Raw genomic sequence first — 288,358 nt, forward strand, 5'->3', positions numbered from 1 at the left:
TTCTCCGTTCCCGGAGGGGCTAGCAGCTGACTGACGCGATGCGCGTCAGTTTCACCAGCTGCGGAAGTGGTGAGACCCGGCGTTTTTTGGAGGATAAGGAGGAGAGAGACGGGGGGGGGGGGGGGGTGTGTGTTCCGGCATTTGGGGGGGGGGGGTGTGTTCCGGCATTTGGGGGGGGGGGGGTGTGTGTTCCGGCATTTGGGGGGGTGGGGGGGTGTGTTCCGGCATTTGGGGGGGGGGGTGTGTTCCGGCATTTGGGGGGGGGGGTGTGTGTTCCGGCATTTGGGGGGGGGGGGGTGTGTTCCGGCATTTGGGGGGGGGTGTGTTCCGGCATTTGGGGGGGGGGGGTTTGGGGGCAGCGGCGGGCAGAGAGGGGGGGCGACGGATGCCCGGGGCCAACGCACCGTCGCCCCCCCCCTCTGTCCGCCGCTGCCCCCTACCCCAACCCCCCCCTCACCACCCCTACCCCCTTCACCACCCCTACCCCACTCCAACGCCGCACCCACCCCCCCACTAACGCCGCACCCCCCCCCCCACTAACGGAGGAAGGAAGGGGGGGAGGAGGAAGGAAGGGGGGGAGGAGGAAGGAAGGGGGGGAGGAGGAGAGAGGGGGGGGTGTGGGTACCGGCCTTCAGAGGGAGGGGGACGGGGTGTGGGTTGCGGCGTTGAGGGTGGGGGGTTGCGGCGTTGAGGGGGGGGACCCGGCGTTGAGGGGGGGGGGGACCCGGCGTTGAGGGTAGGGGGGGGACCCGGCGTTGAGGGGGGGGACCCGGCGTTGAGGGGGGGGGACCCGGCGTTGAGGGGGGGGGGGGTTGCGGCGTTGCGAGAGATGGGGGGCGGCGTTGGAGGGGGGTAGGGGTGGTGGGGAGGGGGGTAGGGGCGTTGGAGGGAGGTAGGGGTGGTGAGGGGGGGGTGGTTAGGGTAGGGGGCAGCGGTGTACGGGGGGGGGCGACGGTGCGTTGGCCCCGGGCATCCGTCGCCCCCCCCCCTCTCTGCCCGCCGCTGCCCCCCCCTCTGCCCGCCGCTGCCCCCCCCTCTCTGCCCGCCGCTGCCCCCAAACCCCCCCGATGCTGCAACCCACCCCCCCCCGATGGCCGCAACCCCCCCGATGGCCGCAACCCCCCCGATGGCCGCAACCCCCCGATGGCCGCAACCCACTCCCCCGATGGCCGCAACCCCCCCGATGGCCGCAACCCCCCCCCCGATGGCCGCAACCCACTCCCCCGATGGCCGCAACCCACTCCCCGATGGGCCCCCGATGGCCGCAACCCACTCCCCGATGGCCGCAACCCACTCCCCCGACGGCCGCAACCCACTCCCCCGATGGCCGCAAACCACTCCCCCGATGGCCGCAACCCACTCCCCCGATGGCCGCAACCCACTCCCCCGATGGCCGCAACCCACTCCCCCGATGGCCGCAACCCACTCCCCCGATGGCCGCAACCCACCCCCCCGATGGCCGCAACCCCCCCCATGTCGCAACCCACCCCCCCATGCCGCAACCCACCCCCCCCAATGCCGCAACCCACCCCCCCCCCAATGCCGCAACCCACCCCCCCCCAATGCCGCAACCCACCCCCCCCCCAATGCCGCAACCCACCCCCCCCCCCCCCAATGCCGCAACCCACCCCCGACACTGAACGGCGTCAACCATCATCAATGGTTGACGCCGTTTTAAATCAACTGTGATTTTCGCCGACGTGACCCGTGGCCACGTCGGCGGGACTTCGGCCCATCCGGGCCGGAGATTTAAGGTCAGTGCAAATAAAATGAAATCCCGCCGGCGCCAGCTGTTTTCACAGGCTGCTGGCGGGATTTGCACAACGCCGGTTTTTTACCAGCGGGAGAATTCGAAAACCTGCGGGAGCGGAAATAACGCCGCTTCCCGCCAATTCTCGGACCCTGCGTGGGGTCGGAGAATCCCGCCCACTGTGTGCAGTTTTGGTCTCCTTGTTTAAGTGTTGGGGAAAATAATAATAATAAAGGGTCTGAATATGAAGGTGTAGTGAGGTTCAGTAATTAATAAGAAATTAATAGAAAAGGGTTATAGATACTTTTGTTGCAAAAAGCAACATTGGGAGCATTCCAACAGCTGTTCACCTTCGTAACACTTAAGGATCGTTCAATAGAATCTCCAGCCGCAAGATCTGCATTAGCTGACCTTGTTAGCGACAACGGAGACTTTTTGGAATCAGATAACAAGGACAGTTGCATTAATAACCATTAGAGAAGGGAGCGGTAGTCAGACCAAAGTAAACTAGAAGTCTCTAGAAATGGTGTAGGTGTGAATGCATGGCTAGTACAATATGTACCTGTTTTGGCAAAATCTATATGTCTCATAGAATTTACAGTGCAGAAGGAGGCCATTCGTCCCATCGCGTCTGCACCGGCCCTTGGAAAGAGTCCAGAAGTAGGGGGAACACTATTAAAATTAGGTGTCACCCTTATAGGACAGAGATGAGGAGAATTGTTCTTCTCCCAGAGGGTTGCACGACTTTGAAACTCATTGCCTCAGAAGGTGGTTGAGGCAGGGTCACCGAATATTTTTATGGCAGAGGTAGACAGGCAAGGGAATCGAAGGTCATCGGACGTGGATGGAAATGCAGAACTCAACACAAGCTGATCTAATTGAATGGTGGAGCAGGCTCAATGGGCTAAATGTCCTACTCCTGGTTGTATTTTGTATGTTTGTAAATGGGAGAGATCTGGTTATGGGTGCGTTCAGAGAAGTGTGACAATAGGGCAAGTGGATAATGAGTGTGGCTCATGTTCACTCATCCACTGAGTCTAACCAGCTTATTAAATCACTGAATATTATCTGTAACAGTGGCAAGACAATGCCATATATATGGCTGTGTTTTGAGAATCCACTCAGTGATTTAGTTCAGTGCACTTCCGATTAGGCAGCCAAAATGACACTCCAAATGATGGACCATCCATTCCAGGATAATCTAGTGTTTGGACAACATTTATAGCTTGACACTTACCTGACAATAGAATAACATCTCCTCCAAGGTTCAAGAAGTACCGTATTGAGGGCTTACTTCTCAGACAGACAATTCAGAAGCAACACTTATTATATTCCACCTGGTCTCCCAACCCTCATTGAGCCAGTTTCTGACCCTTCACCACTTCTGGGCTCACCCACCCTGACTTCAAACTGAGCACCCTCCTCCATCCCCAATCCCCTGCCAGTGCCAGTAGCTGCAGACTACACTCCCAGGCTCCATCGTCTCCAGGTCACATGATCCGATAGCCCAGATGCTGAACTAGCTTCTAGGAAAGAGGGTAAGTGGAGAGAGGGTTTGGGAAATGACGACAAAGAGACTGGAACCTGTGGGTATACTCTTACTCCTTCTGGCCCCACATAAATAATTATTTATTTACCATACTGGGGCTACTTCTGCTTCCCTACCTAAGACACACTTGCCGCCCCTTTGTTCCTGAATTTTACAATCAGGGTCCTACAAGTTTCAGAGGAGCTCAGTTTGCATGTTCAGTGGTGTTACATCTGTTTTGGATGGATGGACTGCTTGACATACAGAGGCCCCATCTGAATGTTGTATCAAACAGGCTTAGCTGTTAATGGAGCTGCCAGATTTCTGCTGCTTGGCTGTCAAATGTTCAGGCACAAAACTGGTGGACAGACACCGAATTTCTCCCCCAGCATTCCACTTTCGTACTTCACTTGGAATGAATCCAGGATCGTACTGGATGGATTTCAAAGCATCCAAATATCTAACCCTTCTTCCAGGTGTCACGGGCTCACAGTTAGATGTGTTCAGTACTTGATGTTGATTGTAATGTTAAAACCAAAGCCAGAGGGCAGCACGGTGGCCTAGTGGTTAGCACAACCGCCTCACGGCGCTGAGGTCCCAGGTTCGATCCCGGCTCTGGGTCACTGTCCGTGTGGAGTTTGCACGTTCTCCCCGTGTCTGCGTGGGTTTCGCCCCCACAACCCAAAAATGTGCAAAGTAGGTGGATTGGCCACGCTAAATTGCCCCTTAATTGGAAAAAAATAATTGGCTAATCTAAATTTATAAAAAAAAAACCAAAGCCAGATTTCTTTGTGTTGTGTTCATGATACTCTTATAAATGCCTGCCTGTCCAGACAATTTCCCTTCCTCTCCTCCTCAAAACATTTACTTGCTGCTGAGATGCACTTCAACATGGCTCTCTGGTACTTCATAAAAGTTCAATTCAAGAATGCAGCTCACCATCGCCTTCTCAAGGACAACTAGAGGTGGGAAATAAATGCTGGCCTAGCCAGCGACACCCAAATCCCAGAAATGAAAATTAAGAAATGACTATTGTAAATATGCGGTTCTTGGTGCTGAGTGTTGACATGTCATGTATTGCAGTTGACATGCCAATCATTACAGTTGAGCGAGTGTCCTATTTTCTTCACAAAACCTTCACCTTCCTCAGAACGTGGGAAATGAAGAGCAGGAGCAGCACCCTTATCTGAATCGTCCCTCCCTAAGATAGAGGGGCGAAGACCAACTAAACACTTGATACCACAGTGGGAATTCTGTGTTCCTTTGTGAAGTGCAAAACAGGTGAATTCAAAATTGTTCTCCATATAATTGTTTGAACTTGATAACTGCTGATTACTAGAAATCTGAAATATCTTATTTGAAAGTACTAGAATTCAGTCCTCTTCAGATTTGTTTATTGATTATCATTTCTGATCATTCAAAAAGTGTCCAATGGGGACAGGACAGGAGCTGTAAATATTCCACCACAAAACCATAGTCTTCACCAGAAATTAATTTTTGGATATTATAAGAAATTACTTTTAGTTAAATGTCCCATTATGAAAACTTATCAATTGGTAAAGGTAGCAGAAGAATAATTTCCCAAAAGTGATTTTCATTTTAAGTTGTCAAAATAGTGATGTTTAGTTTAGCAGATGTATTTGTGTTATCAATTGCCTTTTCCTTTTCCACAATCTTTGCAAATGCAAGACTTGATGGCAACAAATTCGACTTTCTTTCTCCTTCCATTTCTACAATGTAGATTGACTTGCACTTTTTCAGTCTTCTCTTCACGGCAACACTGGCAATAATGGTCCATGCCCCGGCTTTTGAAGTCATATCTGGAAAAATAATGAGTACATTATACGCAGGACAAATGTAATAACTTACCAGTATAATGTTTAGTCACCAAGGCTCCTAAACAACTCCTTTCAATGATCTCTACCACCTAGAAGGACGAGGGAGGTAGATGCATGGAAATACCACCCTCCAAGTTACACATCATCCTGACTTGGAACTATATTGCCATTCATTCACTGTCACTTGGTCAAAATTCTGGAACTCCCTCCCTAACAGCACTGTAGATGTACCTACATCAGATCAGTTGCAAAGGTTCAAGAAGGCAGCTCAACGGCACCTTATCAAGAGCAACTAGGGATGGACAACAAATACAGGTTTAGCCAGCAACATGTTCCTTAAAAAAATGAAGTAAACGTGTCTCTTGTGCAATTGTTACATTCAGAATATTGCTGCCAGAATCCTAACCCTGAAGAAGTCCTGCTCAACCCTCATCCCTGTGCACGCTGACCCATATTGATTGCAGATCTGCCAACACCTCAATTTTAAATTCTCATAGTTGTGTGCCGCTCTTTCCATGGCCTCACCCCTTCTCAAATCTGTAACCTCTTCCAGTCCTATGACCTACTGAGATCTCCATTCGCTTCCAATTCTGGCTTCTTCTGCATAAGTCCATCCTTCAGTTGAGTGGTGCACCCCCACACAAACTCAAGCATTGCAACAGCCCCACGCAAGCATCCAGGGACCCCCCACACACAAGCATCGGGACGGCCCCACCCCCCACACAAGCATCCAGGCCCCCCATCGCCCAACCTACACAAACATCCCCTCCCCCCACACACACACACACAAGCAACAGGATAACCCCACCTCCCATACAAGCATCCAGGCCTCCCACACAAGTATCCAGGCCCCCCTCCCAATCTACACAAACATCGGGGAGCTTCCCCCCCCCCCCCCAACACAGACACACACAAACATCGGGGCAACCTCCCCCCACAGGGAAAGTGCCCACCCCACCACATATAAGGGAATCCCTCCCAATGGGGCTACCCAGGGGATATGCCCCTGGCACTGCGGGGTTGCCATTGCAAAATTGGCACTACCAGACTGGTACTGCCAGTGGGCAGTGTCAGGTTACCAGGGGACTGGCTAGGGTACTGCCCGGGCATGTCTGTCTCCCCCCAGGCCTATATTTACCTTTACGCCCCGGCAGGTTCCCCTTGGCCGATTCCCATTGTTATATATCTGTTGCAGATGAATCAGTGAGGGGGTGTTCAAATAGCTGGGAAGCCCTTTCATGACACTTACCTTTATTATAAAATGTGTTGAAATGAGGTTCCCACACTTTGGCAGGAACCTCGTCATGTCACTGGTGAGGGGTGGGGAAAAATCGGGAAACATGATCTCGCCAGTGAGAATCTCGTTTCCCGACCCTCGCAGGATTCTGGGCCCACATCACTGTTTGCACTGAAGGCTAACGTGGGCTCAAACTTCCATGGAGTTGAGTTTAACTTTCACTGAGGTGAAATAATTTAATTCTACTTCTCCAATTTGGATATGAGTTCAGAATTCAAATGTAAAATGCAGCATTTTAACACATTACAGTATTTAAAGTTCATTGCGTTTTAAGATATCAAAACTCTACTTACCGAGTTGCTGATGCACAAAGCCCTTGACATTGTGTTGCTTCAAAAGTTGCTTCACAGTATCCCTTTCTGATTGTTTCATTGAATTTATTAACTTTGCAGTTGCCTACGGCAGGGAAAAATAAATTGCAGCACAAGTTAGAACGAAGGAAGATGATTCATCTACCTCACCAAATTTGCCTTGTTTTTTTTCTGCTGAATTAGTAAACCTTTCACATGTCTCAGCATTACATTCTGATGTGTAGGGGCTCAGTTTAGCTCAGTTGGCTGAACAGCTAGTTTGTGATGCACAGCCAAGGCGAACAACGCAGGTTCAATTCCCATACCTTTCCTTCTCGATCAAGCCTCTGGCCTGAAGTGTGGTGATCCTCAGATTAAATCACTACCAGTCAGCTCACCCCTCAAAGGGAAAAGCAGTCCATGGTCACCTGGGACTATAGCGACTTCACTATGTACTGATGTGTCATAGTGTATGGCAATAGTGAATATGCAAGTTTGTCACAGGAGTCTATAATCCTTTGATTTTGTTGTATTTTAAAGAGGTCTAAAGGGAGGTAGCACTGCAATGGTTTCTCCTTAATTGGGTGAATGCTTGTAAATCATCAAAAATCCATACCTTCAAGAGAATCATGTTTGGCTGGCTTCAGAAAAGTTTTTATTTACCATAAATTGTATCCAGGACAGGGATTCTGTTTTAACTAAAGTATAGAACTTGCTTAATGTCATGCTTTTTGGACGTTAGGCATGGGCGAGATTTTCCGATCACGTCCGCCCCAGACCAAAGGTTCTCACCCAGAGGTCTTTAAATGTTCCATCAAATTTTCTGTTCTGCCCACTGGGGAATATTTACCCCATGGTCGGGTAAAGGTTTGCCTACTTGCGGTTCCATGTTTTCCTGGGATTGGGGGAGAGGCGCGGTCACTAATTTTTCTTTCAGAGCAGGATCAGAGCAGCATTCCCACTGGAACTGAGGGAACTCAGGCCGTTAAATGGGTGTTACAGCTGAAACAGCCAAGTAAGCGAAGGCACAAAGTATCCATCAAGGTACTGAAAGCATGAAGCAACTCCAGAGTATTCAGAATTGCACCAGCAGGAAACACCAGGGGTGCAAGGGTAAGTATAGAACCTCGGGGGAGGGGGCAGGGTGGGGTGGGTAATGAGTTACACATCAGGCATGGCACTGCCCGGGAAGAGGTTGGCACTGCCATGCCAAACTATGCCAGGGATCAGTGCCAGGGGTCAACCCTCTCGTGGGCGGGGTTTTCATTATGTTTGTTGGTGCGGATGAGCTACCGATGGTGATGGTGGTTTTGATGGGTGGGGCCAAGGCTCCAATGCTTGTAGGGGGAAGGGGGGCAGAGTTCCTCATGTCCATTGAGGGGTGGGGGGGGGTGATTTATTTTCTGTGTTGATTGAAAAGGCGCTCCAATCTCTGTGGAGCTGGCCCTGCTGGCTTTGTCAGGCCACGGCGCGTCACACTGATGGTATAAACTACATCCCCAAGATTCTTTTTCTAAAATGGCTCAAAATCTGTACTAAAAACTGTGCAGTTGGAGAGCTACGTGTCAGGTTTCAGTCAGAGCCTGACACTTTGAAAACAACAGGGGAAAATACCGCCAACGTTTTACAAAATTGGACTGCATGGAAGAGCTCAGAAGCAGCTTTTTGGTAATTGTGATAACAGTCTGGGACATCGCATAAACCTGCCCAATTTCAGTAGGCACTGCCTCTGAATGTATTGAGCTCACAATGGCTGCAGCAAAGAAGAGACCTGGTGCTAATGAAGGTACATCTGGGTTAAATAAAAGCAAACTTCCAGTATCCCCTAATATCACTAACCAATGTAGGTACATCAATTCGGGGAGGACTGCGTAGCCTGGCATATACACAAACAACGGGACAATTTTACGATACTCAAACTGCTAATGTGGCTTCAAAAAACACAATTACTGTTTATGTAAACACACGAAATGCATACCTTCTGAAGATCTGCACCTGAAACAGCAACGATCGATATAAATTCTGTTGTCCTAAAAATAATAAATAAAATATTGAATCATTAGTATGGAATGTGTTGCTCCTTAAATATAAACAGCTACTAATAAAATCAAGCTCCTTTTTAAAGCATTGTCTTTGTGTACTTCCAACCATGCCAATTACAATCTTATGCAGTCTTCTTTAAATTGGATAAATTAAATTCCCCCAATAAAATATTTTTATGCTGTAACATAATGATAGCTATAGACCTGATATCATCTCTGAAATTAATATTTTATTCATTCTTATATCAAGTCCCATAGGGCTGAAAAGTTTTTTTTTAAAGGAACACATCTTTGGGTTGTGGGGTGAGACCCATGCAGGCATGGGGAGAATGTGCAAACTCCGCGTGGACAGTGTCCCGAGGCCGGGATCGAACCCAGGTCCTCGATGCTGTGAGGCAACAGTGCCAACCACTGCGCCTCCCTACCACCCCAAGGACTGAAAAGTTTTAATGGGTTCCGAATACATTTAAATAATTTGTTTATATTGCAATGACAGTGATTGAAGTGTTTGTTTGATTTGATAGAGGACAGACAACTTTAATGAAGGAATAAAGAGTAATAGTCTACTTAGTCAAAATGCTAAACCTAATTGTAATCTACTGTATGATTACAAGTTGATTTGTTTAATAGGGGTGAAACTGGTCTGAGCTAACGCTTCTGGCTAGGCTTGTGGTAATCGTCAGCTGATGTTTTACGGTGCCAGTATTTATTTTTCATAGACTTGGAAAATATTGGCACAATTTTTAATTTCAAACAAAGTAAAAGAGACACGAGACTGAAAAGCAACTCTCCAAAAAGATTCTGAAGTATCGTTCTGTGAACTTCAGTGGAATGATCGAGCACAGCAAAAACAAAAAACTGCCAACTCGCTACATGTCTGTCTCCTGTTGCTGGCATCAGCCAACTTAAAATATTTTTCATGCCTGTGTGCGGCGATGAGATTCTGGGCATGTGAAGCAATAGCTGCTGCTGCTAACTGCTGCATTTGTTGAATAAAAGATTTGTAATGATCAGGCTGTCTCTAAACACCAAGGCGTTTGCTGTATTACAGAAGGGTTTTCGCAATTAAATGAACATGGTTCAGGGCTCTGAAACGTACGCCGATGTGATGAAGCATAATTTGCTAATAATAAAGTGACCATCACAAACCTCAGGGCAGCTTTCATCCTGGTTGCAGGATTTATTTCTGATTAGAACTCCGAACTCACCACATACATATGAGAGGCATGGATTATTGGCATCCTCCCATACATCCCCCTCCTGCGAACAAAATGCAAATGGAGAAAATAATGAGTTATGAGACATTTCATTTCCAAGCCTAATTCTGTCAATCGACTTGAACCTGTTTTGGGATAGGAATAGTGCAGAAAGTTTATTTTTTAACCATGTTACAATCTAAATGTAACACTTTGCCTGCTTTGTTTTACAACAACATATTTGCAACACAAATTTATTACGGTAGAAATAACATGACTCTGATGTTACTCACCAAGTCTCGCCTGAGGGCAGAGGATGGGTAGAGCATTGTGGCAGAAGCTTCATTGCTCCAAGCTGCCACGTTGCCAACCTAAGGATGCTGGGCCTTCAGCATGACTCAGCGCATACAGAATGCAGGTCAGCCCTGTCACACCTTTGCTCCAGGAATTGACGACAGACCGCGCTTAGGGCTGGAGGCCCGAAGCTGCCTGCCTCGGGCCTTATGGCTGTTACTTGCTGAACCCAAAGATTAGAATATCCATTGGAGTCACTGAACAGGAAGTTTCACATTTATCCAGAGGGTCCTGATCAGATAGGACCCCATCAGATCCAGGCCTGAACACAATGTTCAGCACCAGTTTCCTGATGTGCCACGGGATATGTGGTCTCCTTAATCATTTGGGAAGAAAATGATGTGTGAGGGTTCGGAATAACCCAGACTGGACAAATTAACTAATATTTACTCCAATCATTTAAGGCTGTGTTGTGTTTTGCCTAAAAAAGGTTAATAAAGGTTGAAGTACATGAAGTTTTTTTTAATCACATTTCCCATCGTTGTGGTCTCACATTAAACAGATTAACAGGGAAGCCCGTTTGTTCAAGTGTATTTCTTCTTTTAATAAAAAAAACAGCAATCACTTTTCTCAATCTTTTTAAGAAATAAGCTGTGGACCCATAGTAAGTTCACCCTTGCTATTATTCTGATACAATATCATCATTGCATGAAGTATCATTGTGGATGTGCAAGTCAATCTGCGCAAGTAATTGTTAGCTCAGGTTGAAAACTATTCGATCACTGCTCTCCCTTCTGGAACTGTAGTGTAGGGAGGAGACATTACAGCCCATCACATAGCTTTCTGAAATTCAGCACTTCCCAAGTAGCCAGCAGAAAGAGAAACCTTGCTCAATGGCATCAATAGCAGTGATAAATTGGACCTTTTTTCAACAAAAAAGAAGCCAAAGGAATTCACAGTAGATCTATTATTTTCTCCATATAAACGTATGAGGGAATATTTTCAACATACAGTTAAAATAAGGGAGCGCCTACACTTTCTATTGCCCTTTCATTCTTTTTATGTGTGGAAATGTCCAGACTTTTATTGTGAATGGGTTTAAATTGTACTGAGATGATATCAGTAATGATTCCGTTCCTTTCCTTAATCATCTATTCAATGGGTTCTGACCCATTTAAGGAAAAATTAAACACAAATTGCAAAGAGACTTCACTCAATCCTTACTTACCAATATTACGCAGCACAATTTCAACCCCGAAAGATCACAATTTATTTGAATCTACAGCTTGCTGCATTGATGGACTGAGTAGATTTTCTGGGCTGGATTCTCCGCCCCGCCGCGCCACTTTTCTGCCTTGATCCTCCGGCGGGATTCTCCGTTACGCCAGCCGGTCAATGGGGTTTCCCATTGTTCAGCACCAGTTTCCTGATGTGCCACGGGAAATGTGTTCCCCTTAATCATTTGGGAAGAAAATGATGTGGGAGCCCTGCGCCGTCGGGAAACCCCCGGGCGCTGGCAAAACGGAGAATCCCGCCGGCAGAGAATACAGCCCCCTGTATTTTTTATGATCAATTTTATGCATTGCTCACGTTGGTTATTTGAATTTAATTCGGCACAATTTATCAATTCATTACAGAAATTAAAAGATGCTCAGGTTTTTAAAACTATCTCTATGAAAGTGCAATCATTAAAAAAATACAGCACAGAAGGAGCCATTCAGCCCTTCATATCTGTGCTGGCTCTTAGTAGATCTATGTAATTAATCCTATTTCCCTGCTCTGTCCCCGCAGAGACAGTTCTTTTCTCTTCAAGTATTTATTGAATTCTCTTTGAATGTTATCATTAAATCTGTCTCCACCACATTAGGGAACAAAAAAAGCTACTTTTCTAGGTTAAATACCGCAACTTGCAATTATTTTTTGTACTCACTTCACCTGAGCTAGGTCTGATTGTCATTCCTATATCATTCATCTACAATTCTTCTTTTAACCCCTGTAGCCTTTTGTTCAGGCTCTCTAATGTGCTCGGCACCTCTTGAATAAGTTCTCCCAGATAATTTTTGATTAAAGCTGATTCATTTTCAAACACGGCTCCTCCCAATCCCTTTCCTCCAACAATGACATTTTCAATCGCATTCCCATTGGAAAAGAGATGGGTAAACTTACGGCTTTTAGCCGAATGGCTTATTAATCTCAAAACATCAGTTCATGAATATCTGATTTAATTTACAGATCTCTTAGAAGAACTATTATCAGAGCTTTCAATCACTCACCTTCTTTGGGTGTCCAAATTGGTCACGGCAAACTAGAAAAACCAAAGGAGTTATTTACCAACTTGTCTGCTTTCTTTATAATAGGCACACGACAAATATGATTTATAACTAAACTTTTTTTTTCCTTTATAAATTTAGGGTACCCAATTTTTTCCAATTAAGGGGCAATTTAGCGTGACCAATCCACCGAGACATGATATGCACATCTTTGGGTTGTGGGGGCGAAACCCATGCAAACACGGGGAGAATGTGCAAACTCCACACGGACGGTGACCCACGTCCAAACCTGGGACCTCAGCGCTGTGAGGCAGCAATGCTAACCACTGCGCCACGCTGCCCTTGCAATTTATTGTTAAACTAATGACCCTCCTATGATCTTGCTGAATTCATGAGAAATAAGGGTTGCATATTTTAATTGTATGTATTGAAAAAGGCTGAGGGAGCTTATATTTCCGACGCTAGAGCAACTAAGAACATCGGTGTTATACACTGATGCACCGAGGGCAGCGTATTAGCATAGTGGTTAGCACTATGGCTTCACAGCGCCAAGGTCTGAGGTTCGATTCCCAGCTTGGGTTACTGTTTATGTGGAGTCTGCAACTTCTCCCCGTGTCTGTGTGGGATTCCTCCGGGTGCTCCGGTTTCCTCCTACAAATCCTGAAAGACATGCTGTTAGGTAATTTGGATGTTTATTTCCTGGGCCCCAGGAGAATATGGTACGGACATATTTAAATGAGCCTAGTGGTGAAGGTGAGATCAGACCGCAACATCTCACAAGATTCCGTTCACTCTCGTGAGACATTTCGTGCAGCACGAATCCTGTGAGAGGCCTCGCGCGAGATTAAACGGCCTTGTCGCATCACCAAGTCAGGCGCAATGAGGCTATTAAATCGCCTCCTATACTTTTGACACGCTTATGTAAATTATTGGCTATTAACTGCAAACCCACCCTACAAAGATAATATGCTGTGACGGGATTAACAAGGGCCAAGTGGCACTTCCCACTGGGGAGGAATCCCTCCCTCTGGAGTTGCTGGCTGATCTGATTGCACCAACAGTGCATTAGTGGCACCTGCCAGCACTTCAAGAAGAGGAGGAAGAAGGCACATGGAAAGCTGGAAAGTCCGGGGCGGTTTTGACAGGTGAGGGGTAGTGGTGGGAAATGGGGGGTAAGAGTTTGGATCTAAGATTGCAGGGGGATAGGAAGGGTGTATGTGTTGGTGGAGTTTCATCGTAGAGGACCCGATCTGCAAAGGGCAGCCCCCAAAAGAGAGAACTCTATCTCACCTTCCATCCCACTCTATGAAAGACTTTTGTTTCTAATCGTGCTGCCCATTCCTGCCCAACTGCCCAACCCAAACGTTTGATGGCACGTACAATGTATTATCATCAGGGTAAATCGGCTTGGTAATAGTGACCTTTTTGCAAATGAAAATAGATGAATAATGCTCATGTGAAAAATTAAATACCCTACCTTGACACAAAACCACACATTTGGATTTTTCTTCAGATAAGACCATTCCATCTGGACAAAAGCAGCCTTCCTCAGCAGGAGCGAACTTCTTCCCAACTATCACCGAACTGGTGAAACAAAAACTTCAATTTACTTTCCAAAATCAGAATTACAGATTTAACTTTAAATTATTTTGATCAAAGTTATGTTTGAAAACTCTTGGCTCCCTTCATCATATCATAAAGGGCATATTACAATAGCTGAGAGATGATCACATACTTACTCATTTTTGCATTGATCGTCTTTCTTGCTTCGACATGGCTTGTACAAGAAACCTTGATCGCAGTTGTAATCTTGCAGTGTGAAATAAAGTGTTAGGTACAAATACAGGTAAAATATTGATGACAGAAGCAATCACGTTGAGCATGATATCATCAAACAAAGTACTGTAAATGTTGGTAACAGCCTAGTTTGACAGAATCACTTTCCACCCTGGATAGTTTTCATACTCAGATAGAGCACCAAGCTCAGAAATAAATTGCAGGTTTAGCCAGAACAATTTGTTTCTAAGTTCCTCCTAAATGCAGGGCGACAATAACATTTTCAGAAAAGCTATTTGTCATCGGGCACTAAAGAATGTCTAATTTCCAAGCAATTTAACATGGATATCTTATATTTGTAGTCACCTTTGCAGAGAGCATTGATCTACAAGAGAGATGAGAGTTGTGGGAGATATGGGCAGGAAAGCGGACTTAAGACCAGAGTCGGAGCAGCCAGATCTTATTGAATGGTGGATTAGGCCCGATGGGCCAAATAGCTTGCTCTCATCCTCCTATTTATTATGAACTTTCGTAGTACAGGAATTGCTCTAATTATCATGGAGTTGACCCCATGAAGAGGCTTTTATCATATGTGGAAATCTATTACAAAATAGATCCTGGCTCTATGGGTGCGATTAAGCGGCCTTATCGTGCCTGGCTTGATGTCGTAAGAAGGTTGTTAAATCTCACAAGAGGCCTCTCTCGGGATTCATAACAGTTGAGATGTCTTGAAAGATTCAACAAAACCTCGCGAGGCATCACTATCGGCTGGGCGAGAACCAGATCAGCATATTTAAATGAGCCATTTGGCTCAATTAAATATACTTTCATAGGATTCTCCAACTGCCTGGGAACTAACGGCCTCTCCAGCGAGACCTCGCCAGGGCGCCATTTAGTACAAATGTGGACCAGTCGTAATTGCACTTGGAGGGGGATGGGTGTCTCCAGGCAATCAGAGAACCCTGGATGATCAGGGACAAGGCAGGGTGGCACCCTGGCACTCTCTCTGGAACCCAGGCACCTTGCCACTGCCAGCCTGGCACGCTGGCAATGCCACTCTAATAATAGCGCTAAGTGCGGCCTCAGCAGAGAGAAACTCCCCGAAGCCAAAAGAAAGGGAAAAGTGCCGTTGAATAGCGAAGTGTTTCTTTATGCTGCAGCTGCCGAGAAATATCCCGCTGAACCCACCCAAAACCAGACACAGATTTTTTTTCCGTTAAACCACGCCCTATATTTGCAGAATCACACGGTCACCATTTCAGTTATGGAACAATTAGGTTAAAAGTAATTGGTTTTTTTTGTATCTTGTTGAATAGCTCCTAAGAAGTAATTATTTTTCATTTATAAGTGCTGGGTCATCATCCAAATTTATAATACATACTGCACACTCCATTGGTGAAAGGCCTCCAGTCAACACAAATGCCAACACTAGCACAGGCCAAAGCCGCAGTTTCCAAGCTGCTGCAGTCGATGGTGGCATTTAGCGTGCAGTGGTCAAAGACACAAGTCTTGAAGTAGTTGTCAAGGTTGATCTTCCTCCTGCACTCTTCAAATGGCCTAAATAATACAAAAACAGACTGATTAAAATTAAATGAATGTGATTTATCATTGCATCATTTTATGGGCTGGATTGCCTACTGCCCGCAGTTTCCCAGTCCGGCAGAGAATGAAGCGCTGGCCGAAAAACGGGATCAGCACCAGACGTCAATTCTGTTCCGATGCTCCGATCTCCTGCCATGAGATCTAATTAACAGCCCGAGTCTCCAGCCTCACTTGTGGGTTATGCACTGACCCCCTGGTGTAAATTTATGCAGGTTTTCCCAGGCGTGGCCCTGACACAGTGGACCCCGCAGTAGGTCAAAGGGGTCAATGCATAACTGAGGTGCCCCCCAATATCCATCAGAAGGCCGTCCTCCCCCCACGATGCTTGATAGTTTTATTACTCCAGAGACATGTGCTTGGTGGATTGTTGATCCATCTTTCCCTTCACGCTTAAATCCATCTCCATTACCCTGCCTTGATGCTAACCATTATGTTTATAAACACTCTTGCTACAATTGCCAGTTCCTCAACACATCAAAAACAGCTAAGCGCTTTCTGTTTTAAAGGCAGGAGTGACTGATGGAGGTCTCTGATGGGTTTCTATGATGTAGGTCTCTGACACGATGTACTAATGGGTGGGTCTGATGGGTGTTGTCTGGTCACCCTCATGCAGGCATGCTGTGTGTGTGTGGGGGGAGGGCGGGGGGGGGGGGGGTGCTGCTATTCCCATTTTGAGAGGACAAATGGAATCCAGCAAGCTCTCCCCCATGCATAAGTTAGCATGGTGAAAACTTGCATACCGGGCCCCGCTCCTAGCACCAGTGTGGTCTAGTAGTAATTCTCCACTGGGGGGAGCACTTAGGCTGAAGAATCCGGCCACAGAGACTTAAGAATTCCATTAATTTTGAGAGTGATTAATTTCTTGTGAAAATATTAAGTCTATTATCCCAACTTCTCATTTGTTGATCCTGAGCTTGCTCCAAGGAACCAGGACCGGAATTCTTTGTTTCTGAGACTAAGTGTTGACGCAGATGCACAATTCGTGGACTTTCACAACAGCAAAACTGGCTCTGAACCTGGTTCAATTCAGCAACTGTGGAGCGGCTAGCACCGGCGCCACGTGGAATAGAATCGATTCCAATGAAAAATGGTGCGGGATTTCCCTGGTCCATGACACTTGGGAGGCTGACAAGCTGCAGCTGCACATACACATTACAATGCCCACACACACTCATCCCAGCCAACAAGGTGGCACTGGTTATGCTGGAGCGCACCCATACAGCTGATGGTTTGGCTGGGGCCAGAGGGCACCTACCGAGGAGGGGGGGGCTGGGGGGGGGGGGGGCGGGTGAGGTGCTGGGGGGCAACCTATACCATCCATGGTCCTAAGTTCACTGTGGGATGTTCATGACGAGCTCAACTGCGCGGCTACCTTGCCAGCTGCGGCAAAGGTGTTCCGTGCTCATCCATCCCGACCCCACAGCCCATCTCCTGACCCCCCAGCCAGCAGCACAACTTTCAGCATACTATGGCCACGTTGGACACTTTTTGTACCCTTCTCTCTCCCTCAGCAGCCACAACGCCAGTTTAACGATTTTTAAAAGCACAAGTGAACTGCGCCGTCGGGAACTCGGCCCATCAGACATCGTGGAGGCCCCGGAGAATACGGGGTCGGGTCCGCTCATGATATGCAAATGGTGTTTACTGTGTGTCCGTTTCTGACCGCATTGACAGCGCTGTTGAGGTGACGGAGAATTGTGAATTGACGTCAAATTGGTGCCGTCGTGATTTTAGCTTCAGAACCTTTTCTCCGCCCAATCGCGTGTCGCGATTTCAGCGTCAGCTAACAGAGAATCCCGCCCCAGATTATCTGAAGAGAAAACAATTTGAGGGCCACAGAGTAAAAATGGGGTGTGGGACCAGTTGTATTCCTCTTGCAGAGAACAGGCATGTAAGTAATGGGAAAAATGGCCTCCTTCTGTAACAGTTCTCTGATTTAGATCAGATTTAAATTGCTGTTAGAAAGCTAGTTATATGTTATATCAGCATTCTCTTTTACTGTTCCCTGACCATTAATTAGTTTCACACCTAAACTATAACTGCCTTTCCAGCTGACTTTTGAAAACTTGAACCATAAATTTGACCCCTTTGGAGATGACAGTGTGCGGAAGCAACAACTGCAACAAACACCCAAAAGGACCAATGTCAGGACTGGGGAAACTTGACCCATCAGTCTCACATGTCGATTGTCAGTGATATGCGGAAAGCAACGGCAGCCCTAGATGCACCTTGCTGGTCATAGGTATGGGGGCTTGGTGTTGTGGAGGCATGTGGAGGCTGGCATGGGGTGAGATCAAAGGCTGGGACACCAGCCAAGATCAGACATAAGCCCGGGAGAAGGGGCAGGTTATCCAGCAGATGGGTGCCAAGTGCACGCGAGTGGTGACCCGGGAGCAACACACATGCACCTCCACCCCCTCCCCGTGGCGTGTTTTCTGGCAGAGGAAGCAGCTTTCCATTGGCCACTGGGGCTGTTGAGTCCCGCCAAGGGCCACAGCGTTTTATATGGCTCACCCATCCCGCTGCCGGGGTTCCCCCACTGGGGGGGGGGGGGGGGGGGGGGGGGGCGCCTTTGGCAGGACCGGTTCATCCAACTGGTGAGAAGGGTCAGAAAATTCCACCTGACATTTCCGACAGTACAGCAGTCCCTCAGTATTGCATTGGAATATCAGCCAGATTTTCTGGCTCAAGAGTCAATGAGTTTCTCATAGAGCGATGGCTGACATGCCAGATGGAAAGCAATTAGCAGGTCACAATTGCTGAAGTGTTCCACGACTGGAAGGGAACATTCCTGCCTGGCAATTGTCATGTGATGCCTGTTCAACACTTCAGCAGTTGAGGTCATTCAGCTTCTGATCTGCGGGTAAGCGTTCTCCAAGGCGGCCTTCAGGACGCGTGACAATGCAGAATCGCCGAGCAGAAACATATACCCAAGTTCTGCATGCATGAGTATGGCCTCAACTGGGACTTTGGATTCATGTCACATTACATTCACCAACCCCCCCCCCAACCATCTAGCCTGAGCTTACGAAATCCTACCAACTGTCCTGGCTTGAGACAATTCGCACCTCTTTAACCTGGGGTTACCCCTATCTCTGGCTCTGTAAAGACTTAATTACATGCAAATTATCACATTGCAAGTATTGTCTATAAATATGTTTCTGGAACCTACCTCTTCAGTCACCTGAGGAAGGAGCAGTGCTCCGAAAGCTAGTGATTTGAAACAATCCTGTTGGACTTTAACCTGGTGTTGTAAGACTGCTTATTGTTCTAAAACCAATGAGTGCATGGCACAACTTTGCTGTAAACCTGAAATGATCCTGAATCTTCAGAGAAAGCAGACAACCTTGCCAGAGAAAACCATCTCAAGCCGAGAAGGAGGAAGTACCAACAAAAGCCCGAACTGCAGAAAAACATGAACTGGAAGTCGTCCCAGTGCATCATAGATCTTTTTCTTTTTCTTTTATTAATATTTTCTTTCCCTCTCAACAACCCTTTCCCCTCCATGTTGGTTGTCTGTGTGTGTAAAGATCGGGGATAGTTAGGAAGGGGGAATTAGCAAAGGGGTAATAGATAGTCAGTTATATTTTCTAAGGTTCCCCACGGTCGGCTATTGCAGAAAATACGGAGGCTGGGGATTGAGGGTGATTTAGAGATGTGGATCAGAAATTGGCTAGTTGAAAGAAGACAGAGAGTGGTAGTTGATGGGAAATGTTCAGAATGGAGTTCAGTTACGAGTGGCGTACCACAAGGATCTGTTCTGGGGCCGTTGCTGTTTGTCATTTTTATAAATGACCTAGAGGAGGGCGCAGAAGGATGGGTGAGTAAATTTGCAGACGACACTAAAGTCGGTGGAGTTGTAGACAGTGCGGAAGGATGTTGCAGGTTACAGAGGGACATAGATAAGCTGCAGAGCTGGGCTGAGAGGTGGCAAATGGAGTTTAATGTGGAGAAGTGTGAGGTGATTCACTTTGGAAAGAATAACAGGAATGTGGAATATTTGGCTAATGGTGAAATTCTTGGTAGTGTGGATGAGCAGAGGGATCTCGGTGTCCATGTACATAGATCCCTGAAAGTTGCCACCCAGGTTGATAGGGTTGTGAAGAAGGCCTATGGTGTGTTGGCCTTTATTGGTAGAGGGATTGAGTTCCGGAGCCATGAGGTCATGTTGCAGTTGTACAAAACTCTAGTACGGCCGCATTTGGAGTATTGCGTACAGTTCTGGTCGCCTCATTATAGGAAGGACGTGGAAGCTTTGGAACGGGTGCAGAGGAGATTTACCAGGATGTTGCCTGGTATGGAGGGAAAATCTTATGAGGAAAGGCTGATGGACTTGAGGTTGTTTTCGTTAGAGAGAAGAAGGTTAAGAGGTGACTTAATAGAGGCATACAAAATGATCAGAGGGTTAGATAGGGTGGACAGCGAGAGCCTTCTCCCACGGATGGAGGTGGCTAGCACAAGGGGACATAGCCTTAAATTGAGGGGTAATAGATATAGGACAGAGGTCAGAGGTGGGTTTTATACGCAAAGAGTGGTGAGGCCGTGGAATACCTGCAACAGTAGTGAACTCGCCAACATTGAGGGCATTTAAAAGTTTATTGGATAAGCATATGGATGATAAGGGCATAGTGTAGGTTAGATGGCCTTTAGTTTTTTTCCATGTCGGTGCAACATCGAGGGCCGAAGGGCCTGTACTGCGCTGTATCGTTCTATGTTCTATGTTCTATGTTCTATCTGTTTAATTATAGCACTGTACATAATAAAAGACTCCTTGTGTTAAAGTTCCAAACCTGGTGACTAGTTTATTGGGCTCAACCAAGGACCTTGGGTATTTTAAATAAAATCCTATTTCACCTGTGTTGTAACACCGGGTCAAGTGGGCTGGAATTGACCGTGCAAAAGCCCAGAGTGCCGTGACAGTAGCTAGAGTTAATACATGTGTAAATCGTTTTTACTTTGAAAACAAATTCAAAGTGAAGAATTAATTTACTTACTTTCTTTGAATAACATCACAGACTGTTTCCTCAGCTTTGCATGTTGGAGCAGGGGGAACCGGGATACAAGGCACATTGGTAGGAGCTGACTGGCAAGCAGGTTTACTGGGATCATAAAGCTGCCAGTCATAGGCAGTTTTGTGGCAACAGTCAGATGGCTCAACTGTTCCATTCTTTCTTATGCATTTGGGTGGAGCATGAGAGCAGGATCCTAAGATCAGAAATTATTATACAGTGCATTATGTACCAAACAAAACTTATTTTGCAAAATCATCAATATAATATGTGCGCAGTCACAGAATACATACCGCACTGGCCTTGGGTATTATCCAAGAAGTATTTTTCTGGCACTCTGATCTTAAAGGCATTACGGAACGCAGTGATACTTGTCCGGATTTCAGGAATAAGAATATATGTGCTGATGCCCAGTTTTGTAATCTCAAATCCTTTTGCACTGTAGGGAAGACTCACACCGATTCCATTGACAGACAACTGTGAAAGGAAACATAGAAAGTTTTTTAAACTGTTCCAAGGTACAGGGAAGTCAGTATGTTATAATTAATGTCCTGAATCTTTCCGGGAGCAGCAATCATCATTGGATTTCCGCTCCACTCCTATCTTTCTGCGCCACAATTGAGTTCTGCTTTTCTGACTGGGTCTTCTGATACTGGCAACTTCAGAAATGGGCAGTGAAACTTCAATGGACTGTTTCCTCGTAGTGCTGGATTGTCAGCAGAAGATCTTTTATGTCATTGGCTGCCTTATTCTGGTGTTTTAATGTCCCAAAGTTTCTCAGTGCGTTACTATGTATGAGTGAGTGAGTGGGTGAATACGGTGGATACGGTAATTTGGAAGAGTAGGGTGGCAGGGGGAAAGCTGGGTAAGGGGTCAGGCTGTGGGGAGTTTTGTCAGGGGTGAGGGCATCAGATTGGGTCCGGGGGAAGGTGTCAAGGGGAGTCAGGGAGGTGAAGGGGAGAGTTGTTGAGGGGTCAGTTGCACAGTTACCCAGGCATTAGACTAGGATTATTCTGACTAACATTTCCTGGGTAACTATCCAGGTAAATGAATCGGAATGGTCTGAAGTCTCTGAGTCTAACTGGGAGCTGGGAATGCTTTTGGAAGATCCCAAAGATCCAGGGAGATGCCCATTGGAACTTTCTGAGAAATTCTCACAGAGACATTGCATTGGGACTTCTGAGGGATCTCATAATGGATCTTGGTGTGTAAAGCCTCTAACTATCCGGAGCATCCGGTCCAATATCTAACTTGAAATTAATTTTCTTTCCCCCGTTGGAGAAAGTAAATTATCCAGTAACTCTTACAAGAGGTATTTTGAAGTGTAGACTGGATATTATACTGTTATTTGTACATTTTGGAAGATTACTACCACAGCATGTGCTTGTCACAGACAAGTAAAATAAGTGAAGAAAATAAGACTTTACATATAAAATCCTACCAGTCCAAGCATAAAGATATTACTAATTTTAAAATAGTTTTTGTTTTAAATAGACACTGTTACACCGAAATATGGCTTTCGAGGGGTCAGGTAGTCTATGCAACTTCTACATAGACCATCAAGCTTCAAGAAATTTCAGAATTAAATTAGGGGTCTTCCCCTTGAATGGACATGCCTAACCGGCACTCCTCTGTGGAATTTCACACCCGCTATTATTAAAGCTTACTCCTAAACAAACAATGGACCCCTAGACTCTACATCTCCGGGTCTGAAATATAATAAAGGAAAGCTGATGAAGACAGTTACCCACAAATTAAGTGTGAAAGACCACGCTACCTTCTATTGTATATCAATGGCTGTTAATCATGTGAAAGCCACATTTTGCTCTACCACCAAAACCCTTTTATCCCAAATCCCATTGAAACCCGCACAATATGCAGAATAACACCAAGACCATAACTGCACAGAACAGCTATTGCACCTTTACCTTTCAAAAACCACAAGGCTTAAATGTCTTTTGGAAAAGCCTCCCCCAGCCTGATTTAAAAAGCTTCGAGTTCACCTGTAAAGAACTTAGACCTCCAAATATAACAGCCATTCGTGCCTATCTACATGACCTGCTGGACAGTCTTCATTTTGAAGGAACCCTGCAGTTAATCTGGATCTGACCCCAGCCATCTGAATTTACCTGAACCACATTTGCAGAGTGGGTAAATCCTCTCTTCTCACAAAGTGCTTGAACCGTTAACTATTCTGCAGCTTTCTTGATTGTTTGATGTGTGACTAATCCAGCATTTAGATTTTTGGGGATGAATGTGCAATTTAATAATCCTCTTTATTTAAACCCATGAAGGACTGCTGCTGGTGCTGTTTTAACTGACCCCCACACTAACACTGGTTTAGCCACTTTCAAAAGTAAACCACATTGATTGCGAAAGGGAGGTTATCTCTCCCCCCCATGTCCATAACAATAGGTAACAGCAATAATAGCAGAGTATGGTGGTGTCTTCACTTTGAAGGAACCCTGCTTCCTCAAGGATTTGAGTGTGGTAACACACACTTTTACATGGTGTTGTTTTCTTTTACTCTTTCATGGGATGTGGGCACCCATTTTTTGCCCATCCCTAATTGCATCTGAACTGAGAGTCAAACACACTGCAATGGATCTGAAGTCACATGTAGGTAAGGATGGCAGATTTCCCAACCTAAAGGACATTAGTGAACCAGCTGGGTTTTTACAGCAATCAATGATTGATTCCTTATCATTATTACTGAGAAGAGGCTTCTATCCCAGATTTTGCTAATTGAATTATCTAAATTTCACAAACTGTTGTGGTGGGATTTGAACCTATGTCCCCAGAGGATTAGCCTGGGCCCCTGCTTTACATGTTAAGTGATATTACCACAACACCATTTGGGGAGCTAGATAGTCACAGCTCTGGATAGACATGGTGGATGCTCCAACATTCTTTGCATCATATGGCTGACCAGGAACCTTTACCATTCCTGCTGCCTGCCTTTGGCATGTATTTAAATGATTTACCGATTGATACTCAATTGCCTGAACGCTTTATGAATGCACCTTCTTTGGCCTAGGTTGGGACTTGAACTCAGAGGTTCTGACACAGGGAACCCCTCCGCCACAAGACCTCCATAATAGCATAATAACAGAGGGGGCAATTCTAGGTATCATTTTGGGTGGAAAACTGGTGAGAATCCCGACAGCTGTTCCAGGATGGTTCCCATCGCAATCCACCCACATTTAATCATTTTTTCTGAAACTTGGGGAGATTCTCACTGAATTCTCCTACACTTTGAATTTTTTCTGACATGGGGACGTCAACAAGGCCAGTTCCTCAGAGACTGGGGCGCCCTTTTTTAAAATAAATTTAGAGTACCCAATTCTTTTTTTCCAATTAAGGGGCAATTTAGCATGGACAATCCACCTACCCTGCACATCAGTTTGGGTTGTGGGGGTGAGATCCATGCAGACACGGGGAGAATGTGCAAACTCCACATGGACAGTGACCAGGGGCCAGGATCAAACCCGGGTCCTCACGTCATGAGGCAGCAGTGCTAATCATTGTGCCACCGTGATGCCCCTTGCCCTTTTTAAAGGATATCCCGATCTCAAAGTTAAGTTGAAGTTCCCCACAACCCCCACTCATGGACATCACAACCACCCTGCCCCCCCCACCCACACGGACATGGAAGTTACCCCCAACTCTTGGTTACAGAGCAGCAACATCCCCTATCACTAAATGTCCGTGTCATTTCCCCCACCACCACCACACATGCATGAGAATGACCCAGTGCAAAAATGTCCAATGTAATGACATAAGAATCACCAATATTTTGGAAGGTAAAATTTTCAGAGGCCACGCTGTAGGAAAGGTGATCACCAGGAAGACAGCCACAGTAAAAACTCCTCCGATCATGGTTAGGACAGACATTTTGCAAGGATGGATAATTTTTTATATTGACATCAGCCTCTTTGAATTTAATAAGAAATAACAGGCAGTAGCTGATGGGTGAAAGGGCTCATAGGAATATGGAAGATGGAATGGTAGATTGTGTAGAGGAGACAGAATAGAGCATGGTTACATTGAGATGTGACTCCACGTGATTTGTCACTGACAGGCAATGAATAATTAATTAGCAACCATGGATGTGTAATTTTTATTTAAACCGTATATTGGTGGGTGACACTGGTTATTATTAATAATTACAAATTGTCAATCAAATTTTACAATATAAAAAACACATACAAGAGTACTTACCACATAGGTTTGTCCAGTTGAAATATGTACAACATTTCCATTGTAAGAAATAACTAGGCCCTTTGGACAAGACTTCTTTATGAAGGGGATGCAAAAATAATTATCTACCAGAACCGAGAAATTGTATTTTGGAACACGTTCTTCCACAAGTATATAGGTGCAGTCGTCGAAGAAGTCATACCAAATATCATCAAATGTGCGATAGTGTGGGTCTCCCCATATTTCACATTCACCTAAAATTAAAGCAAAACTGGATTTCAGAGAACTCAGGACGTTAGGGTGGCATTGCTGCCCGCTTCCCCTAAGATAATGGCTGGATTCTCCACCGTCGGGTGCTCGGTTTTGCCGGCAGCTCAGGGGTTTTGCGATGGTGTGGGCTGCCTCACAATGGGAAAACCCATTGACCAGCCAGTGAAACGGAGAATCCCGCCGGCGTGCTGAACCAGAAATCAGGCCCGGCGGGACGGAGAATCCAGACCACTGTGTGGGAATTTTGACCCCCCCCCCCCCCCCCCCCCCTCCCTCCCTGGCATATTTCCCTTCTGCAGAGAGGGCCTGCCTTTGACTCGTGGCAGAATCTTCTGGTTCCGCCGCTGTCTACAGGGTTTCATGTTCTTTGCACCCTCTGCAGCTGGAAGCCCACGTGGTAGCAGCACGGTAGCATGGTGGTTAGCACAAATGCTTCACAGCTCCAGGGTCCCAGGTTCGATTCCCGGCTGGGTCACTGTCTGTGTGGAGTCTGCACGTCCTCCCCGTGTGTGCGTGGGTTTCCTCCGGGTGCTCCGGTTTCCTCCCACAGTCCAAAGATGCGCGGGTTAGGTGGATTGGCCATGCTAAATTGCCCGTAGTGTCCTAATAGTAAGGTTAAGGGGGGGGGGGTTGTTGGGTTACGGGTATGGGGTGGATGCGTGGGTTTGGGTAGGGTGATCATTGCTCGGCACAACATCGAGGGCCGAAGGGCCTGTTCTGTGCTGTACTGTTCTATGTTCTATGGTAGATTGCCATTTTATGGGACCAGGCGGGTCCGCCGGTGAGAACGGTTAGAAATTTTGGACAATCAATCCAATACTGTCCATTTTACGGTCCGAACAAAGTGGAAAATTGTCCTCATCATTTCAAACACTATCCATGTAACATTTGAACAGATGAATGATACTAACAGTCACATTCCCATTTCTCACAACATCCATCTGCTGTGCGAACTTTCACGGGCTCGATGTTGTTGTTACATGTCGGTTTTTCCATTACTGGACAGACAATGCGATCCATTTTAAAGATGTCTCCCTGCATACAAGTAATCATTGTGCAGTTTTCCTTCCACGTCTCATTACACTAGAAGGGAAATCAAAAATGGTTAAACTTTGAACCTTATTAAATAAGGCAAATGTAGTAACACAAAAGCAATCAGTAATTAAAAGCTGGCAATTTCAACAAAAAAAAATCTATCATTACGCCTGGAGAATTGAAGAAATAGCTTTTCTGAATCAGTAAACAGATGAATTTAATATTTCTAGGAATTTGCAGATATCCAGGTTTAACTTATTTATTCTTCCTAAATCAATTAGCATGTGTAGCTTTACTGGAGCAACATATTGCTGAACCTGAATAACAACCCAAAAAGGTAACAGTATGAAACTAACATAGAATCATGGAGAAGGAGGCCATTTTGCCCATCACAGCTATACCGGACCTTAAAAAAATCCAGCCAATCAGTCCCAATCCCCTGTTTTTCCCCCATTGCCCTGCAATTTTCTTCTTTTCATGGTCATAACCAATTCCTTTTCGAAAGATACTACTAAATCTGCATTCACCCTTTCAGGCAATGCATTTCAGATCATAACAGCCCACTATAGATTTTGTCAATTGTCTTAAATCTGTGTCCATTGGCTGCTACCCTTCCTGCCAGTAGAAATAGTTACCTTCTAACTAATCTATCATAATATCCAATCATAATTTTGAATAACAATACGAAATCTTCCCTTAATCTTCTCTGCTCCTTATAGTCAACTTCTCCAGTCTGTCTACAAAACTGAAGCCCCTCAGCCCTTGCACCATTCTGGTAAATCTCCTCTGCATCCTCTCAAAGGTCTTCACATTCTTCCTAAAATGAAGGGCAGGATTCTCCGCCCTCCCAGTTGCGAGATTCTCAGTGGGGTGCCGTTCGTGGCAGCGGGATTCTCTGCTCCTGCTGCCGTCAATGGAAATTCCCATTGAAGCTACCCCCCGCAGGCCATGAGAAAACCCGCGGGAAGGGGTGCACTGCCAGCAGAACCAGAGACTCCCACTGCCAGCGAATGGCCAGAAAAGTCCGGTCTGGACACAATACTCCAGCTGTGGGCTAACCAGTGATGTGAAGTCATAACTTGCTTTTGTACTCAATGCCTCCACTTATAAAGCCAAATATCATTTCCTTTAATTTTCAACAGCCTTATCATGTCCTGTCACCATCAAAGATATGTGTATGTGAACCTGAAGTCTTCCTGATCCAGTATCTTTTTAAAACCATTTAATTTTTATTGTGTGTCCTTATCCTTCCTTTAAAAAGTACATCACTACATTTCACACTAGTTAAGGAATGGATCCTGTAGCACAGATATAAACTCAATCATTGTTCAGGGAAAGAAACTAGGAGAAGAGGAGAGCAAAGCTTCAGAGCAGTAGAATTTTAACTGCCATGAGCGTGAGTCTGGATGTGGGCAGAGAGTTAAATCCCCTGAAATTGATGTTGGGTTGGGATCCAGACACCATTCCACCTTCTTTCAAATTTCATCAGGATGGGATTGAAGGTTAATGGGAAAACCCCTTGGATCTGTCAGGTAAGCAAACAAAGGTTCTTAAAAAGTCAACCAAGAAGGGTTTTAATCCTCAATAATGAATTTAGCAGCCAGGGCACCTGTTTCCTGACTGGTGAACAACGAGCCAGGGTCACTGAGGTTAATTCATTTGTGGGAAAAGCTTCTTCAGTGAAACTGGGAAGCCTCTGATCAATGAAACTGAAGTGTTCCAGCCCAGGCCACTAAGAGAGCACAGATCAAAGCATTTCTTCTCACAGAGAGAACTACCACTCTTGGTAAGTAGTTGGTAACTTTTTGGAAGACATTTCACCCACCCAGCACTTTGTTCAGCCTCAGCTGCCAACCTAGCCAACAGCAGGAGCAACATTGGCACCAGCATCTTCTTCAGCTGCCTTTTCCTCTACCGCTCCACATAACAGAGTGGGTGAACATTGAGAGCCCGTCATTCCAGCACAGACTCAGGGCACAATTTACTGGCCGCATCACGTCGGGATCGGGGCTGGTAGATCCTGGGAGAGGCCTCCCCAGGATTCCCGACAGCCGTTACGCCTTGCAAAACCTAACCATAATGGGTGGGACCCAGTCTCGCATGGTCAAGTGTGTTTGAAAACCCACTTAGCCATGTTGATGCCGCAATTCGGCATCTTTCGGCTCTGCCGAGGAGACCCCCGTCGAGCACCGATTAGTACTGGTCCACACAAACGGAGACCAGGCGTACCGGCACTTGAAGGAGTTCCCAGACAATCGAAGACCCCCGGATAGTTGGTCTATGGCCATACTTGCACCCGGGCACTTCTGTTGCCACCTGGGCACCTTGGCACTGCCTGCCTGACAGTGTGACCCAATATGCACTCACAGGTGAGTTGGGGCATTAGGGGATCCAGGGGTCGCATCCGGGCGTCGAGGGATTAGGGCGCCATTTATAAATGGCATCCGGATCTCTTCCTGCACTGAGGTGCTCTGCTCGTCGGTGCCTCTTAGTGCAGGAAATGATGCTGAATGCGGCCTCATGGGGGTCAGCACAGACGGACTCTGATTCTTTTTGGTTTGATTGTGCCCCATTGATAAAATCCCACCCTGAAATTGTGGGATACAGATACAGGCAGGGATATTAGAAATTAAAGATATAACATGAAATCAAAAAGGATGTTCTCAGATAGAAAGGTGCAGACTCAGAGACAAAAAGAAGTAAGTTGAGAGAGCAAAAGGTTAGAAATCAAATCCTGACTTGACTTTCCTTATCTGACTCTTTGCAATGTTTAATATCTCTGGTTTGCTCTGTTTTGGGACAAGAGTTATTTGGTGATCTTAAGCTAGGTTTTGGTATAAATTGGTAATGTGGAAATGAGGAATTAGCAATGCACATTCTACCTAAATATACATATGAGACTTATAAGATCACAAATATTTTAAAGGGAATGTTATGGGATAGATGTTGGTGTCTGCCACTCTCTCACAGGTAAAACATGCTAATGGCAAAACTGAACAAAATTCATTGAATTTAGCTTGTGCTGAATCCCAGTTTGTGCGTCATGGGTGCAGTAATACTGACATTCGGACATCATTTTACATTTGCCTTCCTTGACCACCTGGAGTATACGTCAGACTTTCCAAGATTCATGGTTTAATTTTGTGCAATTATTAAGAGTCCACACTGTAATTTCCAATGTGTGCCTCCAACAGATGGAGCTTGCCATTAGAAAGCTGTGGGAAATTTCTGGATTGATTCAGAATATTGATGTGCAACACTTATGTTTTTGGAATAAAAACTTAAGTGTAAATTAATGGCGAGACACTTTTCTTCTTTGACCATAAACATGACAGAACTGGTGACGACTCCCTGACACCATCCTTATCCAGCCTACCGCTCCACATTGATAAGAGTCTAAGACCAAAATATAGGCATTCTCTGAAGTATGTCAAAATGGCAACAATGATTTATCTCTGGGTGAAAGTAATAACGCTTTCATTTCTATAGTGCCTCATCCCATCAGAAATTTGTGACTATTTCCTGTCGGGAAATTCCATTGTCATGAGATAATTTCCCAATTAAAACCTGTAAGCTTATCAAAATATCCTACAGATGGACAGAATTATGAAAGCTATGGAGCTGTGTGAATGACTCGTGTTCAATCAATACATTATTAATGCTATTAGAATTGAGACAAATTGGCTTACCTTCCTTGGTGGGTCTGTATTGCACTTACATGATTGTAGGGGGTGATTTGTGGCTTGAGTTATTAGGGGCTCAAAGATTGTATGTATTACAGGTTTAATGGTTGTGGATGTAATTTGTGTCGTTGTTCTTGGCTCACAGCACACTCTAATTCTGTAGTCCAAACACATGAGGTGATTCTCGGGCATCAGTCCATTATAATTGCAAATCAATCCTTTGTTTATATCACAAGTAACGTTATCCTTTGTTTCACTTATTGATCGGTGTGGGAACTTGACAGCTTCACAGTCGATGCCACTTATTTGATATGGGGAGAAAGGACATAGTTCATTGCGGATTGGCTCCAATAGCTCAGAATCTCCTTTGTTCTGAATGGATGGTGTATTTTCATTAAACCAGGATGACCATACACCACTGCAATATAGTTCTGCAAAATGAAAGGAGCCAAGTTTATTGACTTTGTCATGAACAAATAAACATTTAATTGGAAATTCAGATAGATGTTGGATGACACAATGAGATAGAATGCGGGCCTTTAGTGTCTAGGAGCTGGTTGTGAATTTGTCCAAAGTGAAATGGAAAAAGCCTCATTCCTCTGTGGTAGAAAAGAGCCTGTGTTAATGAGTGTGAATATAATCAATTCAGTTCTGAATGGGTACAAGTTCACAGTACAATACTCTTCAATACAAGCTGATAATAAATTGGCAATCGTATTCAGAGGCACCATGAAAACAATAGATGCAGGAAGTAGGAACTTCAAATTGGCAATGAAGGCAGTACTCCTCCACATCTCGAACAATGGCAATTTACTGGAGTAGAGTGGATGCTAACTTGCTTTGCATCTACCTCCAATAGCTTCAACCTGGGAATATATTCTCTCAGAAAGAAATAAGGGTGGGATTTTCCAGCCCTGCCTGCCAGTGGGAGCTTCCAACCCCGCTGAAGACAACTCCCCCCACCTGCTGTGGTTTCCGTGGGTTCCGTGGCAGCAGGGACGGTGAGCGAAACAAACCGCCATTGATATCCTACCGGCAGCCAATGACGAGCCGCCACCACTACCACCAAACATGCTGAGGGAAGGTTGGAAAGCGTTCCCTGAATTTAACTCTAACTGGACTTTGAACAGATAGGTGGTGATAGGCTTGTAAACTCATCCACAGTTACAGAATGAGCACATGCTATGTTAATTCCCAAGTTTCATTGCCTGCCTAGAATGAGTAGAGACTGACCCTTCCTTCAACATGGGATCAATCTGTCTGCTCATTCGACATTTGGTCAGCTCATATGATCTTGGAAAACTTTAGTCTTGTGCCGACTGTGCTCAGAACTTGGGAAGGGCAGTGACTAATCAGAAAACTGCACAGTCTATGAAATTTAAAAGGACATCGTTATTTAAGTGTTGGCACGGGAGAGAGGCGCTACACTAGTTCAATTACCAATGAGATTTTACTTGAACTGGGCAGCACGGTAGTATAGTGGTTAGCACAATTGCTTCACAGCGCTAGGGTCCCAGGTTCGATTTCCGGCTTGGGTCACTGTCTGTGTGGAGTCTGCACGTTCTCCCCGTGTCTGCGTGAGTTTCCTCCGGGTGCTCCGGGTTACTTCCCACAGTGCAAAGAGATGCAGGTTAGGTGGATTGGCCATGCTAAATTGTCCTTAGTGTCTAAAATTGCCCTTAGTGTTGAGTGGGGTTACTGGGTTATGGGGATAGGGTGGAGGTGTGAGCTCGGGTAGGGTGTTCTTTCCAAGAGCCGGTGCAGACTCGATGGGCCGAATGGCCTCCTTCTGCACTGTAAATTCTATGATAAAGTCAATAATCATATTTAATTGGCTAATTAAATTTTGATGAAAAGTCTGGTCGCACATCACATATTAATTGTTACCTGTAGTGGTGCTCCTGATTGGCCGACTTGTGGTTGTTTTCACTGTTGGATATTCTAAATAAAACACAAAATAGCTACATGACAAATTCTGTGGGAAAATAAAGGAAAATCAAGATTCTAAAAATGTCTCTGGCTTCATTCACATTATAGAACTTACGAGTACAGGTACCAATTAATATGAGCTGATCAGATAAACACATTTGATTGCATTTGCTTGTTATTTGGACCCTTAAAAGCTTCAGATATTGCATGTCTTTGTTTCTGTACATTAGGGGCTGGTTTAGCTCACTGGGCTAAATTGCTGGCTTTTAAAGTAGACCAAGCAGGCCAGCAGCACGGTTCGATTCCAGTACCAGCCTCCCCGGACAGGCGCCGGAATGTGGCGACTAGGGGCGTTTCACAGTAACTTAATTGAAGCCTACTCGTGACAATAAGCGATTTTCATTTCATTTCATTTTTCCAAACTGCTGGCTGCTGTAAATACATATGCTTTTCACTTCAATACTTATGGCACTCAGATGGGAAATTCCAGGCTGCCCAAATCTCAAAGGGAAACTTGAAGCATGCTGCCAGAATGGTTTGCAATTTGTATATTATGAGGAGTTTTCTGAAGTCGAGATAAGTAAATTTCAGACCACGATGATTTAAAATTTTAACATTTATTCAACCAAAGGAAACAGAAAATGACATTTAAAGACACAAGGATACCTTTACACTGTTAACAGTATGTCACAAACATTTCCTAAAACATATGGGTTCAATAAACTCAGTGCTAAGACCTGCTTTTGATGGCAACAGTAGATTTTCAAGTCGATAAACTTCCAGTAAGGTGACCACACATTGCCCTGCTGCACTGAGGGAAATCTCACACAAACTCTCCTCTGAGGGTGATGGTAAAACTGGTATTCACAGGTCTGGCTTCAACACACACTGCCTTGTTGAAGATCTCACAGCTGCACACAACAACCTTCAGTCGCTTCTTTTTCTTTGATCTCTCATTCTAATGTTTCCACAGTCCTTTAGAATTTCCTCTTCCCATAGTTGATCAACTTTTTTTTAACATTGTGGCTAATGTATCTATAAAGCAAACTTACTATTTCACCTCACACATCTACAATTTCCCAATTGTATAATTTGCCTTTGAAACCCAACAGTCAACTAACTAGCTTACAAAAGCATTAATACGTTCTTGGAATTTCTTCACCCATATTTACTCAAAATATCACATAAATAAAGCTAGCTCCTTATATTGAAAGAGCTTTGTTTTCACTTGCTCAGAAATCTAGATGAATTTGCAGGATATTCAATCAGGAAAACTCTCTTTAGTTTAGTTCAGCTACTGATTTTGTCACAAATCCTCTAATCGTCTGAAGACAGAAAAATGACATGTCACTATATATGGCATTGACTGAGCTGCCAAACAAATTTATTAAATAGGAAGATATTAACAGTAACATTTTTTGCAATCATTGATAGCTTAACTAACTTCTCGAATTGCTGTAAGTAAAGCTTTGCCACAAATTGTGCAAAACTATAAGTAAATTAATAGCAATTTTTTGATCTAACATACTGTTAACTGTATAAAGATGTACTTGTGTCTTTAAATGTCATTTACTTTTTTCTTTAGTTGAATAAATGTAAACATTTTAAATCATCGTGGTCTGAAATTTACTTATCTTGACTTCAGAAAACTCCTCATAATATACAAATTGCACCAACTATATGCAGACCTCCAGTTCCTCAATACTGCAATTGCTCTTCCCTTAACCCTCACTCTGCCAGATATCTTCCCTGTCAATTGAGTTCCTTGTCCTTTGATGCATTCTCCCATTCAACTCTTTGCCACTCACTGATTGCACCTGGCTTTTAGGAGCTCTGATATCATAAACAGCTTTGGCTGTTCAGACACCATCCCTCTTGTTAAAAAGCACCATCCTCTTGCTCCTCAATAGATGTCTTCAAATTGAACAGTGGATCACCAGTCATTGGGCAGCAGTTAAAAGCCCTCTCCCATGGCGAGTTTGCTGGAGGAGTTTAATCGGGCTTGGAGGATGATGGCGGGGGACCCCACTGCCTTCCCATCTCTGCCTTGATTATGTGCTTTTTGAAACAATTGTCAAAACATGCACATATTTGAATAATGGCCAGTGAAATGTATTTTGCAACAAAACCAAAATAGCGGTTTTGAATCAAATTGTTTGCTCCTGTCTTCTGGGTAGATGTCTTGAACAAAGTGACCAATTATTCCAACAACATAGGTGCCGGAATTCTTCGCCCAGTCACTGGCGGTGGGATTCTCTGGTACCGTGACAGCGCACGCCCACCCGTGGGGTGGTTTCAATGGGAGTTCCCATTGAAACAAAAAATGTTTCACATTTGTCACAATCACTTGTTCTGAAGATAAGTATAAAAAAGCGCCATTGTTTACCAGAAAGGTACCATTGTGGGTGTTGTCACTGTTTTAGTCAGGAATCCATAAAAGAGGGAAATATTTTAGTTAGAATGACAGATAATCCAGAAGGAAATCACAAATGTATTTCCCTGATTGGCAAAGCCTATGCTCAAGCGAATTCTAAAAAGAAAATTACGCCGTGCTTTGGGGTAAGTGGTGAAGGGACAGCACTAATCATTGATCAAGTCAGCTGCTGTTTGTGGGTCTAAGTGCAGCAAGTTGAGGGTGTATTCAATCCAGCCAATGGGGGTGTTGTCTACCAGCCAGAGAGCCAGTGGAAGCCCTGTATTGCCTCCTTTGGGGAAGGCCAGAAGCACCGTCACCTTAACTGCAACAAGCATTGGATGCCCTCCCAAGATGTTGGAACTTATGTCCCCTGCCATCATGTCACAGAGAACTGTGATGGTCTGACAAGATAAACACGAATGTCTAAGGCATCAGCAGTGATTGGAAATTATGGATTGTTGTGTCTCTGCTTGTAGATGCATCCTGGTGGATAAGGTCTTCTGCATCTTCACGCTCAGGGACAATTGACTCAATCAGCTGCTTTCTGCAGTTGCTGCCACATCAGCTTCCTCACAGCCTTTACTTGGCTGGGTGCAACTGCCCTCCCCTCCCTCCTTCTCCTGAGTTCCTCCTCACTGGAGGAACCTCCAAAGTGAACAGTTCTCATGGTTCAATGTTGCTGCTAGGAACCTTGCCTTCCAGGGCTCAGCTCTGTCTGGTGGCAATCCCTCCATTTTTTACTATTCCTCAACCAGGTGCAGACGCCCAATAAAAAAAAGTGAGCACTGCACCTGAGCTCAGAACAGTGAGGAATAGTTAGATAAGAGGCGGAATTCTCCGCAAGGCCCGACACCGTCGGGAAACCCGGAGAGGTTCACGACGGCGTCGGAAGCCTCTCCCGGCCCCCTATTCTCCCCTCCCCAGGGGGATAGGAGGGCCGTACCGGGAAACTCGGCTGCCGGGCCTTGTCTCTGGCTTCAAGGCCCAGCGCGCCAAGAATGATGCTGCCGCGGCGCCTAATGACGTCAGCCACGCATGCGCGGGTTGGGCAGCTCAAACCCCCGCATGCGAAGTTGCCGTCTTTCCCCTCAGCCGCCCCGCAAGACGTGGTGGCTTGATCTTGCGGGGCGGCGGAGGGGAAAGAGTGCGTCCCCTTGAGACGCCGGCCCCTCCCGAGCACGGTCGTGGTGCTCGATCCCCGATCCGCCCCCCCACAGGCCCCACACTTACCTGGCGCGCCATGTTCACTACGGCAGCGACCAGGTGTGGTTGCCGCCATCGTGAACAGGTCGGGAACGGCAGGCCGCTCGGCCCATCTGGGCCGGAGAATCGCAGGCCGCCGTCTCTCCGAGCGGCGTGTCACAAAACCGGACACGCCATTTTGGGGGGGGGAGGGGTGGGAGAATAGCGGGAGGTGCGGGAGCGGACCTCCTGCTATTCCCCCACCCATCGTGGTTGCGGAGAATCGCGCCCAAGAACTTGCAATTAATAAAGCTGTTGGCACTTAGCAAGTATGTAACTGGTGGCAGATGTCACTGTGGTTGTCGGTACTGGTGGTGTAGTTTCTAATAAGAAGGAAAATAATTCAACCTGTTACACTGCTCGTCTGAATCAGATGTAAGAACATGCCTGCTGCATGTAGCCAAGCACAAAAGTTGGAAACATTTATTCACTTCTTCGTCTACTCAAAACGATTTTGGCGGAAAGAGAATACGACTACTTAATGGTCCTTACATCCAGCCAATCAATTCCATAAATATAAATTGCTAGAATTGTCACATAAGCTAAATCACGAAGTAATTTAAATTTTTGTTCACAATGGACAGTGGAGCATCTTACAACAGAGTGATCCATATTGACCCTATCCGTCAAGATAAGCAGTGGCTCTAAAAATATACACTAAACCAGGATCACACCCAATGTAACCCTGACTTTTATTTTGGAATGTGCAGGCTGTGTGGGAGGGAACATTGGGTTGCGGTGTGGCAGCGTGACTGCACAGCTTCATGGGAATGATGGTCAAAGTTACCAGAGCCCAACAGCGCCAATCATACCAAGGTAGACAGGGTTAATGGGAAGCCATGCTGTTGAAATATTTATTGCAGGAGCCACCAGCACCATTTTCTTTTTAATTCATTTGTGGGATGTGGGTGTCGCTGGCTAGGCCAACATTTATTTCCCAGCCCTAACTGCCTTTAAGAAGGTGGTGGTAAACTGCCTTCATGAAGAGTTGCAGTCCATATCCTCGCAGCCCCACAATGCGGTTAGGCAGAGAATTTCAGGATGGTGGACATGAACACAAGATGTGAGGTGAGAGCACAGCTCCAACAACACTCAAGAAGCATGACATCACCCAGGAAAAAGCAGCTCACTTGATTGGCACCCCATCCACCACCTCAAATTTTAACTCTCTCCTGCACCAAGGCAAAATGGCAGCAGTGGGGACCATCTACAAATGCAGTGCATCAGCTCACCAGGGCTCCTTTGACAGTACCTTCCAAACCCTTGACCTCTACCACCTAGAAGAACAAGGGCAGCCGATGCATGGGGAAGTTCCCTGCATCAAACATCATCCTGATTTGGAACTATATCACCATTCCTTCACTGTCCTACATTCCTTCAATGAACATCTCTACATCTGACCTTATGATGGATGGAAGGTGACTGATGAAGCAGCTAAAGATAATTGGTCCTCGAACATAATCCTGGGGTATTCCTGCAGCAATGTCTTGGGATTGAGATAATTGACTTCCAACAACCACATCTCCCGATTCCCATTGACCCATGTCTTGGTAGAGCTCCTTGACGCAGTCAAATGCTGCCTTGAAGCCAAGGGCAGTCACTCTCGCTTCACTTCTTGTGTTCATCTCTGTATTGAGGTCAGGAGCTGAGTGGACCTGACAGAACCCAAACTGAGCATCAATGAGCTGGTTATTGCAGAATAAGTGCTGCTTGATAACAGACCACATCATGTGCTGTTACTATTCACTGGGAAGAGTGATTAAATTACTTCCCCTGACAACCTACATTTTTGTCACTTCCTTGATAATTGTGTGCAGACCAAAGTGGATTTAATGCAGAGGACCCCCAACGCTAGCTCAAAAGGCGATGGCAGAAAAGCTATGCAAAAGCTGATATAATTTCCATATTGACTTTTCATATAATTTATTACATCTCAGCTACACAATTTCATCACCGTGGTGCAAAGATTATTAATCCAGCACAAAACTCATCAAAGCACTAGGGTGTTTTTCATATTCATAGAGTACAATAGAATTATAGAATCATAGAATCCCTACAGTGCAGAAGGAGGCAATTCAGCTCACTGAGTCTGCATTGACCGTCTGAAGGAGCACCCTACCTACCACACACACACCCTATTCCTGTAACCCCACCTAAGGGTTGGACACTAAGGGGCAATTTAGGATGGTTAATCCACCTACCAGCAAATTATTGGATTGTGGGAAGAAACTGGAGCACCCGAAGGAAACAAACGGGGAAAATGTAAAAACTCCACACATACAGTCACCCAGGCCGGAATTGAACCAGGGTCCCTGGCGCTGTGAGACAGCAGTGCTAACCACTGTGCCACCGCGCCACCTATATTCATATTCCGTGCCTTATTTCACAGATCAGTGGGCTGATTTTCAGTTGCGTGCAAGACTGAAAGAGAGGGGGAAATTAAGTCCCAAGGAAGAATTTATTGCCAAGACTGGAGAGTCTATTGAGAGTCAATTTTCCCGTGGGTATCGAAACAGAAACTGCTGGATCCTGTGGCTGGGTTCAGAGTGGTCAGGAGAGGGTGCGGCAGTTGGATCAGCCAATGAATGAGCTGAGGTAGATGGACTGCACAATGCTCTCTGATGCTTTGACAACCTCAGTGACAGGGTGTGACAAATATGTTTGGTAACTGTAAAAGTGCTATTTAATAGGAATATGTTACAATGTCCCTTATTTGCTTGGGCTGCAATTGCCAATCGGGAATATGGACATGATGGCCTATCGACGCTGCAAAATAATTCATCAATAGAGTTGTATCCTGTTCCACTGAAGATAATATCAAGTGCAAAATTTCTTACAAACTGACCAATACATTGCAAAATAATGAACAACGTTACAAACATTTTCAAAGCAAACAAAATTTGAAGTAAAAAATTCAAAGCCACATTTTATAATATATTGGCAGTGACAGACCATATAGAGTTAGAATGGAATCCAGTGATGAAATAGACTTAGCACAAGATACACAATCACTGCCACTTACCAGGTGTGCACAGTAAGAAGTCTTACAACACCAGGTAAAAGTCCAACAGGTTTGTTTCAAACACTAGCTTTCGGAGCACTGCTCCTTCCTCAGGTGAAAGAAGAGGTATGTTCCAGAAACATATATATACACAAATTCAAAGATGCCAGACAACAAGTTCTTCATCCAGACGCACAGAACAGCCATGGGGACCAAATTTGCACCTCAATGCGCCAACATCTTCATGCACAAGTTTGAACAAGACCTCCTCACCGCACAGAACCTTCAAACGACGTTATACACCAGATACATCATTGACATTTTTTTCCTTTGGACCCACGGCGAAGAATCACTGAAACGACTACACAATGACATCAATAAGTTCCATCCCACCATCAGACTCACATGGACTACTCTCCAAAATCAGTTATATTCTTGGACACACTCGTCTCCATCAAGGACGGTCACCTCAGCACTTCGCTTTACCGCAAGCCCACGGATAACCTCGCGATGCTCCACTTCTCCAGCTTCCACCCTAAACACATTAAAGAAGCCATCCTCTATGGACATGCTCTCCGTATACACAGGATCTGCTCAGATGAGGAGGAGCGTAACAGACATCTACAGACGCTGAAAGATGCCCTCGTACGAACAGGATATGGCGCTCGACTCATCGATCGACAGTTCCAACGTGCCACAGCAAAAAACTGCACCGACCTCCTCAGAAGACAAACACGGGACTCAACCGACAGAGTACCCTTCGTCGTCCAGTACTTTACTGGAGCGGAGAAACTACGACATCTTCTTCGCAGCCTTCAACACATTATCGATGAAGATGAACATCTTGTCAAGGTCATCCCCACACCCCCACTACTTGCCTTCAAACAACCGCGCAACCTCAAACAAACCATTGTTTGTAGAAAACTACCCAGCCTTCAGAACAGTGACCATGACACAACCCTGCCATGGCAATCTCTGCAAGACGTGCCAGATCATCGACATGGATACCACCAATACACGTGAGAACGCCACCCATCAGGTAGGCGGTACATACTCGTGCGACTCGGCCAACGTTGTCTACCTCATACGCTGCAGGAAAGGATGTCCTGAAGCATGGTACATTGGCGAGACCATGCAGACACTGCGACAACGAATGAACGGACATCGCGCGACAATCACCAGGCAGGAATGTTCCCTTTCAGCCGGGGAACACTTCAGCAGTCAAGGGCATTCAGCCTCTGATCTCCGGGCAGAATCGCCGAGCAAAAACTTATAGCCAAATTCTGCACACATGAGTGCGGCCTCAACCGGGATCTGGGATTCATGTGGCATTATATTCATCCCCCACCATCTGGCCTGGGCTTGCGAAATCCTACCAACTGTCCTGACTTGAGACAATTCACACCTCTTTAATCTGGGGTTACTCCTATCTCTGGATCTGTAAAGACTTAATTACCTGCAAATGCTCGCATTCTAAGCATTGTCTGGCATCTTTGAATTCTGTATATATGTTTCTGGAATATACCTCTTCATTCACCCAAGGAAGGAGCTGCGCTCCGAAAGCTAGTGTTTGAACCAAACATGTTGGACTTTAACCTGCTGTCGTAAGACTTCTTACTGTGCATCCTCCAGTCCAACGCCGGCATCTCCACATCATGACTTACCAGGTGTGGTGCTGGTCATGGATGTAGTTGAAGTTGTTGTCACAATCGGAGGTGTAGTTTCTGCAGAGGTGAAAAATACTTCAACCTGTTACACTGCACACTGGGGATTATAAATTTACTTGTCTACTGCATATTTCTCAGCAAACAAATTCTGGAAATGATATCTATTCACTTGTTTCTTAATCTATTCAATTAACTTAACGTAGAGAGAATGCAACTATTAAAAGATACATATTCAGTACACTATTGCACAAGTAAAGAGTTTCTGGAATTGTGACGTTGATTTGATTGCATTGCTCATTGAAATTTGGAAAGTATTAATTTTCAAAAGCCATTGGAAACTTCTTAAAACAGACAGGTCCATAGTGGTTTTAGCGGTCAAAATAAATATTGGCTCTAAAAATACATGGGCTGCTATCCTGATAATTATGCCAGGGTCACACCTCCCACAGCCTTCTACACTGACTGGACCAATAGCTGTAAGGACAGTGAGAGGTCATGTGTTCAAATGTTAGTGCTGTGAGTCTGCACCATCTTAATTGGACGCTTATCTTATCTTTTTTACTACCACCCACCCATCCCTGTAACCCCACCTAAGTGTGAAGAAAGATTTGACAGATTGCCATCCCAACCAGTGCACCAGTCACTTTCTTTGTATGTTTAAGGACAGCTTATTGGTTTAAAATGCAGAAGACTGCTATGCTAGCCTGAATAGAGGTAATAGCTCTTTTAAGTTGGGTTGCATTTCCATGCAGACTTTGGGAAATACTTGATCATATCAATGCAGCTCAGTGCCTTCTGCTGTCAAAAAGAGGAAGTCAACGCACTTAGCTGCTTTTGATGTGGTGAGGACCCGTCAATCATAGCAAGAGCATTTATAAACACTGTGGTTCGTACCAAAGAAGGTTAATGGAAATGCATTCAAATGTAAAGGGAAAGATAGGTCAACAGTACACCAAACAGCTGTCTCTAGGGTGTTAACTGCCAATCGCTGTGAAATTGAATGAAGAGCTTCATTTCAATAGCTGTCAAGGGATTTGAAGTCCTTTGAACTGTACTGGTCTTTTGAGGACGCCTCTGACACTAGTAACAGCTACTGCTTTGAACACCTTTGTCCAATGCAGCAGACGTTACGAAAGGGTAAGTGAAAATACAGTGATTTTTCATCTTGCTGCCTGTACTGCTCTTCAGCTTTCAGGCAGGGATCCCTGATGGGGTGGGGGGGTTCTCTGTTGTGGGGTCTCTGATTGGGTTTCTGTCGGGGGGGGGGGGGGGGAGTTGGGTCATGCTCATGTGTGTGCTATGGGGCGGTGATGATGGGGGGTGGGGGGAGAGGAAGCTCCAACATGTCAGCGGGGAGGGGGGGGCATGATTTACATTGTGGGGGGGAAGGGCCAGCCACCGAAATTCACTCGCTCGCTCAAAATGGCTGCCCAATACTGCGATTCCCACGAGACCCCGCCATGCATAAATTAACATGGTAAAGGAAGGGAGTTGCTCCTGGGCGCCCCTCCTAGTGTTAGCGGAGATCAGGCGCAATTCTCTCTGGCAGGGGAACTTAGTCTCCCAAACTCAAAATCCAGACTCATATGGATAGCATATTTGCTTAAAATGCAAAAGAGTCCTATACCAGCCTGAAAGGAGGTAACAGCTATTCTAGATTGAATGGCATTGCCATGCAGACTTCGTGAGATACTTGATCACATTCCAGTTTCAGATTCTCACCTCCATAGTGTAAATAATATTAATCAAGCACAACATTTGACTGCATGAGTGATCTAACATGAGTTTATTTTTCATTTCAGTGCTCTATTCCACATTTCAAAGATCAGAGGATGGATTATCAACAAGAGTGGTGTATGAGCAAAGTGAAGTTCTAGAGAAGAACATATTGCCCAGTGGCCACCGGACTCTATTTTCCTGCAGGTATCGAAGAAAAATTGGCGATTCCTGAACCTGTGCTCAGACCTGACAAATATTCAGATTGAGTTTTGCTAATTGATCTGTACAATGCATCAAATGGTTTGGTTGTACGGCTTACTCTTATTCCTTAATATCCACATCCTCAGAGGTGGCACTGTCTGCCAAATAAACGTTACAAATGATGAAGTGTTATTTAATAAGAATATATTTTATAACATACACCCCTTTTTTTTGAGCTTCAACACTGGGGACACATACAGTTTGTGCAAGTGCATGCACATGGCAGGATTTTACCTCAACTGGTACAAATCCCTTACCTACATCTTAGTTCCACTAAACAATAAATTAGGAGAACCGTTTCCTAAAAGCTGCCTGAATGTTACAAGAAAGCAAAAATAATACGAACATTTTCAAAGCAAATAATAAGAATGAAATATCTGTGATAGAAAGTGAAAACTTGAATTTGTTACCTACTGAATGACAGACCAGGTGGAGTTAGAAAATAATCCATTTGTGGAGACAGTCCTGGCACAATTTGTTAAGATGTAGGACCATACGACGTAGGAGCAGAACCAGGCCAATCTACCCATCGAGTCTGCTCTGCCATTCAATGAGACCATGGTTGATCTGATGTTATTCTCAACTCCACTTCCCCACCTTATCCTGACAACCCTCAATTCCCTTACTGATTATCATAGATCTGTCTTGGCTTTGAACACACTTTGAACGACCCAGCCTCTACAGCTCTCTACGGTAAAGAATTTCACAGATTCACTACCCTCTGAGAGAAGAAATTCCCCGTCTCGTCTGTCTTAAATGGACGATCCCTTACTCTGAGATTATGACCTCTGGTCCTAGACTCTCCTACAAGAGGATACATCCTCCCAGGTTCTACCCTGTCAAGCCCCCTGAGATGCCTATATGTCACAATATGGTCACCGCTCATTCTTCTAAACTCCAATGAGTACAGGCCCAATTTACTCAACCTCTCCTCAGACGAAAAGCCCTAAATACTCGGGATCAACAAAGTAAAGCTTCCCTGGATTGCCTCCAATGTCAATATATCTTTCCTTGGATAAAGGGACCAAAACTGTTCACAGTATTCCAAACTGCTGCCACTTACCAGGTAAGACGCTGGTGGTGGACGTAGTTGAAGTTGTTTTCACAATGGGTGGTGTCGTTTCTACAGAGCAGAAAAATATTTTGATCTGTTACCTACTCAGTGACAGACTACATGGAACTACAAAATAATACATTCCTGGAGTCAGTCTTGGCGCAATTTATTGAACCACTGCCACTTACTAGGTAAAGTGCTGGTGGTGGATGTAGTTGAAGTCGTTGTCACAATGGGTGGTGTCGTTTCTACAGAGGGGAAAAATATTTTGACCAGTTTCTCAGATTCATGTGCATCAGGTTTATAAACTTACCATTCTGCTGCATGAAGCTAGTAATAAAAGTTCTGAAAATTACAACTATTCACTGCTACTTAGTCTACTCAATTAATGTCCTGAGTGGAGACAAAATACACCAATTTAAAGATTGATATTCAGTACTTTAATTTCACAAGTAGCAGAGTTTGCATTCCAGTGACACATTTTCACCTCCATACCTCCATAGTGTAAATAATATCAATCCAGCAAATTTGACTGCATTCTAAAACTCGCTGCATTTCATACTAGAATTCCACACCACGTTTCAAAGATCAGAGAGCAGATTCTCAGTTGCCAACAGAACAGCAAAAGAACAAAGTGAAATTCCGGAGAAGAACTTATTGCCCACAAACCACCAGACCCGATTTTCTAGTGGGTTCCGAACAAGGACTGACAATTGTATCTGTCTCAGAGTGGTTAACAATGGATCTGAAAAGGTTTCACAGTTCAATCTGTCTGATGTTAGGAGATGGATAGGCTGCACAATTTTCACTCACTCGTTGGGCGTGATTTAATGGCCATGTTGCTGCCGAAAAGCAGCTCACCACGGCGCAGCGTGGCCCATAAAAGCCGGGAGACCTCGCTCCCGGGATCTCCCGGGGTCACAACACTTCGTGACATGTAATGGAATTTCGCGAGACGTTGCAATGTGAATCCCGCCCATTGTGAGCAGGATCACGTTTTTGCAAATCTGCATATTAAAGCGAGACAGCTAGTCTCACTGGAATGAGCAGATTCCTGAGTTATCTGAAACATGGGATTAATCTCCTTTGCCGCCCCCTCCCCCCCCCCCCTCCCCCAACACCCGCCCAGGGAATCCCCATCCCAAACATACCACTGCAAAAATGCCAGCTTGGCACCACCAACCTGGCAGTCCCCCTGCCATCTGGAAGTGCCCTTGGGTACAGTTTGGTTGTACGGCTTACTCTTATTCCTTAATATCCACATCCTCAGAGGTGGCACTGTCTGCCAAATAAACGTTACAAATGATGAAGTGTTATTTAATAAGAATATATTTTATAACATACACCCCTTTTTTTTGAGCTTCAACACTGGGGACACATACAGTTTGTGCAAGTGCATGCACATGGCAGGATTTTACCTCAACTGGTACAAATCCCTTACCTACATCTTAGTTCCACTAAACAATAAATTAGGAGAACCGTTTCCTAAAAGCTGCCTGAATGTTACAAGAAAGCAAAAATAATACGAACATTTTCAAAGCAAATAATAAGAATGAAATATCTGTGATAGAAAGTGAAAACTTGAATTTGTTACCTACTGAATGACAGACCAGGTGGAGTTAGAAAATAATCCATTTGTGGAGACAGTCCTGGCACAATTTGTTAAGATGTAGGACCATACGACGTAGGAGCAGAACCAGGCCAATCTACCCATCGAGTCTGCTCTGCCATTCAATGAGACCATGGTTGATCTGATGTTATTCTCAACTCCACTTCCCCACCTTATCCTGACAACCCTCAATTCCCTTACTGATTATCATAGATCTGTCTTGGCTTTGAACACACTTTGAACGACCCAGCCTCTACAGCTCTCTACGGTAAAGAATTTCACAGATTCACTACCCTCTGAGAGAAGAAATTCCCCGTCTCGTCTGTCTTAAATGGACGATCCCTTACTCTGAGATTATGACCTCTGGTCCTAGACTCTCCTACAAGAGGATACATCCTCCCAGGTTCTACCCTGTCAAGCCCCCTGAGATGCCTATATGTCACAATATGGTCACCGCTCATTCTTCTAAACTCCAATGAGTACAGGCCCAATTTACTCAACCTCTCCTCAGACGAAAAGCCCTAAATACTCGGGATCAACAAAGTAAAGCTTCCCTGGATTGCCTCCAATGTCAATATATCTTTCCTTGGATAAAGGGACCAAAACTGTTCACAGTATTCCAAACTGCTGCCACTTACCAGGTAAGACGCTGGTGGTGGACGTAGTTGAAGTTGTTTTCACAATGGGTGGTGTCGTTTCTACAGAGCAGAAAAATATTTTGATCTGTTACCTACTCAGTGACAGACTACATGGAACTACAAAATAATACATTCCTGGAGTCAGTCTTGGCGCAATTTATTGAACCACTGCCACTTACTAGGTAAAGTGCTGGTGGTGGATGTAGTTGAAGTCGTTGTCACAATGGGTGGTGTCGTTTCTACAGAGGGGAAAAATATTTTGACCAGTTTCTCAGATTCATGTGCATCAGGTTTATAAACTTACCATTCTGCTGCATGAAGCTAGTAATAAAAGTTCTGAAAATTACAACTATTCACTGCTACTTAGTCTACTCAATTAATGTCCTGAGTGGAGACAAAATACACCAATTTAAAGATTGATATTCAGTACTTTAATTTCACAAGTAGCAGAGTTTGCATTCCAGTGACACATTTTCACCTCCATACCTCCATAGTGTAAATAATATCAATCCAGCAAATTTGACTGCATTCTAAAACTCGCTGCATTTCATACTAGAATTCCACACCACGTTTCAAAGATCAGAGAGCAGATTCTCAGTTGCCAACAGAACAGCAAAAGAACAAAGTGAAATTCCGGAGAAGAACTTATTGCCCACAAACCACCAGACCCGATTTTCTAGTGGGTTCCGAACAAGGACTGACAATTGTATCTGTCTCAGAGTGGTTAACAATGGATCTGAAAAGGTTTCACAGTTCAATCTGTCTGATGTTAGGAGATGGATAGGCTGCACAATTTTCACTCACTCGTTGGGCGTGATTTAATGGCCATGCTGCTGCCGAAAAGCAGCTCACCACGGCGCAGCGTGGCCCATAAAAGCCGGGAGACCTCGCTCCCGGGATCTCCCGGGGTCACAACACTTCGTGACATGTAATGGAATTTCGCGAGACGTTGCAATGTGAATCCCGCCCATTGTGAGCAGGATCACGTTTTTGCAAATCTGCATATTAAAGCGAGACAGCTAGTCTCACTGGAATGAGCAGATTCCTGAGTTATCTGAAACATGGGATTAATCTCCTTTGCCGCCCCCTCCCCCCCCCCCCCCCCTCCCCCAACACCCGCCCAGGGAATCCCCATCCCAATCATACCACTGCAAAAATGCCAGCTTGGCACCACCAACCTGGCAGTCCCCCTGCCATCTGGAAGTGCCCTTGGGTACAGTGGTAAAAATGGGTGATTGGTTCATGACCACATGTTAATGCTCAGTACTGCAGGTTTTTGTGTGTATCTGCTTGGTGGTCCCAGGTGGTGGAAAGCGGGGCAGCATTCTCTGATTCAGGGGCTATGTCCCCACGCCGGCATGGGAACGGCAGAAACAATGGCGTAAAATGGCCACCGATTCCCCGTTTTGCTGGGGGCTAGCATGCCGGCAGCGTACAGCACCCGGCTCTAGCAGCCGATAAGGTCTGGAGAATTGCTGGTCTGTGGTTGCGCATGTGCACGATGGCGGGCTGCATCGGCCGTGCCATGCTACATGGCGGAGGTCGTTCGCAGACCCGGCCCACAAAATATTCCCCCCCCCCCACTTTGGCCGGCCCGCGCGCCCCAGAACACCCCCCCCCCCAAACAGTGCCCCCAGCCCCTAATAAAGTCCCCACTGCCCTTGGATCAGTCCTCCCTCAGCTGTGGCGGCGCTGGACTGAGTTCGCAGTGTCACGCCGCATTCCCAATGGGTGAGACCATCAGAGACCCACACCGTCGGGAACAGAGCATCAGGGGGCGGGCCTCAGGCAATGTCCTGAGGCCGTCGATACATGCCGATGCATACTCGTACTTTGGAGGGGGTGGAGCATCGTCACTGTAGGAGATTTTACCGTATGGTACGCACGGAGATGAGCTGACCATTAGGTCGCAGTCTATTTACCATTCTTGCATACTGTCAGTGGAAGTGTTTGCCTAAACTAGACAGAAAACCAAGGCAGATAGCACTCTCTCTCCTACGTCATTGATTCCCGTCCACCTATCATCCTGTCTGTCTCTGGCCCGATACCTCTGTACTGTAAGGCTACATTTTAACAGGAAAATTGGAAGGTGGTTTCTCTGCTTCCATGGGTTCACTCGAGGTCAGCTTCCCAAAACTATAGAAGACGGGTGGCAAAGTGTCATATTGCTGAAACCAGCATTGTAAAGCCGAAACAGCTTACAAATCTTCAAATGTCATAAGTGTGGTTCATTGTAACTCAAAACCGAGGGCTGCTACAAAGAAAAGTACAGCACAGGAACAGGCCCTTCGGCCCTCGAAGCCTGCATCGACCATGCTGCCCGTCTAACCAGGAAGCCTTCTACACTTCCTGGTAACGGATCCCTCTATTGCTAGCTATTCATGTATTAGTCAAGACGCTCCTTAAACGTCACTATCGTACTCTGCTTCCACCACCTCCTCCGGCAGCGAGTTCCAGGCACCCACTACCCTCTGTGTAAAAACCCTCCCTCTTACATATCCTCTAAATTTTGGCCCTCGCATCTTAAACCTATGTACCTTAGTAATTGACTCTTCCACTGTGGGAAAAAGCTCCTGACTATGCACTCTGTCCATGCCCCTTATACTTTTGCAGGTTTCTTTCAGGTGTCCCCTCAACCTCTGTCGTTCCAGTGAGAACAAACTGAGTTTATCCAAACTCTCCACATAGCTAATGCCCTTCATACCATAGGCAACATCCTGGTAAACCTCTTCTGTACCCTCTCCAAAGCGTCCACATCCTTCTGGTAGTGAGGTGGCCAGAATTGAAAACTATATTCCAAGCGTGGCCTAACTAAGGTTCTGTACAGCTGCAGCATGGCTTGACAATTTTTATACTGTAGGAATATATTTTATAATACACACTTCTTATGAGCTTCAACACTGGGGACACATATCAGTTTGTTCAAGTGAATGCACATTGCATTATTTTACGTCAACTGGTACCAAATCCCTTATCTACATCTTAATTCCACTCAGCAATAAATTAGCTGCACATCTCCTAAAAGCTCCTGAACATTGCAAGTGAAGAAAAATAATACAAACATTTTCAAAGCAAATAATTAGAAAGAAATATCAGTGATATAAAAGTGAATGCTTTATTTTGTTACCTACTCAGTGACAGATCGCATTGATCTAGAAAATGATCCATTTGTGGAGACAGTCTTAGTGCAAGTTATTACATTGCTGTCACTTACCAGGTATGTAGCTAGTGGTAGATGTAGTTGAAGTTGTTGTCCATGTTGGTGGTGTTGTTTCTATGGAGCAAGAAAAATATTTCAACAGCCTGTTGCATTGCACACTGACTCTCGTCTACATCAGTTTTAAAAATGTAATCCCCCGTTGCATATAGGCAAGCACAAGAATTGCAAAAATCTAATCACTTCTATATCAGTTTATTGAATAAAATTATTTTAATGGATAAAGAGTACAACTATTTTGTGACCTTGGCGTTCAGCACGTCAATTCTACAGGTGTAAGAGATGGTGGAATCATTCTATTCATGGAGTTCCTGCAAATGAGAGCTTTCAACAACCAGTGGAAATACCTTACAGCCACTGACCTCGTGTGACCATGTAAACTGTGCCTTACTCTGGGCAGCAATTCCACCAGCGTCACAGCCAATGCAACCTCAAATTTATCTTTTGATGTAGGAAGGTGATTTGCTGAGCAAATTGGCTCTATTTTTCTGACTATTTGCAGAATGAGAGATGATCTCATTGAAGCTGACAAGATTCCAAAGGGGCTTGACAGGGTAGACATGGAGATTGCCTTTGTTAGTTGGAGGATCTAAATCATGGGGTCAGAGTGTCAACATAAGGATACAATCGTTTAGGATGGAGGTAAACCAAATGTCTTCTCTCAGAAGGTTGTGAATCTTTGGAGTTCTATTAGTTTATTAATGGTAGAACAGTCTCGATGCACTTTATGATCTACTCCTACTTCTAGTTCTTATGTTTGGCCATTTGAAGATCGTTTGCATGACAGCGCCCCCTGTTGGTTATCTGGCCAAAACGCTTAGTATTCCATTCATCATTTCAAACATCAGAGGACGGATTCTCGGCTGCCTACAGGAGCGGCTGAGGAGGGAAGTGAAATTTCAGAGAACTCATTGCTCACAGGCCACCAGACTCAATTTTCTAGTGGGTACGATATGGTATATCTTATAATACATCCCTCTCAGTTAGGAGCTTCACGTGCAGTGGGGAAGTATGGGAAAGATGGCCAAGGCATTCAATGCATATCAGAAATTATTCAATCAATCGGTGTCAAATTCTTGATTGGAATTCTATTCCACTAACTGTTATGTCCAGAGGACAACTTCCAACAAGCTGGTCTATAATTTACAACTTAAGAACCAGAGAAACAAACATTTTCAAAGCAAACAATTAAGATGTTAATTTGAGGAAGAAAATAAAAGTTATATTTGTTACTGAGTCAGTGATAGACCACATGGAGTGAGACAGACTTGGAGCAACGTGTAAAACCGCTACCCCTAACCAGGTATGCATTTGGTGATGATGTGGTTATAGTCGGTATCACAGGTGGTTGTGTTGTTCCTATAGAGCAGGAAATCATTTCAACCTATTAAACTGTACTGAGTCTCAGATCTAAATAACTCCTTCTGTGCTGCATGTAGCTAGGCACAGAAAGTGAAAAGATGACCTCTATTCACTTCTCTGAATAAAATTATTTTAGTAAATCGGGAATACATCTAGTTGATAGCTCTTACAGCCAGGAAATCAATCATACAGGATAGGATCTGTTACATAGAATGGAGTTCCAATAAATATTAGTTTTCAATGGACAGTGGAAACTTCTTACAGTAGACAGATGCATATTGATTTGAATTCTCTGGCTCTGAGTATACTCGGGCAATTATATCATGTCTCACTTCCCAGCTCTAACCAGACCAGAGGTTGCAGGATCAGTCAAAGAACCTAATGTGCAAATATTGTTAACACTCATCACAATACAATCTGTATACATGATCAGCATGCTCCTATTGAATGGCGGAGCAGGCTTGAGGGACCAGGTCGCGGATTCCTGCTACTAGTTCTTATGTTCTTATTGGTGCTAATAAAGGAAGAAAGTCCTGCCAATATACTGGCAGATGCTGAGATAGCAAAGGAAATAGTGTGAGAATTGAGAGGGAGAGGTTTCAGGAAGGCTGGCTATGTCTAAGGGTGATAAGTCACCTGGTCCTGATGATGGATCCCAGGATGCTAAAGGAAGTAGGGGTGGAGATAGTTGAATGGCTTGTCTTAATCTTCCAATCTTCCCTAGATAGGAGTGAAGTGTCAGTGGATTGTAGAGGGGCAAATGCCACACTCTTATTCATAAATGGCGATAAAGACAGTCCTTGCACCTCCAGGCCACTAAGTCTAATATCAGAGATGGGTTAGCTTTTGGAATTCATAATCATGGAAAAAGCCATAAATATTTGGAGAGGTTTGTGTTAATTAAGGAAAGCCAGCATGGATGTGTAAAAGGAAAATCCTGCCTGACAAATTATTTTGATGAAGTAACCAAGAATATTGATGAAAGGAATATGGTGAATGCTGTCTATATGGGTTTTAATAAAATGCTTTGCAAAGTACCAGCACGGTGGCGCAGTGGTTAGCATTGCTGCCTCATGCGCCAAGGTCCCAGGCTCTGGATCACTATCCGTGTGCTATTTGCTCATTCTCCCCGTATTTGCGTGGGTTTTGCCCCCCGCCTCCCAAAGATGTATAAGGTAGGTCGATTGGCCAAGCTAAATTGCCTCTTAATTGGAAAAAATGAATTGAGTACTCTAAATTTCAAAAAAATTGAAGCTTATGAATAGAGCGGTCAGTATCCAAACAGATAATAATTTGGCTAAAGAACAGAAAGCAGCGAGTTGTGTTTTGGGCTGGACAATAGTAGACAGTGGTGCCCCCCAGGGGTCAGTTCTAGGATCACTGTTTCTTTGATGATATAGAGAAAATGAAAAGATATTTTTGGTACTGAGTCAGTGATAATTCACACGGAGTGAGAAAACAATCGCTTCTGGAGACAGAGTTGGAGCAAGGTGTAAAACCGCTGCCTCTTACCAGGTATGTATCCAGTGGTTGATGTTGTTGTAGTTGATATCTCAGTTGATAGTGTCGGTTCTATAGAGCAGAAAAACATTTCAACCTGTTAAACTACTTTGTGTCTCAGATCGAAAGAATTGTTTTCCCGCTGCATGTGGCCAAGCACAGAGGTTGCAAAAATGGAATCTGTTCACTTCTCTCCCAGTTTACTTAATTAGGTTATTTTAGCAAAGAGAGAATACAACTATTTAATACCTCTTCAGCCAGGAAATTAGTTATTCAAATTAAGATTTACTGTAATTTGTCACATAGTATGGAGCTCCTACAAATATTAGTTTCCAATGGTCAGTGGAAACCTTTTACATATTGCATATTGACTTGAATTCTCCAAATTAATAGGGGCTCTGAAAATATGTGGGAACATACCAGGTTTCACTTCCCAGAGTTCTCCAGCTCTTAGCTGATCTAAGAATGCAGGGTCAGCGAAAGGTCCTGGCAATGAAATATTGTCCTGGCAACTTGTGTCATCATTTACAGATAGATGCCATACTGCTGTTTCTATTCAAGTATGAACAGAGAGTAAACTGAGGCCCCGGTTGACTTATTCTTCAGCCTTTTTTTTGACATAGGTTTGATCAGCAGATTTTTTCATCATTGGTAAACCCTATGTTCGGTCAAAATGAATTTGACATTTGATGACATTTCCATACAGACTTGTGAGATAGTGCATCACATTTTAGTTGCACAATGTCACTACAATGGCGCATGGAACATCAATCCAGTACACAACTTGACTGCAGGACTCATTTCGCTTCAGATTGTTTATCCGATTAGCATTCCACTCATCATGTCAAAGGTCAAAGGCTGTCTCCAAGAGATGGGGTCAAAGTGGAGGAAAACAAAGCTCTTCACAGAAAATACTGTCCAGACACTACGAGACTCAATTTTCTAGCGGGCATCAAAAACAAAACTGGCGTGTCCGCAGTTGGCCTTGAAATCGTCAGAGAAATGAAATGAGGTGGATTTGCTGCATGACTTTCTCTCAGTAATTATATTGTTTCGTATCCTCAGTGTTGACAATGTGTGAAAGCAGATTTGTTAACTGACAACATGTTATTTAGTAATATATATATTCTCATTCGAAGCTGGGGGCTCTAGGGGAAGGGAGTTAATGCTCATTGCAAAATAATCCATGAACGTGGATCAGGATTGCTGATTTGCATTCCATTTTGGCAAACATTATGGGCGCAATTCTCCGCACTCACGACGGTGCGGAGAATAGCGGGGGTCGAAAATTTTTACGGCCACGCTAGTCTGACGCCCTCCCGCTATTCTCCCCCCCCCCCCCACGCCCGACTCCCGACACGAATCGCTGCCGCCGTTTTTTTACGGTGAGCAGCGATTCTCAGCTGGCTGATGGGCCGAAGTCCAAGCCCTTTACGACTGTTTTTAGGAACGTCAAACACACCTGGTCTGACCGTTCGTAAAAACGGCCGTAAAGTTGGGATCTTGGCAACCATGGCACCGATTGGCACGGCTGTACCACGGCCGTGCCAAGGGTGCCATGGGCCCGCGATCGGTGGGCACCGATTGCGGGCAGCGGGTACTTACCCCGCGCACTCTTTGTCCTTCCGCCACCCCGCTGTATCCATTCGAGGGACGGCTGAGGGGCATCCTGGCGATGACATCATCCGCGCATGCGCGAGTTGGAGTCTTCCAATCCGCGCATGCGCGGCTGACGTCATGTGACGCGTCAGCCATCGCAAACTCTGGCAAGCGGGCTTAACGAAATTCGTTAAGCCCGCGATGCCGGAGTTCACGGCCGCGGCATGCTAGCCCCGACCGGGGACCAGAATCGGTTCCCGGTCGGGGGGGGGGGGGGAGGCTGGCGTCAAACCCGCCCGTTTTTGACGCCAGCCTTACGATTTCTCCCGGTTTGGGAGAATCGCGCCCTATGTCAGGAACACAATTTCCTAAACACTGCCCAACAAATTACAACTTAATGGTCAAAGATGCAATCACTTGCATATTTAAGATAAATTTAGAGTACCCAATTATTTTTTTCAATTAAGGGGCGATTTACCGTGGCCAATCCACCTAATCTGCACATCTTTGGGTTGTGGGGGCGAAACCCACGCAGACGCGGGGAGAACGTGCAAACTCCACAAGGACCCAATCACTTTCGAAAAAATACAATTAGAAAGGAAAACATATGTGAAAAGTTGTTACTCCTCAATGACAGGCCATGTGGAGCTAGAAAACAATCCATTTGTGGAGACAGACATAGTGCAAGGTATGAAGCTGTTGTCACTTAGCAGGTATGTAGCTGGTGGTAGATGTAATTGTCGTCCATGTCAATGTCGGCAGCATTGTTGCTATAGAGCAGGAAAATATTTCAACCAGTTACACACTGCACGCTGAAGTTCATGGTTTCATTGTAAAAACACACTATTCTGCTGCTGACAGAGAATACGATTTGCAAAAACAAAATCCGTTTGCTTTTATCTCAGTCTACTCAATAAAATTACTTCTGAGGAAAGCAAATAGAGCTATGCAGAGCCTTTCTGCATAGCTATGATTCTAAGAACCTTTGCATTCAGGGCAACATTTCCACAATATAATGATTGCGGAATTGTTATGTCAATTGGACCATTATTGGAGTTCCTGCACATGTTAGTTTTCAATGGACATTAAGTGGAAAGCTCTGGCAATGGGTAGATCAGTGGACATGGGATGCCAGGGTGGCACAATGGTTAGCACTGCTGCCTCACAGCACCAGCCACCCGGGTTCAATTCCTGCATTGGGTGACTGTCTGTGTGGAGTTTGCAGGTTCTCCCCGTGTCTGCATGAGGTTCCTCCGGGTGCTCCGGATTTCTCCCACAGCCCAAAGATGAGCAGGTTAGGTGGATTAGCCATGCAAAATTGCCCCTTAGTGTCCAAAGATATGCAGGTTAGGTGGGGTTATGGGGATATGTGGTATGACGGCGAGTGGGCCCAGATTGGATGCTCTTTCAGAGGGTCGGTGCAGACTCAATGGGCCACATGGCCTCCTTCTACACATTAGGAATTCTGTGATTCTATATTGAACATTCTATCGAGAAAAATAGGGACTTTAAAATTAATTGAACAACATTCCATGGCACTGATACCAGAGTAACTCCTTCCAAGGCACCAATATGATCTGACCTGAGCACGCAGGGTCAATGGAATGTTCTGACGTTTAAGCATTTGTACTGTGGACCTGCACTACCATATTCAGGCACACACCATGTAGCTGTTTCTATTCAATGTGAATAGGAATTAAAGATGTCGATCTAGGCATCAGTCACTTTGATGTGTGTGTATGTGAAGCATATTAGTTTATATTGCAAAAGAAGTGTTAATCTAGAAGGAGGAGATGGTCCAGGTAAGAGTTAAGCAGTGTGTGAAAAAATGGCAGACACATAATTGAAAATACATTAATCGACTGATTGCTATCCACTTCTCTCATTGAGGCATCAGCCCATTTCTTTAAATGCAAACCAATGACTCAATTAAAATGGCCGATATTGGGGGGAATTTGGCAGCCGTTTTCGCCAGTGGGATCACATGGTCCCGCCGATGGCGAACCCCTGCCGTGGCTTTCCCGCCGGCGTGGGGCGGAATCAATGGGAAACCCCATTGACAGCAGTAGGACCAGAAGATCCTTCCGCCAGCCAACTGTAGGTCACCTCCCACTGCCGAAGAACACACCACGGGGAAGCATGGACAATCCCCCCCCCCCCCCCCCCCATTGTCTCGTGGATCAGTGGAGCTTTTGGACTGACTTTACAACAGTAATGTCTAATCTAGATCAACCACTGCTGTGTCTCCTTGATGCATGAGGTATGTCGGATGTGGGATTTTCACTGAAACTTGGCATGTTTGTTCAAAGTGGTTTTGGACATAAAGACATATCCTTTACACCTGAATATCATATTTACCAGGAATCGTAGTTGTAGAGGTGGTTTTGGGCAGACGGGTTGTTGTCCATTCTGATATTGTTTGCGACACACAGCAAACTCGAATTGTGTAGTCATAGCAAAACCTCCTTTCCTGCGAAGCACTTTGATCGAATGTACAGACAAGTCCTGTGTCTTTGTCACAGGTCACATTGTCTGTTGATTCACTTACTGGCCATTCAGGGTGATCAGCAAATTGGCATTGAATTTTATTAACTACGTCAGAATAGGAAGGACACAATTCGTCTCTTAGAAGATCCAATAATTCAGAATCACCCGGGCTGATCTCAGAAGGTGCTTCATCATTAAACCAAGGAGACCATTCGCCGTTACATTCCTCCTCTGCAAAATAAGAAGCCTGGGCTTAATGAATCTGCCTTTCAACAAGTTAATTAACATCAAATACAAAGACTAAAATGGCAGTGCAACTTTTCCCAATTTGAGCTTGTACCATTTTGGTGTGAGATGCACCATTGCATCTTAGTGGCACAATGGTGCAAAGGATATTGAATCAACACAACATTTGACTACATGACTGAACTATCACCAGGTTGCTTTATCGTACATGTATCCCAATATCATTAGAAAGATCAAGCTGTTGATTTTCAGCTGCCAACAATGCTGGGGTTCAAGGAATGAAATTCTAATAAAGGATCTTTTACCCAGAGAACAGAGACTTTATTGTCTAGTGGACATCAAAACAAAAACCGGTGACCCGTGTACCTGGCCTTGGACAGGTAAGAAATAGCACAACAGCTTTTGCAGCTGAACCTGTGCGGTGAAGAGGGATGGATCAGCGACATCACTTTTTCTCATCCTTTGACATGGTTTTAAATTTACATCTTCCCCCGTTGGGACGTGGGGCATAATATTCTCCCTATGAAATTAGAAACAAATATGTCCTTGCAAAGAAAGACTTAGTACACGGCACAATACATACCTGTTGTGTAGCTGGTGGTAGATTCAGTTGTAGTCTGTATCACTGCTGGTGGGGTGGTTTCTATAGAAAACATTTCAACCTGTTACATTGTATGTTGAGGCCATTCCTGTCTTTTACATGTTTAAGGACTTATTTTTCTGCTACGTGTTGCCAAAGAAAATATTTGCAAACTGTAATTTATTTATTTCTATTTGTGCCCTATCTGTAATATTTTAATGGAGAGAGAATAAGGCAGTTTTGTGGAGTGGCCCTCGGGTTCAACAAAAAAAATCCTTAAAGAGAAGCATTGTTGGAATTGTCCCATATATTTGATGGTGCTGTTAAATGAATTGTTGAAATATTGATTTTCTCCTTGAAGTGGAAACTTTTTACAATAGTTGGGTCCAGATCAACCTGAATTATCCAGGTAAATAGTGTGTTTGAAAACATCCGTCAGTAATCCTCGACATTATACCAGGGAAACACCTCCTAATAATAATCATTTTTAAAATTTCATTCAGGGGATGTGGGTGTCGCTGGCTGGGCCAGCATTTGTTGCCCATCCCTAATTGCCCTTGAACCGAGTGGCTTGCTAGGCCATTTCAGAGGACACTTAAGAGTCAGCCACATTGATGTGGGTCTGGAGTCACATGTAGACCAGACTGGGTAAGGCTGGCAGATTGCCTTGCCTGAAGGACATTAGTGAACCAGATGGGGTTGTTTTTAATGACAATTGACAATGGCGACATAGTCATCATTAGACTTTTAATTCCAAATTTCTATTCAATTTAAATTTCATCATCTGCCATGATTGGACTTTTTCAAAGAATTTACAGTGCAGAAGGAGGCCATTCGGCCCATCGAGTCTGCACCGGCTCATGGAAAGAGCACCCTACCCAAGGTCAACACCTCCACCCTATCCCCATAACCCAGTAACCCCACCCAACACTAAGGGCAATTTTGGACACTGAGGGCAATTTAGCATGGCCAATCCACCTAACCTGCACATCTTTGGACTGTGGGAGGAAACCGGAGCACCCGGAGGAAACCCACGCACACACGGGGAAGATGTGCAGATTCCGCACAGTGACCCAAGCCGGAATCGAACCTGGGATCCTGGAGCTGTGAAGCAGTTGTGCTATCCACAATTCTACCATGCTGCCCTTGAACGTGATCCCCAGATCATGCTGGATATCTTGATTACTAGTCCATGACAAAACCACTATTCCACCCTCTCCCCTAAAATTAAATTTAAAATTAATTAAAACATGTTATTTCGTAAGAATATGTACACCCTTCTCAACTGGAGTTCCACATATCAGGATCATGGGTATAAAAGTTAATGCTCGTCACCATATAATCTGTCAATTGGCATGAGTTCCTACACATACATGGGGTAAGCTACAGGCCTCCAAATAGTGAGTGAGATATGGAGAAAATTCTCCAGGGGAATGACAGAGATGTGAAAGAACTATAAAGTGGTGACACTGCGGGGTGGGAGGGGGGGTTAATTACCTAAATATCGATTGGGATAGCATTAGATAAAAGGGTGAGGAGGGGGAAGAATTTCTGAAATGTTCAGGAGAATCGTCTCGATGACCACGTTCTCAGCCCAACTAGAAGAGAGACATGTCTGAATCTAATGCTTGGAAACGAGGTGGGTCAAGGGAACCAAGTTTCTTTGGGGAACATATGGGCATTAGTGACCATTATATCATTTTTTAAAAAAAAATTTAGAGTACCCAATTCATTTTTTCCAATCAAGGGGGCAATTTAGCATGGCCAATCCACCTGGCCAGCACATCTTTGGGTTGTGGGGGTGGAAACCCACGCAAACATGGGGAGAATGTGCAAACTCCACACGGACAGTAACCCAGAGCCGGGATCGAACTTAGGACTTCAACGCCATGAGGCAAAAGGGCTAACTCACTGTGCCACCGTGCTGCATGTGACGATTATATCATAAGGATTAGATTAGTAATGGAGTCAAGCCATCTAGCACAGTACGTATGAATTAGAAGACGGCTATTGTCAATGCGATGAGATGAGATCTAACCAGGAAGGAAATGGAACCACAGCCTGTCAGGAAAGCTGTGACAGAACAGTGGGTCACCTTTAAGGAAGAGAGAATCCATAGGTACCCAACAGTGCAGAAGGAGGCCAATTGGCCCACCGAGACTGCACTGATGCTCCGAAAGAGCATTCTACCTAAGCCCACTCTCTCACCCTATCCCTGTAACCATGTATCATAGCAAATCCACCTAACCTGCACATTTTTGGACTGTGGGTAGAAACCGGAGCACCCGCAAGAAAAACAAGCAGAAAAGTGGTACATAGAGCCCACTTAACAAGAACCCGTATGAGTAGGTTCTTCCCGGAGGTGGAAGACAGATGTGAACGGTGCCAAAGAGGCCCGGCCAACCACGCCCACATGTTCTGGTCTTGCCCCAGACTCGTGGAGTACTGGACAGCCTTCTTCGAGGTTATGTCCAAAGTGGTGGGAGTGAGGGTGGAGCCATGCCCGATAGTGGCGGTCTTCGGGGTTTCAGAACAGCCAGATCTATTCCTGGGGAGGAGGGCGGACGCCCTTGCCTTTGCCTCCCTGATCGCCCGCCGTAGAATCCTGTTTGGCTGGCGGTCAGCAGCACCGCCCAGAGCTGCGGATTGGCTGTCCGACCTCTCGGAATCTCTCCAAATGGAGAAAATCAAATTTGCCATCCGAGGGTCGGACGACGGCTTCCACAGAACGTGGGAGCCATTCATGCAACTGTTCCGGGACCTATTTGTGGCCAATGTACAAGAGGAAGAATAGTCGGGGGAAGGTAGCGGGAGGGGCTACAGGTTCGGTACGGGGGTTCGATGGCTAGCTAAGGCCCAAAACCAAACTAAATAAACATGTTGGGGGGGGGGGGGGGGGGCGGGCGCAGTTACTACTACGAAGATGCTTACCTGTAAATATGTATGTTAATTTTTGCGTGTTTGTTTGTTGTTTTTTTTTTTTTTTTTTTGTTCTTTTTCTCTCCTAACAATTTGTAATTTGTTCAATATAAAATATGAAAACTGAATAAAAACATTTATAAAAAAAAGAAAAACAAGCAGACATGGGGTGAACGTGCAAATTCCACTCAGTCACCCAAGGCAGGAATTGAACTCAAGTTCCTGACGCTTTGAGAAAGCGGGTGCTAATCACAATGTCACTGTGCCACTTATACAAGTGTGTATAGGTACGTATAGAGATAGATACATTCCCAAAAGGGGAAAAAGGTATGGGAGACAAAAACAGGGCCTGCTTGGATGGCAAGTGACAGAGATTATGATTAAACAAAAAGGGAGGCTGTATGAAGGAAAATAATGATGTGAAGATGCCGGCGTTGGACTGGGGTGAGCACTCACTAGCTTTCGAATCACTAGCTTTCGGAGTGCCAGCTGGTGTTGTAAGACTTCTTACGATGGAAAATAAAACTGCCAAATTGTTTTTTGGAGCAAGCAAGGAGATGGATCAGGGGCTTGCTATATCCACTCTGCACATTAGCTTTGTAACTCTGAGAAAGGAATTTTTTTTTTTTAAAAAGCTATCACTTACCAGGTGGGTAGCCGTCGGTAGGCGTAGTTGAAGTCTTTGCTACGATTGGTGGTGTTGTTTCTATAGAGAAGGCAAACATTTCAACCTGTTATGCTACACAATGAGGCATCATGACTCAATATTAACATTTTAAAACTTACTTTTCTGCCACATGGGTCGCAGTATGAAAATTATAAAACTCATATCTGGACTTCTACCTTAGTGTGTTCAATTAAATTATTTTAGCGATGAGAAGATACAACTTTTATCGACCCAATAGACAGGCCATAATTTCCAATAGAGTTGCTGGAATTGTCACGTAGTCTGGATTTGATGATGCTCTAAATGGAGATCTAGCAAGTACTCGTCTTATAAATGTCTTATAACAGACTGATCCATATTGATCTCAGCTGCCAGATAAACAGCACCTCTGAAAACAGCAGTTCTGAAAATATATGGGCAGCAATCCTGGCAATTAGACAGGATTCGCTCATGAACATCCAGTGCTGATCTGCCAGGCGTATTCAAGGTCAGTGACAGCGCCTCTCAGTGACATATTTATGTCAGATACCTGCGCAACTACATTTGCATATCCACTATGATGCTGTTTCTATTCAATATGAATCGCGAATCCACTCTGAAACAATGAGTTAATCATTATCTTTACAGGTGTGTTGACACCATCTTGGCCAATCTACCTAACCTGCACATCTTTGGACTGTTGGAGGAAACCGGAGTAATCGGAGAAAACCCACGCAGACACGGGGAGACAGTGCAAACTCCACACAGACAGTGACCAAGGCTGGAATTGAACCCAGGTCCCAGGCGCTGTGGGGTAGCACTGCCAACTACTGTGCTGCCCAGTGCCACCATGCCGCCCTTTTTAATTTTTCCTTAGAAGGAGACCATTTGACCCTCTGAAAGAGCACCGTACCTATGCCAATTACCCCATCACTGTGCCAGTCCAGAAGGAGTTGAAGGCGTAAAAATTGATTCAAGAGATGAAATAATTTAAAGTAAAGAATTTAAAGAAATATTAATCACCGCATTACTATCCACTTGTCTATTAAACCTTATGCTCATTTCTTTTAAATTGACTAGTGATTTGATTGAAATGGCAGCTGGAAGAATACGTACAGTTTTACGCTGACATTTTTTTAAATAACTGGTAGTATATCGCAATCTTATATCTACTCATTGATTTATTTGTTGAAGTACTGATAAATGTTGGATGTAAAACTTCACTGAATCTGGATACATTTGTTCAAAGTGCTTTTGTTCACAAAGAAATAGGGCTGCGTTTCTGAGGCTAAGTGCTGGTGCAAACGGAGAATCCGCGGGAGTTACACAACAGGAAAAACAGCACGAACCCCTCACCGATTCCAGTCAGGTACTAGCACCGGCACCTCGTAAAACTCCCGCGGATCGTGTCGAAAGTGGCCGGAGAATGGGCGGGTCCATGGCGCCCGCTGTGCTCGAACACTAATCCGCCAACCGCGACCCCACAGTCCACCCCCTGGCCACCTCCACCATTCCCCCCAGCCCTAGAAGCCCCCCGCCCCGTGGCACAGTGGTTAGCACTGATGACCCGCAGCGTCAGGGATCCTGGTTCGATTCCGGCCTTTGGTGACTGTGGAATTTGCACTTTCTCTCTATGTTTGTGTGGGTTCCCACTGGGTGCTCTGGTTTCCTCCCACAGTCCAAAGATTTGCAGGTTAGGTAGGGGTACAGAGTTATGGGGATGGTGGTGGGGAGACGGCCTCGATAGGGCATTCTTTCAGAGGGCCAGTGCAGACTCAAGGGGCCGAATGGCTTCCTGCTGCACTGTAGGAATCCTATGGTTTGATACGTACATTCCTGTTCTGCTAATTTTATCAAGGGAACAGTTCCCTAAATGCTGCGCTAAGTTACAACATAATGACAAGCGATACAATCATTTTCAAAGTAATCAGAAAGGAAATTTGAATTGTAAAATTGAAAGCCGTCTTTTCTTATCTACTACTCATTTTTTTCTAACTTCTTGTTTCATGCCAATGATCTTTTAGAGAAAGTTTTGGTGTGAGGTATAAAATCATTGTCACTTACCAGGTATGTAGCTGGTGGTAGAAGTGGTTGTAGTCGGTCTCACTGGTGGTGGTGTTGTTTCTATAGAGCAGAAGATTTCAGCTTGTTACACTGCACACTGAAACTCCTTGAGTCTGTATCACAATTAAGGACTGCATTTTGACCGCATGTAACAAATGATTAGTATTAGCGAGGTTTTGTGAAGGGGTGGTCGTGTCTCACTAACTTGATAGAGTTTTTTTTCGAGGAGGTCACAAAGATGATTGATGCAGGTAGAGCAGTGGATGTTGTCTATATGGACTTCAGTAAGGTCTTTGACAAGGTCCGTCATGGCAGACTGGTACAAAAGGTGAAGTCACACAGGATCAGAGGTGAGCTGGCAAGATGTATACAGAACTGGCTAGGTCATAGAAGGCAGAGAGTAGCAATAGAAGGGTGCTTTTCTGATTGGAGGGCTGTGACTAGTGGTTTTCCACATCAGTGCTGGGACCGTTGCTGTCCGTAGTATATATAAATGATTTGGTGGAAAATGTAACTGGTCTTATCAGTAAGTTTGCGGACGACATAAAGGTTGGTGGAATTACGGATAGCGATGAGGACTGTCAGAGGATACAGCAGGATTTATATCGTTTGGAGACTTGGGCAGCGTGATGGCAGATGCAGTTTAATCCAGACAAATGTGAGGTAATACATTTTGGAAGGTCTAATACAGGTTGGGAATATACAGTGAATGGTCGAACCCTCAAGAGTATTGACAGTCAGAGAGGTCTTGGTGTACAGGTCCACAGGTCACTGAAAGGGGCAACACAGGTGGAGAAGGTAGTCAAGAAGACATACGGCATGCTTGCCTTTCATTGGCCGGGGCAGTGAGGATAAAAATTGGCAAGTCATGTTGCAGCTGTATAGAACCTTAGTTAGGCCACACTTGGAGAATAGTGTTCAATTCTGGTCGCCACACTACCAGAAAGATGTGGAGGCTTTAGAGAGGCTGCAGAAGAGATTTATCAGGATGTTGCCTGGTATGGAGGGCATTAGCTATGAGGAGAGGTTGAATAAACTTGGTTTGTTCTCACTGGAATGAAGGAGGTTGGGGGGCGACTTGATAGAGGTCTACAAAATTATGAGGGACATAGACAGAGTGGATAGTCAGAGGCTTTTTCCCAGGGTAGAGGGGTCAATTACTAGGGGGCATCGCTTTAAGATGTGAGGGGCAAGGTTTAGAGGAGATGTACGAGGTAAGTTTTTTTTACACAGAAGGTAGTGGGTGCCTGGAACTCGCTGCCGGAGAAGGTGGTGGAAGCAGGGACAATAGTGACGTTTAAGGGGCATCTTGACAAATACATGAATAGGATGGGAATAGGGGGATACGGACCCCGTAAGTGTAGAAGATTTTAGTTTAGACGGGCAGCATGGTCGACACAGGCTTGGAGGGCCGAAGAGCCTGTTCCTGAGCTGTACTTTTCTTTGTTCTTTGTTCTTTGAAATTGTAACCCATTTATTTCTATCTTGGTCTACTCTGCAATGTTTCAGCTGAACGAGGATAGAACTGTTTCTTCATTCATAAAATCAGTACCTCAAGAATAAGCTTGTCTGAAACTGCCATGTAGATTTGATTTTACTGTCATCAGAATTGCTGCAAATATTAATTTCTGATTTCCAGATGAAAGGTTTTACAACAGGTGGATCCATATTGATCCAAGTTCTTCCGATAATTCTGAAAACTCTGAAAATAACTGTGCAGCAGTCCTGAATCCTGGCAATTCTAGCAGGGTAACATCTCCCGGGGCCTTCCAGCTCTGAGCTGAACTGTGTCGGTGGGAAGTTCTGTCTTAGAAACATTAATTACAGGAATTTGAACCATCAGATTCAAACACATGCAAAGCTGCTGCTACTCCCTACCAGAAATAGAGATTATGACCGCGATTCTCCCAAAGGGAGACAAACAGCCGACACCGGAGTGCAACCCGGAGTGTTTCACTCCGGTGTCGGAGGCCGCTCCTCACCCCTATTCTCCCCCCCCCCCCGCCCCCCAAGTGGGGCTAGGAGCGGCGGCGCGTGAATCTCGGGCGCCAGGCCTTGACGCTTGCGTCAAAGTGGCGCGCCGGGAATGATGCGGCCGGCGGCGCCTAAGTGACGTCAGCCGTGCATTCGCAGGTTGGCCGGCGCTAACCCGCGCATGCGTAGTTGCCGTCTTCCCCTCCGCTGCCCGCAAGACATGGCGGCTTGATCATGCGGGGCGGCGGAGGGAAAAGAGTGCGTCTTTTAGAGACGCCGGCCCGACGATCGGTGCGTTGGCCCCGGGCATCCATTGGATGGGGGCATCAGCAGATCTTCCTCAAGGCTCCCCTTCCTCCCAGCTGCCTTGTCTTTGTTTGAGAGAGAGAGAGAGAGAGATTGTGGGGACAGACAGAGAGAGAGAGACAGAGAGAGGGAGTCCCGTCCGTCCTCTGGCTGAGAGCAGGGCTTTGGTGAGTATATTGCAATCTGCCTAAACCCAGGAATATTGCCTGGTTAGAATGCAAAGGGAAATGCTGGGATCCCGGGGTGGGAAATGTGTCTGGATTTGTATATTTCAGCTTCAGCCTCTGCGATTTCAGGTCAGTTTCACAACAACAGGAAAAACGCGCGGAGAGAGAGGGAAAACTTTTGGCAAAGTTTCTGGGTTCTGCCTTTATAATTCACAGCGCAGAAAGGGATCTGCACTGTGAATTATAAAGGCACCTTTTCTAATCCTGGGGAGAAACAACCTTTTGAAGAGTCTGAGGAAATAAGCAGGAATTTGGATTAATTCTGCCTCCCCACCCCCTGGGCCTCTTTCTCCTTCCTCCCCCTTTCTCCTCCCTCCCCCTTTCTCCTCCCTCCCCCTTTCTCGTCCCTCCCCCTTTCTCCTCCCTCCCTCTTTCTCCTCCCTCCCCCTTTCTCCTCTCTCTCTCTCACATTCTATTCATCCTGCCCTTTGTTCCAGAGCTATTTGATCCCCCTGTGGACTGGCACAGATTTACAGTGCGGTTTAGGTTCTGTGTTTACCCCAGGTGTGGGGGCGGGGAAAAGAGGGATGGGTGAGGTTAGATGGAGGATGATTTGGGAGGGGGGTGGGGGTGGTTTAATGCAGTGCCCCTGAGGAATGCCGAACCCTCCCTCTAAATCCCCCCCCACCCCCCACCCACATCCCCCCCCCCCCCCCCCACCCCCCGCACTCGATGTAGGTGACTGAACGGCGTCAACAATCATCAATGGTTGACGCCGTTATAAACCTACTTTGATTTTCGCCGACGTGACCCGTGGCCACGTCGGCGGGACTTCGGCCCATCCGGGCCGGTGAATAAAAAAGCTTAAAAAAACAATGGCATCCCGCCGGCGCCAGCCGTTTTCCGAGGCAGCCGGCGGGATTTGAAGAACGCCGTTTTATGGCGGGTGGGTGAATCTTTAACATGGCAGGAGCGGCAATATCGGCGCCGCCGGCCGATTCTCCGACCCTGCGTGGGGTTGGAGAATTTCGCCCCATATGTGAAAAGTTGTTACTCCTCAATGGCAGGCCATGTGGAGCTAGAAAACAATCCATTTGTGGAGACAGACATAGTGCAAAGTATGAAGTTGTTGTCACTTAGCAGGTATGTAGCTGGTGGTAGATGCAATTGTCGTCCATGTCAATGTCAGCAGCATTGTTGCTATAGAGCAGGAAAATATTTCAACCAGTTGCACTGCACGCTGAAGTTCATGGTTTCATTGTAAAAACATACTATTCTGCTGCTGACCGAGAATACGATTTGCAAAAACAAAATCCGTTTGCTTTTATCTTAGTCTACTCAATAAAATTACTTCTGAGGAAAGCAAATAGAGCTATGCAGAGCTAAGAACCTTTGCATTCAGGGCATCATTTCCACAATATAATTATTGCGGAATTGTCATGTCAATTGGGCCATTAATGGAGTTCCTGCACATGTTAGTTTTCAATGGACATTAAGTGGAAAGCTCTGGCAATGGGTAGATCACTGGACATGGGATGCCAGGATGGTACAATGGTTAGCACTGCTGCCTCACAGCACCAGCCACCCGGGTTCAATTCCTGCATTGGGTGACTGTCTGTGTGGAGTTTGCAGGTTCTCCCCGTGTCTGCATGAGGTTCCTCCGGGTGCTCCGGATTTCTCCCACAGCCCAAAGATGAGCAGGTTAGGTGGATTAGCCATGCAAAATTGCCCCTTAGTGCCCAAAGATATGCAGGCTAGGTGGGGTTACGGGGATATGGGGTATGACGGCGAGTGGGCCCAGATTGGATGCTCTTTCAGAGGGTCGGTGCAGACTCGATGGGCCATATATATTCCTCCTTCACGTTAGGAATTCTGTGATTCTATATTGAACATTCTATCGAGAAAAACAGGGACTTTAAAATTAATTGAACAACATTCCATGGCACTGATACCAGAGTAACTCCTTCCAAGGCACCAATATGATCTGACCTGAGCACGCAGGGTCAAAATAAAATAAAAAATAAAAAAATAAATAAAAATCGCTTATTGTCACGCGTAGACTTCAATGAAGTTACTGTGAAAAGCCCCTAGTCGCCACATTCCGGCGCCTGTCCGGGGAGGCTGGTACGGGAATCGAACCGTGCTGCTGGCCTGCTTGGTCTGCTTTAAAAGCCAGCGATTTAGCCTTGTGAGCTAAACCAGCCCCAGGGTCAATGGAATGTTCTGATGTGTTCTGACGTTTAAGCATTTGTACTGTGGGCCTGCACTACCATATTCAGGCACACACCATGTAGCTGTTTCTATTCAATGTGAATAGGAATTAAAGATGTCGATCTAGGCATCAGTCACTTTGATGTCGGGAGGGATTCAGATTTCTGGATAACTGGGGCTCTTTCTGGGGAAGGTGGGACCTCTATAGACAGGATGGTCTACATCTGAGCCTGAGGGGCACCAATATCCTGGGGGGGAGATTTGTTAGTGCTCTTTGGGGGGGTTTAAACTAATTCAGCAGGGGCATGGGAACCTGGATTGTAGTTTTGGGGTACAGGAGATTGAGAGTATAGAGGTCAGGAGCACAGATTTGACTTCGCAGGAGGGTGCCAGTGTTCAGGTAGGTGGTTTGATGTGTGTCTACTTCAATGCCAGGAGTATACGAAATAAGGTAGGGGACCTGGCAGCATGGGTTGGTACCTGGGACTTCGATGTTGTGGCCATTTCAGAGACATGGATAGAGCAGGGACAGGAATGGTTGTTGCAGGTTCCGGGGTTTAGGTGTTTTAGTAAGCTCAGAGAAGGGGGCAAAAGAGGGGGAGGTGTGGCGCTGCTAGTCAAGGACAGTATTACGGTGGCGGAAAGGATGCTAGATGGGGACTCTTCTTCCGAGGTAGTATGGGCTGAGGTTAGAAACAGGAAAGGAGAGGTCATCCTGTTGAGAGTTTTCTATAGGCCACCTAATAGTTCTAGGGATGTAGAGGAAAGGACGGCGAAGATGATTCTGGAAAAGAGCAAAAGTAACAGGGTAGTTGTTATGGGAGACTTTAACTTTCCAAATATTGACTGGAAAAGATATAGTTCGAGTACATTAGATGGGTCGTTCTTTGTACAATGTATGCAGGAGGGTTTCCTGACACAATATGTTGACAGGCCAACAAGAGGCGAGGCCACATTGGATTTGGCTTTGGGTAATGAACCAGGCCAGGTGTTAGATCTGGAGGTAGGTGAGCACTTTGGAAACAGTGACCACAATTCGGTGACATTTACATTAGTGATGGAAAGGGATAAGTATACCCCGCAGGGCAAGAGTTATAGCTGAGGGAAGGGCAATTATGATGCCATTAGACATGACTTAGGATGTGTAGGCTGGAGAAGTAGGCTGCAAGGGTTGGGCACACTGGATATGTGGAGCTTGTTCAAGGAACAGCTATTGCATGTTCTTGATAAGTACGTACCAGTCAGGCAGGGAGGAAGGGGTCGAGCGAGGGAACCGTAGTTTACCAAAGAAGTGGAATCTCTTGTTAAGAGGAAGAAGGAGGCCTATGTGAAGATGAGGCGTGAAGTTTCAGTTGGGGCGCTTGATAGTTACAAGGAAGCGAGGAAGGATCTAAAGAGAGAGCTAAGACGAGCAAGGAGGGGACATGAGAAGTCTTTGGCAGGTAGGATCAAGGAAAACCCAAAAGCTTTCTATAGGTATGTCAGGAATAAAAGAATGACTAGGGTAAGAGTAGGGCCAGTCAAGGACAGTGGTGGGAAGTTGTGTGTGGAGGCTGAGGAGATAAGCGAGATACTAAATGAATACTTTTTGTCAATATTCACTCAGGAAAAAGATAATGTTGTGGAGGAGAATGCTGAGACCCAGGCTATTAGAATAGATGGCATTGAGGTGCGTAGGGAAGAAGTGTTGGCAATTCTGGACAAGGTGAAAATAGATAAGTCCCCGGGGCCTGATGGGATTTATCCTAGGATTCTCTGGGAAGCCAGGGAACAGATTGCTGAGCCTTTGGCTTTGATTTGTATGTCATCATTGGCTACAGGAATAGTGCCAGAGGACTGGAGGATAGCAAATGTGGTCCCTTTGTTCAAGAAGGGGAGTAGAGATAACCCCAGTAACTATAGGCCGGTGAGCCTCACGTCTGTTGTGGGTAAAGTCTTGGAGAGGATTATAAGAGATATGATTTATAATCATCTAGATAGGAATAATATGATTAGGGATAGTCAGCATGGTTTTGTGAAGGGTAGGTCATGCCTCACAAACCTTATCGAGTTCTTTGAGAAGGTGACTGAACAGGTAGACGAGGGTAGAGCAGTTGATGTGGTGTATATGGATTTCAGAAAAGCGTTTGATAAGGTTCCCCACGGTCGTCTATTGCAGAAAATACGGAGGCTGGGGATTGAGGGTGATTTAGAGATGTGGATCAGAAATTGGCTAGTTGAAAGAAGACAGAGGGTGGTGGTTGATGGCAAATGTTCAGAATGGAGTTCAGTTACGAGTGGCGTACCACAAGGATCTTTTCTGGGGCCGTTGCTGTTTGTCATTTTTATAAATGACCTAGAGGAGGGCACAGAAGGTTGGGTGAGTAAATTTGCAGACGACACTAAAGTCGGTGGAGTTGTAGACAGTGTGGAAGGATGTTGCAGGTTACAGAGGGACATAGATAAGCTGCAGAGCTGGGCTGAGAGGTGGCAAATGGAGTTTAATGTAGAGAAGTGTGAGGTGATTCACTTTGGAAAGAATAACAGGAATGCGGAATATTTGGCTAATGGTAAAATTCTTAGCAGTGTGGATGAGCAGAGGGATCTCGGTGTCCATGTACATAGATCCCTGAAAGTTGCCACCCAGGTTGATAGGGTTGTGAAGAAGGCCTATGGTGTGTTGGCCTTTATTGGTAGAGGGATTGAGTTCCGGAGCCATGAGGTCATGTTGCAGTTGTACAAAACTCTGGTACGGCCGCATTTGGAGTATTGCGTACAGTTCTGGTCGCCTCATTATAGGAAGGACGTGGAAGCTTTGGAACGGGTGCAGAGGAGATTTACCAGGATGTTGCCTGGTATGGAGGGAAAATCTTATGAGGAAAGGCTGATGGACTTGAGGTTGTTTTCGTTAGAGAGAAGAAGGTTAAGAGGTGACTTAATAGAGGCATACAAAATGATCAGAGGGTTAGATAGGGTGGGCAGTGAGAGCCTTCTCCCGCGGATGGAGGTGGCTAGCACGAGGGGACATAGCCTTAAATTGAGGGGTAATAGATATAGGACAGACGTCAGAGGTAGGTTTTTTACGCAAAGAGTGGTGAGGCCATGGAATGCCCTACCTGCAACAGTAGTGAACTCGCCAACATTGAGGGCATTTAAAAGTTTATTGGATAAGCATATGGATGATAATGGCACAGTGTAGGTTAGATGGCCTTTAGTTTTTGACTTCCCATGTCGGTGCAACATCGTGGGCCGAAGGGCCTGTTCTGTGCAGTATCGTTCTATGTTCTATGTTCTATGATGTGTGTGTATGTGAAGCATATTAGTTTTTTTTGCAAAAGAAGTGTTAATCTAGAAGGAGGAGATGGTCCAGGTAAGAGTTAAGCAGTGTGTGAAAAAATGGCAGACACATAATTGAAAATACATTAATCGACTGATTGCTATCCACTTCTCTCATTGAGGTATCAGCCCATTTCTTTAAATGCAAACCAATGACTCAATTAAAATGGCCGATATTGGGGGGAATTTGGCAGCCGTTTTCGCCAGTGGGATCACATGGTCCCGCCGATGGCGAACCCCTGCCGTGGCATTCCCGCCGGCGTGGGGCGGAATCAATGGGAAACCCCATTGACAGCAGTAGGACCAGAAGATCCTTCCGCCAGCCAACTGTAGGTCACCTCCCACTGCCGAGGAACACACCACGGGGAAGCATGGACAATCCCCCCCCCCCCCCCCCCCCCATTGTCTCGTGGATCAGTGGAGCTTTTGGACTGACTTTACGACAGTAATTTCTAATCTAGATCAACTACTGCTGTGTCTTCTTGATGCATGAGCTATGTCGGATGTGGGATTTTCACTGTAACTTGGCATGTTTGTTCAAAGTGGTTTTGTACATAAAGACATATCCTTTACACCTGAATATCATATTTACCAGGAATCGTAGTTGTAGAGGTGGTTTTGGGCAGACGGGTTGTTGTCCATTCTGATATTGTTTGCGACTCACAGCAAACTCGAATTTTGTAGTCATAGCAAAACTTCCTTTCCTGCGAAGCACTTTGATCGAATGTACAGACAAGTCCTGTGTCTTTGTCACAGGTCACATTGTCTGTTGATTCACTTACTGGCCATTCAGGGTGATCAGCAAATTGGCATTGAATTTTATTAACTGTATCAGAATAGGAAGGACACAGTTCGTCACTTAGAGGATCCAATAATTCAGAATCACCCGGGCTGATCTCAGAAGGTGCCTCATCATTAAACCAAGGAGACCATTCGCCGTTACATTCCTCCTCTGCAAAATAAGAAGCCTGGGCTTAATGAATCTGCCTTTCAACAAGTTAATTAACATCAAATACAAAGACTAAAATGGCAGTGCAACTTTTCCCAATTTGATTTTGTACCATTTTGATGTGAGATGCACCATTGCATCTTAGTGGCACAATGGTGCAAAGGATATCGAATCAACACAACATTTGACTACACGACTGAACTATCGCCAGGTTGCTTTATCGTACATGTATCCCAATATCATTAGAAAGATCAAGCTGTTAATTTTCAGCTGCCAACAATGCTGGGGTTCAAGGAATGAAATTCTAATAAAGGATCTTTTACCCAGAGAACAGAGACTTTATTGTCTAGTGGACATCAAAACAAAAACCGGTGACCCGTGTACCTGGCCTTGGACAGGTAAGAAATAGCACAACAGCTTTTGAAGCAGAACCTGTGCGGTGAAGAGGGATGGATCAGCGACATCACTTTTTCTCATCCTTTGACATGGTTTTAAATTTACATCTTCCCCCGTTGGGGGGAAGAAAATATGTCCTTGCAAAGAAAGACTTAGTACACGACACAATACATACCTGTTGTGTAGCTGGTGGTAGATTCAGTTGTAGTCTGTATCACTGCTGGTGGGGTGGTTTCTATAGAAAACATTTCAACCTGTTACATTGTATGTTGAGGCCATTCCTGTCTTTTACATGTTTAAGGACTTATTTTTCTGCTACGTGTTGCCAAAGAAAATATTTGCAAACTGTAATTTATTTATTTCTATTTGTGCCCTATCTGTAATATTTTAGTGGAGAGAGAATAAGGCAGTTTTGTGGAGTGGCCCTCGGGTTCAACAAAAAAAATCCTTAAAGAGAAGCATTGTTGGAATTGTCCCATAGATTTGATGGTGCTGTTAAATGAATTGTTGAAATATTGATTTTCTCCTTGAAGTGGAAACTTTTTACAATAGTTGGGTCCAGATCAAACTGAATTATCCAGGTAAATAGTGCGTTTGAAAACATCCGTCAGTAATCCTCGACATTATACCAGGGAAACACCTCCTAATAATAATCATTTTTAAAATTTCATTCAGGGGATGTGGGTGTCGCTGGCTGGGCCAGCATTTGTTGCCCATCCCTAATTGCCCTTGAACCGAGTGGCTTGCTAGGCCATTTCAGAGGACACTTAAGAGTCAGCCACATTGATGTGGGTCTGGAGTCACATGTAGACCAGACTGGGTAAGGCTGGCAGATTTCCTTGCCTGAAGGACATTAGTGAACCAGATGGGGTTGTTTTTAATGACAATCGACAATGGCGACATAGTCATCATTAGACTTTTAATTCCAAATTTCTATTCAATTTAAATTTCATCATCTGCCATGATTGGACTTTTTCAAAGAATTTACAGTGCAGAAGGAGGCCATTCGGCCCATCGAGTCTGCACCGGCTCATGGAAAGAGCACCCTACCCAAGGTCAACACCTCCACCCTATCCCCATAACCCAGTAACCCCACCCAACACTAAGGGCAATTTTGGACACTAAGGGCAATTTAGCATGGCCAGTCCACCTAACCTGCACATCTTTGGACTGTGGGAGGAAACCGGAGCACCCGTAGGAAACCCACGCACACACGGGGAAGATGTGCAGATACCGCACAGTGACCCAAGCCGGAATCGAACATGGGATCCTGGAGCTGTGAAGCAGTTGTGCTATCCACAATGCTACCATGCTGCCCTTGAACGTGATCTCCAGAGCATGCTGGATCTCTGGATTACTAGTCCATGACAAAACTACTATTCCACCCTCTCCCCTAAAATTAAATTTAAAATTAATTAAAACATGTTATTTAGTAAGAATATGTACACCCTTCTCAACTGGAGTTCCACATATCAGGAACATGGGTATAAAAGTTAATGCTCGTCACCATATAATCTGTCAATTGGCATGAGTTCCTACACATACATGGGGTAAGCTACAGGCCTCCAAATAGTGAGTGAGATATGGAGAAAATTCTCCAGGGGAATGACAGAGATGTGAAAGAACTATAAAATGGTGACACTGCGGGGTGGGAGGGGGGTTAATTACCTAAATATCGATTGGGATAGCATTAGATAAAAGGGTGAGGAGGGGGAAGAATTTCTGAAATGTTCAGGAGAATCGTCTCGATGACCACGTTCTCAGCCCAACTAGAAGAGAGACATGTCTGAATCTAATGCTTGGAAACGAGGTGGGTCAAGGGAACCAAGTTTCTTTGGGGAACATATGGACATTAGTGACCATTATATCATTTTTTAAAAAAAAATTTAGAGTACCCAATTCATTTTTTCCAATCAAGGGGGCAATTTAGCATGACCAATCCACCTGGCCAGCACATCTTTGGGTTGTGGGGGTGGAAACCCACGCAAACATGGGGAGAATGTGCAAACTCCACATGGACAGTAACCCAGAGCCGGGATCGAACTTAGGACTTCAACCCCATGAGGCAAAAGGGCTAACTCACTGTGCCACCATGCTGCATGTGACCATTATATCATAAGGATTAGATTAGTAATGGAGTCAAGCCATCTAGCACAGAACGTATGAATCAGAAGACGGCTATTGTCAATGCGATGAGATGAGATCTAACCAGGAAGGAAATGGAACCACAGCCTGTCAGGAAAGCTGTGACAGAACAGTGGGTCACCTTTAAGGAAGAGAGAATCCATAGGTACCCAACAGTGCAGAAGGAGGCCAATTGGCCCACCGAGTCTGCACTGATGCTCCGAAAGAACATTCTACCTAGACCCACTCTCTCACCCTATCCCTGTAACCATGTATCATAGCAAATCCACCTAACCTGCACATTTTTGGACTGTGGGTAGAAACTGGAGCACCCGCAAGAAAAACAAGCAGACATGGGGTGAACGTGCAAATTCCACTCAGTCACCCAAGGCAGGAATTGAACTCAAGTTCCTGACGCTTTGAGAAAGCGGGTGCTAATCACAATGTCACTGTGCCACTTGTATAAGGGTGTATAGGTACGTATAGAGCTAGATACATTCCCAAAAGGGGGAAAAGGTATGGGAGACAAAAACAGGGCCTGCTTGGATGGCAAGTGACAGAGATTATGATTAAAGAAAAAGGGAGGCTGTATGAAGGAAAATAATGATGTGAAGATGCCGGCGTTGGACTGGGGTGAGCACTCACTAGCTTTCGAATCACTAGCTTGCGGAGTGCCATCTGGTGCTGTAAGACTTCTTACGATGGAAAATAAAACTGCCAAATTGTTTTTTGGAGCAAGCAAGGAGATGGATCAGGGGCTTGCTATATCCACTCTGCACATTAGCTTTGTAACTCTGAGAATGGAATTTTTTTTTTTTAAAAAGCTATCACTTACCAGGTGGGTAGCCGGGGGTAGGCGTAGTTGAAGTCTTTGCTACGATTGGTGGTGTTGTTTCTATAGAGAAAGCAAACATTTCAACCTGTTATGCTACACAATGAGGCATCATGACTCAATATTAACATTTTAAAACTTACTTTTCTGCCACATGGGTCGCAGTATGAAAATTATAAAACTCATATCTGGACTTCTACCTTAGTGTGTTCAATTAAATTATTTTTGTGATGAGAAGATACAACTTTTATCGACCCAATAGACAGGCCATAATTTGCAATAGAGTTGCTGGAATTGTCACGTAGTCTGGATTTGATGATGCTCTAAATGGAGATCTAGCAAGTACTCGTCTTATAAATGTCTTATAACAGACTGATCCATATTGATCTCAGCTGCCAGATAAACAGCACCTCTGAAAACAGCAGTTCTGAAAATATATGAGCAGCAATCCTGGCAATTAGACAGGATTCGCTCATGAACATCCAGTGCTGATCTGCCAGGCGTATTCAAGGTCAGTGACAACGCCTCTCAGTGACATATTTATGTCAGATACCTGCGCAACTACATTTGCATATCCACTATGATGCTGTTTCTATTCAATATGAATCGCGAATCCACTCTGAAACAATGAGTTAATCATTATCTTTACAGGTGTGTTGACACCATCTTGGCCAATCTACCTAACCTGCACATCTTTGGACTGTTGGAGGAAACCGGAGTAATCGGAGAAAACCCACGCAGACACGGGGAGACAGTGCAAACTCCACACAGACAGTGACCAAGGCTGGAATTGAACCCAGGTCCCAGGCGCTGTGGGGTAGCACTGCAAACTACTGTGCTGCCCAGTGCCACCATGCCGCCCTTTTTAATTTTTCCTTAGGAGACCATTTGACCCTCTGAAAGAGCACCGTACCTATGCCAATTACCCCATCACTGCGCCAGTCCAGAAGGAGTTGAAGGCGTAAAAATTGATTCAAGAGATGAAATAATTTAAAGTAAAGAATTTAAAGAAATATTAATCACCGTATTACTATCCACTTGTCTATTAAACCTTATGCTCATTTCTTTTAAATTGACTAGTGATTTGATTGAAATGGCAGCTGGAAAAATCCGTACAGTTTTTACGCTGACATTTTTTTAAATAACTGGTAGTATATCGCAATCTTATATCTACTCATTGATTTATTTGTTGAAGTACTGATAAATGTTGGATGTAAAACTTCACTGAATCTGGATACATTTGTACAAAGTGCTTTTGTTCTCAAAGAAATAGGGCTGCGTTTCCGAGGCTAAGTGCTGGTGCAAACGGAGAATCCGCGGGAGGTACACGACAGGAAAAACAGCACGAACCCCTCACCTATTCCGGTCAGGTACTAGCACCGGCACCTCGTGAAACTCCCGCGGATCGTGTCGAAAGTGGCCGGAGAATGGGCGGGTCCATGGCGCCCGCTGTGCTTGAACACTAATCCGCCAACCGCGACCACACAGTCCACCCCCTGGCCACCTCCACCATTCCCCCCAGCCCTGGAAGCCCCCCGCCCCGTGGCACAGTGGTTAGCACTGCTGACCTGCAGCGTCAGGGATCCTGGTTCGATTCCGGCCTTTGGTGACTGTGGAATTTGCACTTTCTCTCTGTGTTTATGTGGGTTCCCACTGGGTGCTCTGGTTTCCTCCCACAGTCCAAAGATTTGCAGGTTAGGTAGGGGTACAGAGTTATGGGGATGGTGGTGGGGAGTCGGCCTCGATAGGGCATTCTTTCAGAGGGCCAGTGCAGACTCAAGGGGCCGAATGGCTTCCTGCTGCACTGTAGGAATCCTATGGTTTGATACGTACATTCCTGTCCTGCTAATTTCATCAAGGGAACAGTTCCCTAAATGCTGTGCTAAGTTACAACATAATGACAAGCGATACAATCATTTTCAAAGTAATCAGAAAGGAAATTTGAATTGTAAAATTGAAAGCCGTCTTTTCTTACCTACTACTCATTTTTTTCTAACTTCTTGTTTCATGCCAATGATCTTTTAGAGAAAGTCTTGGTGTGAGGTATAAAATCATTGTCACTTACCAGGTATGTAGCTGGTGGTAGAAGTGGTTGTAGTCGGTATCACTGGTGGTGGTGTTGTTTCTATAGAGCAGAAGATTTCAGCTTGTTACACTGCACACTGAGATTCCTTGAGTCTGTATCACAATTAAGGACTGCATTTTGACCGCATGTAACAAATGATTAGTTTTAGCGAGAGGCAGCACGGTTTTGTGAAGGGGTGGTCGTGTCTCACTAACTTGATAGAGTTTTTTTTCGAGGAGGTCACAAAGATGATTGATGCAGGTAGGGCAGTAGATGTTGTCTATATGGACTTCAGTAAGGTCTTTTACAAGGTCCCTCATGGCAGACTGGTACAAAAGGTGAAGTCACACAGGATCAGAGGTGAGCTGGCAAGATGGATACAGAACTGGCTAGGTCATAGAAGGCAGAGAGTAGCAATAGAAGGGTGCTTTTCTGATTGGAGGGCTGTGACTAGTGGTTTTCCACAGGGATCAGTGCTGGGACCGTTGCTGTCCGTAGTATATATAAATGATTTGGTGGAAAATGTAACTGGTCTTATCAGTAAGTTTGCGGACGACATAAAGGTTGGTGGAATTGCGGATAGCGATGAGGACTGTCAGAGGATACAGCAGGATTTAGATCGTTTGGAGACTTGGGCAGCGTGATGGCAGATGGAGTTTAATCCAGACAAATGTGAGGTAATGCATTTTGGAAGGTCTAATACAGGTTGGGAATTATACAGTGAATGGTCGAACCCTCAAGAGTATTGACAGTCAGAGAGGTCTTGGTGTACAGGTCCACAGGTCGCTGAAAGGGGCAACACAGGTGGAGAAGGTAGTCAAGAAGACATACGGCATGCTTGCCTTTCATTGGCCGGGGCAGTGAGGATAAAAATTGGCAAGTCATGTTGCAGCTGTATAGAACCTTAGTTAGGCCACACTTGGAGAATAGTGTTCAATTCTGGTCACCACACTACCAGAAGGATGTGGAGGCTTTGGAGACAGTAAGAAGTCTTACAACACCAGGTTAAAGTCCAACAGGTTTGTTTCAAACACGAGCTTTCGGAGCACGGCTCCTTCTTCAGGTGAAGGAGCTCGTGTTTGAAACAAACCTGTTGGACTTTAACCTGGTGTTGTAAGACTTCTTACTGTGCTCACCCCAGTCCAACGCCGGCATCTCCACATCGAGGCTTTGGAGAGGCTGCAGAAGAGATTTACCAGGATGTTGCCTGGTATGGAGGGCATTAGCTATGAGGAGAGGTTGAATAAACTTGGTTTGTTCTCACTGGAAAGAAGGAGGTTGGGGGGGCCACTTGATAGAGGTCTACAAAATTATGAGGGACGTAGACAGAGTGGATTGTCAGAGGCTTTTTCCCAGGGTAGAGGGGTCAATTACTAGGGGGCATCGGTTTAAGATGCGAGGGGCAAGGTTTAGAGGAGATGTACGAGGTAAGTTTTATTTAGACAGAGGGTAGTGGGTGCCTGGAACTCGCTGCCGGAGAAGGTGGTGGAAGCAGGGACAATAGTGACATTTAAGGGGCATCTTGACAAATACATGAATAGGATAGGAATAGAGGGATGTGGACCCCGTAAGTGTAGAAGATTTTAGTTTAGACGGGCAGCATGGTCGACACAGGCTTGGAGGACCGAAGAGACTGTTCCTGAGCTGTACTTTTCATTGTTCTTTGTTCTTTGAAACTGTAACCCATTTATTTCTATCTTGGTCTACTCTGCAATGTTTCAGCTGAACGAGGATAAAACTGTTTCTTCATTCATAAAATCAGTACCTCAAGAATAAGCTTGTCTGAAACTGCCATGTAGATTTGATTTTACTGTCATCAGAATTGCTGCAAATATTAATTTCTGATTTCCAGATGAAAGGTTTTACAACAGGTGGATCCATATTGATCCAAGTTCTTCCGATAATTCTGAAAACTCTGAAAATAACTGTGCAGCAGTCCTGAATCCTGGCAATTCTAGCAGGGTAACATCTCCCGGGGCCTTCCAGCTCTGAACTGACCTGTGTCGGTGGGAAGTTCTGTCTTAGAAACATTAATTACAGGAATTTGAACCATCAGATTCAAACACATGCAAAGCTGCTGCTACTCCTCACCAGAAATAGAGATTATGGCCGTGATTCTCCCAAAGGGAGACAAACAGCCGACACCGGAGTGCAACCCGGAGTGTTTCACTCTGGTGTCGGAGGCCGCTCCTCGCCCCCTATTCTCCTCCCCCCCCCCCCCCCCCGCCCCCAGTCGGGCTAGCAGCGGCGGCACGTGAATCTTGGGTGCAAGGCCTTGACGCTTGCGTCAAAGTGGCGCGCCGGGAATGACGAGTCCGGCGGTGCCGAAGTGACGTCTGCCGCGCATTCACAGGTTGGCCGGCGCCAACCCGCGCATGCGTAGTTGCCGTCTTCCCCTCCGCTGCCCCGCAAGGCATGGCGGCTTGATCATGCGGGGCGGCGGAGGGAAAAGAGTGCGTCTTTTAGAGACGCCGGCCCGACGATCGGTGGGCACCGATCGTGGGCCAGACATCTCCTGAGCACGCCCGTGGTGCTCGATCCTCCCTCCACCCACCACAGGCCCCAAACACAGAGGCCGCGTGCTGTTCACGCCGGCAGCGATCAGGCGTGGTTGGCGCTGGCGTGAACCGGTCGGGTTCGGCAGGCCGCTCGGCCCATCCGGGCCGGAGAATCGCCGGTCCACATGAGAAACAGCGAGCGGCGATTCTCCGAGCGGCCTGTCGAAAAACGCGACACGCCATTTTGGGAGGTGTGGGAGAATCGTGGGGGGGTGCCAGGGCTGCGTGTCGTGATTTGCCCGGCCCTCCCACGATTTTCCCCCCCAGCGTGGGGTGCGGAGAATCGTGCCCTATAATTCAGGTTATGCCAACAGGTGAGTCAGTCATTTTCAAGAGGTATGGGGTGGGCTTCAGATTGGATTGTAATGCAGGAGACCCCCAAGCGAGATTGGACGAGGATGAAGATAGACCAGCTACTCTGAAGTTCATGGCATTTTTGCATAGATTATGTGAGATACTTTGTCACACTCCAATTCCCAATTGCACCACAATGGCGTGAGGAATATCAATCCAGCTCACAATTTGACTGCATAACTGTTTTGCCATCACACTAGTACTTCACTCATCATTTCAACGATAATAATAATCTTTTTATTGTCACATGTAGGCTTACATTAACGTTGCAATGAAGTTACTGTGCAAATCCCCTCGTCGCCACATTCCGGCGCCTGTCCGGAGGAATTCCGAATGTCCAATTCACCTACCTAGCATGTCTTTCGGGACTTGTGGGAGGAAACCAGAGCATCCGGAGTAAACCCATGCAGACATGTACCCATGTGGAGTAAACCCATGCAGAGCATCCGGAGTAAACCCATGCGCTGTGAAGCAACAGTGCTAACCACTGTGCTACCGTGCCACCCATAAAAGATCAATGGGGTTGATCTTCTGTCGGAAGGTGTGGGATGGATGAAAATGAAATTCAACAACAAACCTATTCCCCAGACGTCACTAGACTTTATTTTCTGGAGGGGATCCAAACACAAACTGGTGAGCTCTATACCTGGGCTCAGAACGATGAAGAATTGTACAAGAGGATTTTGAAGCTGAGCTGAGTGAGATGGGCTGACTGCATGACTTTCTCTCATTCTTGGCCATTGTTTTACATCCTCAGTGGTGACAATAATTCTGATAACTGAAATCATGCGATTTTATAAGACTTTGTCTAATCGTACACCCTCTCGATTGGTGACTGACATACCCAGGTCAAAATAGGAGGAACATTGTCATGAAAGTTTATGTTGCGTGCAAAATAATCCATCAATTATCATCAACTTCTGATATACATTCCACTTCCACAAAATGCAATATCAAGAGCACAATTTCCAAAAAGATGCCCTAGAAGTCACAGCATGAAGGCCAAATCTACAAACATTTCTTGGCAAAAGTATTTGTGTGTCCAATGAAAGCCGTATCTCATGAGCTGCTCAATGCCAGGCCACATAGTGTTACAAAACAATCTACTCACGTAGGCAGATTTGGTGCAGGGTATATAACTGGTGTTACTTACCTGAGGCGGGATTCTCCCCTACCCGGCATGACGGGGGGTGCCGGCGTAGGGGAGTGGTGCCAACCACTCCGTGATCGGGCCTCCCCAAAGGTGGGGAATTCTCCCCACCTTTGGGGGCTAGCCCCGCGCCGGAGTGGTTGACACCAGAAAACTGGCGCAAAAAACCGGCGCCAGTTGCCTTTCAGGCCCGCCGCCCAGCAGCGGGTCTGGCCGAAAGGCTTTCGCCGGTCGGCGCATGCGCCGGTGGTGACGTCACCACCGGCGCATGCGCGATGTGGGTTTCTCTTCCGCTCCGCCATGGCGGCGTTGGACGAGGAAGAGTGCACCCAGGGCACTGGCCCGGAGTCTGAGCGGGGGGCCCCGATCGCGGGCCTGGCCACCGTGGTGGCACCCCCCGGGGTCCGATCGCCCAGTGCCCCCCCCCCCAGGACCCCGGGGGCCCGGTCGCGGCGCTGATCCCGCCGTTCCAGAGGTGGTTCAAACCTCGGCGGCGGGAGGGGCCTCCCAGCAGTGGGACTTCGGCCCATCTGGGCCGGAGAATCGGCGCAGGGGCCTCGCCGATCGGAGTGGCGTGATTCCCGCCCCTGCCAATTCCCGGGTGGCGGAGAATCTCTGCCACGGCGGGGGCGGGATTTTTGGCGGCCCCAGGCGATTCTCCGACCCTGCTGGGGTTTGGAGAATTTCACCCCAGGTATGTAGTTGGTGGTAGATGTAGTTGTCTCCATTAGTCCTGTGGTTTCTACCGAGAATGAAAACATTTCAACCTGTTACACTGCACACAGCAGCTCTTGTGAGACTGAATCGAATTTAGAAACTTACTTTTTTGTTGCACGTTGCAAAGCACAAAGCTGGTGAAACTTAAATCTAAACACTTCTGTCGTGGTCTGCTCAATAAAATTGTTTCAACAGAGACAGAATACACCTTTTAACAGCTCTTAGCTTTAGGACACAATTTCCACAAGCACAAGAGCTACTGAAATTGTCACAAGGATTAAGCGTGCTGTAAATAGATTTCCACAAATATTAGTTTTCAACTGATAGGGCGATCAACACATTGGCACTGAATCTTATTCATTGTATCAGAATAGGAAGGGCACAGTTCATTGCGAATGGGTGATCCTGGATGTCCTGACCACACCGGAATTCCCCAGCATGCCAGCAAGGTCAGCGAGGCATTAAAAACGCTACGTTTCAGAAGGATAGCGGCCTTTTCTGCAGGCGTAAGAGACTGGGCACAGTTTACTGAACAGATGCAGTGTTTCTTCCAGGTAAATTATATTGTTGGAGATGACCAGCAACAGGGAGGACTCCTGACTGCCTGCAGAGCCCCGACATTCAGTATAAACAATGAACTGTAATTCGGATTCGTGAACATTTGGCAAACTGGTGGAATTGGCGTGAATCATTATGACCCTCAGCCATTGGTGATAACACAGAGATACCACTTTAATGTGGCCGGTCGAACCCCTGGGGAATCGGTTACAGAATTTCTGACGGCCTTCGCAAGTTAACCGAGCAGTGTGACTTTGGCCCATCCCTCCCTGAGATGTTGAGAGAGTGTTTGGTGTGTGGCATAAACAATATGGTGGCCCAAAGGAAGCTGTTAGCGGAACCAGCCGTGGATCGAAAAAGGGCCATTCAGCTGTCGCTCTCTCATGAAAGGGGGTTCAGGAATTCCCAAGATTCCATGGACTGTTTATACACAGCGTTAGGTGGCCCCCCACTCCAACGAGCGATGCCCACCCCCCAAAGATTGGACTTACGTGACTCAGTCACAACCAAAACAACATCATGGGCAGATCCGCTGGCCAAGGGCCACCACATCCCAATGGCACATCTCCCCAGAGGACAGTGAACAGTACCCACAACAATGCAGTACTTGTCACAGGAACCGTGATAGTCGAGACTACCAGAATCGACAGCGAACATGTCGCCCTTGCCAGGTGACACATGTGCCCTAAGCCAGGGCTTTGCACATTTCCCTGCCCAATAAAGACTGCTTCATGCAGTTAAACTGTACGGCCGCTGAAGTAGTCCCATAAAGAATAACGCTCCAAGTTAAGAGTCACCCCTTGGACATAGAAATCAATATGGGGCTGCTGTTTCAATTGATGGAAAACAAAACTTTTCATAAACTCCATTTGGGGATCCAGCACCTCAGCATGTAGGATACCAAGGCCCAGCTGGCAACGTACTCCGGGGTACCATTGACCATCACTGGGACCGCGATGACTCCGGTTACCCACAGACATCAGTCAGTCCGGCTGCCACTCGTAGTGGTGCAAGAACCTTGACCCAGCCTCCTAGGCCATGACTGGTTATAAAGCTATCTGGACTGATAACAAATCTTCCAGATGGGTACTGGCGGTTTGTAGAAAGCCCTGGGAAAGTATCCAAAAGTTTTCCTGGATAGACTAGGAAAGATGAAGGTGGCCACAGCTAAAATCTACATTGACCCAGAGGCTCAAACCAAATATTGTAGGGCCCATCCAGTCTCATACAACCTTCTGGTAAAGGTGGATAATGAACTGAGTCAGCTGGAGAATATGGACATCATACGCCTGGTCCACTTTGCAGAATGGGCAGCGTTAGACAAGCCAGACAAATCCATGCGTCTGTGCGGCGCTAACAAAATGACAGTCAACAGGGTAGCAAGTGGATGCATTTCCAAGTGTGAAGCGGCAACTACTAACTTCAAAACTGCTGACACATTACAACCCATTGATGCCACTTGTCCTCCTGTGTTATGCTTCTCCATATGGCTTTTGGTGTAGTGTTGGCCCATATGTGGGACAATGGGATGAAAGGGCTGATAGGTTATGCATCCAAAACTCTGGCAGACATGGAGCGCTGCTATATGCAGACTAAAAAAGGACTGGCTGTGATTTTTGCAGTTTAGAAATTTCATTGGGACATCTATGGGCATCATTTCACAATAACTACTAACTCAGCCTGTCCAAGCAGAATAAAATGATACCGCCAATGGCTTCAGCCAGGATCCAATGGTAGGCTTTGCTGTTGGCTGAGTACGAATAGACATTTGAATATCGTCCAGACGCACAGATTGCGCTTGGGGATGCCCTTAGCTGACTCCAGCTGTCTGTAAGTCCTTCCCCCCACCCCCCCCCCCCCCCCCCCACCCCCACCCCCGCCAGTAGCGTATGAAGTTGTCTTGACATTAAACGTTATGGACACATTACCCATCACTGCAAAAATCTGTGCATGGACCCAAAAGGACCCCATGTTGGCAAAACTGCCACATCATTGAACACAGCTGATTGCTGGGGAAACTTCCAGAGGAACCATGGGCCTACATGACAAAACAGGAGGAACTCAGTGTGGAAGATGGCATCATCCTGTGGGAAGTCGGTATGGTTATCCTGCAGCCATGTTATCTTGCATGACTCGCACAGCGAAAACCTGGGGGTTCTCGAGGTGAAGATGCTCACTGGGAGTTACGTGAGGTGGCCAGCGCTCGTCAGTGACAGCGAGTGAATGGTGCAGCAATATGTGGCTTGCCAGGAGCACCAGAAGCTCCATCCACCAGCCTCGCTCCACCCTTGAGAATAGCTGGGATGCCCAAGGGTACGTTTGCATGCCAACTTCGCCAGTCTCTCACACGGAGAATCCAGTCCACTTACCAGGTATGTAGCTGGTGGTAGATGTGGTTGTAGTCGGTATCTCTGGTGTTGTTTCTGTAGAGCAGAAAAAAGATTTCAACCTGTTACACTGCACCCTGAGACTAGGTCGTATCAGATCTAAAAACCTCCTTTCATTTTGCATGTACAAAAATATAAAATGTGAAATTATTCTCTTCTATTTCATTCTGCTGATTACAATTACTTTAGTGAAGGGACAATACAACTATTTAATAGCCATTATCTTGAGTCTTACATTTCTGCAACAAAAGAATTGCTGGAATTATCCTGTGGATTTAACGGAGTGCCTGCAGGTATTAGTTTTCAGTAGCCAGTGGCAACTTTTCACAATGGGCAGATGCACACTCAACCAACTTATCCAGATAAATAATGGGTGTGAACACACTGAAGCAATTGGTAATTATACAAAAGGAACACCTTCCTGTGCCCTGCAGCACAGTCTAGACAAGAGAATGCAAAGTGAGCGGTAGATCCTCACATCCACCCTATTCAGTCACTTGCAGTGTGACTGTTGCCAGTTACTGGTAATAGAGATTAAATTGCTGGTCAGCTCTATCTGTTATTCTGATATGTGTACAGAAGATTGGCTTGTAATGCAGAAGACCCCTACGCATGTCTGGAAAGGGGTGAATAAATTACAGGTGTTCTAAATTTGATGATATTTCCATCCAGATTTGTAAGATCCTTTATACATTTTAGTCACACAATATAGCCACCATGATGTAACAAATGTCAGGTCAACACAACATATGACAGCATGACTGATCTAGCTTTCTTTCACAGACTCTTATTCGACTCACCACGTGCAATTTGAAACACACGCTTGTGGTGCGTTTGGTGGGGACCCCACTGCCTTCCCAGCTGTACTTTGACTAAATCTATGGCAGGAAGTGTTGTGGACAGCCTTACTGCCACACTGTCATTTAAGGCCCTCAGGTGGGAAGTTAATGTCCATTTAAGGGCCTCATCTGACCACTGTCGATGTCCACCAGCGGCAAGAAGAGAACTCAAAATGTAAACCTTGTTGGGGTTGATTACGGACAAGTGGAAGGAAGGGTGTGGGTCTCTCTTTTAAAAGCACTCAGTGCCTAATTGTGGGATCATGCATTGGAAAGGGTGGGTAGTTCAGGGAGTACGTACTGAGGGGTCACCCACCTTGCCCTTGCTGCCGACAACTATCCCAACACCCTGCCAGCTCCGTGAACCCCTGCCACCAATCTGTGACCTGCTCGCCGATCCTGGTCCTTGAGTGGGTGCATTATTGCCAACAGCACCACCTCTCTGGTGGCCCTGCTGATTACCCTCTAAATGGCTGGAAGTTCTCGGCAGATGGGACTTTTCTTTTCCAAAGATTAAGGCAGTGATGTTTAGCTGCCTACAAGAGGAAGGAGCAGTGGTGGGGGGACATTTAATTCTGCAAAACAATCAGCTGATCAGCAGTCCACAATACATTTTCCAGGGAGAGTTCCACATTATACCTGCCCGTGTACCTCAGCTCTGAACAGAGGGGACGGGTTCAAGAAGCTTTTGATCTTTAAAATGACAAGTGGAATTTAATATAAGCAACTGGCTTCTCGTCTGGCAGCCAGGGAGCCAATGAGAATTCCACGTTTCCTCTTTTTAGCAAGATCCGCTGCACTGGGCAGAAGCAAGTGTTCCCTAGACTCAAAGGTGAAAGGTCTACCTGTCAAGAGCTGCCAGCCAATCATGGTTAACCAGATCTTGTGAGATATCGCGGGGCAGGACCCAGTCTCGCATGGTTAAGTGGGTTTAACAACCCACTTAACCATCCTGATGCTGCATCTAACCAGCTCTAGGCTTCTTTCGGCCTCCCCAAGGAGGCCCCAGCTCAGCACCGTTTAGTACTGGTCCATAAATGTGGACCTGGTGGAATGGCACGTAGGGGGTCTCACATGCCATTAGAGGTCCCTGCGCGGTCAGGGACAGGCCAGGGTGGCACCCTGGCTCTCCCCTGGGCACCTTGGCATTGCCAGGCTGGCACCTTGGCACTGCCACCCTGGCACTGACAAGGTGCCTGGGTGACATTTCTGGGCTGGCAGGAGCACTGCCAGGTTTCCAGGGTGGCAGTGCCAGGGTGCTCAGGTGCCATGGTGGCACTCCCAAGGGTCAGGGCCTGAGGGGGGCCAAGCCATGAAAGGAGGTGTGAGGAGGGTTTGAAGGGTGGAGTGGGTAAAAGGTGGGAATAAAGGGGCCTCCGGTAATTTGTGGGCATGTAAGTTTAGGGTCGTGGGGGGGGGGGGGGGGGGGGGGGGGGGAACCTAAAGGGTGGGCCCTCAAATACCCGATAGTGGGATGCCTTCACTTGGCAGTTCATGAGATAATGCCCATGTGTTTGGGGTGTGACATTTCCCGTGGGTTGGGGGGGGGGGGGGTGTCCCAGAAGCCCTCTTAGACATCTGGGCACCCTTTTAATATGGTTGCCCGATCTCAGAGGAGCCGTTATGGCCAGCGGGTTCAGCTTTCTAGCAAAGTAAAAAATTCTAAATGTGGGCTAGCCCAGAGAGAAACTCCCCAGAGCCCAAAAAAGTGACTAAGTCAGGTTAGATAGTAGTGGAGAACTCGCCAGCAAAGCCAGAGAGAAACTCCCAGCCAAATCCACCTTAAATAACTCTTAGAAACTCTTCTGTTAAATCGCGCCCATTATTAAGGAAGCTATAGCAGGGCACTTGGTTAAATTAAAATGATCAGGCAGAGTCAACATGGTTTTGTGAAAGGGAAATCATAGGTTTAACCAACTATTTGCCATTCTTTGAGAGAGTGACAAGTTACACGTGAAAGGGTAACTAGTAGATGTACTGTACTTAGATTTCCAGAAGACATTTGATAAAGTGTCATATCAAAGATTATTGCAGAAAACAAAAGCTCATGGTGTCAGGCATAACATTTTGTCATAAATCGCCTGGCTAACAGGAAGCAGAAAGTAGGCATAAAGGGGTGCTTTTCAGGTTGCCAAGATATAACAGGTGGTATGCCACAGGAATCAGTGCTGGAACCTCATCTGTTTACAATTTATATAAATAATTTGGATGAAGGGATGGTTGCCAAATTTGCTGATAATACAAAGATGGGTAAGAAAGGAAGTTGTGAAGATGAGATAAGGAGGCTACAAATGGACATAAATAAGTTAAATGAGTGGGCAAGGATCTGACAAATGGAGTACAATGTGGGAAAATGTGAATTTGTCCATTTTGGCAGAAAGAACAAAAGAGAAATACATAATCTAAATGGTGAGAGATTGTAGAGCTCTGAGGTACAGAGAGATCTAGTTGTCCTAGTGTATGAATCACAAAAGGCTAGTATGCAAGTACAGTAAATAATTAGGAAAGCTAATAGGATGTTATCATTCATTATGAGGGGAATTGAATACAAAAGTAGTGCAGATATGCTTCAGTTGTACAGGCACGAGTGAGACCAAATATAATAATCTTTATTAGTGTCACAAGTAGGCTTACATTAGCACCCCGATGACGTTACTGTGAAAACCACCCAGTCGCCACACTCCGGCTCTTGGAGGGAGAATTCAGAATGCACAAATTTGCTAACAAGCACGTCTTTCAAGACTTGTGCAAGGAAACCAGAGTGCCCATAGGAAACCCACGCAGACACAGGGAGAACGTACAGACTCTTGGATCACTGTGTGCAGTATAAGGAAGGATGTAAATGCATTGAAAGCAGTTCAGGAAAGGTTTACCAGACTAATTCCTCAAATGGAGGTATGATTATGAGAAAAGGTTGGACAGGTTAGGCTTGTATTCACTGGCGTTTAGCGAAGAGCTGACTTGATTGAAACATATGAGATCCTGTGGGGTCTTAACAGGGGGGGAGATGGAGAGGATGTTTCCTCTTGTGAAATAATCTAGAACTAGGGAGTCAGTTTCAGAGATCATCTATTTAAGACAAAGATGGGGCAAGATTTTCCCTCTCAGAGGGATGTGAATCATAGGAACCCTCTTCCTGAAATGGTGGTAGAAGCAGAGTCTTTCAACACTTTTAAGTCAGAGGTGGAAAGATTCTTTGTAAGCAAGTGACTGAAAGGTTATCAGGGGAGGCAGGATGCAGATATGAGGTTACAATGAGATCGGTGCCATGCGAGTGTCCCTTTAAGAAAGGTTTAGTCTCTTATCATGTGACTTGTAGCACATTGGGCTGTGGCTGTGAAGTGAGACGGTGTTTCAGTTTGACTGTTTTGGATCACGGAAGGGGAAAGAAGTGTTTTGACCTGTCTTTCTAAGTTTTCATTTTAAAAGCTGTTCCAGTTTTAAAAAAAACATTTGGTTGTGGCTAACTGCTTTGGTAACTGTAAATATATAGTTTTCTTTACAGAAAGAGGTTGAGGCTGGATCAGAATCTCAGGGAAAGGACAAGTCCCATTTAAGTGAGAATGCAGTGTGCTGGGCCACACCCTTGAAAAGGGGTTTGGTTTATGGGATTTTGTTATTGAATTGGAACAGTTAAGGGGGAATTAATTAAGTGTTATATACATAGATTACTGTAGCTGTGTGGTGTCTTTATGTTTGTAATTGATAAAAATTCTTGCTGTGTTTATAGATATATATGTGTTAACTACATTCTTAGAATAAATCTTGTTTTTATTATATTGTCTATGAAGTCTGATGAATTACACCTGCAAGGAAGGCTTTTGTGCTCATCCTAGCCAAATTCAACATAAAAGTTATAGGTCAGGTTTGGATTGGATTTGTTTCTTGTCACGTGTACAGAGGTATAGTGAAAAGTATGTTTCTGCGAGCATCTCAAACAGATCATTAAGTACATGAAAAGAAAATAAAAGAAAAAGAAAATACATAATAGGGCAACGCAGGGTACACAATGTAAATATATGTGAGCTTCATAATACACTTTAGAGTTTCTAATCCCTGGCTCATAACATCAGTCATGATCTTATTTAATGACGGAGAAAGATCAAGCCTGAATGGCCTTCTCCTGCTCCTTGTTCGTATGTTTGTTCATCTGTAATCAACATTGTCATTGTGTTACAAATAAGCACGATAACTGAAATTATGGGTGCGATTTAACTGAAATGAAACACAGTTCCGTGTCGAGCGCTTTTAGCCAGCATGCGCAGCGAGGAGAAAGCCCGGATGATCTAACGGGACTCTGTTTCCGTTCAGAACCTCAGTGGGGAACGCCGCGCTGAGGCCGCACCCAGTCCCATTTCCTGCACTGATGAACTCCCGGACCTCCCCAACACCCCAAATCACCAAAAAGGGCATCATTGAACCCCCACACCCCACCTAATAAGGACAAAGCACCCCCAGGCCCAATCACCGGTGTGGGCAAAATGTCACCTGTTATGTTATGCTGTTTGATTAACACAAGTTTCTACTGACCATAGACAATGTTGAGAGACACTCCAGTCCCTGAAGTAAGTTGAAAAGATTTATTCAGTAACAACAACTAGATAAATGAGTTTGACACTCTGCTGATCTAACTCTAGTAACTCAGTGATAATGACTAGTTGTACAACTGGGATCTAGGCCACATGTGGTGACCCAGCCTGAGATCTAAACTATTCTGGTGCTAATCCTACAGTCCCTGCCAGGAGTGAGAGGGAGGGTCTAGTGTATGTCTGGTTTTATAATGAGTTGTGTAGTGCCCTCTCGTGGTCGTGCCACAGCCAGGTGTTCTGATTAACCCCTTAGTTTCATGTCAGTCTACATATCATTACACCACCCAGGCACCTTGGCACTGCTAACCAGGCACTCTGTCAGTGCCAGGCAGGCACCCAGGTGGCACTGCCAGTGTGCCTGTCTGGCAATGGCAGGTTGCCCAGGTGGCATTAGGGTGCCAAAGTACCATCCTGCCCTTAGCCCAGCCAGCCAGGGGCCCCTGATACCCTGAACCCCCTCTACCCCCAGTAATATATCCTTGTTGAAGCCAAGGCAAAATACCAGGGACGGGGACGTGGAATTTAAAATTCATTACAAAATAAATCAGTTGTCCTTAATATCCTGATGTACATTCTGATCTATGTCTGAAGTACAATTTCCTAGGAAAAACTGTCCCAGGAGTTACAACATAATGACAAAAAATCAAAACACATTCAAGCCAAAAAATTTGAAAGGAAAACATGAGGTGCACAAAATAAAAGCCTTACCTTGTCACCTAATCAGTTGCTAGACAACTTAGAGTTTGAAAAGAATCCACTTGTCAGGACAGGCACAGTGTAAGATATAACACCACTGTCACTTACCAGGTATGTAATTGGTCGTAGACAAAGTTGAGGTTTCTATCACAATCGGTGGAGTGGTTTCTATAGAGTAGGAAAAGATTTCAACCTGTTACACTGCACACTGAGGCTCTTTGAATCAAGTTAGAAATGGATTTTTCTGCTGCATGTAAACAAGCATTGAAGTTTCAGAACTCAAATGTGGACACTTCTACCTTAGGCTACTCAATAAAATAAAATCACTTCAGGGGGAGCTAATACAGCTGATGAAGTGCCCTAAATCCAGAACATCACCATCACAATGGTGGGCATGGTAGCACCATGGTTAGAATAGTTGCTTCACAACTCCAGGGTCCCAGGTTCGATTCCTGGCTTGGTTTGCACTTTCTCCCCGTCTCTGCGTGGGTTTCCTTCGGGTGCTCCGGTTTCCTCCCACAGTCCAAAGATGTGCAGGTTAGGTGGATTGGCCATGCTAAATTACCTTAGCGTCCAAAAAAGATTGGGTAGGGTTACGGGGATAGGATAGAGGTGTGGGCTTAGGTAGGGTGCTCTTTCCAAGGGCTGGTGCAGACTTGGTCGGCCGAATGGCCTCCTTCTGCACTGTAAAATCTATGATTCTATGATTGCTGCAAGTTTGAGAGATACTGGAGTTGTCACCTAGATCTGATTATGATGTTAAGGAAGTTTCAGTAAATGTTTGTCTCCAATGGACAATGGAAACGTTTTACAACGGACAAGGCCATTTGACCTCACCTACCCAGATAAACAGTGGTTCTTAAGATGTGTGGGCAGCAATCCTGGAAATGAAACAGGACAAACTGGGGAGTACTTTATGTGGAAATGGTGGTGTAGCGATAGTGTCGCTGGATTAGTACTTCAGGGACACGGGATAATGTGCTCAGAGAATGGGTTCAAATTCTACCTCAGCAGCTGACGGAATTTAAATTTAATTCATAAAATCTGGAATTTGAAAGAGACGCTCAATAATCGTGGCCATGCCAGCTATCATCAATTCTTGTGAAAACGTATCCAGTTCACAAATGTCCACTAGAGAAGGAAATTGGCCACCCTTACCCAGTCTGGCCTACATATGACTCCAGATGCGTAGCACTGTGGGTGACTCTCAACTAATCCGTTACATGGTCAAGCAAGCCACTCAGTTCAAAGGCAATTAGGGATGGGAAAAAAATACTGGCCTTGACTGCGATGCCTACATCCCAAAAAATAAATAATAACACTCCTCCCTAGATCCTCCAGTGCTATCTGTTCAGAGTAATTCAGGTCAGTGAGAGTTCCTATTGGTTCAATATCCGTGCTGGGAAACGATACCACCATATTCAGACACATGCCATACTGCGGTTTCTAATTAGTGGCAAAGACAAAATTGATCGCCATGTTGCCCTTTGCTGGGATTAAGATTTAAATAATAAGTGAAACCATTAGGCAAAGAATTCAGGAGTACATGAATCATCTTATCGCTATAATCCTCACCAATTGAGACAAAAGGCCATTTACTTTACATGCATTAATGGTTTGTTTGAAATAGCAGACTGAAGAATATATTACCAATTTGTGGGACTTTTGCGACATTAACCCAGCCATTTCTAAGCTTGGTGTTAATTATTACTTCATTTGCTAGATATGGAATTTTCACTGTAACAGCACAGATTTGTTCAAAGTGCGTTAGTTCTCAAAGACATGTCCCTTTACACCTGAATATCATATTTACCAGGAATCGTAGTTGTAGAGGTGGTTTTGGGCAGACGGGTTGTTGTCCATTCTGATATTGTTTGCGACACACAGCAAACTCGAATTTTGTAGTCATAGCAAAACTTCCTTTCCTGCGAAGCACTTTGATCGAATGTACAGACAAGTCCTGTGTCTTTGTCACAGGTCACATTGTCTGTTGATTCACTTACTGGCCATTCAGGGTGATCAGCAAATTGGCATTGAATTTTATTAACTATATCAGAATAGGGAGGACACAGTTCATCACTTAGAGGATCCAATAATTCAGAATCACCCGGGCTGATCTCAGAAGGTGCCTCATCATTAAACCAAGGAGACCATTCGCCGTTACATTCCTCCTCTGCAAAATAAGAAGCCTGGGCTTAATGAATCTGCCTTTCAACAAGTTAATTAACATCAAATACAAAGACTAAAATGGCAGAACAACTTTTCCCAACTTGATGCGATACCATTTCGATGTGGGTTGCACCATCGCATCTTAGTTACACAATGGTGCAAAGGATATCAAATCAACACAACATTTGACTACCTGACTGTCCTATTGTCAGGTTGCTTTATCATACGTGTATCCCAATAGCATTAGAAAGATCAAGCTGGTGATTTTCAGCTGCTAACAATGCTGGGGTTCAAGGAATGCAAGATTTAAAGTTTAGGCTTCATTATGTTGCCTTTAATCAAGTTAATTAACAAGAAATACAAAGATTAAAATGGCAAAATAATTTTCCCAATTTGGTCTCACTTCCGTTATCCTAGAATCCCTACGGTGCAGAAGGAGGTCATTCAGCCCTTTGAGTCTGCACCAACCCTCCGAAAGAGTACTCTACCTAGGCCCACTCCCCCACCCTATCCCCGTAACCCCACCAAAATGTTGGACACTAAGGGACAATTTAGCGTGGCCAATCCACCTAACCAGCACAGCTCCAGATCGTGGGAGCAAACCGGAACACTTGGATGAAATCCACGCAGACTCAGGGAGAACGTAGGCTCCACACAGACAGTCACCCAAGGTCAGAATTGAACCCAGGCCTCTGCCGCTGTGAAGCAGCAGTGCTAACCACTGTGCCACCGTGCCGCCCGTAGATGGGCGAGATGTCTCATCACAATTTCACCAAACCATTTCATTGCAATGCAGCAAACAAAAATTAACTCAACACAAGATTGACGACATGACTGACAGGTTGCTTTGCCACACAAGGATTTCACTCCATTCAAAGATGAAGGGAGTGATTTTCAACCGCTGATGAGCTGGTGGTGAAATGAAGTTCTAAAAAGAAAGTTCAACAGGAGGGGTTGACTGATTTTCTGGTGACACGTGTATCTGGGCGTGGGAAGGAGCGCAGGTTCCTCAGCAATTTCCAAAACACTTTACGAGGAGCGCAGGTTCCACAGCAATTTCCAAAACACTTTACGAGGAGCGTAGGTTCCTCAGCAATGTCCTAAACACTTTACGAAGAGCATAGCTTCCTCAGCAATGTCCAAAAGACTTTACAAGGTGTGCAAGTTCCTCAGTGCGAATGAAAAGGTTTTATGTAAAGCTGAAAGCCATGTTCTGTGACCTTCGCAATGGCACATTACATGACTTAGACAATTAAGACCTGGGGCTGGATTCTCTGAGTTTGCGGCTATGTCCAGAGGAAGTGTCTAGTTTAACGATGAAAAGATTTGGCAAGGCCCCAGCACTGACACTCCACCGGTGAGGGCCTAGCAGCAGCGCCACGTAAAAAACACGGCCTTCACAAAATAAGGGGCCAGGGGAATTGCTAGATCCATGGCCCTGCATGCGCAAGGCGACAACTTGCAGCGGGCTCGCCAGACAACAAGGCGCCGGTTGCACGTGGACCCGACCGGCCAGGTAGTGCCCCCTTGGACATCCCCTTGCCACGCCCAGGCCACCCACAACCAGTCCCCACAGTCCTTGCCGAAGTCCCACCCCGGCCACCAGCACGGCTCCGCTGACTGTGGCTACACTGGCCACAACCCGCAGCTGCCAGGATGGGTTCCTGGCCACTAAGACCATGATTTGAAATGAAAATGAAAATCGCTTATTGTCACGAGAAGGCTTCAATTAAGTTACTGTGAAAAGCCCCTAGTTGCCACATTCCGGAGCCTGTCCGGGGAGGTCGGTACGGGAACTCGGCCCATCGGGGGAGGGCCTTCAGGTAACGCCCTGAGGCCGCCCCATGGCGTGCGGCATACTCCTCATTGAGGAGGGGGCATCCAAAAATAGGCCCCGATTCGGTCATAAAAAGGGTTTCTCTGTCCCATCGACGATAACAAAATCGCCGTCAGCAAGCGATGAATCCCGCCCCTGGTGTGAGGTAAACCACACTGGGCAGGATTCTCTGTCCAGCGACACCAGAATCGCAGAATGTGATCAGGCGGAGAATCGAGCGGCACCAGAGGGAGTAGCGGAGGGCTGGCTAGGAGGTGGGGTCGGGGTGGCCAGGTACGAGCCACCATTGCTGCAGTCTGCAAGTCAACCATGCAGCTTTACATACCGCTGTCTGCTCACTGTGAACTTAGCGACACGGATCATATGGGTGCCTTCCCAGGCCACGCCCTCCAGGTATCGTCTGACTCCAGGCGACCTACCAACGGGATGGGAGTGCTCCAGCGCAATCAGTGCCATCTTCTTGGCTGGGATGAGGGTGTGTGGGGAGTGGAGCACCTATATGCAGCTCCTGCTTGTCTGGCTCTCCACTGCCAATCCCAACCCGACGTATCACACATCGGCATGCATTGGAATTTCACTAGTCCCATGTGCCGCCAGTGCTAGCCCAGTAACATGTCAGAATTGCTCAGAGAACGGCGCCGCTTTTGGGGACGTAGAATACTCGTGATTCAGTCCCGGCGTCAGCACTTAGTCTCTCAAACGGAGGATCCAGCCCACTTACCAGGTATGTAGCTGGTGGTAGATGTGGTTGTAGTCGGTATCTCTGGTGTTGTTTCTGTAGAGCAGAAAAAAGATTTCAACCTGTTACACTGCACCCTGAGACTAGGTAGTATCAGATCTAAAAACAACCTTTCATTTTGCATATCAAGTACAAAAATATTAAAAGTGTAATTATTCTCTTCTATTTCATTCCACTGATAACAATTATTTTAGTGAAGGGACAATACAACTATTTAATATTTGTTCCCTTGATTCTTACATTTCTGCAACATAAGAAGTGCTGGAATTATCCTGTAGAATTATCCATCCATTCACATCCGCTTTTAATATGTATTCCTATTCCGCTAAACACTTTACAAAGAGCGCTGGTTCGTCAACACTTCATCAGGAGCACAGGTTCCTCAGCAATGTCTTAAATACTTCATAAGGAGCGGATGTTTGTCAACACTTAACAAGGAGTGCAGGTTCCTCAGCAAAGTCTGAAACACTTTTTGAGTATTCCAGGTTCCCCAGTAATGTCTTGAACAATTTATGTGGAGCGCAGGTTCCTCAGCAATGACCGAAACAGATTATGAGGAGCGCAGGTTCCTCAGCAATATCCTAAACACCAGTTGCGCGTGGATACGACCTGCCAGATAGTGACCCCGGGACATCCCCTCGCAACCCCGGGCCACCCCCCACCAGGCACCCCTGTCCTCACCGAAGCCCCCCCCCCCCCCCCCCCCCGCCACCCCGGAGAGCAGCAAGACTCTCCTGACTGTGGCTACACTGGACACAGTTGCAGCTGCCAGGACGGGTTCCTGAGACCATGAGCAAACTCAGCCCACCGGGGGCAGAGCATCGGGGAGAGCCTTAAGGTAATATCCTGAGGCCATCCCAATGAGTACTCCTTGATGAGGAGGGGGTAGAGTGACCGAAAATAGGCATCGGGAATCTCCACCCAATCGACGATAACAAAATCGGCGTCGGCAAGCGGAGAATCCCGCCCATGGTGTGAGTTGAAACACACTGGGCAGGACTTCTCTGTCTAGTGACGCCAGAATCGCGGAATGTGATCTGGCGGAGAATCGAGCTCCAGCCAAAAATCGAGGCCGGCACCGGCCGCCTAACAGAATGCTAGGCGCCGGTGACCCGAGGCTGCATCTCGGCATGGGCATGCAACGTGTACAGTAAAGGCTGTTGGCATATCATTAGAAGCCCGACCCAGCAATTACCATGTGCCCCATGGTGCTCCTTTTCTGCCAGGCGGAAAGACCGACGGCGAGGTTCACTTGTGCTCTTGAAAATCGGGAACAGTGCGTCGTGGTTGCTGAATGAGCAAGAGGGAGGACGAAAAGTGTCCATCATCGCTAAAGCACAGTTGTGCCTCTGGCCGGATGGCACCTGCCAGGGCTGGAGGGAGTAGCGGAGGGCTGGCTAGGAGGTGGGCCGGGGGTTCAGGGTGGCCAGGCACGAGCCACCATTGCTGCAGTCTGCAAGTCAACCATGCAGCTTTACATACCGCTGTCTGCTCACTGTGAACTTAGCGACACGGATCATATGGGTGCCTTCCCAGGCCACGCCCTCTAGGTACCGTCTGACTTCAGGTGACCTACCAACGGGATGGGAGTGCTCCAGCGCAATCAGTGCCATCTTCTTGGCTGGGATGAGGGTATGTGGGGAGTGGAGCACCTATATGCAGCTCCTGCTTGTCTGGCTCTCCACTGACAATCCCAACCCGACGTATCACACACCGGCATGCATTGGAATTTCATTAGTCCCATGTGCCGCCAGTGCTAGCCCAGTAACATGTCAGAATTGCTCAGAGAACGGCGCCGCTTTTGGGTACGTAGAATACTCGTGATTCAGTCCCGGCGTCAGCACTTAGTCTCTCAAACGGAGGATCCAGCCCACTTACCAGGTATGTAGCTGGTGGTAGATGTGGTTGTAGTCGGTATCTCTGGTGTTGTTTCTGTAGAGCAGAAAAAAGATTTCAACCTGTTACACTGCAGCCTGAGACTAGGTAGTATCAGATCTAAAAACAACCTTTCATTTTGCATATCAAGTACAAAAATTTAAAAAGTGTAATTATTCTCTTCTATTTCATTCCACTGATAACAATTATTTTAGTGAATCATAGAATCATAGAATCTACAGTGCAGAAGGAGGCCACTCAGCCCATCGAGTCTGCACTGGACCCTGGTAAGAACACCCCACCCAAGCCCACGCCCGCACCCCACCCCCGTAACCCAGCAACCCTGGGACAACCCTGGGAAGGGACAATACAACTATTTAATATTTGTTCCCTTGAGTCTTACATTTCTGCAACTTAAGAATTGCTGGAATCATCCTGTGGAATTATCCATCCATTCACATCCGCTTTTAATATGTATTCCTATTCCGCTAAACACTTCACAAGGAGCGCAGGTTCCTCAGCAAAGTCCGAAACATGTTTCGAGGAGCGCAGGTTACTCGGCAAAATCCAAAACACTTTTTGTGTATTCCAGGTTCCCCAGTAAATTCTTGAACAATTTATGTGGAACGCAGGTTCCTCAGCAATATCCTAAACATTTTACAAGGAGCACAGATTCCTGAGCAATGTCTTAAACACTTTACAAGGAGAGCATGATCCTCAGCAATGTCTACCATATCCCCATAACCCAGTAAACCGACCCAACACTAAAGGCAATATTGGACACTAAGGGCAATTTATCATGTCCAATCCACCTGACCTGCACATCTTTGGATTATGGGAGGAAACCGGAGTACCCGGAGGAAACCAATGCACACATGGGGAGAATGTGCAGACTCCGCACAGACAGTGAACGAAGCCGGGAATCGAACCTGGGACCCTGGAACTGTGAAGCAATTGTGCTAACCACCATGCCACCGTGCTGCCCAGCAGTCTCGCCATACAACATGGCACCAGTTGCGCGTGGATACGACCTGCCAGATAGTGACCCCGAGACATCCCCTCGCAACCCCGGGCCACCCCCCACCAAGCACCCCTGTCCTCACCGAAGCACCCTACCCCCCCCCCCCCCCCCCCCCCCCCCCCCCCCCCCCCACCCCGGACAGCAGCAAGACGCTCCTGACTGTGGCTACACTGGACACAGTTGCAGCTGCCAGGACGGGTTCCTGAGACCATGAGCAAACACAGCCCATCGGGGGCGGAGCATCGGGGAGAGCCTTAAGGTAATATCCTGAGGCCATCCCAATGAGATGCGGAGTACTCCTTGATGAGGAGGGGGTAGAGTGACCGAAAATAGGCATCGGGAAACTCTGCCCAATCGACGATAACAAAATCGGCGTCGGCAAGCGGAGAATCCCGTCCATGGTGTGAGTTGAAACACACTGGGCAGGACTTCTCTGTCCAGAGACGCCAGAATCGCGGAATGTGATCTGGCGGAGAATCGAGCTCCAGCCAAAAATCGAGGCCGGCACCGGCCGCCTAACAGAATGCTATGCGCCGATGACCCGAGGCTGCATCTCGGCATGGGCATGCAAAGTGTACAGTAAAGGCTGTTGGCATATCATTAGAGGCCCGACCCAGCAATTACCATGTGCCCCATGGTGCTCCTTTTATGCCAGGCGGAAAGACCAACGGCGAGGTTCACTTGTGCTGTTGAAAATCGGGAACATTGCGTCGTGGTTGCTGAATGAGCAAGAGGGTGTACGAAATGTATCCATCATCGCTAAAGCACAGTTGTGCCTCTGGCCGGATGGCACCTGCCAGAGCCGGAGGGATTAGCGGAGGGCTGGCTAGGGGGTGGGCCGGGGGTTCAGGGTGGCCAGGCACGAGCCACCATTGCTGCAGTCTGCAAGTCAACCATGCAGCTTTACATACCGCTGTCTGCTCACTGTGAACTTAGCGACACGGATCATATGGGTGCCTTCCCAGGCCACGCCCTCCAAGTACACTCTGACTCCAGGCGACCTATCAATGGGATGGGAGTGCTCCAGCACAATCAGTGCCATTTTCTTGGCTGGGATGAGGGTATGTGGGGAGTGGAGCACCTATATGCAGCTCCTGCTTGTCTGGCTCTCCACTGCCAATCCCAACCCGACGTATCACACACCGGCATGCATTGGAATTTCACTAGTCCCGTGTGCCGCCAGTGCTAGCCCAGTAACATGTCAGAATTGCTCAGAGAACGGCGCCGCTTTTGGGGATGTAGAATACTCGTGATTCAGTCCCGGCGTCAGCACTTAGTCTCTCAAGCGGAGGATCCAGCCCACTTACCAGGTATGTAGCTGGTGGTAGATGTGGTTGTAGTCGGTATCTCTGGTGTTGTTTCTGTAGAGCAGAAAAAAGATTTCAACCTGTTACACTGCACCCTGAGACTAGGTAGTATCAGATCTAAAAACAACCTTTCATTTTGCATATCAAGTACAAAAATTTAAAAAGTGTAATTATTCTCTTCTATTTCATTCCACTGATAACAATTATTTTAGTGAATCATAGAATCATAGAATCTACAGTGCAGAAGGAGGCCACTCAGCCCATCGAGTCTGCACTGGCCCCTGGCAAGAACACCCCACCCAAGCCCACGCCCGCACCCCACCCCCGTAACCCAGCAACCCTGGGACAACCTGGGAAGGGACAATACAACTATTTAATATGTGTTCCCTTGAGTCTTACATTTCTGCAACTTAAGAATTGCTGGAATCATCCTGTGGAATTAGCCATCCATTCACATCCGCTTTTAATATGTATTCCTATTCCGCTAAACACTTCACAAGGAGCGCAAGTTCGTCAACACTTCATCAGGAGCACAGGTTCCTCAGCAATGTCTTAAATACTTCATAAGGAGCGGATGTTTGTCAACACTTAACAAGGAGCGCAGGTTCCTCAGCAAAGTCCGAAACACTTTACGAGGAGCGCAGGTTACTGAGCAATATCCAAAACACTTTTTGAGTATTCCAGGTTCCCCAGTAATGTCTTGAACAATTTATGTGGAGCGCAGGTTCCTCAGCAATGACCGAAACAGTTTATGAGGAACGCAGGTTCCTCAGCAATATCCTAAACACTTTACAAGGAGCACAGGTTCCTCAGCAATGTCTTAAACACTTTACGAGGAGAACATGATCCTCAGCAATGTCTACCATATCCCCATAACCCAGTAAACCGACCCAACACTAAAGGCAATATTGGACACTAAGGGCAATTTATCATGTCCAATCCACCTGACCTGCATATCTTTGGATTGTGGGAGGAAACCGGAGCACCCGGAGGAAACCAACGCACACATGGGGAGAATGTGCAGACGCCGCACAGACAGTGAACCAAGCCGGGAATCGAACCTGGGACCCTGGAGCTGTGAAGCAATTGTGCTAACCACCATGCCACCGTGCTGCCCAGCAGTCTCGCCATACAACATGGCACCAGTTGCGCGTGGATACGACCTGCCAGATAGTGACCCCGGGACATCCCCTCGCAACCCCGGGCCACCCCCCACCAGGCACCCCTGTCCACACCGAAGCCGCCCCCCACCTTCCCCCCCCCCCCCCCCCCCCCCCCCACCCCGGACAGCAGCAAGACTCTCCTGACTGTGGCTACACTGGACACAGTTGCAGGTGCCAGGACGGGTTCCTGAGACCATGAGCAAACTAAGCCCATCGGGGGCGGAGCATCGGGGAGAGCCTTAAGGTAATATCCTGAGGCCATCCCAATGAGATGCGGAGTACTCCTTGATGAGGACGGGGTAGAGTGACCGAAAATAGGCATCGGGAAACTTTGCCCAATCGACGATAACAAAATCGGTGTCGGCAAGCGGAGAATCCCGCCCATGGTGTGAGTTGAAACACACTGGGCAGGACTTCTCTGTCCAGAGACGCCAGAATCGCGGAATGTGATCTGGCGGAGAATCGAGCTCCAGCCAAAAATCGAGGCCGGCACCGGCCGCCTAACAGAATGCTATGCGCCGGTGACCCGAGGCTGCATCTCGGCCTGGGCATGCAACGTGTAGAGTAAAGGCTGTTGGCATATCATTAGAGGCCCGACCCAGCAATTACCATGTGCCCCATGGTGCTCCTTTTCTGCCAGGCGGAAAGACCGACGGCGAGGTTCACTTGTGCTGTTGAAAATCGGGAACAGTGCGTCGTGGTTGCTGAATGAGCAAGAGGGAGGACGAAAAGTGTCCATCATCGCTAAAGCACAGTTGTGCCTCTGGCCGGATGGCACCTGCCAGGGCCGGAGGGAGTAGCGGAGGGCTGGCTGGGTGGTGGGCCGGGGGTTCAGGGTGGCCAGGCACGAGCCACCATTGCTGCAGTCTGCAAGTCAACCATGCAGCTTTACATACCGCTGTCTGCTCACTGTGAACTTAGCGACACGGGTCATTTGGGTGCATCCCCAGGCCACGCCCTCTAGGTACCGTCTGACTCCAGGCGACCTACCAACGGGATGGCAGTGCTCCAGCGCAATCAGTGCCATCTTCTTGGCTGGGATGAGGGTATGTGGGGAGTGGAGCACCTATATGCACTCCTGCTTGTCTGGCTCTCCACTGCCAATCCCAACCCGACGTATCACACACCGGCATGCATTGGAATTTCACTAGTCCCGTGTGCCGCCAGTGCTAGCCCAGTAACATGTCAGAATTGCTCAGAGAACGGCGCCGCTTTTGGGGATGTAGAATACTCGTGATTCAGTCCCGGCGTCAGCACTCAGTTTCTCAAACGGAGGATCCAGCCCACTTACCAGGTATGTAGCTGGTGGTAGATGTGGTTGTAGTCGGTATCTCTGGTGTTGTTTCTGTAGAGCAGAAAAAAGATTTCAACCTGTTACACTGCACCCTGAGACTAGGTAGTATCAGATCTAAAAACAACCTTTCATTTTGCATATCAAGTACAAAAATATAAAAAGTGTAATTATTCTCTTCTATTTCATTCCACTGATAACAATTATTTTAGTGAAGGGACAATACAACTATTTAATATTTGCTCCCTTGAGTCTTACATTTCTGCAACATTATAATTGCTGGAATTATCGTGTGGAATTATCCATCCATTCACATCCGCCTTTAATATGTATTCCTATTCCGCTAAACACTTCACAAGGAGCGCAGGTTCGTCAACACTTCATCAGGAGCACAGGTTCCTCAGTAATGTCTTAAACACTTCATAAGGAGCGGATGTTTGTCAACACTTAACAAGGAGCGCAGGTTCCTCAGCAAAGTCCGAAACACTTTACGAGGAGCGCAGGTAACTCAGCAATATCCAAAACACTTTTTGAGTATTCCAGGTTCCCCAGTAATGTCTTGAACAATTTATGTGGAGCGCAGGTTTCTCAGCAATGACCGAAACAGTCTATGAGGAGCGCAGGTTCCTCAGCAATATCCTAAACACTTTACAAGAGAGCATGATCCTCAGCAATGTCTACCATATCCCCATAACCCAGTAAACCGACCCAACACTAAAGGCAATATTGGACACTAAGGGCAATTTATCATGTCCAATCCACCTGACCTGCACATCTTTGGATTGTGGGAGGAAACCGGAGCACCTTGAGGAAACCAACGCACACATGGGGAGAATGTGCAGACTCCGCATAGACAGTGAACCAAGCCGGGAATCGAACCTGGGACCCTGGAGTTGTGAAGCAATTGTGCTAACCACCATGCCACCGTGCTGCCCAGCAGTCTCGCCATACAACATGGCACCAGTTGCGCGTGGATACGACCTGCCAGATAGTGACCCCGGTACATCCCATCGCAACCCCGGGCCACCCCCCACCAGGCACCCCTGTCCTCACCGAAGCATCCCCCCCCCCCACCCCGGACAGCAGCAAGACTCTCCTGACTGTGGCTACACTGGACACAGTTGCAGCTGCCAGGACGGGTTCCTGAGACCATGAGCAAACTCAGCCCATCGGGGGCGGAGCATCGGGGAGAGCCTTAAGGTAATATCCTGAGGCCATCCCAATGAGATGCGTAGTACTCCTTAATGAGGAGGGGGTAGAGTGACCGAAAATAGGCATCGGGAATCTCTGCCCAATCGACGATAACAAAATTGGCGTCAGCAAGCGGAGAATCCCGCCCATGGTGTGAGTTGAAACACACTGGGCAGGACTTCTCTGTCCAGTGACGCCAGAAACGCGGAATGTGATCTGGCGGAGAATCGAGCTCCAGCCAAAAATCGAGGCCAGCACCGGCCGCCTAACAGAATGCTATGCGCCAGTGTCCCGAGGCTGCATCTCGGCCTGGGCATGCAACGTGTAGAGTAAAGGCTGTTGGCATATCATTAGAGGCCCGACCCAGCAATTACCATGTGCCCCATGGTGCTCCTTTTCTGCCAGGCGGAAAGGCCGACGGCGAGGTTCACTTGTGCTCTTGAAAATCGGGAACAGTGCGTCGTGGTTGCTGAATGAGCAAGAGGGAGTAGGAAAAGTGTCCATCATCGTTAAAGCACAGTTGTGCCTCTGGCCGGATGGCCCATGCCAGGGCCGGAGGGAGTAGCGGAGGGCTGGCTAGGAGGTGGGCCGGGGGTTCAGGGTGGCCAGGCACGAGCCACCATTGCTGCAGTCTGCAAGTCAACCATGCAGCTTTACATACCGCTGACTGCTCACTGTGAACTTAGCGACACGGATCATATGGGTGCCTTCCCAGGCCACGCCCTCAAGGTACCGTCTGACTCCAGGTGACCTATCAATGGGATGGGAGCGCTCCAGCACAATCAGTGCCATCTTCTTGGCTGGGATGAGGGTATGTGGGGAGTGGAGCACCTATATGCAGCTCCTGCTTGTCTGGCTCTCCACTGACAATCCCAACCCGACGGATCACACACCGGCATGCATTGGAATTTCACTAGTCCCGTGTGCCGCCAGTGCTAGCCCAGTAACATGTCAGAATTGCTCAGAGAACGGCGCCGCTTTTGGGGACGTAGAATACTCGTGATTCAGTCCCGGCGTCAGCACTTAGTCTCTCAAACGGAGGATCCAGCCCACTTACCAGGTATGTAGCTGGTGGTAGATGTGGTTGTAGTCGGTATCTCTGGTGTTGTTTCTGTAGAGCAGAAAAAAGATTTCAACCTGTTACACTGCACCCTGAGACTAGGTAGTATCAGATCTAAAAACAACCTTTCATTTTGCATATCAAGTACAAAAATATAAAAAGTGTAATTATTCTCTTCTATTTCATTCCACTGATAACAATTATTTTAGTGAAGGGACAATACAACTATTTAATATTTGTTCCCTTGAGTCTTACATTTCTGCAACATAAGAATTGCTGGAATTATCCTGTGGAATTATCCATCCATTCACATCCGCTTTTAATATGTATTCCTATTCCGCTAAACACTTTACAAGGAGCGCAGGTTCGTCAACACTTCATCAGGAGCACAGGTTCCTCAGCAATGTCTTAAACACTTCATAAGGAGCAGATGTTTGTCAACACTTAACAAGGAGCGCAGGTTCCTCAGCAAAGTACGAAACACTTTACGAGGAGCGCAGGTTACTCAGCAATATCCAAAACACTTTTTGAGTATTCCAGGTTCCCAGGTAATGTCGTGAACAATTTATGTGGTGCGCAGGTTCCTCAGCAATATCCTAAACACTTTACAAGGAGCACAGGTTCCTCAGCAATGTCTTAAACACTTTACGAGGAAAGCATGATCCTCAGCAATGTCTACCATATCCCCATAACCCAGTAAGCCGACCCAACACTAAAGGCAATATTGGACACTAAGGGCAATTTATCATGTCCAATCCACCTGATCTGCACATCTTTGGATTGTGGGAGGAAACCGGAGCACCCGGAGGAAACCAACGCACACATGGGGAGTATGTGCAGACTCCGCACAGACAGTGAACCAAGCCGGGAATCGAACCTGGGACCCTGGAGCTGTGAGGCAATTGTGCTAACCACCATGCACCGTGCTGCCCAGCAGTCTCGCCATACAACATGGCACCAGTTGCGCGTGGATACGACCTGCCAGATAGTGACTCATCCCAATGGGATGCGGAGTACTCCTTGATGAGGAGGGGGTAGAGTGTCCGAAAATAGGCATCGGGAATCTCTGCCCAATTGACGATAACAAAATCGGCGTCGGCAAGCGGAGAATCCATCTCGGCATGGGCATGCAAAGTGTACAGTAAAGGCTGTTGGCATATCATTAGAGGCCCGACCCAGCAATTACCATGTGCCCCATGGTGCTCCTTTTCTGCCAGGCGGAAAGACCGACGGCGAGGTTCACTTGTGCTCTTGAAAATCGGGAACAGTGCGTCGTGGTTGCTGAATGAGCAAGAGGGAGTACGAAAAGTGTCCATCATCGTTAAAGCACAGTTGTGCCTCTGGCCGGATGGCCCATGCCAGGGCCGGAGGGAGTAGCGGAGGGCTGGCTAGGGGGTGGGCCGGGGGTTCAGGGTGGCCAGGCACGAGCCACCATTGCTGCAGTCTGCAAGTCAACCATGCAGCTTTACATACCGCTGTCTGCTCACTGTGAACTTAGCGACACGGATCATATGGGTGCCTTCCCAGGCCACGCCCTCTAGGTACCGTCTGACTCCAGGCGACCTACCAACGGGATGGGAGTGCTCCAGCGCAATCAGTGCCATCTTCTTGGCTGGGATGAGGGTATGTGGGGAGTGGAGCACCTATATGCAGCTCCAGCTTGTCTGGCTCTCCACTGACAATCCCAACCCGACGTATCACACACCGGCATGCATTGGAATTTCACTAGTCCCATGTGCCGCCAGTGCTAGCCCAGTAACATGTCAGAATTGCTCAGAGAACGGCGCCGCTTTTGGGGACGTAGAATACTCGTGATTCAGTCCCGGCGTCAGCACTTAGTCTCTCAAACGGAGGATCCAGCCCACTTACCAGGTATGTAGCTGGTGGTAGTTGTGGTTGTAGTCGGTATCTCTGGTGTTGTTTCTGTAGAGCAGAAAAAAGATTTCAACCTGTTACACTGCACCCTGAGACTAGGTAGTATCAGATCTAAAAACAACCTTTCGTTTTGCATATCAAGTACAAAAATATAAAAAGTGTAATTATTCTCTTCTATTTCATTCCACTGATAACAATTATTTTAGTGAAGGGACAATACAACTATTTAATATTTGTTCCCTTGAGTATTACATTTCTGCAACTTAAGAATTGCTGGAATCATCCTGTGGAATTATCCATCCATTCACATCCGCTTTTAATATGTATTCCTATTCCGCTAAACACTTCACAAGGAGCGCAGGTTCGTCAACACTTCATCAGGAGCACAGGTTCCTCAGCAATGTCTTAAATACTTCATAAGGAGCGGATGTTTGTCAACAAGGAGCGCAGGTTCCTCAGCAAAGTCCGAAACACTTTACGAGGAGCGCAGGTTACTCAGCAATATCCAAAACACTTTTTGAGTATTCCAGGTTCCCCAGTAATGTCGTGAACAATTTATGTGGAGCGCAGGTTCCTCAGCAATGACCGAAACAGTTTATGAGGAGCGCAGGTTCCTCAGCAATGACCGGAACAGTTTATGTGGAGCGCAGGTTCCTCAGCAATATCCTAAACACTTCACAAGGAGCACAGGTTCCTCAGCAATGTCTTAAACACTTTACAACGAGAGCATGATCCTCAGCAATGTCTACCATATCCCCATAACCCAGTAAACCGACCCTACACTAAAGGCAATATTGGACACTAAGGGCAATTTATCATGTCCAATCCACCTGACCTGCACATCTTTGGATTGTGGGAGGAAACCGGAGCACCCGGAGGAAACCAACGCACACATGGGGAGAATGTGCAGACTCCGCACAGACAGTGAACCAAGCCGGGAATCGAACCTGGGACCCTGGAGCTGTGAAGCAATTGTGCTAACCAACATGCCACCGTGCTGCCCAGCAGTCTCGCCATATAACATGGCACCAATTGCGCGTGGATACGACCTGCCAGATAGTGACCCCGGTACATCCCATCGCAACCCCGGGCCACCCCCCACCAGGCACCCCTGTCCTCACCGAAGCATCCCCCCCCCCCCCCCCACCCCGGACAGCAGCAAGACTCTCCTGACTGTGGCTACACTGGACACAGTTGCAGCTGCCAGGACGGGTTCCTGAGACCATGAGCAAACGCAGCCCATCGGGGGCGGAGCATCGGGGAGAGCCTTAAGGTAATATCCTGAGGCCATCCCAATGAGATGCGGAGTACTCCTTGATGAGGAGGGGGTAGAGTGTCCGAAAATAGGCATCGGGAATCTCTGCCCAATCGACGATAACAAAATCGGTGTCGGGAAGCGGAGAATCCCGCCCATGGTGTGAGTTGAAACACACTGGGCAGGACTTCTCTGTCCAGAGACGCCAGAAACGCGGAATGTGATCTGGCGGAGAATCGAGCTCCAGCCAAAAATCGAGGCCGGCACCGGCCGCCTAACAGAATGCTATGCACCGGTGACCCGAGGCTGCATCTCGGCATGGGCATGCAACGTATACAGTAAAGGCTGTTGGCATATCATTAGAGGCCCGACCCAGCAATTACCATGTGCCCCATGGTGCTCCTTTTCTGCCAGGCGGAAAGACCGACGGCGATGTTCACTTGTGCTGTTGAAAATCGGGAACTGTGCGTCGTGGTTGCTGAATGAGCAAGAGGGAGTAGGAAAAGTGACCACCATCGTTAAAGCACAGTTGTGCCTCTGGCCGGATGGCACCTGCCAGGGCCGGAGGGAGTAGCGGAGGGCTGGCTAGAAGGTGGGCCGGGGGTTCAGGGTGGCCAGGCACGAGCCACCATTGCTGCAGTCTGCAAGTCAACCATGCAGCTTTACATACCGCTGTCTGCTCACTGTGAACTTAGCGGCACGGATCATATGGGTGCCTTCCCAGGCCACGCCCTCTAGGTACCGTCTGGCTCCAGGTGACCTATCAACGGGATGGGAGTGCTCCAGCACAATCAGTGCCATTTTCTTGGCTGGGATGAGGGTATGTGGGGGGTGGAGCACCTATATGCAGCTCCAGCTTGTCTGGCTCTCCACTGCCAATCCCAACCCGATGTATCACACACCGGCATGCATTGGAATTTCACTAGTCCCATGTGCCGCCAGTGCTAGCCCAGTAACATGTCAGAATTGCTCAGAGAACGGCGCCGCTTTTGGGGACGTAGAATACTCGTGATTCAGTCCCGGCGTCAGCACTTAGTCTCTCAAACGGAGGATCCAGCCCACTTACCAGGTATGTAGCTGGTGGTAGATGTGGTTGTAGTCGGTATCTCTGGTGTTGTTTCTGTAGAGCAGAAAAAAGATTTCAACCTGTTACACTGCACCCTGAGACTTGGTAGTATCAGATCTAAAAACAACCTTTCATTTTGCATATCAAGTACAAAAATATAAAAAGTGTAATTATTCTCTTCTATTTCATTCCACTGATAACAATTATTTTAGTGAAGGGACAATACAACTATTTAATATTTGTTCCCTTGAGTCTTACATTTCTGCAACATAAGAATTGCTGGAATTATCCTGTGGAATTATCCATCCATTCACATCCGCTTTTAATATGTATTCCTATTCCGCTAAACACTTTACAAGGAGCGCAGGTTCGTCAACACTTCATCAGGAGCACAGGTTCCTCAGCAATGTCTTAAACACTTCATAAGGAGCGGATGTTTGTCAACATTTAACAAGCAGCGCAGGATCCTCAGCAAAGTCCGAAACACTTTATGAGGAGCGCAGGTTACTCAGCAATATCCAAAACACTTTTTGAGTATTCCAGGATCCCCAGTAATGTCTTGAACAATTTATGTGGTGCGCAGGTTCCTCAGCAATATCCTAAACACTTTACCAGGAGCACAGGTTCCTCAGCAATGTCTTAAACACTTTACGAGGAAAGCATGATCCTCAGCAATGTCTACCATATCCCCATAACCCAGTAAGCCGACCCAACACTAAAGCCAATATTAGACACTAAGGGCAATTTATCATGTCCAATCCACCTGATCTGCACATCTTTGGATTGTGGAAGGAAACCGGAGCACCCGGAGGAAACCAACGCACACATGGGGAGTATGTGCAGACTCCGCACAGACAGTGAACCAAGCCGGGAATCGAACCTGGGACCCTGGAGCTGTGAGGCAATTGTGCTAACCACCATGCACCGTGCTGCCCAGCAGTCTCGCCATACAACATGGCACCAGTTGCGCGTGGATACGACCTGCCAGATAGTGACTCATCCCAATGGGATGCAGAGTACTCCTTGATGAGGAGGGGGTTGAGTGTCCGAAAATAGGCATCGGGAATCTCTGCCCAATCGACGATAACAAAATCGGCGTCGGCAAGCAGAGAATCCATCTCGGCATGGGCATGCAAAGTGTACAGTAAAGGCTGTTGGCATATCATTAGAGGCCCGACACAGTAATTACCATGTGCCCCATGGTGCTCCTTTTCTGCCAGGCGGAAAGACCGACGGCGAGGTTCAATTGTGCTCTTGAAAATCGGGAACAGTGCGTCGTGGTTGCTGAATGAGCAAGAGGGAGTAGGAAAAGTGTCCATCATCGCTAAATCACAGTTGTGCCTCTGGCCGGATGGCACCTGCCAGGGCCGGAGGGAGTAGCGGAGGGCTGGCTAGGAGGTGGGCCGGGGGTTCAGGGTGGCCAGGCACGAGCCACCATTGCTGCAGTCTGCAAGTCAACCATGCAGCTTTACATACCGCTGTCTGCTCACTGTGAACTTAGCGACACGGATCATACGGGTGCCTTCCCAGGCCACGCCCTCTAGGTACCGTCTGACTCCAAGCGACCTACCAACGGGATGGGAGTGCTCCAGCACAATCAGTGCCATCTTCTTGGCTGGGATGAGGGTATGTGGGGAGTGGAGCACCTATATGCAGCTCCTGCTTGTCTGGCGCTCCACTGCCAATCCCAACCCGACGTATCACACACCGGCATGCATTGGAATTTCATTAGTCCCATGTGCCGCCAGTGCTAGCCCAGTAACATGTCAGAATTGCTCAGAGAACGGCGCCGCTTTTGGGGACGTAGAATACTCGTGATTCAGTCCCGGCGTCAGCACTTAGTCTCTCAAACGGAGGATCCAGCCCACTTACCAGGTATGTAGCTGGTGGTAGTTGTGGTTGTCGTTGGTATCTCTGGTGGTGTTGTTTCTGTAGAGCAGAAAAAATGATTTCAACCTGTTACTCTGCACACTGAGACGAGGCAGTATCAGATCTAAAAGCCTCCTTTCTTTTTACATGTCAAGTACAAAAACATAAAAAGTGAAATTATTCTCTTCTATTTCAATTTCCTGATTACAATTATTTTAGTGAAGGGACAAGGCAACTGTTTAATATCCATTATCTTGAGTCTTGCATTTCTGCAACATATGAAATGCTGGAATTATCCGTCCATTCGCATCCGCTTTTAATTTGTATTCCTACTCCGCTAATCACTTTACAAGGAGCGCAGGTTCGTCAACGCTTTATGAGGAGCGCGGGTTCCTCAGGAGTGTCCTGAATGTTGCAACTTAATGAAAAGCAATACAAACATGTGCAAAGCAAACGGGTGAAAATGCAAAAGTTTGTGTAAAGATGAAGGCCATATTTTGTGACCTTCGCAATGACACACGACATGACTTAGATAGTAATACCATTGTACTGGAAGACCTGAGGTTGTATTCTCCGTGTTTGAGGCTATGTCATGGGGAAGTGTCTAGTTTTACAATGAAATGATTGGCGAGCCCCCAGCACCCACCTTACGACCGGTGAGGGGCTAGCAGCAGTGCTACGTAAAACACACGGCCTTCACAAAATAAACAGCCGGAGAATTGCCAGGTCCATGGCCCCCCATTCACACGACAACGGGTTGCAGCGGTCTCACCTTACAACATGGTGCCGGTTGGGCGCGGACTCGACCTGCCATATAGTGCCCACCTGAACATCCCCTCGCCACCAATGGGCCACCCCCCACCAGTGCATGCCGAAGCCCCCCCCAAGCAGGTAGCTCCCAACTGCGGCTCCCTCAACTGTGACGGCGATGGACACATCCCACAGCCACCACACAGGTTCCAGACCGCTGAGACCATGAGTAAATTGTGCGGTCGGGAACTCGCCCATCGGAGGCGGAGCATCGGGAATGTCCTGAGGCCCCCCCAACAGTGTGCGGCATCCTCCTCAATGAGGAGAGGGTAGAGCATCAGAAAATAGGCACCGCACCCGATTCGGTCGTAAAAAGGCATTTTCCGCCCGATCGATAACAAAATCGCCGTCGGCAAGCGGAGAATCCTCCCCATGCTGTGAGGTAAACCACACAGAGCAGATTCTCTTTCCAGCGATACCAGAATGTGATCAGGCGGCGAATTGAGCTCCAGCCAAAAATTGAGGCCGGCACCGGCCACCTAACAGAATGCTGTGCTCCGGTGACCCGAGGCTGCACATCGGCATGGGCATGCAAAGTGTACAGTATAGGCCGTTGGCCTATCATTAGTGGCCCGACCCGGCAATTTCAATGTCCCCCACGGTGCACCTTCTCTGCCAGGCAGAAAGACCGAAGGTGAGGTTCAGTTGTGATATTGAAAAGCGGGAACAGTGCGCCGTTGTTGCTGAATGAGCAAGAGGGAGTACGAAAAGTGTCCATCATCGCTAAAGCACAGTTGTGCCACTGGCCGGGTGGCACCTGCCAGGGCCGGAGGGAGTAGCGGAGGGCTGGCTAGGAGGTGGGCCGGGGGTTCAGGGTGGCCAGGCACGCGCCACCATTGCTGCAGTCTGCAGGTCAACCATGCAGCTTTACATACCGCTGACTGCTCACTGTGAACTTAGCGACGCGGGTCATATGGGTGCCTTCCCAGGCCACGCCCTCTAGATACCCTCTGACTCCAGGCGACCTATCAACGGGGTGGGAGTGCTCCAGCGCAATCAGTGCCATCTCCTTGGCTGGGATGAGGGTATGTGGGGAGTGGAGCACCTATATGCAGCTCCTGCTTGTCTGGCTCTCCAGTGCCGATCCCAACCCGACGTATCACACATCGGCAATGGAATTTCACTAGTCCCATGTGCCGCCAGTGCTAGCCCAGTAACATGTCAGAATTGCTCAGAGAACGGCGCCGCTTTTGGGGACGTAGAATACTCGTGATTCAGTCCCGGCGTCAGCAATTAGTCTCTCAAGCGGAGGATCCAGCCCACTTACCAGGTATGTAGCTGGTGGTAGATGTGGTTGTAGTCGGTATCTCTGGTGTTGTTTCTGTAGATCAGAAAGAAGATTTCAACCTGTTACACTGCACCCTGAGACTAGGTAGTATCAGATCTAAAAACCTCCTTTCATTTTGCCTTTCAAGTTCAAAAATATAAAAATTTAATTTATTCTCTTCTATTTCATTCCACTGATAACAATTATTTTAGTGAAGGGACAATACAACTATTTAATATCTTGAATATTACATTTCTGAAACATAAGAACTGCTGGAATTATCCTGTGGAATTATCCATCCATTCACATCGTTTTAATATGTATTCCTATTCCGCTAAACACGTTACAAGGAGCGCAGGTTCGTCAATACTTCATCAGGAGCACAGGTTCCTCAGCAATGTCCGGAACACTTTACGACGAGCACAGGTTCTTCAGCAATATTCAAAACATTTTTGAGTATTCCAGGTTCCCCAGTAATGCCTTGAATAATTTACGTGGAGCGTGGAGCGCAGGTTCCTCAGCAATGACCAAAACAGTTTATGAGGAGCGCAGGTTCCTCAGCAATGTCCTAAACACTTTACAAGGAGAGCAAGTTCCTCAGCAATGTCTTAAACACTTTACGAGGAGAGCAAGTTCCTCAGCAATGTCTTAAACACTTTACAAGGAGCGCTGGTTCCTCAGCAATGTCTTAAACACTTTACGAGGAGAGCAAGTTCCTCAGCAATGTCCTAAACACTTTACAAGGAGCGCTGGTTCCTCAGCAATGTCTTAAACACTTTACGAGGAGAGCAAGTTCCTCAGCTATGTCCTAAACACTTTACAAGAAGTACAGGTCCCTAAGCAATGTTGCAGATTACAGATAAGCGATGCAAACATGTGCAAAACGAACAAGTGCAAATGAAAAGGTTTGTGTAAAGGTGAAAGCCATATTTTGTGACCTTCGCAATGATCACTACATGATTTAGATAGTAATGCCCTTGTACAAAGAGACCTGGGGCTGGATTCTCCAGAGGAAGTGACTCATTTTATGATGAAATGATTGGCGAGCCCCCAGCACCCACCTTACGACCGGTGAGGGGCTAGCAGCAGCGCTACATAAAACACACGGCCTTCACAAAATAAACAGCCGGAGAATTGCCAGGTCCATGGCCCCCCATTCACACGACAACGAGCTGCAGCGGTCTCACCTTACAACATGGTGCCGGTTGGGCGCGGACTTGACCTGCCATATAGTGCCCACCTGAACATCCCCTCACCACCAATGGGCCACCCCCTACCAGTGCATGCCGAAGCCCCCCCCAAGCAGGTAGCTCCCAACTGCGGCTCCCCCAACTGTGACGGCGATGGACACATCCCACAGCCACCACACAGGTTCCAGACCTCTGAGACCATGAGTAAATTGTACGGTCGGGAACTCGGCCCATCGGAGGCGGAGCATCGGGAACGTCCTGAGGCCCCCCAACAGTGTGCGGCATCCTCCTCAATGAGGAGAGGGTAGAGCATCAGAAAATAGGCACCGCACCCGATTCGGTCGTAAAAGGCATTTTCCGCCCGATCGATAACAAAATCGCCGTCGGCAAGCGGAGAATCCTCCCCATGCTGTGAGGTAAACCACACAGAGCAGATTCTCTTTCCAGCAACACCAGAATGTGATCAGGCGGAGAATTGAGCTCCAGCCAAAAATTGAGGCCGGCACCGGCCACCTAACAGAATGCTGTGCTCCGGTGACCCGAGGCTGCACATCGGCATGGGCATGCAAAGTGTACAGTATAGGCCGTTGGCCTATCATTAGTGGCCCGACCCGGCAATTTCAATGTCACCCACGGTGCACCTTCTCTGCCAGGCAGAAAGACCGAAGGTGAGGTTCACTTGTGATATTGAAAATCGGGAACAGTGCGTCGTGGTTGCTGAATGAGCAAGAGGGAGGACGAAAAGTGTCCATCATCGCTAAAGCACAGTTGTGCCACTGGCCGGATGGCACCTGCCAGGGCCGGAGGGAGTAACGAAGGTCTGGCTAGGACGTGGGCGGGGGGTTCAGGGTGGCCAGGCACGAGCCACCATTGCTGCAGTCTGCAGGTCAACCATGCAGCTTTACATACCGCTGTCTGCTCACTGTGAACTTAGCGACACGGATCTTTTGGGTGCCTCCCCAGTCCACGCCCATGTGCCCGCTGGTGCAAGCCCAGTGACATAGCCTGAATTACTCTGAGACCAGCACTGCTTTCGGGGCCGTAGAACATTCATGATTCAGTCCCGGCGTCAGCACTTAGTCTCTCAAACGGAGGATCCAGCCCACTTACCAGGTATGTAGCTGGTGGTGGTTATGGTTGTCGTTGGTATCTCTGGTGTTGTTTCTGTGGAGCAGAAAAAATATTTCAACCTGTTACACTGCACCCTGAGACTAGGCAGTATCAGATCTGAAAACCTCCTTTCATTTTGCATGTCAAGTACAAAAATATAAAAGGGAAATTATTCTCTTCTATTTCATTCCGCTGATAAGAATTATTTTAGTGAAGGGACAAGGCAACTGTTTAATATCCATTATCTTGAGTCTTGCATTTCTGCAACATAAGAATTGCTGGAATTATCCGTCCATTCGCATCCGCTTTTAATATGTATTCCTGCTCCGCTAATCACTTTACAAGGAGCGCAGGTTCGTCAACACTTTATGAGGAGTGCAGGTTCCTCAGCAATGTCCTAAACAATTTATGAGGCATGCAGGTTCCTCAGCAATGTCCTAAACAATTTATGAGGAGTGCAGGTTCCTCAGCGATGTTTCAAACACTTTGCGAGGTGTACAAGTTCCTCACTAATATCCTTACACTTCACAAGGAGTGCAGGTTCCTCACTAATATCCTTACACTTCACAAGGAGTGCAGGTTCCTCACTAATATCCTTACACTTCACAAGGAGTGCAGGTTCCTCACTAACATCCTTACACTTCACAAGGAGTGCAGGTTCCTCATCAATGTCCTGAAGTTGGAACTTAATAAAAAGCGATACAAAGATGTGCAAAACAAACAAGTGCAAATGAAAAGGTTTGTGGGAAGACGAAAGCCATATTTTGTGACCTTCGCAATGACACACATGACTTAGATAGTAATACTCTTGTACAGGAAGACCTAGGGCTGTATTCTCCGTGTTTGAGGCTATGTCCAGGGGACGTGTCTAGTTTCATGAAAATATTGGCAAGACCCCAGCACCGACCCTCCGACCGATGAGGGTCTAGCGGCCGCGCCTCGTAATGCACATGGCCTTCACAAAATAAATGGCTGGAGAATTGCCAGGTCCTTGGGCGCTCATGCTCACGGCGACGACCTGCAGTGGTCTCGCCATACAACATGGCACCGGTTGCGCGTGGACCAGACCTGCTATTTGTGGCCCCCTTCGTACCCCTGAACCACCCCCGGGTCACCGCGCACCAGTCCCCTCCAGTCCTCGCTGAAGCTCCCCCGGACAACAGCATAGCTCCCCGCGACTATGGCTACATTGGACACAGTCCGTAGCCGCTGAGACCATGAGTAAATCGAGCGCTCGTGAACTTGGCACATTGGGGGTGGAGCATCGGGGGAGGGCCTTCACATAACGCTCTGAGGCCGTCTCAACAGCGTGCGGCGTACTCCTCGATGAGAACAGAATAGAGAATCCGAAAATAGGCACCGCACCCGATTTGGTTGTAAAAAGGCATTTTCCGCCCGATCGCCAATAACGAAATTGCCGTCGGCAACCGGAGAATATGCCCATGGTGTGAGGATTTTCTTTCCAGCGACGCCAGAATCGCCAATGTGATCAGGCGGAGAATTCAGCGCCAGTCAAAAATCGAGGGCGGCACCGGGCGCCCAACAGAATGCTTTGCACGTCGGCATGGGCATGCAAAGTGTACAGTAAAGGCCGTTGGCATATCATCAGCAGCCCGACCCGCCAATTTCCATGTCCCCAAAGGTGCTGCTTCTCTGCCGTGCGGAATGACCGACGGTGAGGTTCACTTGTGCTATTGAAAATCAGGAACAGTGCGCCGTGGTTGCTGAATGAGCAAGGGGGTGTTCGAAAAGTGTCCATCATCACTAAAGCACAGTTGGGCCTCTGGCCAGCTAGGAGGTGGGCCATGGGGTCAGGGTGGTCAGGCACGAGCCACCAATGCTGTAGCCTGCAAGTAAATCATGCAGCTTTGCGTGCTGCTGACTGTTCACTGTGAACTTAGGGCCACGGATTATATGGGTGCCTACCCAGGCCACGCCCTCTCGGTACCCTCTGACTGCAGGCGACCTATCAATGGAATGGGGGTGCTCCAGCTCAATCAGTAGCATCTTCTTGTCTGGGAGTAGAGTTTGTGGGGAGTGGAGTACCTATATGCAGCTCCTGCTTGTCTGCTCTGCAGTGCCGATCCCAACCCGACGTATCACACACCGGCATGCATTGGAATTTCACTCGTCCCGTGTGGCGCCAGTACTAGCCCAGTAACGTGGCCTGAATTACTCTGAGACCAGCGCCACTTTCGGTGCCATAGAACATGCGTGATTCAGTCCCGATGTCAGCACTTAGTCCCTCAAACGGAGGTTCCAGCCCACTTACCAGGTATGTAGGTGGTGGTAGATGTGGTTGTAGTCGGTATCTCTGGTGGTGTTGTTTCTAAAGAGCAGAAAAATGATTTCAACCTGTTACACTGCACCCTGAGACTAGGCAGTATCAGATCTAAAAGCCTCCTTTTGTTTTGCATGTCAAGTACAAAAATATAAAAAGTGAAATTATTTTCTTCTATTTCATTCTGCTGATTACAATTATTTTAGTGAAGGGACAATACAACTATTTAATATCCATTATCTTGTCTTATATTTTTGCAACATGAGAATTGCTTGAATTTTGCAAGGAATTATCCATCCATTCGCATAAGCTTTTAACATGTATTCGTATTCCGCTAAACACTTTATGAGCAGCGCAGGCTCGTCAACACTTCGTGAGGAGCGCAGGTTCCTCAGCAATGTCCTAAACACTTTACGTAGCGTGTAGGTTCCTCGGCAGTATCCTAAACACTTTACGTGGAGCGCAGGTTCCTCAGCAATATCCTAAACACTTTACGTGGAGCGCAGGTTCCTCAGCAATATCCTAAACACGTTACGTAGCGTGCAGGTTCCGCAGCAATGTCCTAAGCACTTTACGTAGCGTGCAGGTTCCTCGGCAATATCCTAAACACTTTACGTAGCGTGCAGGTTCCTCGGCAATATCCTAAACACTTTACGTGGAGCGCAGGTTCCTCAGCAATATCCTAAACACTTTACGTAGCGTGCAGGTTCCTCAGCAATATCCTAAACACTTTACGTGGAGCGCAGGTTCCTCGGCAATATCCTAAACACTTTACGTAGCGTGCAGGTTCCTCAGCAATATCCTAAACACTTTACGTGGAGCGCAGGTTCCTCGGCAATATCCTAAACACTTTACGTGGAGCGCAGGTTCCTCAGCAATATCCTAAACACTTTACGTGGAGCGCAGGTTCCTCAGCAATATCCTAAACACTTTACGTGGAGCGCAGGTTCCTCAGCAATGTCCTAAACACTTTACGAGGAGTGTAGGTTTCTCAGCAATGTCCTGCAGGTTGCAAATTAACGGTAAGTGAACCCCAAAGTGTATCATGGAGTTCACCTGGCCCACAACGTTTACTAGATTGTGGTATGGGGAGCACACGGCCCACTCTACAGGTATGGTACAGCAGAAATGGAAAAGTATTTTTTAAAGCAAAACAATGTTTATTCTATGAACTCAAGTTAACCTTTTTAAGACATACTTTGAACAGCTTAGCAACCATTAATTCAAATACAACCTCCAAAGACTATATCACTATGTAAACCTTTAAGCTTTCCTTTTTAACATCCATCAGACTTAATTCACCTTTTACCAGAAGCACATCAGGTTAAAGCCACTACTGTTATCAGTTTTAAATCACCAGGATCGATTTACAGTCTTTAGATTACAGAGAGATTCATACAACTTCTGGCTGTGACTGCAGCTATCCAGCTCTGAAAACGAAACTAAAACACACCCTGCAGCAAACAGCCTAAAATGAAAGTAAAAAAGCTGACAGACAGCCCAGCTCCACCCACTCTCTGACATCACTGCAGTAATAAACACCCATTTCTTAAAGGTACTCTTACTACAGATATTTTTATACACACCCATTTATAAACACTAATTTCTTAAAGGTACTCTCACATGACAAAAGCCACAAACATTTTTAAAGCAATCAATTAGAAAGCAAAATTGGAGATAAAAATACAGAAGCCATATATAATATAATAATCTTTATTGCCAGAAGTAGGCTTACATTAACACTGCAATGAAGTTACTGTGAAAAGTCGCCACATTCCACCGCCTGTTCGGGTACACAGAGGGAGAATTCAGAATGTTCAAATTACCTAACTGCATGTCTTTTGGGACTAGTGGGAAGAAACTGGAGCACATGGAGGAAACCCACGCAGACACGGGAAGAACATACAGACTCCATACAGACAGTGACCCAAGCAGGAATTGAACCTGGGACCCTGGCGTTGTGAAGCCACAGTGCTACAGTGCTAACATTGTTGCCTATTCAGTAACATGCCACATGTTTGAAAACAATCCACTTGTGGAAACCAAAGTGATTGAAGGTATAACACCACTTTTACTTACTAGGTATGGAGCCAGTGGTAGAAGTGGTAGTAGTTGATATCGCCGGTGATTTTGTCAGTTCTGTAGGAGGAGGAAACATTATATCAGCAAGGTCATCCAAGTGAAACAGTAACTGGTTTTTCCCCACCTTCTGGCCTGTTGTGCTTTGCAGGACATTCCTGTTTTATTGAGGATTTACTTTCCCTGCGCATGCAGCCAACCAAAACAAAACAAGTAAATATGATATTCACTCTTATTGCCCACTCAGCCTAAATTATTTCAGCAGGAAAAGAATACAATTGCTCAAAGGCCCTTAGATTCATAAGATCATTTCTAAAATATAGGTTCTCGGAATTGTCAGGTGGATTTGATTGTCAGTTACTGCAGATATTAGTGTTGTGGTGAATGAGAAATTATCACATTTATTTTGCAGTAATGTTATTAAAACCTGGGTTAAGATGCATAGAGTCAGTATATTTGCTAAAGTTGTTATGAAGGTGTCATAAACTGGAGGTAATTATTGATTTTGTAGGTGATTTGTTCGACTACTAGATTTGAGAACAATTTACTTGTTTACAGCTATCTAGCTAATGGAATATTTTTTAAGCTTAAAGGACAACTGGGTGAAGATACTTTGAGGGATTTTGTGTTTGGTCCTGGCTAAACATTTCATGGGGCATCTTGTGGGATGAGACAGAAGAATGCCTTTTGTTTTGGATACAGGTGATGTAATTAAGGGAGGAGCCAGGTATGTCTGGAAAAGTTAGTTCCTCCTCGGATTTTAATCTGAACAGAAGATTTTCAGTTATGGTCCTGAAAGGTTCTCTCTTCAAAGATCCTGCACAGAGAAAAGCAAATAAAAACACCTGGTTGTCAACTTTATTCATGAGTGGTATTTGAACTATATCAGTTTGCTTAATTGGAATATAGTGGCAGGTTTAGGAAGTAAGTAAACTTTCATTTAAGGACTAATGTAATTGTTAATTGTAAAGCTATTGTTAATGTAGATAATTATGTGTTTAAATTAAACTTTGTTTTCACATAAGTTATACTAAAGACCAGTGTTATCGCCCCTGTGATGCAGTAGCCTTTTCTCAGAGTTTTAAAAATTGCAAATAGTCTGGTTCTCATCTGGGATCCTAACAGTGTCCAATGTCTAGTGCAAACAATCAATAGATACATTTTGACCCAATTTTTGCTCAGATAAACTATAGTTCTGAAAATGCTCAGGCAACAATCCTGGCTTCACATCTTACCCTACATCGAGACAAAGTGTAATAATCATGCAAGGTCAGTGTGCATAATCCTTTGTGTATGAGCTTCCACATATGCCCAGCCCATCTGTGAAGAAGCCAATTCTCAATGAATGTAGCCTATATGCATCCAATTCATTCCCCGCCACATTACTGTCCTTGTATGTAGCAAGCAGAGATCACCCTACTTAGAGCAGGCCATTTGGGTGCTGCCAGCACAAGCCACATCCCACATAGATTGTGGCCCTTCTGCCACACTCACCAGACTTTGTGATAGCAGTGAACCATTAAGGTGAAATTTCAGCCCCTGGATCGGTTATATCCTAGCAAAGGACAGTCAATGACGATCTAATCACTGGCATTCTTAATAGTTGAAACATGCACTAATTATTTATTGTCAAAGTCAGACCAGTGACTTGAAATGTGAAATTCTTACTGATAAATTGTGATTGGACAAATAGTAGATCCCAATTAAATTTCTCAACTTGGTAAGCAGAACCAGAGAGTGTAAAATGATTCATGATACAGTTAGATGTTGGAATCTGATTATGGTCACGTTGGCTAGTATGCTAAAATAGTATTTGGAGGACATTGAACCCTCAATGCATTTAGATTGAGAAACCCTTCTTATCCATAGCTAATCCAAATATAATAATAATGTTTCATTGTCACAAGTAGGCTTATATTAACACTGCAATTATGTTCTGTGAAAAGCCCCCAGTCGCCACACTCCGGCACCTGTTCAGGGACACAGCGGGTGAATTTAGTATGTCCAATTCATCTAACAGCACGTCTTTCGGGACTTGTGGGAGGAAACTGGCGCCCCCGGAGGAGACCCACGCAGACACGGGGAGAACATGCAGATTCCGCACAGACAGTGACCCAAGCCGGGAATCAAACCTGGGAACTGGGAGCTGTGAAGCAACTGTGCTAACCACTGTGCTATCATGCTTCCCAAGTAAGTGCCTCACGAGAGCTTTGTAAAAGATGAGGACATATCATTTCTTGCAATCCTTAAGAATAAAGTAAGCATAATTTTCTCCAATAACTGTTTCACTTCAAAATCTCAGATCACTTATCACTATTATTGATGTGCTTCTTCAAACCTTAATCTGCTTAATATGATCTTGATAAGTTGAAGTGTCTCAAAATGCTCAAGTTAAATATCAGACATATCTTATTTACCAGAAGTGCTTGGTCTGGGCAGACTAGTTGTGGGGGATCCTGTAGATGGCTCACAGCAAGCACGAATTCTGAAGTAGGAGCACTGGTTTGCATCCAGAGAATCATCTTCATTGTTTGCAGAAAGAAGGGCCACATCTTCTTCACAGGTCACATTGTTTTCTGATTCATTTATTGATTCAGGATTATCGATGCATTGATACTGAACCTTATCAATATTATAAGGTGCGGAAGGACACAGTTCATTAAGTATGGGATCTAACGATTCGGACTCATTTGGTTTTATATCTATCAGTACGTAGCCATCAGACCAGGAAGACCATATGCCAGAGCAAGGCAATTCTGCAGTGGAAAAAATTACTTTTTAAATTCGGCTTTAAGCTTCGTGATTAACAGGAAGTACAAACAAGGATCGACATAGAAGCTCTTCAAAACATACGTCTCTAGGCAAATTGCCATTTATATGGTAACCAATATTAATGAATCAACAATTTTTCCATTTCTATGCAGAGAATGACAAGTTGTCATATTAAAACAATTGTGACATCACAGCAAAGGTTTAAAAAGATTGTCATGCTTTTATGTTAATGTCCGAACAGTGATTTCTCAAATCATTGTGAAGAATAAAAAGAGGAAGGAATTAAAGACTTGCAATTATAATTGCACTTTTTAGGACTGTAAGACTTTCCAAAGTGCTTTGCAACCAATTAAGTACATTTGCTTCAAATGTAGCCAACGGTCGTAACAAAGCAAACAGAACAGCAAAATTGCAAACCCCTCAAACAGCAACATGATAATGGCTGATTAAGTGACGAGACAACAAGAAGACGAGGTCTTGTGGCACAGGGGGTAGAATATCTATCTCTAAGCCAGAAGTTCCGGTTTCAAGCCTCACCCCAGGACTTGATGGCCAAGGAATGTGCATATCAACCTGCACAATGCTCCCGACACATCAATGGCAGGCGGTAAGAGTGGGAGAGACTCCTGGCCAGCCATGATTGGTGTGGAGTAAAATAGTGACAGACTAGCAGCCTATTCCAGGTAAAAATGTGCTTAAATGGAAGCAGCTTAAAATCTACCTAGTGGTGCGGGAAGAGAAACAAACAGCATCAACACGAAAGCAAGGAGAAATCTAGATGCTCTTTCGGCTAGCAATAGAACACTCTTACTTTACCTGCATGTGATAGACTTTGTCTCATGGTTGTGATAAATGTCCTTGCAGAAGCTCTGCACCTGCTGAAGGCTGACTCGGGTTGTGAAATGGCCGTGCCCTCTATCATCGCCAGATTGGTGGGTTATAGACTGAAAAATAGCGACTTGTTTGATCAACTAAGAGGGGTAGGAGAAGAATGCCCAGACCCTTTTCCAAAATTGACCTAAGGTTTTCGTCTGGGCTTTTATTTTCCCCCCCTTTCAGAAGAACAGACACAAGCGAGTAAGAGAAAAATGACTCAAAGTCAAAATTGGAAAAAAAAGCCAACTTGTGTCGAATTACTTTCTAATATATACTGAAAGCAAGTACTTGGATTGGAGTATCTATGAGCTTAAATGGACTGCCTGAAAAGGTGGTGAAAGTATGTTCAATAGTAGCTTTCAAAGGAAAATGGATAAATGACTGAAGTAAAACAAATTGTGAGGCTATAGGGAAAGAGCAGAGAATTGGGAAAAATTGAACAACTCTTTAAATGAACTGACACATCAACGACCTCAAGGTATGTAATTGTTTCTTTCGCTTCTTTTTAATAGTTTTACTGTGAGATTTTGAACAAGTTGCGCCAAGGTTGGGCATGGGAGGCAAAACCAGCAGGGAGGGGAAAGACAGAAACGGATTTAAGGTGGGGGGGAGGGGAACATGGAAGAGAAAAGACAGAGGCAGGACTAAGATGTGGAGGGTGTGGGGACTAGGAACAGAGGGGAGTAGTGAAAGACAGTCCTAGGCAAGAGTTATAACACTGTCCCGCATGAAGTCAGAGACTGCACTGGGGCTGAGGCCTGTGCAGATTGCCATCGACTACACACATGAGGCCTTCAGAGCAATCTGACAGCAGTCTTTGAGATTCATTAATGGGAAAGGATTTTAGTCTCTCAATGTCCAGCGTGATAACAGAAAGCAGATCTGTTTGTGCGAGATACCGAAGGAGCTCTCAATTTTCTTACATCTTGAGTCACCAGCAGGTGCCACAGATCTTTGAGGGCCCTCAACACACAGAAGGCTGGCTCCACTGAGTGTTAACTCAAAGGCATTCCCCAATAGAATTCAGCCAGCTCCTCAGATAGCAAGGGTACTCCTTAAAGACATGACTCATGATGCCTGTTCATCATCCACAGAGTGCAGCAGAGGAGAGATAAAATGCTGCATATTCAGCCGTACAATCCGTAATAGAGCAGACAATTGGTCTCTTAAAGATGTGTTTCAGAAATTTGGACCAGTCAAGGCTCTCCAATACTCATCACAGAGAGTGCACCAGCTCATCGATAATTGCTGCGCACTGCACAATCTAGTGCTACAAAGGGGAGGTAAGATGCTAGAGGGAGTTTTAGAGTATATAGACATCTCCTCAGACAAGGAGGCATGGAGTAGCTAAACATTGCCTCAGAAGAGGAAGCATGGAGTATTTAGACATCGCCTCAGAGGAGGAGGCATGGATAACTAGTCATCTCCTCAGACAAGGAGGCATGGAGTAGCTAAACATTGCCTCAGAAGAGGAGGCATGGAGTATTTGGACATCGCCTCAGAAGAGGAGGCATGGAGTATTTAGACATCGCCTCAGTGGAGGCATGGATATCTAGTCAACTCCTCAGACAAGGAGGCATGGAATATCTAGACATTTCCTCCTGTGAGGAAGATGCTGAAGATGATAAATTTGTAGAGGACAAGGATTCATACAAACCACACAAGGATGCCTTTGCACGTGAACGATGCAGGAAGCATGCCTATGACAAGCTCTTAGCTACAAGATTCCAAGAAGAATCAGGTAAAGACAAGTTGATATGAGTACAGTTTTCCTCATGCATCGATGCAGCAGAGACAATAAAACCTTAATTGTCATCATCAACATCTCACAATCTGAAAATAATTGCAGAGGAAGTGAAAATCAGCTTGAATCTTGAATGATTGGGACATCCTTGGAAGGTGAAGTAGCCTAGGGAGCATGTGGCCTCTGTGTGATGATATAAGCACTCCGCTAGCACATGCCAATAAGTAACTACACTTAGTGAAGTCTTTTCAACCATGGAGCTCAAATGTCAATGGTCATGGCAGCCTTCAGGAGGCAGAAACACAATCACACACATTGTGCAGTCAATCAAGTATGACAGGAGTTTAACAAGTAAGATCTAAGAGGAAAACCATCTATCACTGGCTATGACATGACCATCTGAAGATGGAGCTGTGTCTGGCAGCACCATCTCAGCAAACGCCAGCTCTCACGCATGATTAATACACAGGCCATATTTTTATACTGAGCCCCAAGATGTCATCCGACTTCAGGCTGCAGTGATCTGTAATACAACAGCATGGATGCAAACCTCTCAGTTATGCTGGTTTGGTGCTCACATGGCGTGGTTGAGCATCCAGCTATTGTCAATCACTCATGTACCTGTACACATTGCAAGCCTGTCAAGTTTACATCGTGCTTTGCCTTGGCATTTGGGAGAGATGTAACCCAGTCAGTTTTAGCACAGCAGTCGATAAAGTGCTCCCTGCATAGACAGCGCTGAGTATTTGAGAGATGTGCTGGAGCATCGCTTTCGTACTATTACAGTCCGCGATATTCTCCATCTCACAAAGATCAATGCTTGCTATGAACCCTAAGACATTGCACAGATTTGTGATGAAATCCCATATCGATTAGCATTCTATTAACTCAAAGAAGGATTCCATAACGTAATGCTGGGCAGACAATGAGGAGCAAAGTAACATCCTCACGGGCCATTGAATGGCTTCATCAGGATGAGAACACACCTCTGACATTAGACACTCATACACATCCAGCAGACACGGCACCGAGAGGAACCAACTTGCATGCTCAGCATCGGGGAGAGTGGGAACCAATAAAATAGTAATGTTGAGCCTTAGAAGCAGAGATGAGCTAACACTTCAGGGCTGCAGAAAATACAACGGCACTCAATGATGATTAATACTTTTACCAAAACCTCTCAGTCATAAAATAAAAGCCTTTGAAAAGGATCCAACATGGGACACAATAAATGCTTACAACATCCACAAAGAACAGCGTGCCAGCATCAGGATAATCACTAACCTTCCAAAAACAATTCTCATGAAGTCACACAAGGCGAATCTCAGATGCAAAGATTACCTATGTACTGACCAACCATCCGTTTCACACAGGAACTGCCTTTGATTGTGCCGCGTATGTTGAACTAAAAGTGATTGACTGTTATGAGATTAAATGGAATCTCATGGAACAGAGGGACAAGATGGGAGATAACTCGGGGAGGGGGGGGGGGGTTTAGAACCCTTGGAGGAACTCTGAACATTACTTCACATCTATGAGCCTTTAAATGCCTGAGACTTGACGAAGGATAAGGACTAAATATATTTACAAAAGTGAAAAGTACATACAGCAATAGCACAACTGTGCCACCATTGTGAATTCACAACTTCTTAATTTTCTTAACTCCACAGTTACATGTAGGTGCAGCCCCAACATTGCAACAGAAGTGGAGACAGCACGCTGACTACTACACCCTGTTGTCTAAGATGACTTTGGCATATGTTCTCTGAAGCTGGTCAGCTTAATGTCTCCTGTTCCAGGGAGAGATGCACTCTCCTCGGCTTGACTTGCAGGAGTTGATGTGGTCACAGCGAGTCGAGATTTGAAGTGACAGAACATCCTTGAAGACATCTGGGTTGATGACCTTGGTGTTCTGTCTGATACTCCTCCTCCCTTTGGGTTGCTGAGGGTCCCTCCCTCTCCTTGAAGAGCATGGCACCTGGAGGGAGGCTGAGGTGCCCCTTCTCCTTGTCACGTAGCAACTGCTTAATGCACCCATGGCTAGAGTGATGGATGCAGGTCCAAGCATAAATCCAGCAAAGATTACTGGATTACAAAGATCCAATGTGGCCACCGCCCTTCCAATAGAGATTTGATGCACTCATTCCAGAGCCATCATAGACCATGGATGGACACCTCAATTCTTTGTTGCAGTCTGCTGATGGCTCTGACAACCCTGCCTGAGGTTTCTTGCCTGTCTCTACATTTCACCATTCTTCTCAGTGTCCTTTCCAGAGATCCATCATCAGACTCTGACTCAGTAGGGACCTGGTCTCCATCAGTCTTCTGAGTTTCAGAAGCCTTGGCCGTCACTGCCTCCACCTGCTGTGAACCCATATTTGTTAGGTGATCACCAGATTGCGAATCTGAGCCTACTCTAGAACTAGGGCCACCTGAGGTGTGTGTATCTACCCTGGTGGCGGGTGCAGGTGGAAGCAATGAAGGGTCTCATTCAGGTGCTTCCTCAGAATCCTCACATAAGTTGGGGCTGGGACTGAGGCTGAGGATCATGCTGGAAATCTCCCCCTGCGTTTCCTTGCTGGTGGCTGGAATTGGAAAAGAGATCACGAGTAGTTGACTGTAATGGATTGACCCTCACTGGTTCTTTGTGAGGCCAAGCTCAACTTCCACACAAAGAACAATCCCTACCCCCTCCAACCAGCTCTGTGAACTGTTCCTTGTAGAAGGAGATGCCCCTCAACTCTGGAATCCTCCCTCTGACCATTGATCTCTCCCTTTTGTTGTGGCAATCGCCTTGTGCATCAACGCAGATGGATTGACTATGAGTTCTATGGATGAAAGAGCAGTTCAGAAGTATGCATGTCTCTTGTGGGTGCTGAGCCTTCCCCAGTATGGGATTAAGATGCCGTTGGTGCAGGATTTTACATGGGATGTTGATTTGAAAAGTGGTTGGTAGACATTCAGTAGTGATTTCTTATCTGCTGGCGATGTGTGACATCCTGTGGACTCTAGGCATTAGGCTTTGTGATGCCCTCATGAGAGCGTGAGTTTGGAATGAGGGGAATGTTTACTTACCTTTGCAGTTTGCATCAGATTATCCATCCCTTTCGTGCAGGATGGTCCTTTTCCGAATGACATCCTCGCTGACCGCCCTCCCAGGTCAGAATTGTCAGGTTGCTGGATTTCCTGCTCCCATTCAAAGGCGAAAGGGCCTCTCGCCTTTCCTTTGTACCTAGAGGATAATCCCAGGTAGGCCACGGATTCAGTTCTTTTGGACCCCCATTGAGAAGCTGAAGTTTACAACACACCTGGTTGCAGTGAGAGAATGTGTATTTGGGTGCCGTTTAAATTCATCAATCCCATGAGGTAATGGCAGGCCGGACAAATCCCTGCCTGCTCCGCCACGACATCCAACGAGCTCCTCATTGAGGCATAAACATTAGACTGAAAAGCATAAGATCTAGCACGAGAATCCAAACCACTGCCCAAAGGGATCACTCCAGCTTTCCATGCAGGCCACCACACTTAGTCTTCAGCACAGAAAATTCTGCCAGTTGGGCTGGACCTTTGGAAGTGAGGGAAGAGATAAAAATACACCAATCTCCTTCCAATTCCCCAGCTCCATCCCGCCTCCGAGTCATCTTGCAGAGGGGGGATTGGGAGGGAGATGACCTACCCAGGTATATGGGCCGGTATTCTCCAACCTGAATTATCGGGGGGAGGCGCAAATCCTGCCCCACCGCCAGCTGCCCTATTCTCCAGCACCGTTTTTTGGGGGCTAGCAGGATTCCCGCCACGCCGGTCGGGGGCCATTGACAGTGCCCCCCCCCCCCCCCCCCCAGCGATTCTCTAGGGCCCCAATGGGCTGAGTGTCCGCAATGTTTTGCCCAGTCCCGCCGGCGTGAATTACTCACCTCACAGACGGTTGGACCTGGCTGGTAAATGTGCGGAGGCAGTGCGGGGGGGGGGGGGGGGGGGCAACCCCGGGGGGGGGGGGGGGGGGGGGGGGGGGGGGGGGAGAGAGGCCCCATGGTGGCCTGACCCGCGATCGGGGCCTAGCAGGCTGGTTCTGTAGGGGCCTTCTTTCCTCCGCGGCGGGCCCCTGTATGACTCCGCCATATTACCCGGGGGGGGGGGGCGCATCGGAGAAGGGAACCCCCGCGCATGCGCAGAAATACGCCGGCCGGTCCACGCAGGCGTGAGATCACACCGGCCGTTCCACACATGTGCAAACTCGTGCCGGCCCTTCGCCGCCGGCTGGAGCAGCAGGAACGACTCCGGCGACAACCTCGCCCCCTAGAAAGGCGAGAATTCCTCACTTTCGGGGGCCGTTGACGCTGGAGTCATTGGCGCCGGTTTTCCCGCTGGCGTGGGGACATAGCTGCATTTATAGAGAATCCCGCCCATGGTTTCAGAGTGAAATTTATTTTATTCTCTGATGGGATGTGGGTGCCTCTGGCAAGTCCAGCATTTGTTACCCATCTCTAATTGCCCTTGAACTGACTGAGTAAACCAAAGGGCAATTAAGAGTTCACTACATTTCTGTGGGTCTGGAGTCGGAGGCCAGAGTAGATAAGGACAGCAGAGATTCTTCCCTAAAGGATATCAGTGCGGCCAGGTGTTTTTCACAATTAATGATACTTTGACAAGAATAACTTTCAATTCCAGATCTTATTAACTGAATTCAAATTCCACCAACTGCTACAGTGGGATTTGAATCCAAGTCCCCAGGGCATTAGCCTAGGCCTTTGGATTACTAATCTAGCGATATTAGCACTATGCCACAATCACCTCCAGCCAAAGAGAACCAATTCAATAAAAGCAAATTACTGCGGATGCTGGAATCTGAAACAAAAGAGAAAATGCTGGAAAATCTCAGCAGGTCTGGCAGCATCTGTGGGGAGAGAAAAGAGCTAACGTTTCGAGTCCAATGACTCTTTGTCAAAGCTTTGACAAAGAGTCATTGGACTCGAAACGTTAGCTCTTTTCTCTCCCTCTGAGGACCAATGAAAGGTGGCTGATCAGATTCCCGCTTGTGGCAGACCAGTTTAAGTGCCTGAAGAGGGAGGCATCTGGTGGTAGGCCATGGAGGCCAGGATTCCACACAGGCCGAAAGGCAATCCATGTCTGTGCAGGTGCAGGATCAGCCACAATTTGTCCTGGAGAAGGGCTTCTCTTACCCTTTACAGTGGTGGCCCGGATGCCCAACCTACTTTTTAGTTAACGATTTAAAAAAATTGAGAGAGGGCCGTTGAAGCACCTTCTCTTGCCTTCCATTACAGTCAGCTACTTCTCTCAAGCTGGATACGGCCTTTAAATTGTCCCTCCAGCTTCAGGACCACGTCCGCTATTATTAATTGGACAGCGAACCTTCTCTTTGCCCATTAATTGGCTGTCATGGGGAAAATCAGATGTGAGTGACTGTTTCTGCCCAGGGACAGGTTTGGTGCCCAGAAATAGTCCTGACCCCTATTTCCCATGCCCAGAGAGAAAATCCAGCCTGATGGGATGAAGGGTCTGCTACGTGCTATGTCATTCTAAGCAGGGCGGCATCACTTACCAGTTGTGCTTTTTTGGCGCATTGTTGTCGTCGTTGTTTCCTCTGAAGGAAAAAAACAAACATTCAGAGCCTTTACAGTCTAACTAATAAATGCTACTCTGTCGAGAGAGTTTCAACTATCAGCATAAATGATGAGGACATTCTACTCGTAATTATATATTTTTTGTGATAAATAACCTAAACTGGAATTCTCAAAAGTTAATTTTACACAACATTGTCAGACATTCTAATAAAGGTAATCTCTGAACAGTTGTCATTTTTTTTCCTTTGCACAGATGTTGCTTGATGAGCTGAATGTATGCAGCATTTTTTGATTTTGTTTCAGATTTCCAGCCCCCGCAGTTTTATGTTTGTCTCCAAAAGAACAAGCATTTCCTCACGGATAAATTTCTAACCGGCTGGTCGACTGGCTCTGTGCAAGGAATGAAAAACCCATTGTTCATTTTAGTCTTTAGCTGATGAGGGCCGAGGGCTACTCCAGCCACGCGCTGCCCTGATTTCCTGTTGCGCCTTTACGGGAATGGATCATGTTCCTGATTATTCAAAGGATTCCATCGCTGGACCTGTCAAGACCGGATTGGCAGGAAGAAGCTTCACTTCATCGTGCACCTGTCCTGATGGAGTGTCTGGAGAATTTGTGCGGCTGAACTTCCAAAATTGGCTGTATCCGTTCACACAAAGCTGCAACAAACTATCTTTTCATGGCAGCTTGCAGAGCGGATTGCATTGTGGAAATAAAAAGGTTTCAGGCGCGATTTTCCAGAAACGTTTCCAAGTATCATTTCCGACGGGTTTGGCTGGGCATTTGTCCCTGGCTCTGTCGGCTACTTCCTCTATCTAACCACACATTATTATTTTGGGCCCTGCGGAGTTTCTCTCCGGCCTAGCACACGCTTAGGGTGCGATGTACTGCCGTGTCCCACCCAAACAGGGGTGTGACGCGGCCGGTAAATGCTGGGAGAGGCCTCTTCTAGGCTTTACTGGGCTGGCCACACTTTGCCAGTTCTAATGGAATCCCGTGAGACGTCGGGATCTGATTTCTGGCCATTGTGGGCAGGATCCGCATTTGGCAAACCTGCATATTACAGTGAGTAGCTAGTCTCACTCGAATATGCAGCTCGGCTGATCGACCCGAGACGTTGGGATCCCCTTCGCCTTGGATACCTTGGGCGGAATTCTCCAACCCCCGCAGGGTCGGGGAATCGCCCAGGACCGGCGTAAATCCCGCCCCCGCCGTGGCCGGAATTCTCCGTCACCCGGGAATCGGCGGGAGCGGGAATCACACCCCGCCGATCGGCGTGCCCCGATCGCCGTGCTCCCCACGGCGATTCTCCAGCCCGTGATGGCCCGAAGTCTCGCCGCTGACAGGCCAATCCCGCCGACGTGGTTTAAACCACCTCTGTGCCGGCGGGATTGGCAGCGCGAGCAGGCCCCCGGGATCCTGGGGGGGCCCGGGCCGATCGGACCCCGGGGGGTGCCCCCACGGTGGCCTGGCCCGCGATCGGGGCCCACCGATCGGCGGGCGGGCCAGTGCCGTGGGGGCACTCTTTTTCTTCCACCACTGCCACGGCCTCCACCATGGCGGAGGCGGAAGAGACCCCCTCCAACGCGCATGCGCCGGCATGCGCCGGTGGTGACGTCAGCGGCCGCTGACGCACCGGCGCATGCGCAGACCGGCGAAGGCCTTTCAGCCATCCCCGACGCCGGCCGGCATAGCGCCAAAGGCCATTGGCGCCAGTTTTGGTGCCATCGGCGGAGCGGGAGCCACTCCAGCGCGGGCCTAGCCCCTAAATGTGCAGAGAATTCCGCACCTTTGGAGAGGCCCGACGCCGGAGTGGTTGGCGCCACTCCGCTACACCGGGACCCCCCACCCCGCTGGCTAGGGGAGAATTTTGCCCCTTAGGTGGGAGCCGTTCAGACCTCGTCCCCAAGTACAAGGCAAAACGGCACTTGGGAGGGTCTCCCAGGGGATCGGAGGTGCCCAGGTAATTGCCCTCTGAGCAGGATGGCACCCTTGTGCTGTTGGTGCCACCTGGGTACCGTGGCACTGCCAGCCTGGCACTGCCAAGGTTCCTGGGTGGTACTGCCAGTTGCAGTGCCAGGTTGGCAGTGCCAAGGTGCCAGGCTGGCATTGTGCCTGCACCAGAGATTGGGCCTGGGGGTGCTCTTCCTGTGTGAAGTGAGGTGTGCAGGGGCCCAAAGACCCCCTTATAGATGAGTTGGGGCTTTGCGGGACCCGAGGACATGTCAGGGGAGGTCGAGAGATCAGTGCACATTTAAAAGTGGCGTCCCGATTTCCTCCTGCACTGAGTAGTTCTCGTGAGCGGAGATCCTCAATGCAGGACTAAGTGGGACTTGCCTTGGCAGGGCATTCCTGCTGAGGCCCAGGACTGTAATAGAGTCCTGTTCGATGTAAGTGCCAGGAGGCATATGGCTAAACATGCTCAAGAAGGGACTCTGTTGCAATTCAGTTAGATTGCCTCCTTCGAATTCTTTTCATCACCAGGAAGTTGAACTCGCTGGCCAGACTGGCTCCTCAGTAATCAACCAGCACTTTGAAAGGGTGTCCCGATTTCTAAGTGAGCTTGAGGGTTCCCAACAACCCCAATGCACAAGCAATGTCACCCTCACACATGAGCATCACATTCCAACACACCCCCCCCCCCCCCCCCCCCCCCCGCAAGTGAGGACACCCCGATATGGGATCAATGAGGGGCCTTCTTTCCAGGCCTTCCCACACCTTCTTAAGGGTCCTCTCCCTTTCAGGTCCCCCACTCTTCACCCCCCCCAACCTTCCAGAAGCCCATACATACCCAACTTTCACCCCTCCAGAATTCATACCACCCACATCCCTCCTTTCATGGGAATGGCCTCCCTAAGGCTCTGACCCTTGGCAGTGCCACCTTGGCATCTGGGAACCCTGGCACTGCCACCCTGGCACCCTGGGGCTGTGCTCCTGACAGTGCCAGGGTGGCAATGCCAAGGTACCAGGGGGTACCAGGGGGGAGCCACGGTGCCACCTGCCCTGTCCCTGACCACGCAGAGGCCTCCAATGGCCTGGGAGACATTTGTGTGGCAAGCGGTAAGGGATGTCAGGCTGAGGTCTCCTTGGGGAGGCCGATAGTTGCCAGAAGCCGGTGAGATCCGGCGTCAGCATGGTTAACTCACAATGGGTGGGACCCAGAGCGTGTCATCTCGCAAAATCTGGTTAGATCTCGCGAGGCATTGCGGCCATTGGGGATCCCAGGTAGGTCTCTCCCGGCATTTATTTGCGGTGTCCCGCTCTGATTCCGCAGGGAGGGGTCAGTAGATCACACCCTTAATGCTTGAAATGTAAAAAAATGTAAGTAAGTAATTTACATAAGTAATGTATATAAATATGCATAAGTAAGTAAGTAATATATATAAGTATATATAAGTAAGTAACAAAGAAAAGTAGGAACTTCCGATTACCATTATTGTGGGTAATAATTTCAAGGTAACTGAGTCAGAATTGTTTTAAAAACAAAATGTAATCATAATTTACCAATATTGTAGGTTGTAGTAGTTATAGGTGTTGTCATCACTGTTGTTGTGGATGGTGCTAAACAGCAATTTAAAAAAACAAAACTGATTAAAGCATTGGTTACATTTTTGGGACAAGTACATGCACCTTTGAACAGATTATCTGATTGTGGTAATGTTCCCTGGAAATGGCCTGGGAGAACAAAATATTGAGAACCCTTCTTGCCATGGGAGCAACAGACCTAGTACCTAGAAGGGAACGGAGAAGGAAATGCACCTCAATTTCTCCCAAGTATTGAAACTCATACAGTTGAATGTTCCAAAGAGGGGCAATCACTGTCAGATTTGTTTGCCCTAAATTGGAGGTGCGCATTTCTGGCACAGATTTCCAAACTGCATTGCTTCAGAAAAGCAGTATGTACCTCTTTCACAGTCCATCCTCATAGCGCAGGATTGATGGGGAAACCAAGCCACGTCCACGTTTTTATGCTACTAGTTGTCGTATTTTGGTGAATCTGCACTCAGTAACAATCCGAAAATCCTTTGAACATTTAAATAGTTTTTAAGTGTGTTGATGAACAATGGGGTGTCAGGCGGTAGGGGGTCAGTTGGCGGCGGTGGGATAATAGGGCGTAGGGTGGTGAGGTTGATTCAGGGAGAGGAGTCAGAGGGTGGGAGAGAACCGGAGGGTCCGGAGGCATAAGAGCATTGTGTGGAGTCAAAGGATCGGTGGGAGTCAAAGTGTCAGGGTTGGAGTCAAAGCTTCAAGGAGGGAGACAAAATGTCAAGGGGGGAGTCAAAACGTCGAGGGGGAGTCAAAACATCGAGGGGAGAGTCAAAATGTTGAGGGAAGAGTCAAGAGGCGGGGGGAGGAGTCAATCATCCAAGGAGAGGTCAAGGCATCGAAGGAGAGGTCAAAGCATCAGAGGAGAGGTCAAAGTATCAGAGGAGAGGTCAAAGCATCAGAGGAGAGTTTTACGCATCAGAGGAGAGGTCAATGCGTCTGGCGGGTCAAAGCATCAAACCATTCTTGGAAATCCTCTCTGCACTCCCTCCAGTGAATTCACATCATCCATGTAGTGTGGCGCTCAAAACTGCACACAATACTTCAACTGAGGTCTAACTAGTGTCTTGTGTAAGTGCAGCATAACCTCTTTACTTTTGTACTCTATCCTCTTATTAATAAAGCTCAGGATACTATATACTTCGTTAACTGCTCTCTCCACCTGTCCTGCCACCTTTAATGATCTATGTACATATATACTCAAATGCCTCTGCTCCTGTGCCCCTTTAAGAACTGTACCTCTTATTTTATATTCTCTGTCCATGTTCGTCCTACCAAAATGCATCTCCTCATCCTTCTTCGCACTGAACTTCATCTGCCTTCCCACTGCACCAACTTGTCTATATCCTTTTCAAGTTCTACACTCCTCTCAGTTTACAATGATTCCAAGTTTTGTGTCATCCACAAACTTTGACATTCTCCCCTGCACACCGAGAACTAGATCATTAATATATATCAGGAAGAGCAAGGGTCCCAATACCAACCCCTGCGGAACTCAACTACAAACCTTCCTGCAGCCCAAAAAATATCCATTGAACATTACTCTGTTTTTGGTATCCATTTGCTACTTTCTTTTATTGCATGAGTTATAACATTTCTCACTAGTGTGGAACTGTATTGAATGCCGTTTGAAAGTCCATGTACACCACATCAACATCATTACCCTCATCGACCCTTTCTATTACCTCTTCCAAGTTCATGAAACATGATTTACCCTTTAGAAATCCATGCTGGCTCACATTTTTCCACGTGACTACTAATTCGATCCCGAGCAATTGTTTCTAGAAGCTTCCCCATCACTGAAGTTAAACCCACTGGTCTGTATTTGCTGAGCTTGTTCTTACAACCTTTTTTGAGCAAGGGGGCAATATCTGGCTAATAACCCAGGGAAATAAAATTGGAAACGTCCAAAGTGAGTTGGAGACTTTTTCAGAGGATCCCCGAGTTCGGGGGATTTGTCCATCAGAAGGTGAAACCTCCTGGGAAATTGCCGTAGAGTCTTTGCCTTGGCACACGAGGGATCCGGGAGACCAGAAGGTTCGGGGAAGCTCTTGGATGAGGTGCTTTAGAAGAGAATATGCTTCAACAGTGAATTGTCATAGGCTATTTGCTTGCAGGGTGGTCATCATTTCTGAGCCTAGTCTATTCTCAATCTATGTCCCACTCATATGGGCTTCCAACAGGGGTTCTCAGATGGTGATTAGAAGCAGCAACGCTGATAAATTCTCTTCCCAAACCCATTGAATCTGAACTAAGTTGTTGAATCCCTTTAATTTGCCTGGCTGAGGAAAGCTAACTCTAATATGAACACCCAGAATTTGTCAGGGGGAAAAAAGAACAGCAGTCCAGCGATCTAAGTTTAACTAATAATACAAGTTAGAAACAATATGTTGTTCCCTTTAGCGCATAGCTACGAAACTGATTCATTTGACACACTATTTAATTTGTTGCAGTCTAGCCTGTCATTTTACGCAGTTAATTCCACAATGGCACAAAATACCTGGATGTATCCTAACAGTACTGGCACTATACATTCAATAGTATGTAAGAATTAGTGACTCAAACAAATGTTAAATACGATAAAGATCTTTCTGAAGCAACCTAACATGAATCCTATTGTATTGTTCAAATAATACAAGAGCAGAAAGGATTTTATTTTGCACCTGCCCTGCACTGTACCTCTTCAGCAGATACATGCTGCTGATACTGGGGAAGTCAACTTTATCACCATTCTAAATATGAAAAAAACAATCATTCCAATAAAATTATATTTTTTAAATTAAAAGAAATCATGGCCGGGATTCTCGAATCCCGCAGCCAAGTTCTGATGCTGGCGTGAAAACCGGCGCCAACCACTCTGGTGTCAATGGTCCCTGATATTAAGGAATGCTCCCCTTCCTAGGGGGCTAGGTCGGTGTCACAGTGGTCTCCGCAGCTCCAGCTGGCGTGGAACGACAGGCGTGAGTTCACGCATGCGCGGAATAGCCGGTGTGATTCCGCGCATGCGCAGGGGTTCCCGTCTCCGCGCCGGCCCCCAGGCAATATGGCGGAGCCCTACAGTGGCCTGGCGCGGAGGAACATAGGCCACCATGGAACCAGCCCGCTGCCAATCGGTAGGCCACAATCGCAGGCCAGGCCACCATGGGCCCCCCACCCCCCCCCCCGGGGTCAGATCCCCCCAACCCCCTCCAGGACGGCCCCCGCAGACGCACCTTCCAAGTCCCGCCGTGTGGGACTTGAGTAACCCACGCCGGCGGGACTCAGGCAAACTCAGCGGCCACTCGGCCCATTGGGGCCCGAAGAATCGCCGGGAGTGGGGGCGCTTTCAACGACCCCTCAAGCGACGCGGCGGCAATCCGTGGGCACCCGAGAATCGGCACCGGAGAATAGGTAAGCCGGGGTGGCGAGATGCGATTCTCGCGTCCCCCCAGTGATTCTCTGACCTTAAAGCAAGAGAATGGGCAACATGATACTCTAGAATTTTTTTTTTAATTGCAAAAGAAGAGACCTTTAATAGTTGTTGTGGACGTTGTTACGATTGGTGTTGTATCCGGAAATGAAATAGTGCTTGTTGTAGTTGTTAGTCCTATTGAACAAGAACATAAATGATATATAAGTTACAATCCTGCATGTAGAAATTAATTTTGGGCAGTAGCACAAAACAATCGTACCCAGCCCTTGATATTCAGCTCCCTTGCCATTAATGGAATTAAATGTTGAACGCTGGGTACAACCAATGATCTGATAACACCCAATTTGTAACACAGGAGGGACTTCTTTGTCTTTTGAAAATCAAAAGTTAAGATTAACTTTCTGTACAATTCATAAAGTCTCTGAAAATCTGAAACATTGGTTGCTAATGACCCACAACGATGGAGCTGGGCTGAGCACTCATGCTCCCCCCCCCCCCCCCCCCCCCCCCACACACCCCTCCATACCCCCCCAACCGTGCCCCCCACCGCTCAACTCCACATATAGGTCAATTTAAATGACTGTTTTGTTTTTTCTTGGAAGCCTTGAGGGACCTCCATTTAAGTATGGCCAGCTAGGCGCCATAATAATTCAAAATGTCTGGCTGCTCTTCAGGATGGTACAGAAAATGGCCACTGCGTAGACCAATTTCCTCCTCCCTATGCCCCCTGCCTAGCCAAGTATTATCCTGACCCTGAAACACTTTAGGGGACATTTTAAATAGCTGACCTCCTCTGACATCAGAGGTCATTAGCCCACAGGTCTTCCAGACCAATAATCCTTTAAACACTGCAGAAAACCATTTAGCAGCATCGTTGTGTAGAAATGTAACAAGTGCAGCGTAATACCTACTCATTTTATTACACAGTAAATACTTCAATATTTACTAACCTATACATGTGACTTTCCCATCCTTGCATTCACTAGAAAAGATTGGAAAATAGATTTAGAACATGGAGACAACTGGATATTCAAGTTCTTGCTGTTGCACCTACTAAGGGCAGCACAGTAGCATTGTGGATAGCACAATTGCTTCACAGCTCCAGGGTCCCAGGTTCGATTCCTACTTGGGTCACTGCCTGTGCGGAGTCTGCACATCCTCCCCATCTGTGCGTGGGTTTCCTCCGGGTGCTCCGGTTTCCTCCCACAGTCCAAAGATGTGCAGGTTAGGTGGATTGCCATGATAAATTGCCCTCAGTGTACAAAATTGACCTTAGTGTTGGGTGGGGTTACTGGGTTATGGGATAGGGTGGAGGTGTTGACCTTGGGTAGGGTGCTCTTTCCAAGAGCCGGTGTAGACTCGTGGGCCGAATGGCTTCCTTCTGCACTGTAAATTCTATGATATGATAATTACCACAGAAATATTTCTTCAGCAGATATTTCGGTTATATTTTTGTTATCTTGGTTCTTATCGTAAGAAGAGGCTTTAAATCTCTTACATCAAACTGACATGTCAAAATGCTAGTATATCAAACCTTCAAAGGAAAAATGTACATCATTGGCATTTCAAACCCCAATGACCTTTGTCCCCTTTCTAACACCTGCGGCTTTTCACAGAGAAATGTGACTCCCACTCGACACCAACAAGGTGGCTCACCTCCAGCTAAAGAACCTCTGAAAGAGTCAGCTATCTCTTCTGAGTTGAATTGAATTTCAGATCTCCAAGTACTAGGTAATTACTTACAGTAACATCATCTAATTGTACATTTAAATAAACATTCCCTTCTAATCATTTCAGATTATTGTTTCAATTGAAAAAATAAATAAATGAGATCAAGGGCGGGATTCTCTGGTGGGGCAACGTTCGCTGGCCATTTGCCAATGGGATTTGCCATTGACGCCACCCCAGGCTACCGGGAAACCTATGGGTGAGATTGCGCTGCAAACTGCTAGCGGAAAAAGAGATTCCGAACAGCTGGAGAATTCCAGTCCAAACATTTTCATTCACTGCTAAAATTCAATGCATTTTCATAAATACCATTCTTCACAGTCATTCTTCGTTCTTTTTCCTGGGTGTAGTATTTTCCCATTATAATAACAAGTACATTCAGATACGTTCACGCATTTCATCCTGTTTTCATCCAGGTACGGAGCATTCTCTGGACATTTTGCATAACAACCTATATTTAATAGAAAGTGATGATATGAGCACATCATCATTTGTTAGAACATTGCATGAAGGCATTTCATCATATTTGGTCTTAGATTTTTCAGTGAGTATTAAGAATGACAACTTCTCAAATCCCACGAGTCATTAAGCCTCTTGTTTAAATGCGCAGTTTTGTCACATAAATTATCAAACACTTTTCACATTTATCAACCCAAGTTGGCACGATCATCATTTACAAATTAATCTTAGCGTGCATAAAAAAATCAATAAAGAAAACAAAAGCAATATTGAACCTTCAAGTATTGCAGAGAACTTCTTTCCAATGTAATGGTCCGAGCATGTCTTTGTTGTTAATGTTCCACATGGTCGATAATGCCAGCTGCATTCACCAGGAGTGTTATAATAATCACAGTACACGGCTGCAATGAAAATGAAAATAGTTATCCATAATCATCAACGATTTGTTTGAAGTTTTATCAATCTATGCCATTTGTACACAATTATTGTGTTTCCTCTGGTGTTGTTAATGACAAGTTCATAGTTTTCATAGTTTCACAGAATTTACAGTGCAGAAAGAGGCCATTCGTCCCATCGAGTCTGCACCGGCCCTTGGAAAGAGCACCCTACCCAAGCCCACACCTCCACCCTATCCCAGTAACCCAGCAACTCCACTTAACCTTTTTGGACACTAATGGCAAGTTATCATGGCCAATCAACCTAACCTGCACATCTTTGGACTGTGGGAAGAAATCGGAGCACCCGGAGGAAACCCATGCAGACACGGGGAGAACATGCAGACTCCACACAGACAGTGGCCCAAGCCGGGAATAGAACCTGGGATCCTGGAGCTGTGAAGCAACTGTGCTAACCATTATGCTACCGTGCTGCCCAATTGAAGGCAGAACTGGTTTGACTTTTGTAATAAGAACAATCAGTGCTTGCTATTATTAAATTTTAAATTGGACAACAGCTTTCGGCATACACACATGTGCAATGAATTTGGAAATTAGAAATTACCCGACTACTTCAGAAACTTTGGTCAAACAGCATTTTTCTGAGAGGCAGGTGCACAAAGGACATGAAGTTTTGGCACTTGTTCATTAGTTATCCACTAAATTCACCAGAATTAAATAGGGATTAGCCATTTCAGTGCAAATAAATTTTTACTACTGTCAAAAAGCCTCTCCGAGATTGAAAATGAACTTTTACTGCACTCTCATTCTATCAGAATTTAATTGTTGTTAGAGACATTTAAAAACCTTTTTTACTTTTAACTTCTAACTTTTTCTTTTAGCACTCTTTCTTAATCCCATTTTCTGCCCCCCTCTTCATTTTGCTTTATGTACAATTTGACTTTGAATTAGATATTGTGATTTGCAGTTTCTGGTTTAGACTCTATCGGCGGGATTCTCCAATAATGCGGCTATGTCCCACTCCAGCGTGAAAATGCGGGTGAATCACTCTGGACTTTCCTGAAGAAAGTCTAGAGTGATTCTCCTACCTGAAGGGGGCTATCAGGGCCCCGTGTAGTCCTCGCAGCTCCGGCTTCCAATTCGGGGCCCTGCACGTCTGGTCAGGGATCCGCGCATGCGTATGCCGACAGCCTGCAGCGGCTGCCCCGCGCATCATGGCAGTCCCACACCGTGCACCAAAAAGATACCCCCCCCCCGAGATCACGCGCACCCGCAGATTGTTGGCCCCCGATCGATAGCCTGGCCATCTGTGAGGCCCCTCAGGTGAAGGATCCACCCCCCCCCCCCCCCCCCCCCCCACCAGGGCAGCCGCAGACTGAGTGCGCAGCCGCCACACCGCGTTCCCGATGGGTGGGACCATGAGAGACAACTGTTGAACTCGGCCGGTTACACTTGGAGAATCGCCACGGGGGTCTCCGTCAATGGCCCCCTACCCGCACCGCGTAGATCGGAGAATCACGGGAGCGGCATTGCGCCGGTTTCCGGCGTCAACGCTCATTCTCCGCCCCCTGCACCGATCACGATTTCAGCACAGAGGCTCGGAGAAAACCGCTGCCCTGTATGTCTCAGTGAGGCATATTTAATCGAATTGGTTATCCTGACACAATGTTGTGCATATGAAGGTCCCTTCACGTGGAGAGCACTGCACTAATGTGGCTCTCTAAATATTGCAATTTGCAATGTCTAAATCCATAGAACATCTGTGAAAAGGTGTAAATGTGATGATCAGCTCACTCTGTTCATTCTCCACTCAGTACAAAATTCAGGCCAATGTTTTATGCGACAAGATATGCAATATACTTTGAAGGTCACTGATTCAGTGTAACTGATAGCTTAATTTGTGTTTCTGTTTGGCAGACTGAGCAGTATTTTCACGTTCAAATTATGTTATTTGATAATTACATAATTATATTTACGTTTTCCTGGCAATTTCCTTGATAATTAAATCACGGTTTAGTTCTAGACTTATTTATTCCTTGTTGTCTTTTTTAATATGAAGGTTTACAGGAAGATGGTGAAAAAAAAGATTGGTTATTTGCGTACATTTATGGGAGAAGGAATATTGAGGCTTGGAATGAAAGGAGTGTGTGTGGGTTTCATGGAAGGGAAGGTTCCAGAGTTTGAGGTTCTAGTTAGCGGTAATATGGAAATGGTGATGGGCGATCTCAGGGTGGCAAGCACTGGGATACTGGTGATGGAACTTGGGTATGCGGGAGAGAGGCATCACTGGGTATGGAAGCATTGGGTGAGGGAATCCTAGGGAACGGGAACTGTTGGATGGAACTTACAGAATGGTTCTGATAGTGGATATAGTGGTCCAACTTAATTGCCTAAGTTAAAAAAACTCTTTAAAGAGATGAAAGCCACTGCTCATGTCAATGTTGGCAACTCCAGTAAAGGAGTTGTTATCTAGGGAAGTACACCAATGAGAATCAGACAGAAAGGCAATGGGCTGTGAGAGTGGGACATTGGGAGCATCAAGAGATGACAGGAAGAAGGAAGGACAAAGGATGGGGAGGTGTAGGATCATCTCACCACAGTGTGATTAATTCCAATTCTCAGAGTTTTCATTATCTACTCAAATAAAGGCGGCACAGTGGTTAGCACTGCTGCCTCACAGCATCAGGGACCCGGGTTCGATTCCGGCCTTGGGTGACTGTGTGGAGTCTGCATGTTCTTGGCTCATCTGCGTGGTTTTCCTCCGGGTGCTTTGGTTTCCTCCCACCCCAAAGATGTGTCCGTTATGTGGATCGGCTATGCTAAGTTGCCCCTTAGTGTCCAGGTTAAGTGCACTGGCCATGATCATTGTGCGGGGTTATGGAGAAAAGGCAGGGAACTGGGACGAGGTAGATTGCTCTTTTGGAGGGTCTGTGCAGACTTGGTGGGTCAAATGGCCTACTTGATAACAAGGGGGCTTCAATTTTACAACACTGGATAACACAACGGCATTTCTAGACATTGAGCAGGAAAGATACATTGCAGATCCAGCACCTGAGAGAATGTCCAAGCAGATCTGATATTTAATAATACTCTTTGTTGTCCTGAGTAGGCTTACATTAACACTGCAATTAAGTTACTGTGAAAAGCCTCTAGTCACCACATTCCAGCGCATGTTCGGATAGACAGAGGGAGAATTCAGATTTTCCAAATTACTGAACAGCACATTCTTTGGTAGCACTGTGGTTAGCACTGTTGCTTCACAGCTCCAGGATCCCTAGTTCAATTCCCGGCTTGGGTCACTATCTGTGTGGAGTCTGCACGTTTTCCCTATGTCTGCATGGGTTTCCTCTGGGTGCTCCGGTTTCCTCCCACAAAACGTGCTGTTAGGTAATTCGGACATTCTGAATTCTCCCTCTGTGTACCAGAATATGCACCGGAATGTGGCGACTAGGGGCTTTTCACAGTAACCTCATTGCAGTGTTGATGTAAGCCGACTTGTGACAATAAAGATTTTGTTATTATTTGAAGCATACTCTCTTTAAGAAGGATGGAACGTGTGATAGGTTAATGTAAAATGAAGTACAACTTAAAACAAATGTCTATGTGACTCCACATATTAATGTGAATCCTTGGGAATGTTCTGGAACATAATGTAATGAACATTACATAACCACAATTACCTGTTAATTTAATTGATTCAATAATCATTATAAATAGTTAACAATTACACAAGTTGCTCTTAATACTTACGACACAAGTCTGGGGTTCTCCAGTCAACACAAACACCGACTTTGCTACAGGTTTCTGCATACACTGCTACAGCGGTACAGAAACCCAGATATTTCCCTTCCATGTCACAGGCACAAGCTTCTTGGATACAGGCATCATAGAATGGAGTTGGGTCAACCTGGTAAAAATATCACCCCAAAATTAGAACCTGGGCTTTACAGCAGCTTGATTGAAGATTAATTGTTTTTTTAAAAAAGGCTACCTCACCTTTTTATGGCATTTTTGAAATGCTACATCCTTGATGATACTGCACTTCCTTTGAGCCCATGATAAACAGTATGGGTTTCTATCACAGGGGAATGTTTGATTCATCGTATCAGAACAAGATGGCGATGATCTCCAGCTGCTTCCAAACCTTACGGCGCTCGTCACCAGAGAATTGCCTTTTGTTGTTAGATCGTCTGCAACATCATCATTGAAATTTCCACACAGACCACAAACTCTGTTCTGCAATAGAAAATGCAGCCATACATTATTAAACAATCTTGGGCCTGAAACTCCAGATGGGAGTTCTGCTCTCTGGCTCTAACTGTCAGGAAACTGTCAGATAGATGCGGGCAGGTTGTTTCCACTGGCGGGTGAAAGCAGAACTAGGGGGCATAGCCTCAAAATAAGGGGAAGTAGATTTAGGACTGAGTTTAGGAGGAACTTCTTCACCCAAAGGGTTGTGAATCTATGGAATTCCTTGCCCAGTGAAGCAGTTGAGGCTCCTTCATTAAATGTTTTTAAGGTAAAGATAGATAGTTTTTTGAAGAAAAAAAGATTAAGGGTTATGGTGTTCGGGCCGGATAGTGGAGCTGAGTCCACAAAAGATCAGCCATGATCTCATTGAATGGTGGAGCATAGCTCGAGGGGCCAGATGGCCTACTCCTGCTCCTAGTTCTTATGTACTAACCCCACTGACCACACCCCCCCCCCCCCCCCCAGCCAAAAAGGGAACATTGGAGGTTGAGTTCTCTTCCATTTCTCTGGGAGGGTCAGCTGTGTCACATTGAATTTACAGTTGGAGGCCAAGGGCTAGGTCCCCCAGTCTGGATACTAAGTGCTGGCGCCATTGTAGAATTATGGGAATGGCGTGTACCCGCTCAAAGCCACGGCCAGGAGTAATTCAGGTCATGCAAATGAGCCAGCTCGCAGCCCACATGCAGCCCACATGATTCCCAGCCCTGCTGGCATCTGATTCGCTGAGATCAGGGTTCTCGTTCAGAGCCTGACAAGATAAAGCAGCTTTTAAGCGCTCCCCTCACCACGGACCCTCATTCCAGCCAAGGAGATGGGTTCAGGGTTCCTGAAGTCAGAGATTAACCAGATGCTGGACGCTATTGAGGAGAGGAGGGGCACCCTCCATTCAAGCCCGCCATTTTGAGCAAGGCCTAGAATGAGGTGGTAGCGGCTTTCAGTGCTGTTAGACTCACCAGGCGGACTGGCGAGCAATGCTGTAAGAAGATAAACTACCTCCTTAGAGCAGCTCGGTGAGTAACCACCTCTGTGTCCCTGGCATTACTCCCGTTCCTCACTCATCACATCTGTCCCCAATCACCTAGAGGCCAACAACAGCCCAACGGTTTCAATCTCCCTTACCACTCACCCTCCACAAAACCCTCACACATATATTGTCCCCTTTGGCCAGGAGTCTTGCACCCACATGCCACCAACTACGAACACGCCCCGCCCCATAACTACAATTACCTGTTAATTTAATTGACTCAATAATCATTATAAATTGTTATCAATGACAAAACTGCAAGCATATCACCAAGTCTTTTTTGTGTCCCCATGGATAAAGCAGCCCATAATCATTGGGAGTGCCAGAGGATGGGAGGGAGCACCCCAGATATTCAGGTCCAAAATTCCTTCGAGGAAAGGACTGTGGTAGTCACCACTGATGTATATATTGTGTATATATAGGTGCTTTACGGTAAGGCCCCTGTACCCACCAATACATCCTGCCTACACACATCTGACCGCGGACAAGTGCTTAGGCTGGAGCCCATCTCCTAGGTAATCGAAAGTTGGCCGTTGCATCTGTGGTACTGCCTCCCACAGTGTTCAGGCAGTGTCCGTGCATCAAGGTGTGATTGGTATGTTAGGCAATGAGCCCCACATGCTACATGGCACACCCGCACACGGGGATCCACTTTGGATGTGTGAAGTGCCCACAGAACCATGGTCCCAATTCTCTATTAGCAATAGCCTTCAGCCGTACTGCCAGAAGCCTCCGCAGTGGGAGTAATGGGTGGTTGTTGTGGCAGAGGCTAGGGTAGGCCCTCTCACGGGAACACGCGGTCCAGGGGTTGACATGGCGGGCCTGCACAAGTCTGCCCCCCCCCCCCCCCCCCCCCCCCCCACCCTGTAGGGCTGTTGTAGCCACAGTATTTATATGGCTAGTTCAGTTCAGTTTCTGGTCAGGATATTGATAGTGGGGGACTCTTGCAACTTTTTTCAATATATTACACAGCAAGCCAATATAAGATAAAAGTACCCCCCCTCCCCCCCCCCCCAAACAGTTATGTGCTGTAAATAATTTTGCCAGTTGTAGAGAGTTGCTGCTGTTGAGCTGGTGCACGATACCCCAACAGTTATTCTATTTTATTTTATTTTTTATTATTACTTTTTTTTTGGTATGTTTGGGTGTGCCCTTCTCTTCTATATATGTGTATACGTATATACATATATTTCTTATTCTGTGTACATAACTGTAAATATATTTTGTTCAAAAACTCAATTAAAAAACATTTTTTTTTAAATAAGCTAAAAGTAAATTTAACAGTTAACTGCACAATAACACATGCACGCACCCAGCAGATTTTCACCTTCATATTAATATATGGAAGCTTATAAACTTTCTAATGAAATGTTTATGTCTATTACTTGAGCAAAGGTATTAAACCATTTATGATTCTACATAATAATGTGGAATGCAACATCTATTTATTTCTCCAAGTTATTAAATCCTCACTTCCAAATATGGTTAATTCATATTTACTTGTTGTTACCTACTTTAGTCAATTAATACAAACATCAATATCTGTTCTTCAAATCACACCTACCTTCCATCTTGGATCCAGTGTGATTGACACTCTTGTGCGCTTGTCCCATATCACAGTGATCCCATTGGAAAATGTAAGGATTAGATAGAGGCCAACGGTGTGAAGTGAATAGGAATTATCTGTGCACTGTGTTTGAGATTTATCAGCCCGAACCACTCTGCCATCCTTCAGAATCAATTCCTTACCCTAAAATGAAGCAGTGTTCTAGTCATGTTTGTAGCATGATTTCAGTTAGGCATTGCAAACAGGCATTTTAAAAATATAATGCTGGCTCATCTGCTGCGATGATGTTTATTGATACATATATAAAAACTGCCTTCCCCTGCAATGATACATTTCTCTCCATCTCAGTGTCGAATTCATTCTGTACATTTCCATTTATTTTCAGCTTTTTCCCCTGCCACTTCTTCTCTTCTCAGCCTCAATGATGTCTTTCATTTCTATGAAGCTATTTTTAAATTTGCATTCAGATTAAATTAATCTGATTTCAAAACAGTACATCGACATGTTGCGATTTTACCTATTTTCAAAGTCCAGACCATGCAACAAGTTGACAACAGAGAGATGGAGAAATTGTGGCCAAGTAGGGAGAACTGTCCTTGAACCTCGGTAGCATGAGGATCTAGCTGGCAGAATGGATAAGGGAGAACTAGTGGATGTGATGTATTTGGATTTTAAGAAGGATTTTGATAATGTCCCACACTAGAGGTTAATAAACAAAATTAGATCGAATGGAATTGGGGAGCAATATAGTGACATGGATTAAGAAGTGGTTAACGGACAGAAAGCTGAGGGTAGAAATAAACTGGTCATTCTTAATTTGGCAGGCTGTGACAAGTGGGGTACCACAAGGATCAATCAGTGCTTAAGCCCCAGCTATTCCTTAACAGTGATATGGATGTGGGTACCTAATGTAATATTCAGCTATTCCTTAACAATGATTTGGAAGGGCAGCACTGTGGCCTAGTGGTTAGCACAACCGCCTCACGGCGCTGAGGTCCCAGGTTCGATCCCGGCTCTGGATCACTGTCCGTGTGGAGTTTGCACATTCTCCCCGTGTCTGCGTGGGTTTCGCCCCCACAACCCAAAAATGTGCAGAGTAGATGGATTGGCCACGCTAAATTGCCCCTTAATTGGAAAAACTAATTGGGTAATCTAAATTTTTTTTTAAAAACAATGATTTGGATGTGGGTACCTAATGTAATATTTCAAAGCTTGCTGATGACACAAAATTAGGTGGGAATGAATTGTGAGGAGGATGCAAAGAGACTTCTAGAGAATTTAGACAGACTAAGTGAGTGGCACGAAAAATAATAGTGAGTGACCAGGTGAAGCAAGTTGTTCTTCTGCTTCTCTAACATTTAAGCCAACTGAAAAGCTTTGTACTGTATGGACCTCCAGGTAGATCTGCTACCCATACTCTATGGATATGCAGGTTTTGTACGTGGCAGTGTCAGTGGTTCAAAAATCAATATTTTTTAAAATACTGACCGCAAGTAAAATTTTGATATTCCTTGAGCACGTCACACCATTTTCGCAACACGGAACACTTTCTGTTAATATTTGGAAAGTCCCATTTCCTTGATTGCAATAATCCTAAAGAGAAAAATAAAAGTTAAAATCTAAGAAATGGCAGAACAATAAAATGCTTTCATCCCCCTAGCAGGCACTGTGCAAGCAAACCTTCGGCTTTTGATGTGAACGGTTACTTTTTTTTCCATTTTTTTTGTCAGCTTCTTAATGTTTCAAACATTGGAGGCAGTCAAAACTGAGCACATCATTTGGAATCGGCAATGAAGGCCGATAAAGGCACTGCTGCCTGACACTATTCGTTTCCCACAGCTTGAGACAGAATGGTTTTGAGATGAGTTGATGGTTTCCATGGTTACATTTACTGATGAAGAGGAGGAGGAGTGGGGGGCTGCAGTGTGTATAGGGTCCTCCTCTTCCTCTTCGTAATGCTACGTGCCCTAATAGTCTGGATTCATAGCGCTTTTGGAAACAGAAATTCTCAGCTATCATCAAGACAGATAGTAATTCCAGTCACTGGAATCACTGAACAAGGAGGAGGAGTTAGACCCACTTACTACTGACCCAAAGTAGAATTGGTCAGGGTAAAACAGATGAGGACGAATACATAACGTGGTAATGGAAGAAAATTGGAGGGGGGAGGGTAGAATACAATGAGAGGAGGTGAGCATATCAGCTGGCAAAGAGGATGGAAGGAGGAAGTGGATGGGGCGGAGGGGATGGAGTGGATGGCAGTGAAAGCGTGAGCAGTGGACTGCAATGAGGAGAAGAGAAACAGTAGAAAATGAAGGGGAGATGTTAAGGAAAATCAGTGGCAATGTGAGAGTAATTAAATGGATGACGATATTAGGAAGGGAAATAGATGATAACGAAAGAAAGAGTGAAGGGCGGGATTAATGTTTTAGGGAAAATATAGGAGCAATTAAACTCAAATAAAGACCTCTTTTATCACAATCCAAATTCATTCGATTCCATGCTACATAACTGTCATTTAGTTTTGATTGGCAAAGAACTGGCACAAATAAATGGGGGGCGGAATTCTCCGCACTCACGACGGGGCGGAGAATAGCGGGCGGCGTAAATTTTTACGGCCATGCTGGTCCGGCCCCCTCCCGCTATTCTCCCCCCCCCCCCCCACGCCCGCCTCCCGACACGAATCGCTGCCCGCCGTTTTTTTACGGCAAGCAGCGATTCACCCCTGGCCGATGGGCCGATTTCCAAGGCCTTTACGACCGTTTTTATGAACGTAAATCACACCTGGTCTGACCGTTCATAAAAACGGCCGTAAAGTCCCAATCTGGGGAACAATGGCACCGATTGGCACGGCGGTACCATGGCCGTGCCAAGGGTGCCATGGGCCTGCGATCGGTGGGCACCGATCGTGGGCAGCGGGTACTTACCCCGCGCACTCTTTATCCTTCCGCCGCCCCGCTGTATCCATTCGCAGGGCGGCTGAGGGGCATACCGGCCCGCGCATGCGCGGGTTTCACGCAAATGCGTGATGACGTCATCCGCGCATACACGGGTTGGAGTCGTCCAATCCGCGCATGCGTGGCTGATGTCATCTGACGTGTCAGCCGTCGCTAACTCTGGCTAGCGGGCTTAACGAAATTCGTTAAGCCCGCGATGCCGGAGTTCACGGCCGCGCGATGCTAGCCCCGACCGGGGAGCAGAATCGGTTCCCGGTCGGGGGGGGGGGCGGAGGCTGGCGTCAAACCCGCCCGTTTTTGACGCTAGCCTCACGATTTCTCGCGGGTGCGGAGAATCGCGCCCGGGATATCTTGCTAACTTCCTTTTCAGTTCAATCTCCTCTCCAACATCTCAAATGCAAAAAAGGAAAAGAGGGCAACCATTCTGCGTCATGAGAAAATATAACCAAGAAATTGAATCATTTAAAGAAATAAAAAGGAATAAATGAAATTAAAATCGCTTATTGTCACGAGTAGGCTTCAGTGAAGTTACTGTGAAAAGCCCCTAGTCGCCACATTCCGGCCCTTATCCGGGGAGGCTGGTACGGGAATCAAATCTGTTGCCACTAGTATTTGAAGCATAGGGGTATCTGCATGCACTTACAATTTATTACTGTTTGTAAGACTTGGGAGTCCATAGGCAAATCCTGTGCAAGCTATTTTAGAATATGTAAATACAGCTTTAACGGACATAGCTAACACCAAGAACATCAATTAAGGTCGCCATTCATTCTTGTTCAGTTACCTCAGCAAAAGTATATTCGCAGTTGCCATCAAACATGAATCTCTTTCCATCGAAGGTTACATATTGACCATCTCCATGAACCTGACAGGTCTTTGGACATGGATTGGTGGTGCAATGCCATTTTCCTGCTCTGCAAGTGCTGTAATATAATAGAGAAATCAATGTTGTTCTATAATGCCATTCAGACCGTGGATACAGAGGGCACATTTTGTTGAATAACTCGCTCGTGAAGCATCTTGTGATGTTAAAGGTGCATGTAAATACAAGCTGCGGTGGTTGTTGTAAAGTGAGGCATGGCCACGTTATTCATGAGCGACATCATTTTAAACTCTACTTGCAAGTTAAATTGTTTTCATATTTAATAGTTTCCTGATAAAGGCGCTGCTTAAGCTTCAACTGTGATATAAAATCAGCTGCAAGAAAGATACTCTGTAAGGAACACTGCTATCTTAGCCTTGGCTATTGAACCTGACTGTTGGCTGATGACAACTCTGATTCTGAAGACTGCTTCATTCCAAAGTTCTATATTTTGAAAATCCCATTATTTTGAATCCCAAGTGTCAAATATCCAATCTGCTGCACAATGACATTTGGCCTAATATGTATGTTTTTAAGCGTTGCTTGTTTTTCCAGGACTGCATTGGCCAAATGATGACAGACATAACAAAACAAACAGAAAGTTTGATTCTTTTTCAATTTATAAATAAATGGCTAAGAGCTTAATTGTCAAAGCGAATCACTTTATGCTGTGCAACATTAGTAACAGGTGTCATAACAAATTTGCATGATAATCGCTAGTCTGCTGTTTATTTATTGAAAGGTGTAAAGTACGATTTCAACCCACATGGACCCCAAGAAACAAATCAAAAACAACCCGGAGCAATGCTGCAAGAGGTTTCTTAAAACTCGAGGGGTGTGGTTCAGCATAAGGGTAAAAAATATGGACAAGGGCACCATTGTGGGAACAAGAGGTCATAAAACAGCATGCAGAACCAACACAGACTAAATTAGGGCCAACACACTATTGAGTTAAAATTGGTTTCTACCAAGTATGGGACTGTAAACCCCATGATGGTGCAGGGAATGGGCACATCCTGAGATAAAGGGAGTGATGTGATGTCTGAACATAATCACAAAGCAATGTCTGCAATGGTCTGGAGATTGCCTATTTTATCACTGGTGCTTATGAGAAATGTTTTGCAAGTGTAAAGTATGGAACGCGTCATAAATTTCCGTCTCATCCTTGCACAGGGCCAAACCAACCTTCTCTGTATCGTTCCAATTTCAGCATATGTGCTGTCAGGAGCTTATGAGACATGCTGCTGAGTCTATTTAAGGCAATGTAACCAGGGAATGGAATATGTGGAAGGGGCTGGTTTAGCTCACTCAGCTAAATCGCTGGCTTTTAAAGCAGACCAAGCAGGCCAGCAGCACGGTTCGATTCCCGTACCAGCCTCCCCGGACAGGCGCTGGAATGTGGTGACTAGGGGCTTTTCACAGTAACTTCATTGAAGCCTACTCGTGACAATAAGCGATTTTCATTTTCGATTGAGGACAAAATGGGCCGGGCTCTCCATTTCTGAGTCGAAGTGTTGACGCCAACAGAGAATCCGTGGACTTTCGCGTCAGGAAGATTGACACCACACCTGCACCAATTATGCTACCGATGAGGTTGGTTGGGGCCAGAGGGCACCCGGTGGGGTGCCCTGGGGGTTCACCTATATGACCCAGGGCACCAGGTTTAAAGTGGGCTGTCATGTGCAGCCACATGACTGCCTTGCTGACTGAGGTAATGGTGTTGTATACCTGTCCACCCTCACCCCACGGCCCACCTCCTGGCCACCCCCCCATTACTCCGCCCAGCCCTTGCAGAGGCCCTACGGCCAGGGGCAAGGCTGTTGGCGAAGATTGGCAGTGCTGGACACTGTCCATACACCCTTTTTCTCTCTCAGCGGCCACCATGCCAGTTTCACCATCTGTGTGAGTATACGTGGACCACGCTGTCGGGAACTCGACCCAACGGAGGCGGAGAATCACGGCAGTGCTCACTAATGATATGTGAACGATGTTGCAACTACGCGTGGCATGAGTTGCATTGCCACCATTTTCAGAGAGGCGGAGCATCGTGATTCAGCATCAAACAAGCGCCTGCCGCGATTTCAGTGTTGGGAGCTATTCACCGCCTGATTGCACACCCTGATTTGGCGTCGGCTTCTGAATAACCCCCCACCAAAGTATTTCAGCTGTGTGCTTCAATTGGTTCCACTGTGTATCATGGATTCACGACAATTAGTTGGTGTACCTGCGTGCATCTTTGTTTCATAGAATAGAATTTCCAGTGCAGAAGGAGGCCATTCGCCGCATTGAGTCTGCAGTGGCTCTTGCAAAGAGCACCCTACTTAAGCCCACACCACTACTTTTCCCAGTAACTCCACCTAACCGAAGGGCAATTTAGCATGGCCAATCCACCTAACTGCACATCTTTGGGCTGTGGGAGGAAACCGGAGCATCTGGAGAAAACCCACATAGACATGGGGAGAATGAGCAGACTCCGCATAGACAATGACCCAAGCCAGGAATCGAACCTGGGACCCTGGAGCTGTGAAGCAACTGTGCTGACCACTGTGCTACCATGCTGCTCCATTGACATGTGTTGTTAATATGCATAAAATAGAATGATCAGAGGGAAAAATATGTTTTATTATATGTGAGCAGATCGTTGCAGATGGGAACTCACACTGACACCTTGATTCAATTAAGATCTGGCTGAATTGTTACAACTGCTTGTGTGTGCTCTCTGGTGTTAATGAGATGAATTATAAAATATAGTGCAACTGCCCCTAGATCTATTGCATTCAATAAATATAATGGAGCTTGCTTATCTTTCTAATAGCACCAAACGTTTTAACAAGAATTTGCTTTATTTACTCTCCAATTTGCTAATTTCAAACATCACTACATAACAGGTTCAAAAGACTATTGTATAAATTCACTTGCTGTACAAATCACCTGGAGAATGTAAAGCTACACCTCCCTCTACCATCACTAGTTTTATTTTGTGGATTGTACCTCTCCATATTTAATCCTGGAGTAAGGCATGTTTCCACAATCCCTTTGCTATCATCTTTTCTTCTTTTTTCATTCTGTCACGGGATCGGAATGTCACTGGCAAGGCCAATCTTTGTTGCTCGTCCTTAATTGCCCGTGAGAAGGGCTTTATCTACTCTCAAGTAAAGGCACTTGATTCTGCTCTTCAAGTTAGTATTTTGGTTTCTTCAAAATTTATGCTCAAATATATATACTACCTCACCTTATTTTCTCCATGCCCATGATCACACTTCAAGTTATTTCTCCATAGTTACATTTCAGCTTCCCTAGCTTTTTTAAATTATTTTCACCATTCATTGATATCATAAGAAGATTGGCAAACCACAATCAAATCTATTAAATTGTTGACATTGGCATTTGAGCCATCTGAATGGAGTACAGGAATGTGAGTATTCCTTAAAATAAAAAGTTTAAAAAAAAATTCCATGGGATGTGGACATCGGTGACTGGGTCAGCAATTAGAACAAACAACAAAGAAAGGTACAGCACAGGAACAGGCCCTTCGGCCCTCCAAGTATGTGCCGACCATGCTGCCTGTCTAAACTAAAATCTTCTACACTTCCTGGGTCCGTATCCCTCAATTCCCATCCTATTCATTTGTCAAGATGCCCCTTAAATGTCACTATCATCCCTTCTTCCACCACCTCCTCCGGCAGCGAGTTCCAGGGACCCACTACCCTCTGCGTAAAACACTTGCCTCGTACATCTCCTCTAAACCTTGCCCCTTGCACCATAAACCTATGCCCCCTAGTAATTGATCCCTCTACCCTAGAAAAAAGCCTCTGACTATCCACTCTGCCTATGCCCCTCATAATTTTGTAGCCATCTGTCAGGTCACCCCTCAACCTCCGTCGTTCCAGTGAGAACAAACCAAGTTTATTCAACTGCTCCTCTTAGCTAATGCCCTCCATACCAGGCAACATCCTGGTAAATCTCTTCTGCACCCTATCTAAAGCCTCCACATCCTTCTGGTAGTATGGCTACCAGAATTGAACACTATACTCCAAGTGTGGCCTAACTAAGGTTCTATACAGCTGCAACATGACTTGCCAATTCTTAAACTCAATGCCCCAGCCAATGAAGGCAAGCATGCCATAAGCCTTCTTGACTACCTTCTCCACCTGTGTTGCCCCTTTCAGTGACCTGTGGACCTGTACACCTAGATCTCTCTGACTGTGAATACTCTTGAGGGTTCTACCATTCACTGTATAATTTATTGCCCTTCCTTAATTACCCTTCAATGGAGTGGCTTGCCAGGCCATTTCAGAGGGATCTGGAGGAACTTGTAGGCCAGACCAGATAAGGAAGGCAGATTTTCCTTCCCTAAAGAGCATTAGTAAACCAGATGAGACGGTCGTTAGTAGACTTTTGGGATGAGATTCTCCCGTCTCATGTTTCTTGGTAGCACTTTTTGTTAGCGGTGGGATTCTCTATTCCCGCCGCTTATCAATGGGATTTCTGATTGAAACCACCCCATACCGCCAGGAAACCCGCAGTCAGGTGTGCGCTGCTGGCATGAACAGAGAATTCCAACAGCTGGAGAATTCCAGCCTCAATTTCAGATTTTTGTTTTATTTTATTCAAATTTCACCATTTGCCGTGGTGTGATTTGAACATTGGTCCCTGGAGCATCACCCTGGGTCTCTGAATTACTAGACCAGTGAAAATACTGCCGCACCACCATTTCCGCATTACAACATTCATAATAATCCAAAATCCGAGAATTTCTCTTTTTTTTCCGTTATTTAATCTCACCATTTATTGCAGTCTCTGTGGATTGTTTTTCCTGCAGCGTGACTTTCTCCTCCAAATAAACAAGGGCACTGCTCAGGAGCAACACATCTTCCATTCTCATCTTCCACAAGAATACCAGGACAGACACAGCCAGGGACACAGCGGCTCTTTAACTTTTAACAAAGAAAACTCAAATCATTTTCTTTCCCAGTTCAATGCATCATAATTATTAATTTTACACAACCATTATTCCTAAACCAAATATTACATGACATTATTCAGCAAAATGAAAATGACATAGGGCTGGATTCTCGGGCTGAATCCCACCCGAGGTCAAAGGGCTTCTCCATTGTCCGCATCTCACCTGTGGCGTTCTTGGGGACGGAAGAATCCAGCCCATAATCTATCCTGCATTGAAGTTAATTAGGCTTGTCCGCACATGTTTAAATTTATAGGTAGAGGCAAAAATTAGGAATGATTAGTTACATATTAAAATAGATCTGTATATTTATGATGTTATATTGCAGGTACTGCAGGGCACATTGTATAACCATCAGAGACTGGTTGATTTTGTCCAGACTAAGAGAAGCTGTGCCCCTTGATCTTTAAGAGAACGTAGATCATAGAATCATAGAATTTACAGTGCAGAAGGAGGCCATTTAGCCCATCGAGTCTGCACCAGCCCTTGGACAGAGTACCCTACCCAAGCCCACACCTCCACCCTATCCCCGTAACCCAGTAACCCCACCCAACCTTTTTGAACACTAAGGGCAATTTAGCATGGCCAATCCACCTAACCTGCACATCTTTGGACTGTGGGAGGAAACCGGAGGACCCGGAGGAAACCCACGCAGACACGGGGAGAACGTGCAGACTCCGCACAGACAGTGACCCAAGCCGGGACCCTGGAGCTGTGAAGCAACTGTGCTACGGTACTGCCCTGAGAGTTGGTTCTCCACACATATAGATAATCAAGTTTAGATATTTCCACCGCCACGGCAGTAAAGTGAACGCACTAAGACTATTTTCACACCCACTGAAAAACTCAAACTATGTGAGACTATTTCCTGAGGTGCCCTCAAATGCTCGGAGTTCCTAAGTTCATCACCATTTTCACATCAATGCGCATCCAAAATCGCCTCTCATTGGTGCAGAATAAGTGTAGAGTTAGACTGTTAGTGATACAGTAGTCCCCCGTTATACCGCGCTCCGCAATACCGCGGTTCGCGATATACCGCGGGGGGGCTTATGGACCCCAACTGTCAGTTGTGTCAATTTCAGCGGCCGGCTCACTTTGATCCGGAGAGGGAAGCTGCTCTTTCACTGAAACAATCAGCCGGCCGCTGAAATTGACACTGCCCGCTGCTCTCTCCCTCCAATCCAACTTTTAAGTTTTAATGTTTCTGATTGGAGGGAGAGAGCAGCCGGCAGTGTCAATTTCAGCGGCCGGCTGATTGTTTCAGTGAGAGAGCAGCTTCCCTCTCCGGATCAAAGTGAGCCGGCCGCTGAAATTGACACTGCCCGCTGCTCTCTCTCTCCAATCAGTACCCCAGCAGCCACAGCCTGTACCTCAGCAGCCACGGCCTGCACCCCAGCAGCCATAGTACCCCAGCAGCCACAGCCTGAACCCCAGCAGCCACGGCCTGTACCCCAGGAGCCACGGCCTGAACCCCAGCTACAGAGGGGAGGGGCGATGTGAGACCATGCTGGTCTTGCAGAGGCCCGTATGACCTCTTCCTGTGTTCTCTGCTCTCTCCCTCCAATCAGAAACATTAAAACTTAAAAGTTGGATTGGAGGGAGAGAGCAGCGGGCAGTGTCAATTTCAGCGGCCGGCTGATTGCTTCAGTGAGAGAGCAGCTTCCCTCTCCGGATCAAAGTGAGCCGGCCGCTGAAATTGACACTGTTTTAATTAGATCCACGATGGGGGTTTTAAATTTATTTAAAAATCTATGCTAGCGCTTCCCATTGTGAGTCTATGGGGGTCTGACCTCTCCCCCCGCCCCCCGTAGACTCTCAATGGGAAGCGCTAGCATAGATTTTTAAATAAATTTAAAACCCCCATCGTGGATATCCGCGGCTCGGATGCAACGCGGGTGGCTGTCTTGGACCCCAACACCCGCGTTATAAAGGGGGACTACTGTATAAAACAAACCATCCAGTCATCATTCAGTTCCCTTTGTTACAGGTTAAAACCCGCAAATTGACAAATCAATGGATACACTCACGTTTGGCAAACTTCGACTTCTGCATGTCTTTGCATTGCTCTTTTTACTTAAGATCACATTGGTGCAATCATTATAAATTTTCCCATTCGTACATCCTGAGAAAGAAAATCCCAATGTTTGTTAAAAACAAATTTTGATTAAACACTTATGACAATTCTGACTGATGACACTGGAAGAAATATAGAGACAATAGCTCACCTGGACTGATGGTGGTAGGAACTACAGGACAGGAAAGTTGCCCATTTTCACAATTGCTGAATGAAAAAAGATGTTATATTTTTATACATATTTAATTAATTACTTCCTCAATGTTTTCAGAATATGGACAAATACACTTACCAGGTTCGACCATTCAGAGTAATACTCTGTCCTTTTTTGATTACTAGTTCACCAACATAACACGAGCAGTCTGATTCATCAATACATGCCCCAGAGTTGTCCATGTACTTGCCCTCAGGACAGCCACAGCCATAAACTGGCACATCCTTAACCGTGCAGGTGTAATCATGCAGGGATAGTGATCGACAAGTGCGGTTACAGGCTCTCATATCATTCTCAAAGACCTGAGTGTTGGCACATGATGTTTCTAGATATAAAAATATTACTTTCATTAGTTCAAAGGAGGCAATTAGTGGAAGTAAACCTCGGTCTTTTAGAGACAGAGAAAAAAGACATTAAAATGAGGATGGGAATAAGGAAATGGTGGAGGCATGAAATGAAAATCGCTTATTGTCATAAGTAGGCTTCAAATGAAGTTACTGTGAAAAGCCCCTAGTCGCCACATTCCGGCACCTGTTTGGGGAGGCTGGTACGGGAATTGAACCGCGCTGCTGGCCTGCCTTTGTTTGCTTTAAAAGCCAGCGATTTAGCCCTGTGCTAAACCAGCCCCCATATGAAACAACTTTTCTTTGTCTGTCTTCACAAAAGAGAATACAAAGAACATAATTTGTCAGGAACCAAGGTTCTCAATGAGAGTGAAGGAGTTAAAGTAATTATTTAATAAAGAGAAGGCACTGCAAAAAGTATTGGCTGACATCGTCCCTGAATCATATCTTAAGAGTTTTAAAAGAAGTGGCTGAAGAGACAGTGGTAGGATTGGCATTTTACGGAATTCCCTAGGTTCTAGAGCGGAGCCTGTGAATTGGAACGTAGGAAATAATAATAAGAATGATCTTTATTGTCACAAGTAGGCTTACATTAACACTGCAATGAAGTTACTGTGAAAAGCGCCTAGTGGCCACGTTCCGGCATCTGTTTAGGTACACAGAGGGAGAATTCAGAATGTCCAAATTACCTAACAGCACAGGCAAGATTCTCCAATCCCCCGCCGGGTCGGAGAATCGCCAGGGGGCAGCGTGAATCCTGCCTCCGCCGGCTGCCGAATTCTCTGGCGGCGGGGTTTTGGTGGGGGTGGGAATCGCGCCACGATGGTCGGAGGCAGTTGGCAGCTGCAACCCCCTGGTGATTCTCCGGCCCACGATGGGCCAAGTGGCCGCCCGTTTTCGGTCGGTCCCACCTATGTAAATCACAACAGGTCCTTACTGGCGGGACCTGGCTCCACGGGCGGCCTGCAGAGTCCTTGGGGGTGGGGGAGGGGGGGGGCTGCAGAGGGAGTTGGCCCCGGGGGTGCCCCCACGGTGGCCTGGCCCGCGATCGGGGCCCACCAATCCGGGGCGGGCCTGTGCCGTGGGGGCACCCTTTCCTCCCTGCGCATACGCTGGGATGACGCCAGCACACCCTGGCGCTCCCACGCATGCTCCAACTCGTGCCGGCCAGCAGAGGCCCTTCGGCGCCAGTTGGCGTGGCGCCAAGGCCTTCCGCGCCAACTGGCACGGCGCCAAACACTCCGGCGCCGGGGCGGCCCGATGCCGGAGTGGTTCACGCCACTCCTCGGTGCCGGTTCGCGGAGAATCCCGCCCCACATCTTTCGGGATTGTCCGATTGTCCATGAAAGGTGGGGGGAGAAAAAAGAGGACTATAAGTCTCACATCAGTAGCAGAGAAAATGCTAGAATCTAATTTTAAGAATGTGGTAACAGGGCACTTGGAAATCACTATATGATTAGGCAGAATTGACATGGCTTGGTGAAAGGGAAATCATGTTTCAGAAATCCATTGGAGATTTTTGAGGGTGTAACTTGCAGGATTGATAAGGGATAGTAGTGGATGTGATATATTTGGACGTTTAGAAGGCATTCAACAAAATGTCACACAGAAGCTTGTTACAAACATTTAGGATTTTAGGGTTCATGGGATTGGGTTAATATATAAACGTGGATTGGCGATTGTCTAATAGATAGAAAACACAGAGTAGACACAAACAAATCATTTTGGGGCTGGAGTGTGTTTCAGTTTCAGAGTCAGTTTCAGCTATTTACAATCTTCATTGAAAATATAAATGAGGACACATGAGTGTAATGCATCCAAGTTTATTGATCATACAAGGCTCGGTGGAACAGTAAGCTATGAGGAGGATACAACAGGTTAACTGATCGGACAATAAGATGACAGATGGATTATATTGTGGGGAGTGAAACTTCTCCAGATTGCTACTGAATAAGTCGAATTTTTTCTTGAAAAATGAGCGAGGGAAAATGATGGTATTCAGAGGGATTTGGGAGTCATTGGAAGTGAGTCACAAAAGGCAAGCGTGTAGGTGAAACAGACAATTAAAAAGCATTTGTCAATTGTGGCGAGATTGATTAATTCTATAATTCTCTGGAGTTTGGAACGAAAGGTGATTTCATTGGAAGCTATAAAAGTCTTAGGTGGCTAGATAGTCAGCATCACATTAATTGTTCATTATCAGCTCCAGAGAATATTTAGTTCCATTGGCCACAGGTGTATTATATAATGAGCAACAAAAGCAATTCTGCTCGTTCTGAATTCCTGTCAAGCCCAAATTTCCCCCACTATTCTTGATTTTATCATTTTATTTTACTAAAGACCTAAATAAAATCGTAATTTACTGCAAATGTCTTTTGTCCACTTTCTCACGAGGACACCATGAGCAGCACACTCGTGAACATACGCTCCCAGTCCAGCACACAGACAGTCATTGATGTTCTCACAGGCGCAGGTAGCAGCTACACACATCTAAATAAGTAAATAAAGTTCATAGTTGAAAATATTCGCCACCATTCAAAATGTAGTGTGTCATTCAATTCTATTATTAATTTATACCCACAATGCATACTTATTTAAACTAAATAATTATCCTTTTCTTGTCCATCATTTATTGCCCTTGAATTCAGTGGTTTGCTAGACCATTTGAGAGAGCAGTTAACAGTCAACCACGTTGCTATGGTTCTGGCATCACATGTAGGCCAGACCAGGTAAGGTTGGTAGATTTCCTTCCCTAAAGAGGCATTTGTGAACCAGATGAGTTTTTACAACAATCACCATTACTGACTTTATGTTCCAAGTTTTTATGAACTGAATTCAAATTCCACAAACTGCAGGGGTGGAACTGAAGCCTGGTCTACAGACATTAGCCTGGGCCTCTGGATTACTAGTTTGAGGTGGCATTATCACGATGACATTGTTGCCCTGTATCCATCTGATTGATTTTCCATTAATTATCATAACTTGTGGAGGCATACTGTATAATTTTAATTTATAAGGAAAGACTTGAAAAGCTTACAAAGCATCTTTTACAATCTTGGGATGTGGGAAAGCAGCCAACTAAGTGCTCGCGAAGTGTAGTCACTGTTGTAATGCAGTAAAATCTGCACACAGCGGGATGCCACAAGCACTACTATAAATGACAGGCCGTCTGGTTTAGTGATGTTGGTAACTGCTGTTGACCAGGATCAATAGGGACTCCGTGTTCTTCTTTGAAATGTCTACCTGAGAGGGCCAATGAGGTCTTAGTTTAAGATCTCAAAGGAAGAACAACGCTTCCGACAATACAACACTCCCTCAGTACTGAAGTAGCAGCCTGAATTATATACTCCAGTCTTTTAAGTAGCATTTGGACTTACAAACTTATGACTCAGAGGCGAGACTGTCATCCCTTAGCCAGAACAATTTACAATTTTTTTAAAAATACATGGAATCCTTACGTGATAGTATTTCATGTAATCCACTGTAGAATGGCAAATGGAGAAAGCACTTTTTGGATCTTTTAAATGGAAGCAGTGTTGTTTGGCATAGTTTTCTGTAATATAATTTCAAAGTGTGATGATTTTTTTAACGGTTAAGTCCAAACATTAAAATTTGAAGGAAACTTTCTTACTCATTCACATATTTAAAGACATTTGCGGTGTTTGTTCATATAAAGGGCGGAATTCTCCGCTGGTGGCCAAAATCGTGGAGGCCGTCGTGAACTCGGCGAGGTTCATGACGGCCTCGGGGCCCGCTCCCCGCACCTAATTCACCCCCACCCGGGGGGCTAGAAGCGGGTCCCCGTCGTTCCCGGCCGCGACCTCGGCCGCTGGAAATGACGCGAACCCGCGCATGCGTGGTGCCGCCTTTCTCCACCGCCGCCCGGCAAGACGGGCGGCGGAGGGGAAAGAGTGCATCCGTTTTGGATGCAGTCCCGACGATCGGTGGGCACCGATCGCGGGCCTGTCCCCTCCGGAGCACAGTCGCGGTGCTCCCGTCCCAATCAAACCCCTGGATGCCCCAAACGGGCATCCGGCGCCCATTTCACGAATGCAGCGACCAGGTGTGGTTGCTGCCGTGGTGAAACGGGCATGAAGGGCCGGCCGCTCGGGCCATCGGGCTCGGAGAATCGCCGTTCGCCATGAAAAACAGCGAGCGGCGATTTTTCCGAGGGGGGGGGGGAGAATCGCGGGGGTGCCGGGGGGGGCGTAAAAAATGTCAGGAGGCCGTCCCACGATTCTTCCACGCCACATGGGGAGCGGAGAATTCCGCCAAAAGAGCTGGTCCTCAGGAGAAAATGTAATTTTAGATTTCTAGCCATTGAGGAGAAAGGTTGCGCAGATTATCATTTGACAGTGACATCGAATTAATTGTATAATTGCTGACTATGTTGAGCTAAGAAATACATGTTTTAAATCTGTGGAATTGATCGTCAGGTAGATAATAGATTTAGGCCAATGTGAGTGTAAATGATCCGGTCCCGGCCACCATGGGAAACCTGGCAGGCGGGATGGAGATTTTGCCGGACCGTTGAAAGGTCCATTGACCTCAGTGGAAATTTGTGGTCTCGGGGTTGACGCGATCCGAAAACCCCGCCTGTCATCTTTCAAATTTACCAAATGCAGAAATAAATTTGTTAGCTAAAATGAGATTTGACACTTGCAATATTAAAACACATACGCTTAAAATGTTGTGTCTTAAAAGTGCGCCCAATACAGGGCCAAGTTTGAATGTTTCCATTTTTCAGATTAACCATCCTCCACATGTGAAACTGTTGATCTTTGGTTCCTGAATAAGGAATTGTCAGCAGTTTGAAAGTGTGGGTGGGATTGTCCGGCTGCGTCCTCCCGGCGACCGGAGAATCCCGCCCCAGATCAATGGACTTCTCCATTGTCCACGTCTCGCCCGTGGCCTTCTTGCGACGGGCAGGGTGGAAGAATCCAGCCCTGTGAATGTGTTTCTTGAAGGTACTGCATTTAGTGACTCAAAATTCAAGACTTGTTGTCGTCTGCCGAGAGAAAGGGTTTTGGGCGCCATCTTGTTGAATGGGAACAGATTTCCGTAATGAGTGCGTTTAGCTGGGTGTTTCCCGGCACTCGCAGCGCTGAGAAACACCATGCTTTCTAGGGGGTACTCTGGTTATATTTGAGGCTTCAGCGTGGAAATCTCCGCTGAGGCCGCACTTAATACCGTTTCCTGCACTGAGGAAGTCCGCTCGCCGAAACTCCTCAGTGCAGGAGAAGATCTCTCGACCCCACCCGTCACAACCACCGAACCCCAAATCACATATGAGGGGGTCCTCGGCCCCCCCCCCCTGCACCCCACCACACCTGTGCAGGGCACTCCCAGACCCAGTCCCCGGCGTGAGAAAAAATCTAGCCTGGTCCTTTGGCACTGTCAACCTGTCACCACCCCTGCCAGCTGGCAGTGCCACATGGGAACCTTGGCAGTGCCAGGATGCCCGGGTGGAAACAGCAGTGTCAGGCTGCCACCATGGCCAAAGGCCAAATACCATCGCCTCTGATCCCCAAAGAGACCCTCACAAGTGCCATTCCATCTGGTCCCCGTTTGTGGAGACGAGAACTGGATGGCGCTTGCCCGAGATCTCTGAGACGAGGGGGTTAGATTTCATGCCTCAGGTAGATCGCGAGAATGTATATTAGAGTGAGCCTAGCTGGCTCACTCTAATAAGCAGATTTGTAAAATAATGATCCTGCCCACAAGGGGCGGGATTCAACTTGCGACGTCTCTTGAGATCGTGTTAGATCTCGGGAGGTGGGGCGAGCCAGGTAGATCCCAGAAGAGGGATCTCCCGACATCTTCCAGCCATTTTGCCTTTGGGGTGCAACACAGCCGATAGATCACGCCCTTTCCTGCTGTTTTGCTGCACCAGGTTGACGTTCCAATGGCAGAGTTAAAGGGCAATTTTCTGAATCATCCCATCATCTCATGTAATGTTTTAAAGCCTCTCAGACTTAAGTTTTAAAAAAAGACAGAAGAAATCTATTACTCTTTTAGTCAGGATGAACATTATAATGGACCATTACCATTTTCTGAACTGACACAAGGAGAAGGTATTTTTGGTTCAGAACAGCTGTCGTCAGTCTTCCAAGAGTTAGCAAAGGTGCTGGGTGTACTCTCCACAATGCCCTGTGCTGATAGGAAATCATCATCTGCATCATCATTGAAGGTGCCGCATAAACCTGGGGAAAGAAGTAATACACATCATCACAAGAGAATAGTTACCTCACATCATCTCTTATTGTTTTGAACATTTTATTTAATTGGGAGATAAGGAAATGATGACATGCTGCCTTGTGAAGTAATATTATTGATAGTTATTGGGGGGGGGGGGTGATAAATTCCGGGCTCTCCAGCTTCGGATTTGGGGGAAGCCCCAAAGATGCACTGGCGAATCCCGCTCACAACTTCCCAGGTAGGCATCGAGACCACAACTGCCCAGAAGTGCTTAACTTCCTCTGGCAATTGCACTGCGCTGTGAACCATCCCACGATGTGATTTAAATTGTTAATCTCAGAAGTTTCACGTTGTGTTACACCAACGGTAACTCGGAAACAGTTAGATGGTTGAAACCTCTTCTAACATCTGGGTAATTATTATAAATACCGGGACTGCCCCCCCCCCCCCCCCTCCTCCCTACCCCCACCCACCACCACCACGCTCCTGATACCCCAGGGGATTCCTGAACCTCTCCCCACTGGCAGGGTCGACTTACATTCCCCAATCGGGTTAGGTGAAGGGCTGGAATGCCCTGATCCCCACCGGCCCCCAATCTGATTACCAACACTCCCGGCACTCACCTCCATTATCTGGTTGGAGCAACCCCATGACCCGGCTCACCCACCCCCAATGTCCGACCCCCTCGACAACACTCACCTTGTCCAACATTTTCCACCCTCTGTTGATGTCCGACCACCTCCCCATTGCTTCTGATTTCTAACCCACCCCACCCCCAAATATACATCTGATTTGAAAAGTAAATGGGAGAAAAAAATGGGGCAGAACACTGCAACCTCACCAATTTGCTAAAAGCACAGACGCAAGAGTGGAGAGAGAGGAAAGGCACAGCAAGGTTCTTGAATGGGAGTATTACGACTTGTGGCGTAAAGAAAGGCGGTGATGGAAATATCTTACACATGCTTCCACCTGTTGATTAAGAAACCTTATTTCCTGCCCACCACTTGTGGAGTATCTTAATTTTCTACTAATGGCTACATTTCTAGATTCTGATGGCTTGCTCTTGAATAAACTGTTTGGAGTACTTCGGACCCGTTCTTTCACTGCCATGGACCTTGTGAGGTTGAAACTGGAGATGGGGAGTGGGGGTGGGATGGCCTTGCAGTATCCGCTTGCGCTTTGCTCTCAACCTATTATTTATGTGAAGTAGAGTGTTGCCTTTATTCAAAGCATTGACAGAGGTGTCTTATGCATGGACCACAAGACAATAAGAAATAGGAACAGGAGTCGGCTATTCGCCCCCTCAAGCCTATTCCGCAATTCAATAGGATAATGGCTGATCAGACATTCTTCCCGTCCTCCTTCCTGCCCTTTCCTCATAACCCTTGATTCCCTTACTGATGAAAAATCTATCTATCTCAACATTAAATATACACAAGGGCTCTTCCTCCTCGCTGTGGCAAGGAATTCCAAACACTCACAACCAGGAGAGAAGAAATTCCTCCTCTTCTCAGTTTTAAATTGGCACCCCTTTATTCTGAGACTACGCCCTCTGGTCTGAGACTTCACCATGAGGAGAAACATTCTTTCAGTATTTACACTGGCAATCCCGTAAGAATCCTATATGTTTTATAGTTTAATTGTTTATGTTTAATTATATGTTTTAATACGATAACTTTGCATTCTTCTAAATTACAATGAGTAGAGTCACAGTCTGTTTAATCATCGCCCATAAGACAATCCCTCCATTATCCAAGTTAGAATATAATATAATAACGGCCGGATTGAACTTCCCATGTGCCTCGTTCAATACAAGCTCCCTGCTAATGGGTGGAGGCCCATTACCTGGGACTCATAGAAGTCACCTCATAAAAGTGGCACAGTGGTTAACATTGCCAGAAACCCAGGTTCAATACTATTCTAAAGCCGGCCCGGATTGGGACCAGCATGATCTGTCGTCCTGGTTCGGACCTTTGTGCCGCATGCCGTGTTGCGTCCTTTTTGTTTGGCCTAAAACAAACTTTTATTCACCTACTCAGGCCTCCTGAGCTTTTATACTCGTGAACCTTCTCTGAACCACCTCCAATGAAACAAAGAGCTGGATTCGCCCATTCCTCAGGCGCATGTTTCTCGATGGCGTGCCGATTACTGCGGCGGGATTCTCTCTTCTCGCCGCTTGGCAATAGGATTTCTCACTGAAGCCACCTCACACCGCCGGGAAACCCGCAGGCGGGAGGATTGGCCGGAGCATTCCAGCCAATATCATTCCTTAACTAAGGAGGCCAGAACTGCTCACAGTACCATAATGCTGACCATTTCAAACCTAAGGCAATTGTCTTTGAGTACAGTGCTGTAGGCTGAGTCAGTTGTGCATAAGTGAACCTCTTTTTTAGCCATACCTTTTGTGCTTCCTTTTGCACCCTCAGGCAGCGAGATGTAAAGCTGCATGACCGGAAGTATCTGCACTTGCATTTTCAGTCCAAATGTTGTTGCCACTTGAATGAACATCGAGGACTGCTGAAACACTGTTATTTCAGCTGTTTCAAGAGAAAAGGTACAGATTCAGCTTAGTTCAGCCATTTTATTTCGTTATCTCTCAAAACCCACAGCAAAACATTTGTTTACCTGTTCTCAGAGGAATTGCAACTTTATTTTCACCAAAATACACATTGCCTTCATTGCTGAACACAATGTTGGTCTACAAAACAAAAAAAAGATGCGGGCTTGTTTCATTTGAGTGAACAGGTTGACAGAACTAATGTACGCAAATAAATATGACTTTACAAATTCTCACCTGATTCATAGTTAGGGTAACACGTTGCAGACACGGCTGTTTAAATGCTGCTTGACACTGGTGAATTTCTACCTTGATGTTCCAGTGATCCGTCTGTTTTAGTTGTTGGGCGGGGGGTGTGGAGGGGAGGAGAAAGAGGTTAAATAAACTAGAATTTAACAAAAATCTAAATTCTGAAACAGGTGGGGTTATGCTCATCATTTGAAACAACTAATAGGCCTCACGTACAAAAACAGCGTAATATGAACAATCGCCGATCATAGTGTAATAGGTGTTGTCGAATGTTGTGAAGTAAGTTGCTTCTTCAATTGTACATCTCCCGGGACAGCTGCGATACGAGCATGACCATTTCCCTCTTTTGCAAATGCTGTGAAGAGAAGAAGAATCAACAACAAAATTACAGCATTTCCACAAAGTAAAACAGAAAGTTCCTGGTGGCAGAAGACAAATGATCGGCGAACCATACCATGACTGGCACGAAGTGTTTCTAATCTCTCCGGACTGATAAATCGTTCCACTGTATTCACAAGGACAAGCAGTTTTGGAGATGCATCTGTGAGTGCCTCCGACATTATCAAGAACTTTGCCTTAAAATATTGAAATTAATACACAAGTTCATTAATTCACAAAGGGAAGTAAATGCCTTGCATTTAAAGAGCAGAACACGCTGCAACATTCCTATTCTGGCATTATTTCAGTAACAACATACATATTTTTTAATGTTAGACAGAAAATGTATATATATTGCTGTTGTTCACGGTTTGCATTTAAACAAAAAAGACAACCAATGTATTGTCTGCCCCACTTGACCTTGGGAAGAAGGGGATAAGTTGCTGTTTTGAACCACTGCAGTCCATGTTGTGTAGCTGCACCCTATTAAGTAGGGAGTGCCAGGATTTTGACCCCACGATGATGAAGGAACATGATGGCCGGAATTCTCCGGCTGTTGGGATTCTCTTTTCCCGCTGGCAGCGCACCCCTGCCCACGGCTTTCCCGGCGGTGAGGGGCGGCTTCTATGGGAAATCCCATTAAAAAGTGGCGGGAAGATAGAATCCTGGCATCAGCGAATGGCACGTTCCTGAGAAACACATGGCTGGAGGAACGGCGAATCCAGCCCGATATGCTTCCAAGTCAGAATGATGTGTGGCTCAAGAGGAGCATTTGTAGGTGGTGGTGTTACCACCTCCATTTCCCTTTTAGTCCCCATTTTAGATCCACTGACATCCCAATTATTTCCGATCTGTGTGACTAAGTGTCTGCTGTCAGTATTTGTCAAGGGGCAATTTTGAAACATTGACACTGGCGGCTGGTTTCTGGTTTCTCCCAAAACGGGGCTCAGTGTTGACGCCGTCGTGAAAACCGTGGGGCGGGATTCTCCGCCGGCGGGATTCTCAGTTTTCCCAATGGCGTGGGGCTGCCCCACAATGGGAAACCCCATTGACCGGCCAACGTAACGGAGAATCCCGCCAACGGGTCGGGGCAGAAATGTGGCGAGGCGGGGAGGAGACTCCAGCCCGTGGGGTATCACAACGGCGTCATCAGGACACAAGGGGCTAGCATGGGCAGATCATGCAACACGTGAAGGACAGGCTGCCGATTCGCCGGTTCCATCATTGACGCGACGCCGCGGCTCGAGTTAAAGATTCTCCCCCACACACACACGTCGCAGGAAAGATGGTGGCGCGGAGAACAATGCCGCGATTTAGGGATGGGGAGCTAGAGATCTCCCTGGACGCCGTGGGGGAGAGGAGGCAGGAGTTATACCCCGACCCGCAGGACAGCAGGCGCCGTTGTTCGCCGTGCGTGGGCAGAGGTGGCCAATGCCGCCAGCGCCGTCGGGGCAGACAGCAGACCAGTGCAGAAAGACGCTGCATGGCCTCCTCAGGGCAGCCAGGGTGAGTACCCCCACACACATGTGACCACCCCCTAGGGGGACAGTCCCACCCACACCCACATGGGTGCACCCACCCTTTGCAGCCATAATGGCCGGGTGCCCTGTGCACTAATGCCACCAGAGACCCAATACCTGGGTTGCATGCGCGCAACCATCTAACACTGTTGGTGTTTGTGTTTGTGTCCCCCCCACCTAAATTGCCCTTTAGGGTGTGGTTACAGAAATAACCACACCCTACGTGTGGGACGAATTAATGTCAGTACTAGACCTCACCCAATGTCTCCGGTTTGCGGAAAATCCCAACACCCATTCCCCAGCGTGAGCCGTGCCAGAAGTGGTTAGTGCTGTGGCGTGCACTATTCTGCCTTTGATGCCACGGAGCCCAATTTTGTAGCAATCTCATTTGCAATCCCTTCCTGTAACATCATATATTTGCATCCTTATATCCTCGTTTTGCAAAAACATCTTTCTACACCACCCCATCGATTGTCTCCATTTCCCTTTGAAATTGGCCTTCCCAAAATGTCTTCCATCCGAACAAATTTTGATGTCACGAGTTAATTCACAGTATCACAACTAATGGGCAAAATTAAGTTAAGAATAATTCAAGCAAAAACAACAAGGCTTTCCATTATCTTTCAAATCGAGTTACCTTCTGGACATACACAGGTATTCACACAATGATCACTCTGTTGTTGAGGATTTGGATCTGTACAGGTTGGAATACAGGCTGGGCCACACTCCTTGTATGTCTGATTCCCAGGACAGGTAGGCAGAGCTGAGAATAAAATATTGCTCATTTTTAAAATAATTTTGACCATTTGAAATGGCACTATTACAAAATATAAACACAGGAAAACAGGTTGGATTTGTATTCATAGGTAGAGAACTACTTACTGCACTTTGTCTGAGCCCTCCAGTCTTTCCACATGAAAAACGTGTCTTTATTACATCGCCGTGCAATTTCCGCGAATGAAGCACATTTACAGCCCGATCCTTTACAGCTGCAAACATCTGCCTGACACATCTTCCAGTATTGCCCAATCAGACGGTTGTCAAGGCATGACAGGAACAGACGTGAAATTGCTTCACATTGCTGAGAATAAAAATTCATAACAAGAGAGGTTAGAGTGTCATTCATTTACAAAGTCCGGAAATGTCTCTTCAAAATGTGATGACGTGAATTCATTTTCACCGATATTATACAATCAACAGCTCCACACAGGAATTCAGGTTGCCACTATTTTCCCCAAACCCTTGCCTGCAAGGGATTGGGGAAAGGATGCACAGGGGTGAGTTGGGGTTTGGAGGAGAGCTTACCTTTCATTAAACCCAGTTTTTAGGTGCAACATAAAGGAAATGAGGACTAATTTTTGACTCAAGGTTTCCCGTGCCTTTTCACACCCCAGAATTGCACAAACAGCCACACTGGAAGATGCCAATGTCTAGAAGAGAATGAAACCCACCTAAAACAGGTGTTAGGTATCCTGCAATATACCCAACCAAATTATGAGCTTATTTTGATAGAACCGGTCCAAAAACTCCACAGAGGTTTTACCAGTATCCCCCGTAGCTTTAGCAGGAGGCCATCAGAAACCTCAGGTAAATAGCGGCTGCTCAGTTAAGTAAGGCCTCTGTCTTGACGAAGAGTTTCCTGATTTCTGTATAAGCGGTGAATATTCTAGCCATCCCTTCGAAGGTACATGATAGGATAGAAACTTTGTTCCCCAACCTCACTGACGACCATGCATTATAGAGCTACCCTTAAGTGAGTTGAGGTGTACCATACTCCCCATGTGGCCCCCAGCAGTAAACTCCAGAGCAGGAAAATAGTTTTGTTTCCAGTGCCTTTGGGGACCAAATGGAGCATTCCTGGGATGGAGGGAAGAATTGGCCAACTTCCATAATGCCAAAGGTTCATCGCAAAACAAATTCCAAGATCGCCGACCATGGAATTTTGGAGCCTTCGTGTTTTACTGCATATTTAAATATTTTCATGATTTTTTCTTGCACAAGTATGAATTTGGCCAGAGCTGCTGACTCAAACATGTGGCCACAGGATACCAGTTACCCTACTTCCCTTGGCCCTCTCTGAAATTCTTTCTATTCCACTCCGCCTCATAAATGTTTCCAGATTCTTCTTGAACGCTCCCATGCTATTCAATTTAACCGACAGGGTTGTAATGAGATCTGGAATTGAGAGGTTGGTCATTATCCTTAGCTCACAAAGAACCTAAGGCATGCCTGTCCATTAGAGAGAGATGATTAAAGAGGGACAGCACAGTGGTTAGCACTGTTGCCACACAGAACCAGGGACCCGGGTTCAATTCCGGCCTTGGGTGACTGTCTGTGCGGAGTCTGTACGTTCTCCCCATGTCTGTGTGGGTTTTCTCTGGGTGCTCCAGTTTCCTCCAACAGTCCAAAGATGTGCAGGTTAGGTGGATTGGCCATTATTAAGACATCCTGGCTAGTGCGCAATCAATTCCAGACCCATGTGCTCTGAAGTCACAACACAAGTCAATCAATTATAAAAATACCCAAAGTCTTTGACCCTTAGGTGCCAATAACTATAGTCACCACGTTTGTAAATTTAAACACAATTACTGTTTATTTACACCAAAACCTATCTTGAAATATGCAATAAATATAACTGGTTAACAGCAAGCTAGTACCCGCTGTAGCCTAACTCCACATTCCACACACAAACAGCAGACAAACAGAGTGATGGAAAGGGGTAAAAAAAAAATTCGCGGAGGTAAGAAAATAGTCTTTTTTTCAGATGATGGTCTTTAGCACACTTTCGTGACAGCAAGCTTGCAGTTGAAAGTCTTTGGTTTCCAGCTTGTAATGATCTTCTTTGTAGATTCTTTCATTCAGGCACTCACTAGGTTAGAAATGCATTACAGTGCCCGCGCCCCCCCCCCCCCCCCAGGACCATGGTGCCTGCCCGTGCCTCCAATCCCGCCGGCACCAGACGTGCTTTGATTCCCGACGGCGGGAAAGGCTTGTCAGCGGCAGGACTTCGGCCCATCGCGGGCCGGAGAATCGCCGCGGGGAACCCGCCGACGGGTGCAGCGCGATTCCCGTCCCCGCCGATTCCTGGGTGGCACGGCGGGGGCGAGATTGACGCCGGCCCCGGGCGATTCTCCGACCCCCCACCCCATATTTCTAACTGTGCTTTCAGTTCGTGGTTTGTCTTCAGACCTCTGTAGTTCCAGGAAGACAGCATCCAGAGGCTTTCTGGAGAGAGAGTCCATCCTCACAGTAACCTTCTGGAGATAGCTAGCTGGATATCTCTGTAGAAAGTTACCTGTATCTTTCTTTCACCGTGCTTCCAGAATCAAAACTGAAACCAAACTCAAGCCTTGGACTCTGAAAAGCAATCCAGTGGGATCAGATCCAATCACCACCTGTTACCGGGCAGAGTGCAGCCTTTTGGGCCAATCCATTGGCCACCAGTCAATCGTCAAACTGAGCCCCAACCCTACCACTGATGCTAGCCAGTCTGCAGTAGCTTCTGTTTAAACCTGCACAGCCTTCTGGAAGCTTCCTGCTTGAATTAAAGGTGCAGACTCTTGTCTTAAAGTAACATACTCAAAAATGTAAAAGCCAAAAATAAAAGAAAATGGAAGTAAGGGAATAAACAGGAAGGACCCTTGCCCCATGCTAAATTGCACCTTAGTGTCCAAGATGTAAAGATTAGGTTACCGAATTAAGGGGAAAGGGCGAGGGAGTGGACCTGGCTAAACTGCTCCTTCAAAGGGTCAGCGCAGATGCAATGGGCCAAATAGCCTCCTTCTGCACTGTCGGTATTCTATACTGAATTGAATAGCTTGAGGGACACCACTCTATATCAAACATGGGGCAAGGGAAGGAGGCAGATCTCCATGAATTACCACAGCCAGCACTGTGCTGTTGGCGTTATCCTGCACCATACTATAGCCACCCAACCAACTGAGCTAACCACCTCCATATCAGGCATAATGCTTTCTTTCTTGATGAGGAATCAAACCTGAACCACGGCAGTGAGAGCAAGTAATCCTAACTTCGAGACTACCAGGGAACCGAGAGGCCCTAGAAAGGCCCAATTGATGAACAGGCTATTGCTGAGTAAATCCCTTGGTAACATTGTTGCCGACACCTTCCGTTACTATCATGATGATTTGGAGTAGACTGGCGGGGCTATAATTAGCTGGGTTGGTTTGGGCCTGCTCTTTGTGCACTGGACGTACGTGGGCAATGCTCCACGTTGTTCAATAAATGCCACTGTAATAGCTCTGCTGCAACAGTTTGGCCGAGGACACAAATGGTTCTTCAGTACTATAGCCAAGGAGATTAACTTGTGGATGAGCCAATGCTGCTATGGAAGATGCCTAAAGGCATGGTGCGGTAACCAAGGCATCCAAAAATCTTTAGGAATGGTGCCTAGGATTGCTGTTGGGCTTGTTAAGAATTAAGGTAACTAGAAGCTAAATATACCCATTAATTTGATTAACATAACTTTACACAATTGGTTCTGTAAAAAATAATCTAGCATTACCAGTTTGGAAACTTGACAACTGGAAATATTTCCTGACAGTTTAGGGTTATTATGAGACAACATTCTGAGACATAAAAGCAGAGGTGGGGCCCAATGCATATTTTTAATAGTTTACATGTTCTTTACTTGTGTTTTTTAAGTGATTTGGTGTTCAAACTTAACTAATTCATGACCACAGGCAAGTTCAAGTTAAAGGCCCTCATCTTCCTTTATACACATTGACTACTTGAAATGTTAAACAATATTTCATGCATGCTATAGGTTTAAATTCAACTGCGTTGAGATTTTATTGTGGATTTTGAGTAGAATTTTACCTTCCCAGAGTGAGTGAGTTTGGGAGCAGGTTGGTGAGGGTTAAATGTTGAAATTGGCAGCACATCGAGAAACCGATTCCAATAAATCAGCTATTAGTTCAAACGGCAGCATATAATTGTCACAAGTAGCCTTACATTAACACTGCAATGAAGTCCCTGTGACATCCCCTAGTCACCACACTCCAACGCTTGTTCGGGTACACAGAGGGAGAACTTAGAATGTCCAATTCACCCAACAGCACATCTTTGGACTGTGGGAGGAAACCGGAGCACCCGGAGAAAACCCATGCAGGCACAGGGAGAACGTGCAAGCTCCGCACCGACAGTGACCCGAGCCAGGAATTGAATCTGGGACCCAAGAGTTGTGAAGCAGCAGTGCTAACCACTGTGTCCCCGTGCCGCCCATTCAGCCACGTGCAAGAAACTCCCTTGGGAAAGACAGTTGGTACTTACTGGGAAACCATGAGCTATTTCTCAAAAGAGATATTTTCAACTTTAACTGCGGATGCATAGATTTCCCAAGCTTCCTGGAACTCGCCAGTGAAAGCAAGGTGAGATCGCTGTGCCAAATTGTGTGTGTGGGAAGATTGCTGAAGAAATTACAGGGAACAATTCCATTCCGCTGAGTACTGAGATCTGCTTGCTTGTCGAATTGTGTGAAAAGATTTTGCTTGCCGTGCTTGTAGCAGACTTGTACCTCACAATTTACAGGTGGTTTCTGCATATTTAAGGGGTCTCTTACATAAATGACTTGGAAGAAAATGTAGCGGGTCTGATTAGCAAGTTTGTGGATGATACTAAGATTGCAGGAGTTGCAGATGGTGATGAAGATTATCAGAGAATACAACAGGTTATAGATAGGCTGCAAAATTGGGCAGAGAAATGCTATATGGAACTTAACCCGAACAAATGCCAAGTGATGCATATTTGTAGATCCAATTCAGATGGGAGCTATAAAATAAATGGTAGAACCATCAGGAGAAAGACACAGAGAGATCTGGGCATGCAGGTCCACAGATCCTTATAAGTGGCAGCACTGGTGGAAATGGTGGTAAAGAAAGCATATGGCATGCTTGCTTTCATAGGAGTAGAAAAGTTCAAAAATTTCATAGGACGGGGTATCGAGTAGAAAAGTTCAAAAATTTTGTTACAATTATACAGAAAGTTGGTTAAACCACATTTGGAATATTGTGTCCAATTCTGGTCACCACACTACCAGAAGGACGTGGAGGCTTTGGAGAGAGTACAGAAAAGATTTACCAGCATATTCCCTGGTATGGAGGGTATTAGCTATGAGGAGAGATTGAATAAACTGGGATTATTCTCCCTAGCGAGTTGGAGGCTGAGGGATGACCTGATAGAAGTTTATAAAATTATTGGGGGTATAGATAGGGTGAACAGTTGGAGGCTTTTTCCCAAGGTGGAATTGACAATTACAACTTCAATGTGAGGGGGATAGGTTCAGTGGAGATGTGCAGGGGAAGTTTTTTACACAGAGGGCGGTGGTGGCCTGGAGCACTGCCAAGTGAGGTGGTTGCGGCAGATGCATTAGCGACCTTTAAGACTTATCTGGATAGGTGCATGAACAGACAGGGTATAGAAGGATACAGGTGGTTGGTTCAAGATAGGTTACGTGCTCAGAGCAGGCTTGGAGGGCTGAAGGACTTGTTCCTGTGCTGTATTGTTCTTTGTTGTTCTTTATACACCATTTAGAATGTTGGTGTGTCTAAGCGCCATTTTGTCATTTATCACATCGCAATAGGTGCCTCCTTGTGGTCAGGTGGAGACCAAGATCAACAGCTGCAGCAAGGGGTTGGGAAGTTGGAAGGGGTGGTGGGAGGAGAGGGGGGAAGGGGTAGTGGGAGGAGGTGGGGAAAAGAGGAGGTGAGAGGCGAGGGGGTGAAGTGGTGGTGGGAGGAGATGGGGAAGGGCTGGTAGGAGGAGGGGGAACGGGTGGTGGGAGGAGATGGGGGAAGGGCTGGTGGGAGGAGGGGGAAGGGGTGGTGGGAGGAGAGGAGGAAGGGGTAGTGGGAGGAGAGGGGTGGTGGGGGGGAAGGGGTGGTGGGAGGAGAGGGGGGGAGTGGTGGTGGGAGGAGGTGGGGAAGGGCTGGTGGGAGGAGGGGGAAGGGGTGGTGGGAGGAGAGGAGGAAGGGGTAGTGGGAGGAGAGGGGTGGTGGGGGAGGGAAGGGCTGGTGGGAGGAGAGGGTGGGAGTGGTGGTGGGAGGAGGTGGGGGAAGGGGTGGTGGGAGGAGAGGGGGGGAAGGGGTAGTGGGAGGAGAGGGGGATGTGGTGGTTGGAGGAGGTGGGGAAGGGGTGGTGGGAGGAGAGGGGGGGAAGGGTAGCGGGAGGAGGTGGGGCAAGTGGTGGTGGGAGGAGGTGGGGGAAGGGGTGGTGGGAAGTTGTGGTGGGAGGAGGTGGGGGAAGGGGTGGTGGGAGGAGACGGGGGAAGGGGTAGTGGGAGGAGGTGGGGGAAAGGGGTGGTGGGAGGAGGGGGGAGGAATTGGAAATAGGGAGGGGGAGAATGGGGAGGAGGTGGGGGCGAGGCAGGGGGGGTCTCACTTTGGTGGTGAGCCCCCGACCTCGGCATCCGCAACCTCCCGGTCCTCAGGTCCGCCTGAGAGTTCCAGGGCCCTCTTTTCATGCACGGTAAGGGGGTGCAATTCAGGTGGACCCCCTCCAATCCTGGCACGCTCCCGGTTGTTATGGCAGTGCTTTTCCTGGGGTGGGGGGGGGAGGGTTGCACAGAAAGATCAACAGTATTAGGCAGACATGTACTTGCAGCCCAGCGGTTGGGTGTATGTTGGCATAGGTTCATAGGCCATCCTGCCAATGCAGCTTGTATGGGTGGTGCAGCCATGTGGGCCTCAGCTAGGGTTGTACCGGCCCCCGTGCGGAGGGGGTGCAGGACCACATGCGTGGCGGGCAGGGGGGGTTAGTGCCATGGGCACAGTGGGGGAGTTACTCATCCTGGCTGCCCTGACTCGGTTATTGAGCTTCTTGTGGCACTGGCTGCCTGTCCTGGGTGTTATGCCCACGGCGCTGACGGCATCTCCCACCTCCCTCCACAGGCGCCAGGTGGTGTTGGCAGTGACCCTGTGGCCGTGTCCGGGGTACAGGGCGTCCCTCCTTTGCTCCACGACGTCCAGGAGCATCACCATGTCACGGTCCTGGAACCTCGGTGCTGCGCGGCGGGTGGCCATCTTCCCGCTTTGGCCTGTGTCTGTGCGGGTGGCGTCTATTTCAGAGCGACACGGTGTGGCGTCAATTACACCCGCGCGCCTGTGACACTATTCTGGGCCATGCCATCACGCTTCCAGTGACGCCCGTGCTGGCCCCTTCCGTGACGCAGAATATACGTACTTTTGATCAGCTCGACGCCGGCGTCGTTCGCGCCGGTTTTGACGCCCGCGTCAGAACTTGGCCGCGATATCGGAGAATCCCAGCCATCATGGTACATAGTTCTAGTCATGCTTAGCATTGGCTCCTCCAGGGCAGCACGGTGGCGCAGTGGTTAGCACTACTGTCTCACAGCGCCAAGGTCCCAGGTCCGATCCCGGCTCTGGGTCACTGTCTGTGTGGAGTTTGCACATTCGCCCTGTGTTTGCGTGGGTTTCGCCCCCACAACCCAAAGATGTACAGGGTAGGTGGATTGGCCACACTACATTGCCCCTTAATTGGAAAAAAAATGAATTGGGTACTCTAAATTATTATTTTTGTTATATTTATAACATTGGCTCCTCTAAATTCTTTGCAAGCAGGCACATTATGACTGGAATGCCCGCCAGTACCTTACATGTACTTTGCTCTCGTTCTAGAGGTATTTCTTCATCAACTGCCCAGAGTTTCATTATCTATGTCAAGCTTAGAGAGCTTGGAATATTTTGTAGCCTCCAACATGAACTGCTGTCTCTGTTTCCAGCAACTGTTTTTAACTCACTTTATAAGGTGCAAACACCAGGTGACTACACAAATATATGGTCCCATCAACGTGCGAATATGTGAACGAATGCATAGACTACAAGAATCCTTTGATTGTGGCCCCCTCAAGAGCATATGAACTCCTCCAAGGAGTCCTCATTGCTCTCCTGAGCTGCATCCTGTGGAGTACTTCATGTCCTGTGATAGGCTGAAGACATGAACTAGACCTGTCATAATAAGAATGTTTTCAGTGAACATTGTACTTATGCTCATGTTTCTGACGATGTTAGCCTTGCTGCCATCCCCACGCAGCCCCCTCTTCGGCAACCTACATCCCGCGGGCCCCTTCTCACCAGCACTTACTTCTGGCCTGGGTTGTTCCATAATCCTGGGTCTCCAGTGGATGTCATTCCAGCAGCAACCACTCTCTCCTCAGTGGCGCTGCTGAGCAAAGAAGAGCTACCAGCCTCTGACTGGTTGCAGCTCTTGACATGTGGGATTTTTAGTCCCTGGAGTTCTGATCTCGGAGAAGGCTGGCCAGACACCTGTTAATTGCCTGATTGGCTCATAATCCGGCAGACCTTCCCCGAAGGAGATAGTGCGGCTTTCTCACGGCTCTCCAGTTGGTGGTAGATACTGCCATCACCTCCATAAAATTTCCCCATTGGAGTTGTGGGGTGGGAACTGATGCTGAGTCTGGCAGAGAAAATGTATATTTTCCAAATTGACTTACTTAAGTAGACTGTGATATACATAATAGGATAAGTGATTAGAGTTGGCAATATGATTGGACAAGAGAGAAATGAGAAACTTATGTCTCTAGCATTTGTCTGCTATTGTCAGCAACTGTGTAATTTCCACATCAGATCAAAGTTCCTGCTTTGTTATTCTGTCGTAACTTCAAAATATTTCCCTGATTATAAACTTACAGTTTTTGCTTCACATGATTGGCTTGAATGGGGATGGCTATGACATGCGTGTCCCAAAACATCCAGCTTGTTTGCATTTATAAAAGTTGAATCTGGAAAAAGACAATACGGATATGGCAATTTAATGCTATCAACCAGAATGATAATGCACGTATGTGACAGCAATAACTTTGAGACTGTCAGATGGCACAACAGGCAATTATATCTCAAGGAATCTAACTCAGTTAGATGTGATTCTGCGATTGGAAAGCACTTGTTGAATAATCCTGGGTGTGTTAAGAATTCACTAATAACCAATTTAAGATTATCAGTTGGGCTCACAATGGCTCACTCTCGCTTGCTGGAAGCTATTATATTCAAAAAGCAGGGACTTGTCCTCTGCAGACAAAAAGGAACCTTTCCAGGCATTGGCATGTTTCATGAATTAAACAAAAGCTTGGGGACAATAGGTCCCTAGTCCATGCTCCATGCCAATGCCTTATCAACCAATCAACACCCCTTTCACATGCAGTATAAATTATTGTTCCCTTTGCATTTTGGCATTCCTGTGTCTGTTCTGATGAGTGCAAAATGAAAAGCTTCAACAACATGTCTTTTTTTCAGCAATACTCATTTTTCTTTTATTATTTTTACCATAAGTGCTGCTGCTGTTTTTGTCAAATTTTCCACAAAGGCCACACAGTTGTCCTTGATATTTATCATCAAGAGTTACCTACAAATAAAATATAAATGCAAAGTTTTAGACAAGCGTTTGAAAGGGCGTCACTTGTTCACCAAATATGCAAGAAACAGTTGGTTTCTATCTCTACCAAAATTATTTTTTCAAAATTGACGATCTCCAGGGACAGCAGCATGTTATTGAAATATTAATCGAGAGCGCAGGTCTAATGCTCTGAAGTTATTCGTTCAAATCTCAACTGAGCAGGTGGGTGAATTTAAATTCAGTTTGTTAAATAATCGAAAATGAAATGTTACTTTCATAACCAATAATCATGGAATAACTAGCTTCCCATAAAATCTAGTTCACTAATAAACTTCAGGAGAGGAAATCTGATCAGGTCTGGCCTACAAGTGACTCCAGCCACAAACAATGCTGAACTGCTCTCTAAAATGGAGGCATTCTGTTGAATGACAATCAGGAATAGGCAATAAATGACACCGACATCCCAAGAATTAATATTAAAAATAAGTTATATCTTGAATGATATGGCAAATGGAAAACCTGATGTTGACAGGCTTCTGAAGTTCAGATGACGTTCAATGGACTCAATCCGATCTGATCCTCAGCCCAAATAATGAAATACTTTTCTATTCTCCAGGTCTGAGAAATGCCTCAAGCTAAGGAACATTTTAACAAAAGCATCAACGGTATCATCAGCTCAATTGCAATTGTGACTAAAAGTTTTGACACATGTTGCTTCAACCTGTCCCAGACGTGCGGCCTAAATGCTAAATGATACAAGCCTTGGTACCTACACCCGACACTAGTTACCAGGCTGTAGCCAGGCAGCAAGGTTTGGATGAGAGCGGCATAGAGTTGGACCTTTGCACATGTAACTCGGACATTATCCAAATCTTTTTATCAGTTCTTAAATGTATTAATCACAGGATGAATATAAATGAGGGAGACCATTCAATCAGAGTCTCCTAGTGAAAGATCCATGGTCTATTTTTGAATGTTGCTTAAGATTTTGCCTTTGTCTGACATTTATCACAATATTTTCTTCAAGGCAACAGTTATCTCAGGTAAAAATGGTTGACCAATAGCAAAACAATCACTAAGAACCAGACAGTCACTTACATCCCAATTATTAAAATTTCATATCAAAAGAACACACATTGTTCTCCACTGAAGACATCCAGAATTACAACGTACTATTCGGCCTCTGTTCACTCCACTGGATAAATAAATGTAAAACTAGCTGAAAAATGAATATGAAACTATTGAATAAAACCAACTTACCCATAATGCATCTTTACTGTTCCAGATCACAGATATAGTATGCTTCCTGTTTGACATTTTTATGTAAATTCCACTTCTATAGATGCCAATTACCTTGTCATGATATGGTAGACGTATTCTGTAAAATAAAGATGATGTTGAATGAAACTGTTATTCTAAGCTGGAAGAAAAGGCCATTATAATGTTGTATTTTAGAAGTTATTTTAACATCATAAGATTCAACTTTGATCAAGTCAAGATTTTTGTTTCTATTGGGTTTGTATATTAAGAATTTGGAGCTGGATGATGTCAAATAATATCCCACAAAGCTCTATTAACTCTTCACATGATTCACTGCAACATCCCAACCGGTTTACCCTTACCGTTATTGGCTAAGTGATAGAAGGGGTCATCAATAGTGCTATCAAACGGCACTTACACGTCAATAACCTGATACATCAATAACCTATCAATAAGATAGATAGTTTCTAGAAGAATAAAGGAATAAAGGTTTATGGTGTTCAGGCCGGAACGTGAAGCTGAGTCCACAAAAGATCAGCCATGATCTAACTAAATGGCGGAGCAGGCTCGAAGGGCCAGATGACCTACTCCTGCTCCTGGTTCTTATGTTCTAACCTGCTCACTGATGCTGTGTTTGAGTTCCATCAGGGCCACTGACCTCATTACAGTCTTATCCCAAACATGGACAAAAGAGCTAAATTCAAGTGGAGAGGTTAGACTGACTGCCTGTGAAATCAAGGCTGAATTTACCTTTATATCAAGGCAACATCTAACCAGGTATGTCATTAAGGAGCCCGAGCAAAGTTGAAGTAAATGAGAACTAGGGGGGGACAATTCTCTTGGTTCGAGCAACTCTCTTGGTTCACGTCATGTTGGCACAAAGAAAGATAGTTGTGGTGATTGGACATCAATTATCTCAGTCCCTGGACATTTCTGCAAGAGTTCCTCAGGGTAGTGTCCTCGGCCGAAACATCTTTAGCTGCTTCATCAATGACGTTCTTTCCATCATAAGGTCAGAAATGGGGATGTACATTGATGATTGCACAATGTTCAGTATAATTTGTGACTCTTCAGGTACTGATGCAGTCTGTGTTCATGTGTAGCAAAGCCTGGACAACATTGAGGCTTGGGCTGATAAGTGGCAAGTAACATTTGCACCGTACAAGTGTCAGGCAATGACCATCTCCAACAAGAGATAATCTAACCATCTCCACATGGTATTCAAAGGCATTGCCATTGCTGAATTCCCGATCGTCAAATCCTGGAGGTTACTATTGACCAGAAACTGAACTGGACAAGCCATATAAATATTGTGGCTACAAGAGCAGGTCGAAGGCTGGAAATTCTGTGACAAGTAACTCACTTCCTGGCTCCCAAAAACCTGTCCACCATCTACAAGGCACAAGTCAGGATTGTGTTGGAATATTCTTCACTTGCCTGGATGAGTGCAGCTCCAACATCACTCAATAAGCTCAACACCATCCAGGACCAAGCAGTCAGCTTGATGAGCACCCCATCACCACCTTAAATGTTAATTTTTTCCACCACTGTCACACAGAAATGTTCAATATATGAGTGCTTTTAATAGTGTAAATGATGTAGTGTAAATGAGGCAGTAAACCAGAGGACATGGAGGTGATTATTAAAAGAACCTGAGGTACAGGAGGAGAAAGAGGCAGACGTTCTGGCCTTTACTTCCCTGGTAGCCCGGAGGCAGATATTACTAGCATGGAGGGACTCCAGGCCCCTGAAGTCGGAGACCTATCGGACATGGCTAGCTTTCTCTGTCTGTAGAAAATCAAGTTCGCCTTGAGAGGGTCACTGTTAGGGTTCGCCCGGAGGTGGCAACCATTCATCAACTTCTTCGCGGAGAATGAATCGTCAGCAGAGGGGGGGGGGGGGGGGGGGTTAGGTTAGCATAGGTTAAGGAGATAATTAATGGTGGGACCTTTTGGGGAGGGAGGTGGTATTTGCACTATATTTATATTTCCATGTACATTGTTTATATTGCTGCTGTTACAACACCAAAATAATTCCTGAATAAAATGTTTATTAAAAAAAAAGAACCTGAGGTAGTGCACGAGGAAACAATGTTCTCGGGTGGGAGTGTTGGGTTGGGAGGGGGGGGGGGGGGGGGGGGGGAGGAGGCAGTGGTGGGGGGGGAGAAGATTGAGGAAGTAGCAGTGAAAAAAGAATTGAATAAATACTTGAAGAGAAATATTCGTACGGCTATGGTGAAAGCACAGGGGAAGGGTGTAATAACCTGTAGTAACCTGCACAGGACTCATCCAGCTGGGGATGATTGTTTCCTGTGCTCAATTGGACTGAGTTAACCCAGCATAAAAGGCTGGCAGCTGTAGAGCCAGCTAAAAAAAGGGATGAGGACCCGGTGAAAGATAACCGGGCCCTTTGCATGCATGATACTGTTGCTGAAATAAAGGACTTTTAAGAAGCTCATGGGTACTCCCCTGACTTTATCACTGGGGATTCATTGACCTTTTCCATCAAAGAGCAAGCACATGCACAGTGGAATAAATGGCCTCATCTTGAGCTGTATAAAGCTAGAATTGTCTACGAAAGTCATTTTGACACTAGGTGCCCATGTTAATTGTATTGGAATGTTCAGTGACATTTTGGGAAGCAGAACCAAGTATAGAGCAAACAACAAAATAGTCTGTAATTTAAAAGTATATACAAAGAAAACTTACTTCACATTTTGAACCAAAATTGTCCCATTCGCCACCAGAATTATGATGCCCTCTAACTGGATGTAAATGTGCTCCAGATTACCATTTGACCCTCGGCGGATTTGGATACTGAAATCCTCCGCACCACTTGCGCAATGGCGACTCAGAATGTAGTTGCAGGTTGATGTAAAATGGTAAAACTTGTCATCAAATGTCCTGAATGCTCCATTTCCCCAAGTACTACAGAGCCCTGTAAAACAGACAAAAGACCATCAGATATTGATGGATGGAAGTGGTCTGTACTCTGCTTAACCTAATCACACTGCACACGCATCTAGATATTGCTCTTGCCTGTTACTACCTTAGTGAAGAATCCAGTATCCCAACACGGAACGGGAGAAATGAGTTGGTGAGTAAGATGTGCGATTAAATGACTTGATTGGTAAGTAAGATATGCTATTAAATGACTTTATTACCAGAGAGTGTGAGACACCTCCAGCAAAACATTCGATGATCTCTCTGGTTCAATATTCCCAAGTACGTAAAATATGCAAATAGCTAGCAGTTGCAAAAAATGTTGAGAAAGGTGAGATAATACATTTTGGATCTGTACACAATGATGTGGATGAACAGAGAAATCTAGGATTTAAATGATAATCAATGACCAGATTGATGTGTTTAAAACAATAGAAGAATTCAGTTGGATAATAATAAGAGAAACTATCTGCTCTGGTGAAAGAAGAACAAGGGTGCAGTCTTAAAAATGGGTGAGGTGGTGGCGTAATGGTATTATCACTCGACTAGTAATCCAGAAACCCTGGACAATGCCCTGGGGACACAGGGCATGAATCCCACCCCGGTAGATGTTGAAATTTGAATTAATTGAAAGTCTAATAATGACCATGGGAATGATTCTCCGGAAATATTTCTCAGTGTGGGACGTGATCCAGTCCAGCTGGACCTTGATGAGGTGCTGTGGGACATGTTCCAGTCTCAGATGGGAATGGCTGAGGCACTGGAAAGCTTGGCCCACTTGCAGTTGGACATTGCTGAGACTCTGCAGAGCATATCCCAGTTACGTATGAGAATCGCCAAGGTCATTGACACTATGATGCATTGGGGAGGCGCCAGGGTTGGCATAGCTAGGTGACGCAGGGGCAGCCGGGAATCAACCAGCTGCCCCATTGTCCTGAGGTGAACTCCAGGGTCCAATGGTCGAAGGAGGGGAGTGACAACCCGGACTCATCCTATGGAGTGGGAATGGTGACCACCCACACCCTAAGTTCTACTCCGCGTCTCGCAGTCAGCACCTGGAACAGGTGCATGTGCCGCTGACAAGTGCGCTGGGGATCCTCTGTCCCCAGAGCCCCCAGGGGACGCCCACCAGGGGCATCGAAGACCGTGGGATGTCGAAAGCAGCTGGTTGCCTCCACCTCAGGTGTGCATCCTGGGGGCACACCTAGATGCAGCGGATAGCGTGGAAGGCGAAGGACATCGAGGATCACTGACAGGGCATGGGGAGGTAGGTAGGGGATCAGGAGTGGAGTGTGCATGGGAGGGGAGGGGTGGGGAGTTGGGGGAGTGGGAGGGAGCAGAGGATGGGGGTGGCACCATTGAGAGAGTGGTACAAAGTGGTCAACACATGTACAAGACAAAATTTTTAAAACCCTCACCACAACCAGTGGCTCGTTGTCCAGCGATGCAGGGTGACCACCAATTCCATGCCCCATCCCCAAGACATGGGCGCCTGCCCCTCTTCCCACCCCACCCCCCCACCCGGCATTCCCAGCCCATGTCCATTCGGCCGCGGCTCACCGGCCTGCATCCCCTGCACCACAAACGCCCAAACAGAACGTCGCCATACCCTGGCCAGGGACATTTACCCAGGGCTGGGGCCCATCTCCTGGGTGTTCAGAGGCTGGCTGCTGCAAATGTGATGCGGCCTCCCACATTGTCCAAACACAGTGATCATGGATCAAGATGTGATTGGGATGCTGGGCAGTGAGCCCCACATGCTACATGGCCCGAACACCAATGGGGATGCACTTGGGATGTGTGAAATGCTCATTTATCCATGGTTGTCAATTCCTCATTCACAGTAGCCTCTAGCTGCATGGCCAGAGGCCTCCGCAGTCAGTGGGAGTTATGGGTGGTCTGTAGAGCAGACAGGCAGAGACAAGGGTTGCCCCTCGAAAGTGATACACGATGCAGGGGCTGGCATGGAGGACCCGAGCACAGTTGCCCCACCCCCAGCAGAGTTCCCCTGCACCAGCCCTGATACAGGGGCTGGTTTAGCTCACAGGGCTAATCGCTGGCTTTTAAAGCAGACCAAGCAGGCCAGCAGCACGGTTCGATTCCCGTACCAGCCTCCCCGGACAGGCGCCGGAATGTGGCGACTAGGGGCTTTTCACAGTAACTTCATTGAAGCCTACTCGTGACAATAAACGATTTTCATTTCATTTTCATTTTATTTCATACTCCGTCCTCACCCTCCCCCAACCCTGATACCCCAGTCTCCCATGGTGGCCCACCCTAAATGGGGCTGCAACCCCTCAGCGAATGTGAGCGAATGTGGCTACTCTAAGTGATCCCGTAGCAGCCCTTCTGCCAGGTTCAGGTTTTTCAAAAGGAATACTAATCGGCACCAGCGTGACCACTTGCTGGGAGGCATCTGGATCACGGCAGGCTGTTGGATCTGGGGTGGCTCCGGTGAATTGTATGGAAATTGGGATTGAGTGGTGATTATTGTTTTCTCGCCGCGCAACGGTGGGATCCCGATTTAGCCTTTGGTAGCGGGCCGGTTGCATCGCAAACGGTTTTGCACCCGGCATGGTTCTTGTTTTTGGCCTCTCCCACTATTCACCGGTCTCACTGCGCTCTCGCTCCAGTGCAACAGGACCACTCAATCACACCCAATGAAACCATTGCCGTTTGTTGTAAAAATCTACCTGGTTCACTAACGTCCTTTAGGGAAGGAAATCTGCCATCCTTACCTGGTCTGGCCTACATGTGACTACAAAGCCTACAGATTTTTACAAAAAAAGCGCAGTGAGACCTATATCAATGGGGTTGACTCTTAAAAAATGCTTTCCGAAATAGCCTGGCAAACTACTCAACTCAACTAACGGGCCTTACGGTAGCATGGTGGTTAGCATCAATGCTTCACAGCTCCAGGGTCCCAGGTTCGATTCCCGGCTGGGTCACTGTCTGTGTGGAGTCTGCACGTCCTCCCCGTGTGTGCGTGGGTTTCCTCCGGGTGCTCCGGTTTCCTCCCACAGTCCAAAGATGTGCGGGTTAGGTGGATTGGCTATGCTAAATTGCCCGTAGTGTTAGGTTAATGGGGGGATTGTTGGGTTACGGGTATACGGGTTATGTGGGTTTAAGTAGGGTGATCATCGCTCGGCACAACATCGAGGGCCGAAGGGCCTGTTCTGTGCTGTACTGTTCTATGTTCTAAGGGTAATTAGAGATGAGCAATAAATGCTGGCCTTGCCCACATTCCATGAATTTTCTTTGTAATTAGAGCAATGGGCCATTCAGGACTGACATTAGGGATGTGAACAAGCTTGAGGGCTGCCTTTCTGACTTGTTTTCCAATGGCCTTACAAACTCATAAAAAAAAGGCTAGTGGCATTTAGGATATTAGACACCCAAGTCAATGCTACGAAATATGGCCTGTGGGGAAAACTAAATGTTTCGCTGCGCAGTTGGGATATTTTTCTGAAATTGAATGAATTTGACTGTAACTGACTGTGCTACATTAAGCCTGGGATTGTTCGGTAATTGACATGGATTTCTAGAGTGGAGAATATTTTACTTGTTAACACCGGCATCTCTCGAACAAATTTTTTTTTTAAGTTACAATTTTAAAGGTTCATACATCTCCATAAGAAAATAAATAAATAAATACTTACCACTGCTGCTACCCAATGTTGTTTCCAACAAAGATCTGGGAACATGCCTCGTCAAGTCGCTTTCAGAACCTGGTTCAGAAGAAGATATTTACACCATATTAGGCTCAAACACACAAATGTGTTTTGCCACTTGCTGCTGTAACATCAGCAGAAGAGCCATCGAAACCCCAAAGGAGCCCCATAAATATTTAATCAGCCCCTGCACATTTATGATGGCATACATGTGGAGTGCACCTGGCGAGGTTGACTTCTTCCACGGCTTTGCAGTGAGTAGCTGCCATTTTGCCCTTCATGGGGACAGCTCACAAGTGTCAGTTCTTTGATTGTGATCATGTGTCAGTCGGTCAAGCTGGACATGGGGGACAGGCTAAAGGGCGGGAGAGAGCTGAAGGACAAGCGGGGAAGGGTGGGAGGCTGCCTTGAGAAGAATGACAAACTCTCCGGGCTTTGAAAGTTGTTCTGGGAAGGAAGACTCCTTCCGTGATGTAAATGTCAATTAAACTAACTATGAGCAAATGGCTGTCCGGGTGCTCTTTAAATATAGCCCTGACCTTCAACCCCAGGAAGAAATGGTGGGAAAGTGATTAGAATTATAGGATTCAAGAAAATCAAAGCTTAACTTTAAAATTACTTTTCACCCGGGTCCCACTGATGGGGGGACGTGGGGTGGGGTTGGGGTGCTCCCTGTCACTGCATCTAGACAGGCAGGGAGAATCTCTAGGCCTGCCTGGAACATTAGTCCCCTGGACCACCGCTTGCAGAGCTTGGGATTTGCAAAGTCAGCAGTTATGCGTGTATTTCACTGGATAGATTTGGAGCATTATCCCTTTCTAGGGGTGAACAAAGTTCTGAGAAGCTATCATTGGGTCACCACTTCGATATCAAATTTTAATAAATTCCTTAGTAATGCAGTAACAGAATCAAGAAGGGAGTGGGATTAAGGAATGGATAGATATTTTGCACCTTGCCTGATTAATTCACACAGAACTATCCCTTACGAAAGTAAATAATGGCATCCCACAATCATGATGGGCTTAATCCCCATTTTTGTTGCAAATATTCAGGTATAGTTCACAAGTATTAAATGATTATTCGTGCTAATTAACAGGTCCAAAAACTGGCTTATTATCTTTGATCAGCTGGGCTACCTCCCAAATTTTCCAGAAAAAATGTAGACTGGTTGTTAGTCACTTCCTCCGTGTACTTAAAAAGGGGGAAAAATGAATGAAGCACAGAGGGAAGATAGCGATGTCTTAACTTTGAAACTTCTTTAGAAGAGTACAGCACAGAACAGGCCCTTCAGCCCTCGATGTTGTGCCGAGCAATGATCACCCTACTCAAACACACGTATCCACCCTATACCCATAACCCAACAACCCCCCCCCCCCCCCCCAACCTTACTTTTTTAGGACACTACGGGCAATTTAGCATGGCCAATCCACCTAACCCGCACATCTTTGGACTGTGGGAGGAAACCGGAGCACCCGGAGGAAACCCACGCACACACGGGGAGGACGTGCAGACTCCGCACAGACAGTGACCCAGCCGGGAACCGAACCTGGGACCCTGGAGCTGTGAAGCATTTATGCTAACCACCATGCTACCGTGCTGCCCTGTGCCCTCTAATTTGGGCCTATTGCCCATTCCTGATTTCCATTGGCCCATCATAAGTTGTCTTCAGCTGCCGAGACCCTCAGTTCTGGAAGCCCCTCCCGAAGTCTCTCCATGTATTTCTGTTTCTTTAATTTGCCCCTTAAAACGTACCACACTGACCAAACCTTTGGTCACCTGTCTTAAGATCTCTTTCGTGACTCAGTGTCAAATTCTGTTTGCTAACGCCCCAGTGAGGTATTTTGGGAGTGTATGACTACATTAGAGACACAAATGCAAAGTGCTGTGATTGCAGGCAGAAAGAAGTGAAAAACACTTTGATGCTCTTGGAGTAACTCAAGTATCGAACGCTTTTGGAGAAGATGAAAAAATTGAAAGCAAATATGTTAAAGAATTTGCTGTCCTTATCATTCTATCCAGGGCAATGATCAGATATTTAATTATGACCACAAGATCTGCATACCTTTACTGGATCTGTTATCAGTGCACAAATCAAGGTTGTGGTTGAGAATGGAGATAATAGGAGAAAGTGCCTTGGGTGTTAGGCTTCAGGTAGATTGACCATAAATTGAAATAAGTTATCAATCTGGCTCTACAAGGTGTGCTTCCCGTCATGGCTGTCATGCATTGCACTGAACCAGTTTTTCTGCAAATGATGAGGATTACATTCCACCACACACTGATGGTAAACAAAAGTTGTAATTTAGCCAAAATTTGGTTGGTCAATATTCCATTCCAACAAAGTTGCAGCAACTTTTTGAAAATGACACTCCTGGACCTTTCTCTATGCCGAGTGAACTATTGAATTGGAGATGCAACTTTTTCAGAGGAAGCCAACGCTGAGGTAAATGTATTTTTATCTCCAAATAGCAACACCAATACACGGACCCCTCAGATTCAGCTAATAAGCTGTTTGATACTATCCAAAATAGTTTTGTTCTCATACGAACGACATATGAAATTAGAGTTGGACAGTGTGTAAACAAATGGTAGGCTATTTTTAGTCTGAGGTACCAATGACAAAGCTTGACCATAATGCTTCTGGATACTCTTTTATAAAAAAAACAAAGATTCTTCTTTGAATAATTTCATCACAAATTGTTAACAAGTTTGAATTTTTCAAGACACTTTTTTGATAGGGTAGTTTGACCATAAAAGAGAGTGGGGAGAGAGATTATAAAATATTTCAGCCTTCTTGGATTCTGGAGTGGTTTACCACAGGGCGCGGTTAAGACAGATAACATTCACTCCTTTAAAGAGAAACTGGATAAATATTTGAAGCAGAGTTTACAGAATTATTGAGAGAACAGTTGGATTAATCTTAGATCTTCTATCAAGGCATCAGCACAATCATAACAGGTTGATTGGCCTCCAACATGGTACTGACATACTGAGGTGTGAGCTTAACTCTCAAATTTATCTGTGTTGAAAAGTATATTATACTGAAGGAAAGTTTAGCCAGGGGAAATATTATCCATTCTTAAAAATACTCTGGTATTGAATTAATTACCCTGATGGCGGAATATATATAACTTCTGCAACCAATAGTTTCTTTCATGCAATTAAAAACTAAGAAGAACTTGTGCTTTTTATTCTCTACTGTTACTGTACTGCTTTTGCTTTCATTCCCCTTCACCTGCAATGAAAGCCACTGGGATTTTGCACACTGTCGACACAGGAGCTGAGTTGATGGATCATTCATGTTAAACATCAATAAGCACCTACAGTTTATTGTGCCGCAGTTCATTACAAGGTCCCACCTCGAAGGAAACAAATTATTTTGCAGCATTTTAAATTCTAAAATCCTGACTTTGATACCAGCAGCTTTAAAGTGAATTAGGTCACTCCCACCTCCAGCAGGAGCTGAGACCCAACTGCAGATGTGGACCCAGAAAATCCGTAAACTTTCCAATTGGGAATGTGCAAGTACTTCCAGTGGGAGAAATTTGCCCAGGTCCCAGTGATGCTGTCCCAATGATTTCAGTTGGTACCTCCTGTGAGGAGTCAGGGCAGCTAGTTATTGCGTCTGCTCCTTGTAATCTGACATCACAAAACGTGCTGGAGCTGGTGGAATGGAGATCACCCCTGAAATTCCTACTCTCATCCAAACCCATTATCAAACTTAGTGAAGAATAACGTCTTTATGATATTATTTTATTTCATATCACAAAATACAAAATAACTATATACATAAATGTAAAAACTCATATAAGCTATATTACTGCAAAATCACAGACACTTTATAGTGTTTGAAATGTACTTACCTGTGCACAAAGGCAGAGCCCAGAGGACAACTAATACAAGCTTTTCCATTGCATTAGTTTGGGACTTAGGCACTGTGGTCACCCAAGTGTAGAGTCTACAATAAAAGTCAATTTATATAGTGCTGCTCCTCAGGCTCATTTGAATAGAATAAGGAAGTTTAAAGCGATTATTTGCTGAGCATTTTCCCTTTGATGGTGAATTTAACTCTTTAGATTCTGAAACATCATTTTAGGCACTTAATTCTGCACAAGTACTTTTTTTTTTTTTTTTTAAATAATTTTTATTGAAAGAGTTTTTCCATACAGACATTTACCCCTACTAATTTTTAAATTATTTACAACACAATCCCTCTAGGCAAATGTCCCTCCCTCGCCCGCCCTCTCGCGCGCACCCGTCCTCCCCCCCCCCCCCCCCCCCCCCCCCCCCCCCAGGCAACCTTAACAACCAAGGCAGCCTACAGTTTCAGACATGAGCAGCGAGCAGGCTTGCCCGCGTTACAGTCGTGCGTGTCCCCCCCCCCCTCCCCCCCCCCCCCCCCCCTCCCCCCCCCTCCCCCCCCTCCCCTCCCCCCCCCCTCCCCCCCCCCTCCCCCCCCCTCCCCCCCCCCCTCCCCCCCCCCTCCCCCCCCCTCCCCCCCCCCCCTCCCCCCCCCCCTCCCTCCCCCCCCCCCCTCCCCCCCCCTCTCCCCCCCCCCTCCCCCCCCCCTCCCCCCCTCCCCCCCCCTCCCCCCCCCCCTCCCCCCCCCCCCTCCCCCCCCCCCCCCCCCGGGTTGCTGCTGCCACGACCCCGAACGTCTATCTCTGATCTAAAAAGTCAAGGAAAGGTTGCCACCGCCTGGCGAATCCCTGTACCGACCCTCTCAGGGCAAATTTGATCCTTTCTAGCTGAATATAGCTAGCCATATCGTTAATCCAAGTTTCAACGCTTGGAGGCCTCGCGTCCTTCCATTGAATTAATATCCTTCGTCGAGCCACTAGGGACGCAAAGGCCAGTATTCCGGCCTCCCTAGCCTCCTGTACCCCCGGTTCTACCCCGACCCCAAAGATCGCAAGCCCCCATCTTGGTTTGACCCTGGACCCCACCACCTTCGACACCGTCCTTGCCACCCCCTTCCAGAACCCTTCCAGCACCGGACATGCCCAGAACATATGCACATGGTTCGCTGGGCTTCCCAGACATCTGACACACCTGTCCTCACCCCCAAAGAACCGGCTCATCCTTGTCCCCGTCATGTGAGCTCTATGCAGCACCTTAAATTGAATGAGGCTCAGTCTCGCACACGAGGAGGAATAGTTGACCTTCTCCAGTGCATCCGCCCACGTCCCGTCTTCTATCTGCTCTCCCAGCTCCCCTTCCCACTTGGCTTTCAGCTCCTCCCCCCGATGCTGCTTCCGCCTCCTGCATTATCTTGTAGATGTCTGATATCTTCCCCCCTCCGACCCAGACCCCCGAGAGCACCCTATCACTCGCCCCCTTACTGGGGAGCAGGGGAAACCCCTCCACCTGCCGCCTAGCAAATGCCTTCACTTGTAAATATCTGAACATGTTTCCCGGGGGGAGCTCAAACTTCTCCTCCAGCCCTCCCAGGCTCGCAAACCTCCCCTCTATAAACAGGTCCTTCAGCTGCCGTATGCCCACCCTGTACCAGCTCTGAAATCCCCCGTCGATGTTCCCCGGGATGAATCTATGGTTCCCTCTTATTGGCGCCGCCAACAGACCTCCCATTTCACCCCTATGTCGCCTCCACTGCCCCCATATCTTGAGGGTGGCCGCCACCACCGGGCTCGTGGTGTACCTCGTGGGGGGGAGCGGCCATGGTGCCGTTACTAGGGCCCCCAGGCTTGTGTTGCCACAGGACGCCCTCTCCATTCGTTTCCAAGCTGCCCCCTCCCCTTCCATCATCCACTTGCGCACCATTGACACATTTGCCGCCCAGTAGTACCCCGAGAGATTGGGCAGTGCCAGCCCTCCACTGTCCCTACTCCGCTCCAAAAAGACCCTCCTCACCCTTGGGGTGCCATGCGCCCACACGTAGCTCATGATGCTACTCGTCACCTTTTTGAAGAAGGCCCTAGGGAGGAAGATGGGCAAGCACTGAAATAAAAACAAGAACCTTGGGAGGACCGTCATTTTGATTGACTGCACCCTCCCCGCCAGCGACAACGGTACCATGTCCCACCTCTTAAACTCCTCCTCCATCTGTTCCACCAGCCTGGAAAAGTTCAACTTGTGGAGGGTCCCCCAGTTCCTTGCCACCTGCACCCCTAAGTACCTAAAGCTCTTTCCTGCTCGCTTGAAGGGGAGTCTCCCAATACCCTCTCCCTGGTCCCCCGGGTGTATCACAAAAACCTCGCTTTTGCCCAAATTTAATTTGTACCCCGAAAAGTCCCCAAACTCTGCTAATAGTTCCATTATCTCCGGCATTCCCCCTTCTGGGTCTGCCACGTACAGCAGTAGATCATCCGCATACAGCGATACTCGATGTTCCTCCCCTCCCCTAGTCAGTCCTCTCCACCCCCCTGAACCCCTCAGTGCCATCGCCAACGGTTCAATCGCCAGTGCGAAAAGTAGGGGGGATAGGGGACATCCCTGCCTGGTCCCTCGGTGGAGCCCGAAATACTCCGACCTCCTCCCGTTTGTCACTACACTCGCCGTCGGGGCCGAGTAGAGCAACTTCACCCACTTAATAAACCCTTCCCCAAACCCAAACCGTTTCAACGTCTCCCACAGGTACTCCCACTCCACCCTATCGAATGCCTTCTCCGCGTCCAGCGCTACCACTATCTCAGCCTCCCCCTCCACTGCCGGCATCATAATTACATTCAGCAATCTCCGCACGTTCGTGTTGAGCTGCCGCCCCTTCACGAACCCCGTCTGGTCCTCATGGATTACCCCTGGCACACAATCCTCTATTCTAGCTGCCAGGATCTTTGCCAGCAACTTGGCATCCACGTTCAGAAGCGAGATAGGCCTGTAGGACCCGCACTGCACGGGGTCTTTATCCCGCTTCAATATCAGGGAGATCAGAGCCTGCGACATTGTCGGGGGCAGAACCCCCCCCTCTCGCGCCTCATTAAAGGCTCGTACCAGTACCGGTCCCACCAAGTCCACATTTTTCTTATAGAATTCCACCGGGAACCCATCTGGCCCCGGCGCCTTCCCCGCTTGCATCTGACCTATTCCCTTGACTAGCTCCTCTAGCCCTATTGGCGCCCCCAGCCCTTCTACCAGCCCCTCCTGGACCCTTGGGAACCTCAATTTGTTTAGGAAGTCCTCCATTCCCCCTCTCCTCGTCGGCGGCTCAGACCGATACAACTCCTTGTAAAAATCCCTGAAGACCCCGTTCACTTCTTGCCCCTTCTGCACTACCTTCCCGCCCCTCTCCTTCACTCCCCCAATCTCCCTAGCCGCATCTCGTTTGCGAAGCTGGTGTGCCAGCATCCTGCTCGCCTTTTCCCCATACTCATAGACCGCGCCCTGTGCCCTTCTCCACTGCGTCTCTGCCTTCCTGGTGGTCAGCAGGTCAAACTTGACCTGCAGGCTGCGCCGTTCTTCCAGCAGCCCCTCCTCTGGTGCCTCCGCATATCTCCTATCCACTTCCAATAGCTCCCCCACCAGCCTCTCCCTCTCCTGCCTCTCCTTTCTTTCTCTATGCGCCCTTATGGAGATCAGCTCTCCCCTGATCACTGCCTTCAGGGCCTCCCAGACCATCCCCACCTGCACCTCACCCGTGTCATTCAAGTCCAGATAGCTCTCAATGCTCTTCCGGACCCTTTTACACACCTCGTCGTCCGCTAACAGCCCCACATCCAGCCGCCACAGCGGGCGCTGGTCCCGCGCCTCCCCCATTTCCACATCCACCCAATGCGGTGCATGATCAGAGATCGCAATGGCCGAGTACTCAGCTTCCCGTACCCTCGGGATCAGCCCCCTGCTCAACACGAAGAAATCGATTCTGGAGTACACTCTATGGACGTGGGAGAAAAAGGAATACTCCCTCGCCCTCGGCCTACCAAACCTCCATGGGTCTACTCCTCCCATCTGCTCCATGTACCCCCTCAGCACTTCTGCCGCTGCCGGCCTCCTATTGGTCCTTGCGCTCGATCTGTCTAGCCCGGGGTCCAGCACTGTGTTAAAGTCCCCCCCCATGATCAAGCCCCCTGCCTCCAGTCCCGGAATGAGGCCCAATAGGCGCCTCATAAAACCCGCGTCATCCCAGTTCGGGGCATATACGTTGACCATCACCACTTTCTCCCCCTGCAGCTTACCCTTCACCATCACATACCTACCCTCCTTATCCGCCACCACCTCCTCCGCCACGAACGACACCCTCTTTCCCACCAGAATCGCCACCCCCCGGTTCTTTGCGTCCAATCCAGAGTGGAACACCTGTCCCACCCACCCCCTTCTCAGGCGAACCTGGTCCACTACCTTCAAATGGGTCTCCTGTAACATTGCTACATCAGCCTTCAGTCCCTTCAGGTGTGAGAATACCCTTGATCTCTTGACCGGCCCATTCAACCCCCTCACGTTCCAAGTGATCAGCCGGGTCGCGGGACGACCCGCCCCCCTCCCCTGCCGATTAGCCATGTCCTGTTCCCTGCTCGCCCCGGGTCGACCCTCCCCTTCTGACCCGCTCCCCATGGCGATGTCCCCCTCCCCCCACCTCTCCAGTCCTCCACTTCCCGTTTCTGGTCTTTTCAGCAGCAACCCGGTGTCCCTCCCTAACCCCCCTCCCCCCCCCCCCAGGCTAGGACCCCTCCTAGCCGCGATGTACCCTCCATCGTACTCCCGTAAGTCAGCTGGCACAAGTACTTTTTAATTCATTTTTTTTTAAAAATCCAAACGCAATCAGTAATGCACATAGATCAACTCAATACAAACATGATTCAAACAGTTTGTAAATTTTCCCCCTTTTTCTCTCCTAAACTACCCCAACAGCTCTCCTTCCCACCCCAACCCACACCCCTATCCCCCCGCCTACCCTCTGGTGACAAATAGATCACCAAATAAGGACAGAAAAAGTCTCCACCATGCAAAAAGCCTTTCTTACGATCCCCGAAGAACAAATTTAATCTTCTCCGGTCTTAAGAATTCATGCAAATCCCCTCCTCAAACCACACCAAGATCCCCGGTGGCGCTGCTGACCTCCAACTCAGTAACATTCGCCGCCGAGCAATCAGAAAGGAAAAGACCATGATATCAAGGTCTGGTTTAGCACAGTGGGCTAAACAGCTAGCTTGTAATGCCGAACAATGCCAGTAGCGCAGGTTCAATTCCCATATCAGCCTCCCCGAACAGGCGCCGAAATGTGGCGACTAGGGGCTTTTCACAGTAACTTCATTGAAGCCTACTTGTGACAATAAGCGATTATTATTATCAGCCCCCTTCCCCTCCAGCAGCTCCGACAAATCCAAAACCCCAAAAATCGGCACCAAAGGGCACAGCGACATTCTCGCCTCCACTACCTCTGACAGGGTCTCGCAAACCGCTGCCCAGAAACTCCCCAACTTAGTGTATCCCCAGATTGTATGAATGTCGTTCGCTGGCTCCACCCTGTGACATTATCATAAATGTAAAGATCTGTAAGGGTTGATGTAATGTCTAAATCAACACTAGAGGGAGCTAGATGTACAACTATATAAGGCATCCATGCTAAGCCTGTGGGTGAGAGGTTGAGGAGAAAACTAGAGGACAGACTGAAGATAGTATGAGTGAGAGCAGATCATAGTTAATGTAATAGTGGAGAGACTAGTAGTAGATGAGTGTAGATTATATGTTTATTATCAACTGTAGAACATAGAACATAGAACACTACAGCGCAGTACGGGCCCTTCGGCCCTTGATGTTGCGCCGAACTGTGAAACCATCTGAAGCCTATCTGACCTACACTATTCCATTTTCATCCATATGTCTATCCAGTGACCACTTAAATGCCCTTAAAGTTGGCGAGTCTACTACTGTTGCAGGCAGGGCGTTCCACACCCCTACTACTCTCTGAGTAAAGAAACTGCCTCTGACATCTGTCCTATATCTATCACCCCTCAATTTAAAGCTATGTCCCCTCGTGTTGGTCATCACCATCCGAGGAAAAAGACTCTCACTGTCCACCCTATCTAACCCTCTGACAATCTTATATGTCTCTATTAAGTCACCTCTCAGCCTTCTCCTCTCTAACGAAAACAACCTCAAGTCCCTGAGCCTTTCCTCGTAAGACCTTCCCTCCATACCAGGCAACATCCTAATAAATCTCCTCTGAACCCTTTCAAAACCTTCCACATCCTTCGTATAATGTGGTGACCAGAACTGCACGCAGTACTCCAGGTGCGGCCGCACCAGAGTTATGTACAGCTGCAGCATGACCTTGTGGCTCCGAAACTCAATCCCCCTGCTGATAAAGGCTAGCACACCATATGCCTTCTTAACAGCCCTATTAACCTGGGTGGCAACTTTCAGGGATTTATGTACCTGGATGCCGAGATCTCTCTGTTCATCTACACTACCAAGAATCTTGCCATTAGCCCAGTACTCTGCATTCCTGTTACTCCTTCCAAAGTGAACCATCTCACACTTTTCTGCATTAAACTCCATCTGCCACCTCTCAGCCCAGCTCTGCAGCTTATCTATGACCCTCTGTATCCTATAACATCCTTCAACACTATCCACAACTCCACCGACCTTCGTGTCATCTGCAAATTTACTAACCCATCCTTCTACACCCTCTTCCAGGTCATTTATAAAAATGACAAACAGCAGTGGCCCCAAAACTGATCCTTGCGGTACACCACTAGTAACTGAACTCCAGGATGAACATTTGCCATCAACCACCACCCTCTGTCTTCTTTCAGCTAGCCAATTACTGATCCAAACCGCTAAATCACCTTCAATCCCATACTTCCTTATTTTCTGCAATAGCCTACCGTGGGGAACCTTATCAAACGCCTTACTGAAATCCATATACACCACATCAACCGCTTTACCCTGATCCACCTGTTTGGTCACCTTCTCAAAAAACTCAATAAGGTTTGTGAGGCATGACCTACCCTTCACAAAACCGTGTTGACTATCGCTAATCAACTTGTTCTTTTCAAGATGATTATAAACCCTATCTCTTATAACCTTTTCCAACATTTTACCCACAACCGAAGTAAGGTTCACAGGTCTATAATTACCAGAGTTGTCTCTACTCCCCTTCTTGAACAAGGGGACAACATTTGCTATCCTCCAGTCTTCCGGCACTATTTCTGTCGACAAAGACGACATAAAGATCAAGGACAAAGGCTCTGCAATCTCCTCCCTGGCTTCCCAGAGAATCCTAGGATAAATCCCATCTGGCCCAGGGGACTTATCTATTTTGACATTTTCCAAAATTGCTAACTCCTCCTTTTGAACCTCAATTCCATCTAGCCTAGTCGACTGAACCTGAGTGTTCTCCTCGACAACATTGTCTTTCTCCAGTGTAAACACTGACAAAAAATATCCATTTAACGCTTCCCCTATCTCCTCTGATTCCACACACAACTTTCCACTACTATCCTTGATTGGCCCTAATCTTACTCTAGTCATTCTTTTGTTCCTGATATACCTATAGAAAGCCTTAGGGTTTTCCTTGATCCTATCCGCCAACAACTTTTCGTGTCCTCTCCTCGCTCTTCTTAACTCTCCCTTTAGGTCCTTCCTGGCTAACTTGTAACTCTCAAGTGCCCTAACTGAGCCTTCATGTCTCATCCTAACATAAGCCTTCTTCTTCCTCTTGACAAGTGCTTCAACTTCCTTAGTAAACCACGGTTCCCTTGCTCGACAACTTCCTCCCTGCCTGACAGGTACATACTTATCAAGGACACGCAGTAGCTGTTCCTTGAAAAAGCTCCACATTTCGATTGTACCCATCCCCTGCAGTTTCTTTCCCCATCCTATACATCCTAAATCTTGCCGAATAGCATCATAATTGCCTTTCCCCCAGCTATAATTCTTGCCTTGCGGTATATACCTATCCCTGCCCATTGCTAAAGTAAACATAACCGAGTTGTGATCGCTATCACCAAAGTGCTCATCTACATCTAAATCTAACACCTGGCCGGGTTCATTACCCAGTACCAAATCCAATGTGGCCTCGCCCCTTGTTGGCCTGTCTACATACTGTGTCAGAAAACCCTCCTGCACACACTGTACAAAAACTGACCCATCTATAGTACTCGAACTATAGTCTTTCCAGTCAATATTCGGAAAGCTAAAGTCCCCCATAACAACTACCCTGTTACTCTCGCTCCTGTCGAGAATCATCTTTGCAATCCTTTCCTCTACATCTCTGGAACTATTCGGAGGTCTATAGACAACTCCCAACAGGGTGACCTCTCCTCTCCTGTTCCTAACCTCGGCCCATACTACCTCAGATGATGAGTCCTCAAACGTCCTTTCTACCACCGTAATACTTTCCTTGATTAACAATGCCACCCCCCCCCCCCCCCCCCCTCTTTTACCATCTTCTCTGTTCTTACAGAAACATCTAAATCCTGGAACCTGCAACAACCTTTCCTGTCCCTGCTCTACCCATGTCTCCGAAATCTCCACAACATCGAGATCCCAGGTACCAACCCATGCTGCAAGCTCACCCACCTTATTCCGGATGCTCCTGGCGTTGAAGTAGACACACTTCAAACCAGCGTCTTGCTTGCCGGTGCCCTCTTTCACACTTTTAACCCTAACACTGACCTCACTACTCTCAACATCCTGTACACTGGGACTACAATTTAGGTTCCCATCCCCCTGCTGAATTAGTTTAAACCCCCCCGAAGAGCACTAGAAAATCTCCCCCCCAGGATATTGGTACCCCTCTGGTTTAGGTGAAGACCATCCTGTTTGTAGAGGTCCCACCTACCCCAGAATGAGTTCCAATTATCCAGGAAACCAAAACCCTCCCTCCTGCACCATCCCTGTAGCCACGTGTTCAACTCCTCTCTCTCCTTATTTCTCACTTTGCTAGCACGTGGCACGGGTAACAACCCAGAGATAACAACTCTGTTTGTTCTAGCTCTCAGCTTCCACCCTAGCTCCCTGAATTTCTGTCTCAAATCCCCATCTCTCTTCCTACCTATGTCGTTGGTACCTATGTGCACCACGACTTGGGGCTGCTCCCCCTTCCCCCTTAAGGATCCCAAAAACACGATCAGAGACATCACGAACCCTGGCTGTCACCCGAGAACAGCCCCTTCACAAACCACATTCAACTTACGCTGACCGTACTGCACGTATGCAAATCTCCCCGGAACAGCCAATCAGAAGCTCTGCTCTGCTGCCCTCTGCTGGATGCTTGCCTTCCGTCGAACTCCTCAGGTCACTTGTGCAGGTGCACCTTCAACTTACGCTGACCGCACTGCACGTATGCAAATCTCCCCGGAACAGCCAATCAGAAGCTCTGCTCTGCTGCCCTCTGCTGGATGCTTGCCTTCCGTCGAACTCCTCGGGTCACTTGTGCAGATGCACCTTCAACTTACGCTGACCGCACTGCACGTATGCAAATCTCCCCGGAACAGCCAATCAGAAGCTCTGCTCTGCTGGATGCTTGCCTTCCGTCGAACTCCTCGGGTCACTTGTGCAGGTGCACCTTCAACTTACGCTGACCGCACTGCACGTATGCAAATCTCCCCGGAACAGCCCATCAGAAGCTCTGCTCTGCTGCCCTCTGCTGGATGCTTGCCTTCCGTCGAACTCCTCGGGTCACTTGTGCAGGTGCACCTTCAACTTACGCTGACCGCACTGCACGTATGCAAATCTCCCCGGAACAGCCAATCAGAAGCTCTGCTCTGCTGCCCTCTGCTGGATGCTTGCCTTCCGTCGAACTCCTCGGGTCACTTGTGCAGGTGCACCTTCTTACGCTGACCGCACTGCACATATGCAAATCTCCCCGGAACAGCCAATCAGAAGCTCTGCTGCCCTCTGCTGGATGCTTGCCTTCCGTCGAACTCCTCGGGTCACTTGTGCAGGTGCACCTTCAACTTACGCTGACCGCACTGCACATATGCAAATCTCCCCGGAACAGCCAATCAGAAGCTCTGCTCTGCTGCCCTCTGCTGGATGCTTGCCTTCCGTCGAACTCCTCAGGTCACTTGTGCAGGTGCACCTTCAACTTACGCTGACCGCACTGCACGTATGCAAATCTCCCCGGAACAGCCAATCAGAAGCTCTGCTCTGCTGCCCTCTGCTGGATGCTTGCCTTCCGTCGAACTCCTCGGGTCACTTGTGCAGGTGCACCTTCAACTTACGCTGACCGTACTGCACGTATGCAAATCTCCCCGGAACAGCCAATCAGAAGCTCTGCTCTGCTGCCCTCTGCTGGATGCTTGCCTTCCGTCGAACTCCTCGGGTCACTTGTGCAGGTGCACCTTCAACTTACGCTGACCGCACTGCACGTATGCAAATCTCCCCGGAACAGCCAATCAGAAGCTCTGCTCTGCTGCCCTCTGCTGGATGCTTGCCTTCCGTCGAACTCCTCGGGTCACTTGTGCAGGTGCACCTTCAACTTACGCTGACCGCACTGCACGTATGCAAATCTCCCCGGAACAGCCAATCAGAAGCTCTGGTCTGCTGCCCTCTGCTGGATGCTTGCCTTCCGTCAAACTCCTCAGGTCACTTGTGCAGGTGCACCTTCAACTTTCGCTGACCACACTGCACGTGTGCAGATCTCCCCGGAACAGCCAATCAGAAGCTCTGGTCTGCTGCCCTCTGCTGGATGCTTGCCTTCTGTCGAACTCCTCGAGTCACTTGTGCAGGTGCACCTTCAACTTACGCTGACCGCACTGCACGTATGCAAATCTCCCCGGAACAGCCAATCAGAAGCTCTGGTCTGCTGCCCTCTGCTGGATGCTTGCCTTCCGTCAAACTCCTCAGGTCACTTGTGCAGGTGCACCTTCAACTTTCGCTGACCACACTGCACGTGTGCAGATCTCCCCGGAACAGCCAATCAGAAGCTCTGGTCTGCTGCCCTCTGCTGGATGCTTGCCTTCTGTCGAACTCCTCGAGTCACTTGTGCAGGTGCACCTTCAACTTACGCTGACCGCACTGCACGTATGCAAATCTCCCCAGAACAGCCAATCAGAAGCTCTGCTCTGCTGGATGTGTATTGTATAGGAGTAAGTGTCAAATCCAATTAAGTAGTGTGAATAAATCTATAGCTTTGTTCAATTTAAAAGCTATTTTAAATTTCTGTCTCCACCAACCATCTGTAAATATCCTCAATCTGTCCCTCCCCCGGTTCATCTGGGGTGAACAATTTATCTAACAGCATCTGCTTTGACAGCTGAGGGAACAAAGGCAGGTCCTTCCGTGAAAAGCCCCGGACCTGAAAAAAAATCTAAATTCACACCCCCTTGGCAATTAACAGGTTTTTTTTGTAACACAAAGTAAATGTCTTGTCAAGTTTTGTTTAGAACCATGAAATAGGGGATGGTTTAGCTCACTGGGCTAAATCGCTGGCTTTTAAAGCAGACCAAGCAGGCCAGCAGCACGGTTCGATTCCTGTACCAGCCTCCCGGACAGGTGCCGGAATGTGGTGACTCGGGGCTTTTCACAGCAACTTCATTGAAGCCTTTCTAGTGGCTGGAGCTGGCCTTGAACAGGTTTTGGAACAGACCAACAAAATGCCCCCATGCAGTACAGAAGCTTTCCTCCAACTCTCGGATGGCGTATTTGATCTTCTCCAGGTGGAGAAATTCTGAGAGGTCAGCGAGCCAGTCTGCAGTTGTAGTTGGTGCTGTTGATTGCCAACTAGCAGGATTCTCCAGCGTGCGATTAGGGAAGCGAAAGCAAGGGCATCGGCCCCCTTCCCCATGTTTAGCTCTGGCTGTTTTGATACCTCGAAGATTGCCGCTATCGGGCATGGCTTCACCCCCGGCCATAACCTTGGACATTGCCTCGGAGAAGGCTGTCCAGAACTCAGCAAGTTTGGGACAAGCCCGGAACATGTGGATGTGGTTGGCCGGGTCCCTCTGACACCGTTCACATTTATCCTTCACCTCCGGGGAAGAACCTGCTCATTCGGGTTCTGGTCAGGTGTGCTCTGTGCAGCACTTTGAGCTGCATTAGGCTGAGCCTTGTGCAGGAGGAGGTGGAGTTAGCCCTGCTCAGCGCTTCGCTCCAGAGGCCCCACCCCACTTCTGTCCCCGGTTTTTTATTTTGGGCTATTTAAATGTGAGCCCCTCCAGCTCTGTCCCTCCCTCGTTTGGGTGCACTGGGAATGCCTCAATTTTACCAGGTTGAGTTTGGAGCCGAGAAGGTTCCAAACTCTTTCAGGATCTGCATGATTGCCTTCAGTCATTCCTGTGGTTTTGAGACATACAGGAGTAGGTCATCCGCATCGAGTGAAACTCTTTGCTCTCTGTCTCCTCTTTGGATGCCTTTCCAGCTTTTCGGGTCCCACAAGGCTATCGCCAGGAGTTCGATTGCTAATGCAAGCAGGAGCGTGGACAATGGACATCCCTGCCTTGTGCCTCTTTGTAACTGGAAATATTCAGAGCTGGTGGTGTTAGTTTGAATGCTCGCCTTGGGAGCGTTGTCCAGGAGCCTCACCCAGGCGATGAATCCTGCTCCTAGCCCAAGCCGTTCCAATACCTCGAGGAGGTACTTCCATTCAACTCTGTCGAAGGCCTTTTACTGCGTCCAGGTTGGTCCTCAACAACCATCTCTGGTACATAGTTCTCCAGCCTTTTAGCCAGGACTTTTGCTAGTATTTTCACATCCACATTTAGCAGCAAAATGGGTCTGTAAGATCCACATTCCGTTGTTTCTTTGCCTTTTTTGGGTATCAGTGAAATTGTGGCCTGCGCTAGTGTAGGAGGCAAAGTGCCCCTTTCCAGCGAGTCTGCGAACATGTCCCTTAGATGTGGGGCCAGGGCCGGCGCAAATTTTTTATAGAAGTCTGCGGGGAACCCATTTGGTCCCGGCGCCTTGGAGCTGATGCTCTCCATGTTTTCTCCCAGGTCATCTGGTGCTTCCAGCCCCCCCGCCTGACCTCCTCCAAACTGATATAGACAATACTCCATATAGTCTAAGCCTTGGCTAATAAAGGCAAGTATTATATGTGCCTTTTTAACCACCTTACCTCCCTGTTCTGTTGCCTTCAGGAACCTATGGACATTCACCCCAAGGTCCCTCTGATCCTCTGTACTTCTAAGCATCCTAGTGTTCATTGTTTATCCCCTTGCCTTGTTAGTCCTCCCAAAACACTTTGTAGGGTTGAACTCCATTTGCCACTGTTCAGCCCATCTGACCAGCCCATCTATATCACCCTGCAATCTAATGCTTTCCTCCTCACTATTTACCACAACACCAATTTTTGTGTCATCTGCCAATTCCAATTTGCTTTCCGCACATTCAACTGTCGTATTCACAGTGTTACCAAGAGATTACTCATGAGGGGTTTCGGAATTTACTTCCTGCAGCTGCAATCAAGGTCCCAAAGTCTAGTCACTGTCATACTGACATTAAGTGCCAAGTTTCTGAGGTTGAATGAGTACAGGACGAGAGGCAAGTGGGCCCAGAATTTCCAGTGCCAGCCGCCATGGTGGGTTGCCAGCATAGTTCAGACATGGAGCCATTTTGAAAAAAATGAGGTCAGGGACAAGATGGCTACCCACCTGCAAGTTGTGGGGAACAAATTAGGCCAGTTCAGGGAACAATTAAGCCTCTTTCCCATGCTGAATTTTCCAGTCGGCAAGCAAATTCAACACTGCAGTCAGTTGTCCTGGCAACAGTAGTGAGGTGATGTGGCAGATGGCCATACTACATCTGAAAGGGTCATCCACTGCACTCATCATGACTATTAGGCCACAGCTACGGCAGCTGGCCTCCCAGAGTAATTAGGCCGAATGACGTACCTCTGCTCCTATGTCTTATCCAGTGATGCCCCTTGACCATCACAGCCAAGCCTTTTATTTGTGGCCTTTCTCAAATTAAATTTTATTACCTGGTCAGCCTCCATCTTGAGGTGCTCTCTCTCTCTCCACTTTACAATTGGCAGCTCCCATCTCAGGACTGCAGATGTGTCATTGCTAGACAACCTCTAGCCTTAGGACCCCACCTGTCACACTCAATTGGATGGTAGAACACTCCTTGATCATGAATTGGTCAATCCTGCAATAGTCATTATAGAGTGGTTACTTCCGACACCCTGCATTTGGGGTGGGGCCCTGTATTTGATCACAACATCGGGGTCCTGACAACAACAGAAAATTCAACGTTAAATGTAGGTGGCTGGGACAGAAGAGAGACTATAAATAACATTGAAAATTGATTCCATACCTGTTGTGTCTATGTGATTGTGACAAAGGTAAACCACCACCCCTCATGCTTCTTGACCTATTTATAGCCCTTGGTAGAGGTGTCCACACCATCATCCTGCATATAGTGGACTATAGTGACATGAGCCAAGAAGCAGGATAGTCATAGATGAGGTGTTGAAGAAGCAACAGTGAGAGAGATAGGCAGCCAACCTTCAGAAACAGTTCAGCTAGAGATGAAATGCTGAAGTCAAGAGCCAGCTTGTGTAAAAGATCATTTTCTTTGTTGAACCGAAAGCCATACCCAAGTTCTAATCACTCTACAGTGTAATAGTAACTGGTTAGATTTGACATATAGATTTATGGTTGTTGTTTGGGAAATGGAGAGGCCTCCGTAGATTATAGGATTATGATAGGACCAGATGCTTTTGGGATAATGCACTATACAGTTGCATTACTAAATGTATCAATAGCAAAGAACACCCCAAACCCTTTTCTTTCCTGCTCCTCCTTTCTCTTAGTTTCTACCCAGACATGGTTTACAAAATACATGGCAGTTTGAGTTTACCTTATTTGTAAAGAAAACAACACATTCATTTTAGTAGCATCCTACCATTTTATAACATTATAACCTACAGAGATGAAGGAGGTCCCTTTCATGCGGCCCACTCACTAGCCTAGGTTTCCCATCACTGATCTAAACCACCAGCAAGACCACCTATTTGTATTGCCTTAACATTACCCAACTGCTCCCCATCTCACCCCATCAGTGGCCATGCCTTTGGTTGCCAAGGTCTTAAGCTCTGGGGTTCAATCCCTAAACCTCACGGCCTCCCTACCTATCTTTCTAGCATGAACTCTTGCTCCTTAAAAGCAGTCCTGGGTCATAGTACTATGATGAAGTCTACTTAGACTCTGAGGCTGAAGATGAACAGAAAGAATGTGATTTAAGAAAGAAACTCAAGAAGAGGCAGAAGGCTCTGACAAATAATAAGCTGTTCTAAACTCCAGATGAAGATAATCCTGATCAGGCCTGGGTTGACAGGCAGAGGAGAGGACATTGTGGGTTGATTAACCAGTCAAAGACTCCTCTTTGCCCCAATATGTCATAATGTGGCTTGTTGTCAAAATTTGATTGATAATTGTCTTGTCAAGAGTTATGGGCCAGGAGTTAGAGAACCCCAAAGTGTATCATGGAGTTCACCTGACCCACAACTTTTTATAGATTGTGGCATGGGGAGCACATGGCTCCAGGTATGGTACAGCAGAAATGGAAAAGTATTTTTTAAAGCAAAACAATTTTTATTCTATGAACTCAAGTTAATCTTTTTAAAACATATGGTGAACATCGTAGCAACCATTAATTCAAATACAAAGACTACAACACTAAGTAATCCTTGCAGCTTTCCTTTTAACATCCATACGACTTAAAACACCTTTTACCAGAAGCACATCAGGTTAAAGTCACTACTGTCATTAGTTTTAAATCACCGGGATCGATTTACAGTCTTTAGATTACAGAGAGAGACTCATACACCTTCTGACTGTGACTGCAGCTATCCAGCTCTGAAAACGAAACTAAAACACAACCTGCAGCAAACAGCCTAAAACGAAAGTAAAAAGCTGACAGACAGCCCAGCTCCACCCACTCTCTGACATCACTGCAATAATAAACACCCGTTTTTAAAGCTACTCTCACTACAGATATTTATATACGTACCCATTTATAAACACCCATTTCTTAAAGGTACTCTCACATGACAAAAGCACCTTGGGACATCCATTGAGCTAAAGGCTTAATAATGCTGCTGTAAAGTTACAAAATTAGCACTTTTCACTTTTGATACAAAGGAGAGGTTCTGGTACCATCACTCCCCAGAAATGTGCATGGCTAGAAGCTATACGGACAGTAACAAAATGGGCAGAAATTAAGCATACATTTTCTCCATCGAAACAGGCTGTCATTAACAGCCAGGGGCTGGTTTCGCTCACAAGGCTAAATCGTTGGCTTTTAAAGCAGACCAAGCAGGCCAACAGCACGATTCGATTCCCGTACCAGCCTCCCCGGACAGGCGCCGGAATGTGGCGACTAGGGGCTGTTCACAGTAACTTCATTGAAGCCTACTCATGACAATAAGCGATTTTCATTTTTCATTTCATTTCATTTCATTTTCATTTGTTGTTGTAGGGTCAAATTCTTGAAAATCTATCCTGGCAGCATTGTACAAGCGCACTTACAATACACGGATTGCAATGGTTCAAGTGGTGACTGACCACTACCTTCCCGGGGTCAATGAGAGATGGGCATTAGGTCCCAGTCTTGCCAATGGCACCCACATTCCCAGGAGTCATTAAAATAAAATACAATTTTCTCAGGCAAAATCAACAGCAAGGGATTCAGAAAGAAGGAGCTCCACTGCAAGTCGAATACCAGGCCTGGAGTCATTCTTAAATCTACCCACCGGCAGGGTTGAATGCAAATAAACTACTGTTTTTAAATGATGCATTGCAAACATTTTTGTGTCCATATAGTCCATAAGAAGTTGCTATACCCTGGGTCTTGGCAGTGCCAAATTATGTGGATGTCTCCTTAGAAAAATCCCAACATTTTTATGTTTTCAGGAGACAGGTGGGAGAGGCGAGACCGAGAGAGAGAGAGTTTGTCAGGCAGATGAGGGCAGAGTCTGTCTGCTATCATGCACTCACCCTGACACATGCAGAGATGCAATTACCTGAATCTGTGAGAGAACCTATTCATTTAGGAGGTATTAGTTCACGGAGAGACAGTGATAGATTTTCCCTGCAACTATACTCCGCCATCAACGCAGCACAACCAATTGCTGTGAAGGTCACTTAAACTGTATTTTGCCCCACAGACATTTCAGGTATGTTACAGAGTTCATCTTTGGGAGTGGTAAAATACCCTGAAGTGCAAAGGAGGGATTCATGTATCTGCCTCGTGCATTATTGTGATGATTTAGACACATATATATTGCGTTAGTGCCTGCCTCCGCACTTATAACTGTAGAAAGAACAAACTTCTATCCAATTAGTACAGCTTGAATTTAAACTCAAACTCAAACCACTCCCCGCCCTCCAACTCTAACCCTATGACAAGAACAGAAGATTACAATACAAAAGAATGTCATTTGGCCCATCACTTCATCTTTATCCCCTTCTCAAAACTTGAGACCAAATTTTCCAAAACAGTAAAAGCTAATCTGGTGTGTTGAACATATCAATGATTGGATTGGCTGGAAGTTCTCTAATCCCTCCAGCAACAGTGCTGTAAGTGGTTCAAAGAGGTACTGCACAGGGCTACCAGAGCCTACGCCCCTTGGGAACCAGAGACCCAGGTAAGTGAAAGGGGTGCCAGGGTGGGAGGGTAGGGAAGGGCAGGAGAGCCCTAAGGGCTGCGGTCGGGATCTCGAGCGATAGGCCAGCGAGGGGGTGGGCGGTTTCGAGGTCAGCGGCCTTTACGTGGAGGGGTAAGGGCAGTGACCATTAATTGGCCACTAAAGGGCCTCAACTGGGACAAGGGCAGGCTTCCCATCTGAGGCTTTGCCAATCCCAGCGTAGAATTGCTGCATGGTCTGGGTGGGCATGAATCCAGAGGGAATCCCATCCCTGCAATTTCATACTTCCCCTCCGCCCCCTCATCAAGCGGAGCACAAAATTTCTTGTCTCTGTTTCCTGTTAGCCAGTTTTCTATCCATGCTAGTACAGAAACTATACCAGAAAGATTCATGAAAATTTTCACCATACCGAAGAAACACCTGCAATCTTTAATTTGGCCTACCGATCAACCTCATGTTGCACTTTAGCAATGATGAGCTGCTCTTTGGCTCGTTATCCATGCTAATTGGAGCAAGCGCATTACTGCCTTTCACTGATGATCTGGAAGATATGCACCAGCTGTACTTCTTTAATGGATAGCCTATGTTTTCCATTCTCACTAACCTCTCTGTTAATGCTCAGATGGAGCAGTGGCCTTTCTCAAGGAATTCTTCCCCTTTTCTCTCAGCTCTGACTCTATTTCAATGCTGTTACTCTAAGTAGTTTGAGTCTAGCTGTGTTCTCCTCCCACTCTGCCTCAGACGCCGCCCATGAAGATTTTTTTTCCAGTTTTGATTTTAAACTCAACTCTTTGTGGTTTCAAGATGGTGTCACTGCATTTTGATTTTGAGACCAGCTTTGACCCTTTGTCCATCAATGTTCAGGTCCCACTGATTTTCCTGGAACCTTACCATGTGCAGGTAAAACTCCCTCCGCTTATTCTCCGGCCTCCCCCAGTAACCCTGGATCCCATTTCCATTAGTGGTGGACATTCCTGCCCTCCCCCCACCCCCCTGAACCTGTCACTGTTGATGTTCCCGTGTCTCATGGGAACCTCACCCGATTCCATCTGGAGGCTCTGCACATGGTCACTCAACCATAAAACACCAAAACTGGTTCGATGAGAACATCTGAGAGCTGACAAGCTGCATGTGCAAGCCTTTACTGAACAGGAACCGCAAATCGAGAGCAAGAAAGCATCTTAACAGACAGCTGAAGGCTGAGGTCCAGCAAAAAATCAAGAAGGGGTGGTGGGTGAGACTGTGCAGGAGATCCAGCAGTTAGTTGACAAGCATGTCAAACAACATTTCTCTAGCGCAGTCAAGACCACCTGTAGCCCAAGCACCCAAAGCCCCAACCCACTGCTGTTCAAGAACGGAAATGTGCTCAAGAACAGAGAGGCAGTCAACACCCACTGGATGGATCACTTCAAATACCTCCTTAACGTTTTCCCAGGGAGAGGGGTCAATTACTAGGGGGCATAGCTTTAAGGTGCGAGGGGCAAGGTTTAGAGGAGATGTACAAGGGAAGTTTTTTACACAGAGGGTAGTGGGTGCCTGGAACTCGCTGCCGGAGGAAGTGGTGGCAGCACGGATGATAGTTTAAGGGGAATCTTGACAAATACATGAATAGGATGGGAATAGAGAGATATGGACACTGGAAGTGGAGAAGTTTAGACGGGCAGCATGGTTGGAGCAAGCTTGGAGGCCGAAGGGCCTGTTCCTGTGCTGTACTTTTATTTGTTCCTTCTTTGTTCTTAACACACACTCTATCTAAAATGTGAGTGTCCTCGATTCCATCCTGCAGCATTCTACCGACCGCCATCTCAGCACAGCCCCAACCCGGCCATCTGACAGCGAAAGAACAACAAGGCAGTTTGGGAAGATGGACTCCCCGCCAAAGCACTAAAACATGGCGGAGAAGCACTATTGGCACGAATACATGACCTAATTTCCCTTATCTTGAACAAGAAGAACATGCCAGGAGACCTCAGAGATGCTGTTAATTGTGACCATCTTCAAGAAAGGTGACAAGTTGACTGCAGTGACTGCAGAAAAATGTCCCTGTTGTCAGCTAAAGGGAAAGTCATTGCAGAAATCCTCCTTAATCGCCTTCTCCATGTAGCTGAAGAGCTCCTCCCAGATTCCCAAGGTGGATTCTACCCACTAAAGGCACAACGGACATGACCTCCACCAAACGGCAATGGCAAGAGAAATGCAAGGAACAAAGCCAACCCTCAAACATGTCCATATTTGACCTCACAAAAGGCCTTTGACACTGTTGCCTTTGAGGGATTATGGGGTGTCCTCCTCCGTTTCGCTTCGGCTACCGCCAAACAATTGTCACCATCCTCCTGTACCACGATGACGTATAAGCCATGATCTTGACCAACGGGTCCACCGCAGACCATATTTACATTTGGACAAGAGTCAAGCAAGGCTGTGTCATTGCACCAATGCTCTTCTCGCTCCTTCTTGCTGCAATGCTCCATCTTACCCTCAGCAAGCTCCCCGCTGAAATGGAGCCAAACTACAGAACAAACAAGAATCTATTCAACCAACAGGCCAGATCCAAGGTCATTCCGCCCTCTGTCATTGAACTTCAGAATGCCGATGATGCTTGTGTCTGTGCACACTCGGAGGCCGAGCTCCACGCCACTGTCAACACCTTCAGCGAAGTGTATGAGACAATGGACCTTACACTAAACATTTGTGAGATAAAGGTCCTCTATCAACCAACCCCTGCCACACAGCACTTCCCACCCCCATTATCAAAATCAGTAATGAGCTCTTGGACAATGTGAACCATTTTCCATACATTGGGAGTGTATCATTGACAAGGGCAGACATCAAAGGTGAGGTCCAACACTGCCTTCAGTGTGCCAGTGCAGCCTTTGGTCACCTAAGGAAGAAAGTGTTTGAAGAATAGGACCTCAGACCTGGCACCAAGCTCATGGTCGACTGAGCAGTAGTGGTGGAGCAGACTCAATGGACCGAATATCCTAATTCTGCTTTTATATCTTACGGATACCCGCCCTCCCATATGGCTCAGCAATGTGGGCTAAACAGCAGGCACCTCAAAACCATGGTGAAGTACCACCAGGGCTGCCCCTGCAAGATCCTACAAATCTATTGGCTGGATAGGTGCACCAATGTCAGTGTTCTCATTCAGGCCAACATCCCCAGCATAGAAGTAGTGACCACTCTCAATGGGCTCCGCACGGTGGGCCACATCATGCACATGCCGAACATGAGATCCCAAAATAAATGCTCCACTCAGGCTTTGCCACTGCAAGCGCGCCCCAGGAGGGAAGAGGAAACGCTTCAACAAACTCTCAAAGTCTCCTTGAAAAAGTGCAACTTCCCCATTGACAACTGGGAATCTTTAGTCCAAGGACACGTAAAAGTGGAGGAAAAGCATCCGGGAAGGAGCTGAAAACCTTAAGTTTCATTACCGAGAACAAGCTTTAGCCAAACATCGATAGAAAAAGGTGCGCGTGTTCAACCCAGGCACCCCACTCACCCGCTCTTTCAGCCACCATCTACCCCCACCTGTGACACAAACTGTGTGTCCCACATTGAACTCCTCAGTCACCTGTACATTTAGAGTGGAAGCAAGCCATCCTCAACCCTGAGAAGAAGCAGACAGAAGAGATGCCCCAACTGGAGAGCTTCAGGTCCCCCTGCCCCTCTATTGGGTTTTCTCTATTAACAGGCTGCAGATACCTCCCCTAACAATGAGCATCTCATCTGCATCCCAATACTGAGCCAGATAACCCAACCCCTTTTGTGTGTGAGACAATGATTGTGCCCTGAACTCCAAGCTGTGCCTTATTCCAATTGAGCACAGATGCCTTGCCCCTCCCAGGTGGGATTATGGTGGACGTGGAAGGTCTCGAAGGACACATTCTGACATCAAGAAGCTCAACTCAACAAGGAACAGACTACATATCTACTGGAGGCGGGGGGGGGGGGGGGGGGGGGGGGGAGGACTTGCATTTATATAGCTCCTTTCAGAGGATATTCCAAAGTGCTTTACAGACAGGTATTTTCAAAGTGCAGCCGCAGTTGTAATGTAGGAAACACAGGGCGCGATCTTCTGGCCTTGTTACACCCGCGCTCAAGCGTAACGAGGCCGGTTAACAGCGAGAGAGTTCAAAAACAGAAACCGCGCCAAGCGTCAAACAGTTTGCGATGCAACCTGCCTGCTCCCGAAGGCGAATTCGGAATCCTGCCGCAGTGTGGCGAGAAACCAATTATCACCACTTAAGGCCCATTTCCATACAATTAACGAGAGCCACCTGTCATCCAACGGCCTCCTGTCATTATCAGGCCTCTCCAGCAAGTGGTCACACTGGCACCGATTGGTAATCCTTTTTAAAAACGTGAACCTGCTGGAAGGGCTTCTGTGGTGAGCCGAGGAGGGGAGTAGCAAAGAGACCGGAGGTGCTGGCGATGCCACCCCAGTTCTCGGCGGGCGGTGGGGGACACTCGGCTGAGGATGGGGACCTTCCACAGGGGTGGGCCACCATGGGAAGGTGGGGGAGAGGTGCTGGGAGGGGTAACCAGGGGGGTAATCGCCTGCGGCACCAGCGTGCCAACCCTTGGATCCCAACCCCATGCTGGGGGCAACCTCTGTCCTGTCCACCTGCCCTACCGATCGCCCATAACCCGCACCGACTGCTGAGGTCTCTGCCTGCGTGGCTGAAGACAATCGCTAATAGGGAATTGGCAATTGTGGTTAAGTGAGCACTTGACACATGTCAAGTGGGTTTCAGTGGGTAGGTGGGACATGTAGCATGTGGGAGTCATTGCCTAGCATCCCAATCAAACTTTGATACCTGGACACTGTGTGGGAGTCAACACCACACACACAGTGGCCAACATCTTAACACCCAGGGGATGGGACACAGCTCCCAGGACATGACCACGGCCGGAGGGTGGGTAGGTGCCACGGGGGGGGGGGGGGGGGGGGGTTGCCTGGGGAGGTTGCCTGGAGAGACAGGAAAAGGGTCTGGGGATCAGCTCATATTGCGGAGGAAAGTGCCAAAGGTATCATAATGGCTGTGCAGAGAGTTGTTTAATGTGCTGTACAATATTCACGATAGTGCCACCCCCCAGACCCCAATCCCACCCCCTACCTAACCCCTCCCCCCTTATCCCAGTGGCCTCAGTGATGTGCAAAGTGCTTGGCCCTCCTGGATCTACCACTACGTCTTGGTGTTTCCCCAGGATACACATCTGAGGTGGGGGCAGCCAGCTGCTTATCTCGTCCCGTGACCTTCGATGCTCCTGGCGGGCATCCTCTGGGGGCTCTGGGGCCGGGGGCCCTGGCTCACTTGTCGGCGGCACATGCACAGCCGTGCCACCCTGTCCCATGTGCTGACCACGTGATGCAGCCTCATAAAAGGGGTGGAACACGGGAGTGCTGGTGGCCACCCTTGCCGCTACATGGGACGGGTCCCGGTTGGCGCTCGGCACCTTCTCCTCTTGGTTGGTGCCCATAGGGCCCTGGGGTTCACCTTGGGTTGGAGAGCATCTGGTTTGAGTCCCGGCTGCCCCTGCATCATCTGGCTCTGCCATCCATGGCAGTTCCTCATGGTCTGCACCATTGTGTCGACACCCTCGGCGATGCTCCTCAGTGACTGGAACACATCCCCCAGTGACTGGGCCATGCTCTGCAGTGCCTCAGCCATGCCCAGCGATTAGGACAAACTGGACAGTGCCTCGGCCATTCCCATCTGAGAGCGGGACATGTCCCGCAGAACCCCATCAAGGTCGGCCTGATACTGGGTGACATCCTTCAGTGAAGCAGACATACTGCTGAGACCCTCAGCCATGCCCGTCACCGACTGCGTGACAACTTGATCACCTTCACTCACGGTGCCGCGTCGTGCATCAGGCTCTCCACTGCGGTCGCCACCCTAGCAGTGTTGGCCTCGGTGCCACTCATTGCCGGCACCATCTCCTGCGCCCATAGCCTCTTGGACTCCTCCAAGCGGCTATGGATCAGCTGGATTGATGCTGACTTCTCCTTCTGAACGTCTTGGCTGCTCCCTAACATTTCCCTCTGTACCAGGGGCGCAGCATCAGGCTGGGACCCAGCTGGGTCCCATAATCCAGCAGCCCTCCATTTGCTGTCTCACCTGGGGGTTCCTCCACCTGATGTACATTAGCAGCAGTGTGGAGCTCGCCAGATTGTGCCCCAGAAGCCTGACCACTAACATGTCCAACCAAGGTGTGTGTATCTGCACTGGTGGAGGGTGGGGATGACAGATCATAGAATTTACAGTGCAGAAGGAGGCCATTCAGCCCATCAAGTCTGCATCGGCCCTTGGAAAGAGCACCCCACTTAGGCCCACGCCTCCACCCTCCACCCTATCTCCATAACCCAGTAACCCCATCTAACCGTTTGGACACTAAGTGGCAATTTATCATGGCCAATCCACCTAACCTGCACATCTTTGGACTGTGGGAGGAAACCGGAGCCCCCGGAGGAAACTAACGCACACACAGGGAGAACGTGCAGACTCGGCACAGACAGTGACACAAGTCGGGAATCGAACCTGAGACCCTGGAGCTATGATGCAACTGTGCTAACCACTGTGCTACCGTGCTGCCCACCAAATGTGCTGCAACCAAAACAGTTGCATCCTCGGAGCTCCCCTATGAGGGCGCCTGGGATGGGCTACGCCATCAGCTGGAGGACCTGCAGAAGAATGGACAAGTATTCAGTGGGAGGGATAGGTCATTCTGTGAGGCAATCATGACTCATGTTTGACAGGCTCGCCGATGGGGCCCGGTGGTTCCTCATCTCTGCGGCGTCCGCAGTCTCCGCATGGGTGACCGCCCTGTCCTTGGCATCCCGGTCACCTCCAGGGCCCGCTCCTCAAAGGAGGTGAGGATTCTCAAGTCCGCCACCCCACTGCCAGTCTGGGCCTCTCCTCCCGATTATGGGAGATCTTTTCCTGAGGGGACACAGAGACGGCATCGTTAGCCACATGCGTGGTTTACAGTTCTGGGGGTGGGTATGAAGAGAGGGTTGGTGTGGAGGGATGGTTAAAGAGGTGGGTAGAGCGAGTACTGTCAGGGGAGGGGGATGGAGGTCGCCTGGCTGGATTCTCCCTTGGGAAATTGGGGGTTGGGATGTTGGTGTCTACTCACCCTGGCTGGCCGATGTAGGCCGTTGGCCTTCTTCCGACACTGGAGGCCAGTCCTCCATGGTCACACTCCCCAAGGTGACGGTAGCTGCCACCTCATCCCAGGCAGCACTAACTGCCTTGAGGCTGACTCTCCGTGACCTCGGGGGAACAGGACATCCCTCCTGGCCTCCACCGCGTCCAGGAGCCTCCCCAGGTCAGTGTCCCTGAATCATGGGGCTGGTCACCTCGGTACCATTGTTGCAAGCTGGCTGGGGTTGGCTGAGCAAGTGCAGCCTAAGTGCTGCTCGACCTTGTTAGTGGGGCTGATGACTGCGATCACGGTGAATCAGCTAACGAGCCGGCATTCGGGACGGGAAGCCCGTGAGACCTCATTCAGCGGACCAATTAACGTTGAATAGTGCTGCCAGCCTCGCCAGGTTGAGCACTGGGAAACTCGTGGCAATTCCCGCTCACTGCAGCACTTTTCCAGAGAATCGCGCCCACTGCAACCAATTTGCACACAGTCAGCTCACGCAAACAGAAATGCGATAATCACTAGATAATTTATTTTTGTGATATGGATTGAGGGCTAGGTATTGACCAGGACACTGTGGGTACCATCCTTCAAAATAGTGTCATGTGATATTTTATATCTGCCTCAGAGGGCAGACAGGGCCTCATTGATGGTCCATTCAAAACACAGCACATCCAACAGTGCAGCAATCCTCCAGTACTGTACTGGAGGCTAAACCTAAATGTTGTGCACAATTCCTGGAATCTGACTCCGAGACAGGAGGACCATCAATTCAGCCACAGATGACACAACACTGTTCACATGGCTGAACTCTGTTCTTCCCATGGGAGATGATGAGATTGGTAAGGCAGTACGGGTGCCAAGTCAGTGGGTGCGCCCTGATACAATGCCATGACATTTCAGTGAATAAGCACGTATTGACAATTTTTTAATTCTCTGTTTCCTTCATTGCAAGTATTGTATGAACAGGTTATGACTGCCTTACCCAAGGTACATCCCACCAACAGGAGGACAGCAGAAAAGAAGGAAAAATCATGATTAGAGGAGGACAGGAAGGGAAGGAAGATCATTTCAGTCAACTACAGTAATGATGGTGATGACTGAAAGGTCACACACAACCATAAGTGGCCTCAGGACAGGGGTGTCAGTGGCCATAAAGGTCACAATCACATTGAACTTTTTTGTGCCCTGAACTTTCCAGGCAGGAGCAGGTGACATCAGTAATATTTTCCAGAATGCCATTCAACAATGCACCCAGGAGGCAAGAGAGGCCATCTATGCCAGGTGAGATGAATACAACATGTCCTCCGAAGAAGAGAGAAGGAGGGTGAGAATTAATCCTTTTCAAGGATGTGTTCCCAGGGGTAAAGGCCACCATTAACTGCACACATGTAGTTCAGTGGGCATCCCGTGCTTGTGGAGTGAAGCACAGGGACAGTAAGGGCTACCACTCAATTAATGTGCAGCAAATGCTGTGCCGTGTGCAATCCATCATATCGGTGATTGCCGGCTATCCTGTTCACAACCACAATCATCCCCCCCCCCCACCCCGGCACCTAGTCACACTAGGACAATGTGTGGTCAATAAGAGCCATGGGACCACCAGGAATATCATGGAGCAGATCATCAGCATATTAAAGCAATGCTTCTAATGCCCAGATTGCTTACGAGGACCTCTTCAATACACACCGGAACAAATGTCCACATTTTCAGTGGCCTGGTGCATTCTTCACAGCATCACCATCATCATGCTGGGAGTTACCATTGGCCAGAAACATGAACTGCACTAGCTATATAAACACAGTGGTGACCGGAGCAGGTAAAAGGTTAGGAATCCTGCAGCGAGTATCTCACCTCCTGACCCCGCAAAGCATGCCCACCATCTACAAGGCACAAGTCAGGGGTGCAGTAGAATACTCTCCATTTGCCTGAATGAGTGCAACTCCAACAACACTCGAGGAGCTCAACGCCATCCAGGACAAAGCAGTCGGTTTGACTGCTAACCTTTCCACAAACGTTCAATCCCTCCACCACCAGCAAACAGTGGCAGGCCTGCGTAACATCCACAAGATGCACTGCAGAAACTCACTAAGGTTCCTCAGGCTGCACCTTCCAAACCCACGACCACTACCACCTAGAAGGACACGAGAACATCACCACCTCGAAGTTCCCCTTCAAGTCACTCATCATCCTTCACTGTCATTGGGTCAAAATCCTGGAATTCCCTCCCTCATAGCACTATGGATGCACCTACACCTCAGAGACTACAGAGGTCCAACAAGGCACCACCACTTTCTTGAAGGCAAATAGAGGTGGATAATAATTGCTGGCCAAGGCAGTGATGCTGACATCCTGTAAACAAATTTAAAATATATGCTTTGATTTGAGGAATATTTCAGTATTTTCTGTTTCCCAGGCACAGATCCAGTGAAAGCTCCCACATTGTTCCACGGTTTGAGCCTGCCTAAATCACTGAATGAAGGTATGGTTATCTGGTCATGAACAGAATGTCATTGTCAGAAGGGTACAAAAGTAACAAATCCCATTCCAAGCGTGACATATTTCATGATGTGGAGATGCCGGCGTTGGACTGGGGTGAGCACAGTAAGAAGTCTTACAACACCAGGTTAAAGTCCAACAGGTTTGTTTCAAACACTAGCTTTCGGAGCGCAGCTCCTTCCTCAGGTTCACCTGGTGTTGTAAGACTTCTTACTGAAATATGGGTTTGTTTTTTTGGTGGAAAAGAAACTTTGGCAGGACGCGTAATGAATGTTTTTGAAATCGCAATTCTAAGAATACTGAAATGGAAATTTTAAAGCAATGTATCTTAGTTTCCACTGAAAAAAATTAAAAAAGACAAAGATTTTTTTTTTCTTTTTATAAATTTAGAGTACCAAATTATTTTTGTTTCCAATTAAGGGGCAATTTAGTGTGGGCAATCCACTTAACCGGCACATCTTTGGGTTGTGGGGGTGAAACCCACGCAGACATGGGGAGAATGCACAAACTCCACACGGACAGTGACCCAGGGCCGGGATTCGAACCCGGGTCTTGAGCGCCGCAGTCCCAGTGCTAACCACTGCGCCGCCGTGCTGCCCTAAAAAGACAAAGATTGCCTGATTTTTCTTGGTTAGGTGTTTGTGTTAGTTCTGATTCCAACCAGTGGATGGTTTTCCCCCCTGTTCCCATTGACTTTAGTAATGCCAGGCTGCCTTTATGTCGCATTCGGTCAAATGTTGCCTTAATGCCCAGAAAGGAACCAAACCAAACTAATTAATAGGAAGTTTTTTTGGAAGGTTTACTGGCATGCACTCCAACCCACCCAATTTCCCAATATTCGCTGCGCCTAGACAATCCCAGTGTACTTGGCTACAATCACAAGAAAACCTCTCTTAATTGCACCATTTTATTTACGATCCTTCCTTTTGGCAACGCAACCCAGCGCATCATTCATCATTTTTACCACAGCCAAGTGTTGTATTGATGGTTTCATTGATCATTTCACATTGTGTGCAAGGCTCTCATTGTTAGTGTTCACTGGGCTGTGAGTAGGGAGGAATAGACAGAACTCCACAAATTTAGATTATTTTGTTGTTCAAAAATTGACCTGATTTGGAGGCAGATACATTATATCGGAGACTCCAGACTTTTCTGCTTCTTGCCAACACACGTCACCCTTCAAACTGGGACTCAGAGAACATGTAGGTGCCAACTTTCAGTCTTATGTATTTGAACAATACCCAAAGGATATACTTTTTCCGGAAACATAATACCTGAAAGAATCTCCCAGGTAGATTCTAAACTTGCATCAACTAATTTCAAAAGCACGCTATATAATTTCCTCTCTCTCTCTCTCGAAGGATTCTTGCTATTGGAGTACAGTCTGTGGTAAGGCCCTGCACACATGGAGTCATTTAACATGAAAAGGTAGCTGGCGCTATATCTACCTCACGGGTCTAGCTGACCAAGAGTGTCCCCCTTTCTTACCAGCTATCATAGACATATTGGAAAGATTTTGCAGGTTGACAAGCAACTTTTTGGCCAATTATGAATGCACCTTTCATGGCCAGCAAGTTCTGGTGTGGGAATCAAACTATAGGCGCAATTTAACGGAAATGAAATAGTGTCCCATGTCTGGCGCGTTTAGCCACGTGTTGCCTAGCACTTGCAGCACCGAGAACAACCTTGTTATTAAATGGGTCTCTGCTCAATTTCTGGGAATTGGCAGGAACCCATTGGTTGGGAAGCCCTCACCTCTCACACTCCCTCTCCACACTCTCCAAGCCTCACCCATGCCAACTCATACCACCCACTCCCCATGGCCCCTCATACACTCTGTATCAACCTAAGTCCATCCACCCACCCTCGTTGCACTTCTTAGCCCCTATAAGGGCAGCACGGTAGCATGGTGGTTAGCATAAATGCTTCACAGCTCCAGGGTCCCAGGTTCAGTTCCCGGCTGGGTCACTGTCTGTGCGGAGTCTGCACGTGAGCTCCCCGTGTGTGCGTGGGTTTCCTCCGGGTGCTCCGGTTTCCTCCCACAGTCCAAAGATGTGCGGGTTAGGTAGATTGGCCATGCTAAATTGCCCGTAGTTTCCTAAAAAGTAAGGTTAAGGGGGGTAGGGTTGTTGGGTTACGGGTATAGGGTGGATACGTGGGTTTGAGTAGGGTGATCATTGCTCGGCACAACATCGAGGGCCGAAGGGCCTGTTCTGTGCCGTACTGTTCTATGTTCTATACCAACTTAGTGTTAATTTGTGTGCTCCATCCACCACCTTTTCCACTGACACCCACGCCCCAACGCACCCAGTATTCACCATGGGGAGACCTCAGGAGTCATGCTGAGATGAAATAAAATAAAGTTTTAAATGTCTATTACAGACTTCACCACATTTGAAAACACTCCCTTTGATTAAAAACCCATTCAATCCATTTAAAACCCTAAATGTTATGAATCCCAGAGAGAAAACAATAACCCCACATCAAAGACACCTGAACTCTTTCTAAATGCTCAGAGCTATCAATCAACTGTGAAATTAGGAGAGATGGTTGCGCAGAGGCAATGTTGCCGGAACAATAAGCCAGAGGTCAAGGTTAATGCTCTGGTGACATGGGTTCAATTCCCACCACGTCAGCTGATTGAATTTAAATTCAGTGAACAAATCTGGAATTAAAAAGCTAGTCTTGATAATAGTGATCATGTCAATTTTCATTTTTTTTAAAACTCACCTGGTTCATTAATGTCCTTAATGGAAAGAAATCTGTTGTCCATACCTGGGTCTGGCCGACAAGTGACTCCAAACCCATAGCAATGTGATTGACCTTTAACAGCCCTCTGAAATGCCTTTGCAAGCTACTCAGCTGTATCAAAACCTACAACTACAGCTACAAAGGCTACAGAAAAGAATGAAGGACAGACTACCCAGTATCGACCATGGCAGCGGAAATGACAACAGCACACCCTGCCCTGTTGCCGCTCAAAAGTCCGCTTTACTAATATCTGGGGCCTTGTGACAAAATTAGGAGAGCTGTCTCACACCAAGTCAAGCAACAGTCTGACATAGTCATACTCATGGAATCATACCTTACAACCAACGTCCCAGCTCCCAGTACCATCCCTATGTCTGTTCCCTCTCAACGGCAGGTCAGACCCAGCAAAGGTGGCAGCACATTGGTACACATTTGGGAGACAGTTGCCCAGGGAGTTTTCAACTCTGGGCCCCATTAAGTCTCATGGCATCAGGTCAGACACCGGCAAGGAAATCTCCTGCTGGTTATGGCTTAATGCCTCTCCCCACCACCACCACCCTCAGCTGAAAGTTAAGCACCACTTGGTGGAAAAACAAATGGTGGCAAGGGCATAGTATGTACTACATGTTGGGGACTTCAATGTCCACCAACACAAATGACTTGGTAGCACCGCTATGGACCGAGCTGGCCGAGTCCTAAAGGACATAATGGCACGACTGGAGCTGTGACAGGTGGTGAGGGAACCAACAAGAGGAAAGAACTTGCTTGACCTCATCCACATAAACCTGTCTGCCTGAGATACCTGTCCATGGCAGAATCAGCAGGAGCAACCACCACACAGTCATGGTGGTGACAAAGTCCCATCTTCACACTGAGAATACCCTTCATAGTTTTGTGTGACACTAAAATCATGCTAAATGGATTAGATTTCAAACAGTTCTCGCAACTCAAAACTGGGCATCTATGAGCCCTCAGCAGCAGCAGAATAATACTGAACACGTGCTCCAGAACGAGCTGCACACCTAGCCAAGCTGCTCCAGCACAACCACTACACTGACATCCACCCAGCAATGTGGAACATTGCCCACTTCTGTCCTGTCCACAAAAAGCAGAACAAATGCAAACCAGCTAATTGGTGTGTCACCAGTCTACTCTTGATCATCAACAGAGTGCTGGAAGGAGCTATCAAACAGCACCCACTCAGCAATAACCCAATCACTGACTCTCAGTTTGTGTTCTGCCTGGGCCTCTCGGCTCCTGACCTCATTACAAACTTGATCAAACAGGAAGCAAAGAGCTCAACTCCAGAGGTGAGGTGAGAGCGACTGCCCTTGACTTCAAGGTAACATTTGACCCAGTATGCCATCAAGGAACCCTAGCAAAACTGGAGTCAATGGGGATCAGCGGGAAAACTCTGTGCTACTTGGAGTCATACCAAGCAGAAAGGAAGATACAGACCATGGTTGTGGTTGTTGGAGGTGAGTCATCTCAGTTCAAGGAGGACATCCCTGCAGGATGCTTATCTCATCCTGGCTTGCCAAGGATGAGAAAGGAGGCCATTGACCTCCTGGCTTCCCAAATCCTGTCCACCATCTACAAGGCACAAATCAGGAAAGTTATAGAACACTCTCCAATTGCCCAGATAAGAGCATCTACAACAACACTCAAGACGTTCAACTGCATCACAGCCTGGTATGGCACCTGCTCGGCCCAAGACCGTAAGAAACTACAGAGTTGTGAACACAGCCCAGTCCATCACGCGAACCTGCCTCCCATCCTTTAACTCTATCTATACCTCCCGTTGCCTGGGGAAAGTGGGCAGCATAATCAAAGACCCCTCTCACCCGGCTTACTCACTCTTCCAACTTCTTCCATCGGGCAGAAGATACAAAAGTCTGAGAACACGCACGAGCAGACTCAAAAACAGCTTCTTCCCCAGACTTGTTACCAGACTCCGAAACGACCCTCTTATGGACTGACCTCCATAGAACTCCATAGAACAGTACAGCACAGAACAGGCCCCTCGGCCCTCGATGTTGCGCCGAGCAACGATCACCCTACTCAAACCCACGTAACCCGTATACCCGACAATCCCCCCATTAACCTTACACTACGGGCAATTTAGCGTGGCCAATCCACCTAACCCGCACATCTTTGGACTGTGGGAGGAAACCGGAGCACCCGGAGGAAACCCACGCACACACGGGGAGGACGTGCAGACTCCACACAGACAGTGACCCAGCCGGGACTCGAACCTGGGACCCTGGAGCTGTGAAGCATAGATGCTAACCACCATGCTACCGTGAGGCCCCCTAAAGGTTGTGGATTCAGAAGATACTGTCGAAAGAGCTTTGCTGAGTTGTTGCAGTGCATCTTGTAAATGGTAGGCTTCACCTGATGCCGGTGTTTATCTAGTTACACTGTGTACCCTGTGTTGCCCTATTATGTATTTTCTTTTCTTTTCTTTTCATGTACCTAATGATCTGTTGAGCTGCTCGCAGAAAAATACCTCATTAACACTACACCCCTGTGTGCTTCACCTGATGCCGGTGTTTATCTAGTTACACTGTGTACCCTGTGTTGCCCTATTATGTATTTTCTTTTCTTTTCTTTTCATGTACCTAATGATCTGTTGAGCTGCTCGCAGAAAAATACTTTTCACTGTACCTCGGTACACGTGACAACAATAAACAAAATCCCAATCCAAATCATCCAGGACAAAGCAGCCCGCCTGATTGTCATCCCATCCACTTTCTTCACCCACCACTCCCTCCACCACCAACGTACGCTGGCAGCAGCGTCTACCATTTACAAGATGCACTGCAACAACTCAGCAAAGCTCTTTCGACAGTATCTTCTGAATCCACAACCTTTACCAAGAGCAGCAGATTATCATAGAATTTACAGTGCAGAAGGAGGCCATTCGGCCCATCGAGTCTGCACCGGCTCTTGGAAAGAGCACCCTACCCGAGGTCAACACCTCCACCCTATCCCCACAACCCAGTAACTCCACCCAACACTAAGGGCAATTTTGGACACTAAGGGCAATTTACCATGGCCAATCCACCTAACCTGCACATCTTTGGACTGTGGGAGGAAACCGGAGCACCTGGAGGAAACCCACGCACACACGGGGAGGATGTGCAGACTCCACACAGACAGTGACCCAAGCCGGGAATCAAACCTGGGACCCTGGAGCTGTGAAACGATTGTGCTATCCACAATGCTACCGTGCTGCGCCTTGGAACACCACGAACTGCAGGTTTCCCTTCAAGTCAGACACTTCATTGACTTGGAAATATATAACCATTCCTTCACTGTCCCGAAGTGTGCTATGAGCGTACCTACACTACATAGACAATGGTGTTTCAGGGAGGCAGCTCATTATCATGTTCATCATGAGCAATTAGGCCCGTTTTCTGGTGTGGCGCTCCCCCAGCCGGCAGCGGCAGCTGACCAAAAGGGTTTCCCATTGTGGCCACCCCCCCATGCCGTCGGGAAATCCGGGCGCGTGAGTGCGCTGCCGGCAATGCGGAGGATCCATGGTCTGGGACTGTTTTAATCACTTACCTATTTTAGAATTTTCTTCATGTTACTGCATCACGTGAAATGTGGTTATAATAATGATTCATTTTGGGTAGGGCTACATTTTCTTTGCTCAATGCTTTTCAGATCACATTTTTTTCTTTTGATGGTATGTACCTGAATTGTTCTTCCAGCACAACATAAACTCTACAAAACAAACAATGTGTTGACATTTGTCACCAATTCATGAGATGGTTGCAGTCCATGAAAGGTGTGGTGAAACTACCCCGTGTGTTCATAAAGAATCTTTCAAACCTGTATGAAACACAAAATATTTTTGGGCACAGCTACCTGCGTAAGAATTGTTATTTACCTTGTTCACGTATTATGCCAGATCAAAACCCTGGAACTCCCCCCCAACAATACTGCGGGTGTAGCTACGCCACATGGATTGCATCAGTTCAAGATGGCAGCTCACCATCACCTTCTCAAGGGCATTTAGGAATGGGCAAGCCAGCAAAGCCCACGTCCCATCAATTAATATTTAAATACATTCGTAGCCTGTCATAGCTATTCTATGTATACTTACGGAAACTCAATGGTTCTATGGAATTTTGCAGTACATAAATTAACCCTCAACACAACGGGCAAATCCTGCTCAACGACTGTGTTGTCATTTCCACCTGATTGTCCTTGGACCAAATCTCTGAAGCAATTGGGGCCATCTGTTCTTTATTAGAAAATGGGATCAATGGAGGCCACGGAATGTTGCCCCTTCGTGCCCACATTTATGGCACCACAATTGTCATTTTGCCTCCAAGATGGAGGCCGTAGCATGCATTCCTGGTATAGGCCACATCGGAACCATATTGATGCGGTGTCCACCAGGAAGGTGCAGAGTCAGCAGATTGAGCTGTAATGGCTTGATGCCACACTGTCACATTGCTCCAGTAACACCAATGCATCCACCAATAGGAAGGAACCACTCCACCAGTGTTATTTAAATGGACCAGGTTAGTTGGTGATTGATTTCTGATGGCTCTTGCTGCAATTGTAGTTTCGACAGCTCTTTAAAATTCCTCACATATCCAGGGATTGGTAGTAGCTTCAACGGTTCCACCACAAATCGCTTGCTCCCAGGCAAGGGTGTAGTGGTATGCATTAACGAGCTGAGGTCACGTACAGCTGGACTAGTTTCTGAAAGGGGGGGAGGGGAGGAGAGGGATGAGGGCTTTTGGCAGGAGGCTATATCCACTCAGGGAATAATTCTCCAACTTGAACCTCACCGAGGAACAATGTGTCAGACACTGCGCTTCACTCTGGACCTCCTCACTGAAATCTGTCACCCTCTGCAGCCACAAATGTAGCAGCAGAGCAGGGCAGGAATTTAATTGCCAGTGGTTGTGGGGTTGTCCGTGACCAGGAACCTTCATGCTTCTGGTCCTGCTGGGCTGGCGCAGGTGACATTTGGTGTATGTGACCGTTTGTCATCCACCATAAGAAGGTAATTCTGTCATGAGGATAGTTTGGACAAGTTGGGGACTTCCGATTGCGGCTATGCGGAGCTAAGGCGCACGTTCGACAGCTCCCGCCAGGAACGGACTTTTGGGCTCTTTTAAGGGCCCCCAGCAGTACTTGTTCGACGATTCCCGACGTGGGAAGGTGTCAGCAGCAGATCCCCAGTGTTCTATGGTCTGGACCAGGAGTGGGGCCAGCAAAATAGCGGTGGCAGCACCTAGAAAAAAGCGGGGGAAGAAAAACAAGATGGCGGCCGGCGGAGGCCTCGAGGAATGGAGGCAGTGGGTGCAGGAGCAGCAGGAGACTCTCCAGCACTGTTTTCGGGGGCTAAAAGTGGAGCTGCTAGACTCGCTGAAGGCTAATACGGAAAGCTGCTGGCGACGCAGACAGCCCAGGGGGTAGAGATCCGGGAGCTCCGACAACAAGCCTCCGAAAGAGAGGATGAGGCCGCGGCCCTCGCGGTAAAGGTGGAGATGCATGAGGCGTTCCATAAGAAGTGGCAGGAGCGATTCGAGGAGATGGAGAACCAGTCGAGGCGGAAAAAGTTGTGGATCCTGGGTCTCACTGGGGCTGGAGGGGTCAGACCTGGGGGCCTATGTGGTCGCCTTGCTGAACTCACTGATGGGAGCTGGGTCCTTCCAGGGGCCCCTGGAGCTGGAGGGGGCCCGCAGAATACTGTCCAGGAGGCCCAAGCCGAATGAGCTGCAACGGGCGGTGCTGGTGCGGTTCCACCGGTTCGTTGACCGTGAATGCGTGCTTAGGTGGGCCAAGAAGGAACGGAGTAGCAAGTGGGAGAACATGGTAGTGCGGATCTACCAGGACTGGAGTGCGGAGGTGGCTAAGCGGAAGGCTGGGTACAACCGGACGAAGGCTCCACAGAAAGAGTGTGAAGTTTGGCATGTTACAGCCGGCGCGTCTGTGGGTCACCTACAAGGACCGGCACTTTTATTTTGAGTCCCCGGAGGAGGCGTGGGCCTTTGTGCAGACCGAGAAGTTGGACTCTAACTGAGGGTCGGGGGTTTGTAAATAAATGTGTTAACTTTTGGTGGGGGGGGGGGGGGTGTTCTCTGTTTCATGCTGTTTCATGCTGGTTGTGTGTTGTTTCTGGGGCGGGTGGGGCGCTGTCTTTTTGCGTGGGTTCGGTGGATAGGCTCAAGTTGGGGGGTGACTTGGAGTGTGGGGAGCTGGTGGTGGGGGGGGGGGGGGGGGGGGGAGGCAACCGGGTTGCTGCTGAAATGGCCAGGAAGGAGCTGGAGTATGCAGGGGGGGCCGGGGTGGGGGTTTGCCGCCGTGGGGAACGGGCTGAGCGGAGGGCGCTGGCTTGGGGCGGGCAGGGGACGGGTCATGGCTAGTCGGCAGGGGAGGGGGGCAGGGAGCCCTCTGATCCGGCTGATAACTTGGAATGTGAGGGGGCTGAATAGGCCGGTCAAACGGGCCCGGGTGTTTACGCACCTGAAGGGGCTGAAGGCGGACGTGGTTATGCTCCAGGAGACACACCTGAAGGTGGCGGACCAGGTTAGACTGAGGAAGGGCTGGGTAGGCCAAGTGTTTCATTCGGGGCTGGATGCAAAAAATCGGGGGGTGGCGATCCTGGTGGGAAAAAGGGTGTCGTTCGAGGCGTCGAAGGTGGTGGCTGACAGTGGCGGGAGGTATGTGATGGTGAGCGGCAAGCTGCAGGGGGAGTGGGTGGTGTTGGTGAATGTCTACGCTCCAAACTGGGATGATGCGGGTTTCATGCGGCGCATGTTGGGCCGCATTCCGGATCTGGAGACAGGGGGCCTGATATTGTGGGGGGGGGGGGGGGGGACTTTAATACAGTGCTGGATCCCCCATTGGATCGATCCATGTCCAGGACGGGCAGGAGGCCCGCGGCGGCTAAGGTGTTGAGGGGGTTTATGGACCAGATGGGAGGGGTGGATCCTTGGAGGTTCGCGAGGCCGAGGGCCAGGGAGTATTCATTTTTCTCCCACGAGCATAAAGCCTATTCCCGGATCGATTTTTTTGTTCTGAGCAGGGGGCTGATTTTGAGGGTGGAGGATGCCGAGTATTCGGCCATAGTCATTTCGGATCATGCCCCGCACTGGGTAGACCTTGAGTTGGGGAGGAGAGGGACCAGCGCCCGCTCTGGCTCCTGGAGGTGGGACTACTGGCGGATGAGGAGGTGGGCGGGCGGGTTCGGGGGTGTATCAAGAGGTACTTAGAGGCCAATGATAATGGGGAGGTCTGAGTGGGGACGGTCTGGGAGGCATTGAAGGCAGTGATTAGAGGGGAGTCGATTTCCATCCGAGCCCACAGGGAGAGGGGAGAGCAAAGAGAGAGGGAGAGGTTGGTGGGGGAGATGGGCAGGAGATACGCAGAGGCTCCGGAGGAGGGATTGCTGAGGGAGCGGCGTAATCTTCAGGCCAAGTTCGACTTACTGACCACCGGAAAGGCGGAAGCTCAGTGGAGGAAGGCAGAGGGAGCGGTGTACGAATATGGGGAGAAGGCGAGTAGGATGTTGGCGCATCAGCTCCGTAAGCGGGATGCGGCCAGGGAGATTGGAGTGAAGGATAGGGGAGGAAATGTGGTGCGAAGGGGGGTGGACATTAATGGGGTCTTCAGGGACTTTTATGGGGAATTGTACCGGTCCGAACCCCCGGTGGAGGGGGGGGGGTGGAATGGGGTGCTTTTTGAACAGGCTGAGATTTTCAAAGGTGGAGGAGGGGCAGGTGGAGGGGCTGGGTGCGCCGATTGATCTGGAGGAGCTGGTTACTGGGATAGGCAGCATGCAGTCGGGGAAGGTGCCGGGGCCAGATGGGTTCCCAGTCGAATTTTATAAAATTTACGCAGACCTGCTGAGCCCCCTGTTAGGACCTTTAACGAGGCAAGGGAGCCCCCCCTTTGCCCCCGACTATGTCACGGGCACTGATTTCCTTGATCCTTAAATGGGACAAAGACCCCCTGCAGTGTGGATCATATAGGCCGATCTCACTGTTAAATGTGGATGCCAAGCTGTTGGCGAAGATCTTGGCCACAAGGATAGAGGACTGTGTGCCGGGGTCATTCATGAGGACCAAGGGCAGCACGGTGGCCAAGTGGTTAGCACAACCGCCTCACGGCGCTGAGGTCCCAGGTTCGATCCCGGCTCTGGGTCACTGTCTGTGTGGAGTTTGCACATTCTCCCCGTGTCTGCGTGGGTTTCGCCCCCACAACCCAAAAAAAATGTGCAGAGTAGGTGGATTGGCCACGCTAAATTGCCCCTTAATTGGAAAAAATAATTGGGTAATCTAAATTTTTTTTTTTAAATTCATGAGGACCAGACGAGGTTTGTGAAGGGAAGGCAGCTGAACACCAATATAAGTAGGCTTCTGAATGTTATAATGATGCCGGCGGTAGAAGGGGAGGCGGAGATAGTGGTAGCATTAAACGCGGAGAAGGCCTTTGATAGGGTTGAGTGGGGTTATCTGTGGGAGGTGTTGGAAAGGTTTGGGTTTTGGGAGGGGTTTCTCCGTTGGGTGAGGCTGCTCTATGCGGCCCCGATGGCGAGCGTAGCCACGAATAGGACAGGGCCGGCCCAAGGTACCGGCAACTCGGGCAGTCGCCCGGGGCGCCATGTGCTAGGGGGCGCCAAAGACTCGGGTCCCGCGCATGCGCAGTTGGGCCGGTGCCAACCCGCGCATGCGCGGTGGCCGCGTCCGCCCCCGCCTCGGCCCGACCCGCCCCCCCCCCCCCGCCGCCTTGGCCCGACCCGCCCCCCCCCGCCGCCTCGGCCCGACCCGCTGCCCCCCCCCGCCGCCTCGGCCCGACCTGCCGCCCCCCCCCCCCCCCCCCCCCCGCCGCCGCCGCCTCGGCCCGACCCGCCGCCGCCTCAGCCCGACCCGCCCCCCCCCCCCCCCGGCCCCCCCCCCCCCGCCGCCCCCCCCCCCCCCCCCCCCCCCGAAGGGCGCTGAAGTTCAGCTTGCCCGGGGCGCCAGCAACCCTAGGGCCGGCGCTGAAATAGGAGGAGGTCGGAGTACTTGCGGTTGTACCGGGGGACGAGACAGGGGTGTCCCCTGTCCCCCTTGCTCTTTACATTGGCAATTGAGCCCCTGGCCATGGCGTTGATGGAGTCGAGGAAGTGAAGGGGTCTGGTGCGGGGTTGGGAGGAGCACCGAGTGTCACTTTACGCAGATGACTTGTTGCTATATGTGGCGGACCCAGTGGGGGGAATGCCGGAGGTGATGAAGATTCTTAGGGAATTAGGGGGCTTTTCAGGGTACAAGCTTAACCTGGGTAAGAGTGAGTTGTTCATCGTGCACCCGGTGGATGAGGAGGAGGGGATTGGTAGACTCCCACTGAAAAGGGCAGGGAGGAGCTTTAGGTACCTGGGGGTCCAGGTGGCTAGGAGCTGGGGGGTCCTACACAAACTTAACCACACTAGGCTGGTGGAGCAAATGGAGGAGGAGTTTAAAAGCTGGGACATGTTGCCGCTGTCGCTGGTGGGCAGGGTGCAGTCAGTCAAGATGACGGTGCTCCCGAGGTTTTTGTTCCTGTTCCAGTGCCTCCCCATCCTTATCCCGAAGGCCTTTTTTAGGAGGGTCAACAGGAGTATTACGGGATTTGTATGGACGCATGGGACTCCGAGGGTGAGAAGGGTGTTTTTGGAGTGGGGCAGGGATGGGGGGGGGGGGGAGGGCTGGCGCTGCCCAACCTCTGTGGGTACTATTGGGCTGCCAATGCAGCGATGATGCGGAAGTGGGTAATGGACGGTGAAGGGGCAGCATGGAAGAGGATGAAGATGGCGTCCTGTGTGGACACGAGCCTGGAGGCGCTGGTAACGGCGCCGTTGCTGCTCCCTCCAATGAGGTATACCACGAGCCCGGTGGTGGCGGCTACCCTCAAAATCTGGGGGCAATGGAGACGGCATGGGGGGAGGTGGGGGGCTCGATGGAGTCACCGATACGGGGGAACCACCGGTTTGTTCCAGGGAGCATCGATGGGGGGTTTCTCAGCTGGCACAGGGTAGGTATTAGGACGTTGAGGGACCTGTTTGTGGATGGGAGGTTTGCGAGCCTGGGTGAGTTAGAGGGGAAGTTTGGGCTCCCCCGGGGAACATGTTTAGGTACATGCAGGTTAGGGCGTTTGCCAGGCGGCAGGTGGAGGGGTTCCCTCTGCTGCCCCCACATTGGGTACGGGACAGGGTGCTCTCGGGGATGTGGGTTGGAGGGGGGAGGATTTTGGACGTGTACCACGTAATGCAGGAAGAAGATGAGGCCTCGGTGGAGGAGCTGAAGGGTAAATGGGAAGAGGAGCTGGGTGAGGAGATTGAGGAGAGGACGTGGGCGGATGCCCTGGAAAGAGTGAATTCCTCCTCTTCCTGTGCGAGGCTTAGCCTCATACAGTTCAAGGTGCTGCACAGGGCCCACATGACCGGGACCGAGGATGAGTAGGTTTTTCGGGGGCATAGACAGGTGTGCTAGGTGCTCGGGGAGCCCAGCGAACCATGCCCATATGTTCTGGGCATGCCCAGCGCTGGGGGAATTTTGGAAGGGGGTAGCTAGGACGGTGTCGAGGGTGGTAGGATCCAGGGTCAAGCCAGGTTGGGGACTCACAATTTTTGGGGTTGCAGTGGAGCCGGGAGTGCAGGAGGCGAAAGAGGCCGGTGTTCTGGCCTTTGCGTCCCTAGTAGCCCAGCGGAGGATTCTTCTTCAGTGGAAGGATGAGAGGCCCCCAAGCGTGGAGGCCTGGATCAATGATATGGCGGGGTTCATTAAATTGGAGAGGGTGAAATGTGCCTTGAGGGGATCAGTACAGGGGTTCTTTAGGCGGTGGCAGCCTTTCCTTGACTTCCTGGCAGAACGGTAGGAAAATAGGCCGGCAGCAGCAGCAACCCGGGGGGGGGGGGGGGGGGGGGGGAGGGAGGGAGGGAGGGGAGGGGGTTTGTTTCGGGGGCGGGAAGAAATGTGTACATGTGTTTATTGAATATGCCGGGTGCTTATCTATTTCTTCGTTTTGTAGTTACTGGGGTGGGGGAGTTGATTTTGGGGGTTATTATGTTTTTCTTTTTCTTTTTTTGTTAACACTGTTTTCTTGTTGATATTTTGTGAAAATCTCAATAAAAATTATTTTTTTTTTTAAAATTGGACAAGTTGGAACTGTTCCCCTTGGAGAGAAGAAGGTTAAGAGGAGACTTGATAGAGGTGCTCAAAATCATGAGGGGGCTGGGCAGAGTAGATAGGGAGGAATTGTTCCTGCTCGTAAAAGGATCAAAACTAGAGAGCACAGATTCAAAGTGAGTTACAAAAGAAGTAAATGTGGTGCGAGAAAAATCTTTCGAACGCAGAGTGGTTCGGTTCTGGAGTACACCGCCTGGGAGTGTGGTGGAGGCAGCATCAATTGAGGCATTCAAGAGGGTATTAGATGATACCTTGAATAGAAATGTGCTCAGGTATTGGGAAAAGGCACCAACTCATGATACTCGTTTGGAAGGTTGGTGCAGGTACAATGGGCTAAATCTGCGCCTTAACAATTCTGTCATTTGTAATACTCTGCATTCCAAGACAGTGAATAGATTTCACTCTCGTGCTGGAGAGCAGCAGATTAAGTGTGCACTTAACTTTGCGAGGATTGCCCATGGTGCAGGGTGGCATTGACTGCACACATTGTGTCACAGATGCCACATATCAGCTCTAAGATACGTCCAATCAAAAGGGATTCCACTCTCTCAACATTCAGCTGGGGTGTGACCATATGCAAAGAATTATGCAGGTCAACGGAAGCAGTTATGATGCCTTCATCGACTGCCGTCTACCGTGCCGTCTGCATCTGAGCCACCACAATAACCAAAACGGTACAGAGTTACTAACAACAGGTTCACACCCAACCTCTGCGCATTGTTGGCACCATCACCTCAGGTAGAGCCATGTTGTCATGTCAAATATGATAAAGCATGCTGATACAATGCTTCTGCTGCCTGGGCCATTCTGGAGGAGCACTGTAGAGCTTGAAAGATTCATGATGATCTGCTGTAGACTGCAGAATCTCGCCCTCATGAGGGAAGAGTCCTTACCACCAACCGTACAGCGTGCAGCTGAGAACAGAGGGAGGAGGAGGAAGAGCAGTGGAGGAGGCAATCAACTCGGCCCCTTTCAGGCCAGGCTGTTCCTGATTCTCGTGATCGCAACGCCAATTCTCCATTCATCAACCATCTCCCACCTTCCCTTCCCTCTGTAAATGACCAGTGCAACCTTATATTTGTATTCTTTCACAGGATCTGGATATCGCTGGCTAGACACAGTAGCACAGTGATTAGCACTGTTGCTTAACAGCGCCAAGGACCTGGGGGTTCGATTCCTAGCTTGGGATACTGTCTGTGTGGAGTCTGCACGTTCTCTCCTTGTCTGCGTGGGTTTCCTCCGGGTGCTCCGGTTTCCTCCCACAAAGCCCCAAAGACGTGCTGTTAGGGGAATTGGACATTCTGAATTCTCCCTCAGTGTACCCGAACAGGGGCTAGAGTGTGGTGTCTATGGGATTTTCACAGTAGCTTAATTGCAGTGTCAATGAAAGCCTACTTGTGACACTAATAAAGATTATTACATTGCCAATCCCTAATTGCCTTTGAGAAGCCTCCAATTAACCAGAATGTAAAAATAAAAACCAACATAAAATAAACAAATTTATAAAACAAACCATATTGCCAAGTGAAGTAAACTAATCAGCCTTATGCATTCCTTTAGGGTTGTCCTCCATGTGACTTCACACATTCGTGCAATACTAGCCCAATGGCTGAGCATGGCTGGTGGAAAGCTGTTGAAGTTCAATGGGGAGATTGCAGATGACCTTACAGGGTGACTTTGAGCAGCCCTGGTCAGGATTTCCAGTCACAGATTTAATTTGCTGTCACAACAAAAACAGAAAATACTGGACCATCCCAGCAGATCTGACAGAATCTGTGGAGAGAGAATGTTCATATGGAAGCTCATATTCAGCGAGGTTCATGGGAAAGTTCATTGTTTTCACTTCGTAAGACCCTTGCGGGTTGTAACATACTCCGCCCTAAAGACTGAAGAATCCTCCAACGTCTTCGGTGAAGGAAGGTTCCGGACTCTCTCTGCATCAGGCTGGCGTCGCGCACCCGAGGTTCCAAATCAGGAAGATGAACGTTGCTCCCCACTGGAACGTTCGAGTCTGGATAACTCTTTAAAAGCTGGAGAGGATGGGAAATAGAGTCAGATTTATACGGGGGGGGTGGGGGGGGGGGGGGGTGCGTGGAATGGTGATACTGGATATGGGGCCAGGGGATGCACAAAAATGTTGTGGACAGAAAGAAAAAAGGATTGTAAATGATGGTGATTAAGGCTAAGAAGCTGATAGTGGCCCATAAGGGGATTAGAATGTCTAAATGGCAGAACAAAGGTGAGCAGTGAGTCAAAGGGCAGCTAGGAACAGGGCACAGATCGCCCAAGTGGATTGTGGGAGGGCTGTCACCTGATCCTATTTTAATTACATTTTCCAGATGGACTCAATGTGCTCCTCAGGAGTCCACTTCTGAGTGAGAGGGAAAGCAAAAGTCATTGCGGAATTTCCCTCACTGCAACTGCCTAAAAGGGGGGGGCACAGTCAGCTTCCGGAGAAAATCCAGCATCCTGTCCCGGTGCCGGTGCAGCTGAAAACAATTCTTAAAGTCGCCAGTGTTTTCAACTTCAGTCATACCACCAAGAGGCTGTAAACACCTCTTCAAGACAAGTAATCTTCCCAGACACAGCTTTGATGGCAGTTTATTTTTATTGTTTGTTCTTGGGATTTGGACATCACTGGCTTGGCCAGCATTTGTTGCCTTTTATAAGGCCATGAAGGAGTCCACACCGTGTAGTTCAAAGAAACTAAGTTTATTTGCGGTTGACTCTTACATGCCCTCAGGAATGATTAATGAATGCTGGCCCAGTCAACGACGCCCATGAACAAATACATTTTTAAAAAAAAATTATAATAACTATTATATACATCACACGGTAGATCCGAACTGGGTCTGCCTTGCCGGTGCCAAGCTGGCCGGCTTTATATACCATGCAAGTATGGATTGTCTAGAGGTCTCCCGCCCCTGTAACGGGGGAAGGGGGTGTCTCATATTCTGTAAGATTCATGGGGAAGTTCATTGTTTTCACTCCGTAAGACCCGTGCGGTTTATAACATACTCCCCCCTAAAGTCTGAAGAATCCTCTGACGTCTTCAGTGAAGGAAAGTTCCGGACTCTCTTTGCGTCAGGCTGGCGTCGCACAACCAAGGTTCCGGATCAGGCAACATGAATCTGGAAGATGAATGTCGCTTCCGACTGGAACGTCGTGGGGGCTGCTCTGCCGGAAGCTGCTGCACTGTTGATTCCCCGCCTGAGATTTCCCGATGTTTGAGCCTCCATTTCCAAATCTCGGTGTATTGACCCCAATGGGGCACAGCGATGGCCTGCTGCGGCATCAGAATCGACTGGATGTAAACTTTATGCGCACCAGGAAATTTTCGAAGAATTGGTCGCCTGGACTGAATGTGATCAAGGTGCTTTCGCGTGATCTGACCTTGCATTTGTACTTGACAAGAAACCGGCCCTGCCTGGCAGAGGATAGTCCGAGAGATCCACTGGGCGCCAACTGCAAAGTTTTGAATATACACTGTATCACCTGGTACAAAGCATCTGGGTGGTTGATGTTGAATGGGGCACTCCCTTGTTGTGGTGCACTTTCATATCTATGTCTGCTTATAGTCCTACATAACTGGACTGTCTGGTCCGGTTTCAACACAGGCACCACCAGCGCTACCCAAACCCCAAACGTATGGCCTGATGATACCCAGATTCTCCAGCGGACTGAGTTAAGTTTCCACTTTTTCCAACAGCGCATCGGGGACTGGGTGTGCCCAGATTCCATCAAGAATCTGACTAACCCAGCCTGAAATAAATTCAATGACTCAGCCTCCACTGCTCTGTGGGGAAGTGAATCCATTTACTAACAACTCTCTAAGAGAAAAATATTCTCCTCATCTCAGACTTATAAGGGAGACCTCTTATTCTCAAACTGTGTCCATTCATTTGAGTGTCTTCTGCAAATGGAAACATCCTTTCAGTGTCTACCCTGTCAAGTCCACTCAGGATCTTATATGTTTCAATGAGATAGCCTCTCGTTCCTCTAAACCCCAGTGGGTATCGGCCCAATTGGTTCAACAATCTGACTTGGGCAACAAAAAGGCAGCATTTTCCCCTGGTGGGAGGGGGTGGGTAGTGGTGGGGTGTGGGGAGGAGAATGGAAGATGAATATACGCTTCTGCCGAAGTAATTGTGAGGCTAATAGAATTTGTCTTTCTGGGGCCGCAGCTATGCTGCTCAGCATATGCTTCACTTCATCTCTGTGAGTTGGTTGTTTGACTTCTGGTAAATTGTCAACCTATTTGTTTTGTTGGAGTTTTGTCGAAGTTTGAGCAGGTGGCTAGTATGAATGTGGACTTTTACGTGATATGTGCGGCTCTATCCTTTTTGATTCTGGTAATACATGGAAATTTTGCAACTTTAACTGGAGGTTATGGAGCCAGTGAATACCGCTATAGCCCTCAAATTATTATCACATGTTCTCGGGAGTTCCTGTTCTCCGTACGAGACAAGACGCACAATTCTGATAACAATGGTGCCCTGCCTGAATATTATCGCAGGAACCAAAATGACAAAAGGAAAACTAAGATTAAGGGGCGAGGCGCACGAGGAGGAGTCAGGAACAAACTGCGGATCAAAGCAAATGGCACCCACTCCCAGGGATTACTCTGTCAAATGTGCAGTCATTAAATAACAAACTGGACAAAGCTGCAGCAAGAGTTTTTTTTTAATTTAGAGTACCCCAATTAGGTTTCCAATTAAGGAGCAATTTAGCGCAGTTCCAAGGCGCCACAGCAAAAAAACGCACCAACCTCCTCAGAAGACAAACACGGGACACAACCAACAGAGTACCCTTCATCATCCAGTACTTCCCTGGAGCAGAGAAACTACGACATCTTCGTCACAGCCTTCAACACGTCATCTTGCCAAGTTCATCCCCACACCCCCACCACCTGCCTTCAAACAATCACGCAACCTCCAACAGACCATTGTTTGCAGCAAACTACCCAGCCTTCAGAACAGTGACCACGACACCACACAACCCTGCCATGGCAATCTCTGCAAGATGTTGCAGATCATCGACAGGGGTACCACCATTACAGGTGAGAACGACACCCACTTGGTACGTGGTACATACTCGTGCGACTTGTTGGTTTCGGTGCACAGCTCATTCCTCAGGTGAACGTCTACCTCATACGCTGCAAGAAAGGATGTCCCGCAGCGTAGTACATTGGCGGGACCGTGCAGACGCTGCGACAATGGATGAACGGACATTGCCTGACAATTGCCAGGCAGGAATGTTCCCTTCCAGTCGGGGAACACTTCAGCAGTGAAGGGCATTCAGTCTCTGATCTTCGAGTAAGCGTTGTCCAAGGCGGCCTTCAGGACATGCACCGACGCAGAATCGCTGAGCAGAAACTTAGAGCCAAGTTCCGTAAAGTACGGTTGAGGCCATACTAAACAGGATTCATGTCGCATTACATTCACCCCCCACCTTCTGGCCTGTGCTTGCGAAATGATACCAACTGTCCTGGCTTGAGACAATTCACATCTCTTTAACCTGTGATTATTCCTCTCTCTAGTTGCTCCGTCTTGATCTGCAAAGACTTAATTACCTGCAAAGACTCGCATTCAAAGTATCGTCTTGCATCATTGACTTTGTCTACATATATGTTTCTGGAACCCACCTCTTCATTCACCTGAGGAAGGAGATGTGCTCCAAAAGCTAGTGATTCAAAACAAACCTGTTGGACTTTAACCTGGTGTTGTAAGGCTTATAACTGTGCTTACCCCAGTCCAACATCATTCTGGATCAATGTTATGGCAACATAGTGGATGCACACAAGACAGCCCCTCTTGGGGAATGAGATCACAATGTTATCTATCTCCTATCAAAGTACAGACAGCGTGTGAAACATAAGGGACCTGCTCTGAAGACACTTTGGGTGTGGACAAAGGAGAATTGGCAGGAGTTCATGGACTATTTTCATGTCACGAACTGGCAGGTACTTTTTGACAGATGTGGTGATCCATGTGAATTGATAGACACTTTAACATCATCCATCCAGTATTGGGAGGATACAGTTCTTGATACCAAAGCATTTAAGGTATTTCAAAACAATGAATCTTGGTTGCCAAAGGATTTTTTAAACAGTATCTGAATGAGAAGTCGTTGGCATTTCTCAAAGGTGATATTGTCAAATCCAAAATGAGGAAAGCAAAAAATGATTTTTAAAATAAAGTAGAACATAGGTTTTGCACAGGCAATCCAAGGCAAGTATGGGTTTAACACAATGGTGGGTTGGCAAATTAAAAACCATGTGCTGGATTCTCTGATTTTGAGGCTATGTCCTGACACCGCCATGGGAACAGTAACGTTTTACAACCAAATATTTGGCGCAAAAGGACCACCAATCCTCTTTGTAGCTGGGGGCGAGCAGCCCAGCAGCATAAAGCACCCGGCTCTAGGTGCCGATACGGCCTGGAGAACTGCTGGGCCTGTGGCCGCGCATGCAAAATAGTGCCCCCACTTTGGCCAGCTCCTGAGGCCCCGGACCACCCCCAACAGTGCCCCCAGCCCCTGCCAAAGTCCCACTGCCCGCTGATCGGTCCTTCCCCCACTGAGGCTGGACTGGATCACCATGCCGAGTTCCCGACGGATGATAGCATATGCGGCCGACGCCGTCAGGAACTCAGCCAATCGGGGGCGGAGCATCGGGGGCTAGGCCTCAGGCAACATCCTGAGGCTGTAGGTATGACGTGCGGAGTACTCCTAGAGTATGCCGCTTTGGGGGGCAGAGTATCGCAATTTCATAGGAAACGGGCACTCTCCAGCTGGTCCATGTTCGCGATTCCGGCGTCGGCAACCAGAGAAACAGCCCGATGCGTCTGTGGCCTGTCCTTTTTTTAATGATCTTAAACAATTTTATGGAAGATTTGATTTGTGGTTGATTCTTAAAATGAATGTAGGGGCGGCACAGTGGAACAGTGGTTGGCAATGCTGCCTCACGCTGCCAAGGATCAGGTTCGATCCCGGCCCCGGGTCACTGTCCGTGTGGAGCTTGCAGATTCTCCCTATGTCTGCGTGGGTCTCACCCCCATAATCCAAAGATGTGCAGGGTCGGTGGATTGGCTATGTTAAATTGCCCTATTATTTGGAAAAACAAATTGGGCACTTAAACCATTAAAAAATTTTAAAATTTAAAAAAAGAAGTGAATGTAAGGTATGTGATAGGATCCCTGTATATTCATTTGTGCTATTATGTCTTTCCATGTCTTTCCCATATTAAACCATTGTCATGTGAGAGTACCTTTAAAAAATGGGTGTTTATAAATGGGTGTGTATATAAGTATCTGTAGTGACAGTGCCTTTACGAAATGGGTGTTTACTACTGCAGTGATGTCAGAGAGTGGGTGGAGCTGGGCAGTCTGTCAGCTTTTTACTTTTGTTTTAGACTGTTTGCTGCAGGGTGTGTTTTAGTTTCATTTCTAGAGCTGAATAGCTGCAGTCACAGCCAGAAGGTATATCAGAGTCTCCTTCTGTAATCTAAATAATGTAAATTGATCCTTTGGTGATTTAAAATGAATAACTGCTCGCAGTAGTGACTTTAACCTGATGTGCTTCTGTTTAAAGGTTTTTTTTTAAGTCTTCTAGATGTTAAAAGGACAGCTTACGGATTACCTCGTGCTATATTATTTTGGGGTTGTATTTGAAGTAATGGTTACTAACATGTTTGTTTTAAAAAGGTTAACTTGAGTAAATAGAATAAACATTGTTTTGCTTTAAATAATACTTTTTCCATTTCTGCTGTACCACACCTGTAGAGTGGGTCGTGTGCTCCCCATACAACAATCTATTAAAAGTGTGGGTCAGGTGAACTCCATGATACACTTTGGGGTTCTCTAAACCCTGGCCCATAATACCATGTAAACCTCCTTGTCCTGATGTAAAGCACAGAGTAAAGTAGCAAAATAATTTGCTCATCAGTTTCAAGGGGTATTTGCACAGTTATTTCATTTGGATGTATGCACTGTCCCAAGTACTTGGAAAGCATCAACCATCATACCTGTGCCTCTTACTTCCTTATTGGCTAAACGAGAGATTCGTTAGTAACCACCTCACCTCGTCTGTTTAAGTTGATCTTGATCCCCTACAATTTGCTTATGAAACACATGGCGGAACAGAGGATCCTGTCCTTTCTATAGTGAACCTGATAACTAATCACCTCCACCAGCCAAAATCTTTTGTCCATGTTTCATTGATTAATTTTAGTTCAGCATTCAATACAATGCACATTCACATCCTGCTGCAAGAGTTTGTTCACTTTGAACGTGAGTAGAGATCTAATCTATTGGATCAGGGATTTCATTCCTCATCACCCTCAGCATCTTTTTATGAATGGCTTTTTATTTGAGAACTTATTTTAAACACAAGTGATCCTTCGGGCTGCGTTGTCACCTCTGTTATTTTCTATATGCACAAACAAGATGAGAATCAAGGGAACTAATACTTATTTATTTAAGTATGCAGATGATATGGTTCTGGTGGGATTATTTTCAAAAGATAAAGGACGGGATTTCCCGTTGACAGCGCCCCTCGTTGCCGCTGTGTGCCGGCGTAGGACCGGAATTTCCTGGTGGCACCAACAGCTGGCAAATCCCACCCAAAAAAACAACTGAAGCAAATTATTTTGGCCATGTTGCCACCCTTTAGGGATTGGGGTCAATTGAGGGCTCTGCAGATCAGTGTAGATAAATCCAAAGAGCTACTTTGGATTGCATATGTGTTAACCTCTGTATCTCAATGATCAACCAGTATTAGTGGTTTCAATTATCTGCAAAAATATACAGACCATAAGTTAAGCTTCACAGAGAATACTGACTATGGACATGATTTAACAGAAATGAAACAAAGTCCTGTGTCGGGCACATTTAGCCGGGTGTTTCCCCGGCAATGGCGGCGCTGAGAATGACCCCGCTATTAAATGGGACGCTGCTTCATTTCTGCCTTAGTAAGGAATGTTCCCCAAGGCTGCACTTAGTCAGGGTAGCACGGCGGTACAGTGGTTAGCATTGCTGCCGACGGCACTGAGGACCCGGGTTTGAATCCCGGCCTTGGGTCACTGTCCGTGCGGAGTTTACACATTTTCCCCACGTCGGCATGGGTTTCACCCCAACAACGCAAAGATTTGCAAGTTAGGTGGATTGGCCACGCTAAATTGCCCCTAAATTGGAAAAAATAATTGGGTGTTCTAAATTAATTTTTAAAAAGGCTGCACTTAGTCCCATTTCCTGCACTAAGGTGCTGCGCTTGCCAATGCACAAAGAGATCGGGCACCATTTTAAAATTGGGCCCCAATCTCTTAGACCCCTCCACCACGTCGGACCCCCCAATACCCCATCGAACCCCCACACAGGCATAATGCCACATGGGTAACTGGCGCTGCCAGTCTGCAACCTGGGTACCCTGCACTGACAGAGTGGCACTGACAGGGTGCCCAAGTAGCACTTCCAGTGTGCAAGGCTGGCAGTGCCAAGCTGCCCAGGTGGTATCAGGGGTGCCAGGGTCCTACTGTTTCCAGAGCCTTACTGTCCAGGGCCCCCCGATCGCCTGGGAGAACCCCCCCCCCCCCCTCCCGAGTGCCAGTAAACCTGGTTCACATTCGCGGTACCCAATGCTAAACGGAGCCCGTTCAGGGTCACCGAGGCGAGGTTGTTCGACCCCAGGCACTGGGTAGATCCGGCGCAGCCATAGTCGAGTGAGACTATCTACTCACTTGAATATGCAAATTTGGGTCCTGACATCAATGCGCAGGATCCACATCGTGATGCCCCATGAGATCTCAGTAGGTCTCGCACGGTGTGAGAAGTCAGGCACAGCGGGGCTGATCGATCGCACCCTATGGGCGGTGCGGCACACCATCCGGATTCTCCGTTTCACCTCTGGTCAATGGGGTTCCATGTGGGGCAACACCATGCCGTCAGGAAACTCCAGAGCTGCTGACAAAACGGAGAATCCCGACGGCGGAGAATTCAGTCCAATATCTTTAAAAAGGCTCGTCAGCGTCTGTTTTTAATTAGAAAATTGAAAGGTTTGGAGTGAGTCAAAGTGTTTTTGAGAAGGTACACAAAACTCTACTAGAGAGTATTTTAACATCAACATGACAGACTTGTCTGGGAAATGCAAAAGCAAGTGGGCCAGCACTGTCAACACTACAGGTAAAATCATTGGTAGGCTACAGACACAGCTCAATAATTTATATAACAATATAGTTAAGATGAATGCACGGTAATCATCGATGATCCCTCTCACCCTTCCTATCATTAATTTGAATGAAGGCTTTATAATGCCTCTTGCTTGGAAAAATCTGTTCAAGAGGTCTTTTATTTCCAATGCCTTAAGCTTATTTACTAAATAACATAATATCAATTTAGTTTTCTGCTTTTATTTATTTTAACTGCATTAAGTGCTTTAATGGCAGAGTGCAATGTGTTACGTTTGCATAGTATAGATATCTGCATTGTTCTATTAATCTCCCTTCATGCTTGAATAGCTTGGAAGTGTTCAGCTGTGAAACTAATTTCAATGTTTATAAATATTGAGCTATGAATTTCAGCTATTTGACCACTTCAAAGAGAGTTAAGTGCTTTCTGTTAGATTCACAGATGACCACTCCAAACTCACTCAAATGTGAAGGGAGATGAATGGAAAAATTAAGATTGCTGGGTGTGTAGAAGGTGTCAGATAGGGGTCTCTCTTTGCATGGGACTCTTTAATTAGGGGGTTTCTGGTTGGAGTTTCTTTATTTAGGGGGTCTCTTTAATTAGGGATTTGCTTTAATTAGCAGGTCTCTGGTGGGGGTCTCTTTATTTAGTGGGTCAATTTTAGGGGGTGGGTGTCAGGTCACACCTGTACTGTGGGTGGAGGGAGGAATGACCCAGAAAATCTTGGGGATGGGCTGAAATGCGTTGCCGGAGGGGGTGCTGAATTGTGTCATGGGGTGGAGGGAGGCCCAGCCGCCAGACCTCACTATCGGGCTGCCCACTCAAAATGGCAGCCATTTAGCGGGAATCCCTAGGGAATGTCTTGCAATCCCCTTCATGCATCAATTTGCGTGGCTAAGGAATGGTTGTCACTTCCTGATTTGCACTCCCAGCAGGAGAACATAACCCCTCCCACCTCCAGCAGGTGAACATATCTCCCAAACGGAGAATCCTGCCCGATATCTCTACAGGTCACCAGAGCCTAGGCGATAGATCACATTCTCTTTCGCCTAAGTCTTTTCATAAACTGCTCCCCCCTTTTATCTAGGTAACCTGCAAAGATAACGGTTTCAATTTTCCCATCGTATCTTTCTCACATGAGTCACCTGATTCATGGTGCGAGGCACAATCTAGATCACGCCCTGGCTGGGCATGATCCTAATAATGAGCCATTAGGCTCATTTAAATATCCTGATGCTGTATTCATCCGATGCCCGGGAGTCAACGGCCGCACCAGCGAGGCCTCATCCGGGTGACGTTTAGTACTGGTTTCTACAATCGTGGACCATGCATGATGGCAACTCTGGGGATCTCATCGGCCATTAGAGTCTCAAGGGTGGTCGGGGACAGAGCATGTTTCCACCCTGGCACCCACTCTGGCACCAAGGTAACCTGGCAATGCCATGCATGTACCCTGGCAGCACCAGTGGTGCCAGTCTGGCAGTGCCAAGGTGCCTAGTGCCAGATCAATGGTCAGATCCTGGGGGGTCATGCCCATGAAAGGTGGGTGTGGAGGTCTTTAAGGGGCTGCAAAAAGGTTGGGGCTCAAAAAGTGGGTCCTGAAATTGGGGGGTCCTGAAAGGGGGCATGTGGAGATTGGGGTAGCCTTTCAAAACGGCGCCCAATCTGTGAGGAGCCAGTCCTGCTGGCGAGCTCAGCTCCATAGTGCCGAAAAACTTTCAAAGTGTATCCTCAAAGGAGAAAAGTTCCCCAAGGCCCCCAAAAAAATGGTTCTGTGCCGTTGAATAACAGTGACAATGTCGGCACTGGAGCCATCCCAAAACACCCCGCCAAACACTTCCGAAACTAAACTATGACATTTGTCGAGTGAATCACGTCCAACACTTCCGGTTTGTGTATCTCCTTTCTCCTCCTTGCTTTTGGTCTTTCCTCTCCACCTCCTTCACTTCTTATAATTACCAACATCCCCAGCTACATCCAAATTCTCAGGAAAAAGCTCCTCCACACTGTCACAATCTTTATAATCAAGACAGACGCAAGAATACCAAATCTCAAATGCAATAACAATTTATATTGCATGGGGAAGAGGATGCAAATTGGTTGGTAGGTGGATTCTGATTGCTGGAGGTGTCGTCATGGAGAATTCACCGAGACAGTCCTTGAAAGCACACCTAGCAGATCTAGCTCTCAAGATCCACCGATGTGGCTGATTTCACACTCTGGTATGTCCAGTAATGTTGTGAGGTCGCAAAGCAGCCAATATATCTGCAAAAGTGAAAAAGGGACTGTAATAGTCATCCTTAACAAGTGTGGCTACAGGGACAAATGCACGCCAGTCTTAAAGACGGGTTCCGATTCATATCCATTGGATCCACCACTAAGTCTGACTGCACAGTCCTGCTGGAAAGCAAGTTAGAAAAATGTTTGTTGGACTCAGGTAAAAGTAACAAGCTGCCTGGTGGAGTATATGAACTGAAAATCGCTTATTGTCACGGTTAGGCTTCAATGAAGTTACTGTGAAAAGCACATTCCGGCGCCTGTTCGGGGAGGCTGTTACGGGAATTGAATCGTGCTGCTGGCCTGCTTGGTCTGCTTTCAAAGCCAGTGATTTAGCCCTGTGCTAAACAGCCCCTTATGATAGGATTCGTTCTCATCATTTACTGCATCAATATTTGTGTCCGTTGTCCAAGACACCAAAAAGTGATGCTCCTGACACCCTCTCTTGTCTCTGACTGGTTTTGGGTGGCAAGGTGGAGCAGTGGTTAGCACTGCTGCCTCACAGCGATGAGGGCCCAGGTTCGATCCCAGCCCCAAGTCACTGTCTGTGTGGAGTTTGCACATTCTCCCTGTGTTTGCATGGGTCTCACCCCCAACCCAAAGATGTACAGAGTAGGTGGATTGGCCAGGCTAAATTGACCCTTAATTAGAAAAAAATAATTGGGTACTCTTATTTTTAAAAAATCTATGGCTGGTTTTGCAGAAGGTGAGTTGGTCAAATGGCTCAGTGAGTTACTATAACCAGTTCTGAGCAAGTTTTCCACATACACAATGAAGAATTCCTTCACCTTACAGAACTTGCATATCAATGACATCTCCATGTGCTTGTTCAACATTGTTCATCTATTTACTCATGTACCACTCAAAGAAGGCTCTGTGTCACAGCACTATATCTTGATGATCTAGACACACTGCCATGGTCTGAATCTATAGTGACTGAACTCATGGACTCAGAAACTGAAGCAGTTGAGTTGAGTTTTAATGACTCCATGTGTGTCTAAATAGATGGTGTTGCCATGGGATCCGCTCTGGGCCCTCATCTTATTAGCATCCTTGTTAGTTTCCACAAGAAATGCGTAATTGATGGAATGACTGCTAACCTCCTGCCTTGGCATATTTCCTATACATAGTGTGGTACCACCAGGGACTGTGTGGTGGAAGGACAGTACTTTCCTCATAAGACTCTCCAGATTCTTGACAGAGTTTCCCCTGACCAAGATGGCCACAGGAAGTCAACCCAGAAGTTGATTGATGGAAAGCCCTGATGAGCCATCAATTGCACGTGAGACGAGTTGCTGTACAAAAGTTAGGCTTTAATAAGCTAGAACTTAGCCCTGCGGTCGACTACAATAAATGGACGACCGCCGGGCGTTCTGACTATTTATACCTCGGTACGGAGGCGTGGTTAACTCAGCCTCTCGACCAATCGGAGAGCCGTCACATGACTGGTCTCAACCAATCGGTCGAGAGGCACATGACCGACCAAGGCCAATGGTAAGTCGGTGTTCTGCACCAATGGCAGACAGCTATGCAAATCATACCACCACAAGCCCCTATCAGGAATCAGTGCAATGAGGATCAGCTGCATAGCCTTGTTAGACCATATAAGTAGAGCACTGAGGCCTGCTGGGGGGAAACCAACTTGGTGAATGCAAGGAAGGTGCTTTTGGGAGGAAAGAAATTGTTATGGATAAACTGTATCTTTGTTGTTGACTTCATACTCTACGAAAACCCTGATTTGGATTGAACTCCGGCCTGCATGAGAACCCATTCTGGTAATCTGACGGTCGCTGTTATATACCATGTTGAGTTTTCCCTGGGAAACGGATTAACCCACCAAGTTTAAATAGGAATATACTGTGAGCATGATCCGATGGCCACGCTGCACCTGAAAAGCAGCTTGCTCACAACGCCTCACGATCTACTGCGATCTCGCGAGATGTTGCAATGCAAATCCTGCCCATTGTGGGCGGGATCACTTTTTGACGAATCTGCATATTAGAGCGAGAGAGCTAGAATCATAGAATCATAGAATTTACAGTGCAGAAGTCTGCACCAGCTCTTGGAAAAAGCACCCTATCTAAGCACATACCTCCACCTTCTCCCCGTAACCCAGTAAACTCACCTAACCTTTTTTGGATACTAAGGGCAATTTAGCATGGCCAATCCACCTAACCTGCACATCTTTGGACTGTGAGAGGAAACCTGAGCACCCGGAGGAAACCCACGCACACAGGGGAGAATGTGCAGACTCCACACAGACAGTGACCCAAGCTGGGAATCAAACCTGGGACCCTGGAACTGTGAAGCAATTGTACTAACCACTGTGCTAGGGTGCTGCCTCACTCTAATGTGCAGATTTCTGAGGTACCCGAGTCTTTGGGCTTCATCCTCTTCACCTTGGAGACCTTGGGCAAGCGCCGTTCAGCACTGGTCCCCACAAACAGGGACCAGACAGAACAGCATTTGTGGGGGCCTCAAAGGGAATCGGAGGCCTGCAGGTGCATGCCCTTTGGACAGAGTGGTGCCCTGGCACTGCTGGTGCCATCTGGGCACCCCTATCAGTGACAGCCTGGTATCTTGGCAGTGCCAGTCTAGCACCCTGGCAGTGCCACCTGGGTGCCAGCCTGGCACTGCCAGGGTGCCAGGTTGGCACTGCCAAGGTGCCAAGCTGGCATTTTCTGCGATCGGTCCGGGTGCCTGCATAAGTGTTGGGGGAATGTGGGGAGGGAGGTGGCGTGGACCCTCCCATAGTGTGTTGGGGCTGGGGGGAGTTGTGGGAGTTGGGAGTCACTTCAGGGCCTCAGAGACCAGAATGCCATTCTTAAATTCTGCTTGCCGGAACTGCCCAGTACACAAAACGGAGCTATGTTCGTCCACGGCCGCGCATTCCCCACTGAGGCCCTTTATACAATGCGAGTCACGCTTGCTATGGGACTTGTTCCCAATTACACGCCCTGTGTGCAAGGTTAGGCTCAAAGAAGAGCTAGGTTTTTATTTCCTTTCTTTTCTGTTTTGCTGAGTTTCTGAAAGCCTTTAATTAAAATTCAGTTTTCAGTACTTGCACAATTGTGTGAGCTATTGAACTCCATGCCACCTCTTTTGATTCTCCACCCCTCTGTGAAATCACAACAGATAATACGTCTGCTATATTTAAATCCACAGCTGCATGTAAAAAAATTATTTCACACCTTAATGGGCTCCATCATGCAATCAAATTACCTTTGAAATGTCAAACAAGCTCCCTTTCCTTGACACGCATGCTGAGAAATCTGCCAAAGGATTCTTTAATGCTGTCCATCACAAGCCAACGTTCACTAGTCAATATATTCATCTGAATTCCTACAGTTCCACATGCTATAAGGCCGGTATTATCATTAATTTCATAGGCGGCAAGGTGGCACAGTGGATAGCAATGTTGCCTCACGGCACCAGAGACCTGAGTTTGATTCCTGGCTTGGGTCACTGTCTGTGCAGTCTGCACATTCTCCAGGTGACTGTGGGTTTCCTCCGGGTGCTCCTGTTTCCACCCACAAGTCCCGAAAGACATGGGGTGCAATTCTCCGGACTTACGAAAAATCGTAGAATAGCGAGCGGCGTAAATTTTTACGGACAAGCTGGTCCGACGCCCTCCCGCTATTCTCTCCCCCCCCCCCCCCCCCCCCCCCCCCCCCCCACGGCCGCCCCCTGACACGAATCGCTGCTCGCCGTTTTTTTACGGCGAGCAGCCATTCTCCCCTGGCCGATGGGCCGATTTCCAAGGCCTTTACGGCCGTTTTTATGAACGTAAAACACACCTGGTCTGACCGTTCATAAAAACGGCCGTAAAAGTCCCGATCTGGGGAACCATGGCACCGATGGGCCTTGGGCCCGCGATCGGTGGGCACCGATCGTGGGCAGCGGGTACTTACCACGCGCACTCTTTCTCCCTCCGCCGCCCCGCTGGATCTATTCGCTGAGGGGCATACCGGCCCGCGCATGCGCGGGTTTCACGCATATGCGTGATGTCGTCATCCGCGCATACGCGGGTTGGAGTCGTCCAATCCGCGCATGCGCGGCTGACGTCATCTGACGCGTCAGCCGTCGCTAACTTTGGCTAGCGGGCTTAACGGAATTCGTTACGCCCGCGATGCCGGAGTTCACGGCCGCGCGATGCTAGCCCCGACCGGGGAGCAGAATCGGTTCCCGGTCGGGGGGGCGGAGGCTGGCGCCAAACGCGCCCGTTTTTGACGCCAGCTTCCCGATTTTTCGTAACTCGGGCGAATCGCGCCCATGCTGTTCGGTGAATTGGACCATCTGAATTCTCCCACAGGTGCCGGAATGTGGCGACTAGGGAATTTTCACAGTAACTTCATTGCAGTTTTAATGTAAGCCTACTTGCGACACTAATAAAAGATTATATTAAATAGGGCTCAAGATATTTGTTCACCATGCAAATATGATGCCAAAATAGGGATAATTGCTACCCTGATAAGATATCTGCTGTACATCACGCAAGCTCATGAACAGGCCGAAGGCCACCACTTGCAGTTCTGAAAGGTGCCCAGTCTACTTCAGATTACCCTGGAAGGGTGGGGTCTCTCAAAAATTTGAGCAAAGGGTGAAGCTAGCTGTTTCACATTGTTACTATTGAGTGGCAAAGCAAATGGTTTTATCCACTAACAGGATGCTGCCATCAAGCCAAATCCCCACAAATGGGTAATGTGGTATATGAATTTCAATGGCAGTGCAATGTCAAGTATATAGGCGGTACATCCCAATGATCAGTGGATCATATCGAACAACATGGAAGTGATTCTCTGGACTCATTGCACTTGAGCAAAGTACGATGAGGCTGATGAATAGTGGGAGTAGTCAAAAACGAGAACCGCGCCAGGTGGCAAACAGTTTGTGATGCAACCAGCCCGCCCAGGTAGGCAAAATCTGGATCCCGCCATAAGTTGCAAAAAAGCATTAATCACCACTTAAGCCCTATTTCCAAACATGCCACCCCAAATCCAACGGACTCCTGTGCTTTAGCTGCCTCCCCAGCAGGTTATCACGCTGGCCCCAATTAGCATTCCTTTTTAAAAATGTGAACCTGGTGGAAGGGTTTCTACGTGGAGCCGAGTGCGTCAGTAGTCATCTTTGCTCGCAGGAGAAGGTCCTAGGGGCGCTGGAGTTGCCACCCGGGTGCTCGGCAGGGTGGGGTGGGAGGGGCACACTCAGGTGGGGGGGCACCCTCGGCTAGCGTGGGCCATCATGGTAGGGGGGTTGGCATTAGAGGGTGGAGGGTGTGGTCCACTGGGGAGGCAAACGCACACGGCTCCACCATGCCAACCCCTGGATTGTGTGTACCCTTTCCGGTGTCATCCCTTGTGCCTGCTCATCTGCCCCATCGACTACCCGTAACCCCCACCGACAGCTGAGGCCACTGGCCGTGCATCTGAAGGCTATTGATGAATTGGCAATCGTAGTTAAGTGAACACTTCACACATCCAAGTTAATTCCAGTGGGTGGGTGGGCCATGCTACATGTGGGAGTTATTGCCTCGCATCCTAATCAGACCATGATGTCTGGAAACTGTGCCTGAACAATGTGGGAGGCCACACCACACACACAGCAGCCGAGTACCGAACACCCAGGGATGGGCCGCACACTGGGGACATTTCCATAGCTGGAGGGTGGGTGAGTGCAATGGGAGGGGATGTCCATGATGTCCATGATGTCCAGGTAACATCATGTGCGGGTGTCAGGGTTACAAGGTCTGGGATCCGTTGAGGGGGCCCCATTGCCACGGGAGTGCCTGGGCAGGATGTTTTGGGCGAGGCGGAGGGGGGGATCAATGGGGGAATGGGGGAATGGAGGGTCCCTGGGTGGGATCCACACAGAGTGACCCAAGTTGGGAATCGACCCTGAGACCTTGGTGCTGTGAAGCAACATTGCTAACCACTGTGCTATTGTGCTGCCCACGGTACATCAACTTTGACAGGGACCAAGCCCAACAAAATGCCCGGACGGCAGGGTTCTCCACCATCGCTGGAATGCCCAGGTTCAGGGGCTGATAGATTACACGCATGTAGCCTTATGCACACCAGGCCAACAGGAAGAGGTTCCACTCCCTGAACATGCAGCTCTTGTGTGACAATCACGTGCACATCATGCACGTGTGTGCACGCTTCCCGGGGAGTTTGCACAACAGTTACATCCTGTGGCAGTCAGACATCTGTGGCCCCTTCGAGGATCACCCCAGGATGGTGGCTGGCTCTTGGGTGATAAGGGGTACCCGTTGAGGACCTGCTAATGATGCCAGTACGGACTGCTTAAAATGCGCTTCTGATGCCTCAACGGCTCTGGTGGTGCCCTGCAGTCCACCCTCCTCGGATGGTTGCCTGCTGTGTCTTCTAAAACCTGGAACAGCAGTGGGGAATGAGGAACCTGTGGCTACCTCTGAGGAGGAGGAGGATGGTGAGGTGGCACCAGACCAGCAGGGTCTGGAGGACAATCCCGGGGATGAACCGGAGAACCAGCCAGAGGCTGCAGGACTGGCAGCAGCAGCGAGGGTCCGGCAAGCCCGGAGGGCCAGGAAGGCCCTCATACTGTCTCCACTTCAGATAGGACGTGGCCTGGTCTGCTATCGCTGCCCGCAGCACCCCCATTTCCCACCCTCTCAGGGTATGTTACATCACTCGAGGGTGCTGGGACTGCATCAGCACTGTCAGCGGGTCACTGTCAAGGGCAGGGGGGTGATGATAACCCGCAGAGAACTGGGGGCTGGTGCTCATCAATCTATGTCATCGTCTGACCCCTGCCTGGCTGCTGAGTTCCAGCTGCCTTCGATGCCCCTGGCAGATGTCCTCTGGGGCCAAAGGGCCCTGGCACACCTGTCGGTGGCACACGCACAGTTGTGCCGCCCTGTCCCATGTGCTGACAGTGAGACGCGGCCTCATCAGAGGGGTGGAACTCTGGGGAGCTGGTGGAACCATCCCCACTCGATATGATGGGTCCGTGTTGGCATGCAGCACATCCTCCTCATGGCCGGTGCCCATTGGACCCTGAGGCTCACCTCGGGGCAGCGTGGCAGTAGAATCAAGCCCCTGTTTCCCCTGCTTCATCTGGCTCTGCCAGCCCTGGCGGCTACCCAATGTCTGTACTGTGGTGTTGACACCCTTAGCGATGCTCCGTAATTGGGCCATACTTTGCAGCACCTGGGCTATGCCCACCTTTGACTGGGACAAGTTGCACAGCACCTTGGACATTCCCCCTGAGGCCGGGACATGACCCGCAGCACCTCATCAAGGTCAGCCTAGTACAGGGTCACATTCCACAGCTAGTTGAACATTCTCCCGGTGCGGAGGGAGCCTGGAGAAATGGGCCAAGGGTTCGGAGATCGACCCGCATGGTGGAAGAAAGTGACATAGGTGTCATACTGGTTGTGGTGGAGGGTTTTTAATGTTTTGCAGGTGTCCAACAATGCCCCACACTCCCGATGGTGTCGTCGCACTCTCCCCTCCACCCACTCACCCCCTACCGTTCTCGCCACCCTGCCTTCCCCAGTGCCCTCGCAGTGATCCTCGTTATGCCTAGGCGTGTCCCCAGGATGCACACCAGAGGTGTAGACAGCCAGCTGCCTACCACGTCTTGTGGCCTTAGATGCCCCTGGCAGACGTCCTCTGGGGCCGACTATGCCACGTCTCAGACACCTCCACTAATGCTGCTGACGCCGTGCACCGGGCTCTCCATCACGATCGCCACCCAAGCAGTGTTGGCCTCGGTGCCACACATTACCAACGACATTCTGCACCTGTAGCCCCTGGGACTTCTCCAACTAGCCATGGACCAGCTGGAGTATCACTAACATCTCCCTCTGAGTGTCCCGGCCACTCCCTAATGTCTCTATTAGCTCTGACATAGCCTGGTCCATAGGTTCAGCGTCTGACTGGGACCCAGCTGGGTCCTGGGATCTAGCAGACTTCTGACCGCTGATTCGCCTGGGCGTTTCTACCTCCACCTGATGCGCATCAGCAACTGTGAGGTGCACAGCAGGATGTGCTCCAGAAGCCTGACCACTAACGGTTCTCACCGAGGTGTGTGTCTCTGTGCTGGTGGAGAATGGGGTTGACAGCTGTAACGCAGCGATTATTGCATCCTCAAAACTTCCCTCTGAAGTGGTCACATGGATGGCAGGAGAGGGGGCCACCCCAGATGGGCCAGCGCCATCGGCTGGGGGACCTGCGGGAGATTGGACATGTAGTCAGTGGGAGGGATGCCTCAGTCAGTATGGCATTAACAACTCACATTTGACAGGTCACCCGGATGGTGCATGGTGGTTCCTTACCTCTGTGGCATGCACTGACCTCTGCATTGGTGACCGCTCTGTTCTCGGCCATCCCCATCCCCTCAAGTCCTGTTCCTTGAAGATTGTGATGATTCTTATGTCCGGCACCTCACCGTCTGGGCCCTCTCCCGGTGATTGTGAGAGATCTTCTTCTGCAGATCCACAGAGAGGGCATTGTTAGCTGCACACGTGGTTCACTGTTGTTTGGGGCGGGTGTAGTGAAGGAAGAGTTGGGGGTGTTGAAAGGGGGGGTGATGGTACGGGGCGAAGGACGTGTTGCAGGGGTACATGGAGAGTTGGGGGTACGCTCACACGGGGCGGAAAGGTCTTGGTGGGTTGAAGGGAAGGGGGTGAATGGGGGATTGGGGGGCACATGGATGGTTGTGGGGATGCTCGTGTGGGGCGGAATGGTCTCGGGGTGGGGAGGAAAGTGGGGGGTGGTGTCAACTTAAGTGTGCGGCCTGGTGTAGCGAGCTGACTTTCTTACGGCACTGGAGGCCAGTCCTTCTGGTCACGTTTCCCGAGCTGGCGGCCGCAGCCCCTTCATCCCAGGCGGCACTGGCTGCCCTCGGGGGAACAGGACATCCCTTCTGGCCTTGACCGCTTCTAGGAAACACCCCAGATCTGCATCCTGGGCATCTCAGCACCATGGCTGCGAGCTGGCTGGATTGGCTCTACAAATGCTGTTTCAGGGCTGCTCAACCTTCTTATTGGGGGGCTGGCAAGCGTGGTCCCAGTGAATCAGCTGGCCAGCCTTTATTTGCAGCATGGAGCCTGTGGAACCTTGTTAAGTGGACCAATTAACATTGTATTGCGTTGCCGGCCTCGCCAGGCTGAGGACAGGGAAGATCGCGGCAGTTCCCGCTTGCTACCGCATTTAGAAATGTTTCCTGAGAATCGCGCCCCACATCTCTTCAACTGTTCACAATCAGCAAAGTACTGACTGTGTTCAACAAACACATGGTTACAAAACTCAGAACGGGATCTGTGATTGGGCAATGCTTATTAAACTATCTCAATTCTGCCAAGAATTGCACGAACAACCAATTTATTTATTTATTTATTTTTTTTATTTTTTTTTTTTGAAGTTTTTTATTTAGCACAAATTTGTAACAGTTACAGAGAGAAAAATGGCCCTGTGCAAAGAGCCTTAACATAGTGAAAACGAACAGTGGGAAAGAATAAACATGTTAATAAGTGTTTAAGCCAAAGATCCTTCCATAAGGCACTTTCCCTGCCAGCTCTGTTTGCCCATGCCACACGTGTTCAACTAAACTAACGTGGCCCTAACCCTCTTCCCCCTCCCCACCCCCCTCCGCCTGGTCTCCCCTACTCCCCAAGGCCTGACCTGCCAGGTCAGCCCTGCGCTTGGCCCTAGCCCGCCCCGCCCCCCCTCTGATCTCCCTGGTGCCCCCTGACCTACGCTAGTCACACTGACCCCTGCCCTTGGTGCCTACCTGTCTCCCGTCCCAGCGCTCAGGCCCTCCCCCCACACGCCAGGGACCCATTAACCTAATTGTATCCCACCGAGCCCTTTCAAGTCCCGTGACTAGCCCCTAGCCCATCCCCCTATCAGAGGCCCCGATCTCGCGCCAAAAGGTACCAAGCACAGGCCCCCCCCCATTGCAATCCCCCCAAAGGACCCTAAACAGTGCGCCCTCCAGCCCCCACTCTCTGTCCAGGCTGAAAACAATCTTGGATAAAACATTACAGTACAGGATAGTTTAACAAACCGCCGCCACACAAAATGTCTGAGAGCCCCAAGTCCTTTAGTTCCAGTCCAGCTTCTTCTTTTAGTAAAAGTCCTAATCAGAGCAATTTTGAGTTAACAGGCCGCCGCCACTGTACAGCACTGAAAGAACTAAGTGCCCATTAGTTCGAGTCCAGCTTCTTGTCTTTAATAAAGGTCCAAACCTGTTCTGGTGTCTCAAAATAGTAGTGGAGTTCCTCAAACGTAACCCAAAGCTTTGCAGGATATAGCATTCCAAACCTCACCTCCTTTTTGTAGAGGGCTGCCTTTACCTTGATGAATCCTGCACGCCTCTTGGCCAGCTCCGTTCCCAAGTCCTGGTAAATGCGCACCTCGCAGTTCTCCCATCTGCTGCTCCTCTCCGCCTTGGCCCATCGCAGCACACGTTCCCTGTCAGCAAGCCGGTGAAAGCGGACCACCAAGGCCCTCGGTCGGTCGCCCGTCCTGGGCTTCCTTGCGGGGGCTCTATGTGCCCCATCCAACTCCAGGGGTTGAGGGAAGGCCTCCGGTCCCATCAGCGCCTCAAGCATACCCGTCACGTATGCGCCCACATCTGACCCCTCGCAGCCCTCGGGGAGGCCAACGATTCGTAAATTCTGCCTCCTGGCTCTGTTCCCCAGCTCTTCAAGCTGCTCCTGCATCCTCCTCTGACGGGCGTTCAGCTCCTCCACCTCGTGCTCCAGCTCCGTTACCGTGCCCGCCTGACTGGAGAGCTTCGCCTCGACCTCCCTGAGCGCCTTCCCTTGGGCCGCCTGTGTCTCAACCATTCGGTCCATCACCGCTCTCATCGGGTCCAGCGTGTCCCTCCTCAGCTCGGCGAAGCAGTTCTTGAAAAACTCCATCTGCTCCTCCCTTGGAGGCCAGTGAGCCTCCGCTCCCCGGTCCCCGCCGTCCGCCATGCTTGGTCGCCCGGCCTGGGTTCCCCGCTGCTCCCGCTTCGATCCTTGCCGCTCCACTCGACCGCTTCTTGTCCAGCTGCCCATACCCCGGAAAGGAAGCCTCTTCCCTATCGTCTCCTCCACCGATTCAGGCTGCCAGGTCCCTAAAAAGTCCATTGACAAAGGTCCGTTTGCCCATCTCGGGCGGGAGCGATCCGACCTGCGACCTGCCTCCTCGAGGGCGCCACCGGAAGTCCGAACAACCAATTTATGATAATCAGTCAGACTCACAGTGTGGCTCACTTACACATGCTGGAAGCTACAAATCTTCATACATAGGACATTGCCTTTTGCAAACAGATAGAACATGTTCACACATTGCATCTTTTTAAACTAAACAAAAGCTATCGAGACACACTTTCCATAGCTGATTCTCCATGGCAATGCATTGACCAATCAGAGTTGACTTGCCTGTTTTAAATTTAAACAAAAGCTTGGCAATTAACTGTCCCCTGTTGCATTCACCATGGCGACACCTCTACCAAAGCAGTGTCCACTTGACAAGCAATCAGCATCCTCTTCCCATGCAGCATGAATTGACTTTCCCTTTGAGATTTGGTATTCTTGCGAATGTGTCCTGATGAGTGGTAGATTAAAAGCTTCAACAGCATGCTCCTTTCCTCAGCAATACTCAAGTCATGCGCTGCCAAATGGCAATCTTTATAAACTTCCCTTTTGTTAATCTATTTGCAGCAGGTCTGATCTGGCACCTTTGCTGTTTGGACAGTGAGCCTCAGAATGCTGCATATATTTATCATTGATAACCTTGGCAAACATCAGCAAAATGAAGTGCCCTTTTTAATTCAATTTTGCTGAGGATCATTAATCCATTTCAAGAGCGATAAAAATCCTCACAGTCATACACAAAGCATCATGATGTAGCAATAATGGTCAACAAACAAATTAAGGGACAGCAGCAACCTGAAAACGGCTACACAAATGCAAGGAAAAGTGGAAATCGAGCAGGCTGGATGACCTAGTAGTAACAACAAAAGAATTCAAAGAATATAATGAGAGCTGTAAAGAGGGTAAATCAATGAAAACTGACAGGAGGTAGCAATGCTTTGAAACTGTTTTTAGTAAAATAGTAAGACCAAAAAAAACGTGGGCCCATTATAGATAGTTGACTGTAGTGGGAAATAATGAAGCAGCAGGCTTATAGAATCCCTACAGTGCAGAAGGAGACCATTCAGCCCCATCAAGTCTGCATTAACCCCCCCCCCCCCCCCCCCCCGAAAGAGCACCCTAACCTGGGCCCACTCCCCTGCCCTATCACCGTAACCCAATCTAACCTGTTGGACACTAAGGGGCAGTTTTGCATGATCAATCCACCTAACCTGCACACCTTTGGACTACAAGAGGAAACCGGAGCACCCAGAGGAAACCCACACACACACGGGGGGAAGAAAGTGCAAACTCCACACAGACAGGCGCCCGAGGTCAGAATCTAACTTGGGCCGTTGGCGCTGTTTTCGCAGTACAGTAAGAGGATAAAGTAGCTGTGGACAAAGAAACCTAAAGGTAAGTTGGGGAGAACCCGAAACAGAAAGAAAAACAAATGCTGCCTCTCAGTTTAGATCAGATGTGGCACGTCTACTGGAATATGTTGTCACAGACAGAGTGACTGTGCATTAGAAGCATAGCTGATCCAAAAAGGTTAGAGCAGATTTGTGAAGGATAATGTTTGACTAAACTAGCGGTATTTACTGAGGAGATCATAAGCATGGTGGATAAGAAGCATCTGAGAAGATTACAAAGGGACTTAGTTTAAATGAGTGGGAATAACTATGGAAAGTGGGAGTCCTGTATTGGGAAGTATGAGATAATTCACTTTGGATCCAAGAAAGACAAATAGATATGTTTTCTTATTGGTGAGCAGCTAGGAACTGTAGAGGACCAAACAGTTTTGGGTCGACAGGTACATAAATCATTAAAAACTAGTTCATGGACAGAAAATGCAGCAGGTATGGCAGCCTCTGCAGAGCGAGAAACAGAGTTACCATTTCATGTCCGTATACCTCCTCTTCTCCGTTTTTATTTCAGATTTCCAGCATTCCACAGCTCTTTGCTTTTGCCTTAATTGGACTGTAGTGTTTTGAGCATTTTTCCTCAGGAAGCATATATTGGCCGAGCAGGAAGCATAGCACAGATTCACCAGAATGATACAAGGGCATAAAGGGTTAAATCATGAGCACAGGTTGCATAAATTAGTCTGGAAGGTTTAGAGGTGATCCGATTATGGTGTGTAATATGATTCGACAGGTCAGGTACAGAGAAGCTATTTCCTTTGATGGTCTTTCCAAGAGCCGGTGCAGGCTCGATGGGCCAAATGGCCTCCTTCTGCACTGTAAATTCTATGTAATCTATGTAAACAGTCCAAAACAAGGGACCAGGGTCTGAAAATTAGAGCTTGGCAATACAGGTGTGAAACCAGGAATTTCTTTTTCATGCACAGAATCATAGAATTTAGAGTGCAGAAGGAGGCCATTCACGGTAGCATTGTGGATAGCACAATCGCTTCACAGCTCCACGGTCCCAGGTTCGATTCAGGCTTGGGTCACTGTCTGTGCGGAATCTGCACATCCTCCCCGTGTGTGCATCGGTTTCCTCCAGGTGCTCCGGTTTCCTCCCACAGTCCAAAGATATGCGGGTTAGGTGGATTGGCCATGATAAATTGCCCTTAGTGTACAAAATTGCCCTTAGTGTTGGGTGGGGTTAATGAGTTATGGGGATAGGATGGAGGTGTTGACCTTGGGTCGGGTGCTCTTTCCAAGAGCCGGTGCAGACTCGATGGGCCGAATGGCCTCCTTCTGCACTGTAAATTTTATATACTATGGTATTTTACACAGCAATTTGCAGTAATTAGAAAACAATTAAGGTGTAACAACAGTGTATCTCCTTAACCAATCCGATTTTAAAAATCCTTCCTGAGAAAAATAGTCAAAACGAGGAAGTGTGCATTTAAATATTTATTCAAATAGCAAATAATATACAAAAGGTGAAATAAAAAAGGGGAATGAAAAATGGGATTGAGAAAGTGAAGGATAAAAAATACAATAAAAAGGTCAAGAATTATTAATCTTTAAAAAAAAATCTTCAGCAATAATTAACTCTGATGAAATGAACTGCACATTTTTAAATATCAATCTTCAATGGCAGAGGAGCTGTTTGACTGTATTATGATCACACCGGATGTTAATTGCTGAGCAAACCATGTCCCACGGGGAAAATTGGCTTACGAGCTATATCATTGTTTTTGTAGAAAAAAAGTGCACTGACCTTTTTTTAAATTCATTTAAGGGGTGTGGGCATTGTTTTTTTAGACCAGCATTTATTGCCCCAGTACATTTAGTACCAATCCCTAGGTGCCCTTCAGAAGGTGTTCGTAAGTTGCCTTCTTGAATCGCTGCAGTCCCTAAGGTGTAGGTACACCCACTGTGCTGTGAGGGAGGGAGTTCCATAATTTTGACCCAGCGACAGTGAAGGAACAGCGATATATTTCCATCTCAGGGTGATGAGTGGCTTGGAGGGGAACCTCCAGGTGATGGGGTTCCCAGCCATCTGCTGCTCTAGTCCTTCTAGATGGTAGTAGTCATGCGTTTGGAAGGTGTTGCCTCAGGAACCTTGGCGAGTTCCTGCAGTGCACCTTGTAGATGGTATACACGGCTGCCACTGTTCGTCGGTGGTGGAGCAATTGAATGTTTGTGGAAGGGGGCGCAATCAAGCAGGCTACTTTGTCCTGGATGTTGTCGAGGTTCTTGAGTGTTGTTCAAGTTGCATTCATCCAGGTAATTGGAGAATATTCCATTACACTCCTGACTTGTGCCTTGTAGATTGTGGGCAAGCTTTGTGGGGGTCAGGAGGTGCGTTACTCACCATAGGATTCCTAGCCTTTGACCTGCTCTGCTAGACACAGTGTTAATATGGCTAGTTCAGTTCAGTTTCAGAGCAATGGTAACCCTCAGGATATTGATTATGGGTATTCAGCGATGTAATGTCATTGAATGTCAAGGAGCGGTGGTTAGAACCGCTTTTAGGAGAAGGTCCATTGCCTGGCACTTGTGTGAAGCAAATGTAACTTGGCACTTGTCAGCCCAAGTCTGAATATTGTCCAGGTCTTACTGCGAGAAGTCCAAGGACACTTTTGAGATTTTAAAGATTTAAAGTAAAATATTTATTAACAAAAAGAAAAGAAAACGTAAGCATATAAGATTACTGTTACAGAGTTAAAACTAGACTTCTAAAACATTCCCTCCCACTAGAATCCCTACTTGGGCTAGACAAATAAGTAAACACATTCCAGGCAATATTTCCTTATAGATCTTTAATTATAAAATATTACCCAAGGCAAGGCTGCAATCGCTTTAACGAGGTTTACCACACAACCTATCAAATCCAAGAAACAAGACTGCTTTTTGCAGCCCAAGGTTTTTCTGGCTTGACTACATGGCTGATTCAAACTATACCTTTTCTCAGTCCAGAGCTGTTTCTAGGAGATCTTCCTAATACAGCCAACAAGTAACCTCTAAAATTCCTTTTTCTCCCTTTCCGGTTGCATTGTTCTCGCACCTCTTTGAAATCCAAATCCTTCCAAATATAAAATCGTTCATGCTTCTATTTAGTCTCAACTTTCAGGTTAATAAAATATAATGGGCTGGATTCTCCACTCCCCGACGCCAAAATGGTGTTTGGCGACGGGGGGGAGAGAATCCGTTTTTATGCCAATATCGGGGGTGGCAAAAAGCGGAGTACTCTAGGAGAGCGCCGCGCCCCATATCCATGGACTCAGGCTATTGCCTGAGGCCCGCTCCGCAATGCTCGATCCCCGACCGGCCGAGTTCCTGACAGCCTGGGACTCTCATGGTCTCGTCAGTCGTGAACTTAGTCGTGAGACACGCCAGCGGTCGGAGGGGGGCACTACTTTTCCGGTCTGGTCTGTCGGATGAGCCTGTCATGAAGCACGGCGTGACTGCTGCAGGCTGCCACCATGCGTATGCGCAGCCACAGAACTGGAAATGCTCTGGACTGTATCGGCAGCTAGGGCTGGGAACTCTACACTGCCTCCCTGCTGGCCCCCAGCAAAATGGGGAATCGGTGGCCATTTTGCGCCAGTTTTCCTGGCACAAAACACCACCGTTTTCACGCCGGCGTGGGGACTTAGTCTCCCAAACGGAGAATCCAGCCCCATGTATCTTCTGTATAGCCATGGAACTCATATGAGGTGAAAAAGTTTGTCTTTGATATTCAAATTAACTCTCAATTTATCTAAAAATGAAAATGTTAAACCCAACACATTTACTTGTACCTCAAACCCACTATCACATCTCATCAGATATGCACAAAACCTGCACACACATGCATACACCACACACACACACACACTCACAACCTTTTTCATAGTATAACACAATAATCCCCAAAGACATATATTTTTAAATATCACAACTGTAATTATGACTAATCCTGCCAGTAAAGACTCACACGTGAAAGGACAAGAACATAAGAACATAAGAACTAGGAGCAGGAGTAGGCCATCTGGCCCCTCGAGCCTGCTCCGCCATTCAATTAGATCATGGCTGATCTTTTGTGGACTCAGCTCCACTTTCCGGCCCGAACACCATAACCCTTAATCCCTTTATTCTTCAAAAAACTATCTATCTTTACCTTAAAAACATGTAATGAAGGAGCCTCAACTGCTTCAGTGGGCAAGGAATTCCATAGATTCACAACCCTTTGGGTGAAGAAGTTCCTCCTAAACTCAGTCCTAAATCTACTTCCCCTTATTTTGAGGCTATGTCCCCTAGTTCTGCTGTCACCCGCCAGTGGAAACAACCTGCCCGCATCTATCCTATCTATTCCCTTCATAATTTTAAATGTTTCCCTCCCCCTCCCCCCAACTGCAGTGACCACCACGTGGCAAGGACAAAGGGACTCTCTCTCTCTCTCCTGGGCGAGTGGGGAGAGAAAACAAAAGAAAAAAGAGACTTATATTTCTGTTCTTTTTTTAAAATAAAAACCCAAAAGAAAACTGGTAAAGAGAAAAGGGGTGAAATAAAGGGGTAAAGGAAAGAAGGGGGGAAATAAATTTTTCATTTAAAAAAAAATATATACATATATTTTTATATATATATATATATATATATATTAATAAATAAAATTAAAATAGGGTGCGGAAAAGGGGGAAAAGAAGAACAAGGAGAGAAGAAACGATGAAGGGGAAGGGGGAGAAAAAAATGCTAGAAGGGACCCAAGAGAAAGGGGGCACCGGAGGTAGACGGGGCAAAGGGCAAACCAGCTTGGGCGAACGAGTCAACACGCGAAGCAGCGGGAAGAATGTATTGCCGCATCCAAAAGAGCTGGACGGGCGGGCAACCTCTCCCCTGGGGTTAGAGGGGGGCGTGAATTGGAAGGAAGCCATTGCCGAGGTGGTGAGGGAGCAGCTGCAGGCAATCAAGGCAGAGTTAAAAGCAGACACAGAGGCCGCAGCACAGGCAGCAGTGACCAGGGCCATGTCAGGGGTGCAGCAGGCTCTGACCAGAATGGAGGAGAAAGTGGATGCCCAAGGGAAGATACTGGAAGCCCAAGGGGCAACCATTAAAGAGCTGGAGAAGGCAGCGACTGACGTGAGCGACCGGGTCATGTCCCTGGAGAGGGAAATGGCGAAACTGAGTGCAACACAGGGGAGCCTGAAGGGCAGGGTAGACGACCAGGAGATCAGCTCGAGAAGGCAAAACATTAAGATAGTGGGCCTGCCAGAGGGGATAGAGGGTAGAAATCCCACAACATTCGTGGCTGCGATGCTGGGCTCCTTAGTGGGGCGGGAAACTTTTCCCACCCCACCGGAAATGGACAGAGCTCATCGGTCACTGCGCCCGAAGCCCAAGGAAGGGGAAAAACCGAGAGCAGTTATAGCCAGACTGCACCGGTACCGGGATAGGGAGACAATCCTGCGCTGGGCCAAGGAGAATAGAGCCTGCAATTGGGACGGGCACGCCATCCGAATCTACGAGGATTTTGGAGCGGACATAGCTAAGAGACGGGCGGAGTTCAACAGAGCGAAAGCAGCTCTCTATAAGAACAAAGTACGTTTTGGTATGCTGTACCCAGCAAAACTCTGGGTCACATACCAACACAAGGAATATTTCTTTACAGCCCCTGCCGAGGCGAATAGATTCGTTGAGGAGCACGGGCTGGAAAAACGCCATGGGAAGTAGGGACGAGGGGCCCATGGCAAGGAGATACGTCATGCCGACGGGGGGGTGGGGAGGGGCGAGGCAAAGCCAGCCCCCTCCCCCCTGGCAGGAACACCCAGGAAAAACAACCCAATGCCCAAGGGCCCGCTCCAGGTGGGAGGCCAGGCCCCGGCACGAGGGAACGGGAGTACTGGAGAGGGGAGAGGGGAAGGGGGACAGCAACCTCCGAGCGGGGAGCCACCGTGCTAGCGGGAAAGCTAGCGAAGGGGGCGCGCAACAGAGCAGGGCCGCAGCGCACCCCCAACAGAGGGGAAGGCGCCAGGCAGGGGAGGGGGGGGATCACCCATCAAAGGTGGGAGAGCAAATGGGGACAGGAATGGGGGAGAGAGGGGCAATGGAGGGGTACACAGGGGTATCCCCGAAAGGGATAGAGCGGGGGGGGGGGGGGCACTCGGGGGGCGAGAGACCAGGGAGGGGAAATGCAGGGACGAAGGGACAAAAGAGGCCAGAAAGGGAATAGGGCCACAAAGTGCCACAGACAAGGGCTCGAAACAGGGAACTGCTGCAAACACCCACCCAGCACGGTCTGTGGGTGAAGGGGCCCCCCGGAGTGCAGGGGACTACCCGCGTGGCGGACACACAGTGGACTGCCATGGCGGGTGTCCCCGGGACAAGGGGGAACCCCGGAGCGCAGGGACCCGACCGCATGGGGAGAGCAGTGATAGTGGACATCCTGGACGGCCCCCTAACAAAGGGAAACCCCAGAGGGCAGGGGCGCGTCCACCGGACAAATATGGTTAACCCCACAGGAGCAAGGGGGCAGAAGCCCCCCACCAGAATAGTCACCTGGAACGTAAGGGGACTTAATGGCCCAGTGAAGAGATCTAGAGTCCTCACCCACCTTAGAAACATGAGGGCCGACATAGTCTTCCTCCAAGAGACGCACTTGAGGGAGCAGGACCAACTGCGGGTAAGAAAGGGCTGGGTGGGACAAACCTATCATTCCTGTTATGGGGCAAGGGCCAGGGGGGTGGCGATCCTGATTGGCAAGAGGACAATGTTTAGGGCGACAAAGACGGTTACGGACCCAGGGGGACGGTATGTCATGGTCAGCGGGGCCCTGGATGGGGCGCCGGTAGTCCTAGTTAACGTGTATGCGCCCAACTGGGACGACACGAGCTTCATCCAAAAGACCATGGCAGAAATCCCGGACATAGCGACGCACCGACTAATCATGGGGGGGGACTTCAACTGTGTACAGGACCCAACGACGGACAGATCAAACCCCAGAACGGGGAAAACCTCAAACATGGCAAGGGAACTCAGTCACTATATGGAGCAGATGGGAGCAGTAGACCCCTGGAGATTCGCCCACCCGGGGGAGAAAGAATTCTCTTTCTTCTCCCCAGTACACAACGTGTACACCAGAATTGACTTCTTTGTGGTGGGGAAAACGGTGCTTCCAGAGATAGACAAGGTGGAATACTCCGCAATTGTGATATCAGACCACGCTCCACACTACATGGATGTGCGGCTAGAGACGGGAAGGGCCCAGCGCCCCAAATGGAGGTTGGACGGTGCCTTACTAGCTGACAAGGCCTTCAGCGAAAGGATAGCGCGGGCCATAGCGGAGTACACTGAGATCAACCAAAACAGGGAGGTCTCACCCTCCACGTTCTGGGAAGCGCTTAAGGCCGTACTAAGAGGGGAAATCATAGCCTACAAAGCGCAAAGAGATAGGGAGGAAAGGGTGGCTAGGCAGAAGCTGGTCGACTCCATACTGGAGGTAGACCATAAATACTCCGAGGCCCCGACCGTAGAACTCCTGGCGGAGAGGAAAGAATTACAAAGGAACTTTGACCTGCTCTCCACCAGGAAAGCAGTACACCAACTCCGCCAGGCACGCGGGGCCCTATACGAACACGGAGACAAAGCCAGCCGCCTGTTGGCCCACCAGCTGAGAAAGCAGGCAGCCAGCAGAGAAATTGCGCAAATCAGAGATACCAGAGGCACGTTGGAAACAGAACCAGAGAGGATTAACAAAACCTTCAAGGCCTTCTACCAAGAGCTGTACACCTCAGAGCCCCCAACGGGGAAGGCTGGGATGAACCGGTTTCTTGACGGACTGGACATACCAGTTGTGGGAGAGGGCAGAAAACGGGATCTGGAAGCGCCACTAGCACTGGGAGAGATCATGGACAGCATTAGCTCCATGCAGGCGGGGAAGGCGCCGGGACCGGACGGATTCCCGGCGGACTTCTACAAAAAATTTGCGACAGCGCTGGCCCCGCACCTGCGGGAGATGTTCACAGACTCGCTAGCTAGGGGCACATTGCCACCCACGTTAGCACAGGCCTCAATCTCGCTGATACCTAAGAAAGACAAAGACCCAACGGAATGTGGGTCATACAGACCCATATCTCTGCTGAATGCAGACGCCAAAATACTGGCCAAAATCCTAGCCAAGAGGCTAGAAGACTGTGTACCTGAGGTGGTCACAGAGGACCAGACGGGCTTTGTCAAAGGTAGACAGCTTACCGCGAACATCAGGCGCCTGCTGAACGTGATAATGACCCCCTCCGGGGAGAGAACACAAGAGGTGATCGTCTCCCTGGACGCAGAAAAGGCCTTCGACAGAGTCGAGTGGAAATACCTCATAGAGGTACTGGAGCGGTTCGGGCTTGGAACAGGGTTCACCGCTTGGGTAAAGCTCCTGTACAACGCTCCCATGGCGAGTGTACAGACCAACAATACCAACTCCCAATACTTCCAGCTGCACAGGGGCACCAGACAAGGATGCCCACTGTCCCCGCTGCTGTTCGCACTAGCAATTGAACCGCTAGCAATCGCGCTCAGGGCAGCAAAAAATTGGAGGGGGATCCGAAGGGGAGGTAGAGAGCACAGAGTCTCACTCTATGCGGATGATCTGCTCCTCTATATCTCGGACCCACAAAGCAGCATGGACGGAATCATCGCGCTCCTGAAAGAGTTTGGAGCCTTCTCGGGCTACAAACTCAACATGAGCAAAAGTGAGATCTTCCCAGTACACCCGCAAGGGGGGGGGGGCAGCACTAAAGGGGCTGCCGTTCAATCAAGCCCGACATAAATTCCGCTACCTGGGGATCCAAATAGCCCATGACTGGAAAGGGATCCACAAATGGAACCTCACCAGCCTGACGGAGGAAGTTAAAAAGGACCTGCAAAGATGGAACACACTCCCGCTCTCCCTCGTGGGGAGAGTTCAGACGATCAAAATGAACGTACTGCCCAGGTTCCTCTTCCTGTTTAGATCCATTCCGATCTACATCCCCAAGGCCTTTTTCAAAGCGCTGGACAAACTCATCATGGCGTTCGTATGGGGGGGTAAAAATGCTAGGATCCCAAAGAAGGTCTTACAAAAAACAAAAACCAGGGGAGGGCTAGCCCTCCCGAATCTACAATTCTACCACTGGGCAGCAACAGCCGAGCGAGTAAGGGGATGGATCCAGGAGCCAGAGGCTGAGTGGGTGCGTGCGGAGGAGGCCTCCTGCATGGGAACCTCCCTCCGGGCCCTCGCCACGGCAGCACTCCCATCCCCACCCAAAAAACACTCCAGCAGCCCAGTGGTGACAGCCACCCTCCAATCCTGGAACCAACTGCGGCAGCAACTTGGCCTGACCAAAATGTCGAACAGGGCTCCCATCTGCAACAACCATAGGTTCACACCAGCACTGACTGACGCCACCTTCAAAAGGTGGAGGCAGGACGGGGGGACACTGACAGTCAGGGACCTATACACGGACGACAGGATCGCAACACTGGACGAACTGACAGAGAAATTTCAGCTAGCTGGGGGGAACGAGCTACGGTACCTGCAGCTCAAAAACTTCCTACGAAAGGAGACAAGGACGTACCCACAACCGCCACGACAGACACTACTGGAAGACCTACTGGACGCAAGTATCCTAGAGAAAGGGAACTGTAGTGACATGTATGACCGACTGGTAGATAGGGACGACACCGTACTGGACGCAACAAGGAGGAAATGGGAGGACGACCTGGGGATGGAGATAGGGTGGGGACTCTGGAGCGAAGCACTGCATAGGGTCAACTCCACCTCCACGTGCGCAAGGCTCAGCCTGACGCAACTAAAAGTGGTACATAGAGCCCACTTAACAAGAACCCGTATGAGTAGGTTCTTCCCGGAGGTGGAAGACAGATGTGAACGGTGCCAAAGAGGCCCGGCCAACCACGCCCACATGTTCTGGTCTTGCCCCAGACTCGTGGAGTACTGGACAGCCTTCTTCGAGGTTATGTCCAAAGTGGTGGGAGTGAGGGTGGAGCCATGCCCGATAGTGGCGGTCTTCGGGGTTTCAGAACAGCCAGATCTATTCCTGGGGAGGAAGGCGGACGCCCTTGCCTTTGCCTCCCTGATCGCCCGCCGTAGAATCCTGTTTGGCTGGCGGTCAGCAGCACCGCCCAGAGCTGCGGACTGGCTGTCCGACCTCTCGGAATCTCTCCAAATGGAGAAAATCAAATTTGCCATCCGAGGGTCGGACGACGGCTTCCACAGAACGTGGGAGCCATTCATGCAACTGTTCCGGGACCTATTTGTGGCCAATGTACAAGAGGAAGAATAGTCGGGGGAAGGTAGCGGGAGGGGGGGGGGGCTACAGGTTCGGTACGGGGGTTCGATGGCTAGCTAAGGCCCAAAACCAAACTAAATAAACATGTTGAGGGGGGGGGGGGGGGGGGGGGGCGGGCGCAGTTACCACTACGAAGATGCTTACCTGTAAATATGTATGTTAATTTTTGCGTGTTTGTTTGTTTTTTTTTTTGTTCTTTTTCTCTCCTAACAATTTGTAATTTGTTCAATATAAAATATGAAAACTGAATAAAAACATTTATAAAAAAAAAAAAATAATTTTAAATGTTTCTATAAGATCCCCCCTCATCCTTCTAAATTCCAACGAGTACAGTCCCAGTCTACTCAACTTCTCCTCATAATCCAACCCCTTCAGCTCTGGGATTAACCTAGTGAATCTCCTCTGCACACCCTCCAGCGCCAGTACGTCCTTTCTCAAGTAAGGAGACCAAAACTGAACACAATACTCCAGGTGTGGCCGCACTAACACCTTATACAATTGCAACATAACCTCCCTAGTCTTAAACTCCATCCCTCTAGCAATGAAGGACAAAATTCCATTCGCCTTCTTAATCACCTGTTGCACTTGTAAACCAACCTTCTGTGACTCATGCACTAGCACACCCAGGTCTCTCTGAACAGCGGCATGCTTTAATATTTTATCGTTTAAATAAAAATCCCGTTTGCTGTTATTCCTACCAAAATGGATAACCTCACATTTGTCAACATTGTATTCCATCTGCCAGACCCTAGCCCATTCACTTAACCTATCCAAATCCCTCTGCAGACTTCCAGTATCCTCTGCACTTTTCGCTTTACCACTCATCTTAGTGTCATCTGCAAACTTGGACACATTGCCCTTGGTCCCCAACTCCAAATCATCTATGTAAATTGTGAACAATTGTGAGCCCAACACGGATCCCTGAGGGACACCACTAGCTACTGCTTGCCAACCAGAGAAACACCCATTTATCCCAACTCTTTGCTTTCTATTTATTAACCAATCCTCTATCCACGCTACTACTTTACCCTTAATGCCATGCATCTTTATCTTATGCAGCAACCTTTTGTGTGGCACCTTGTCAAAGGCTTTCTGGAAATCCAGATATACCACATCCATCGGCTCCCCGTTATCTACTGCACTGGTAATGTCCTCAAAAAATTCCACTAAATTAGTTAGGCATGACCTGCCCATGCTGCGTCTGCCCAATGGGACAATTTCTATCCATATGCCTCGCAATTTCTTCCTTGATGATAGATTCCAGCATCTTCCCTACTACCGAAGTTAAGCTCACTGGCCTATAATTTCCTGCTTTCTGCCTACCTCCTTTTTTAAACAGTGGCGTCACGTTTGCTAATTTCCAATCCACCGGGACCACCCCAAAGTCCAGTGAATTTCGGTAAATTATCACTAGTGCATCTGCAATTTCCCTAGCCATCTCTTTTAGCACTCTGGGATGCATTCCAACAGGGCCAGGAGACTTGTCTACCTTTAGCCCCATTAGCTTGCCCATCACTCCCTCCTTAGTGATAACAATCCTCTCAAGGTCCTCACCTGTCATAGCCTCATTTCTATCAGTCGCTGGCATGTTATTTGTGTCTTCCACTGTGAAGACCGACCCAAAAAGCCTGTTCAGTTCCTCAGCCATTTCCTCATTTCCCATTATTAAAACTCCCTTCTCATCCTCTAAAGGACCAATATTTACCTTAGCCACTCTTTTTTGTCTTATATATTTGTAAAAACTTTTACTGTCTGTTTTTATATTCTGAGCAAGTTTACTCTCATACTCTATCTTACTCTTCTTTATGGCTTTTTTAGTAGCTTTCTGTTGCCCCCTAAAGATTTCCCAGTCCTCTAATCTTCCAGCAATCTTTGCCGCTTTATGTGCTTTTTCCTTCAATTTGATACTCTCCCTTATTTCCTTAGATATCCATGGTCGATTTTCCCTCTTTCTTCCGTCCTTCCTTTTTGTTGGTATAAACCTTTGCTGAGCACTGTGAAAAATCGCTTGGAAGGTTCTCCACTGTTCCTCAACTGTTCCCCCATAAAGTCTTTGCTCCCAGTCTACCTTAGCTAGTTCTTCTCTCATCCCCTTGTAATCTCCTTTGTTTAAACACAAAACACTAGTATTTGATTTTACTTTCTCACCCTCCATCTGTATTTTAAATTCCACCATATTGTGATCGCTCCTTCCGAGAGGATCCCTAACTATGAGATCATGAATCAATCCTGTCTCATTACACAGGACAAGATCTAGGACCGCTTGTTCCCTCGTAGGTTCCATTACATACTGTTCAAGGCCCAACTTTATCGGGTAAATTCAAGGGGGAAGTTACACAATAACATGCTGTTCCATATGTGGGAATAGTGAGGTATCAACATAGTACAGCTTTTGGGGGAGCAGGGTAGCTTATCCAGGAGCTCTCACATTTAACTGCTCAGGAACGGTGAGCACTGTTATTTCAAATGCAAAATCTCGACCAAAATAGTTTTAAAAAGAATACTGGATAACTATTAGCTGGTTGTTCATTTTTGTCGCACGTTGGATACTTTGAGTGGAGAATAGACATTGGGTTTGCCTAAATTAAAAATCAAGCATTTTGCAAGTAATGTGTTCTGTTAAGCATTTTGAAATGTGTTGTGATTGTAGGGCTCTACATAAATGCAAAACCTTATTTCCCTGTCCTCCACTATAGGTCCCAAAGTTACTTCACAGTCAACTTTTTAAAACAGAAACGTATTTTCGTGCTGACGAATTTAAAAATGTCAATTGAACCAGGTTGATGGGAGGTGTCTGACTGGTCTTTCCAGCTTCATAAGATTCCTTTTCGTTCACTCAAATGTTTTTAAAGCAAGTCAACAACTTACATACTGAACAACTTAATGTAAATATAGATTTCTATTTCAAGAGGCACTGTAAAGAGAAATATTTTGGCACTCCTACATATTCCCATTCCAGAGTTTCAATACAGACAAAGGCACACATCTCTTTCAAATGTTTACAAATCCACTGTGCATGCCCACCATTTCTATTTTATTTTCTGATTTATGCACCTATTTTTGCCCCTAGTCTCAAATCACAGGAGCACCCTAGCGCAAATTCAAATCTGATTTTACTTTCTGTTTCATAATCAGACTATACCAGTGGCTCAGAATTTAGAGTTCGGCGTCATTACCTCTCTGAAAACTGAGCACAACCTTGTGCTTTAGCACATGGGCAGATTAAGACAGGAATCCTGAAGTTGAAGTCTGTCATTCAGTGCTGTACTGTGAACACCCAATTCCCACCAAGTCCTAAGCCATAAATAAGCAAAATTAAATTATCTGACAAGAATTTTCCATTTTCTGTACCCATATCAAAAATTCAGGTTCATTCAATCAGGTGTAATTGTGTTTTTAATGGTGTTCTAAATAGTAAATCCTGTTGAAAAATTAATCTGGCCCTGAAGAAAAAATCTCTTTGTTAAGCAACATTGTCAAACATCTCCATCATGGTGCTTTCTAGACAAGCAAAGGGGCAGGCATTGGAGGAGCCCCTGGGCTGAGGGAAGTGCTGGATGGCATCAGGGATATGAAGTCGGGGAAGGCCCCAGGGCCGGAAGGGAACCCGGCAGAATTTTATAAGGAATTTGCAACGGACCTGGCACCACATCAATTGGGGGCGTTTAATGAAACGCTGGAGAAACGGGAGCTGCCGGAGACAATAACACAGGCAGTAATCACGCTAATCCCAAATAAGGGGAAGGACCCAGTGGAATGTGGCTCGTATAGGCCCATATCACTTTTGAACATGGATGTGAAAGTATTGGCTAAGTTGTTGGCGGGGAGAATGGAGGATTGAAATCATTTCAAAATCAGCTAAAATTGTACTCTCGAGTTGATGTTTGAGGGCATTTATTGTGCAATGTGGGGTGTTTGGCCACAGTTTGCCACAACTAAGTTTTTGAAGAGAAGTGAAGAATCCCGCTCTGATTCAAAAGTGACCAAAACAACGGAACCTCAGGAGAAAAAAGCGAGGTTTGTACACAAAGACAGAGACAGCTACTTGGCCTCTGGAATTTTGTGGACTGGCTAAACCTCTTGCCCTGATCCAGAATGCCTAATTTGCAGGGAAAAGCTCTCAAATGCTGCAATGGTATGTTGTATCTGTAAAATCTCAGATACTTCAACCAGTGTTTTAATCAAAGTTTACCCAGATGTCTTTAATAGCGAGGAGAACAAAGGACAACACAAGTATAAAATCAAACCAACTTTATTTAACAATATATACTCTTAAATTAACCCAATAACATTTCTTAAAGTTTCCCAAGATTAGTTATACCACCTGTCAAGATGATTTTGGTTGAGCTGTGGGTCTGATTCTCTGAGTCTCTCAGGTTTGACATTGTGAAGATGGGTCTCACACACTGCTTCCTTCTATCTCTGTCAGATGTTCCAATTGCCTCTGCCTGGAGACTTTGCTGCTGATGTGCCTCAGATGCCTGTTTTTATCCCCCCCCCCCCCTCCCTTCAAGTGCTTTTGCCATTCCCTCTGGAATTCTGCCAATGAGGCCTCGGGACAGGGTCTGAGCACCCAATGGTCCAGTTCATGACCGTTTGACAGGACACTTGAGCCCACTCCAGGTGTCTATCTCTAGTGGTGTGGTCTGCACAGAACATGTTCCCATAGAAGATAACTGCAGAAACTCTGAGTGCCCGAGAATCTCGAACTGAGCTACTGACAATAGACCGGTGTATATCAATAGGGTGTGATGATTTCCTGATGGTTGATTGACGGGTGTGTTCCAGACATGTTTCTGGCAGTTGGTCTGTGGGGTTTTGTATTTGGCTTTGGTCAAGTTTGAATTCCCAACAGCCTGCCTGAGGTTTGGCTGCAGTTTGATTTAAAGAGCCCAATTCTTTAATTTAAAATATCCAATTTAATTGGGCTCAAAACTAGGCCCTGTCAGGTTACCACAGGTACTGAGTACGTTGAGGCGCCATTTCAATGCAAAACACTGTTCACTCTCCAGCAAGGGAATGCTGTACTTCCAAGTGCCTGAGAGAACAAAATGTAAAGCAAAATCAACGTATGGTGGAGTGTGTGCGGGTTTCCGACAATGCACAGGAACTGAATTACCTGGTGGCTGAGCTCATAGCAAAACTGAAGAAACCGTACACCATTGCTGAGACCCTAATTCTGCAGGCATGCAATAGTATTGTGAGAGTAATGCTGCAAGACAATGCTGCCAAAGAAATCAACGGAGTTTCTCTTGGAAGTTGGTATTCTCCACACTGGCTTATGCAAAAAAAACAAAAGGAGGGAGCGCCTGTCAGTCATGCAAGACCTGTGAGTTGCCCTGTCATTGGTTCCTCCCCAGATCAAGAAACTGCTCTCAGATGCACAATGTTATTAGTAAGATTCTGCTCACAGTAGTTCCTTTGTTTATGGGCTTTGACATTGAGAAATGTAGACATAAAAAAACGAAACAATTGAAATCATCAATGGGAAGCATTTTTAAACTGTGTACATTTTCTGTCAAATATTTGTATTTGACATGCAAATGGTGATAAGGCTTTCATTGTAAATTTCTTTAACTGTGGAAAGTTGTATAAAATTGTGTCTTATCGTGTTTTTAGGAGGAACTGGAAATGAAAGGCTTTTCTTAGAGGGCAGTTCTGAAAATCGGAGGTGTGCCTCCCAATTTTCCATAGTATAAAAGATCTGCAGTGATATATGAAAAGTTGGGAAGTACTTCTCGTGATCTCTTTTCCCTCACAAGGGAAACATCCTTTCAGCATCCATCCTATCAAGTCCCCTCAGGATGATATATGTTTAAATAACATCACCTCTCAATCACCTAAACTTCAATAGATATAGGCTCACCCTGTCCCTTTACGCCAGCGAGGATACAGCAAGCTGTTTTCTCTAGGTCACAGCTGAAAATGCTCAGTTTCTATCTTCCTCCCGAACTGCTATCCTTGTTCTCTTTCCATTGTCCTCCTAGACAAGAAGACAGCAGAGATGCCTGTCAAAGATTTCACCAGCACAGCTAAGGATGTCCCTGCAGCCAAGTGCATGGCTTGGGGCCTTGGTAGCAATCATGCCTTTAAGACTAAGATTAAAGATTGTGGTTCAAGGTCCCACCCTTCAGACTTGAGCAGGCAATCTACATTGCCCCTTCAGTGTAGTACTCAGGGGCTGCTGCATGGTCAGAGATTTTGACCTTTTGGATAAGACCTTTTAAATTGAGGCCCCGACTGTCCTCTCATATTGGATGCAAATGATTTCATTGCACTATTCGAAGAAGGGCAGAGGATTCTCATGGTTATGGACAATATGCCTCCCTCAACTAGTGTCACGGAAAACAGATTACCTGGTCTGCCTCTTTGTAAATTGGCTGCTGTGATGATTTATGGTGATTGTCTCATTAAGGGCAACACAGCAGAGTAAGGGTCACCTGGCTTAGAGGACCAATTGGGACACAGAGTGGATAATCGTCCAGGGGATGGAGTCCTCCCTTAGGCAGAAGGCATGTCGGAGACTAAGGGCAGCCTGTACTGCTGTACAGACTAAGGGCTGCTGTACTGCTGTGCAGTTTGTCCGATTAATTAAATACCTTTTGTGTTTCTCATGAAGTCTGTGAAAGTGCAGCATTAAAACTTAATTCTGACAAGGGTTTACACTTCCAAACAATAAGTTCTTAAGTGGGGCTGTCAAGCAGTTTAGGATGCCCTGAGAGTGCAAGCACCTCCGTTAAAATGAAAGTTCTTTTTTATTTTATGGAGGCGTCCGCTCCTGTTTTATGCAGTGTCACCTCGTATGGCCATCAGTGCTTTTCAGCCTATTCTGAATTATCTGAGCACATCTCGGGATGCTGCAGTCAGCCCTGTCAATGGTAATATATGTCAGCATTGTTGCGCCTCAGGCGATCAGGAATAATTGGCAACCTTCCTTACAACAGATCTTTTTTTCTTCATTCCTGCAAGCGTCACTGGCAAGGCCAGCATTTGTTGCCCATATCTAATTGGCCTTGAACTGGGTGGCTTCCGAGGCCAATTCAGGGGCATTTAAGAGTAAGCCACATTGCTGTGGGTGTGTCATGTGTAGGCCAGACCAGGTAAGGATGGCAGATTTCCTTCCCTGCAGGGCATCAGTGAACCAGATGGGATTTTAACAGCAATCGATGATCGTTTCAAAGCTACCGTCACTGAGACTAGCTTTCAATTCCAGGTTTTTCTTTAACTGAATCTGAATCCAGAATTAAAAGAAACCGGTTTATTAACATTCAGGCATGCAATTTTTTTCAGCAGCATGAACTGAAGAAAGCAGCATCAATAGGTATATGTTTAAAATACTTATTATAGCAGGGCCCTGAGGAAATATTACCACATAGAAGAGAAGGAAATATTATGGCTGCCAGTAAAAATGATCAGTTGCATAAGCATTGAGTTGAGAGCAGCTGGGGAGCGTCTTGTTAATTTGGGGGAACAAATGGGCCCCAATTTGAGGTGATTCCTTGGCCTCAGTGTTTGCCGGAACTTGACATGGTGGTCAGTTCATCTACATTGTCCTTTTCCCTGCAACATGGAATTGGCTCATCATTCATTGCAACTTCCAGATGGCGGGAAATGGAAAGCTCTCTTTTGAAGCTCCAGGTTGACAGTTCCAACTGGAAAATGGAGCCAGGACTGTATTCACACTATAATGTCACTTGCTTCATCAAGGAAAGGTCGACAACTGTTGCAGGGAAGCGACAGTCTTTTGTTTTAACTTTAAATCTGGTGCACAAGTGAACTCACCATTTAGTTATTCCATTTGTAGTGTTTATGAGGGACCCCAGTTATGATTTTTTTGTCTGATAATGTGTACTTCAATAGTTGAATGGAAGTAAATAAAGAAAGGAAATGGCCAATGACGGAATCGTGTGGTACTTGGCAACATGGGTGAGGGTGGGTTCAGATGTTTTGAAAGGGGGGTCCAAGAAAGTTTCAATTGACATTTTTCTGGGAACACTCTCCACCTCCGCCAGATTCCAGCAACCTGTAACACTCAAAGGGCGCGATTCTCCGCCCCCTCACGACGGGTCGGAGAATAGCGGGAGGGCCTTCCCGACATTTTTCCCGACCTCCCGCTATTCTCCCCCCCCCCCCCCCCCCCCATGGCCGCCCCACGACACGAATCGCTGCTCGCCGTTTTTTTACGGCGAGCAGCGATTCTCCCCTATCCGATGGGCCGCGTTCCCAGGCCTTTACGGCCGTTTTCACGAATTTAAACACACCTGCTATCACAGTTCGTGAAAACGGCCGCAAAGTGCCGTTCTGCACAACCATGCCACCGATTGGCACGGCCGCACCACGGCCGTGCCAAGGGTGGCATGGGCCCGCGATCGGTGGGCACCGATCACGGGCAGCGGGTCTGATTCCCGCGCACTCTTTGTCCCTCTGCCGCCCCACAGGATCAGTCCGCGGGGCGGCTGAGGGGCATGACGGACCGCGCATACGCGGGTTTGACGCATATGCGAGGCTGACGTCATCGTGCGCGTCAGCCTCCGTGAGTCTTGGCGGCCGGGTTTAGCGAACGTTCGCTAAGCCCGCTCTGCCATTCTTCCCGGGGCCGCAATGCTAGCCCCGACCGGGGGGGTGAATCGGGTCCCGGGAGGGGGCGCGGAGGCTGCCGTGAAACACGGCCGGTTTCACAGCAGCCTTTACGACTCTCCGCATTTGCGGAGAATCGCGCCCCAAATTCCTATCCTGAGGTTCGTAGATATCAGGATCTCCCTTCTCAGATATCCTCTTCTGAAAACTCCCACCTCAAGGACCCTCAGGCCCAATAATTAGTTTTTTCCAGGTTGTGGCCAAAAAAGTTCCAAAAATAATCTCTCTCACCGCTGTTCCTGGAATCGTGTGACCTCCATTTCTCGCCTTCAGACCCTATCCCAGTGCTCCAGGTTGCAAGTCAAGGCCCCCAGTATGACAGGTTGAACATACCTTGTTCAAAATGCTTGCGGCCAAGAGTGTCCCGGAGTCCGGAATTTTTTGAATTTTCGAATATCTGTCTTGGTACAGTTGTTAAGCATTGCATCGCAAGCAGATCGCAGGTGAAAATCATATTATTTTTTACGAGAAACATGATTTCGGCACTCGTAAAAAAAAGTGGGGATTTCAGAGCTTTTCGAATTTCAAATGAGGAGTGCTCAACCTGTACTATCATGCTGTATCTTATAAGGCAGAGTTCTCATTACTACAATACAGAACACCTACTCATTTTTCATTCAGCCGACCAATTTTGTTTGGAGGATGTTGTAAATCATGGTATCTAGTATATATGTGGATCTCTGCTCTATATCATTTGGTAGCAATATGGATGATTATTTGTTATCTGCCGATGCAACTTACGTCATGATACTTTATTCAGTACCCAAGGTACGAGGACCACTTATTTTTTTTAATAAATTTAGAGTACCCAATTATTTTTTCCAATTAAGGGGCAATTTAGAGTGGCCAATCTACCTATCCTGCACATCTTTGGGTTGTGGGGGTGAAACCCACGCAGACACGGGGAGAATGTGCAAACTCCACACGGTCAGTGACCCAGGGCCGGGATTTGAACCCGGGTCCTCAGTGCCGTAGACAGCAATGCTAACCACTGTGCCACCGTGCTGCCCCAAGGACCACTTATAAAGCAGACTTCAAATTAAGTGAAAATATTTGGAGTAAGCCAAAATTATGTAGCAACACATATCTGGTTGGTGTTCCTTAGTTCTGCATGATTACATCTTTTGCATGTAAATATCTGGAATGGAAACAATTATTTTCTCACAACCTAAAGATAGAAGGAAACATCCTCATTGTTTGTGAATGCATCATTCAATACCCTTTGTGAAGCAAAATTATTTTGAACACACCCACTATGTTAGGGTTGACCTTCAGTTTGGTTATGTTTCAAATGTCTTTCACTGAATTAAATTAAAATCAGGCATTTAACACCAGCCCCTATTTAAATGCTGTGCAAAAGAGATGACCATGATCCCCTAATCTGCACTGATGGTAAAGGTGTCAGGGCAGAGGTTACTTACAACTGAATGTAGTCAGTAGTTTATACAACATCTGATATCAGTGTATTATTTGAGTTTTCAAACCAGTTGTTTAACCTGAAGAAACCTTTGGTCTCAATGTTATGAATCAGAGTTGGTCAGTAAAAAATAAACCCTTGGTTTCAATTATTTTTTGCCTTGCATTTTTACCAGCAAGAATTCTAGGAGTGTGGCCCAGTTGGGAGCATACATTGTAACAGACCTGAAGTGTGATTCAGAATGTAAACAGGGCAAACGCTGGGCCCGATCTAACCAAATGGTAACAGAGCCCCATAGCCAGCGCGTTTAGCACCATGTTTCCTTCTTGCTACACCCCTGCCCGACGTGACCCCCAACCCACTTAAAGCCCCAACTCACTTATGAGGGGTCCTTGCTTCCCCCCTGTGCCCCATGTGTACATGGCACCCCCGGGCCTGGCACCTGGCCATGCCAACTGGGCACCTTAGCTGTGTCAGGCTGGCACCCAGGTGGCACTGACAGGTGCTTGGCTGGCACCAGCAGTACCAGGGCATCAACCTGCCCAGAGGGCAAGCACCTGGGGGCCTACGATCCCCTACGTAGTGCTGTCCACCTGGTCCCCATTTGTGGGACAATATTGAACGATGCTTGCCCAAGGCCTCCAAGGTGATGGAGGTAGATACCAATGCCCTGGTTACCTCAGGGGTCTGCATATAGAGTGAGACTAGCTGTTTCGCTCTAATATGCAGATTTGCCAAAAAGTGATCCCACCCACAATGGGCGGGATTCACATCTCGATGCCTTGCAGGATCGCATTAGATCCCACGAGGCGTAGCGAGCCAAGTAGATCCCGGGAGGGGGAGGTCTCCCAGCATCTACCGGCCACATTGTGCTGCAGCATGCCCTCCAAAATAGAAGGGTCAAACTATATCCCAGAAACACTTCATGTCCTCGGGCATGGTCTACCGGCTGCGTCACACTCAGTCGGGAGAGAGAAATGACCGGTAAATGACGGGTGAAGCCTCCCATCGGGCTTCCCAGCAGCCAGTGGGCCTCCTGAAGCCTACTCATCTCAAAAGGTGTCGAGATCAGGATCCCGTCCACAATGGGCGGGGCCAAGCCACACTAGCTTAAGTAGGTTTTAAATTTTTTAAATATCTTTTTAGTAGCATTTCCCATATTTATAAGCAGTTGTATATATATACATATCACATTTTTCTTGCCCGCGCTAATTTCCTTTATTATGCAGAGAGGTTTAGTTTGTCCTTCGTTTAACTGACGCTACGAGCATTTCATTCCCCTCTGGGTCGGTCTATGGTTCCTCCACCTTCCCCGCTGCCCCCCGGCTTCGGCTGTGCTTTTCTTTTATTTTCCGGACACAATGGCAAAAAAGAGGGAGCTCATCTCTCGTGGTTTCCCCACCTTCCCCCCCCCCCCCCCCCCCCCACCCCGCCCAGGTTGCGCAATCCTTTGGTACCTCATCTATCATGGTGATTTAAAAAAATTCTTATTAGGTTACTCCTCATTGCTGGCCTCGAACAGGTTTTGGAACAGACCAACAAACTGCCCCCAAGTATCCAGGAAGCCTTCCTCTGATCCTCGGATGGCGTACTTAATCTTCTGAGAAATCCCGAGAGGTCCGCGAGCCAGTCTGCAGCTGTAGGTGGTATTGCCGATCGCCAGCACAGCAGGATTCTACCGCGTGCGATTAGGGAAGCGAAAGCAAGGGCGTTAGCCCTCTTCCCCATGTGTACCTCTGGCTGCTCCGATGCCCCGAAGATTGCCACTATTGGGCATGGCTTCACCCTCACCCCCACAACCTTGGACATTGCCTCGGAAAAGGCTGTCCAGAACCCAGCAAGCTTGGGGCAAGCCCAAAACATATGGGTGTGGTTGGCCGGGCCCCTCTGGCACCGCTCACATTTGTCCTCCACCTCCGGGAAGAACCTGCTCATTCGGGTTCTGGTCAAGTGCACCACTTTGAACTGTATTAGGCTGAGCCTTGCACAGGAGGAGGTGGAGTTCACCCTGCTCAGTGATTCGCTCCAGAGTCCCTCCTACCTCTGTGCCCAGTTCGTCCTCCCATTTTTGTCTGGTCTTGTCCAGTGGAGTCCGGGCTGTGTCTAGTAGCTCTCTGTATATTTTCCCACATAACCCCCCCTTCTCGTTGCTTGTGCCTATTAGGTCCTCTATTAGTGTGGTTTCTGGGGTCACGGGATACCCTACTGTCTCTTTGCGGAGGAAGTGTTTTATTTGGAGGTCCTTTTGCTAGCCTCCACTTCCTCGTCAGTTCGTCCAGTGTCACCAGTTTGTGCCCTATGTAGAAGTCCCCGACCGTCAATGTGCCCCCGTCCCACCTCCATCTTTTGAAGGTGGTATCCAGCATAGCTGGGGGGGGGGAATCTGTGATTGTCGCAGATGGGGGCCATGGGAGACATTTTGGCTATACCAGAGTGTTGTTTCAACTGGGTCCAAGTTCTCAGCATGGCCACTACCATTGGGCTCGTTGTGTATCTTGTTAAGGAGGATGGGAGTGCGGCTGTGGCCAGGGACTGGAGGGTCTTCCTTTACAGGATGCCTCATCCATTTGGACCCAATCTGTGTCAGGTTCTTGTACCCATCCCCTCTGTCTTTCTGCCGTTGCTGCCCAGTGGTAGTATTGTAGGTTTGGTAAAGCCAAGCCCCTTTTGATTTTCCTTCTTTGCAATGTCTGTTTGGGAATTCTCGGGTTCTTACCCACCCCCCACACAAATGCCATGATTAGACTGTCCACGTTTTGGAAAAAGGCCTTGGGGATGAAGATCGGAATGGATCTAAACAAGAAGAGGAACCTTGGCAGTACGTTCACCTTGGTCGTCTGCACTCTCCCCGCCAGAGAGAGTGGGAGTGAGCCCCATCGTTGAAGGTCTCTTCTTAAATCCTCCACCAGGCTGGTCAGGTTCCACTTGTGGATCTGTGTCCAGTCTCTGGCTACCTGGATCCCCAGGTAACGGAATCTGTTCTGGGCTGTTTTGAACGGGAACCCCTCCAGCTCTGTCCCTCCCCCGTTTGGATTCGCTGGGAATGCCTCACTTTTGCCCACGTTAAGTTTGTAGCCCGAGAAGGTTCCAAACTCTTTCAGTATTTGCAGTACTGCCTTCAGTCCCTCCTGTGGCTGTGAGACATAGAGGAGCAGGGCATCCGCATAGAGTGAAACTCTGTGTTCTCTGTCTCCTCTCCGGATTCCCTTCCAGCTTCTCACGCCCCGCAGGGCTATCGCCAGGGGTTCGATCGCTAGCATGAAGAAGAGTGGGGACAGAGGGCAGCCCTGTCTTGTTGCTCTCTGCAGCTGGAAGTATTCAGAGTTGGTGGTGTTGGTTCGGACGCTCGCTTTGGGAGTGTTGTACAGGAGCCTCACCCAGGCTCCCAGCCCAAACCATTCCAGTACCTCGAGGAGGTATTTGCATTCAACTCTGTCGAAGGCCTTTTCTGTGTCCAGGGAGACAATCACCTCTGGTATTCTCCCCCACCCCCCCACCCCCCCACCCCCAACCTCCCTCCGGAGGTGGGGGGGGGGGGTCATTATTATGTTCAGAAGCCGCCTGATGTGCGCTGTGAGCTGCCTACCCTTGACAAAGCCCATTTGGTCCTCTGCGACCACCTCTGGTACACAGCCCTCCAGACTTTTGGCCGGGACCTTTGCGAGTATTATCACATCCATGTTCAGCAGTTAAATGGATCTGTAAGATCCACATTTCGTCAGGTCTTTATCTTTTTTGGGTATCAGTGAAATTGTGGCCTGCGCTAGCATGTGGGGCAGGGTGCCCCTTGCCAGTGAGTTCGCGAACATGTCCCTTAAGTGTGGGGCCAGGACTGGTGAAAATGTTTTGTGGATGTCCGCCGGGAACCCATTGGGTCCCAGTGCCTTCCCCACCTGCATGGAGCTAATACTCTCCATGATTTCTCCCAGGTCTATTGGTGCTTACAGCTCCCCCCCCCCCCCCCCCCCATCTCTCTTCTCCCACAACTGATAGTTCCAGTCCTTTTAGGAACTGTTGCACCCCCGCCTCCCCGTTGGGGAGCTTGGTGGCGTACAGTACCCAGTAGAAGGTCTCAAATGCCCGATTGACCTCCTTTGGTTCTGTTACCAGTCTGCCTCTGCTATCCTTTACCTGTGCTATTTCCCTTGTGGCTGCCTGCTTTCTCAGCTGGTGAGCCAATAGGCGGCCAGCCTTGTCTCCGTGTTCGTAGAAGGTTCCCCGTGTCTGGCGGAGTTGGTACGCTGCTTTCCTGGTGGATAGCAGATTAAAGTCCATTTGCAGCTTTTTTCTCTCCGGCAGCAGCTCTACGGTCGGGGCCTCGGAATATTTTCTGTTGACTTCCAGGATGGAGTCCGCCATTTGTTGCCTGGCCACCCTCTCTTCCCTATCTCTGCTCACCTTGTAGGCTATGATCTCTCCTCTAATCACGGCCTTCAGTGCCTCCCAGAACGTGGAGGGTGAGACCTCCCCGTTTTGGTTGTTACTAACGTAGTCGCCTATGGCTCGCGATGTTTTTTGACAGAAGGCCTTGTCGGCCAGGAGGTCCGTGTCCAGCCTCCATATGGAGCGCTGGGCATGGTCTGTCTCCAACCTCACATCCATATAGTGTGGAGCATGGTCAGAGATAACGATCGCAGAGTACTCCATTCCCATGATCCCTGGAAGCACCGATTTCCCCACTGCAAAGAAGTCGATATGGGTGAATACCTTGTGTACTTGTCAGAAGTATGAAAATTCCTTCTCGCCCGGATACAGGAGCCTCCATGGGTCCTCCTCCCCCATCTGCTGCATAAATGCTCCTAGTTCCCTAGCCATGCCAGTCTTTTTCCCTGCTCTGGGGTATGATCGGTCGGTCAGTGGGTCCTGTACACAGTTGAAGTCACCCCCCATGATCAGTCGGTGTGTGTCAAGGTCGGGGATTTCTGCCATGGTCTTCTTTATGAATTCTGTGTCATCACAGTTGGGAGCGTACACATTTACCAGTACGACCGGTGCCCCTTCCAGGACACCGCTGACCATGATGTACCATCCCCCGTAACTGTCTTGGTTTCCGTAAACCTCATCCTCTTGCTAATTAATATTGCTACTCCCGTAACCCTCGTCCCATAACATGAGTCGTATGTCTGTCCCACCCCACCCTTTCTTACCAGCAGTCGGTCCTTCTCCCTCAGGTGCGTCTCTTCTAGGTAGATTATGTCTGCTTTTAGGCTTCTTAGGTGGGTGAAGACTCTGGATCTTTTCACCGGGCCATTGAGTCCTCTTACGTTCCAGGTAACAATCCTGGTGGGGGGTTTTCAACCCCCCGGCCCTGCGGGATCACTCATACTTACCTGGTGGACGCGCTCCTGCACTTCGGGGTTTCCCTTCGTTAGGGGGTCATCCAAAATGGCCGCGGTCGCCGCTCTTGCAATTAGGTTGGGCCCCAGGGCTCCGGGGCAATTTGTCCACGGGGCACCCAACATGGCCGCCAGCTGTGTGTACGCCACTTGGCTGCACCCCCGCACTCCAGGGTTTCCCTTCGCCCTGAAGCCCTCCCGTGGTGCCATCTTGGTTCCTCGCCCTGCTCCATGCCTGACAAGGCCTGTGTTCGTGCTGCTTATCTACCTCACCCTTCTCTTTGCTTCTCTTTTGTTCTGCGCTCTCCCCCGACTCCTCTCCCTCCCCCATAGTCCCTGTTCCTCTGCCCCCCCCCCCACCATGTTCTTCCACCCCTTCTGCCCTGTCCCCCCTTCTCTTTGTGCCAGGCACTCCCTCTTCCCTGAACCGCGGCCCTCCTTTCTTCCTGCCCTCCCGTGTTAGCCCTCCTCGCTAGCACGGTGGCCTCCCTCCCAGTACTTGCCCTGCTTTGGTCCAGTTTTACCTTCTTTTTGCTAGCCCTTGTCTCGCCCTCCTGTCCGCTTTTCTCACCCTCATTCACCTTGCTTCGCACCCCCCCATTGCATTGAGAGATGGAACGAGCCCGGTAACAAGTTAGCACAGTCCCGCGCAGTACACCAAACACATGTGTACAGTTCGTGATCTTATTGTCTCTGTTACCGGTCTGCCCTTCACTCTTTGTTCTGATTCTTCCTTTCTTTTCCATCCCTGTCGCTTTCATGATGGCCGTTGGGGCTGTCCCTCCCCCAGTTTGTTCGCTCTGACGAACTCCTCCGCTGCCGCTGGGGTGTTAAAAAACAGATCCTTCCCCTCAAATGTTACCCAGAGTTTGGCCGGGAATAACATCCCAAATTGCACATTACTTTTGTAGAGTGCTGATTTGGCCCTGTTGAATTCAGCCCTTCTTTGGCCAGGTCCGGCCCAATGTCCTGGTACACCCTTATGGTTTTCCCTTCCCACGTGCTCGATTTCTCCTGCCGGGCCCACTTGAGGATTTTTTTCCCTGTCTTAGTACCTGTGCAGCTTCACGATAATCGCTCTGGGCTGCTCCCCGGCTTTGGGCCTGGGTCGGAGCGACCTGTGTGCCCTGTCGAATTCTGGGGCGTTTGGAAATTTCTTCCTCCCCACTAGCTTGCCCAGCATTTGGGTGACATAGCCTGTTGGGTCTCTGCCCTCCATCCCCTCTGGCAGACCCACTATTTTAACATTCTGCCATCTGGACCTAATTTCCTGGTCCTTCACTTTCCCACTTGGGTCGTTACCAGCCTTTTCACCTCGGTTTCCTGAGTTGCCATCATGTCGCTCTGGTCCGGGGCAACCCTCTCCAACTTCTGAAACGTTTACTCCTGCGCCTCCACCTTCCTTTCTAGGCCACCAATGGTTCGCTGCATTTTGTCTGTTGTCTCCGCCAGCATCTCCTTCATCATTGTGTGGAGCTCCGTCCTGAGTGCCGCCCTCATTGGGTTTTTTCTCCGTTTAAAAACGATTTTTTTTAAAATAAAAAATAATTTTTTTTAGAAAGTTTTTTTTTAAATGTTTTTTAAATTTTCAGGAGATGAAAAAAAAAGTTGAATTTTAAAAATTATTTTCTTTTAGTCTTATCCTCTCCTGTGCTCCGACTTTCAGGCAGTTTCTTGTTGCGATTCCCCACTCCTCCTCCACGTGCAGCACACCGGGACCAGTCTCGCCTCTTTTTTTTTCTCTTCAGTTCCGTAGAACAGGCTGTAGCCGGGCGCCGATCAGTGCTAGTCCATATTAACATGGACCAGGCAGAAATGCACCCGGGACGTGATCAAGAACAGTGCAGGGTGGCTACCTGGTTCTCCCTCTGGAACGTGAGCACTGATGAGACCATCAATTCACGCGACACGTGGGTAAAAGCGAACAGCGGTTTTAATCGTCTTACAACAGAGGCTGCCTGTGACATGATGAACTCCAGATGAACTGGCAGGCAGGCTCTCAACAGCAACCTTTATACTTCTGATTAGGGGGAGGAGCCATGGGCGGAGCCAAGGGTGGAACCCAGTAAAAGCTCCTCATCTCCCCCTATGGGTAGAGCTGCGCAACTACTCATGATCTGATACAAGGTACAGGCTCAACACATGTTGTACAATACAGTGTGGATTATTAGTGTTTATAATTCACCACAGGCACCTTGGCACTTCCAGGTTTGCATCTTGTCACTGTCGCTCTAGCACTGCCAAGGTACCTGTATGGCACTGCAAAGCTGCCACGAGCACTGCCAGAGTACCAAGGTGGCAACGCGAGAGGGTCCAGGTACCAGGGTGCCACTGCCAAAGGTCAGGGCCTGAGAGGGTTGAGGCCCATGAAGGGAGAGTAAAGTATGAACAGTGGCCGGGGGGGGGAGGGGGGGGGGGGGTGGAGGGCAGGTACGAAGGGGCCTCTGGGAGATTGGGGGTTTTGAAGGGTCGGGGGTCTGGGGGGCCTGTAAGGGGATGTGGGGGAGGTCTCAATAGGGGCTACCCCAGGTCCTCCATAGCTGAGTGTCATCACTTTGCGGGGGGTGGGGTAATGCCCACCTGTGTGGGGGTGTGACATTGTTCATGGTTGGCCGGCATGGGGGACCCACAACTCACTTTGAGATCGGGGCACTCTTTCAAAATGGTGTCCCAATTTCTGAGGAGCTGGCCTGGCCGGCAAGATCAGAACCCCAGTGATGACAATAATTCTAAGTGTGAGCTACACCGAGGAAACACTCCTCAGGACCCATAAAAGTGACGATGTTGATTAGATAGCAGTAGGGAACTTGCCGGCAGAGCCGGGGTGGGGGGGGGGGGGGGGGGGGGGGGGGGGGACACCCAGCAAAACTCACCACAAATGCCACTTAGAAATGTTCCCGTTAGATCGTGTTTTCAGACTATCACCCGTGGAACCTTCTAGTTTGATCTGCAGCCTCTGGGATATGGACAGCAAGGTGACTCGACTTCCTCCCTTTCTGAGTCCAAACTTCATTGATTGCTTAGGGGGTAGCATTATCCTGCTTCAGTTCACTCTTTGCAGTGTCAAGAATCCTCATGAAAAGATAGAAAGGAGCGAGCGACGACTCCAATTCAGCAACGCGACTGAAATGTTTTTGTTGATGTTTTTAAGGGATTGAGGTTATGGTTCAGCTTTTCAGGATGCAATATGGACCAGGTTGCCACATGTTGAACTCGGCCAGAGAAACAAAATAAGTGCGAGAAAGTTCACAGATGATAGGCTGGATTCTCCGTCCCGCCACACCAGATTTCTGGTTCAGCACGCCGGCAGGATGCTCCATTTCACTGTCTGGTCAATGAGGTTTCCCGTCGCGAAACTCCCGGGCTGCTGGCAAAACAGAGCATCCCGACGGGAATGAACACCATGTGGCGGCGGTGGAGTGAGGTAGGTTGCATCCGTGAAACCGTGTAATAATATGTATATAGGTATACCAGTGAAGGGTTAATTATTACAGCTCAGTGTAATTCAAACACTAGAGGGCACCACCAGTTCCCAGTATAAATATTGGACCTCAGGGAATCTTGGGCAGTGTGTTAGCAGAGGAAAGGGATTGATCACAGCTCAGGGAGTAATATAGATTAGAGAGAAGTATCACAATTACATCATTAGTTAATATTAGATTATAGATTACTGTATTAATAGTTATAGCTCTGTAGAGTGTGCAAACTATTTAATTTAATCGTTATTCAATAAATTAGTTTTGCTTCAATCTAAAGTTTGCTGGTTTATTTTTCATCTACTCATCAAACCATTCTGGATCTTAAGGCAAAGAATAACGACATGTTACAACAAAGTGTAATATAACAAGCCGAAGGGGAAATGGACTGGAAAACTAGGTAGGAACGGCGGCCGGGCGGGAGCGAATGCGATCTCAGAGACCGGGCAGAGGGGAGGGAAGGTGGGACCCGGAGGCAGGGCGGGAGAGGATGCAGACTTGGAGGATCAAAGAGAGAGGTGTGAGTGTGTATGAAAAAAGGGAGGGGTGAGAGAGGATGTGAGAGAGAGAGATGAGAGTGTGTATGTCCATGTTTGCATTCCAGAGAGAGAGAGAGGGGAGTGTGCGTGTGAGAGAGACAGTGAGTGAGTGTGAGTCTGTATGTGCCTGTGTGTCTGATATGAGAATCCAGGACACTCCTAATATTTGTGAGCAAAAGAAGAAGCATCATTCTTCCCATTAAAACAGACAAAAAGGTAAGGCTTTTTCTTTGTTCTTTGTTCTTAAGTATTTGATGAATAAGGGTGGCACGGTGGCACAGTGGTTAGCACTGCTTTCTCAGAGTGCCAGGGACCCAGGTTCAATTCCTGTCTTGGGTCACTGGCTGTGTGGAATATGTACATTCTCACTGTGTCTCCGTAGACTTCCTCCGGGTGCTTCAGTTTCCTCCCACAGTCCAAAGATGTACAGGTTAGCTGGACTGGGCATGTTAAATTGTCCCTTAGTGTACAGGGATGTGCAGGTTAGGTTATGGAATTAGGGGGGTAGGGAGGGGTGGTTGGATGAGTGGATATGGGTAGAGTGCTCATTTGAAAGGTTGGTATAGACTCGATGGACCAAATGGCCTCCTTCTGCACTGTTGGGATTCTACGTCAGAGAACTTTTAATTGTAATAAATGTATACACACAAGAAACAGAAGATTTGTATAAATTTATTTTTATATGTTTGTACCCATTGCACAAAAACATTCAATTTTATGTGGTTTAACTCTTCAACAAAGTAAGTATATTTACCAGGAGTCCATCAGTAGTCTTGGGAGGTCAAAAGGGCACCATAGCTGGAAATGCTTGTGAAACCCTGCTCTAGACAGATTCATGAATTGTTTCACATCGACCACACAGAGATAACCTCTTACTTTCAGAAAGGAACCTATAGAATTTAATTGTAAGTTCACAATACACTACACTCTCTAAAATATCATCGGAAAAAATGCAACATTTTAATTGATTGAAGGTCAACATTTTTTCTGATTTTAGCACATCTGACATTTCTGTTTTACGTATTGACGTATAATGACCACTTAGGATCAGGGCAAGTCACATTCAACTGTTTGATGTTTTGCACAGTGTTCAACTTGGAGTGCCACAAATTGAATTGGGGCACAATTGCATTGTTCTCACAGGAATGTGCATAGTGGCGGCTAGTCAGTGGCCAACTAAAGTGCACTGCAAAGGCATGCTTTTGAGCAGAGTTTATTACCTCAAACCTAACCAGATTGCCCTCTGTAATGGTGTGAAATTTGGTGTGGTGTGTTGCCATTGGTAAAGTTGTATTGCTGTACAAAAAATATCGTTCACAAACAGGATATTACATAAATGTATGTTTATAAACAACTTTAGCTTTGAGAAAATATTGCTGTGGCCATGGTGTCAGAGGATCCCATTGGTCAAATGTTTGGCCCAGAACACAATAGCCTTTTGCCATATCTTGAACAATGACCTCAACCAATCAGATCCCAGATATCAATTGTCCCTCTGATCTGTAAATTCAGCGGATCGGATCCTAGAATCTGGAACAAATTCAGGTCCATACTGCTTTTCTGACTAAACCATTCATGTGTTACTCAAAAGACAACCTAGAGAAACATCAGTTAACATGATAGTTCTGACCTATCCCACTATGTACCTTCAAACAGGTAGAAGCTATTTTCTGTTGGTTTAGGCAACAAATGGTGGTTCCAATGTGTTGCTTCTTATTTGTTCTTCCAACAAATTGCCAAAAGCCCTGACTTCGCTCATTTTCTTATCATAGAATTTACAGTGCA

At 47.6% G+C, this 288,358-nt stretch overlaps 1 protein-coding gene and 1 non-coding gene across 15 annotated transcripts; both read right to left on the reverse strand.

Moving 5' to 3' along the window:
- Positions 1-4,655: 4,655 nt before the first annotated feature.
- On the reverse strand, positions 4,656-190,775 carry LOC119973345 (mucin-2-like). Of its 14 annotated transcripts, XM_038811267.1 has the most exons (74): positions 190,676-190,775; positions 186,801-186,869; positions 182,908-183,136; positions 180,200-180,317; positions 178,870-178,948; positions 178,237-178,328; positions 169,433-169,631; positions 169,188-169,313; positions 167,107-167,227; positions 166,869-167,007; positions 166,641-166,733; positions 166,472-166,544; positions 166,246-166,383; positions 163,696-163,851; positions 161,107-161,201; positions 160,012-160,138; positions 157,383-157,629; positions 157,242-157,297; positions 157,044-157,138; positions 154,839-154,990; positions 149,976-150,114; positions 147,723-147,827; positions 146,232-146,417; positions 143,389-143,628; positions 143,143-143,299; positions 139,273-139,398; positions 138,848-138,989; positions 137,761-137,792; positions 136,907-136,984; positions 133,357-133,413; positions 129,831-129,872; positions 121,296-121,634; positions 118,879-118,938; positions 116,791-116,847; positions 114,519-114,572; positions 112,219-112,272; positions 110,145-110,201; positions 108,273-108,326; positions 105,946-105,999; positions 104,074-104,127; positions 101,826-101,879; positions 99,372-99,425; positions 97,047-97,100; positions 95,151-95,204; positions 92,237-92,596; positions 90,532-90,591; positions 84,282-84,335; positions 76,576-76,635; positions 74,514-74,573; positions 71,730-71,789; positions 70,802-71,161; positions 62,237-62,296; positions 60,173-60,232; positions 56,611-56,670; positions 55,653-56,012; positions 51,708-51,767; positions 48,831-48,890; positions 45,796-45,855; positions 45,617-45,676; positions 40,333-40,392; positions 31,968-32,021; positions 30,087-30,511; positions 26,274-26,445; positions 25,114-25,346; positions 21,186-21,369; positions 20,878-21,088; positions 15,663-15,838; positions 14,245-14,314; positions 13,983-14,089; positions 12,509-12,540; positions 9,895-10,005; positions 8,682-8,733; positions 6,707-6,809; positions 4,656-5,098 (listed from the first exon to the last, which is right to left on the reverse strand). In XM_038811267.1, the coding sequence occupies exons 1-74, from the start codon at positions 190,722-190,724 to the stop codon at positions 4,927-4,929; spliced, it is 8,712 nt and encodes a 2,903-aa protein (XP_038667195.1). In that variant the 5' UTR covers positions 190,725-190,775; the 3' UTR covers positions 4,656-4,926. The 14 variants fall into 14 exon arrangements, with proteins under 14 accessions (XP_038667195.1, XP_038667207.1, XP_038667196.1 ...); XM_038811279.1 differs by lacking the exon at positions 121,296-121,634; XM_038811268.1 differs by lacking the exon at positions 114,519-114,572.
- Positions 151,182-151,284, reverse strand: LOC119974067. Its single transcript, XR_005462454.1, has one exon. It is a non-coding gene; the product is annotated as a U6 spliceosomal RNA (small nuclear RNA).
- Positions 190,776-288,358: the final 97,583 nt, after the last annotated feature.

Source organism: Scyliorhinus canicula, chromosome 11 (assembly GCF_902713615.1).
Source record: "Scyliorhinus canicula chromosome 11, sScyCan1.1, whole genome shotgun sequence".
Classification (NCBI taxonomy): domain Eukaryota; kingdom Metazoa; phylum Chordata; class Chondrichthyes; order Carcharhiniformes; family Scyliorhinidae; genus Scyliorhinus; species Scyliorhinus canicula.

Excerpts from the sequence above, each read along its gene's own strand:
- LOC119973345 (XM_038811267.1), bottom strand. The coding sequence starts at position 190,724 with ATGGAAAAGCTTGTATTAGTTGTCCTCTGGGCTCTGCCTTTGTGCACA. Across the intron at positions 143,629-146,231 it reads CACTGGATCCAAGATGGAAG|AACAGAGTTTGTGGTCTGTG; the intron begins GTAGGTGTGATT and ends TTTCTATTGCAG. Across the intron at positions 25,347-26,273 it reads TGAGAAATGGGAATGTGACT|GTGAATGTGAAATATGGGGA; the intron begins GTTAGTATCATT and ends CTTTAATTTTAG.